The 288,358-nt window shown below is 44.5% G+C and overlaps 1 protein-coding gene across 1 annotated transcript; it reads right to left on the bottom strand.

Moving 5' to 3' along the window:
- Positions 1-61,645: 61,645 nt before the first annotated feature.
- UPK3B (uroplakin 3B) lies at positions 61,646-246,810 on the bottom strand. The gene is made up of 6 exons (XM_069614955.1): positions 246,597-246,810; positions 191,133-191,276; positions 155,266-155,479; positions 140,094-140,173; positions 106,018-106,147; positions 61,646-64,508 (listed from the first exon to the last, which is right to left on the bottom strand). Exons 1-6 carry the CDS (start codon positions 246,652-246,654, stop codon positions 64,391-64,393), a joined length of 744 nt encoding a protein of 247 aa, XP_069471056.1. The 5' UTR covers positions 246,655-246,810; the 3' UTR covers positions 61,646-64,390.
- Between the last annotated feature and the right edge of the window lie 41,548 nt (positions 246,811-288,358).

Here is a 288,358-nt window from a genome sequence, read left to right as displayed (position 1 = left end):
ATGTGTGGGCAGTCTGTAGTCAATGCTGTGTATACATTCCTAGTGCATATTGTTGTTGTATTGTGCACTGCATGGTGTATTGATGTGTGCTTGTGCATCCATGTCTCCCTCCTAATTTGCAGGTTCATTCCTCATGTCTTCACAAGGCCGTCCACTTTGGAGATGGAGCTCATGTTGTGAGCAGTGGACTTCCAGATGTGCGTGGCAACAACACTGTACAGTTGGAGGTGATGGATGTGCTGGCATTCTCATGTTGTAAGACTACGTATCCTTTACCTTAGTACTGTCATGTTAATGCTATGTCGATTGTATTGTGGTAAGTATTTGGTCATGTGTGTTGTTATTTCTACATTTATGTGGGCATATTGTGTGTGGCCAGTTTCCATTAGGGACACTGTACTTTGTGACACGTGTCATGTTTGGGGGATGACTTTGTTTGCTCTCACATGGCATGTCATGCCATGGTGTGTTGGGTGGCGGTGCTGGGGAGGGGTTGGGTGACATGGCACTGTTGTCATGTTGTATCTTGCAAGGGGGTAATGATTTTAGCAACATAGAAGTGTGTCTTTTGAACACAGCATTGGTGGTGTTTGTGTAGGTAGGGAAGCACACAATGGAACACTTCCAGATGTACAATCTCAGGCTGGTATGGTTGTGACAGTTGACTGTCCATTGACACATCATAATTGTCAGTTACAATCATCATTGATTGTCAGCTGGTATGTGCCAGGGCTGTGTGCACTCCATAGGGGTGTGATTTTATGTGAAGTAATTAGCCACGAGCTGCGTACGGGCTGCCTCACCCCGTGCCCTTTCCCCTCCCATGCGCAGCGGGCATGCATGTGGTTGGGGATGTGGGGGCACCACCATGTCCACGGCCAGGCCCCGGCGTGTTGCAACGTTGTGCAGGACACTTGCTGCCACTATGATCCTGCACACTGCTGGGGGAGCGTATAACAGCTGCCCGCCAGAACGGTCAAGGGAGCGGAAGCGTGACTTGAGCACTCCGAATGTGCGCTCCACGATGCCCCGGGTTGCAATGTGGGCTGTGTTGTATCTTACCTGGGGTGGCGTGGTGGGGTTCCGAATTGGCGTCATCATGTGGGTCCTGAGAGGGTAGGCACTGTCCCCTGGGGAGGTGGTGATGGGTATCATTAGTGGGGTTGTGATATTACTCAGTATCTGACATGCATGCATGCGCAGTGGCATTTATACTCACCGAGCAGCCATGTATCGCCATGCCGCCCAGCTTCTATGTCCCGGTTTAGGGTAGACATTCTGTAGATGAAACTGTCGTGGGTGGAGCCTGGATAGTTGGCGTATACTGAGGTGATGATTCCCTTGGCATCACATACTACCTGGACGTTGATGGAATGCCAGTGCTTGCGGTTTCGATAGATGTGCTCAGTTGCCCTGGGGGGACGTAGAGCCACATGCGTGCAATCAATGGCACCTAGCACTTTGGGGAATTGTGCCACCCTGTAGAAATCCTGGGCGACAGCCTGCCTTTCTGCAGGTGTTCTGGGCAGGTATATGTGCCTGCGGACTGATGGGCGTGCAGTGATGATGGCCAAGACCTGGTGTAGGCAGCGTGACTGCGTGGCCTGTGACACCCCCCCACTATGGCACTTGTCCGCTGAAATGATCCAGTGGCCAAGAAGTGCAGTACATTGAGGACCTTCTCCAGGGGGCTGAGTGCTTGGGAGCACAGGGTGGTTGATGTGAGGTCATCCTCCCACTCACTGACCAGGTCGAGTATTATGTGAGGTGGAAACCTGTACCTCCCATACACATGGTCATCAGGCATCCCAAGAAGGCTGGTTCTGGGTGTAAAAATTCTGGCCCTGACTATCCTCCTCCTCCTCCTGCGGTATCCCACGGCCACTGCTGCTAGGAACGGTATGTTCATCCTGGCGTCTGAGCTTGTTTGTTGTTTGCGTGCACTTTTATGCTGTGCGGGTGGACGTACGCCTACTTCCTGCTGGCGTACGTGTTTCCGGATTGGCCACGTTCGATTCCATGAATACGTGTTGTAGGCGAGCGTGTAAAACTTCCCGCGCACCCCTGGAATACACGTACCCAGCCCAATCGCGTGTGAAACTTCTCGTGCACCCCTGAAATACACGTACCCTGTCCAGTCGCGTGTGAAACTTCTCACGCACCCCTGAAATACCCGCACCCAGCCCAATCGCGTGTAAAAACTCCCGCGCACCCCTGGAATACACGTACCCAGCCCAATCGCGTGGGAAACTTCTCACGCACCCCTGAAATACACGCACACGCTCCCCCAGGCCCGATCGCGTGTGGAACTTCTCGTGCACCCCTGAAATACCCGCACCCAGCCCAATCGCGTGTAAAACTTCCCGCGCACCCCTGAAATACACGTACCCAGCCGAATCGCGTGTGAAACTTCTCACGCACCCCTGAACTACACGCACACGCTCCCCCAGGCCCGATCGCGTGTGGGACTTCCCGCGCACCCCTGAAATACACATACCCAGCCCAATCGCGTGTGAAACTTCCCGCGCACCCCTGAAATACACGTACCCAGCCCAATCGCGTGTGAAACTTCTCACGCACCCCTGAAATACACGCACACGCTCCCCCAGGCCCGATCGCGTGTGGGACTTCTCGCGCACCCCTGAAATACACGTACCCAGCCCAATCGCGTGTGAAACTTCTCACGCACCCCTGAAATACACGCACACTCTCCCCCAGGCCCGATCGCGTGTGGGACTTCTCGCGCACCCCTGAAATACACGTACCCAGCCCAATCGCGTGTGAAACTTCCCGCGCACCCCTGAAATACACGGACCCAGCCCAATCGCGTGTGAAAGTTCCCGCGCACCCCTGAAATACACGCACCCAGCCCAATCGCGTGTGAAACTTCTCACACAGCCCTGAAATACACGCACACGCTCCCCCAGGCCCGATCGTGTGTGGGACTTCTTGCGCACCCCTGAAATACACGTACCCAGCCCAATCGCGTGTGAAACTTCCCACGCACCCCTGAAATACACGTACCCAACCCAATCGCGTGTGAGACTTCCCGCGCACCCCTGAAATACCCGCACCCAGCCCAATCGCGTGTTAAACTTCCCGCGCACCCCTGAAATACACGTACCCAGCCCAATCGCGTGTGAAACTTCTCACGCACCCCTGAAATACACGCACACGCTCCCCCAGGCCCGATCGCGTGTGGGACTTCCCGCGCACCCCTGAAATACACATACCCAGCCCAATCGCGTGTGAAACTTCCTGCGCACCCCTGAAATACCCGCACTCAGCCCAATCGCGTGTTAAACTTCCCGCGCACCCCTGAAATACACGTACCCAGCCCAATCGCATGTGAAACTTCTCACGCACCCCTGAAATACACGCACACGCTCCCCCAGGCCCGATCACGTGTGGGACTTCTCGCGCACCCCTGAAATACACGTACCCAGCCCAATCGCGTGTGAAACTTCCCGCGCACCCCTAAAATACACAGACCCAGCCCAATCGCGTGTGAAAGTTCCCGCGCACCCCTGAAATACACGTACCCAGCCCAATCGCGTGTGAAACTTCTCACGCACCCCTGAAATACACGCACACGCTCCCCCAGGCCCGATCGTGTGTGGGACTTCTCGCGCACCCCTGAAATACACGTACCCAGCCCAATCGCGTGTGAAACTTCCCACGCACCCCTGAAATACACGTACCCAACCCAATCGCGTGTGAGACTTCCCGCGCACCCCTGAAATACCCGCAACCAGCCCAATCGTGTGTTAAACTTCCCACGCACCCCTGAAATACACGTACCTAGCCCAATCGCGTGTGAAACTTCTCACGCACCCCTGAAATACACGCACACGCTCCCCCAGGCCTGATCGCGTGTGGAACTTCTCGCGCACCCCTGGAATACATGCACCCAGGCCATTCGCGTGTAAAACTTCTCGCGCACCCCTGAAGTACACGCACACGCTCCCCCAGGCCCGATCGCGTGTGGAACTTCTCGCGCACCTCTGAAATACACGCGCCCAGGCCAATCGCGTGTGGTACTTCTCGTGCACCCCTGAAATACACGCACCCAGCCCGTTCGCGTGTGGAACTGCTCGCGCACCTCTGAAATACACGCACACGCTCCCCCAGGCCAGATCGCGTGTGAAACTTCTCGCGCACACGTGTTCCCGAAACCCGTAATACACGTTCCCCGCTTTGCGTTTGCTGTTTGCCAGTCTGGTAAACTGGTACAGGGTTGGCGCAGCCCTTTGCGATGGTTTTGCGATCTTGAAGGCTTTTCCTTGCGCGAGGGCGTTCTTGGGGGCGTAACTGGCGCTGCTGCAGGGTTGCTGCGCCACTCTGCGCCACGTCTGCTTTTGGAGGCGAGAATCCATGAATACGCTGTGCGCGGAAATTGATTTTATCGCACGTGGCTGGCGCAGACATTCGCACGGGCACGCTGTGCGCCAGCCGCGTGCGACACTTTTGTGCGAATTTCCATGAATTACCCTGTTGGTATTGCCATTTGACATCATTAGGTTTCTTTCATTCATTGATGCACACCATTTAACTGCAATTTTTTGTGAGCCATTTTTTGCTCCAGTTCCGAACTTCGCTACTTTTGTGCTGTTTGGTACTTCCTGATCGCACATTAATTAATTCACACACCATATTTATAAATTTGGTTGTGCCTGCCAATTGATGATGCCAGTAGACATTAATTACATCAAGACGATTTTTTTTCTCGGTTATACTGCATTTAGATTCCACCATAGTGTGCTGTATGGATGCAGAGTGATTGGTTGATTTCATAATTTTCCAACCTGAATTTTTCCTAATTAATGTCAAAAAACCAGCAGACGGATGTCCCTTTTTTCTCATTATTGCAGGATTCATTGCAAGCTCGAAGTCCTCCGAAATCGGCCAACTGGCCATCCACGTTTCTTGTAGACATATGATGGTAAGACCCTCTGTCCATCTCAAGAAATCTCTAAATAAATGATTGAATCCTCTAGTGTTCCAGGATACAGTGTTACGTTCGAGGCGTTCCGGCCCTTTCTGGCATTTACTTTTCTGCCCTCCCAGGACAACAGATAACCAGTTCCAATGAGTTGGTATATCCACTGGACTAGCGCTCTCCCTTACATCGTCATTTGGTCCCTTGGAATTAGGTTTCTACATGAAGCTCATTTTAATTTTTTCACCTGGGATTACTTCTCTTGGACTGGCATCAGATTTGGTCATGACAAGTCGCTCTCGACAAGTTTAATTTTCCATCACTGCTCCAACCTTATATTCTGCTATTGTAGACTAGTTGCCATTTGGTTTAACACTGCTGACTCTGTCTCTTTGTCTGGATGGAATTTTATCCCTGGCTCGATTTTTTTCCATAAGATTGTTGGATTCTTCATGTATGTCAAACCCCAATGATAGAATAAAAGGGACAGCATTTAATAAGAGGTTGCATATAAGTCTTGAATCTATATGAAGGCGAGCTCTATCATTATGGGTTCATCAATGAATTCAACTGTTTGTATATCGCTGGATTCAATTGATCTTAGTCCTGGAACGTGATGTAGCAATCGAAGCACGTTATTTCGATTCAGGGTTAGATCGTCCTTAGTTGTTAAAATTCTTTCAAGAACCAATTGATATTTTGCAGTTTTACACTGATGTTTAAGCAATTTCTTCACCATCCGAGCTATACTCCCTCTTTTAGCTTGAGCGTTTGGACCCTTAGTATTGTAGTTATTCGTTCTTTGTTTTTTTGGTATATGGTCCTTTTTGTCCGACAAGTCTTTTGCACCCATATTAGGTAAAAACCCCACTTCTTAAACCTTGAAGTCCAGTCTCGGTGTACTATCGGCTTTTACGCTGACATTTGGCTTATTTATCATAGTTAGGCGCTTCCTTTTCTCATCCATAGTTACGAACTTTGCTTCTTGGTCAGTAGATTTAATCGTCTTGGGGCAATCAGGGTGCAACACCAACTGACACACTCTACCAAGCACAGCAGTAGTACTCGCCTTACTATTTGTAGGCATCACGCTTTAATCCTCAATTGCAGGAGTCAACGTACCAACTGGAGGATCCAAATTCACGTCTCCACAAGTTCCCTTGCTGACGTCAGACACTGTCTCCTCCTCATACGTTGACATATTCATTAGTTCATTGGAGGATGTATCTGCAGTTTGGGTCAGATCAACGTGGGGAGCAGTCTGTGGTTCCACATTTTGCTTAACCACTTGTTCATCCTTTTTGGGCTTTGTAATGTGTCTCTCAGAATTCACAAACACATTCACTGATTTCAGGTTTCTGAGGAATTTCCTGGAACCCACGTTATCTCTTTTTCTTACGCTTTTTTGATTTTTCAATTTTTTTTCCTGAGGTGGATTGCTCGGAATGGCACTTTTGTTTTGGCATATCGAATACGTTTTGTCTTTTCTCCTCAATCATTTGGCCCTCATTGGCATCCGGGTTGCCAATGATGCCCTCACCATTCGCTGATGTTGATGGTTTTGAGGGGCTCTCACCCGAACTTGCTGCTTTGTTCCTGTTATCTTCACTTGCGGTTAAATTTGGACCATGCAGTGAATGCTGAGCATCCTGGACCACATGGATTTCATTAATCACTTCTAGGTCGATTGTTTCACTTCTAGTTGGCGGTGCAACAGTTGTTGCTACTGCATTGAACATTTGACACGCTTTTGCATCAAAGACGCTCCCATAAATCATGGAGGTCGCTAAGTTTGTACTTAATTTGATCTCCATTTGTTGAGGGTTAACAGCGAGCTTGGCATTGACTTCCTTGTGTGCACTTTGGTTATGTTTAAGGAGGCCTAGAGCTTCTCTAGCGACCTCTGCCAAAAGTCTCTTGTCTTCACTGTTATTTCTTTTTTGGTCCACAAGTTCTTTCAAGGACACATCTATTCTTCTTATATTGTCCCATATTTTGGACTTCGCAGAAGCATTATCCGATTCACCACTTGCCAATTTCGAGTGCATTAACGCTGACAGTGTTGATAGTCCTTTATGTTTTCGTTGATTTGCTCATATAGCTTCATCATAGGCGCAATTGCCATGGACAGGGAGGACATTATGTACGGCCTAAGGTCATTTAGGCAGTCCTTAACAAGTTTCTGAATATTCTTCTCTTTAAGGGTCTGATTATAATTAGCTTTATATTGAAGACGTCTTATTTTGGGATATTGCTGTTCCATGATGGACGATTCTAGAGAAGTTTCATCTGATGAGGAGGGTGAGTTCAAGTCCCCTTTAGTGGGCTCCTGTGTTGCCTCTTCATGATTAGGTTGTTTCTTAATGGGACTCATATCATTCATATGTTCTCTGGTGATTGATGTTTTGTTCCGCAAGTTATTTCTGTTCTGAGAGCAGAAAATCGCTGGTATCGGACTCAAATCCATCCGGCGACGTTTCCGTGCTCCCAGAGGCCATTTGGCTACCGGACTGTTCATATTTAGATTGTAAATGAATGGCAGGGACGACTCCAACAGTTCGCTGGTCAGATTGTCATCACCGTGGTCAATAGATATAGCAGTAATTACAGCTTTTGAGTTTAAGTGCCCATTCATTTTAGTTAAGTCCTGCAGTAGTTTGTTTACAACTGCCAGCGAGTCACGCCGCTTATTGGGACATGGACTCTTGTTCTTGCTCTTGTTGTTTGCATCTTTATTTTTTATTTGGGATAGGGAATCCCCTGGCCTGAAAGGCAGTGTCCAAATCCTCATGTATTAATACAGGTCTCTCGTTTGGCTGCTGCGATACTTGCCAGCAGGTCACCGGTATCGGGGTTTGCTCAGTTGCCTGCGCAGAACCCGATGTATTTTGACACTCCAATGGTAACGGCTTGCCCATATCCATATTCTGAGGATGCAGTATTGGTGAATGAGCTTTTGTTGGAGAACTAGCACTTTCAATCCAAGAACCATCTGGTTGTGTCAATGTCGTTTTGATGTTTTTCAATTTTACCCACGCTTTGGTTCGTAATGAGGGTATGACATCCAGGCCTGGGCCCCTTAAGTCTTTTATTTCATGCGCAATTAATTGCACCAAGTTTTTAATCTCACTGTCATTTAACACCTAGGCGAGCAACATCTTGCGTAGAGGGGCTAATTCATTAGTGCACTCTTCATTTCGTGGACTCAGCGTGCACTGGGCTCGAGTGCAAATGCCTCAGATGGAAAATTCACAGTCATAATTCTTACACTCGCACTGACAGAATGTCCCTTTTGCCCCCTGTCATCAAGATTCATTGGAAGCACACTGCAGTTGAGTTCATTTACATTGATCATAGCACTCTTCAGAACATGAGTCTCATTAGTTGCATAAGTAGCTGAGGCAGGGGTAAAAGCAGGGGTAGAGCACCGAGGTCTTATTTGTGGTTTACCGCACTCGACTTCCATTCGACTTGTGAGCGGTGCTACGTTGATTGGATCGCCTTCACAGCCATGCCGTAATTGCAAGCGGGTGAGCGGCTGCCGGTGCTCCCGCACATGTTCTATCTCTGGTTCCATAGTCAGAGCAGCTCGAGCGTGAGCCTCGCAAGCCTCCAGAGACTCACGAAACTCTGCTCCGACTCCGCGCCGCTCCGCGGGCTGCAGGGTTTTTTATGAAAGACTCCTCCCAATAGGCAATGGGAATAGAAAGCAGACTGGACTGGACTGGACACACCACAGCACACAGCAGACTCACAAGACTCTGCTCCGACTACGCACCGCTCCGCGGGCTGCAGGGGTTTTTAGAAAGACTCCTCCCAATAGGCAATGGAAATAGAAAGCAGACTGGACTGGACACACCACAGTACACAGCACACTCAAGAGACTCTGCTCCGACTCCGCACCGCTCCGCGGGCTGCAGGGGTTTTTATGAAAGACTCCTCCCAATAGGCAATGGGAATAGAAAGCAGACTGGACTGGACACACCACAGCACACAGCAGACTCAGGTGACTCTGCTCCGACTCCGTGCCAATCCGCGGGCTGCAGGTTTTTTAATGAAATACTCCTCCCAATAGGCAATGGAAATAGAAAGCAGACTGGACTGGACTGGACACACCACAGTACACAGCACACTCAAGAGACTCTGCTCCAACTCCGCGCCGCTCCGCGGGCTGCAGGGGTTTTTATGAAAGACTCCTCCCAATAGGCAATGGGAATAGAAAGCAGACTGGACTGGACTGGACACACCACAGCACACAGCAGACTCAGGTGACTCTGCTCCGACTCCGCGCCAATCCGCGGGCTGCAGGGTCTTTTATGAAATACTCCTCCCAATAGGCAATGGGAATAGAAAGCAGACGGAACTGGACTGGACACACCACAGCACACAGCAGACTCACGAGACTCTGCTCCGACTCTGCACCGCTTTGCGGGCTGCAGGGGTTTTTATGAAAGACTCCTCCCAATAGACAATGGAAATAGAAAGCAGACTGGACTGGACACACCACAGCACACAGCAGACTCACAAGACTCTGCTCCAACTCCACGCCGCTCCGCGGGCTGCAGGGTTTTTTATGAAAGACTCCTCCCAATAGGCAATGGGAATAAAAAGCAGACTGGACTGGACTGGACACACCACAGCTCACAGCAGACTCACGAGACTCTGCTCCAACTCCGCGCCGCTCCGTGGGCTGCAGGGGTTTTTATGAAAGACTCCTCCCAATAGGCAATGGGAATAGAAAGCAGACTGGAATGGACACACCACAGCACACAGTAGACTCACAAGACTCTGCTCCGACTTGTGGGTTACTTCTACAAGCATAACATAGCCACAGGGCTATTAAAACAAGTATTGGCAATGGCAACAGTTTCAGCTTTTGTGTATGCATGGGAAAGGCACTTGCCAGGCACTGCCATAGTGGTATTAACTGGCCATTGATTGAAGCAGGTGCACAATGGTGTGAGTACCTGGGCATCTAATAGCAGTGATTGGCAAATGCCTAATACTTATACACAAGCCATAACTGTTGCATTTGCCAATGCTTGTTTCTAACAGGACTTCAGTAAAGGACATGCATGGTGCTCATACATCTAGTGGCGAAAGACAGGCCTGGTTACAACGTTTTTATTGCAACTGTAGCACGTTTCTAGCTCTAATTAAGCCATTAATTCTCAGAAGATTGCTTTGAAAAAACACTGGCATGCACTTTGAGTGCAAAGATTGACAGTACGTTTTATTAAATCAAGCTCCAAGTGTTCCCTTGAGGAGTGTTGGGCAGGGACGGGCAGAACCGGGGTGGGAATAGTCATGATTTGCATGGCATGGGCAGTCCATGGGTGGGCAAATTACCAAACAACACCTACAAGCCTTGTGTCCCTCCTCCTATGCCATTTCTCTCTATATGTGCTCTAATGCAATCGTTTTGGCTTATAGGTGGTGCTAAAGCACCAACTAATATCCCAACCATAAAACATGATAGCATATCAACAGGTAGAGGATCCCATGAAAGCAGGCGCAGGCTGGAGCTGAGGTGCGATATCCACTCAGGAGCCTTCTTAAATCGTTTAGTGGAGAGGTGTACATTTGCCCAGCAAATTTGAGTGACTGAACGTTGCGGGGAACCCCAAAGCAACCTAGGATGGTTTGGCGTGGGATGGTTTCATGACCAAGAACATTTTTTAATTAATGGATATGAATGGTGCAATTTTACAGCACATATATAGTTACAAAAATTGAGTCAAATGCCATATAATTATAATTGTTTTTTTATAACGCGCTTAATACCGTAGAGGTTTCAAAGGGAGACCCAGAATTCGGACCTGTGTTGTTTTGCACCGTCTTGCTTCCAAGACAAGCGCATTGCCACTGAGCTACACCACCTGTGCACAGGCAATGTAGAGTCGTTCTGAAGGATAACATATGAACAATTCCAAAAGATGCCTGGTCACCAATAGTCACGGAAGCATTTACAACACATGTTCATGATACCTCTACTGCACTATATGCCAGAACTGCCGCTGTAAAGAACATGCTTGTGATCAGGGGCGTTGCTAGCGGGGAGCTAAGGGGGCTGTAGCCCCTGATCCTTTGGTTGTAGCCCCGGATAGAATCTCAGGAGCTACAGCCAAAAGACTAGCTAGCCCCCAGTCCCAACAGTTCCAACATCAGCGTAGCCCCGGGTCTTTTCCAGACCTAGCAACGCCCCTGCTTGTGATGCCCATGCCCAGGGCACCTCTCTGTCTTTATCTTGCGCTTGCACACCTGTGGCCATTTTTCCCTCCCTGTTTTTCACCTCTTTGCCTTTAAACACTGACTCTGGCCCTCATTATGAGGATGCGGTAATCTGCTGGTGTTACCGGCGTGTTGCCGGCGTCCTCGTAACACCGAATCCTCCACCTGCTATCCTGGTGATAACAGCAAGCACAAAATAAAACCAGCAAAGCATTTCAATGTGTAGTAGGGAGTTTTTCCTGCTACCATAGGAAAATGTGAGGGACCTGATTATAAAAACACAAGCAGCACATCTACTAGGGATAAGTGTGATCACTGAGATCACACAGATCACTTTCTCTTTGTGCAATTATACGGGGGGGAGACCCCCAAAGCCACCCCATCTGCTCCACTTTCGTAATCACCTACCCTAACCCACCCACCACATATAATTGCGGCAAAATCCAGAAAAATAGTTGTCATTTGCACATTCGGTATGTTAGTGAGCTCAGCAATTGACTGATAGCGTCTGCTAGTAAAGCCATGCTTGCTGACATAAAACGGCTGGTGTCGGGCCAGAGCTAAAAAGAGAAAAGTCCAACTAATAGTTTGATGTGTAGTGCGCATGTTTTGCATCTTAGCTGAGGAGACCTTGCGCTGCGTATGTATCTCGCTTTTGCAGGCCTGCAGACCAGCTCGGATTGCTCTCTGTGCAATGAAGTGGCATCTAAAGCGTTTAACGTTTGGAAGTATATCAGCCAAATGTCTTATTAAAAACAGTGGAAGATTTCACAGTTATTTTCGACACACATTCCAGAGCCAATCACTCAGTGTCTCGCTTTTTTTTGCTAATAAGGCACGGGGCCTCAGAACTGCCTGCCTGTGCACCCTCACCTTCGGGCTTCCCCCAGGAACTTCACCGTATCTCGCACCGGGGAAGCCTTCTAACAGTGCAACTGTCATGGAGTTGGGTAGATTGGCTTGAATATCTTTCTTTCCACTGTGTTAGGATCCGGATATTTCAACAGTCAGCAACCCTAGAGGCATCTCTGCCATCAGGGGTGGGCTGGGAAACAAAAGACAACACATTTCCAGCAAGCGCGACCCTTTTCCTTTTTTATCTTATTTTATGTATTTATTAGTCTCGCGCCAAAGCCCACAGGACTCAGGGCGTGCACACAGAGACATGGACAACAGGTGGAAAACGGGACAGCAGGTTCATTATCACAGTATCTAAATAGTCACTTATCTAAATAGTAATGTTTTTAGTTTCTTTCTGAAAATCAAATGGCTTGTCTCTAGTCTCAGGGAACAGTGATGCCCATTCCATGTTTGTGCTGCTTTTGCGGCTAACGAGCGTCCAAGCCTGTTCGCTCTTTTGGCTCCTGTATGTACAATCAGACCATGAGCTTCCGATCTCAAGGATCAACCCGGTTTGTACAGGGTTATTTGTTCTTTTAAGTAGGCAGGGTAGGGTGACCAGATTTAAAAAAAAAACGGACGGGACATCGAAATGGAAGTAGGACTAAGGTAAATACATGCAACTTTAGTCCTACTTCTATGTCGGTGGCCTGTTGCGGGGGAGGTGGGCAGGGGGGGGGGGGTGTGCTAACATGCACATTCCTCTCATTGGAGGAGAGCGCCAAGGAGGGGAAGGTGGCGGAAATGTGGGCGTGAAAAGCATTTCACGCCCCCATTCACGCAAAAATATTTGCGCCGGGAGCCGATTTCGGGATTTCAAAATCGGGACCCGGCAAAAAAAAGGGACCATATCCGAAACCCCGGACGGGGTTTATAAAAGAAAAAAACTCCCAGACGTCGAGTGATTTCCCCGGACTGTCCCGGGAAAACCCAGACGTCTGGTCACCCTAAATCAGGGGCTACTCCATAGATACAATGGTGTAGGATGGTCATGGATTTAAAGGCAATACGATCTTTTAAGGCTAACCAGTGGAAGGACTTTCTGTCTGTGGAAATATGCTCCCTTCTTGTTTTCTGTTTGATGGTTCTCACCGCGTTATTTTGTATGGTCTGACATTGCGCGATGCAGCCCTTGTTAGCTCCAGCCAGCAGAGCGTTGCCATAATCCATGTTTTATGGGAACATTTGAAAACACCATACAAAAGAGGCCCAGTGTGGGGAGGCCTACCGGGAAAACTCCAGAGTTCCCTATAGGCCAGTCCACCCTGTCTGCCATAGTCCACCCCTTGGAGCCCGTGCATAGTCACCAGAGCCACATAAGAAACATGCAAACCATGGTCAGGCCTGGGGCACTTACGTTGCCCAAAAAAAGGTCATCATGTGCCTCTCCTCAACTTCTTGCTCATGACACTTTGTGCTCTCTGAACAGTGTCCTCAGGGTGAACCTTCCCGGACCAGCAGCTAATAAAGCAAAATGTGTACAATGACATTTCTCGTGGGCAGCAGTCAGAAAGCAAGGTATAAAAAAATGTCAACTTCCCACCTCATCTCTGTGAGCTTTATCAATTTTTCTAGGTTGCTGGTACGTCAGTCTAGCACATTAAGGGCCCGATTCATTGAATTTCTAGCGCGGCGCAAAGTGACTTTGCACTGACAACAAACACCCTGATTCACAGAGCAGTGCAAAGTGTATTTTTGCAGTACAAAGTGACTTTGCAACAATGAAAGTCACTGTGCACCACTGCACAGTCAATGCAAAGAAAGTTTGCATTGCAAGAATACACTTCGCCCCCCTATGTGAATCAGGGTATTTGTTAACAGTGCAAAATCACTTTGCACCGTGCAAAAAAATCCACGAATCAGGCCCTACGGCCTCTGTTCTGGCGTGTTTGGCGTTATACAGTTACTCTTGCTGTACCCAACGAATTATGCCCAAGTCATCCTCCACGCATTGTGCCTGTTGTTGACAAAATGTAAACTTGTCACCCTGTGAATGGTTGGAAACATATGACTCATTCAACCCTTACAAAGTTTCACACTAAGCCTTTTCCTTAACTTCTAATAATTGAAGGAAAATGTTAAGCAAATTCGTGTAAAAATGGATACGTTTTACAACGTGCTTGTGTATAGAGTGAAGCAATGGACTAAGTTATGGCAACACCCCAAATTGCCTGGCTTAGTGGTCCTAGAGATGCGTGCCTTTAAGATGAAAAATCCGCGAGCAAGAGGTGATCTATAAACTCTTGCAGCAGCTAGGAACATGTCCGCCATCTTGGACAACTGTACCACCAACGTACTTAGCCAACAAAATGTTCTGCAATGGCACACAGACACCAAGGCCAGTACTCCTAGGAGTGGTCTGGTAGTGCAGCAGCATGTTGTCTCTGTGTCTGAGTAGGGTGGACACACTGCTGTGTAAATGCAACAGGTATACTCTCATCCCAAAGAATAATGGCGCTGACTCTTAGCAGGATGTAACCTTGGAATGAGCCAAGTAGCTCGAAGCTGGGAAGAAGATCTTCCCAGGAACGCTCAGAAGGGCCATAGCCAACCCAGTAGATCAAGCACTGGCAGCGACCCCTGTGAAGATGCGAGTCTGCAATTGTTTGTACTTCATATCCTATCACACCATCAACTACAAGAGGCGCCAGATGATTCAAAATACCATAATTCATGTTAAAAAAAACAAATCATTTAAATGTCATGCATGTTCTAGTGAGTAGGCAGTTCCAGGTGCATGGCACATCAATTAACAAATGCCACAAAAGAAAAGATCCTACAAAGCGTGGTGCAAACCTTACATTAAACTTGGCCACTACAGACTAGACTAGCACACGCTGTGTTTAATTTAGGGACCCAATAGAAGCCAGAATAACATTTATATTATTCCTTTGACCAATGAGATAGCAAATTGCAGCCCTTTGAACTCAATGCACCCAGTGGAGAAGATCACTGAAGAGCAAAAGTGGAGCCAGGGACCAAACGAGGGGCAGCAAAGGGTTTGCATGTACACATAGAGAAAAGTGGGTAGGACCAATTGGGTTTGCATGTACACATAGAGAAAATTGGGTAGGACCAATTGGGTTTGCATGTACACATAGAGAAAAGTGGGTAGGACCAATTGGGTTTGCATGTACACATAGAGAAAATTGGGTAGGACTAATTGGGTTTGCATGTACACATAGAGAAAAGTGGGTAGGACCTATTGGGTTTGCATGTACACATAGAGAAAAGTGGGTAGGACCAATTGGGTTTGCATGTACACATAGAGAAAAGTGGGTAGGACCAATTGGGTTTGCATGTACACATAGAGAAAAGTGGGTAGGACCAATTGGGTTTGCATGTACACATAGAGACAAGTGGGTAGAACCATTTGGCTTTGCATGTACACGTGGGGAAAAGTGGGTTGGAGAAAAGTAAGTAGAAGCGTGTTGATGTTTGTTATGCACGGATTCTTCCAGGAGGATTTGTGACAACCAGGTTTCGAAATACTGTGCTATAAAAAAATCTAATTTAGGAAGGATTTATATTTGCCTGATGGACCATTGGTCATTTTATTTTAAGGTGCTGTACATCGTGTGTAGCTGTTACATGGGGATTTGCAGGCAGAATGGGACGCAAACTCCGTTTTACATGCAAATAATTCCATGAATCAAGTGTGATGTTTGATACGGATACTGGTGTGTGCAGTTATAACTTATCATTTGTGCAGTTTGTTCCTATTTCTCTGATGTTTCTGAAAAAGGTTCACGTGATGGACATTATCGCAGTAAATAAATAATATAGTTATTACAAATATACTGTTCTCTCGATTTCACCATAATGATTGTGAATGAAAACAGCAGGAGATGTAGATACACCCATTTCCTTCAGCAAATCATTCCAAAAATCAGAGATTAATTGTGAGTCTCTGTCTCTGATGACGACCGTAGGGACACTGCAGTCTAACCACCTCTTTTACGACTCTTGCCAATTCAGATGCCGCGGGACGTTTCTGTGGCGCAATGAAGGCCCCATATTCACAAGGGATGTGGCGACTGCCAAGATTACGATAAAAATATGGATACAAATATGATATGCTAGGAGTTCTATAATAAAGTTCCATTCCAAAGTGTGTGTGCTGTGAGCAAAGGAATGTATTTATTTAGTTATTTATTTTAGCATTTATAGCAGCGGACCAAACCCTCAGGCACCAGGGCTCTAGTTACAGTAAGTGCGAAGTGGATTTAACAGTGCAAGATCACATATACATGTTACAACAAGTGGTTCTTAATAGCATAATCTGGCAAAGCCATGCCTCATGGTGTGGGGGGGGCTACATCAGGTATACAGATAAATGAGGGACAAAATTAAGAAGAAGTAGCTCTGCAGGTCCATGTTGTGAGATCTGCTTCTTTACACTCAAGCGCACCAAAATATATTTAGGCATTTGTACGTCTGAGTCTATTCCTAACTGCTTGCCATTGTCTGGTTTCTAGTCTCAAGTTTCCCTCTGGAATAAAAGGGGCATGTAACAATTTATTGAGAGGCCACCCACAACACAGGGAGTTCCTTCTTGCCCCAATAAAGGTGTCACAGAACAAACTGTTTAATGTCAGCTCTTTGTTCATCCCTATCCCTGATTCATCTAGTAACCCTTGGATGCCTCCCCCCGAGCTACCAATAAGCCACAACCAGGCCGGTGTACAGGATATATATTTGTATTTATTTGAATGATAGATAATGGAGATCGCACTAAACTACACATGCCACCTTCTTTGTGGCTCACAATTAAACTTCTTGTTACAAAAATAAATCACACATGTTGGTTGGGACACACACAAATCACAATACTTTACTTTATCCTGATTTCAATTCAAGAAATAATCTACACTGATCAATGAATAAAATCAGTTTTCATATGCAATGCCATGCACTTTCGATTTTCCTGCGAGCTTAGAAGGCTTGCAATTGGTTTACAGATTTGTACAAATACATATGGCAATTATTATTTCATCCACACTTTGGCTTTTTAAATAAACACAGAGTGATTTAGCAGTTGGTTTTTCAGACCCCTCCGCCCTACTTTGGTCTGTGTTGGGGAAATTGGACAGAAAAATTGTGATGATTTAAGACTTTTAGATTTCAGACCCCCCTTCACTTAAAGACCTATGTTGGGGAAGTCAGACAAAAATAAATTGGGATGATTTGAGAATTGTGGATTTGAGAGCCCCCTCCAATTAAGGGCCTGTGTTGGGGAAGTTGGATGGTTAAAATTTGGATGACGTTTTTTAGTTTTAGTGTAGGGACAAAGACACCCCTCTTCCTAAAAGAATTCGGGGTTAACAGGCAAAATAGGATTACCCAATTACATTACAGTTTATATTTTTCAGCACATACTGGGAATGAGATTTGTTCATTTTGAATTTTAACAAAAATCACCCCGCAGTGTTCTGTCAAGGGAAATTAATAAAATTAATATTTTTAGTTAAATACACTAAGGGTCTACACCCCACCCCACCCAGTTTTGCCCCCCACCCACTATAAGTGAAAGGATTTGAGGCCAGCAGATTCCCACACCTTTTAGTTTCAAAGAGCTCAATTCTACTTACATTGAAAACCTCTGTTTAAAGTTCATTAAAGCCAGCTGCTTTTCAGGACCCTCTTGGAGAACATTGCAAGGGTCTGGTCACTCCACTCTCAAGGATGGTCCCCAGCTCTTCACCATAGGATTAGTCATCTTTTAGGCGTTCCCGGAAATAGACAGCTCCACCGAGATGCACTGTTAGCAAAATTTAATTTTGGCGTTTCCTTGCTGCTGTCAGTTGGTAATTTTTAGCAGCTCTCTTTCTTCTCTCATAGTGCATCCACGTTATATACCAGTGATGACACCATCAAGATCCCAATATTGGGCACTGCCCTGAAAGAATTCTCACAACCAGGATTGGACAGTTACCATTCTCTCTCCTCCAAAGACCACCCTCTCTCTAAGGATTGGTTTAGGAGTCTGAAACAGACATAAGGCAAGTCCCATTTGAAATCCCCTTTTGTTTCCATGTCAACTTTTTGGCAAAAAGTAGTTCTGTGGCAAAACTTTATAATTTACTGTAACTGCCATAATTACACAGCCACGTAAGTGGCTGTGTAGTTATGGTTAAGTTGCTGTTTCCATATGAAGAGCACTTTTTGGGCAGCATATAACTCAGCTCCTCCTGGACGAATCTTCACCAAACTGTGCAAAAAAAGTATATGGGCACTCTGAATTCTTTTTGCAAAGGTGGTGATGTTTGGTCCAGGGGGGGCAAAGTTATAGGGGGGTCCCAAAATGCCTTTTTTTCCCAAAGACTGAATGAGGGAAAACTTTGCGCAAGGCTACAGGGCAAACCGCTGGATGGATTTGCACCAAATTTGCGGCAGGGGCAGGGGCTTGGTCGCGAAAGCGTGCTTTTATACATTTTGTAACAATCCGTCCAGTAGTTTCCTTAAAAATTAGTGATATCTATGTCTGCTCCGCGGTCACACTTCCCTGTTCGCTCCGTGGAGAAGATTTCAATTGGCTATTTTGTGACGTGCTGCCTGCGACCATGTTGCCCTTTCACCCATTGATTGTGCCACAGCGTGAAGTGCGTCATGATCTTTTGATACGCCCGCCATGTTTACTTCCTTTTCTGTTGTACGCGGACATCGCAGCTAACATACATAAACCAAGAAGACACCAATGCACTTGTTACACTTATGGAACACTGTTTCGAAAGGTGAGCGTTAATGAGATGTGGCAGTAGAAAGTCAAACATTGGTGTATTCTTGCTACCACTGTCATACGGTACAGTTGGACTTGCTACTCATTGTACGACATGAACTTATTGCATCCATGTTACAATACATAAACAACATTACTGCGGTCAGACGCGTCCTACAGTTTGCAATCTGAGCCAGCCACCTGCACTATTTTGTACACACAGCACTTCTGCACGTGTACGGGCGTAGCGGTTCTCATGAATAGCTGCTGATATGTTGTTGCAAAATTACAATGTATTTGCATTCAGAGTGAAGGTCACTTGATTTTCTCTTTTCAATACGAGCTCAGTACGGCCCCATATTTGTCGGCACCCATAAGGGTCACTTGTTTTTTGACCTTGAGCTACAGGGAAAAAGCAGAAAGAATGCAGGCAGTAACAGTTTGAAAAACATATCGTTTGATAAGGTTATGCTTCAAAAACGTTTGTAAGGAACATGAAATATCAGTTCCCGAAGAGGCACTCTTCCAAATACCCTACTGTCTGACTGTACCAAAAGCAATGGAGGCGGTCCACATCATGCAAGTTTATTTTTGACGCCTGTATACCGAACTGGCATAACATTTTTAATTTTGAAAAGCAAATATTTATTATTTCTAATGAATTACAAGGTTTCTGTGCCGTTGACATTTTTTTTCCCATTATGGAGATTGCACATTGTCGCCGTTTGTAGGGTGCCACTACATTTCCTCAAATTAAATTAATATTTAGTAAAAATGGTATGTGTTACAACTTTGGTTTGTGCAGAGGTTGCGTATTGATACATGTTTTATTTCCACTTTCCCGCTCAGCTACTTCCAAACAAATTTTTTTATTATTAATAATGACGTACCACCTTTCTGTGCCGTTGAATTTTTTTTCCCCCATTATGGAGATTGCATATTGTCGCCCTCTGTAGGGTCCCACTACATTTGCTCCTATTAAATTAATTTTTACTGAAAATGTTAAGTATTACAACTTTGGTTTGTCCAAAGGTTGCGTATTGATTCATGTTCTATTTCCCCCTTTCCCTCAGCTACTTCCTTCCCTATTGTGATTGTCACGGATTGCAGCGGCCGAGTGACGGCTTTTTTAACTGTCAAATGCAACTGTTCGTCACCGGTTGTCTGTGCGTCATAATTCAGTGGGATGACCATGTCGGACCTCTATGTCCTTACACTGCTGTCGCCATAAGGAGTAACATTCCATCCTTTCTGGTGGTGTAGATCACAGCGATTGACATTGTCTTGCAAATCAATGTGCGAGGAAAACGACTACTGTGCTGACAACGCATACTTTCTGTGTGGGAAAACAACAACGTGGCCATCACCATTAACATTTTCATTGTCGACCAAAGAGATAAACTTACTATTTCTATGGAAATGTGAATAGGGCAATCATTTCGCACAGTTTATTGTGAAATAAAACGACTTTACTAATTCCATAGGGCGATGATTTCGCACAGTTTATTGTGAAATAAAACTACTTTACTAATTCTTAAAAGATAGTGTTTTTTTTACAAATTTACTCTCCTATTTCAAAATGTGGCGTGCTACCTTGCAGGTTGTAATGTATTCTTTTGTAGGTGATGCATCACGGCACGTAAGTCCTAATGGACGAATTTGTTTATGCTGCCAAGGAACGTTATGGAGAAAGGTATTGCATACCACTTGCTTTGGCTACGGGAGGGTCAGGCCCATCTCATATGCTTTAGTGCCGTCAGGCCAATTTCTGTCACCCAGATGCCCCATTAACCAACATTAGTACAGAATGATTAGTGTCTTTCTAAAAGAGGAAAAATGAGGTAAGGTGCACTGAAAGTGTTTGCTGTACAGAAATGTTTGTAAAATAATACATGGTTACACCCTCCCAATACACATATCTTCACACCTTTCGACCTGTGCCACTTACGAAATTACGTGTCGAAAGGTGAGTGGTAATGGTGTTGCTTGCGGTATTTCTGACGTGATTACGCTTGACATCACAGAGTTTGTTGGATTTTGTGCAGATGTAAGAAGACTACTCCTTTGCGTTTTCTACGCACATTTTTACAAAAAAGAATTACTGCATGTACAACACATGTATGTAAAGAGGTCATTGCCAACGACCGAAAAGCTTTGTGTTGTGCATGTGGTAGTGTTTTGATATTTAACAAGTGTCGTCATGTACATAACAAATCAACGGTACAGCTTCCGTCTCTCAGGGGTAGGCTCTAGGTATGGTTAGTGGCCACAATGTCGGGGATGTGGGTACTGGCCATTACTGGAAGGGTCAAAATATTGCATTGAAGTCGCCATGTCCACCAGGGACTGGCTTTCTGGTAAAGGTCTTGCTCATAACGACACATTTCACAAGGAAGAAAAATGTGGTCCTGCTATTATGGTCACACTGTTTCATTTTTGCTTTCTGCAGGCTGTAATGGAAAGCGAAGAAGGGTTTCTATCCAACACCCGTCTTCCCTTTCTATGGTGGCCATCTTGGAAAAGGATTTGTTTTCTTCAGCCGGGAACACCAGAGGCGTTTCGGTTGAAGACAAAAAATCCTCTTTTTTGGTACCACGGGTTACTGCTGCAAAATCTCAATTGCTAATGGCATTCATCCCCCATTTTTTGGGGAGGAATGGGGGTTAATGATCCAGAGACGTCGGTATGCACTCTTGCTTCTATTGTGCTGCAAACTTGCCCTGTGGAGTTCTGCGCTGGAAATTTTACAGTTACAAGTTCCTACAAGAATATACAATGTACTTCCGCACTATCAACCAGACACACATGTTATTGTGAAATGTGTATGAGTTTTCGAACACGCCCCCATGCTGTGCGCTAGCATATGATAATGTGGAATTCTTCGGAAGGTGGGCAGTTAATTCAAATGTTCCTTTACAGTATGCTTATGTGTTACTATTAGAACCCTGATAAATGCAGTAGAAACATTTTGTTAAAGTAATGTTATGATTCAATTACACTACTAAAAACCTATGGAATTCAGTGAAAAAAACGTTGTTAAACGGACGTTATGGTTACATTGCCCTACTAAAAACCTGTAAAATTCACTACAAAAAACTTTGTTAAGGGGAAGTTATGGTTAAGTTGCCATACCAAAAACCTGTGCATTTCACTAAAAAAACGTTTCCAGCCTGCCATTACGGTTCACATTACATCCTAAAAACCTCTGAAATTCGCCAGTTATGGTAGGCTAAGCACCCACTCCTGCCATTAGCACTGTGCACTGCTACCACTACCACCCAGAACATGAAAGATGCCATCACAAATGTCATTGATGACATCACTGACGACATCACATGTTTCGCTGTCTCTATTGTTGTTCACTGACATATCTGAGGCATACATTAGAATAATCCTTGTGAATTAATAGGACATCTTCATGTTATGCACATTTAAGCACTCCTGTCTCCAGGCCATTTGCCACTCTTGGCCAGCCTGTGACCATAGGTTATTTTATTCACCTCTTGGGTGTTTGAAGTTGGTAGGCTGGCGCTCATGAATACTTGGGATGCACCAGCCAAACAGAGATACCACACTATAGATAATGAGCTAGGCCAGCCCTGTGATGTCACACGGCCCTGCAGACTTCAGGCATCCTGTCCTCCTATCTGAAGGGGACCACCATTTCGATCTGAAAAGCTTCTATTTCATTGTAAATTTTTTTTATAGAGTTCAGCCTTGATTGCTGCCCCTGTTTTAAAAACTCCTCCCTATACTCCAGTCATGCACTGGCTATGCCATTTGCCCTGCACAGAAATGAGCTTTCAGAGACACCAAGTCTGGGGAAAGTTTGTTTTCAACACCTCTTAGCAGGCCACGCTTTATTGCAGTTGTAAACAGCTGGGATGCAAGCCAGGCTTTCAGTGGGGGAAGCCATTTGCGCAGTCTGCCCAACAACAAGCCAAAAGGGTCTGCCTCAGGCCTAAATGAAATCTTCATGTCACCCATGGAAGCAAAGTTTTGCTTTTCACTTGTTGCCGGTATTTTACATGTGAAGCCTAATATACATTACATCTTGTATACCCACATTAAGGGCCTAATTCACAGAAGTGTTTTATAATGACAAAACCCCAATGGAAAATGCTCTTTAAATCAGGGCCTTACGTTTTTCCCTGACATCTTTATATTATCAGAGCAACATTTTTCTCATGCCTTGCTTTCAAACTGCAAATGCACATATAAATGCACATGAACAGCCACTTTTGTGTCAGTGTTTGCAAATCCTGCTTTTCATTTGATTTTCTTCCGCTACTGTGAATTAAAAGGCTGCTTTTCCATTTTGTAATGACAGATAGGCCTTTTTCACCCTGCACTTCCTTGTTACTTGCAGAACCACCACAGTCAGTTTTAATGAAGGTTGGCATGTCATTTTTCCAGTGGGCCCTTCAGTTCTGTTGGCTTTGGCTTTTTGATTAAACCCACATTTCCTCCCCTCCCCTGGTTCTTCCACGATTGTTTCGTGGGAAGAGGAGGGCTGAGTGGGGTTTCATCCGAAGTACCTTTTTCAAAATTATATCTCTTTGGCTCACATTCCGGTCAAGTGGCACAGCAAGTAGAGCGCTTGCTTTGACATCCCTGCAGAGCCTGCTAACGCAGAGCCTGCTAACGCAGGTTTGATTCCCGGCGGGGCCAAACTCAGCCTTTCATCCTTCCGAGGTCGATAAATGAGCACCACACACCGTGGGTAATAATAAGCAGCGCTCAGATACCCAAGGGTTCGTAGCGCTATATAAGTGCCAAATTATTATTATTATTCCTTCTTTGGGTTGGGGGCGTAGCATGGCACCCCCTTTCTTTCCTCTTTCCGGGGTCCCCGGATCCTCCCCGGACTCCCATTTTACCTCCAGCCTGCAAGTGAATTAAGTTAATTATCTAGCAAATAGAAAAAAGAGAGGTCAGTTCTTTTTACACAACATATTTCCCCGGAAGATGGACATTGCATTAGAGAGAAACATATTACATTAAAATAGACATAACATCTCAAGACTTCCATTTGAAAGAGGACAACATTATAAAATAACTAGACACAACATTTAAGAACAACACATTTCATTTACATTTTCAAAGAATATTAATTAAACCACTCACCTGTTATAATTCTCCATCCAGGGTTTTCACTCCTTCGATGGTTCCTATGCTGGACTTTCATTTGGCTCGACAATCAGTCTTAAAGCTGGTCTGGGGTGACAGCTTTTCAACTCATTGATTTGGCCCCATTCTACTTCTGTCTGTTCTCCTTTTGGAGGTTTTTCTGCCCCAACGACCATTTGAATTTCTCTCTCAGCTTGGAATGTTTTTCCAGAACCATAACTTTGGTCTTTTCCTGATTTATTTCCAAACTATTTTGTTTAATGTATCTGTGGAGTCTATTCACTTGGCGTTGGAGGCCAATTGCTGTTTGATCGATCAAGATCAGGTCATCGGCATATAAGAGGCATTGCATTCTCACTCCACCGATGGTTGGAGGGAACAATCTTAGCTGTTGCTCAAACTCTTGCATGTCCGACACATAGAAGTTGAATATTGCCGGCGCTAATGGGCAGCCCTGCCTAAGACCTCTAGATGTGGCAATCTCTGATGATAGTAGACCAGCTTGGTTTAGGCACACTCTTATCATGGTGTTGTTGTGTAAAGCTAGTAAGGGTTCCATGATTTCTTCTGGACAATTCCTATCGACTAGCTTCGCCCAGAGGAGTTCACGATTGACCTGGTTGTAAGCTTGGACCAAGTCCACGAATGCAACTAAAATACTACGGCTGCCTTTCTGGATCTTGCCCTTTAAAATGCTTCCGATTAAGAAGTTGGCTGAGGTACCAATGTTTTTCACAAACCCTGTTTGAAAAGGGTTTCTCCATCCTCCTGCCTTTGTCCAAGTCTGGAATTGTGTTTGCAAAAGGGAGCCGAATAACTTTCTGATACCGTCCAGTAACGCTATGGGGCGGTAGTTTTTTGGTTCTTCTTTTGCCCCTTTTTAAATATTGGAACTACCATGGCGGACCTCCATGAGTTGGGGATTGAACGAGTTTGGCATACCTATATTTTATTACCTCATGCACAAAAAGGGCCCATTCTACAGCATTGCATTTGTTAGGCTGTCGGGGCCTGGAGCCCTTGATGTGTTCAATTTACAAATCTTTTCTTGGAATACATCAACTTCATGTGAGACCGTCCATTGCTCGATAGTATTTGAGGATAGATTTGACGGAAGTTCAGATGATCCATCAAAAAGGGCAGAAAAGTGTTGCTTCCATGCTAATTCACTGACATTGTTCTGTTGGGAGTCACTTTTTGCCAATGTTGTCAATTTAACCAGGGACCAAACTTCTTTGGACTTCCTACCGCATACTATGCGCAGCATTTGCTCAGAGTCGTTTTGGAGCATTACACTTATACGGTTAGATATCATATTTTTATAGGCTCGAGCTACCATAGTTGCTTGTGCTTTATGATCTTCAGAGTTAGTTTTTGCTGTCAGGAACTTTGCTCGCCTCAATTCTCTTCGTTTTTCCACCAACTGTTTGTCATATGCGTGCAGTCCATGGTGTATGGCCTTCTTAGCTCCTTTTTTCTTAACACAAACGCACTGTAATAAAGTTGTGTAATCCACAGTTCTATTTACCTTGTTACTTTTTGAGTTATTTCAAACTGTTGTGAAATCTCTTGTTAATTCTACGATATCCAAATTTCTAAGTCTTAACCGCATACCTCATTTTACTGCTTCCACTTGGGCCTTCATAGATGGTTGATCAGGTGCCAGAGTGGCCCCCCAAGATGTGGCTAAGAGGTTGTGGTCGCTGTTAACTCTCCTAATGACTTCAAACAATGTTATGTGCTGAAGCAGTTCCCTGGACATGCAGATGTAATCAATGTCTGCCATTTGGTCACCTCTTTCCCAAGTCGGTACCAATGGGTTGACTTGATTTTCTTCTGCCTTTAAGGAGTGGTGGTCTCGAGAGTCTATTAGCCTGGACCAGGATCTGCCTCTGTCCTCTGAGAGCGAGATATTATTTTGGACTCCCAACCCTCCCAACCTTTTTGACATGCAGCATTTAGATCTCTGCATACTATCATATACTCTGCATGGTGGTTAGTGTATGCATCATCAATTATATTTGCTGCCGTCTCTAGAAAGTTGGATTTAGATATTGCTTCGGGATTTCAGTAGCAGTTAATCATCACCATGGTTAGCTGTTTCTCCTGGGGCGAAAAAGATGTAAGATTTGGCCCGCACACCAGGAGCACAAGGAAATAGAGGCTTGAAAACAGAGGTTTTATAAGATTCAAGCCACTACCCAATCGAACGGCCATTAATTGGCCTGATGTCGGTCTTCCTTTGGTGCCATTTACTGCTGGAGCGATAGCTATATCAAATCCATCAAGTTAAGGTCTCCCCATCAGCCAAGTCTCCTGCAGACAGAGGATGTCGTATTCACTGAGGTTTACGTCACTCAGAACTGTCAAATGTCTAAAGCCTCTAGTGTTCCATGAGTCCATCTTTAAAGTTGTTCGAACGATCGGTGGCAGTCGGGAGATTGTCTCTGGTTGTCCCCACTGTCTATGGAACTTTTGTGGCTATGTTTGGTGTTGTCTTTCCGAGGCCTCTGGGATCCATGACCTCTTCTGGGATTCCAGGGCTTCAGTTTGAGTTAATGGTTTACTCTCTGTGAGGTGATGTTTAGTTTTAATCTTGGCCCACTGGGCACTCGACCCAGGCCCAACGGGTCCTTGAGCATCTTGGGTTTGTTTATATTTACAGTTTCGTGTTGGTCATTGGAAAGGTGTTCTCTTCGCACGGGAGAGAGAACTTTCTTGCTCTCAAGTGGCTTTTCACCATGCTGAGGGAGCATTAGGATAGTTTCCTGAGGCTTCGCTGGTGTCAAATTGAAGCCAATAATCTGGAAGCTCTCCGTCACCTCCATCAGCATTGCCCTCACCACCGAAGAAAGGATGTGCAGATAGATGCTGTCCGTGCGGTGGTTCTCTCCGAATTTGATTATTTTTAGATCGTCTGACACAATCTGTCAGAGGTTCAGAATACAATGGAAACGCTTAATCACAGACTTTCTATTTAGGTTCAGGTCATCCCCTTTATCCACGACTCTTTCCAGTTTAAACGCACATTTGCTGGGGCAACTTGTCCACGCAACAGGATACATTTTTCGTTGGGGAGACCTTCTTCTATCTTTTTCACAGGTCTGATCTCGTGTCCCGTGATGTCCCACCCATGCAGGAGTTCCAATATTATTTGTTGGGCTTCCATCTGAGCAGTTTTTGCTGCGTGCTGGTTAATGTAAACAGGGATAAGTATGTTAGTTTCTACGTCTTTACTAGACAATCCTATAAATGTTCTTTCTCTTTTTTCTGCTAATGTCAAGAAGGGTGGTGGTGATTTTCTTTTTTTTGATATGTGGCTTGCTCAGAGACTTTTTCACAGAATTGATATCCTTTTTGAGATCCATGATGGTCTAACCGAGGTTGGGGAAGGTCCTATTCTGATTCTTCAATTGAATATTGAGAAATGTCCATCAGGTCTGGGGTTTTACCCATATCATCATTAATTATCATTAACAACGACGTACTGGGTCCTTTTTATTTCTCCAATCCTAATATTGTCATTGTACGCTGACCAATTCCCCTAGGAAATTTCCTGGGGGCAGGTTTTGGAGTTTTATGAATTGGCTTGGGATTAGATCTCTGCACCATCACCTTTGAGGGGCCTCAAGGATCGGGGCTAATCCTAAAATGTTTACCTCCTGATGGGGAAGTTTCTTTGTACTTTCGAAAATTGAATAATCTTTGGTGGACTTCTCGTGGGTTTTTGCACAGATATCTCTTTTCTTTTGTACGTTTGGGATAACGCCCACCCTCGTAGATTCTCTATTTTCTGGTTGTACACATTCGTTCTGAGGTTGTGCTGTCCCTTTTGCATTAAAGATGGAGATAGGTATGTACTCTTTCCCGTCACTAGATTCAGTTATGTTAGGGTTTTCAACTGTATGGTCATTTAGATAGTTTTTTCCCGTTTAAACTAGGTTCTCCTTTGGCTCGTTTGTGAGCTCAATTTGAAATATTCCCTCCATATTTTGACCATCTTGCTCACCGTCCAGGATGGATACCTCTGGCATTTCTGTCTGGGTTTCCTTCTCCCTATGAGTATGAGGTAATCTTAATGCCTGTTATCTGTTTTCAGTAGCTGTAATATAAACTTCAAGGAACACCAGTTTAGAGTGCATCATTGCAATCGTAGTTGTTTGATCTTTCAAGATGTCGTTTATTGATTCATACAACTTGGAAAACGAGCCCAGGGCTATTGTAACTGTTGACATTATTGAAATATTTTTGCTGTATCTTTCTGTTTTTGTTCGGATTGATTTTCTGATCTTCTCACTTGTCTCGGTGAGGCAATAGGGACTGTAGTTGTGTCCGATATAAAAAGGTCATTAGATCCATCCCTTAATATATGAGAGGTCTCCAATGGACTATTTTGATGGCGAGTCAAAAATGGGTCCTGATGGCTCTTTACTTAAAGCCCCTGGACTTGAGTTTGTTCCTTCTGTGGGCTAGCACGGTTGCCCAAGATATCAAGGGCCCCATGTTCCGGCTGTTCTTTATTTCTCCCATTATTTGAAGATTTACCTAAGGGGGGGCTTAATGATTTCAAATTTGTATGTTTAGTCGAGCTTATGCCTCCCCTCTTCGTGCCATTGAAAGAGACCACTCAGGTAACCTTGTTTCACAGGGCTCCCTTGTCGCGGTTACTCGATTCACTGGGCCCAGGGTCGACGTTGGTCATTCAGATGCACAAAATGGACCTAATGAGTCTGAAATGCAGCTAGGGGATCTTGGATATTGATTGTGTGGAGTTGTCTTCCAAGGGTACCAGATTGATTGAACTGTCCTTGGTGGTCTCTTTTCCTGTCAGTGACATAATCTTGCATGTTGAGAGCTTTTTATGATCAAATCTAGTAGATGGAATCAAAGTTGATGGTGTCGTTGATTCTTTTATTTGCGCCGCAAAGTGCCATTGTGTTTTTAAAAGACTTGATGACATTCCAAAGCAGGATTTATCACTGATTCGTTGGTCTTTAGGGACTTTTTTATGGGAACCGCAGCACCTTCCAAGATCTCAGCATCTGATAACTCATTTGCAGGCTCAGGGCAGTGCGACTTCCCCTGTTTGAAAAAATAATTAGCAAGATTTGCATTAGCAGCTGGTGTCCTGGATATTATTTTCCTGTATGTCCTTAAAGTGTTTTTTAGTTTCATTCCATTTTGTTGTGTTGAAGTTATGTTTAGTTTGAATTCGGCCCATTGACTTGTTATTGTGCATCAGCCGTCTCGATTTCACCTGTTTTTGAGACCTGGGCCCGGGCTGCAAATTGTTTTCCATTTTATCTGTGGTCTTTACCCCTTCTGGGTGGGGTCCGTTTGAATGTCCCAAGGTTGGTAAACTTAAAGGTAAGTCTGTTCTATTCCTCCCTGTGTTAGAGGGGTGTACAGCTGTGTATGTTTCCCTTTCAAAGCTTTTCTTTCTTTTCTCTCCAGAGAGTTGTTTACACAGGGCTTAGACGTCCATTTTAGCCAACAATGACTCACGGGAGGCAGAGCATAAGGCATTTTAGCCTTCCGCATTTGAGCTAGGCAATCCTCCTCTGAACAAGAGTACCACAGCAACCCTAGAGCCTACACGTGTATGGAGTTGCTGTTGGTAGTCTTGTTCCGAGGAGAATTGCCTAGCATTTCAGTGCTGGAGTGCCCCTGGGCAGGACAAAGACTGATATGCGGGGATATTTCTTCTCTGTGAAAGGGACAGTGAGGTAAAGACTTGGTAGAGTCTCTCCCAGGGTTTATTCACCCAAGAACAGGTCATTGGGTTGTGTTTGTAATGGTAGAGAGATTCCCAGACCCCCCTTTGTTTTGCATACATTAATTTAGGGTGTCACCCTAAGTTACCAGGGCGATCCAGACGTGGACCTCTTGCTCACTGTTCTTAGAGAGGCACAGCTTCACTTCACTGATGATGCCCAACAAGGCTGAAACATGTGTATGGAGTTGCTGTTGGTACTCTTGTTCAGAGGAGAAATGCCTAGCATTTCGGTGCTGGACTGCCCCAGGGCAGTACAAAGACTGATATGTGGGGATATTTCTGCTCTGTGAAAGGGACAGTGAGCTAAAGACTTGGTACAGTCTCTCCCAGGGGTTATTCACCCAAGAACAGGTCATTGGGCTGTGTTCGTGCTAGTAGAGAGATTCACAGACCCCCCTTTGTTTTGCATACATTAACTTAGGGTGTCACCCTAAGTTACCAGGGCGATCCAGATGTGGACCCCTTGCTCACTGTTCTTAGAGAGGCACAGCTTCACTTCACTGATGATGTCCAACAAGGCTGAAACACGTGTATGGAGTTGCAGTTGGTACTCTTGTTCAGAGGAGTATTGCCTAGCATTTCGGTGCTGGACTGCCCCTGGGCAGGAGAAAGACTGATATGCAGGGATATTTCTTCTCTGTGAAAGGGACAGTGAGCTAAAGACTTTGTAGAGGCACTCCTAGGAGTTATTCACCCAAGAACAGGTCATTGGGCTGTGTTTGTGCTGGTAGAGAGATTCCCAGACCCCCCTTTGTTTTGCATACATTAACTTAGGGTGTCACCCTAAGTTACCAGGGCGATCCAAACGTGAACCCCTTGCTCACTTTTCTTAGAGAGGCACAGCTTCACTTCACTGATGATGCCCAACAAGGCTGAAACACGTGTATGGAGTTGCAGTTGGTACTCTTGTTCAGAGGAGAATTGCCTAGCATTTCAGTGCTGGACTTCCCCTGGGCAGGACAAAGACTGATTTGCAGGGATATCTCTTATCTGTGAAAGGGACAGTGAGCTAAAGACTTGGTAGAGTCTCTCCCAGCGGTTATTCACCCAAGAACATGTCATTGGGCTGTGTTCGTGCTGCTAGAGAGATTCCCAGACCCCCCCTTTGTTTTGAAGTCATTTGGGATTGTTCGCATGATTTAATTACCTAAATCAATAGAATAATGTTGGGCATCGACCACCATTCCAATAAAGGTGTCTGGTTTTTGTTATCCACCAATATTTGAACATTGTCGTGTTCTAGTTCTACTAGAGGTGTCAGATTTAAATACAAACCTTGTTGTTGAAGGTGGGAATTTAACTGTAGATAGGTGTCCAGATGTTAGAGGTTCTGTCCTCCCTTAAATTTCAGGGGAATAGTGAATTTTCGCACCTGTCATTGAATGGTAACCTCTTCTCTCACTTGAACTTCAGCCGCCCCATAAGGCAATTGAGCTGAATTAAATGCTTTTTTAGTGTTGTCGAAGCACATGGGGTTATCCCCCATTCGGGACCAGGCTTTACTATTAATTAGGTCTAAATTGATTGTGAATCTATTGAGAATGTCACTGCCCAGATAAAAGGCAGAAGGTACATCACTCACAACCCAACAATTATGCTCTATGCTCTTGTTGTCAATGGACATTTTTGGCATATGCCTGCTAGGCAGGAAATATTTGGAGTTTGGAGTTTTCAGACCTACTTCCCATTTTTCAATCAATTTAAATGTGGGAATGGTCTGATCTTTTTGGGAGTTTCCTGAATAGTCCTTTGTTGATGAAGCTCCTTCCATTATTCAGGCATAATCTGGCAAGCACTGGCTCCTCCCCCCAGGGACGTCATTTCACCAAAATGCCAGGGGTAGCGGAAGTGACATCACAGTGCCACACCCCCAAGAGTGACATCACAGGAAGTGATGTAATTTGACCACACCCCCACAGGAAGTGATGTAATTTGACCACACCCCACAGGAAGTGATGTCATTAGACCACGCCCCCACCATGACATCACAGGAAGTGGCCTAATAAAGCATTATCGCTCAGTGCATTAAGAAAAAAATGGTTACCATATCAGTGTATTGTGACATTTCATACAAGAATGGATCATCATATGTATCAGTGTCAAGGTCCATGTTGCCACGTGAAGTGTATGAACCCCAATCCCCTCTTTATGTGGATCTGCCCTGTTATTTCAACAGGACTACAGAGCGAAATCACATTCCGGGGGGACAGGGACGGATAGGCGGGCACGGGGATAAGGGAAAGCCAGGATAAAAGGGGAGATTGGAGAATATTTCACCAGAAAACATGTATGGCATCCTCAGTTTTTAATGACTCTTCTGCTTGTGTTATTTTGGCTGCCAAAAGATTAGTTCAAAATGTGTTCAAGGCATACAGTGCATTACTGAGTGATACAAACTTCAGTACCAAAAGCCTCATCAGTCCAGTGCCCAGATTTTATGGGGGAAAAAATCCTGGCTGCATTTTGCATTACTCCCACACTCACCAACACTCTTTATATGCCTAGGTTTCTGTTCCTACATGTTCATTGTCCTCCACACCCCGCACCACAATGGTACACATTCCAACAATTAGTACTATTATATAGATGTTTGGATAATGCCCAACAGTTGCTCTTCCTTCACTCTGATCATAAGACTTAAAATGTAGTTTCTTACCAGATTGAGCAGAACAGAGGCTTGTCAGACGTGCTGATGCTGCTGTTTCAATGGCATGTGAGGTGAAGATTCTGACTCGAAGGCAGGTTGTTGCTTAGGTGACTGGAAACCAGAGGAGAGGTCTGTGAGTGTTCAATGGCAACAGATCAAGAAGACACAGAACTCTGGTAGTGGAGCTGCAGGTGTTTGGCAGGGAAGAGGCTGCAAGTATGGCAGGTGCTGTTTTGAGGTCACAGAACTCTGGTAGTGGAGCTGCAGGTGTTTGGCAGAGAAGAGGCTGCAAGTATGGCAGGTGCTGTTTTGAGGTCACAGAATACTGGCTGTGATGCCGATGGTGCCGGGCTGGTTTTAACAGAGGGCACTGACTGGGTGTGTCTCATCATTGCTTGGTTGACTACAAATCAAGGATACGGTGCTGGCATTGTGAAGACAGAACTGTAGCTGTGGGGTAGCTGGTGACTGGCTTAATGGAAGTTGCTGCTTAGATGGCTCATCATTGCTTCCTTGACTGTAAATGAAGAAGAGCCAGGCGGGAATCGGATAGCAAATGTTTTCATGACACAAGACTCCAGCTGTGCTGCAGCTTCTGGCTGACCTGTCAAGAAGATGCTGATGGAGGCTACTCAGATTCTAAGAGACTGGCGGTTGACAGATGCTTGTGGCTGTGCTACTAGTAGTGCCTGTCTGGCTTCACAGGAAAAGGCTAATTGAATGTCTTGCTGTTGCTTAGACTGAAAATCTGTAGGATGCCGGCGGTGTGGCAGATGATGCCATTTTAAAGACACACATGATGTTTCTGACGTAATGGTCCATTGTTGCTTAGCTCACTGGTAAAAAATAGGATGTTGACTAAACTCAACAGCATACCATGCAGTGTTTTGAAGATGAGACAAACTGGTTGTAGTGCATGAGCGATGTATCATGGCTGACTTCATGAGGAGAAGAGGCTGGTAGTGTAGGAGAGTAGCAGATGGTTTTGAAGACTGTATGTGGTGCTGATTAGGTCTGCGTGACTTGAAAAGAAAGACCTAACTGAAAAATTGAGCTATAATCTAACAGTGTCAAAGAATATAATGGTTCATCTTTTCAGAGGATACCTCCTGTGTCGCATGTCAGCAAATCAGTCAATGGCATCACTCAAATTTACCTCGTCAACCTCCATAGGTTCACATGCCATTACCAACAAATCACTAAGTCTGTTGTCTCCACATCTATTTCTCAAATAGTTTTTAACTCTTTTCAAAGATGAGAAGAACCTCTCATTTGTTGCAGTTGTAATCGGCAATGCAAGAACCAGATCCAACAGATTTAGGACATCAGAAAAGCCTCTTGGAGATTCATTGAGATAGTACCTGACAGAGTGAATACCTGCTAAAGTCTTGCCAGATAAATAGCCCCTTGCAGTGTCAAGGCCTGAATGCAATGCAGCATAATCTACTTGGGGGCCTAGGTAGTGCCGAGCAAGAAGATCTGCAGATGAGTCCTCCAAGAAATTTTTAGCCCTTGGATTGAATATGCCGGCAGCCTTGATAAGCCCCATGTTATCTATAAAACGAGCATCCAACTCTCTTACAAACCTATCCAAGGTGCAGAAAAACACCTCTTGCTTTATCCGTTCAGTCTGTGGCATTCGATCCTCAGAGTGCTCATAATGTCCAGGCCTCTTCCCTACAGTAGTACCAACAAGGTATTCTTTGAGTTTGCTGCTCAGTTGGTGCTGCCTTACTGGTAAAGCTCTGCGGTCGTGGTCTTCAACTGTTTCAATAACACATTTTTCTGCCAATTCCATTGCGTCATTGACGATTTTCACCCAATGGCATTCTTTTCTAAGGTTGACGAGGGCAGTTCTTGTCACTTGAATTAGGTGACTCGCATCTGGCAAATCAAGATGCTTCCTCTGAAGTTCATCAGATAACACACAAATCTTTTTCAGAATTGCTTCCATACTTAACAAAGTTAGCAAAAACTCAAAGCACTGCATATTTCGGAGAAGTCGTCTGGCTTCTGAACAAGCCTGCTTGTCACGTTGTTGCGATGATTCTATTACACTGAGAACAACTATAATGGTTTCAAATCGAGCCTGTATTTTTTTAACACGCGTGTACCAATAAAACCCTCTAGTGCCACAAAGTCTTTCTAATTCTTGTAGTTCCAGACCGCTTTCTGTTTGAGCTTTTACAAAGAGTTTGTGCCGAGGAGAACTTTGTGAAAGGAACACATACACAGCCTGCAAAGTTGAGAAAAAATCCTTCACTGTTTGTATGTTAGTGATAGTTTGCACTAACGCAAGGTTTAGACGATGTGCATGACAGTGAATGTAACCTGCCTGTGGAGCAATTTCTTTTATTTTCGCTTGCACTCCATTGAAATAGCCACTCATAACTGATGCCCCATCATAGCATTGTGCCACACAGTTCTTCCAGTCAAGGCCAGCATTGCGTACAGATTTGTCAATGGCTGCAGCTAAACTGGAGGCATCCAACTTCTCCATGTGGTAACATCCCATGGCTTTTTCCTGAATGTTCCCATCTTGATCTACAAACCGGATCACAAAGCTCATCTGTTCTTTATGCGAAATGTCTTTGGTTTCATCAACCAACACTGCAAAGTGCTTTGTCACTTTCCTAACGATATTCTGATGTATAAGATTTGCCACAACTGAGATCATGTCATTTTGATACTCTGGAGATGTGTAGTGCCCATATCGTCTAGCCATTTTTACTTTAAGAAGTTCATTATTATCAGACAGCAAACGCAATATTGCTATGAAGTTTCCCTTATTGTGGGAGTCTTGCGATTCATCTGTGGCTCGGAAAGCAAGTCCTTGACAACCCAAAACACATACAATCTTTAGTAACTGCAGCAGATGTTGACGATTCTCTTCAATCTCTTGGTCCCCAACCTTTTCTAGCATTGAAACAATTGAGTGGTGAGGGCCTGTAGTCTGTTGTACACGCTTAAAGTCTGCCCAAGCTACAACCGAAGACTTATGCTTATCAGAATCTGAGTGCATCTTTAAAGAACGACGTGTCTTTTCCCATTTAGCGAAGCCAATATCAACAAATGGAACAGTGCCACGTGCACGCCCCCCTCCTCCAGAATTAGAACCAAAATGTCTGCATGCAAAGCAGTATACTTTATCTTTCAGAACGGAATATTCCACCCAAGGATATGTTTTGTAGTCTCCGTTAAACTTACGGGAACCCGTTACAGGGTATGTAGGAAGTTTTGGCTGTACAGGGTCACAGGGTCAATTGGGAGCTGGAGATCTTCTTGGAATGCCTTGCCCAGCTAGACACATCTGCATACTGTTATTGCTCTGCAACCAAGAGCTGCTTGTGCTCTCCCCGAGGAGTGAAATGTCGGGAGAGCAAGCACCAGTGGGAGGATCATCAAACATGCCAATACGGGAAGAACAATCCTCAACATCAGGGTTGAAAGAGCACTCTGCGCTATCCAGGAACGTTGAAGTGTTGATTAGGTCATCAGCATCACGTGAAACCGTCACAGCAATGTCTTGCCGTGAACAAGAGCCATCAGTGGCCACTACAAATGAAGGAGATGCTATGTCAGCCAAGGAAGGTGGAGCTGTAGACAAAGAGTCAGCATTTGGAGATAGTGAACCAATGTCAGCACATGTAGATGCACTGTCTGCACCTGAAGAAGCAGCTTCGCTGCCAGCAAGAGTTGATGTGCTGGCCGATGGTTGGACAAGATGTGCAGCTGTGTTTGAACTGCCACTTGAGGTATCATCAGACCTCTTGCGCTTGCTTGAATCAGAGCCTGGAGTAGGGCCAGCTCCTCTTGCTTTTGGAGAAAACATATCAACGATTGACCTCTGTTTTGGATCCTTGGGCTTTCCTGTAGGTGTAGACATGTTCGTTCTTTTAGTACTGCTAAATAAGAAGCTATTATTCAAGCAAATGATGGATTCCTCAGTGTCCTCACGACTTCTTTTGTGCTTCACTCTTCTTTGGAGGACCACTTCCGCTGAATACCAAAGAGGAGACAAATCTGAAATGTATTGCTTTGGCTTACAAGTTTATCAGTGTACTCCCTGAAAATAAGCGAGTACTCCCCATAAAGAAAAACAGATTACAAATACTCCCAACAAAAAATAGGAAACAAACACTGTGGACCCTGAGCCCCTGCTTTCACGCACACAGCTCCATGGATGTTTGGAGAGGTAGCACACGTAGTTCCAAAGGAAGAAAGTACTATTATTACTGCTCGATCGGTAGACATGCACATGATCTTTTAATGTGTATGAGTAACTAGGTGCAACAATAATTAGAAAAACCTTTCTGTTTTTCAGTTAAAGCATTTTTACTTGCTTACAAAATACTGCCGTGGGGAACTAGATTTACATTTTTACTCCATAAAAATCATTTTACTTCCAAGTTTACAAAATAGGGAATACAATAGCCCCACTTCAAAATCTTATCTGGAGCACTGAGTACATACCTAAGCAGTAATTTCAAGTATGTATCTGTCAGGGTAATACTTTACATTTGAGAGATTAACAGTTGCAACCTGTTCAAACTCTGCCCCTAAGAAAAAAGGAAACCTGCGGGTCCCAAAAAAACTGGAGTGAAGCATGAGTTCAGTGTCATACAGTTTGAAGTTAATTTTGTGGTATTCTCTGATTAAATGGAAGAGAAAAAGCCATCCTTAGTGTTGAAACAACTAGGACAACTAGGACAAGGCTGCAATGCATAAATAGATAAGGACTAACAGATCAGATCATTAACATATGCTGTACATTTTCAATATGTTGCTTCACGTTCATTTACCTCTCACAGCGGTCACAGATAAGGCTGGATGTCAGCTGCTCAACGGTGGTACTGTTTGCTGGCGTTGAGAACACAGAAAGGAAGGAACTCCCACACGAAGATGCAGGTCTGAAAATAAGAACAAAATATCAGAAAGATTCATTTGTGCAACACCAGACCATATTAATTTTTAATAGAGTTTTAGAGTTCTGGGGTGCACGCATCATGCAAAGACAAACTGGACCACAGAGGCTTTGCACATGACAGACCTAGAGACTGACTTCAGGCCCGGCAACGATTCATCATTAACCTTCTGTAACTGTTGTTATGTTATGCGCCATTGCCCTAGGATCTCTAGGAACTAGCTCTGTAGGCCGCAGCAGGCCCAGGCTGAGTGTGTGGCTCGGGCAAGGAGCAGTTTACATAATGTTGTGTCACAATGTAAAATCCTAGTTAAATGCATTGCAAAATGTATAGGCTGCAGGCCACAAATGACTTGGATTTCATCTGCCTGTGGTTAATTTAAGCAGTTTAATTTGCATAAGCTGTTAATGTAAACTGGGCTCAGGAGGGCGCATGAACACAATGGCGAGGGGCAAGGGGCACAGTGACGAGGGGAACATGGACACGCTGGCTGGGGTCGGGGGCACATGGAACCGGCAATGACTTATCTTACTTATCTTACAGCAGGAAGTAAAAATGCCTTCAATCCCTCCCCCACATGATCTATAAAAGACAAAATGTAATAAAATAGTTGATTATAAAACACTCCCTTCGTCCCACAAAGCCCGGGTTCACATTTTATCTATCCTGACAACACACACAGGTCCGGTCCCAGATTTGTCTGGTGAAGCGGGGACAAAATGGATGCTGTAATGGTGCAGTGTGGTGATTCCACAGAGACAGTAGAGGGGGAAAGAGGCAAATATCGGGACGTGTATTATTCAGTGACAATCACTGTATTATTCGCTGCCCTGCAGTACAGACCAGTGGGTAGTTTTCCACAGAAGCCAAACCCCTCCCCCACGCAATAAAGGGGACACACACACACAGAAATCATCGGCTACCTGTTGGGGCAGTCTGGAGGTGCTTTCCGGTGAGGTCGAGCTCTTACTTTAACCAATGCCGGGAATGTACAGATTTCTGCCACATGCCACCCAGAAGTAGGTCATTGAAAAGGGGAACTTTTTGCGTCAGGCAGAGCGGACATTAGTCAGCTGCATGCCTCCTAAGGAGGGACAAAAGGGGATACGCTCTCGCCCTGTCATAACAGTGCCATCCATTCCATCTGCCTGAGTTTTTGGCACCCTGCAAGTGGCAACGCTGCCGTTGGGAACTAAAAACACAGCATGGCGAGCACCTGCGGGTGGTGTGAATCCTCTACTCTACTACGGTGCTCAGCCCAATGCCTGGGGAGAATGTGACTGGACAAGAGTTTCTGAGGGAGAGAGCTATGTAAAGCAATGTGTGCTGACATGACCCCGTCAATGAGGTAGGGAGGCCCAGAAATGGAATTCCCAGCAGGGCTCTCTAGTTTCCTCTGCGCAGCACAGAGTAGTTAGTACAGGATAGTTTTACGCACCCAGTACACGCGCAGACTTTGCTTGGGTGAACACAACAGGATGAAGACAGGAGGCGAGCACACTCTGTATCTTATCCAGTGGTTTGTAGAGGAGCTGATGTGAAATTGGACTTCAAAGGTTGCATTTGAAAAAGTTTGCACTAGGTGCAAAATCGAGGAATCGCACCGTCCAAATTTAAAATATGTAGTGTAACTGGTTTGCTCCGTTGTTACGTAGACCACAAAAAGAGAGCAAAGTCAACTTTGTCCCCACACCCACCCAGTTCCAGCCTTGTATTAACTAAGTCATCTGTCCCTTGTTGCAGCATATAAATCAACAGGGCTTTTTTAAAAAAACAAATTGCATTTCTCCATGGCCGCCATTTTTGACTTTCATTTACTCAATTCCTCCGTCGTTATATGGACAAAAAGAGACAGTTCAACTATATGAGATAGGGGTGAGGTGGTGAGCGTTTCGCCTTATTATCCTCTGAAAGCTTTCTTTGTCTGTGCCCCGCATCCCAACACCTCTCACCCACGTTACACTCGCAAATTCTTTGTGCCACCCTCCAAACCGCCTAGGCCACCGTCCTCAAACGTTCATGGATCCGGGTAGAAGAGATTCGCGGCTGACCTCAAGAAAGACATAACCTGCTGCTCAGAAGTTGTGACGCACTTATTCCAGAAACCTATGCCTTTGCGTCTTGGGGCTCAAATGATGTGGGGAGAAGCGGCTGCAGCCCCAGGCTGCCCTGAAGTGGTGCACCCACCTACGCCGTCCGCTGTGCTTGGCGCTCGCACCTGTGTTTGGTTTCAAATTTCGAACCATGAGGCCTACGGGTTAATCCCGGCTTCCCCGCTTAACAAAAGTGTGAGATAATAGTTGCACCAAATGAGTCCCATTATGTTGCAGTTCAATAATTGCAACAATTGGTAGTGCTAACAGTGCCCGAACACTTACTTCAATGTAAGACTTACTTCTTACTTGAATAATGGGAATTTTGAAATTAATGACAGTAACTTCATTTGCGGGCAAGCTAGATGCCCGTGCTTTCCAAGGCGGAGAGAGCTGAATAACCCAAGCCAGCACCAAGAGGCACAGCCAGCCCACAGAGCGCCTAGACCACCATCCAGCCACGGGTATTAATAACCCAAGCCAGCGCCAAGAAGCACAGCCAGCCCACAGAAGCGCCTAGACCACCATCTAGCCCCGGGTATTAATAACCCAAGCCAGCGCCAAGAAGGACAGCCAGCCCACAGAAGCGCCTAGACCACCAGCCAGCCCGCTAGGTATTAATAACACAAGCCAGCGCCAAGAAGCCCAGCCAGCCCACAGAAGCCAGGCCATTGCCCTAGAAGAGCAGCCCGACGCCCCAACCCCAAGAAGCCTGGACATGGGGAGCTCAGAAGGCCAGCCATAGGCCACAAGCCCCTCAACCCGACCCCCCATTGTCACCTAGAGGCGAGTCAGTGAGCCTCACACCCCTCACCGAGTCAGTGAGACCCCTCCCCCCTCAGCTATAAGCAAGTCAGTGAGCCTCACTGTTAAGACGGATTTCTGAACTCTGTCCTGGTGGCGCAGAAGTTCAGAAGGCCAACCTAATTACTTGGAACAGGGTAACCTCTGGACGAGCCAGATCAATCAAGGTAGCGATCGCGGCGGTCAAGACTAGGTCTCAAGAGGGGTGAGGGTGACTGAAAGCCCGCAATGAGCACACAAAGCAAGATCACTTACAAACTACTCCAAACAGTTGTTATATTAAAAATATATACACATTTATTTCAAGGCCTTTAAAACAATGACCGTAGCGAGAAAATCACAATATAACGATAGTAAACCAACACATACCATATCAACACAATATATATACAAATACAACCAGTCTCAAGTGTTATATGCACGAAATGTGTAGTCCACCTAAAAGGGAGGGAAAACAGGCAGTGCGCAATAATGCTTAGACCCAGTTCACCTTCAGAGGCACCTAACTAGATGGAAGTCCGAGCCCTGCGAAGAGTGGAGCCTTGTGCTCAAAAGTACCTGCACGCGCTGGTGCCAACGGGCAAAAGGAGAAGCTCTTCGAGGGAAATAAGGCAGTTCAGTTTAGTGCACAAAAGAAGAACAAGTTCTGCGACTCAAGCGCAGCCTCCACAGTGGGCAGAAGCAGAGCGCGAGTACGGAAAAGGGTGCTGTTTGATACAGCGGGGAAAAGCAATGGGCTCCTGCAGGAGGGCGACCAGATCCTAGCTATGCTACTCACCGGTCCCCGATGCAAGCAGACCCAGGCTTCTCCGCGTCAGTTTCAGCAGCTGGCAGGTTCAGAAGAGCAGGGAATGCCTCGTCGTCGTGTTGAGTAAAAAGACGTCCCAATCGAAGAAACCTGCACAGTTTGTTACCACAGCAGGGCAACGGAGCGGCCGTGTGTATCTGAGCCAAATGTACACTACTCACTTCAGACCTGGGAACGCCAAGTGTACGAAGCGTGTGAGAGTGACAAGGACTCGAAATACTACACAGCCTGGCGGCGGTTACAGAGCAAGACTCCCGTGTAAGCTGGTCAGTCAGCTGGATGGCCCAGAGACGCTTCCGAAGGCTTACTGGCAGGAGATGGTGAAGATGCCGAGAATAGCTGTTCCCGCTATTCCAAAGGGTCGAAGTACCAGTACAGGCCTTCTGGTTCGATCAAAGGTGAAATGGGTTTCACAAGGCGACAGCAGTGCAGAGGAGAAGTCCTTCAGCGGGTCACCAGCGATTCCTCGGTCCAGCCTCTTGGTTGCAGGATACTTGGCTCCTGTATTCCTTCGTTCGTGAGAACTCAGGAGATCGACCTGGTAGTGGTGTTTCCAGCCCCCTCTTATCCACGGTTCCCCTCGCGCCAAAACGGAGGGGACCCAATGGGAGATCCGCTCATCAACACTCACACCATTCGTGGACCAATCGCGGACCACGGTGGTCCCAGGCATTCACACCACCCTAGACTCTCTGGCACCCAGAATGTGTATTGGGACCAGACATCCCAGCCCACATCCTGGAGGCACACACAAGACATGTAGAAGCCCGCAAAAGCATCTGTGTTTCGCGGGAAAGTACATGCCCAAATAAGGAAGGCCCCGGGTCGGCTCGACCTGGGGAAGGTGAAGGGAGCAAGACGGTCAGCGGACAGGACAAAGGAGCCTCGTGGTCTGGCCATTTTGGGAGCCAGGCCACCATTTTGGGTTAAGCGCGGAAAACGCGCTTAGAATGCCAAAAGGAGCTCAAAACACAAGAAACGATCGCTGCCAACATTCCCGTCCCTGAATCACTTGCATCGATCAGATACAATCCTAAACGAGTATCTAGGGCCTGTAGAAGGCTAGAGACCCAAGAGAGCTGTAACTTAGCTTACAGTGCCCTCTTGTGTCATGTTGCACGAAAGCCGCAACATGATGAAAGAAACTACGGGAAACAGCGTTCCCCGGTACTGACTGTCTTAAGGGCATGTCAGTTTCCCCGTAAGAAAGGAGCGAAAGCCCAGAGGAGTGCGGCAGAAGGCTGCACTTCTCTGGCAAAGTCAAGAACAAGGTGAAAAACAACAGCAAAAAGTTTAGGGGTGGCCACATGGAAGGAAAATTACCTACAATTACGAAATCTTTCCTAACACTCACACCCCTCAATTCCCCGGGGGAATGCCGGACAGGCTAGCCAGCTATGAGGGCCCACACTGGAAAAGGAAGAAGAGGCAGGGAGGATATTTGTATGTGCCGGCGGCAGCTTAACATTGCAAGCCGCCGGCCGCACATAAATTGCAATGATAGTAAAATGAATGCTGCCGTCGGCGGCGGCTTGCTTTCACCGAATTCGTTTTACTAAATTATGTGCCGGCTGCCGGCGGCAGGCTTAACAACATTGCAAGCCGCCGCCGGCACACAACGTTAGTAAAATTAATTTGGTGCTGCGCAGTGCGGCCGTCGCGTCGGGCGCGCGGCGACCACCGGTCCAACTCGTCACGGGCCGGCTCGAGCCTCACGGGTCACTCACTCACCTCGAGTACTCCTCGAAGTCACTGGCCTGGCCTAGTGGCCTTCTTCTCCAGTGCGGTCGGTGCCTCGGTGGTGGATCGTGGATGCCAGGCTGCCCTGGACACACAAACTGGTCTGGAGCACAGGAGCAGCTCAGCAGCAGTCCGAAGCACGCGTTCCGCTTCCGCACGTGCAGAATGGAGGACAAGTTGGCAACACAAGCGTCGGAGCACGCTGTGGCCACGCCCCCTCCTCCTCTGATTGGTCAACAGCCAGAGGTCGCAAGAGATTGACATGGGTCGCTGGCCAATCGCCAGCGGTCGCTCTTGCGACCTCTGCTGACCCCCAAATGACGTCCCTGCCTCCCCCTCATTTAACTGAATGGGGAAAAACAACTGTTCACCCTTTTTCTGAATATCCGCCAGATTTTGAGCGGGTTCTTCCTTGTCTGGGTTCATGGGACTCAAGGTTTCTTCTTATGTTGGACTGCTGTACAATTTTAGGGTGTTCTCTTTCAGGGTGGATTGCCACTTAAAACTGAGAGGAAGATTGATTTTCAAGAATGGAGAAGGGATCCCATCACCAGTTTGTTCCCCTACAGAGATGACAGTGATGTCTGGGACTTGCTTATTCTTGAAATGGAATTTTACTTTCTCGGAAGGTCAATCAATTAAATGACAGGTACCATTCATGCTCACATAGTTGGTGCTCAATTTTTAATTTTATAGGCCGGTTATTCTGGGTCTTGAGGATCTTGTTTACAAAGTCGATCAGAGGTGATAACCTCCTCAAGAGATCGCTCCCCAGTAAACAAGGTGTACCCTCTGGAGTCACAACTATCACCAGATGTTTCAGTCAATGTCGCCCAATTATTATTTCGAGATCTGAGTCCCTTCCAAAGAAATGTCATTCTGTGAACATTTTGGAGTTGTCTGAGATGTGGTGTGAGGGGAATTTGGGCCCTCCCGAATCCTGAATTGAGTTGGTTAAGGACCTTTTTGGGCAGGGGTTGGCTTGGGATTCAGTGCCCACCAGAACAGATAATTGACACTGACCCTACACCTGGACCGGGGGAATATAATCAGTTTTTCTCCACCAGGATGAAAATGTGAGTTTTTTGATAGCCCGGTGGCCCTTTCTTAATATTGAACTCTGACACTGTGTGATTCTGGGTGATTTTCTGTGTCGGAGATAAAGAATCTGTAAAGAAAATTTTACAACTAACAATAGGCGGATTTGGGGAATGCTATTTCGCCCCCAATTCTTTCCTGTCCCCCTTTTCCTGGCAGAACGTCTCAGAACCTGTTTAGGGAAGGACAGATGCATTTCTATTCCATCTGGCTCACATTTTGGGGTTTTAATAGTTTCTTGTTTTGGGCTGTTCTTCATACTTACCCTGTCCCACTTTCTTTGGGAGGGATCCCCCCGTTTCTGAAAGAGAAGGTATGCTTACCTGAGTCCTCCAGGTACTCTTCTCTTCAAAAGGGATAATCTTTAGCTCTTCCAGAAAGTGGGTTCCTCTTTGGCCTCTTCTACTTACCCTTTGCTCTTTGGGTTCTAACATTTCGGGGGTAGTAGAGTCACTTTCGGGCTGAGACATTTTAGGAGTTCTGTTTGGGTGAGAAAGAAAGCTCCCTCTAGGGCTTGGCATCTCACCTCCCAGAACCACAGGTCTGGACTTCTCTTCCACACAGGCCCCCTCCTCCAGAACTTGTGGTTTGTCAGACATTTCTTCCCATCATTATCCCCTCTCTCCCCAAGCATCAACTCTGGGTGTTCGGGCATTCTAGGAAGCAGGGTTAGGTTGAGGGTTAGGTTGAGGGTTGGACTGAGCCCTCTGCATAAGCCCCAGGTTGTTGGTCATTTACTGGACCTATCACTCCAGCTGCAAGACCTTTTCTGGGTTGCAGGGGAGGTCTCGAATCCCATTACTGCTGCTATCGAAAAGGGTAACTGGAGTAGCTGGAAATTTCCCCCATAATTTCCATCCTGAATCTCCCTTCTCCTGGGTTCAGGGATCTATTGTCCTGGAACCGGGGAGAGAGAGGAGGATTCATTATTTTGGAAGTTCTTGTTTGTGGGATCCGGGGGGAAAAGTTCAGATTGGGAGGTGGAATGATACTTTTCTCCTGAGCGAGGTTTGCTAGGAAGTTTCCCACGGCAGGACTTACCTGATTAGCCCCCCCCTTGGGCTGTGGGAGTGTAGACATACTCCAGTATTGGTTTGGTACCCTTGTACATAGGGCTTACATAGGTGGCAGGGATCAGAGGGGTCATTGGTCTGAGATCCTGCCCGAGTACCCTTCGATTGGGGTGAGTCCGAGGTTCTCCTCTGCCGTTCATTCTGATTGTTGGCAGAAGCAGCATTTTCACTCCCCCAACGACCCCCACTCTCCCACTGCAGATCCAATTTATAATGATTCTGGTCTTCCAGTCTCAAAAAGAAACTGGAGTACTCAGGAGAGAACGTCCATTTCATAAACTCCATATAATTTACTTCACTTTTAAATCTAAATGAGGATATCATTTGTTCATACAATTCTAGATCTTCCCAAATCGAATACTTCGCGTGTTTATGGTTTGTGGTCATTAAGCTATTAATGGCCTTGATCTGTCTAATTGGGTCTTTGTTACGCTCACCTGATTCCCACGCGGGCGTCGATCTGGACTGGCCCGCTGTTGCTTCCACCAGAGTAACACGTAGAGCCGAGATGACAGACTGGACAGACCCACTTAGCTTCGTTTGTTGGACTCGTACGAATATCTTTCTGCAATGGAGAAAGGGAATTAACCTCCCGTAATCTGAGCGTTAACCCGCCTTCCCACTCCCCTTGTCTGCCCACAGAACACTCCTGAAGTTCCCTCTTAATCTCACCTGAAAATTTGGAAAGATGAGCTCTCCATCCTGCGTCGAGCGCAGGGGCGCGTAGACGACCAGTTACTTCACTGGCGTGGAGGAATTGGTGAGTTCCAGTATTGACTCTAAGTCCAATTGTTCGTAAGAGTTCAAAAGTCGGATCTTCACTCTGCCAGATTCCTTGCAGGTTGCGGATTTAAACCACCAGAAGAGTTCCAAGTGGCAATTGGTAAGATCCTGGTAAGTCTATTGTGGTTCTCCCCTTTGGGGCCGGGGTACAGCGATGATGCAGAATTAACTGCGCCGACCCCAGATGAGGTGAGTACCCCCCTGTGGTAATCAGGTAAGTCTTTGGGGGTGATTTGTATTGCCCTTGCTCACCTATCTGTTCTTGTCTCCCCCAGGTGTTGAAGAATGGCCTGGAGATGCTGGATTCGCGATGGAGTAAAGGAATGCAGCCTCGGTTGGTGAGTTCGGCGCGGCTCTGCGAGGTGCGTGGCAATGCACCTGAGAAGGCCTCTCTCTTCCAGATCGACGATGTGCTGGATCAAGGATTCAGGTAAGGGTTTTGTTCTGACCTCTTCTCCTTCTCCTTTTCTTGTTTCAGGTGTTCCAGGGCTGAAGCGGGCGTGGCTGAAGACTGGAGCTGCTGAAGAGACAGTGAGCGTTACGCTGCAGCAAGCAGAATAACGCGAAGCACGTGTGGCTGTCCGGGTGTGGCTTAAATAGCCTTGGAAGAAGTCCCAGGTAAGTATTCTTCCACAGCCCCACCCGAGAGGAAAGGAGTCCCTGAGGTAAAGTAGTCCCTTTAAGCCTCATTTGGCTTGTGGCTTCGTGCAGCATGGTCTGCATCAGGTAGGTATGCAGCATGGTCTGCAACAGGTAAGATTTCTGTAATGAGCCTGGCTCCCATGGCGCCAGGACTGACTTTATTCTTATGAGCCTGGCGCCATAGGCGCCAGGACTGTAGCCAAAGAGCCCCTAACTGGGGTTTTTGGGCATGCTTCAAGTAGCATGATGCCTGCTTCCGGGGTTGCTGGGCCTGGTCTGGCTTTCCGGGGGCAGGCGTTGTGACAGTCTTTGACAAAACCCTGTCTTTGTTTCGCAGTCTTCTTTAATCCCAGTATCTGAGTCCATTCACCTTCTGACTCAGAGTACTCCATTCCCTATCTTCTAGGTGCTCCCTATCTCTATGAGACTGGCAATACCTCCCAGAACCATGGGTCTGGACTTCTCTTGACTATGTCACTGTGAATTCTCAGGGTCCTTTCCCCTGTATTCACCTTTTGGCACAGGATAATACTCAATCTCTTCCTCAGACTGACTGAACTGTGTAGGCTCCCCCCCTATTCAGATAGTCTGGGGTTATTCAACCCTTCCCCTGAATGTAAGGAGGTTTTTAATATGCCCCCGCTGAGCTGTAGCTTTGAATGTTCTTCTCCAGCATAGCGAGCTAGGTGGTCTACCCTGCAATCTTATTTATTTTAAGTCCAACTCCTTCATTTTCTCATCCAGTGAGTTTTCATGGTCTGAAGTACTCACAGGATTATTCCTAACTTCCCAGGACACACTGGTCCTGCCACTTTTCTTTCTGTGTAGTAGAGGTGAGTACTCCTCAATCTCCGATAAGGACTGGCCTTCTCGGATCAGTTTGGCTGGGCCTGGGTAAGTCTATGTGCCTCATGTTTCATTGGGCTTTGTAGGTGGAAAGCATGAGGTCAGTCACAGCCAGCCCATAGGAAGTTGTGGTTAACTGGCATGAGCTTCCTGATGGGGAGGGCATCACCGCTGGATCAGAGGGCCCTTTCCCAATATACTGATTGTTCAGGGTGCCTGAAAGCCTGTTTGCAATTTTCTATTTCATTTGTCAAACGCGCACACCTGCTTCTCTCTGTCCATAATTCCTGATGGTGTTCAGAGAGCTGGCATTTTAACTCTGGCACCAGGGCCTGATTGGCCTCAAGTACTTTACTCTGAGCCATAAATTGATCTTTCAATTCCCTGATTTAATTCTGAATGGACTAATTTCTGTTTTGGTTGACCTGCATTGTGCACACATATTCAAAGCAGTTTGGTTTCAAAATGCCAATCTCTTTCGCTTGCACATTTTTACACTGCGAAGCCTGTAACAGGTCAGCTTCCATTTGCCTCACACACTCCATGAGTTCTACATTTTCTTGCCTATTTCCAGTCAGTTCCTGAGAACCTGACAGACTCTTTTCTGCATCGATTTACAACTGAGGCACCTCCTGTGCAAGAACACTATTCTCCTGGTTCAAGAGGTCTTTTTCCTCACCTGTTGAATTGTATGTTGTTTTAAATTATGTACCTTCTGATATACCTGATTAAAGTCATTTTGGACTCCTTTATTTGTAATTGAAAGGCCATACTTTCTGGACCTCATTTAAAATCTCAATCTGACTCTGTGCACAGGACTCACTCTTCTGCACTCGCTCTTTAACGAACTGCAAGTGAAAGTATAGATAAGCTGGGAGCTGAGCCATTTGAATCAGTTCTTCTTGAGCATTACGGGTCATATAAAATGCCTCTAATGCTTTGCGCCATATCCCACCTTCCACACCAAATGTAAATCCCTTCTGATGTAACATCTAGCATCATTTTAGCTTACCAGCTCCCTTCATCCGTCTCAGTCCACTCACCACGAATGAACAGCTTAGTAAGGAAACATCTCCTGGCATCATCTAATTCAATTGCATTCATTTTTAAGAATGGCCTTTTTGCAATTTTTGTAGAATTTCCTTTGCACAGGGGCAAAAATCACCTTGTTCCTGCTTAATTTCCACTTAAAATGTCAAATCTAAATCAATTCTTACCCAATTTTTCACATTTACACCTCCCTGAAACTCAGGGGTCAAGTCCTTGCAACACTTTAACCAAGCAAAGATTAATTTGGCCCCACCTTAATGCAATTACATCAAAATGAATAGTCTGTCACAATGTACTTGTCATTAGTCAAAAATAGCCAGCCAAATCCTGGCCCGCGCCCCCAATTTGTAACAGTTTATTGAGAGACCACCCTAAACACAGGGAGTTCCTTCCTGCCTGAAGCAAATTGTCACACAACAAACTGTTTAATGTCAGCTCTTTGTTCAGCCTTATCCCCGATTCATCTAGTACCCCTTGGATCCCTCTCCCCGTGCTACCAATGAGCCAAAAACCTGGCCGGTGTACAGGATATATATTAGTATTTATTTGGATGATAGGTAATAGAAATCGAACTAAACTACACACTCCACCTTCTTTGTGGCTCACAATTAAACTGTTGTTACACAAATAAATCACACAAGTTATTTGGGAAAAGCACAAATCACAATACTTTACTTTATCGTGATTTCAATTCAAGAAATAATTGACACTGGTCAATTAACAAAATCAGTTTAGATATGCAATGCTGTGCAATTTTGATTTTCCTGAGAACTTAAAAGGCTAGCAGTTTGGTTTACAGATTTGTACAAATGCATATGGAAATTATTATTTCAACTACACTTTTGCTTTAAAATAAACAAAGGGTGATTTAGCAGTTGGTTTTTCAAGACCCTCTTCCCCCACTTTGGTCTGTGTTGGGGAAGTTGGACAGAAAAAATGGGATGATTTAAAAATGTTCGATTTCAGCCCCCGCTCCACTTAAAGGCCTGTTTTGGGGAAGTTGGATGGTAAAATGGGGATGTTTTATTTTAGTTTTAGTTTGGGGACAAAGAAACCCCTTTTCCAAAAAGAAGTTGGGGTTAACAGGCAAAATAGGATTACCCAATTACATTACAGTCTATAGTTTTCAGCACACACTGGGAATGAGCGTTGTTAATTTAGAATCTTAACAAAAATCCCCCGTGGTGTTCTACCAAGGAGAATGAAATACATTTATATTTTTAGTTAAATAGGCTCAGGATCTACACAGTTTTGCCCCACCCACTATAAGGGAAAGGATTTAATGCAAGTAGATTTGCCCACCTTTTGGTTTCAAAGGGCTCAATTCTACTAACATTGAAAACCTCAGTTTGAAGTTCAGAAAAGCCAGCTGCATTTCAGGACCCTCTGGGAGGATAGAGCAGGGTGCTGGGCACCACTCTCATGAATGGTTCCCAGCTCTTCACCATAGGACCCAGTCAGCTTTTAGGCCTTACCAGCCATACACAGCTCCACCCATATGCACTTTTTTGCAAAATCTTCTTTTGGTGTCTCCTTGAGGCTGTCAGATGGTAATTTTTAGCAGCTCTCTTCCTTCTCTCACAGTGCATCCACTTTATATACCAGTGATGGCATCATCAAGATCCCAATATAGGGCTGTACACTGCAAGAATTCTCGCAACCAGGATTGGATAGTTACCCTTCTCTCTCCTCCAAAATCTAGCCTCTCTGTAAGGATTGGTTTAGGAGTCTGGAACAGACATATAGAAACTCTCTTTTGAAATCCCCTTTTGTTTTCATGTGGACTGTTTATCAAAAACTAGTTCTGTGGCAAAACTTCATAATTTACTAGTACTGCTATAATATATATATATATATATATATGCATTCCGCTTCAGCTAATCATGGGAAATTTAATAAAACGGCAACCGGGTCTGCACTATGTTGCACCAGCATTTGGCAATTTTCTGCTGTTTTTACAATAAGTATACTAGTTATGTGCATGCAATTTACTCTCCAAGAACCTAATTGTACCCTCCACCAGCACACTAATTCTCAAATTCAGAACATTTTCAGCCCAGCAAGTACCACCTTTTAGCTGGCCATTAGAGTTCCCTAAGTCGCAGGTGAATGACTTATATTTCAACAAAATCGCCTGCAAATGATCTACAAATGACACTGAAAGGAAGGCTGTACAACTAATGGTTGCTGAGAAAAATGCTTAAGTTATTGATGCAGATGTTATTTTGACATCTTCATGTTATGCAAATTGGAGCTCACCTGTATCCAGGCCATTTGCCACTTTCGGCCAGCCTGTAACAAGTGTTTTTTTATTAGCCTTTTGGTTGTTTGAAGTTAGTAGGCTTTCTATCGTAAATACCTGGGATGCACCAGCCAAACAGAGATACCCCCTGCAGAAAATGAGCTAGGCCAGACCTGTGATATCAGGAGGCCCTGCAGTCATCTGGCGTCCTGCCTCTTATCTGATATGGACCACCATTTTGATTGTAAAGAGTTCAGCCTTGATTGAAGCCCCTGTTTTCACAACTCCTCCCTATATTCTAGTCATGCGCTGGCTGTGCCATTTTCCCTGCACAGAAATGAGCTTTCAGAGACACCAAGTCTGACCAAAGATTGTTTTGAACACCTCTTAGCAGGCCACACTTTATTGCAGTTGTAAACAGCTGGGATGCAAGCCAGGCTTTCAGTGCTGGAAGCCATTTGTGCAGTCTGCCCAACAACAAGCCAAAAGGGCCTGCCTCGGGCCTAAATAAAATCTTCATGTGAGCCATGGAAACAAAGTTTTTCTTTTCTCTTGTTGCCAGTATTTTGCATGTGAAGCATAATGCACATTACATCTTGTTTACCCACATGAAGTATTTTCCCTGACATCTTTATATTAGCAGGGGAATATTTTTCTCAAGTCTTGCTTTCAAACTGCAAACGCACATGTAAAGCCATTTCTGTGTCAGTGTTTGTAAATCCTGCTTTTCCTGTGAAAAGGACCTTTGATATTCTTCCGCCACTGTGAATTAAAAGGCTGTTTTTCCTTTTTTAATAATACATAGGCCTTTTTCACCTTGCACCTCCTTGTGTTACTTGCAGAACCCCCACAGTCTGCCTTAATGGGCCACTTTTCAGTGTGATGGTTTTGTTATTTTTTTTTAATGAACCAGACTGACTGGTAATTTTTCCAGTGGACCCTGCAGTTCTGTTGGATTGGGGCCTTTAATTAAACCCTACAGGCAAATGTTATATCTTCAAACTCCTTGGGTTAGGGCTTGATGCTATTGTCCTGCCGCCCATCAGTGTCAATAATTCTTTGACTGACTTGGAGTTTTTCCAGAGACAAGCCAATCCTCATACTAAGGATAAAGTCTGTATCCACTGTGAAAAGCACAATGCCTTTACTCTTTAGTATCTTACTCATTGGGAAATTAGAGATATCCATTGCCTATCCATGATAGATAACAGGAGAGAAAGTGATTCATAGAGCAAATCGATTGAAGGCAGGCATCCATTATGCAAAATTAAAGATTGGTGTAGGCACAGGATTCCACCTGGCACCAAGAAAACTCCAAAACCATATGCAAGAGTTCACTATCTTTATTAGGGGTTTAGTTATAAGATTTGCAACTCAAATAACAAGCACTGGCTGTGACAAACATAATTATGCTCCTCAGTAGAAGGATGAGTATGGGTAAAATGTCTCACTCACCCATTACACTTCTACAAACCAAAACCCAACAAAAGCAAAAAAGTAAAACAGGTACATTTAAGAGAAATATCTCCTTAGACGTTTGTGGTAATGTGGGCCGGCGGATGGCTATGTTCTTAATAAGGCTGTGAAGGTGAACCAGTAGCGACCCAAACAACACAGTATAATAGTCCAAAATATAGGGAATTTCCATTCAAGGTTCTATAAAAATATATACTTTAATCAAACACAGCATCTACAATAGAATGAATAGAAACACCTGTACAAAAACCTACCCAAAAGGAAGAAGAGAGAAGATGCGACAGACTGATGAAAGTAGCACTCTGAGCCTGGCTCCAGGGGTTGTAGGTAAGTTACAAGCCACAAAAAGGATGGGCCTCATTATGACCCCGGCGCTAAACCATGGTGCTATTAGCACCATGGTCCATGCCAGGGTCCGCCATGGTGAATGGCGGAATTACTGCCCTATTCCAAGGTTGGTGGGGTGGTAATTCCCCATTCACCACGGGCCCTTCCCCATTCCCATTTTTGCCCCATAGGGCTTAATGGGAATGGGGAAGGCGCTAAGTACAGTGCCGCAAATTGCGGCACTGTACTTAGCACCAAGGTCTCTTTGCGGCACCCTACTTTAACGGCTGGTAAAACCAGCCGTTAAGGTCGGGTCCCGCAAAGGGACCTTGTAATCAGGCGTTAAGGGTTTAACAGCGCCGACACCTTTTACGGCGCCATTAAACCCTTAACGCCAGGGTCGTAATGAGGCCCGATATGTCATTGGTGAAAACAGGAGCAATCGTAACCTAATCAGTGTCGAGGGCAAACACTGCATGGATTCAATTCTTGGTGGGTTGACACAGTCAGATCTGGTGTCGCATTTTTGATGCGAGCAGCACAAGTTCAGTTTGGGTATGTTGGATCGTGTGAGGTAGAGTAGGGGTGAATGCAGTCGTTCTATGCAGTAGAAGGTGGGCTTTCAACAATGCAAATTTAGGGCAGTCCCAGGATCTCCTCAGAGTTGGGTCAGGCCAAGTCAGGCTTTAGCCACTGAGAGGGGTTGATGAGTGACCATCCAGCTATTCGAGTCAGCGGGTGACGGTCGTCGAAGTGGTGATCTTGGGGGGTTTCGATGAGGCAGCCATTCAAGGGCAAGCTGCCCTGGTCAGAGTCAGCATGTGACTCACCACTAATTCGAATTGGGTCCCAGCATTGAGCAGTCTATTTGGGCCTAGCAGTTGAGGGGCCTAGCTGGGGCATGATACAGCGTTGAGCTGGTTCAAAGTGCAAGCAATAGTTCGAATTGGCGGAGGAGCACAGAAGCCAGTGCCAGTGCCTCCCCTCTCATTCAAGAAGCGGTGAATGAGAAGCGACCAGTTTAGTGCAGTTGAAAAGGATCTTCAAATTGGCTGGCCCTTTGGCTTCTGTGAAGCCCACTCAGGGGGACTCAAGGACAGGATGGTTCTGTTCAGAGTCTGCCCTCCCAGCTCTAGGAGATTCTGGTGCAGAGTGGAATGTTCTGGTCCACAGCAAAGGCTATACTAAATGTGCCCTGGCAGTGGGTAGAGGGCAGATCTCTCTTCTACCTTGGACAGTGCCTTCTTCACCTCAGGCAGAGGGCTTTAGAAAGTGCACATTTCCCAAAGGAAGTCCAATGAGTATTTCTAGTCTCTTGAAGATCCCAAGAAGATTCTGAAGAAGGGGTGGGAGACCCCTTCTTTTACAGACAAAGGTCACCAGGTGATTGGCCTAAAGATAGTCTGCCTTAGTGCTCCAAACCCAGCTCTTGAACAGAGTGGACTTTTCTCTTCTGATGTCACACCCAAGGTGCTTTACTACAGAGGAAGTAGAGGTGATAGGAAAGAGAAAGATTGATTGATTGATTGATTGATTGATTGATTGATTTGGCATTAATAATGCGCCTATATATAAGTGTTTCAAGGCGCAACAATACAGAGTGTGGGAAATACAGAAGATGGACAAGACAAACGATCTTACTAGGCCTTGTGACATTCAGATCATGCAAGTGCAATAGCGAGAAGTGCAGGGAGAAGGGAGCAGGGGGGAAGTGCAAACAGGGCAGCAGGGCTCTGTGATTAAGTGAGGAGAAGGCAGGGGACTGCAGAGATGCAGTCTTCAGCCCAGCAGTGCGAGGATGGCCAGGAGGCAAGCACAGGAGGACTGTGCAGGAGGGTCCTGGTTCCCTGTATGACTCTGTGGGCACCAAGCTGCCAGTCCAGGCAGAGGCAGAGGGATGAACAGGGGGTAGCTTCGAAGAGGCAAGAGAAAAGGAAGGTCTTGAAAGTTTCCGGAACCTAAGGAGTTCCAGCTCAAGTCTGAGAGAGGCAGAGAAAGAGGAAGGCCCCTGCAGGGGTGAGAGATCTAGCGCCACTCTCTGTTTGGAGAAGCGCCTGACCCACAGAGAGTGAGAAATAGACTTGCCAAGGGCACTCAATTGAAGGTTCTTGCGAAGAGAGGGTTGGATGTAGTGAGGACCACTGCACCAGACAGCCTTGAGGATGATGCAGAGAGTCTTGAACTTGATCCTTGCAGCCACCGGGAGGCAGTGGAGAGATTTCAGGCCTGAAGAGATACGGTCCATTGGCTTGAGGCCAAGGATAAGACTCACAGTCCTGTTCTGGATGAGCTGAAGGGGGGCGAAGAGCCAAGTTAGGAAAATTAAAAAAGAGGCTGTTTGTAGTATCCTCCCTCAGTTCATGAGATGGAATCTCCACTCCGCCCGAGGCCATGTTGTATGTGTTTGACAGTTGATGCCTCAGGACTGTTGGCTATTAGGGTCTTATACTCCTGTTACTTAAATAAACATACCTGATGAACTATTTATGCTTCCTCACATTTACTACACTGTTGCAGTAGTCCAGCCTGGAGAGAACCAGAGCTCTGGTGACAGTGAGATTCTGGGGGAAGGTGAGAAAAGGGAGAATACCTCTGAGGAGGTGCAGCTGGAAGTGGGCCTTCTTGGCAAGGTCGGTGATGTGCGGAGAGAAGGAGAGAGTGGAATCAAAGATGACACCAAGGTATTTTGCCTCAGAGGGTGAGGGAAGGGGGCCAAAGGAGGGCGGCCAAAGTGATAGAGGGAAAGTGGGAGCAGGGGTCCCAATGACGAGAATCACTGTCTTACTGTCATTAAGGCAAAGATTGTTGGAGGTGCACCATGCCTGAATAGTGGAAAGACAGTCAGGAATGAGCAAGGCAGGGGAGGCGGCTGACAGGTAGCCTGAAAGAGAACTGCGTGTAATCCGCATAACACTGAAAGTTCAAAGAGAAGGTGGAGATCAGGTGGGCCAAAGGGGCCAGGTAAATGCTGAAAAGCCAGGGTGAGTGGATAGAGCCACCACAAGTGAAGAGAGAGGTGGCAGAGAGAAATGAGGCAAGTTGGACCTGAGTGAGTCGGTCCAAGAGGAAGGATGTCAACTAAGTCAGAGCCTTACCCGTGATGCTAAGGTTCACGGAGAGATGGTTAATCAGGGTGACATGGTTGACCTGTCGAAAGCAGAGTAAAGGTCAAGGAGGATGAGGACGGAGGGAGAACTGGAGTCCACGTTAGCGAGCAGATCTTCACAGGTGTTCAGGAGAGCAGTTTCTGTGCCTCTGGCTGCTCTGAAACATCACTGATGCTTGTGAAGATAGCCAACAGAGTCAGTGTGGAGGGTTACCTTGGAGATGGGTAATTTCACCAAGGGTTAGCACAGGAAAGGAGTGATAGAGGTTGGGCCAGTAGTTAGCCAGGTAGGAGGGGTCGGTAGAAGGCTTTTTTAGGAGAGGGTGCTCAAGGGAATTTTTGAAAGGGGAGGGGAAAGATCCAGGGTGAAAGGAATGATTACAGAAATCGGCCAAGGCTGGAGCAAGGGAAACAATGTTGTCCTTAATGGTTCTGTAAGAGCATGGGAGCACCTGTCCGAATGAAACTTTCAAAGATCATACTTGTCTAGAAACATCATCAGGTGTTAGCGGAGAGAGGGAGAAGAGGGAGAGGGGAGGGGGTCATGCCAGAGGGGGCCTAAGAGAAGTGAAGGGAGAGAGGTGAGGAGCAGAGGCAAGAGAGGACAAGATGTCCTGGGTTTTAGTAGTGGAATGAGAAACAAGAGCGATACAGAGGACCTGGGAGGGAATAGAATAGGTGGAGACTGTAGCAAGATTGGCTAACTCCTTGCAGATTTCTAAGAGTTTGCCCATGTTGTTGTGGCCGCACAGATGCAGGCTTGAATATGGACCCTCTTCTACGAGAAGATAGAGAGTCTGTATTGCCTTTGGAGCAAGCAGCAGGTCAGTTTTTCAGAGGATGTGCCCTAGGCCATTCACTTCTGCTCCGCTACTCTGCAATTGCGTTTCAGAGCAGCCAGGTTGGAGTGCAACCAATAGTTCCACATGGAGGCAGGCTTCAGGCAGATCCTCATAACAATGGCAAGTATAACCAGAGTGTTGGAGATAGAAAGATGAAGGTTGGGAGGGCCGTGTCAGAGTGGGTGTCAGCCGAAATGGAAGGAGGGGGAGAGAAAGTGGAAGCAAAAGCGGCCACTGAGACTCGCTTCATAGGTCGAATGACCGCGAAGGAAGGTGGCAAGGCCATGGGGGGATTTGCCAGGGGGACAGGAAGTTTCAGCTGACAGGAAAGAAGAAAGTGGTCAGTCCAAGAGAGTGGAGTAGTGAGGGGTGGGATATGGGGATGTCTGAAGAGATGGGAACATCCAAGGTGTGTCCAGCTGATTGTGTCGGACCAGAGGGTGGAATGGAGAGGGAGAGAGAGTCGCATATGTTGCAGAAAAACCCTGAGGAGGGGCCAGGGGTGTCCAGGTGGATGTTGAAATCCCTGAGGAGGGGAAGCTTATAGGAAGAGATCAGAAGAGAAGAGGTGAGGTCAGCCCATTCAGAGGGGGAAAAAGGTCAACTGGCCAGGTGGCCTATAGATGGTGACTGCAGTCAGAGAGAGACCAGGAGAGACAGAGAGTCTGCAGGCAAGGAATTCAAAGGAGGAGTAGGCCTGAGTGGGAATGATAGAAGCAGGGACCCGCTCAGGATCACACACCCCCGGGTCGATTGGGACTGGGATCGTAGAGGATCTTGCAGCCTTCAGGGAGAAGAGTGTCAAAACTTGTGACAGAGCTGGCCGTAAACCATTTCTCGGTCAGAGCGAGACCATCTAGGTCAAGCTGTTCAAGGAGAAGGCAGATGTCAGAGGAGTTTTTGACAGCAGGGTGAGAGTTGAGAGTAGCTACGTGGAGCAGGTTGCCACTTTTGAAAGACTTCCGGGGAGGGGTACAGGTGTGATGTATCCCCGGTGGAAGAGGCAGAGTGGTGGAAGAGGAGTCAGAAGGAGATGACATAGGGCTATGGAGGAGGCAATGGAGGGAGACAGATAGGAGGCCGGGAGCCACGTAGATGGTAGGAGGAATAGTAGGTGGCAGAGGAGCAAAGGAGGAGGTAGAAGGAGTATCAGAAGATTTGAGGAAGTTGATGAGAGGCAGGAGGCACCTATCAAGAAGGAGGATGTTAGGCTGAGAGCCATGGACCAGAAAGGCAGAGAGAAACAATATGGTGGAAGTCTCTTTCCATTGAATAGATAATTCCTGCATATTCTCACCTGCCCTCACAAAGAAGATGCCGGTCCTCCAGGTTCCTGTCCTGCCATTTGGTAGTCTCCAACCGGCTGACCAGAATACACATCACCACCCACAGCAGAGCTGATCCACATGAGCTGACATATGTGTAATATCAATTGGGCTGTGGCAGTCATGATCATAACAATTTCCATGCACAATGCCTAAACTCAGGCATAGCTTTATTTTAGAGTTGACCCTGCCACCAGCTGGGTTACTGATGATCATTATAGTTTTGGTACAGAGGGCATATCTTAAATGCTGCCCTTGTGCTGCAGAAACTTGTCTGTCACTGCGGCTGTCGAGTGAACATCTTGTGACCTTTGAAACTGCTCTACCTCAAGAGTAGAGCAGGCACTGCAGATCAGGCTACTGATGCAGCAGGGCACAAGTATACTATGAACTTGGCATGGAGTTGATGATAGGGGGAATCTGGTTTGCAGGCTACCTTTTTGAGATGGAATTACCTGTATCATTTTATGTCTTAATACACATTTTTTAAAAAGATTGGTTTTGCACATTTGCCAGATTACAATTCCTCTCTCTGGCAAAGTCAATAGTTTGGACATTTGCAGTTGTTTATTACATTTTTCATTTCAGAGTGGTGGTGTGAGTTGAGGTGTGGTGGTTAGAGGTTTGAAGGAGATGTGGATTAGAGTGGTGGGAGTAAGTGGTGTAGCTGTGTAGTGATGGTGGGGCCTGGGTGTTTGCAGAGGACTGGTGGCAGGGAGTGGTATAGTGTGACGTTATGGTGTGGAGGTGTGAAATTGTGGTGTGGACTGGTGGTGTGGAGTGGTAGTGGTGCTGGTGCAGTGGGGTGGGTTGGGGTGGATCACTAGTGTGGCATGTGGTTGTGGTAGATTGAGGTGTCAATGCATAAGGTTGTGGAGCTATGGAGGTGTAGAGTGGTTGTGTTGAATGGTGTGATAGTATATAAAACCAGAGTAAAGTGGTGGTATAAAGAGGTGGATTGGTGTGTAGATGTTTAGGGATGCATGGGGTGATTGTGGTAGTGGTGTAGAATGGTGTGGATGTGCGGAGTTGTGTGGTGGTGTGGAGTGGTGTGTAATAGTTCAGTGGTGGTGTGGGATGATGGTGTAGTGGTTCAGAGGTTTGGATATGTAGTGGATGGATGTGTTGCAGTATTGAAGCATAGGGGTATAGTGTGGTGGTGGAGATTGGCATTGAGAGGTGTGGAGTTGTGGTGTGGTGGTTGGAGTGTAGAAGTATAGGTGTGTGGAGTTGTAGGTGTGTGTATTTGGGGTTGGGGTGGAGTCATGGCATGGAACGGTGTGGTGTGAAGGCAGTGCTGTGGAATGGTGGGGGTGTAGTGTGGTGGTGCAGTGAAGTGTGGTGATGTGCTGTTGTGGTGTTGTGGTGCGGTGGCTGTTGGTTTGTGGAGGTGAAGGGTTGTGGAGGTATGGTGGTATAGAGTAGTGGTGTACAGTTGTGGTGTTGATTTGTATGGTGATTTAGTTTAGTGGATTAAAGTGGTGGTCTAAAGCAGTGGTTTTGTGGTGAAGATGTATAAGGGTATATGATGGAGTGGAGTGGTGTAGCGTGAGAGTGGTGTACAGTAGTCTGGAGGTGTGGAGTGGTGTTGTTGTAGTGGTGAAGAGTAGTGATGTTTAGTTCAGCGATGGTGTGGGGTGGTACCCCACAACCCACTGTGTTAAAAAGTCTTGTGAACTGACAGGTAAGGGCACACAGCCAGAGCGCCTCTGTAGTCTCTTTGGGCCTGGGATTCCTCTCCTTGGCTTTTTCCCCACCTCTCTAGTCTCACAGCAAGGTTCCAGTCTCCAGCTCATTCCTGCTTCCACTATTGGGTTGTTGCCAAGGGCCAACCAGGCCCACTGCGTCCAGTCTTCTCCTACCAACTAGGTGTTGGTTTTCTCTCTGATCCTCTGCACTTTTCAGGCCACCTGATGTTCCTATCTCAGCCTTTCTTTATCTTCCTGATATTATATCTCTCTCAAGTCTTCTTGGTACCACCTTGACTACTACTTTTTCTGCCACGTTATACTTGTGGTGTGTTTTCTGCCACCTCAGCCGCATAGGTCTCTTCCGCTGATGATACCTCTGCTCTATCCCTTTCCCTCTCTGATATTTACAACTCTTACTTTTCCTTGGTCCTCCCCTCTCCTGATGTTATTTCTTCCTCCTTGGTCATGATTTGGTGAAGGCTGTGATTGTTTTTCTCCTGCTTTCTTTGTCTTAGTTTTGGGTCTGCACAGCGAGTGCTTCAGGCTCTCTGAGTTAGGGTGAAGGTGCAACATGTTATCGTATCGTGTCTCACAAGGCTTTTGGGTCTGGGCCAAAGCTTTCAGGACTGAGCTTCCAAACCAGGTCAGTGAGATGAGGAAGCGCTGAGCCCCAAGACCCAAGACTAGCCTGTAGTGCGGCAATGTGATCATCCCCTGCCATGTGACAGTGGCCATGGTGGGTGGACTAGGAAATCAATCCAACATTGTTCCCAGGCCCAACAAAATCCACTGGCTCAGGGTGACACCCTGCCCTCTGAGTCACCAACTTGCCAGTCAACAGAACGAGACAGGGGATTTTCTCACAGTGTATTCGATAGATAGAAAATAATAGGTTGTGTTGTTCAGTCCACTAGACGACTGCCTGTCTAGTTCCTTCCAGATAATGCTTCCCTTGACCAGGTGCATGCTTGAAGTCTAATAACTCCCAGTCATAGATAGTGTCAATGTGTTTCATGGCAAAAATAAGCAACGTAGTTCAATTGATCCATTTTTGAGGGGAGTTCCAGCAGATGCATTAAACTTCCACAACACTGTGCCTCCCCCAGACCACCACCACACCAATCAAACTCCTGCATGCAGGAATTGAGCATGACATACAGGTAACTAGGCACACAGAATCTGAGATAAGTACATCCCGGAGTGGTTTGATCGACATAGAGGTGATGGTCCCTGTAGGGAGTAGGACACAGATACAGAGATGTGAACTTTAAGAGCTGGTGTGATTGTTAAACCATATTTGCATAAATACTGCCTGATTATAAACATTGGCCTAAGCCATTTCGAATTTGTATTAAACACCTATGCTTAACTAGATTTAGACAGAATTGACTTTGCTGCCATTTTGGAAAACATCTGCCATTTTGATTCTGACTCTTGCTCTCTGTTCAGAAATGATTAACCATGTTTTCAGCTGCCAGAGCAGACTGACCTTTGAGCCTATGTCAACACTAGAGCTGCCAAGAGCAGACTATTTGTTCTGTACAAAGAGACATTGTAGTCATAATGAACTCTCATTCAAAGTGTTATCGATGTCTACAGACTCATCCTCCCTCAAACAGTGACATACAATGCAAAGTAACTAATGCTGTGAGTTTTGGAACACATCCATTGTGCATTTCTTGGAACAGGACTTATCCTAAAGCTCAAGAAACAAGTAAAGATCTACACAGCTGAATACAACAAAGTTTGCCAGTATGTTTAAGGAAACTTGGAGCCACAGCGAACCTCAATTCAAAGTGTTGTCTGCATCAATAGTATCAGCCATATACAAACATCAGAACTGAATTGTAGACAAAGTAAAACTATGTGCCTTAGCAATAAATTATTGAATTTGTTTCTTGAAACTAGCATCAACCTAAGCTCGAGAACCAACATCCCCATTGAATCTTCAAGGATAGGACAACATGTCAAAAGTGTATACTAATATTGTTATATTTGTTATGTGAACTGGGCACGAACCCAAAGTTGTAACTTATTAGTTTGGAGAAGGGCTGGGCTATGACCAGGACTGTGTATAAATACTGCATGCTTTGTGATGACCAGTACTCACTCCCCTCACAGTGTCTGCTGGTACACACTGTGAGGCGCTTGGGAGCCAGAAAGCTATCTGCTTTGATATTTGAATCTGTACAGAATAAAGTTATATTCATAACTTTGACTTTGTTACGGGCGGATTCAATTTTTGGTGGTACTAAGCCTCAATATTCCTTGCTGATCTATTATGATCAGCTCCTCACCAGATGAAAACTTCAGGACTGCAGTTATTTATGTAACCTATTGTTTCACAGAGAGAAACGTTTGTGTGGGTGTAATGATGCTGGCAGGGCCCCTCAAGAAAGAGATTACAAAGGAGACACAGATAATGGCCAAACCTTTAAAATCTAGCACTTTAATGCATGTTTAAGTACAATCTGAGTTGTAAACAGTCTTTACAGTTGCCTCTTTATATTTAATGAGTCATATACATGTTTATTCATGCAGAGTACATTTATTGGAGTTACAGAATGCTTTACAATATAAAAAAGTAATTTTACAGAAAAATAATCTCCATTGGATAGACTATATCATTAATAATATGTTTCTGTAAACATCAATTCACATACAATATTTCGAATGAAAGAAGCATATGTGTTAAAAAAAAGTATGCCTTCCCCCTGTTGAATAAATGCCCATCTCCCAGTGTCTACTCATGATGCATTATCCTAGTCCACGATCCATTCACCTCTCACATTCGATTTGTCTTTCAATGTGTGAGGTTGAACTCTTAACCTGGTCCACACCCATCATATTTTTTAAAATCCGAGCACTGAAAGCAGGCAGGATAGCTTCAACAAAGAGCATCAAGCTATCTTTATTATTTTTACCAAAACTCTTGTTTCCTTAGGTCAAAATATTAGATTATTCCTAGTTTCCCTTCCAAAAACATTTTAGACTATATACATCAAAAGATAGTAGTATCCTCTTTAGCCTAAAAAGTCGCCACAAAGATTTCAATTTGTGATGATGTACCACCCTCCAAACCTGCTCCAAGACGTACTGAAAAAGTGATTTCCAATACTGGTGGCATTGAAATACGTGCCGCCCTGTGACTATACCAGCTCCAGGAGCGCCACAAGAACTTGCTTTGGATGAGACATTGAATGCTGAATATTTTTATTTAGTAGATTGAAATGTAATCTTGCAGGGACACTTGGATACGCATAAGTCAGAAGGTACACCTCTCAACTTTCATGCTCCAATAAGCAGGCAAGTACTTTGCGCCCAGTCACCACAAAGCTCCAATTAGCAACAGGTTGGCAATGTGTGTGATTACGTGCAGTCGAGTGATCAACAGATTGTTTGACTTCTACATGAAGTGCAGTAGGCAAGCAAACATATGCAAGGCTCATACCTTCACTGTAGGGTACGCGGTAGCGGTATTGTTCTCTGAAAAGGGGGTCTTTTTAAAGGTTGGGTTGGCCAATGGGCAGCAAAGCATTTTCCACTCCCTTTAATACTCAACAGATGAGCTCAACAGAACTGATCAATTAAGCAATAAACCCTGAGCTGGGGGGGGGCAATTCTGCCTCAGGTAATGCCCCTGGGCCCATAGTTACAGGCCCGAGCGCAGTCCCTTCTCCCTTTCCAAAGCAGCCTGATGGGAGAAAGAAAAAGAACTGCGAGGGATGCAGCGTGCATCCCTCGTCCGGTTAGTCCTTGTGGGCTGGTTAATGCCCCAGCAAGGGCCTATGAGCTTGATTGTAACAAGCTCATTGACTCACTCCGGGTACTAATGTGATTTAAACACCAGGTATGAGGGATTCTTTCAAAAATAGTTCTACTCTCAGGAAAGGTGAGGTGGTCTGCGAGACTGAAATCTCACAGCCTTTCAGGCAAAGGCAAACAGATCTCTCAGCCACTAGCCCAGTCAAGTCCAGGGACAGTAACAGGGCCATCAATATCTCAACTTCTTTTTTAGAGATCCCGAAACTACTGAATATTATTTTAAGAAATCGGGCACTTTATTGAACAAATTTGCTTTGGGCTACAATGTCCCTTCCTAAATTCCAAAATCAAATACTACAACTCAGTCAGTGATCTTTTCCAAATATGACTGTCCTGTCTCACACTCTTATAATAGTATTATTGATGTGCAAAGTTTCTAACACATACATGAGGGTAAAGGCAACAGCGCATAAGAGCGCAGCTCAATTCCATAAACAGGATTAAGGTGCAATCTTTATCTTCCCCAAACGCTTTCATAATGTGCCCAGATAAAACAGTACACACAACATACATGTCTGTATGTATGTGAGTGTGTGTGTGTGTGTGTGTGTGCGTGCGTGTGATTTGCTAATCTCTAAGGATAAATAGAATTAATGGTTAGTACCTTATGTTATGTTATTTTACAGATTTTTAAAACATCAAAGGACGTGAGTGCAATGTGAACCATGGGGAATGGTAGTTGAGTGTTCACTCAGTAGCACAGCACTTCATCTCCTACTTTGTAAAGGCCTGGCAGATACCTGTTGGTTTCGCTGTAGGGTTCCGCTCATACATTCAAATGAGTAGTGCCTTATGACAGGGATGTCAACTTCCACTCCTCAGGATAGGTCAGCACTTGACATTATTATAAGCCCAGGCAATAAGGTGGGATCTCACATTGTGATCACCAGACGCCCTTGAGAGTACCCAATAAACGCGTAGAACGCTTAGCACAGAGAAGCAAAGACTGCTGCATAATAAGATTCAAGGGCTGGCAGGAGGATGCAGAGGCTCCCTGCATTATCTTTCTTTATCTGGTCTCGTAACTGTCAACCCCCCTCTCCCGGATCACAGGTTCCCCGAGGATTCAATGTGATGGCCTCCTGTAAATTGGGATACCACCTTGTTTTCCAAGTTTCTTACATACAATTATCTTGTCACTGTTTTAACAAGTATAACTTTTAGAACCTTAGGGCTCGATGATCAGAAATATGCCTTTGGATTGTATGGGGAAAAAACATCAAATTTATTACTTTTCATGAAGAATTCAGAACTAGCACATGCATCGATTGACACTTTCTTTCATTGTGATGAGGCGAGCCTTCGGGCATCCATGATTTCTTCAACAATGTGCCCAGGCGTGGATGTCGCGGCTTATAAATGTTGCTGAACTGTTTCCGGCACGTGGTGGGAGTTGTATCGTTTGAGTTTGTTAAAGTCGGGCTCTACATATTCAGTGTTGTTAATTTCCTTACGCCAGCAAATGTCCTTGCTGCAAAAAAAGATACAAAAAAACAGTTGGTTTACTAACGGTGTTTTGGAATATATAGCGCTCACCTCCTTTGCCATCGAATCACACACAATATGCTATCCCTAATATTTCTACTTTGAACTCGTTGTCTCTACATCATCTACTGCACATGAGCTCAGCCTTAAACATATTTTCCTGATATAACCTCCTTTTTCCTCTCATCCCAGTCCCCACTCAGGCCCATCCTTTACCCTGCATCCTTACCCTCCAGTGCTCTTTCACTCCCTGCCACCAGGACAACATCTTAAACGTGTATGGATCTCTTCCACAAAACTGTCAGGGCTGCACTAGAGCATAACCACTTAATTGCCACACTGAGAGGTTGTTTCTTGCTTCATGGCACTTCGCCACCAAGCACAACCTCCTCCTGCCATCCTGGGATGCACGCTACTATGTGTCCTTCAATATCACAGTTTCTTTTTTTCTGCTGTGCTTAAAGACAGAGAAGTTCATGACCGCCCCAGATTGCTCCCCAATTCTTTAGTTGATTTGGGTTAGCAAGCAAAGCATCTCCCTAATTCCCACATCAACCATGCACAGATATGACCGCTGCATAAAGGGACTGGTCACAGACATGAGTGAAAACCTGGAGGAAGAGCAGTTTTTAGTGATCCACATCACAAGTGTCTGTCCGTGGTGGTTTGGTCTGCCTCACCCTGCAGGTGGGACTTTGATCTGCACCACAGTTAACACTGTAGGAAGTACACGGTCCTGAGATGGGAGAGGAAGTATGCCTGTAATGCTAACTGAAGCAGAAAAGTAGCAGACCAGCGAAGAGAGGACAGCAGAGGCATCGAAAGGGCAAAAGGTTAATCAACCCCAGAGGGTGAACAGAAAATGGGCTATCTAAAAACAAGTAATCTGAAATGCATACGGCCTGACGCGTTCACTTACGTCTTGACTAGCTGAGTGAAGATAAGACCACCAAAAGTGAAAACGGTGTATGCTACCGTTGTGTACTGTGGCACAGCCAGCACTCAACCATGACCACCTAGATATGCTACTCGTTTATATGTTTTGATGTGGTGTTACTGCCATGTCCGTGGTCAACTACTCCTTGCAGAGTCTTAAATGGGAGGCTAGCGAGAACAGGATTCTGGGCAATCATAAATACTTTTAAAAAACAAGGGACTGCAATTAAGTACTCAAATAGGCGAGTTGAGCTCCAAGGGTTTGGGAAGAGTGGACTCTAGGAGCAGAGTTGTAATGTAAGGAGCATGGTCTGTAGATGGACTTTTGTGACTTGCTAGGTGGAACACTGGTGGATGGTAGAGAGTTGAAGGGATGTAGGAAACAAGGATTTAATTAGGCAATTGCAATTTCCTCTGCCAAGGTGTGGTTACTCAGAAGGAGCGGTTTCAGGTGCAGATTGGTTTGTGTTTAGAAGGCATAAGAAGCCTCAAGGTGGCAGCTCTCGCTTGGTAGACTTTTCCAAGCAGTGTGGGATCTTTGCCACACACAATAAGAAAAATCATCTTACCATTGTAAACATTGATCTGACTTCCTTTGTGATTTGTAGTTGACACCTTTGGTTGTGATCAAGCGAGGTCACTCCTCCCAACTCACCACTTAGGCTTCTCAGAGCTTTATCTGTGCAGAATTTAAGTCCATGCAGGCTCTTGCTCTGACAGGCGAGGGACGTCTTTGGAGTTAGGTTAGGGTTTTTAGGGAATTTGCATGTGTGTGCATGTGCGTCTCTTTGCATGTGTGTACATGTTTGTGAGGGAGAGGGGGTTGAATTTTTGTGGAAGGAAAGGAAGGGGACTTGGGTGCGTGTAAAAATATGTTTAGGTAAGTGTTAGAAAACGGGGGAATGTCTTGTGGCTGCAGGAAAGGGATAGAGGGGTATAAAAGGGGGGCTCTGGCATGGAACCCCCTATTTACTAAAAATCTCACCAGCGCGGGGGAGTGTGGGGGTCGGGCCTCAATAGGTGATATTTCGGCATTTTGGAGGCTACACCAAAAAGACCAAAATAAATCAGTCTTTTTGGTGTTCTGCCTTCAAAATGTGGAAATATCACATAGAACCAGGTGGGGGTTGCCACATGAACTAATTCTGAATCCTTGAAAAGCTATTGGGACCAAGCCTGTTTGACTTGCACATAGGGAATAGATAATAGTATTGCTTGCCTTCTACTTGGGCAGGTGTGGATAGGTTAAGCATATTTAATGGAAGGGGGAGCCCTTGTTTTATTGGGGCTTATGGCTAAAGTAATACTGTAACAAAAGGTGTTCCAATACTCAGTTTCCAAAGGCATCAATTTCTGTGCCATTCATTCAAAAATATTTCCTTCAAATAATCTTTGAATGACGGTTGAAATCTGAGGGAGCGCGGGGGCGGGGCCTGTATTTATATCATGACGTCCTGACGGTACGGGCACGCATGATACAAAACGAGGTGGATAGGACACATAAGCGTCGAAAAAGTTTTCCTACGGGAAAGGGTCTATATAATGTACCGGGGATTCCCAGCCTGACGACGGGGAATATTCAAAGCATGTGAAACCATGAAAGATACCAATGCTGGAGAAATGGAGTTACAGGTAAGAAACTATTCCCTTCTGTGCCATTCATTCAAAAATATTTCCTTCAAATAATCTTAAACAACATTCATAGTACTGTTGATCAATTTCTTCAAGACATTTATTTTCTCTACTCGGCATTTCTTATTGCCATTTCTATTTTTTATTTTTTATCTTATTGTGTATATGATAAAGCTCAATTTATCAAAAGGAAACACAAAAATATTTGTAACAAAACATCAAAGTAAGTTTGTGACATCCAATAAACAGTGATTTTCCTGCCAACCATTAGGTAAAATAACACATATTTAGAAATGTGGATGAAACCTTAAATGCAACACATATATATATATATTCAGTGAAAATACTTTGTTAAAGGGACGTTATGGTTCCAAGTAAAACCAAAAAAAACCTGAAATTCGACAGTTATGGTAAGCTAAGCAACCATAACTCGCGCCACCACCGTGCACTGCTAAGACTAACACCCACGACATCAAAGATGACATCACAAATGTCATTGATGACATCACTGATGACATCACATATGCATTTACTTTTCATGAAATGTCTGTACAAGGGATTCTTATTATAATGTTGAGAAAAAAGTGTCAAAGATCATTGGAAGAAATATCAAGAGCTAATTAGTGCATTAAGCAATGCATTGATATAAATAGCATTCTATTATGAAGTTATATGCAGTATACTAAGCTACTCATACAGAAACATAGGCATTGTGTGCAGCATAAATAATAAAGGTATAACATTCGTAATGTTGATATGTTGAATAATGAAATGATAATTGTTTTCTTAATAGAATTTTGTGTACTGTGAAATACGCAATAAATAGCTAATACAACCCTTGTATTATATAATTGCATTACTACAGACAAAACACAAAGAGACAAAAACACATACAGATATGGGTATATACAGGGAAAGTGATATTAGTAAAAAAGCAGAAGTAGTAGCAGAAAGAATTCATAAACTAACTGATTTTTTTCATGCAAATAAATGATTGCTCTATTTCAAAGCTGCTATTTACCCTATGTATATGTATCACATGATGTGATTGGACCCTAAAGGAAGTAGTGTGAGTACAATGTATACAAATAGGACCATATACAGGGATAGTAGAGCCATAAAAAAACAACAGGACTATCAGAAAGTGCTGATAACTCTATTGATTATCTTTATGCACAAAAATGATTGCTGTCTTTCACGTTTGTGTCTTCCCCTATGTATATGTTTCATATGATGTGACTGGACTGTAAGGGAATTACTGTAAGAACCTACTTGAAGGTTACGTCTACAAATAAATATAACATTTTTAGTTTCAGACTGTTACTGAAGAAAACCATGTGCCCTAGATATGTCAGTAAAGGAAAAAAGAGTGAGCCAGACATGTGATGTCATCAGTGATGTCATGAATGACATTTGTGATGTTATCTTTGATGTCATGGGTGTTAGTCTTAGCAGTGCACGGTGGTGGCGCGAGTTATGGTTGCTTAGCTTACCATAACTGTCGAATTTCATTTTTTTTTCAGTTTCACTTGGAACCATAACGTCCCTTTAACAAAGTTTTTTCACTGAATTTCATAGGTTTTTACTAGCGCAACTTAACCATAACGTCCCTTTAACAAAGTTTTTTCACGGAATTTCATAGATTTTTAGTAGCGCAACTTAACCATAACGTCCCTTTAACAAAGTTGTTTCACTGAATTTCATAGGTTTTTAGTAGCACACTTTAATAATAATAACTCTGATTTTATGTACATGTAAAATTGAACATACTGAACCTCCTCTACTGAGTTTGATGTCCGCGAACTCTTTTAGTGTCCGCGGACATGTTCGGACAATAGCATCACTACCTAAAAACTCTGGGGGGGTAAGTTGTTATATCATAACATATGAACATTTTACAAATTCACAAACCAGCACACATACACATTATATGTAGTAATGCATAAGAAGTGTAACCCATATATATAGCACATTAACCATTCATTTAAATACAATATGTTCTAAAATGGAATATACCAAAAGAAGATACATAGGCTTCCAACATAATTACCTCACAAACACTCCACAACCAAGAACAACAGCAGATCTACAGAACACTCAGAACACACCTTAACTGAAATAGTAAGTTTACTGCATTTTACTCATATATTTGTACATTTTCTGTATTAGATTAAAAAAAAATATATCATGGTTTTTTTTTCACAGAAATGTCTAGTACTCTGGAGTGGCTAGAGGAGCATTTCCCACATGAGGAAATGTCAGAAGATAGTGAATCAAATGGTAGACACTTTACAATATAAACCATTTAATTATTATTATTTTATATATATTTAACATATATATATTTTTTTGTACAGAGCATACCAAAATAGAAAGTACTACAGAAAAAGCTGTTATGGATAAGACTCTTCACAGCATACAAGAAAAAATGGATCTATTGTTGGCTAATTATAATAATTTAAAAAACTTTGTGGAAGATCATTTTAAACAAAAAAACACGTACCATTGTCCCACGTGTACCTGTCCCCCCTCACCATATCCCAGTCAATTATCCCCAAACCCTCTCCATGAACTAAAATGTTTTGATGAGACTTCCACCCCTTCTTCACCTCATAAAAATCCTGTTGAAACCCCTAATTCTCCTGTTTTTGTTTCAGTTTCTGCCTCACCTTCTCTGTCATAAATTAATCATACATGTTAAATAAAGTTAAATTTTTATATTGTGTTCTAATTCATGTCATGTTTTTTTAAAAAAAGCAATTTAGGTGTCCGCGGACAGCGCGGTTGTCTGGAATGTCCGTAAAGAAACAAAAATGGAAGTGTCCTAAAGAACACTATACCTGTCCATATTGTTCGCCAGCAAGTTGAAACTGTTCTAAGAACACACGCGGTGTCCTGAAATGTTCGTAAATAAACAAAATGGGGGTGCCCTGAAGGACACTATATCTGTCCGTATTGTTCGCTAGCAAGTTGAAACTGTTCTAAGAACACAAGCTGTCTCCTGAAATGTTCGTCAAGGGACAAAATTGGGGTGTCCTGACGACGCTGTCCGTATTGTTCGTTGACAAAATGAAAGTGTTCTTAGAACATATTATGTATCCTGAAATGTTCGTAAATATACAAAATAGGGCTGTCCTGAGGACGCTATGCCTGTCCGTATTGTCCGCAACCAAATTGAAAGTATTCTAAGAACACATGTTGTGTCCTAAAATGTTCATAACTAAACAAAATGGGGGTGTCCTGAGGATGCTATGTCTGTCCGTATTGTTCGCAAGCAAGTTGAAACTGTTCTAAGAACAAACGCCTGTCCGTAACTGTCCTGACGCACTTTTAATTTCTTCAGGACCCGAACAGTGTCCGTAGAACATCAACGCGCATGCGCAAACCATTGTCGGTGCATTTGGTGTTCTGCGGACAGCCGCTCTCATTGCGGACATGTTCGCGAAGCTATCATGTGACCGCACCCACCTGATCATATGTTCTGAATGCGGACACTGTTTGTGTCCCTGAACAATTTAAAAGTACATTTTCAAGTAATCCACAATATTTTTCCAGAAAAACTCACCATGACACAAGGCCCACATAGTAATCCTGAGTTTCTACATACTTTTTGAAACTTTTTGAACCCTTTTTTGTGTTCGATCTGTCCGCGGACAACGCGCATTTCCCCGAACCGCGTACACGCACCCCTATAAAACACCACGCCCTATATCTTATTCTCATTGTGTTTCTGGCTATCCTACAGAGGACAGAGATTTTTTCTGCCAACTGCAGATTTACATCAAGAACCTGATGGCATCCATGGCTGCACTGCTGCCACCTGGTGCTGCATCTGCTTCAGCACCACCCCCATCCCCTCCACCACCACCACCTCCCCAAGGGCCTGAAGAGGGGAACAGGAGTGAGGATGCAGAGGAGGAAGAAGAGGATGATGAGGATGAGGTAGTTCAACTCTCAACTACCCGCACTCGGCGTGAGTCTTGGGTGTGGCGGTTATTTACCATTCGTGGGAATGGCCCTAAGGCTCGTGTGAACCAAGTCATCTGCAACAAGTGCAAAATGGTACTCAGTCATGGGAGGCCTTGTTTGTACAGTTTTGGGTCCACTACCATGAAGCGACACCTGAAGTCATTCCACACTGGGGCCGTTCGCAAGGTTGTACCTTGCGAGGAGCGTAGCAGGTTGACTTCCTCTACTTCATCCTCCATTTCTGATCATGTCACCACAAGGAACACTCCTGTGGGACAGCTTATTTCTCAAGCTGCCTCACAGGCCATACACAATGCTGATGACCCTTACCTTTCGAGGGTCACAGTTGTGTGTATGTACTGCGACGCATTACTCTGCTGCAGGGGGGAATGACTTTGAAGTGCTTTTGAGACTATCGTCTCAGAGCACGAGAAGATCTGCCCACTACCCAAATAAAACCCACCCTACATCTTCCTCTCTCAGCTCGCCCTTTCTTATCCCTGTGGTTGCTGTCGCCCCCTTTACCCTCCTTTCCCTTTCCCCTCCTCTCCTAGTGTGTCTTGTATAAAAAAACAAAAAAAAATATAAAACAACAAAAATCAAAAAAGAAAATAAGGCTCGTTTCAGAGCCGCCTTTCACAGTTAAAAAATAGAAGTGAAAATAAATGAAGCAGGGCCCTGTGTAGTTTTTAGACATCCGCGGACAGTCCACGGACATCTAACATTTTGGAGTGCTGCCCTATCACAACCATTGCAATTTTATCTGGGAGGAAGTGGTGGCTCTGAAAATAGCCTTTTGGTGGTAGTTGTGTTTGAAAAATTAGAAATAATCAACACCTACTACAAAATGGAGGCTGTCATTCTAAAAAAAGGTCACAATGCATTTTGTACATTTCTCAAAAAATCTGATTGCCAGCATAAGTAAGATGGACTCCATCTCTGCGAAAAATGTATGTACTACGAAAAATAATATTTTCATTGTGAAAAGAGGACATGCCAAAATCTCTTAGTAAAGCACAAACAGCCTTATTGACATTGCGCCTTGCTTTCTCCATTTGTGGACCAAATGGAGAAGAACAAAGCCACATTTGTCTCTGCACAATCCGTGAAAAATTTACTTGAGAATTTGGAAACATGTACATGACCTTCCCAAGTGTTTCTTTCATTGCAAATTGCAAAGAAATTCCAGACACATGTCCTAAACTGTTCCCTCCACAATGAATTATAATTATATCTGGATGTTGCCCTGTCTCCAAAGTAGCACAAAGAGGTAGCAAGTCCAACCACTTCATTTCACGTACTCCATGCCAGTGTACTTCCACATGTGAAAATCCAAGATCTAGAGCTACTCCACAGCTTTCTGCATGCACCTTCAACCAATGTATCCACGAGTCTCCCAAAATCCAAACAATTTGTTTTCTGAAACACACAGCCATAGCTATCTGTTCTTCTCTCAGCAAAAAGAGTATCTGAGAAACACTCTACTGGCACAACACACCAACTAAACTTTCCTGACCAATCCCTTTCTATGCTCAATCTCATTTGCATGGCTTCCCAACCCAAAAATCCCCAGATGTAACACCCGATGTCCGCGAACTACCACCATGTCCACGGGCATATCGTAACATGGACAGCCCTTCTACCATTTCCACTGCACTCTCTGTGCCATTCCCTCATTGAATGTAGCTAAGAAGTCACATGACCATGCACCAATCACATAGAACACCTCTACATCTAACTGCATCATCATAGATCAGCACTGCAAATGTACTGTTAATCTCTCTCAGTACAAGTGTCATTTCATTGGAAAGCACCTTCTACAAGAAATACTATACAACTCTCCAAGATTTCTACTTGCAGCTCCATGCATATCCATATGCATGAACACAAACTACAGGTATGCATATCTTCTGTAAAGTACATGTACAATTCTTCTAGTTTCATATAAACAGATTAACTGACTTTTACCTAGTATAATCTGTAAAATGAATTTACTGTCTTTTTTCCATCTCCTAAAATCAACTGTCACTTACAACCCTTTATACTATTTAGTTTATTTTTACACACACATATTCAAATCATGTTAAACTAACATTTTGTAAATAAAATATATAGAGTGCATATAGTCTAACATAATTGCAAGCACACACTATGTTCAAATCTCAAACAACAATACTTGTGCAATAACATAAACATTTATTTATTTATTTATTTACTTACTTATATTTATATAGCGCATGCAGCCCATGACATTGAAGCACTATTGCTTGCAAGAGCTTAGTTACAGGAATAGTGGTATTCAGTGGTAGATTATGAATTTCACAAGGCATAGTAAAGATATTTTTTTGCTACAGTTAGTCATTGCAATACAGTTTAGTCATTAAGAACAACTAAGAAGTAACCTGCTCATTTTAGAAAAAAAGTAAGTTGAATACCACCATAATATTTGTATTATTACTCAAACACACTGTAAGGTTAATTCATGAGATTGTGCACCATTCTGTCCAAAAATCCCCATTTCTTAAACAGCAATTTACAGCCAGAATGGCCCACAAGTTCCTATTTTTTGACACACAAATTACCCAACTCAGCCGCTAGAATGTTTATGTTATAGAACAAACAACTGTTTTAATTGTATAGCATTAGATTTACTATTTGTACTTCTCCATACCACTAGATTACTTTTTCTGTCATCTGAACCCCAGTTTAGTAGCACATTAATTCAAGAATACCCATCCCTACTAGTTGTAGTTGCCCAATGCACAATCACACTCCATTACATACATCTTTATCATCTTACTCAAACACTCATGCACACAGCACACATACATTGCAGAACACCTCAACCCATACCTTCTTTAATTTTTTCAACAGACCATAAAGAATGCCAACCAAAAATCAAGTCCGTAGAAAGCAACGCAGAAGTAGAGCAAATGAAAATAAAAGTGTCCAACATAAGTATCCATCTCTAGCAGAATTTGTAAAAAAAAGTTGAAACAAAACGGCTAATAGAGTCATTTAGTGAAACAAAAGAAGTTTCAAGCACAGAAACTCTGCCTCCTCTATCAAAATGTAAAACAAACCAGAAAACAATTAACAAAAAATCAGCTATCAGTACAGATAAAACTGTTTCTATAAATCTTGATATAGTGCAAAGTATGCATACCAAAAAAAGTATTTTAGCCAAAATGTTCCATCACAGAGTCCTTCAAAATCTTATAAAAACAGGAGAGAAACCAGGTTCAACCCTTAAAACCTATTGTAGGAAATGAATCTTAGAAGCGTTGATAGACAGTGCAATTCTTCTCAAAAGAAAGTTATTGATTTTAGTGTTAAACAAAATGAAACCACTAACAAAACTAATGACTAAATTACAAAAAAGACTTCTCAATAAACGAAATGTCAACAGAAAGAACTTCTTAAATATCTGCGGAGGTGAATGGAGTCACACTACAAGCACAGAACCATACTTTAATGAAGAAGCATACAAACAAAAGCAAACAAATACAATTGCCATACATAGCAGTGGTCGAGGTTATGAAAAAGTTAATAATACCATAATGGGACAAGAAGTACTGCTTACAAAAATATGCCCTGAAAATTTAGAATTACCTCTCCATTCAACTGAATCAGAACGTCTAGTGTACAAATGGCCATGCACGTCAATGTGTAACATTCCCAAAAATGTTTTCAAGTCTTTACGCCAATTCCTCAATCAATATGTGAAAGGCAAAGACAAAATCAAAATTAAACTACTGCAAAATATAGATACCTGTCCAGTGCGCAAGTACACAGAACTACAAGGACATTCATTGGCCTGCATTACAGGACCTACTTGCAAAACCACCTTCCATGATATCAAAAGGATATCAACACATCATTCAACTATAAGAAATCTAGTGTATAAGCTATACTATGCTAAAAGTCCTGCTTTAGCACTAGCCAATTTAAATAACATTCTTCTACATGGTACAGCAAAAGACCTACTTGAAGAAATCGACTATATCCAGAAAAAATATTTTGGAAGTGAAAGCCTCTTACAGAATGAAATAGCTTTAAACCAAATTATCAACAATTCTACGCATGGCAACCTTTTACTACACACATACAAAAAAGAAATACTAAAATGTAAAAGTACATCAGCTGAAGTACCAAACCATGTGTGTGTATGTTGCCACAGAACTTTTTTATAAAAGTAACACAAAAACTGTAGACCGATCATACAAAATAGAAGACAATGAAGATTCTAAATGGTTTGAATTAGCTCTCTACCTTATAGCAGAAAACAAACACGAAATAACTGATCCCTTAATACTTTGCAGTTACTGCACTACAAAACTTGACAACAACCAAACTCCTTCACGTGCTATCACAAATAATGTGGAATTATATCCACTACCAAAACCCCTACAACAACTTAATTTATATGAAAGCATCATAATTCAAACAGTGCACCCATTTCAATCAATAATAGGCCTTCAACAAAAAACCGCAAAATTACCTCCCTCTGAATTAGTAAAAAGTATTCGTGGAAAAGTAGTGTATTTACCATTAGATCTAAAAGAAAATATGCACACTTTAGGAGTGCAACGTCCAATGCAGCAATCTTTAATTATCTTAGTAAATGGAGTACCTACAAAAGACAAAAAAATATGGCAACAGCTGGTAGATTTACATAAAGTTAGACAAGCCTTGGAATATCTTAAAGAGAATAATGAATACTACAAAGAAATTAATATTGAAGAAAACTTGAAGGATACAACTGAAATAATTCAAGAGACAAAAGAAGCTGGTCAATTTGAGCTCCTAGATCCTGCTACAATATCAAATACTTTAGACCATTATACAATTCATCCATTGCACTCTAATGACACCATAGAAGATGCACTAGAAACTTACCAAATGCGACAAACAAAAGGATCACCAATCAGTATATGGGAAAAAAGTATAGAAGCATGTGCTTTTCCTCTACTCTTTCCTACTGGCAAAGGAGGAAGGTACGATGATAGACCTATTCAAATATCAGCATCAGAATACCGCTCGTTACGGATGTATTCTGAAGATCCCAGATTTAGACAAAATGTGGAATACATATTCCACCTACTCTTTGAAAGTGAACTAGCAACTTTATTTTACGGAGTTGCACACACATTAAAATCAGGATCTCACTTTCAAAATATGTCAGCTACACAATTATTACAAAAAGTGCAACAAAAAATGAGGTTTTACAATCAAATATTACAATTCTATTAGCATGCGTGGTACTAAAGAGTACTGGTTTCAACGTCATGGAGATGTGTGTTGTATGATCAGAAACCTTGGCCCACCCACTTGGTTTATTTCATTAAGTTGTGCAGAATATGCATGGGAAGATTTACATGATTTCCTACGCATATCAAACAAAAACAAAACAAACATAGATATACTAACACCTGGAGAACTTTGTTCTCTGGATCCTGTTAATGTTTCAAGATATTTTCACCATCACTTCATTGTTATGCTACACTTTATTTGTAATAAAACTGTTCCTCCCCTTGGAGAAGTGCAACACTTCTTTTGGAGAAATACCAATCCAGAGGAACACCACATATCCACATGGTTTTATGGATTAAAGATGCTCCTAAATTTGGTCAAGACAGTGATGCCACTGTTTTACAGTTTATTGAAAATATGTCACTTGTGAAATTCCATCAGAAGCCACAAATAGTGATCTTCATGCACAAATTGTACAATTTCAAAGACACAAATGTGGCAAATATTGCCGTCGCAAATACAAAAACAAAGGGAAATACTATACCAAATGCCGCTTTGGTTTCCCTAGACCGGTTACAAATACAGGTCAAGTGAACAACCTCATGTCTTCAGTTAGACATAGTGTTAAAGGTAAGTCACCTAAAAATACATATTACATAAAAAGAACAGAAGAAGAAAAATATATCAATGATTACAATGCAATAATTGCTCACTTATGGAATGCAAACATAGAGGTGCAGTGCATTGCAGACAATTCCACTGCAGTTGCACAATATGTTACAGCATACTTAACCAAAGCAGAAAAAACAGAGCTCCAAGACCTCTGGAATAACCTGTCATCAGATAAAACAGTATCTTTGAACTTATACAGCTTGGGCATAAAAATGCTCTCCCATAGAGAATGTGGCGCCTATGAAGCAGCAGATCGTTTAACTGGTGCTGCATTGTATGGTAAATCTGAAAATATAGTATGGCTAAGTCTTGGTCCTGCTAAATCTAGAGAAAGAGTTCTAAAATCATACGAAGATATAGAAACAATAGCCAAACATGATCCCAAAAGTCAAGACATTTTAAAAAACAATTTGTTGGACACATACTACCCAAACAGAAGTAATACTTTGGAAACCATGTGTCTATACCACACAGCCCAAAACTTCACATACAAAAATAATATAAAACCCGATGAAAAAAAGGTAAATACAGAGTGACAAACTGTGAAGGCAGCTTAGTAAAACTCACCAAACCAAATGTAATTAATCATATCAAATTGTCATTAAAGACTCCCCAACATAAATAGCTATATTACATGTCCCTGCTACAACTCTTTAAACCATGGAGAAAAGAAGAAGAAATACTAGATAACTATGACTCATATGAAGACGCTTTCAAAGCAAATGAAAGCACTATAACTGATGTAAACTTTACACAGTACAAAACAATGTTTGCACAATGAACACCAACACGAAGAAGAACTCCAGGCCCAACTAAATAAGGACACTCCTGACAGTAGTCAACCTTCCGTAACAGGAAGCCAAGAACCACTGGGAGAACAGCTAATAACAAATGAGGCAGAATTAGCTATGACAGAAGTAGAAAACACCATGTGTCAGTATGAAGATAAAGATGACTTAACTATACTACAATCAAAACTAAACAATGAGCAACGTAGCATTTTTCAAGAAGTAACAAAAGAAATTACACATGGTCTACCACATGAAAACAAAGAATGCACCTGCCAAAATTACAAACCTATACTACTGTACGTCAGTGGTGAAGCTGGTTCTGGCAAAACATTCCTAATCAAAATCATCAGTAAGTTCCTTCAACAATTGACAAACAACAAACTGTCAGCTGTTGTCACTGCCCCCACAGGTTTAGCTGCCTACAACATAAGCGGTGTCACTTTGCACCGATTACTACTCGTGCCAGTAGAACACCAAAACAAATTAGACTATTACAAACTTTCTACAGAAGCTGCAATGGAACTACGCAGAGTATTAAAACAAATGAAAATGCTACTAATAGATTAAGTGAGCATGGTGTCCAACCTAATGTTGGATTTGATTCACCTCAGATTACAAGAAGTACTCAAAACAAACTACAAAGAGCTCTTTGCAGGAAAACACATTATTGTTTTCGAGATCTTCTGCAATTGACACCAGTAAAAGGTGAGCCTATTTTTAAAACATTAGGACACAAACTCTGCTGTAAAACTGTTGGCACCATTGGAAATGTCAAACTTTGGCAATATTTCCAATACAGAGAATTAACAGAAAACATGCGGCAATCTGCAGATCTAACTTATGCCAACATTTTTAAAAGTATTAGAGTTGGTATACTATCTAAAGAAGCACAAGCAACATTGAAAACCTGGCACATTCATGCACTTTATGGCGATAATGCATGTGCTGCAGATGTTATGGAACAATTAGCCCATAAAAATATCAATTGTATGGCCTTAATGCCAACTCTTGCAAACTGTTTGAAATTCAATTAAATAATGTTAAATAAAGAAATGCAACCAATATTGGAAATTAGCGCAACAGACAAACTAGATGTACATGGTATGACACTACCCATGTGTGAGCAAGCCACAAGACTAAATAGTTTAGAAAATTCAATCTCCAACACAGCTGGGTTGGAAAATATATTAAAAGTTATCCTTAAATTGCAGAGTAATGCTTAAACGTGACCTTGACATGGACCAAGGACTAGTTAATGGAGCACCGGGTACAGTTGTTGGCTTTCAAACATACCCACGTGACAACAAAATTCAGTTTGTCAATATTCTCTTTGACAAACTTTCAGAAGTAAAAAAGATAGGATGCTCAACAGCTCGATTCCTTCTCTTCAAAGACATGTATGTACGCAGAGAACAATTTTCTCTAACTCTTGCATACACAGTCACCATTCATAAATCACAAGGTCTTACCCTAGACAAAGCAATGATAGACATTGATAACACAATCTTTAAAGAAGGCATGAGCTACGTAGCACTATCACGCTTACGTACACTTGACGGTCTATTTCTAATCAACTTTGATGCAAGTAAAGTAAACGCTGATATTCCTTGCATTTTAGAATACAATAGACTTCACTCACTATACACCCCCCATCTAAACACATATTCTGTTCCACAAAAACTAAAACGTTGTAAAAGAAAACTAAATCAAACAGAAATGCAACAGGATGTCACTGCAAATCCTCCAAACAGAGTAAAAGAAACTAAAACTTAATCAAGTACCACAAACATAAAAGAACTAATTATGTAAAGTAAACCAGGTACTTCGTCAAAGAAGGAAGACAAACTAAAAAACAATCAATCGGATACATAACTACCTGGTCCATTTAAACTCTCAAATATAGTTGGAGTAAGTTGCTACGCAAATGAAGCAATGAATATTCTATTTCAATTGCCACCAATTGTTGACAACATTTACTTACACAGTACACACCAATTGTGTTTGCAAATGTTAGTACTTCACAGAAATGCAACAAACAATCCTGATAACACGTATAGTGTTTATGGAATAAGACAACAATTGGACTACTGTGCTGGAATGGTGAAATTCACTATAAACTCACAGGAAGATTCACAAGAATTTCTAATGTACTTACTACAAGTACTGGAAAATAAAAACATACCTATAAATGAAATCTTCCAGATTCCATACATGTGGAAACATACATGCACTCTCTGCAACTACGTGACACAAGAACAAATCCCCAATGAACGCTTCATATATATATCAATACCTAATTGTGAATCCATTCAATTTCAGCAACTTGTACAAAATGCAAACCATGGTAGATTATGTACTACCTGCAATTCGGATAATCGCTCCACCTTACTAATACAAACACATAGTAAATACGTAATACTAATGCTTCTACGTTACAATGCAGATAGTACCAAAAACAACTGCAAGCTGACTGGATTCACACATGGTCAAATATCACTTGGTAAGAAAACCTTCACAATAATTGGTATAATCTACCACGCAGGTGCCACAACCAATTTAGGTCACTACACTGCATATATAAAAAAGAAATGTGGGTGGTTTGAATGTAATGATAGTACCATTACTCTAAAGCAGAGATTAGCAGCAAATCTTTCTAACGCTTATTTAATGTTCTTAAAACCAAAATGTATTTACTAAACTGTACTTAAACCTTAACTAAACTTGTAGTAAAAAAATATAAACTGTTAAAATATTCCAACAGGTATCTAACTGCCCAAAGATTCAACAACAACTAATCAGATAAATGAATACCACTAAAATAGAGCAGAAAATAGATAGTTAGAATACACCAACTGGTATCTAACTAACCCAAAATTTTACAATATCCAAACTGATAAATCAATACCACTAAATTATATAAAAAAAAATAGACAGTTAGAATACGCCAATTGGTATCTAACTGCCCCAAAATTTTACAATATCCAAACAGATAAATCAATACCACTAAAATATATCAAAAAATGGACAGTTAGAATATGCCAACTGGTACCTAACTGCTCCAAAATTTTGCAATATCCAAACAAATAAATGATATGTAACTGCTCCAAAAATCTGCAACAAGCCAATATATAGAGCATTAGCCAGAAACAAGTGAACACTGAAAACAAATAGACTGTAGCATAACAAAAAAAGGTTTTTTTTTTTAATCCAACATGGATTTTTTTTTCTCCCACAGACCCAATGATTTTAGCAACAAACACAGAAACTTGGCAAATTGCACAGTACACTGGTTTGTAATCTACTAAATATGAGGGTAAAAAGAAAATGTTCATTATTCAATGTTATAACTCATTACAAAATACCAATACTAACATGATCTTTTCTTTTATCACAGAAACGAACAAGAAATACATGTACTCCAGTTACTTAACCAAACAGTAAGTATATTATAATAACTAAAACCATCGCAGCATATCACACCCATATTGGCTTATAACTTTGTTCCTTATAAATTTGTTTTTGGATCTCAAAGTTATAAGCCACTATGAGTGTGATATGCTGCGGTGGTTGTGGCCAGGGCATAGAGTCTTGGGTGCATGGCGATATGCTGCGGTGGTTGTGGCCAGGGCATAGAGTCATGGGTGCATGGCCATATGCACCCATGACTCTATGCCCTGGCCACAACCACCGCAGCATATCACACCCATAGCGTCAAACATTTTAACTATGCCTTATGGGAACTTTTAATGTCCGCGGACATAATGAGTGTTCTTAGAACACTTTCAACTTGCCAGCGAACAATACGGACAGTGTCCTCAGGACACCCCCATTTTGTTTATTTACGATCATTTCAGGACACCGCGAGAGTTCTTAGAATACTTTCAACTTGCCAGCGAACAATACGGACAGCGTCATCAGGACACCCCCATTTTGTTTATTTATAAACATTTCTGAACACCGCAAGTGTTCTTAGAACACTTTCAACTAGCCAGCGAACACTACGGACAGCGTCCTCAGGACACCCCCCTTTTGTTTATTTACGAACATTTCAGGACACCGCGAGAGTTCTTAGAATACTTTCAACTTGCCAGTGAACAATACGGACAGCGTCCTCAGGACACCCCCATTTTGTTTATTTACGAACATTTCAGGACACTGCACGTGTTCTTTGAACACTTTCAACTTGCCAGCGAAAAATACGGACAGCGTCCTCAGGAAACCCAGATTTTGTTTATTTACAAACATAACAGGACACCGCAAGTGTTCTTAGAACACTTTCAACTTGCCAGCGGACACTATGGACAGCGTCCTCAGAACACACCCATTTTGTTTATTTACGAACATTTCAGGACACAGCGAGAGTTCTTAGAATACTTTCAACTTGCCAGCGAACAATACGGACAGCGTCCTCAGGACACCCCCATTTTGTTTATTTACGAACATTTCTGGACACGGCGAGTGTTCTTAGAACACTTTCAACTTGCCAGCGAACAATACGGACAGCGTCCTCAGGACACCCCCATTTTATTTATTTACGAACATCCCAGGACAGCGCGAGAGTTCTTAGAACGCTTTCAACTTGCCAGCAAACAATACGGAGAGAGTCCTCAGGACACCCCCATTTTGTTTATTTACGAAGATTTCAGGACACCGCGAGTGTTCTTAGAACACTTTCAACTTACCAGCGAACAATACGGACAACGCCCTCAGGGCACCCCCAACTTGTTTACTTAAGGACATTTCAGGACACTGCATGTTCTTAGAACAGTTTCAGCTTGCTTGCGAACAACACTGACACATATTGCGTCCTCAGAACACCCCCATTTAATTTATTTAGAACACTTCAGAACAGCTGTGTTGTCCGCAGACAAATCGAACACAACAAGAGAGTCTACAACATAAAAACAGGACACCCCCATTTTGTTTATTTACGATCATTTCAGGACACCGCGAGAGTTCTTAGAATACTTTCAACTTGCCAGCGAACAATACGGACAGCGTCATCAGGACACCCCCATTTTGTTTATTTACAAACATTTCTGAACACTGCACGTGTTCTTTGATAACTTTCAACTTGCCAGCGAAAAATACGGACAGCGTCCTCAGGAAACCCCGATTTTGTTTATTTACAAACATATCAGGACACCGCGAGTGTTCTTAGAACACTTTCAACTTGCCAGCGAACACTATGGACAGCGTCCTCAGAACACACCCATTTTGTTTATTTACGAACATTTCAGGACACCGCGAGAGTTCTTAGAATACTTTCAACTTGCCAGCGAACAATACCGACAGCGTCCTCAGGACACCCCCATTTTGTTTATTTATGAACATCCCAGGACAGCGCGAGAGTTCTTAGAACGCTTTCAACTTGCCGGCAAACAATACGGACAGAGTCCTCAGGACACCCCCATTTTGTTTATTTACGAACATTTCAGGACACCGCGAGTGTTCTTAGAACACTTTCACCTTGCCAACGAAAAATACGGACAGCGTCCTCAGGACACCCCCATTTTGTTTATTTACGAACATTTCTGGACACCGCGAGTGTTCTTAGAACACTTTCAACTTACCAGCGAACAATACGGACAACGCTCTCAGGACACCCCCAACTTGTTTACTTAAGAACATTTCAGGACACTGCATGTTCTTATAACAGTTTCAGCTTGCTTGCGAACAACACTGACACATATTGCGTCCTCAGAACACCCCCATTTAATTTATTTAGAACACTTCAGAACAGCTGTGTTGTCCGCAGACAAATCGAACACAACAAGAGAGTCTACAACATAAAAAAATACAACATGTAACCCATCTCATACTCTCCCACCCTCCCCAAACACTCTTACACACTAACACACTCCACTAAATACAATTTTTCAACCAATTTTCACCGTGATGTCCGCGGACGTCCACGAATCCAAGATGGTGGGCGCTACCAAAAATCTGACATGCTTCACGCTCTACGCCATCCAATTAGCGAACACGTCCCATGTCCGCGGACATGATGTAAGCCGATTGGCCAATCAGGACACTGTCCGCGGAGCGAACAGGGAAGTGTGTCCGCGGACCGAACACAGATATCACTATTTTATTTACCTACTTTTTGGTCTTTTTAAAAAAAACTACTGGACGGATTTTCACCAAATTTGCAAAAGCCCGCTTTTGGGACCAAGCCGCTACTCCTGGTCCAAATTTGGTGAAAATCCGTCCAGCAGTTTGGGCTGTAGGCGCGAGCAAAGTTTTTTCTCCATTCAGTCTATGAGAAAAAAAAAAGTTTTTGGACCCCATTATAACTTTGCCCCCCCTGGACGAATCGTCACCAAACTTTGCAAAGAAATTCAGAGTGGGCTATATACTTTTTTTGCAAAGTTTGGTGACGATTCGTCCATGGGGAGCGAAGTTATAAGCCGCCCAAAAAGTGCTCTTCCTATGGAAACAGCAATTTAACCATAACTACATGGCCACTACCGTGGCCATGTAATTATATATATATGAACAATACCCCGGCCAGATCGCTGCGCTCTGGAAAATAACAGAACAAACCAATGGGGATGACACAAATCTTAAAATCATCAATCTATCAGACCATGTCCTTACCCCTAATCAGACAAAAGTACTCAATCTAGGCTTAAACTTCTGCCCGAAGGCAAAAAATGATTATGTACAAACCAGAATAGACTTTGACAAATATATACGCAAAATTCGTTTGAAGAAATTCTTTGCCACTAATCAGTACAAAAAACGCCCCAGAGAAAAACAAATGGGACACACTGAGGTTCAAATCAAGGAGCTAACCGTCTTGACAGATCTGGTTGACCTGGAAAGAGGTACGGCTGCGGGAGATCAAGGGGAACCCATAGCTCTACAAGAACTAGACATTAGAACAGACTGGACACCTAAAAGTCAACTGAAACCGATGTCCAAATTCAACCCCATGGCAAATCTTGGAAACAATATAGAGGCATTTCAGAGTCTAGTGATCGAAGATCTGAAGAAACTCAGAAGAAAGGAACAGAAGAACATCCCCAATGACAACTTATCGTTTACAGACAGACAAGCATTGAAAGAGCTACACGAACTTAAAAATTGCATCATCAAACCCTCTGATAAGGGACGTAATATAGTCCTGCAGAACAGGGAGGACTATATACGGGAAGCCTATAAACAGCTTAATAACAACCAATGTTACATGAGAATTGCTCATAATCCCATTAAAGAACTTGAAAACAAAATCGAAATATTACTTATGGAATGGGGAGCAAAAGACCTCCTGTCTGAAGAAAGTTGCAAATTCCTGAAAACAACAAACTCGATCATACCAACTATCTATTTTCTTCCCAAGATACACAAAAATATAAAAAAACCACCGGGAAGACCGATTGTCTGTCTGATAGGATCTGCTCTGGAAAATATGTCTAAGTACATAGACGAAGTTTTGTTTCCATTTGTCTCAACATTACCATCATACCTCAGAGACACCACAGATTTTCTAGCCAGAATTGAGGATATCCCCTGGGAGAAAGATTACTTATTAATAAGCATGGATGTGGTCTCACTCTATACCTCAATCAGCCACGAATATGGTAAACAGGCATGTAAACATTTCCTACAAACCCGATCTCTCAACTATTTGGAGCACACTGAAATGGTACTGTCAATGATAGACTTATGTCTAACCAATAACATCTTTTTGTTCAATAATGAGTTCTTTAAACAGCTACAAGGAACCGCTATGGGCACTACTTTTGCGCCTTCGTATGCTAATCTGACGATGGGCGCTTGGGAAGAATGTGAGGTGTGGACGGAGAAAAACCAAAAATACACAGACAACATCATTCTCTGGCTGAGATATATCGATGACCTCTTCATTATATGGAAAGGGACTGAACAAGGATGGATGGAATGTGTGAGACATCTAAACAACAATGAAAACAATCTCCAGTTCACAGAAACACACAGTCGTACTCTGATTACATTTCTCGACGTGAATGTGAGAATAGTAGATAACAAACTCACCAGTGAACTATATAGGAAAACCACAGGGATCAACTCACCACTCCATGCACAAAGTGGACATCCTAAGAATCTAATATGGAGTGTTCCCTATGGAGAATTCATCCGGTTACGAAGAAATAACAGTACCCTGAAAACCTATGACATGGAGAGCAGAATAACCGCGCAAGGTTTTTCCAAACAACGATATCCCAAGAGAGTTGTGGAGAGAGCATACCTCAAAGCAAGAGCCAAGGATCGCTCAATGCTCATAGCAGGAACCGAACACAACGAAAGAAAAACTACGGAGAAAGACAGCACGCGATTAATTTTAACCTTCGATATCCAAGCACCCAAAATTAGACGGATTCTCAACAAGCATTGGAGAATCCTTATGGCAGACCAAGACCTTAATGGAAACCTCCAAAATCATCCCAAGATTACTTTCAGAAAGAACCAATCGATCAGAGATGTCCTGGTCCAGAGCTATATGACACAAGAAGAAAACAGCAGAGAGAGTAATTGGCTGACAAAAAACAAGAAAGAGGGTTTCTTTAAATGCACTCGCTGCAACATCTGTAAGTATGCTACAACACAAAGCTCTTTCAAACATCCGATCACTGGGAATCTGGTTCCTATATTAGGAATGATTACCTGTGAGACGGAATACGTTGTTTATGTGCTGACCTGTGCGTGCAACAAATGGTATATAGGGAGCACTAAATGTAAACTAAAAACACGTATTCAACAACATGTAAGAGCAATTATAAATAACGATGCAAATTACCCTATGGCCAAACATTTTGCAGAACATCATGAAAATGACATAAGCAGCTTTAGGTTCTTTGGCATGCACAAAATTGAGATGGGACCAAGAGGAGGTGACAAAGAAAAGACTCTGAGGCAAAAAGAGACTCGCTGCATATTGGACTTGGAAAGCAAATTCCCCCTAGGACACAACATAGACGAGGAACTATATACATTTCTGGGACAATGACCATCAAGTGTTGGACATCGGTCAAAAGAAAGCTCCCATCTGTTCCCCTAATGGTACATTCTTCCGAGGCTTCCATGGTTCTTGCCAATTTACATTTTTCAATATTGAGATAAAAAATACCACTGGAACCATACAGTCCGTACACACAGAATGATACTCCAATGTTTGCATTTTAAGACAAATTTTTTAAACACCTTTTTAACCTGTTTGTTATTGCTTATTTTTAAAGGGTATTTTACGATTCTTTTATGGAATTGTAGATTGTTTGTGCACTACTATGTTTACACTGATTTTTACATATACACTGTTTTATATAACACACATGCACATTAGAGGTTGGCTTAACAGCATATGCAGAGTTCATGGAAATGTTTTCTGCAACAGAAAGTTGAGGAATTGATAGACTAACATGTGTTCATATTAAAACTGTCCTCCTCTGGCATATATTGGATAATAACGAATTTAATTCAAGTATTACCCAGCTGTACTATGCGATAGTTAATATGAAAGATATATGCCATTTAAAGCAACGTCTCAAATTGAAAGCAAGTGGGTTCGAATTTTAGATCCATACATTGTATACCGCACAGAAATGCGGACAGTTTATTATTCAGGAAACATGCACCAGGCACTTTATTACTTTGAATATTTTTAAACTGATGTATTGGATTGTAGTTTACATCCATATATGCACTACCTATGGGGGCCAGAACACAGACCTTAACCCATAAGTGTTTCTGTTAATAGAGATTTGCTATGGTAAACATGTCCGCTTTAGATTTACTCCGAATGGGTGCATTCCCTCATTCGAGTCCTCTTTCTATTTCAGTGGCAACGAGCGCCATTCCGCTCTGCATGGCTGTTTTAAACTCTATGGGTCCAAGGGAACGAATTGTTGTGATCAAGCGGCAGGAAAAGCCGCGAAACGCGTTAACGTTCCCAACGCGCACATTTTTGCACTTTGGGGAGCCTTAATTTAATGGCTTTTTTAATATGTTTGTGCCGTCCTGTAAGGCACTAATAAAGATTATCTTTTAACACGAACTGGATGTCCGGACCAACTGTTTTGGAGGATTGAAGAGTGCTGCTCAATTTTACCTGATTGCATCAGTGTGAAGAGAAAAAGATATATATATATATATATATATTCAGTAAAAACCTTTTTTAAAGGGAAGTTATGGTTCAAAGTAAAACAGAAAAACCCCTGAAATTCGGCAGTTATGGTAAGATAAGCAACCATAACTCGCGCCACCGTGCACTGCTAACACTAACACCCAGGACATCAAAGATGATATCACAAATGTTGATGTCCCTTTTTTCATTGAATTTCATAGGTTTTTATTAGCGCAACTTAACCATAACGTCCCGTTAACGAAGTTTTTTTACTGAATTTCATAGGTTTTTAGTAGCGCAAGTTAACCATAAACTCCCTTTAACAAACTTTTTTCATTAGCACGCAGACAATATACAAAGATGGAGTGTAAAAAGCAATTTCTCAGGGATGGCTTTACACAGAATGTTGCAAAGTAAGAATGTATGCTTGTTCACAGTGAAGGTCAGCTGCTTCCATTTTTTGCTCGCGGGCCGGAGTGGCCCACGACTCGCACTATAAGGTTCTATTGTTTTTTGACCTTGACAGACAGGGATCGTGCCAAAAGACTTCTTTTGAAGGAGGGGTGCAAAAACGTAAGAGACGATAAGGATAAAATTTCTGAAACGAAACCGCTTTTATATATTATATCACTATGAGAAAGATCATTGGCACAGACAGAGTCATATTTAGGGACTGCATTACGCGTAGACAATGGAAAATGCCAATATAATGTAAGTAACCCTTTAAATTACTTTATACCGGAATATAATAACAATAGCGTGGCGTTAAAGCCCGGTTAAGGTGTACTTGTTCGTTCAATGTGGCATATTGTTTAGTACCGCGCACTATCACCGGCAAAGTGGTCTGCTGGTGCTCAGACGGCTCTGAAAAAGGCAAAGGAGAGAGGGTGGGTTAGTGGGAATAAGTTAACATACTCTGTTGCACTATCCTCGCTAGCAAATAGTTTCTCGGCCTAATAAATAAAATGAATATTTTTAATGAAGATCGGCTCATGAGACTAATTTATGTTTTTAAAACAGGTACATCCTTCCCTACAGTCAATGCCACGATTTTCAGACCCCGGCCGATGCATTTTTTAACTGCCAGGTGCAGCTCCTAGTAAACAACTTCATGATCTTCACCATTTTATGCGACAATCGCCAAGGACCAATATGCCCTTACGGGGTACTAGCGGCTAGAAGCAACATACCAACCGTTATGGTGGTCTAATGCCTCATTGTTGGAACAGCCTTCCGATTATCAGTGCGACCACAGTCCTTCTTTTATCATAAATCAACACCCTGTGTAACGCAAAGGAACAGCGCGTGACTCAAGATGAACTTTTGCAGATCGACAGCAAAGACAAATGCAAATCGCTGAATATTCTCTAAACATTTGATGTCAAATAAATGTACTTTACGAAATGTACAATCTTGCTGTTTGCTTTTAAATCACAGTTTCATATTCCGAATTGTGGCGCGCTGTGTTGTGAGATGATCTGTGTTGTTTTCCGGATTCTGTATGAAGTCGCGTAGGAGCAGTGTTGGCAACTCCTTAGTAAGAAAAGTAGCTATTGGCCGTCATAAAAGTAGCTAGAAGTAGCTAAATTACGTCATAACCTAATTTGCATAATTCACCAGGTGCATGATGGGTGATTGCCGAGGGCATGGTTGTTATAGCATCTCATTGAGCTCACCCCTTTTTTTTAATGAAAGTCGCGAATGCACAGATGCAAACTCATTACATCCATATGGATACATTCACATACAAATGCACTAGTTTTTAATAAACCCCACAATGATTAGGTTGTTCTGTTGTCGCTTCTTAAACGTGTACTGCCATTTTTAATATGCTAGTATTTTATAATCCATAATGCCTCGTTGTTGGAACAGCCTTCCGATTATCAGTGCGACCATAGTGCTTCTTTTATCATAAACCAACACCCGGTGTAGCGCAAAGGAACAGCGCGTGAGTCAAGATGAACTGTTGCGGATCGACAGCAAAGACAAATGCAAATCGCTGAATATTCTCTAAACATTGGATGTCAAATAAATGTACTTTATGAAATGTACAATCTTGCTGTTTGCTTTTAAATCACAGTTTCATATTCCGAATTGTGGCACGTTGTGTTGTGAGATGATGTGTGTTGTTTTCCGTATTCTGTGTAAAGTCGCGTAGGAATGGAGACGACTGGGCGCGTTTGGCTACGCACACTGTAACGTTACGGAGAGAGACGGGGAATATGAATGCTTTAATAATGTCAGGCTAAGGGGCGGGAGATATGATTTAGTGTCGCAAAAACAGGTCAGCCAGGTCGATGGGGCAAGTGATAAGATTATCACATAATGTCGGCGCACAGCAGCCTGATTTATCGTTTGTTTAGTGGACAAAAAGTCGGGTAAGGCCAATAGAAAATTGTAATGTCAGCGGACATAAGGAGGGTTCTTAGATCACTTTCAACCTGACAACGAACAATACAAACAGCGTTCTCAGAACACCCCCATTTTGTTTAATTGCAAACATTTCAGCACCGCGAGTGTTCTTAGAACACATTCAACTTGCCAGAGTACAATCCGGACAGCGTCCTCAGGACACCCCCATTTTGTTTGTGTACCAACATTTAAGGACACCGCAAGTGTACTTAGCTCAATTTTAGCTTGCTTACGAACAAAACGGACACATACTCCGTCCTTGGAACACCCCACCATTTAGTTTATATAGAAAATTTCAGAACAGCCATGTTGTCCGCAGACAAATCGAACACAACAAAAGCGTCTAGCACATAAAAAAAACAGAACATTGAACCTATCTCATACTCCCCCACCCTCCCCAAACACTCTTACACACCAACACACTCCACTAAATACAATTTTTAATCCAAGTACCACCGCGCTGTCCGTGGTCGTCGGCGAATGCAAGAAGGCGGGCGCCCCAAAAAATCTGACGCGCTTCATGCACCACACCGTCCAATCAGGGAACACGTCGCATGTCTGCGGACATCACGCAAGCCGCTTGGCCAATCGGGGCCCTGTCAGTGGAGCGAACAGGGAAGTCCGTCCGCGGAGCAAACTGAGATATCACTAATTTTTTTGCCTTACATTTTGGTCATTTTAAAAAAAAATACTGGACGGATTTACACCAAATTTGCAAAAGCACGCTTTTGAGACCAAGCCCCCGCTCCTGCCACAAAGTTGGTGTAAATCCGTCCAGCAGTTTGGGCTGTAGGCGTGCGCAAAGTTTTTTCCCATTATGTCTATGGGAAAAAACAAATGTTTTGGGACCCCCCCTATAACTTTGCCCCCCCTGGACCAAACCTCTCCAAACTTTGAGTGGGCCATATACTTTTTTTGCAAAGTTTGGTGAGGATTCGTCCAGAGGGAGCAAAGTTATAAGCCACCCAAAAAATGCTCTTCCTATGGAAACACCAACTTAACCATAACTACATGGACGCTACCGCGTCCATGTAATATATATATATATATATATATATATATATATATACATATATATATATATATATATATAGATATATATATATATATATATATGTGGATAGAGCAAGAAAAAGAAGAAGGGGTTTAGTACATTGAGCCGCTTCCTGCTATTTGCATTTATCAGGACGTTACTACTCCCTTGAACAGCCAAAAATGGCAATTATGTATCAACCCTTACAGTTTTTCATGTATGTGTCAGGATAAGCTACTCATCCTGAGGGTTTTCTCTACATTTTAAATACTGGGATGGCCCATTGTTGTTCATTATTTCCTCCAAGGTTCATTCAGCCAATCCTTGATCAGGTGGTTACACATGTTAGGTTATCGTTATCACTGCTTCTGATCTTTGGGGTCAATAACGTATCTCACTGAGTGCATTTGGTTCTCTTTTTAGCATTTCTGAGTCATTTTTTCTTGTGTGTCCATTTTTATATATATGTTTATGCGTTCCATTGAAGGTTTTAAACCCTCCAAGCGGCTGAGAGCCTGGGGTTGACACTGGATATGGCGTCTAGCATCACAGGAAGTGGTGTCACAGGAAGTGACATCATAGGAAGGTGTGCACAAAAAATCCCAATTAATATCAACTAACTAGGGTGCTGCAACACTAAATTGTAGTAAGGTACTTTGGTCATAGATGCTTAATTACTTTTCCAAAGAAAGAAATTCATGTGTAAGAGGGTGCTGAAGCCGTGGACATAGGGCATTTTTGCCACTAAACGCAATGGGGATGGAAATTGTAAGTTATGCAAGCAGCACTTGGGATCTATGGAATAATCAGGTTTGAACTTCTGAAAACCTGATAGTGGGCCAGGGCTTGTCATGGAACCTAGATTTCTCTTGCATTTTAGCTAGGTTGAAGTCCCACCAGGATTCAGGGAGACTAGACACCTCTATCTCGGACAATAGGACTTCACAGTTGACTCTAGGTCCCTATACTACACGCTCTTACTGAATCTTGTGGAAGGAGTCCACTCCCACAAGCCTATAGTGGATCTTGGATCGGAATTTACATGCTGCCATGTGCCATAATGACACTAAGGATGAGAGGCCCAATTGGAGCCTGATCGCCTCCAGTGGCACACAGGTCGAGATGTTCAATAATGATCGGAAAACCTTCCCTTCTACATTGGTAGCCAGGCAACTGCCTTATTTGGAATACTTCTAGGGCATATAGTATTGCCGGAATAATTGAGGACTTATATTCTGTCATTTTTGCCTCTATAGAGTGGCCTCCATGCACGTCAATGAAGACCAGGCCTTGTGTGTTATTCCCTCCAGTAGGTACAATGGTGTCATGGTGGGTCTAATACAGATGCCCAATTATTTGTATTCCCCAGTCTGTTCTAATATGGCTCCACCCATCCTCCATTCAAATGATAGAGTGCCATAAGCTCCCTTCCCACAAACCATTATTTTTGTCTTTGCAGCGTTAGGACAGAGACCAAGATAACTGGCATAAAAGTAGAGAGCTTCTAGGGAGCTTTGGAGACCAATCAGACTGCAGTCTAGTATCACTCTGTCATCCGCATATAAAAGGCATGGAAGAGCTTCCCTGCCATAACGCGCCAGATGATTCCTGACTGCATTGAAGACCAAAGGCAATTCTGATGTATAAAGGTTGCACAGCAGGGGTGCCACTGGGCAACCCTACTTTTATCACCGATTAGTGGGAAAGGACCTCAACAAATCCTCCTCCTGGGACAGTCTTCCTCTGACTTGGGTCTTACTGTATAAACCCTGATGAAATACAAAAGTGATGAGTCTATACCCCAAAAAGACAGCATTTCCCAAAGCTTTGATCTTATTACGCTGTCAAATACTGCCGGATAGTGACCAAAACAGAGGTAAATTATCGTCCCTGGATAGCTCTGAGTATCCAAAATCAGATAAGGGGGGTCCAAATTGAATGGGCGGTCGCACAGCCCTTCCTGAAACCTGTCTGCTGGTAATTGAACAGACCCCTTTCCTCAGCTGAAGCGGATAGCAGCTCCAGCAATACATTTGCATATATCTTGGAGCTGCTCTCCAGAATTGCCAGAAGTATGTAATTAGCAGGCAAGTTACATAATCCTTTCTTAAAGACGGGGATAAGGACTGAAGCCTTGCACAGAGCAGGTTTGCACCCTGTTTCACAAACCAGATGGTATAATTGGTGAAGAAGAGGAGCCCATATTAAGGGGTCCCCTTTTATTACCAGTTTACAGATGTGATCGGGACCGGTAGCTCGGAGGCTGTAGATTTGACTATGCTGGATATAAGGTCCACCTCTTCAATGTGCCTACTGGTCAACGCATTGCTAATTGACTTTAATTCCGGAGCCAGATCAGGTTCGCCCCTCCCACCCTACAGAATACTCTCCCTATGTATTGGCCCCACTGAGCCTCTGATATGCCTCCAATCTCCTTCGCCTGACTATGGGCCTCATTACGAGGAAGGCGGTAGAGGGATAACGGTGCTGGTAGAGCTGCCGGCCCCATCATCCCTCTACCGCCTCATTACGAGGTCTGCTCGCAGGTCCCGCAAAGGACGTCTGGTAAAACCAGGCATCCTTAGCAGGACCCGCTAGCAGATCAGGATGCTAACAACAGGCCCGTCATTAACAGGCCCGTTGTTAGCATCCTCCCCATTCCGATTGAGCCCTATGGGGCTCAAATGGGAATGGGGATGTACTGGGTCCGGGTTCAAGGAAAGGGAATTACCGGGACTTCCAAGGTCGGAATGACCCGGTAATTCCTCATTCCTGGAACCCGGACCCAGTACCCGGTATGGTGGTAGCCATGCCGCTAAAGGCGGCATGGCTACCTCCATACTCGTAATGAGGCCCTACAGTCCCATGACCTCTTATGCAGTGGCAACATTTCTTTGAGTATGTATTTCCAGCCTGCGTCGTTTACTGGGAGTCTATTTCCTTTGAGCTCAGAGGCCAGTTCTTATACCTTGCTCTTGTCCGTGCTCTCATCTATGTTTTTTCCTTCATAATTAGCCGGGCATCACTCTTTAGTCTGCGAATATCTGCATTTAGCTCTTTCCTATGTTTGGCTATAAAGAGGTTGAAACAGAGACCTGAGTTAGCAGCATGGTTCTTTTGAAAGTTATGCCTAGGGTCCATAGGTCCCAGTAACACTTGCAACTTGCTTAGGTCCCCATTAAAATAATTAATAATTCGAGTTTCCTTCTACCCACAATTTCCCAGTAAGATATTGAACTTTTCAAAGCTGCCCACGGTCCAGCGAAGCCTGTTCCCCTGCAGGTTCACGTAGGGTTACAAACTAGTCTATCTCTGGGTTTTGATTGGGCCACGTTGTAGGTCATCAAGAGCATTGCATGGTCGCTAGCCTTGGTCGGCCTTATTTCAAGCTTTGTATTGTATCTGGCTAGTCTAGAATTGGTGAAGATGAAATCTATACGGCTACTGTGCTGGCCGTTGTACCAAGTGGATTGCTTTTTCCCTTCACTAGGCATTAAAGGGCTAAGCTCAAACTCTACCGGTGCCCCTTCCATTCCTACCCCAGGACCCCACCAGGCGCTTATTACCACAATGCCACAATGTCTATTAACTCAGTTTTAAAATGCCCCGCGTTGGATCAAACCGAGTGGCCAATAGGACAGCTTCCTGACCCTTTCCTAAATTCTTAATATGGGCAGCCAGGAAGTTGTGAAGAGCCCTACTTGGGCGATATTCAGAAATATTGGTTGTCGCTTTCGCTCCAATGCACAGCCCACCTTTGGGCTGACCCTTAATGGGCAGAGAGATGCATGAAAAAGAAGTGTGTACCCATCTAGCTCAAACGTTGATCTTAGCCAGGTCTCCTGCAAGCAAAAGCATTGGACATTTCTTATGAGTTCCATAGGTTCAGGGTTATTAAAGAAAGAGCCAAGGCCCCTGGTGTTCCAGGACAGCAGTCAAATGCTACCTAACTCCCCCAATATTGGAGGTCACTTCTGGCCTGAGTCACCCGGGACCATTGCCCATTTTGCCTCAGCAATCCTTGGCTATTATCGAAGTTTCCTATACCAACATAATATTTCTAGAGTGAATGGAGGAGTTGGACATTGTGTTTTGAACAGATGGGTGGAAGACTGATATTTCAAACCCCAGATCATATAGAGCCCTGGCATTATTACAAATGCACCCCACCACTATGGGGTGCATTTATCCATGCTGTCAAACGTGGGCAGCTCAATCTTAGAGATGTCCTTAGATGAGATGGTACAGAGTTCTGGGATTAGATGCATATGTTCCAGTAGCCATGTTCATTTCAGAAAAGGACTGTGATCAGTTTTATGTGTCTCCACAAACTTGATGTGTAATAAGTCTGTGTACCACACCAAATTAGATTTCTCCCCTGATTGTCAATTGGCTTAGGCCTTAGCTGATCCACCCGGTCGAGCCAAGTAACCTGTTTTGAGTGGCTCTTGTAGTATTTCCCTCCATTTGATGTACAAACGTGTTGGTCCCACCGAATGTGGCAATTCCCGGCCTCCACTCGGACCAGCAAGATCCCTCGAGGGAACCATTTGACAGCAGAAATGGGCCCTTTGTGGCCGTGAGTTTCCCGCTTTCCCAACGCTGTAGGGGACACATTAGGCACAATGGGGGTAGAAAACTCTTTGTTTGCTGTCGATGTTAAGGCCTGTTGTTTGCAGAGTGGTTTAAACAGGGATGGGTTGGATTTGTTTGCCACTTCCAAGCTTTCAGGCGGAGCCAGGAAGCCTTTCCTTAACTGGGCTGCTGGATCAGCACACCCTCTACCCAACCATCTATCAATAGGGCCCCTGAGGAATACTCGCTTCACCGTCCTGCCCTCAATGGTCTTGGTCACAATTCCCCCCCCCCTGATGTTGTTAGGTGAGACTTACAGGCTCTCACTTTTGCCTGTTTGGACTTCCGTCTTTCCGGCTGCAGCCCTGTCGCTGCTGAGACCCTTTTCTTGCATTGTTTATATTGCCGTGGAGAAGGGGAGGAATTAGGCTCATTCAGAAAGGAGTGTTCTGCACAGATGGCCTCCAGAGCAACACTCTCAGAAATGGCCACCATGTAAGCTGTGTCTTCCAATATTGAGCCCAGTCTTAGAGAAAACATACCGCATACAAAGCCAGAGTCAGTCGTTCCACCCATTATTTAGGACTCACAAGTCGGTGGTATCAACGGGCTGACTTCCCCACTTAAAGTAGGCGGGCACCCTCCAGTCAAGTTCAGGGCCGCACAGCAGTTGCCCACCGAACCCTGCTCCAACCAAGCCCACTGCATAGAGTCAAACATTTTTTCCAAACCCTTCTTTATACCCCACTGCTCCATGGCCATGATTGCGCAAAGTGCAAAAAAGTGCATCAATCTTTGCTTCTAACTCCCCAGCGATAGCTACGGCCATAGGAGAGGGGTTGAAGGTCCCATGAAGAGACCTATCATTTTCATCAACTGAGTTCTCCTCAGAGTCACTTTCACTGACAAGGGACACTGATGTAGTTAACAAATATTCCAAGACAGGAGACTGAAAGAGATAAGAAGGCAAGATGTTGTCGAACTCAAAATCAGCAGGGACCCTCTAGTTCCTTTTGATGACTTGACAGAGTTTCAAGAGAGAGCCATTATTGTCAGTCGATTTGTCGAGGTCTATGACGCCATCCTCTCCATTTTCAATGTTCATATCTGTGAGAGGTACTACTTGAACCCCTGTGTTAGCAGCTGACACTGATTCAAAGTTAGTCTTTATTTTATTTTTGGACGTGTCCGTGGTGGTCATTGGGCGCACTGTGGACTTTTTCCTCTGGGGACGCATCATTTTGTGCAATTGTGTGCGTTTGGGGGCTGCAAATACGTTTTCCCCTAGTTCTCATGATGCTACGTTAGGTCGGGCCTGGAGGGCCTGCAGGTCGCTTATTCTGCAGCGTGGTACCCTTTTTGTACGTCAGGTTTTCTTATTATAATTGGCGCTGGTGCTACGGGTAATATGAGGTGTCAGGAAAGGCAAATAGGGGCTACCAGGAAAGTGGAAAGGCCCCAGATCTCTGGCTCAGACCATCCGCCACCAATTAATACCCCTGCGCTTGCAATGATGCCAAACTTAAATATTTGAGCTCTTGAGTTCATTCCAAAAGATGATTGAATAAGAGGACTTTATCGGACAGCAGACGCTCCAGCCTCTCTTTCCTGTATGATACAAGATACATTTTGAATGAATCCAGGTTTATCCTGGCTCCATGTTAGAGCCCCGCAGACACCATTGGCTCCATCACAAGGGTAGCTAGGTTTGTCAAATAATATGTCACCAGATTTAGCAGCAGAAAACCTTAATCGTCTTACCTCAATTTAGGCTTCATTGAAAGCCTTCTTCCATACAAACCCGCGATCCCTCGGCACCACGGACCACAGACCTCTTTGCCCCACTTCCGTGAACGCTCCGCGCCAGAAGTGGTGTTATATACTGCTAGCTGGTTTTTCCGTATGGCTTGTCACGCTTCCAATAGAACTTTAAAGGGGCAGTGCTCCCAGACAAGCGCTGCTGATATACCCAAGTAAAATACAGAAGAAATGCTTCCAGATAAGGAGTTGCAGAGTATGTCGCAGACACCACATACCACTTTGCACCGCTTCCGCACCGGAAGTGGTGTTATATACTGCGAGCTGGTTCTTCCGTGTGTCTCGCTCACTTCCAATATAACTTTAAAGGGACAGTGTTCCCAGACAAGAGCTGCTGATATACGCAAGTAAAACACAGAGTAAATGCTTCCAGATTAGGAGTTGCAGAGTACGCCGCAGACACCACAGACCATTTCACCCTTCGCTCTTTCTGGTTTTTTTTATTGGACTACTCCTAGATTCTATGGTTACTGAGCAACAATGAGGTAACTTACCAGATATCTTAGAGGCACGCTTTTGTCCAGATATAGAGATCGCGATATTGGATGATTGCTCATTGCTAAGGTACCTGTTGAACTTTAACTCCTCGACTAACCTCTCTGCAACATTAAATACCACAGATGATGGTGCCCTCCGGTGATGTCCTTAACATTTTCCCAGTAAGGGAAAAGGAGTCCAGATCAGATCCTTCATCATAAACAGAAAGGTATGTAAGACCCACATCAATGTATGAATTCAAGAAGCATTCCAATAAGTGTGGAGTGCCATTTGGCACAGCCCTGTTACCTACCATTGTAACGTGTATCTCTTGATTTTGGCTAAAGTACTTGACTCAAACAGCATGTCTCATTTTACGTCTGGTGGTGAAACTCCACTGCTGCTGTGACTGAATGGATGTACTAATTCAAAGCAAAACGCATTTCTCTGAGGGTAAGACAGCTGCTGGCCACTGGATGGATGCCAATGGACTTACATTCAGGAGTAGCAAGTATGAAATTATGATTGTTATCTCATATAGCATGCTATGCTAATAGTTCCCAAACTTCCAAAATCTACGGTGGAGCGAGCCCCTTTGCGGTTACAACGGGAGTCTTATGCATTTAGCATGCATTTGTAAGCAGTAACCTTCCTCCTTGATATCACTTGATATCACTTCCACTCTCCTGTATAAACTTGTCCTTCCCATTGATGTCACCTCCAATCTCACCCTGTAAATACTCATCCTCCTTCCTCTGGATGTTCGTCCATCCTCTCTCATTTAGATCTCTGTTAATCCAACTTACTCCTACTGATATTCCTCCACACAACCACCTAACTGTTTTCTACCTCACTCCTCTTCCCTCACCATCTGACCACCTCTCTCCTCATGCTGACCTTCTCACTACCTCCTCTCTGTTCTCTACCTCACGTCTCTGGCCTCCTCTGGCCATCTCTCTCCAGCCTCCTTCCTCCTACTCCGCCTTAACCTCCATCTGTTTTCACTTCCAACTCTCTCTGAAGCTCCCACCTCCACCTTAAAAAAAACACATTGTTGTCACAAAGTTTTTAGTTTATATAGTTTGTCCCAGTCTCCAGGGACCACCTGTGCCTAACTGAACTCAGGTGTTCGTCTTTATCTTGCTTTGAATCTGACTGGTTAAGCTGTGTTAGCTAGTTATTTTCTGCCACCTCCATTGCTCCAACCCTCTCTTCACAGCAACACGGCCAGAGCTTTGATTAAGGCCAGCCACCATCTTGAGATTCTAGTCTGCTGATGCCAGGATCAGAGCTGGTATCATGGAGCTCTCCAACCCATGTTCACCTAAGGTATTGCTCAGCCGTTGATGAAAGTTAGTTGAAAGCACATCTCTTGGTGCAGGGTTGTCAGCATACACTTTGTGAATGCAGGGAATAATATTTCTGGAGAGGATCATGCGTCTCCTCAGTTCAAATATTTCAGGAACAACTTTCTCTTTCTGGGCAGGACTTGGCAAACCCTCCATTCATGGCAGTGCCATTATTACTCTAGCTGGGTTTAGGAATGTCATACAAGAATACCTAGTCAGAGCCTCTGTTAAAGGGGCATGAGCAGATTCCTTCCCAATGTGGCTGGCTCCTGTCAGACAACCAAGGATTGGTGCGGTATGGATCCTCCCTTCCCCTTCCCACCCATAGGGGTCCAGCATTACACATGAAGTGGCGGTACCCAGCCTCTGTGGCCAACCCACCAATGATCTCAAAAGCAAAGCAGTTGTCTTTGTCACAGGCCACTGCTTGTTGTTGTCACCCTTGCTGCATAATGGGTCTTTGGTGCTGTTAAGACAGATTCTACAAACTGGGAATTCTATGGTAACTATTTACGGCCCCTTGACATTTTGGTTTTTCCCTATATTTATTTTTAGATCTCTGGCCTATTTTGGGCATCAAAGGTACTTCTACTGAAGTCCTTTTGCCATTGCAATCTTTTTTTGGCTCATTTTGAGTACATAGTTCTGGGTCTCCCACTAGGCTCCCAGTCCCAGGGTGATTACATCACTCTACATTTGATTTGAGAAAGTAAGCTGGTGGGATCTGTAATTTAATTTTAGCTTTACAGAGTGTGCACCATTGTACCCCATTGGTAACCTTTTGAGTCGTCATTAAGGTACTCATTTAAAATACTGCTCTCAGTCATTTTGATTTGGGCCTTCCTTTGTTCAGGCTAACCACAAAGTGGGCTTAAAATAGGTGTTCTGCCCACATAAGAATATTATCAGCCCAATGAGGTAGCCTCCATGTTAGTTTCTACTGGTTTAGACTAGTCTTTGTCCATGGGCTGGCCATGTCACATCATAAAGGGGCATTATGGGTTGAGTTGCAGATTCAGAGGCCAACCCAATGGTCTGGCCTCATGTGTCTTTGTCTGTAGCCTCTTATTGTAATTGGTGGGCTGACTTTAGCCGGCCACTGTAAGTGGTGGTATAAGTAAGGGGAACCCTATACCTACGCTCTCTTCTACTACTGGCATTTTCAGAACAGCAGGTTTACTTACCTGTTAGGGGATTTACCACCGTTTCCAAATGGTGCTGCAATTTAATAACCAACTTTGGCCATACTGGCTGATTGCTCCAGTTTAGGTATTCTGCTACTGATTGCCTGTCCCGAGTCTTCCATCAGTCTCTACTTGTGTGCTCGGCAAGGCCATCTATAAGCCGCTATGCCGCTGTCTTCCAGTTTTACCGCCTTGGTCATCCTTACCTTGGTGTGGGAAGCATCTGATGCCTGAAAGAGTGATGAAACTCCAACACATCACCCATCCATAGTCACCTCCACTGTAGTCGTCTTCGAGGAACCTTCTTCTGCTGGTGGACACCCTTATTTTGCCCTTCGAGACAGCAGGTCCTTCTTTTCTGGATTCCCTCACCATTCCAGAGATTCCTCCCCACTGATGTGTTTGAGGTTCGTGGGGCTCCCTCATGGAAAGCAGACATGTTCTTCATTTCCATTTTTGGGGTTGTCATTGGGCCAGGGTTCACATCCATGGGAACCAGATCCTGTGATCTGCACCTAGAAAAGGAGGCTCATACCTACTGGTTGTTTAGCCTCTCTGGAATCAACTTTGAGGAATCTGGCACTTCCTACAGCTGGGTCCTGGGGTGGTGGGTTATTTGAGGTGCTCACCCTTAGAGATACCTCTGGTCCAGGTTCGAGGTGATTTGCAGACAGGTCTCCGCTGTATTTTTCCTTTGTTTGTCAATTAGGCTTCTTCTGCTGGGGTTCTTCTGCTGGGCTGCATCTTCACTGGGGCTCCTGTTTTTCAAACTGCCCGCTGCATTGCTTCACTGAGTCTCCCTGGTCCTCCCTGGGGTTATTTACCAACAAATCAGCACCTGTGGGGTAGAAGTAGGACTTGCCTGTATTCTCCCCATACACCAGATTGCCTATTTACTTTGTCCTGCTGATTTCCAAGGGAACTTTCTACTGAAATTAAACTCCCCTAAAGTGACTTAAGGGGTACTAATCAGCAACTGGAAATGTGTCCTGCATCCAGTTTAGGTCCAATGTGCTTTAGGCCATACACTTGTATTTACGCACTTACATCTGATATTAAAGTATTTTTTAAATCATGGTCTTCACTTCTACAAATGTAAATATATGTTTACTATGTAAAATTTGATGACACTATTTGTCACTTAAGTGTGATGTCTTGTCTTTTGGTGGCCTCTGGTTGTAGTTTAGAATTTAATTTTCTCTCCCTTTAGAACCTTTTGTGATGAACAAGGAGTGAGACACGGACACAGAGGACTCAAAGTGATTGCTATAGACTTTTAATGAAATAATAAAAGGGTTGAAAAATGCCTGACTGTTCCTGCGCTAGGAGGTATTTCCCTACCTCAACTAAAACTAAGGGTCTGTCAAGTGTCAAGATGTCCAAAATAAAATGTCCTTTGTCCAAAATCCTATCCTAGCCCTCACACTTCGAAAGTAACTATAAGGTACCAAGGGTATTGTCTCTGGCCTAGTAAGTGCACACATGTTCAAGTTCAAAAGAAATGGCAAACTCCAACAAAAGGCTCCAAATGAACAAGGTTCAGAGTTCCAGGAGATAGCTCCCTTCCTCCGCTTTCTTCCCACAGCACAAACAGTTCACTTCCTGGGAATGACTCCCTTTCCCAGGTTTCTTTCCACAACATGAAACAGTTCAAACAAGTCGGCATCTTAAGGGCATGCGTCTTCCTTATGATTCTCTCATCCAAAAGAAATGATGTTACTCAAAAGGTGAGTCCCAGACCCGCAGGATGCCTGATATTCTCCTCTGCAAGGCTTCTTTCATCCTCAATATTTACTTCATGGTCCCAAGGGCATGAGCCTTCCATGGTGCCTTCTTTATGTTGTTCACTTTCACTTTAATAAAGTTAACTTTTCCTGGTATACTCTGCTGCCAGGGCTTTCCCTTGTATACTTCACTCTCACACTTGGAAACTTGCCTTTGTCTGGAATACTTCTCTGCCAGGTCTGGTATGTATTGGCCCAAGCTTTCGACTTTCAGTCTCTTTCAAATACTTGACTTTGCCTGGTATACTCTCCTGCCAGGACGTATAGGCAGCTTTCTTCTTCTCAATCCACAAAGTAATATTTACCCAATATTGGCTTGACAACTCTTGCTTTACACAGTTCGCTTTGTTTTCTGTGCTTTCAATTGCTAGGTTTCCTTTTCTTACATAGGGGACAAGCAATCTGTTTGCGGTCAGTTCCAAAGCCCCTTTAAACTCTTTTCAGGCTTCACTTAGTGCCTCTTTTGTTATTGGTGTGAAGCAGCATTCACCATCAAACAACCCGGTAACCTGGTCTCCTTCCCTGGGCTTATCGGATGCTTAGTGGTCTCTCGCGGTTCTCTGTTCTCTCTCTTCTTTCAGGTTGCCGGCCCAGCATGTGGTCCGCTAGCTGCTGTTCCTTCGCTGTGCCGCGTTGCGCGGCTCCCGTGCCTCTCGCTTATTGGCGGCGGGCTGCTTATCATTTACTTTCCCCTTACAACGGCAGACATTTCTCCAGCCCCGCTCTCCCCGTTGTGCTGGACTGCAGCGATAGAACTCCTAAACAAGTTGATAGTAGAAATCTTAAGAAAATAATGGTTTCCGAGCTGACCACCTGCTTGGAAGTACTCATGAATCTGACAACAGATTTGGACCATCGTGATAAGTTAGTGTAAATATACAAAGCTCATGAAGAAGCCTTTTTAGACAGAACCACCCCTTTTCAAAAGAAAAGCATAAGAGATTATCCTAATCACCAGGATTGGTTTACGACAGAATTGACAACCCTTAAACAAACCAAAAGGCAGGCAGAACGTATCTAATTTAAACACAAAACAGAGTAAAATAAAAAAGCTTGGAAGCTGATTGAAAAAGAATATAAATTAAAGGTTATAGAGATAAAGAAAAGCTTTTTCAATGAGAAAATAAGCAGGGCAGAAAATCAAACTTCGAAACTCTTCAAAATATTTAAATAATGGGAGAAACCAAGTGCCCTAGAAAGAAAGTTGGTGCCAGACAAGGACAAGTGCTTGAGAATTCAGCAGGCAGTTGCTGATAAAATTATCTCAGCTCGCATCAAAAACAGCATGGATCAAAATGCGAAGAATATCACGCTAATAACAAAAATATCAGTGACCAAGGAACTTAGAGGTTCCCAGGGCCGGTTTGATTTCTGTCCTGTCTCTGTTACAGAGATGGAAAAGATACTAAAGGACATGCATCCTACTACGTGCCCACGAGACATTTTACCCTCCAAAATGATCATGGAAAATGGCCATGTCTTTGCACCTTTCCTTATGAGATTTGTTAATTCTTCTTTCTTTTTTAGATCAGTTCAATCCTTGATTAAGGAGGTTGCAGTGACCCCCCTTGTTAAAAAACCTGGACTTGATCCTAAGATAGCATCTAATTTTAGACCCATTATGAATACCCCTTTTCTGCTCAAGATAATGGACAAAATTGCCACAATCCAGTTACAAAAATACCTGGAAGTTTTAAATTGCTGTATACAAAACAATCTGTCTTTCACAGAAATCATGGCACACAGAGCACACTTTTAGATCTGCGAACTCAAATGCTATCTACATTGGATAAGAGTAGTACAGAGTTGCTGATCCTCCTCGACTTATCAGCAGCCTTTGATCTGCTCAATCATAGGTGGCTACTTGCTGATACTGGCAAGTGCTCACAGAATGTGATGGAGTGGATGGGTGGAAGGAAGTTTAGGATCTGCTGTGGGGGTGCCTCATCGGATTCATCATCCATATTCTATGGCATGGGACGCTTTCCTGTCCCCTTCACTGTTTAATATTTATAATAAACCACTATGTGTAAGAATGGAGGAGCTTGGTCTGCAGTTCACCAATTACACTGATGATATACAGCAAACCATGCAACTTAGTGGTGATTATGCTCGAGATGTGGGAAAACTGAACCAAGCTTACGCGGCTATCAAAGACTGGATTCCAAATAACTGGCTTTGCTTAAATTGCTCGAAAACGGAGCTCATGATTTTTGGTTCTAAGCAAGCAAGGGCGAATTTGAGTCATGCTTATGAACGGTTTGTAATTGAAGGATGCCAAATTCCAGTTGTATATAAGGTGAAAACGTTAGGTATCTACATGGAAGCATCCCTGAATGCAGACGCCCACATAAACTAAGTGGCAAATAACTCATATTACTACCTGAAGGTCTTGAGGCAGATTAGCTCATTGGTCTGTCTTAAAAATTGTGAGATAAGGGTCTGGGCCATCACTATGCCGAGGCTTGATTACTGCAACTCCCTTTTGGGAGGGGCCAGCAAGGAATGCTTGGGGCTGTTGCAGAAGATTTGGAACGATGATGTTAGAATAGTCTGCAACATCCCCAAGAGAGAGCCAGTATCAAAAGCTCAGAAATAGCTTCACTGGCTTCCAGTGGCGGCAGGGGTCTGATTCAAAATGCTGCCCTTGGGGCACAAATGACTGTTTAGAGATGCTACGGATTATCTGAGGAAGAGACTAACATTAAAAGCCCCACCAAACTTTGCGGTCTAGGAATGCTCAACAGCTCACAGTTCCTCGCTTTTAAAGAGCGAGAGGAAATGGTAGATCAATCTCAGTATTGGTTGCGCAAGCATGGAATGATCTTACAACCGAGATACGTTTGGAGAAATGACACCTTATTTTCAAGAAATGTCTAAAAACTCTTTTGTTTGAGTAAAATTCCAGGTAGTTTTTCTTGTTATTGTCCTGTTATGCTTCACTTGTTCTGTGTTTATGTCAGCGCCTTGGTGCCTACGGGCTTTGGCACTATACAAATAGAATATAACATAACAAGTTTGACATTGAAGCAGGGGGTTTACCTCCATTAAGAAACTGCTGGTAAATCCTCGACTTGAGTGCCAAAAATTGGTAGATTTACCATAGGCAGAATTACTGTCCACAGTAAATCCACCAAATCCCCAATGGAGTACGATGAACTCCAAAAATGTGGATTAACACCATGCCATGCAGCCACTTGAAATATCAGAGTAAGTCCACCGGGACAGGTAACATTGACCGAGTTTGCCAGTATTTCCAGAGAAATACAGCCTAACTCAGAATGCGGACTCAAGTAATTGTATTGATTCTTCCCGTCCTAAGCATTCTCGGGCGCCATCGAGGTATAAAGACCACACACACTACTTACGTCGGAAACACTGATACTGACATACCTGCTGGTGTTCCCGATACCTACTGTTCACTGTGCCTGGAATGTCACTGATACCTTCCACAATTGTAGGCTAATCCATCCACAATCCTGATGATTGAAGGTGCTCAACTTACCATCCAAATGCAAAAGCAGCCATTAGACAGGCGAGCAGGATGGCCAGAAACACAGAGAGGATGGTGGTGATGACGATCATTCCTCCACTGCGTCTGCCAGGCCAGGTGTCAATGCCAGAAGATGGTTTCACTAAGAGGAAAGAGAACAAATACAGAACAACATTCATTGTGTGTATGAGGAGAGCAAGCCAGGAAGGAAGGACAAAGGAGCAGAGGGAGAGAAGTACAGAAGATAATGGTACAGTTGAGGCTAGAGGAAGAGGTAGGGAAACACATATAGATAGAGGAAAGTGGTGAAGCTAATGTGAATGGAATAGCAGAATAAAAGAGGGGTGCAAAATCGAGGGGGGATCGCTCCTACAAGAGCAATGCTTGGAAGAACCTTTATTCGGCAAAAAGTCATCAGGCTCGAACACATCACAAAATGCATGGTGTTGATATAATAAAAACCTACACAAACAAGCATTAAAAGAAGAATGCATTCTTATCTCTAGTTATTACATCAAGTTCTATGTTAAGAAACATTTGAAGTCGTAATCATAAGGTGCAAGTGCAAATATTGCATAAACCATCATCACCCTCATCCACAGAGGAGAACACATTCTAAGTCTAAAAAGCGTTTTTAAAAGAATCACTGTCATTCTAGCAGAGCTATGCTCGCAGCCTAAAACACTATTAATTTCGGCACAATATAACAACATTGGCAAATGGCATTATCACGTTATCAGTGCCCTCCTCCTCAGCAGCCAAGCTCTATGCATGTAACGAAGAGCAGCAAACACTAGGGAAGGGAACCATGAGTTAGAAGTAGCAATGCGGGTATAAGCGAATAAATAAATGCCTCCAGCAGAATAGGTCTCAAGAACAGACGTCTTAACCACAGGGCCCACCCACAAAGAAAAAGGAAATGTGAGACTGTCTCATTAGCAGCTCCACGCATTGGGCACTTATCGGAATTAGAGCCTTTCCATGCACTTGTAAAAACAGCAATGGCCACAATACCCAGCCTAAACCGTGCGTACAACGATCTCTCATAGGCGGGCATGATTAAATCCAGATATGCTTTAAAGCCAACCTCCTGGCCGTGTTCCAGATACACAAACCCCAACTTTAGTCTAGAGGCATCAAGCAAGAGAAGGTCCCATGCTCACTGCTTAGAAAGTCGCTTGAGCGCCTACTCAAGCTTTAAGCACAGAGGCTCTGTGGGTTTTCCCAGAACTTGCTCACATTCACGTTGGTTAATATCTCTTTCACGTGGGCAATCCATGTAAAGCTTTTTCCACCATCAAGTGACATGATACGTATCAGTGCGTGCCTGCACTGCTCTAGGCCAGGTTGGAGACAATATACTTAGAGGATATGAGGAGGACATATTTGGAATAGGTATTTAAAAAGGTGAAAAGAGAAGGGGTGTTTATTGTGACAGTATGCAAATAAATGTTCAATGGGAGGAGGGATACTATTGAAAGAGAAGAAGATAGGTCAAGAGTCACTTACGAGGAAAAGTCAGCGAGGATGGCACGAAGGGAGAAAGCGTAAAAAGAAGAGGAACGCCCAGGAGGCAATCAGCAGGGAGAAGAGGAGATTACAGTATTTGAGGAGGGTATATGTGCAAATGAAGAGCTTAGAAGCAGAGCGTTTAGGAGGCGAAGAGAGAAAAAGAAGAGAGGGAAAGACGAAGAGGACTAGGAAGAGGAGAAGAACATGAAAGGAATACGAATCAAAAGAAAGGCAGAATGGGAAGAGTAAAGTAATTGAGATAACATCTGCTTCACTCTTGCAGGAGGACTGTGTCAGCTTAATTATGCTCTATGTACCCAACCAACACTCTGGTGGCATTTGGTATCTTGTTGACCTTAGCTTTCATCCTCTTCTGACCGCATACTTCTCTTTTATTCTCCACATTCCTCAACAGTTTCCCACATACACGGCTGTGCATTGATTGTACCAGATCGTCGTATACCATCAGACGGTCCCATACCACAGTCCTTTGGGTTACTAGCCATCAGACTATTTCAAACTCAAGTCTTGGCTGACACTCACACCAGACTGTGAATGTATTAGGCGTGTCCTCTTCTACGAAAAGACTGTCACATTCCCATGTCTCTCCTGCCCTCACCAATCGTTACACAGCCTTCTGAGCCTGCCGCCACTGTAATACTACAGGAGACCTGTACTGGCCCGGGACTGTCAGTGCAATTGAAATACAAAGTGCCCCTAAAATTACTGACAACCCATTTAATCCCTATGTAACCTAAAGTCAATATGGCCTCAAAACACAGCTGTTCGTCAATGAGTAGCCAATCTAAAAGTGCAAACAGGGTCAATGAGATTTGTAGAAATATTCAATTAAATAATATGATTTTAGCCAAGTTAATTATAACTGAAATAACATTAATTACCAAAAAGTACACAAATAATACAAGAAGGAAGACAGATATAAAGCAGTTTGCTCGGTGGGCCTAGTGATATAGCAACTTATTTCCATCAGTAAGGTTTTTTTAAAAGCAACTGCATTCACCCACTTACCCAAGCTTGTAATCTGATTTGGGTCATGTGGCAATGCCGAAAAATGTTGACCATGGGGAGTTTTATTGTTTTTACTGAAGAGTTTACAAGATAGGTTTAGTTTGTATGAATGGCTACAGGTAGAAGAGGACTGTTCTAAAAAGAATAGGAAAATCCTTAATAAACCAGTGGCAATGACTGGATAACTAAAACTATGGTTCTCTGTGTGTTCCCAGCCCCTCAGGGTGATGAAAGAATTTTAGCATAAAACGTCTTGGACATATTCTTATAAGTGTCTGTCCCTCCAGGGATGCACTTTTCTAACAACCAAAGTTCAAACTTTGGCCAATAGAAAGTTCAAAACCTATGCTTCATATGTATTTTAGCCTCCAGGCAAATTCTAAGCAATCAACAAAGAGTTCTCAAATTTGTGCAACAAAAGTGTACATCAGCTATCGTTTAAAATCCGTCCCTATTCTATAAACAAAACATACATTACATGCTTTCATGGGCAGTCCAGTCTTGGAATACTCACTGTTCTGCCTTCTGCAGGATTCCTAGTCAACACAACTTTGATAGGCACCCCCATGGCTTCTAGTTCCTTTCACACATCAACTTGTTTAGGTCACTCCATGGACTTAAGTTCTCTCAGGCTTCTGTGATGAATCCTGCAGAGCCATCACTGATCTCCAGCCTAAAGTCTCCTCCCATGTGGCCAGGGGAAGGCAGTCACTATCTGATCCTGACCCTGTGGGTGGTATTCTCAGGGTGGATCTCATGGCAGGAGTTGGCTGTCAGGGAGGTACGATGGCTCCAACAGGGGAGATACAGTATTCTTTCTTTGATTGTGAAGAAGAAACCGTAAATGCAAATAACCTCTCTACAATTCCTTTGACATCTGATGTTCACAATGATTGTTATGTGGACAAAAGTGTTCAACAAAAGAACTTGAATCACTATGAAAATACTTTGGACTTCAAGTCCCAGAAAGCTTTTAGTGCTGGGACAAAAAAGAGGAGTAAAGTCAATGAGTAACAACAGCAATACCAAGTGTAACGTGCGGTCTAGTTGTTATTCATTCAATACATTATGCAGGCCATTTAAATCCCAAAATCACTTGCAGGTGATAGAAGGTGAAACAGAAGTCGGATCGGGCTGCAGAGTATGCGGAGCAGGAAGCAGAGCTGCAGAGAGAGGAAAATGTGCAGGAATTAATCTGGCTGAAGGAGAGGTGCTTCCTGGCAGCCACTTGTCAACATGACATACTGGAGTGACAGCAGACCCAATAGAGACTGATGGGCTCCAGGGAAGTGCAGCAAAGGAACCGTCATCTGCAGACACAAAGCTGTCAAACAAGAAACCAACAACCATATCGGTGAGGAACCACGAAGCTGGCAAAGTACCTGAAAGGGGGTTTGACAAACTGTGGATGTCATACCCGATGCTGGGCTCTGCGCTACAGCGACCACGAGTCAGAGATGCCAGGAGATAACGATGAGTTGGCCCTTTGATAGTGTTGACCCTGGGGCGTTCCGACAGGCACATGGACAATTAAGTGAACGTTTTGAATACCAACCAAATAGATTTACAGATAGAACAAGAGGGCAAATATGGTACAATTTCACTGATAAGAGATGTCAGTTAAGAGAAACCTGGAACCAGCATTGCCATAAACCAAAAGACATTACAGAAGAGGGAAAATATGGTGCAATTCTCCTAATAAGCGATGTCATGTGGGGGAAACCTGAAACCAGCATTGCCGTAAATCAAAAGACATTGGGCCTCATCAAAAGTTGGGTAGTGTGGTAAAAATGCGGTGGTGGTGGCGTTACTGCTGCATTACCGCTCTGAGCTGGATATAAATACACAGATTTGTGCCCATTTTCGGCACAATTACTGTGGCACAATTACCGCTGCAGTAATTACAACGAAAATGCCCCATTAATTCCTACTCAAAATAAATGAGGACTTACACCACTACCGCCACTTGTGATCTGACCAAGTGGTGATAACGGTAACTGCACTGGGTGGTATTCCAGCAGATTTACCGCCGGGATACCGTCAAACTTGTGATGAGGCCCGTTGTAAGAGGCAAAAGTTCTACAATTCTCCTGACATGAGATATCAGTTGGGGGAAATGTGGAACAAGCATTGCCAAGAACTAAGATACCTTGTAAGAAAAGTTGAGAGAAAGAGCTTGAACAAATCCTCATATAGGGGAAGTCAGTATGGGCAAATTTGGTGCAAGTACTAATTGAAGTCAAAAAAGTTATGCCACTGAGGAAGTACAATTTTGTGATATTTAAGAGAAATATGAATGTTGCAGAGAGACCTGATAAGTGCATCAGGTACTGAACCTTTTTGGAAACTAATACCTGCCAGGAGAGTCTGTGTGAGCCAAATTGGTAATTTTCTTGGCAGGGGAGTAAACCAGGATATCCAGAGTATACAGTTGAATCTTCTTGGAAAGAGATACCTTATTTATTTGTTTATATAGAGGATGAACAATGCTCTTTTGATCACAAAAGAACATACAATAGATAAGAAATCAGATTTAATGGGAAGCAGTGAGCTTCTTACAATGGAGTGAGTTTGAGGGACATTATGACCAGGTTGTGTAGGGGACTAAATGAAACAGTCACCAGGGACAATACATAAGTGGACATACTTAGATTAAGGACAATCGACATTGGACATTTTTAAGAGAAAGTAGGCAGTACGGTCAGCTGTGCTCAGAACATGGCCATGATGTTGTACCAGAGTGGAGGCTTTTAGTTTGGTTTGGAAGAAATCTGTGTGGACTGTTTATCTGATGTCCGGGAGAAGAGAATTCCATGCAAGTGGAGCAAGAAGAGAGAAAGAGCAGAAGCGAGAGGAAGCACAGGGAGGGCGAGGACCCACAGGGTTAGTCAAAGAGGCAGAGCGGAGATTACGAGAAGGCTTATACAGCTGGATAGAGGAAGATAGATACAGTGGCGCCTTACCGTGGGTAGATTTGTGAACCAGGAAAATAAATTTAATTCTAGCTCTGTTTTGCATCATGACCCATCAAGCCTGGTGATAGTATGATGAAGTAAGTGGGAAGTGAGGTAGTTCAAAGAGATTCCTGTTAGTGAAGTTACCTTGCAGGATAGTACACCAGGGGATCTAGGTGAGCCAAAAGGGGGAGATTTCTGGCAGGGCAGTATACCGGGAAAATCAATGCTGTGTTGAAAAGTAGTTTTTGATCTAATAAGTCTTTGTTGAAATTGAATATTTTAGTAGAGGAGTTCCTAAAAGGGGAGTACACCAGGATATCCAATGCTTTGTTGAAAAAAAGCTTTCTTATATTAAGTCTTCTGTTGAAAGTGAACATATTGCTTTGCCATCCTCAAAAACTACTAGACTATTTCTTGTTAGATTCCAAACAGTCTTGACGGACATCTAATATATCAAGCCTTTGTTAAAATGTAACATTTTGCTTGGCAATCCTAAAGACTATAAGACACTGTCTTTCAATATATTTTAACCTGTATTGTAGAAAGAACACTGGCTTTGTCATCTTAAGAAGAATGCCCAGGTAAGAGACATTTGTCATCACCTTTAATGGAACTTTGGTGAAAAAGAGGATTTCAAATGCCTTTTCCTGAAACAGTTCAGGGAAAGGGTAGCTAAACAATGGTGACAAGGATTGTTTTGCAGAAAATGTATATATGTATGGTTCTGCACAACTTCGTTGAAATGTCAACAGACATTATATTGTATCAGATGGATTTTGGACACAAGGTCAACTTGCTTTACTTTTAGTTTCATATGTAGGAACATTTCCATTTGTTTAGGGCAAGATAGACCTTTTTTCCAAACCAATTTCTTTCATAAATATGGCTAATGTTGAGAACATTGCAACTTTGTGTCCACCTCTCATTGCTAACCTCTCACACGTCTTTAGGCCAATTCTCTCAGGTCTTCCATGTCAGAATCAACAAATTGACTTTCTTCATAAACTTTGGTTTCTCCCAGGTTTCCCCATGACCTTGGATTTGATTTTCTCAGTTATCTTAAGACTTTCAATAACCTCTAGGCTCGTCCTAGATCTCAGGGTTCACCCGGGTCTCTCCATGACCTTGGATCCTTCCAGACTTCTCTGAGGTCTCTCTCAGGTCTCACCACATCCCTGATTTATTGTTGGCCTCACCACAGCCTTGGTTTCTCCACATGTTGCTGTCAGCTCTCTTCATGACCTTTGTTTCTCTCAGGTTTCTCACAGGTTTCACCTGGACTTTAGTTTCTCTCAGGATTTCCGAGATCTCACCACAACCTTTGTGTCTTTCAGGCTTCTCTCAGGTTTCACCACTACATTGGGTTCTCTCCAGTCTCTCGCCGGTCTCTCAATGACCTTGTATTCACCCACATAATATTCTTGACAGAAATGGGTATTTCTCCCCCCTCATCCAGGATCTTTTATAGACAAACAATATGTTCACCCTCCTGCCAGGTGTTCCTTTCTCAGGTTTTCCAAGAAAGTGTTTAACCTTCAGGCCTTGCCTCTGGTCCCAAATTCTAGGGATAGAACCAGGCCATTGACCTTCTCTTCAACACATCTCCAGATCTTCTAGCTCAACCTCTGGCATACTCTTTCCAGAGTAACTGTTATGCAGCAATTATCAAATGTACAACCTCTTCCCAGGTAATGTTCTTTCCATGCCTCCAGCAAGAAGATGAAAGCATGTCTGCTTCCTTGCAGCATTCTCTTCTGACTGGTATGTTCCACATTCATTTATAGGCATATGTCATTGCCTGCCCAGGACTGTTTCTTCTATCATGGGTCCTATTTTACCTGTCTTGAATGGTTTGCTCTCTCAAAAGTCTGTTTTTGAAACTTGGGCTTATTTTTAACTCCCTTTAGGTATTGGTCAGGGTTTGATTAATGTTTACAGCACTTAACGTTTGGCCAGAACGTTTATACAGGTACATAGTCTTTGAAAACATTTTGGATCTATCTTAGATGTGCTGATTCTCAAGGACGGGTTCCTGTGTCCTGGGAGCGAGGTGTTGCCCTTGTTATGGTGATGAAAGAGATAGCTTCCTGGGCATCAACCCGCAGGGTTTCTGTGATATCCAAATGCAGTGGCTGTATAATTGTGTGTCCCCAGTAGTCACCATGCCATAGCCAGGCATATCTTATTTTTACAAAGTAGTGTGCTACCCGGTTGGCTAAGATACACAATTATTATGTTTTGAATCAGAGGAGCAGGTGATTAAAATGCTACCTCTGCCTGTTGTAAATGGGTGCTCCAGCAGCTGTCAGGAATGCACATATGGCTATTGAACCTGCTCTGCTGCCACAGCAGCGCTGGTGCTGGGGGAGTCAGGAGACTTTCCCAGCAAAGCAAAAGCCACATGAGTGCTACATACTTATGTGCCCTAATTATGGCATGGAGCATTATGAAAAGAGGTCTTATTAGTAGACATCTCTTTTAGAAAATAATTGCCTATATTATTGTAATAATTCAAAATCAAAAGGCTTGGGCTATCCCACGCTCCTCAGGAGACATTCTGTTATGTACTATACTGTTATGGTATGGTATGTACTGCATGGATCACTTAATCCCTCCGTCTGCAGTTCTTCCATTTACATGAAATCCTCAAAATTCTTTGGAGCAGATACCTCACATTTGTTTTAAGCACACTCACAAAGCTCAATTGAAAACTTTACTGTTAAGTCACAATTTACATCTACATTTACCTTGTTAGCTGGATTTGAAAGGGCCCAGTAAAGAAATGTACCAAGCCTTTTTTGGTATGAACAGGTGTACTTTGACTAATTTAGATGCACAAAATCCTGGAAATTATAATACACTCAATACATGGTGATTAATTTCTGAGATAAAGAGATGCATTTTAAGAATCTCTCGTACATCGTGCCTAAAAGGTATATGGGTGCTCCAAATCCATTTCACAAGCTAATACAGCCACACCTGCTTTCTTATTCAGTTCCTGTTCCTGTGACACTTGTCTGCCTACCCTAGAGTCCTTCGCTAGTGTCGCCCCTCGCCCTTCCACCCCCTTCCTCTCCCACCTACTCTATGGTGCTCTCTGTCTCTCCTATCTTTTCTAACTGCTTCTCTATTGTTTATCCTGCTCTCCTCACTAAATCTGGTAGGAAGAAGTTTAAAAAGGACATCCTGGTCTCCAACCGAGGCCTCCCTATTGCTGACACCTACACCAGCGCCTCCTACAAGGAAACTCTCACCAACATCCTCTTTATCGTGCCTTCGCCAGACCTATGGACCCTTCATATGGTCTCGATGCTCTCTCCTTTCTCCTCTTCTCCCATTAATGGTGGCAACGGTCGGGACACCCTCCTTTCCTCTAAGGTCATCATTAATGTTTACTCTAATGGGACCGTCTTGGTCCAAGGCCCTCAGCCCAACCCTCCCCTTTTTGATAGACGCTTCTCGTGCCTCATCAGCTTCCTTTCTTCTCCTGCTATCCCCTCTCCCCTTTCTGTGACCACCTTGCCTCCCCCTTCTACCTCCTCCTTGGCTACCTTGCCTTCCCCTTCCCTCTCTGCCCCTCTCGGGCTCCTTCTACACCTCCTCAGGGTGTACCTCTGATCTGTACCCCTCCCTGGAAGTCCTTCAAGGGTGGCAACCTTCTCCATATTGCCACTCTAAACTCTTGCTCTGCTGTCAAACACTCCGCTGATATCTGCCGCCTTCTGGAAGAACTTGACCTCGATGTCCTCGGTCTCACCGAAACATGGTTCACGGCCAGCTCTGTCACTAGCTTTAATACACTCCTACCTGATGGCTACAAGATCCTCTCTGCGCCCAGTTCCAACCACCCTGGTGGGGGTGTCACCCTGATCTTCCCCAAGTGGATTCCTGCCTCTGTCACTCCTACGCAGGCCTACTCCACTTTTGAATGTCTCGTCTGCATTCTCTCTCTCTCCCCTAGCCATTCCCTTACTGTGGATACTATCTATCGGCCACCTGGTCATATCTCCTCCTTCCTTTCTGAGTGGGTGGACCTCTGCTCCTCACTCCTGGCTTCAATCACTCAACTCCTCCTTCTTGGAGACTTCAACATCTACTTGGATGCCTCCTCTCCTTCCTCTGTACTCTTTTGCGGCCTCTGTGAATCTCTCTCACTCACTATTCTCCCCTCTGGCCCGAATCACTCTGCAGGGCACACTCATGATGTTCTGATCTCCTCAGACCTTCCCCTCTCTGTTCCTCTCTCCACTCCTCTCTCCTGGAGTGATCACTGTCTCCTCTCTTCTCACCTCACCCTCCCTACCCCTCAGGCCAAGCCACTTCGATTACTGTCACCCACCTTCTCGGTCATCCGACCCATGAAGCACGTGTCAGCTGAGGCCTTCGCCGCCACCTTCTCACCCCTCCCTTCGGCTAACTCTCACCCTGACACAGCCCTCTCCACACTGCACTCTTCTATATCCGATACTCTTGATATCCTTCCCCCTGTCATGAGAATCCGCCTGAAGCCCAAAGCCAAGTGCAACTCCTGGTACGACTCAGACCTCGTCACCCTAAAATGGAAGTGCAGGGTGGCCGAGAGGAAATGGCGTGCTTCATGTACATCCTCTGGCAAACTGGCCTGTCGACTGCTCCAAAGGCAATATCAGCTCTCCGTCCTAACCTAGAAGAGAGCTCATATCGAAGCCTGCGTCTCTGCGGCATCTAACAACTCGGCTGAACTCTTTATAATCTGCAAGGAACTGGTCAATCCTGCCGCAGTCTCTACCTCTCCTGTCCCTTCCCAGGCCTTCTGGATGCTACTAGCTTCTCACTTCATCTCTAAAACTAAGGACATCCTGTCCTCACACTCTCCTATCCCCTCCCTCACCTTGCTCTTTCTCTGGCCCCTCTGCAGCCACCTCTCCTCCCTCCTTCTCTGCCTTTCCCCTGTTCTCCGCTGACAAGGTTTCTAGACAAGTCTGATCTATGAAAGTCTCGTCGAAACAGGTTCACCCCTGTTATGATATGATATGATATGGCATTCATAATGCGCCTATACACAAGTGTTTCGAGGCACGTTCCTCCAAAACTATCAAGGACCACATTGACTTCCTGGCTCTTGCCCTGGCTGATCTCTGCAATCACTCGTTCACCACTGGAGTCTTCCTATCCCCCCTGAAGCACTCCCTTGTGCACCCTTTCTTAAGAAACCCTCTGCCGACCCCTCCTGTCCGGCTAACTATCGCCCAATCTTCATCACTCCCTTCCTGGGCAAGCTCCTGGAGAAACTGGCCATCTCCCAGCTTAATCTCCACACTGAATCTGTTGGTTGCCTTCATGACCATCAGTCTGGCTTCAGAGCTGCCAGAAGAACAAAAACTGCCCTCCTGAACATCCGTGAAGACCTGCTCTCCAACCTTGACTCTAACACCCCTTGCGTCCTCATCTTGCTTGATCTCTCTTCTGCCTTTGACACTGTCAACCATGCCATCCTGCTCAACCGTATCCGTGATAACCTGGGTATCACTGGTCAGGCTCTGACGTGGCTGACTTCTTCCTCTCCGACCGAACCTCCCAGGTCCAACTTGGGTTTTCCTCTCCGCTATCTTTTTCTCTACATCTCTGACGTCTCTAAGAAGTCACACTACCAGCTGCACCTCCTCAGAGGTATTCTTCCTTTCCTCTCTGGAGCTCAATGTCTCCAGAGCCCTGGTTCTCTCTAGACTGGATTATTATAACAGTCTAAATCTAAATCTGCCTTCTTCTACTCTCCGCCCTCTGCATCCTATCCAGAACAGGACTGCGAGACTTGTCCTTGGCCTCAAGACCAGGGATAATATCTCTCCATGACTGAAATCTCTGCACTGGCTCCCAGTGGCTGCGAGGATTAAGTTCAAACCCTCTGCATAATTCACAAGGCCTTCTGGGGCCTGAGGCCTCAATACCTTCAACTCTCTCTGCCTAAATATCTTCCTACTCAAGCTCTTCGCTCATCCACCTCCAACTCCCTCAGGGTCAGGCGCTTCTCCAAGCAATCAGTTGGTAGTAGATCTCTTTCTTCGGCTGGCGCCTCCCTCTGGAACAGACTCCCTGCCTCCCTTAAACTTGAGGAGAACCATCTCTGGTTCCGGAAGCACCTCAAAACCTTCTCTTTGCTTCTGCTTTTTCTCCTCCTCTCCTCTGCTGACTTCCTAGCTGTAACCGGAACTGCCCAGGCTACCTGGGCACCCTCGGATCTCTGTCCCAGGTCCTTTCCCCGCCAGCATCACCTACCTGCACTGCCCACCTGGCAACCCCTGCACTTGGTGACTGTTTCTGTATCCCTACAGTCCCCCTAACAGCCCTTGACTCCTGATGCCCGCACTTACCCATGCACTTGCAACATGCTGCCCGTTTACTTATTTATTGTTATCATCTTTTCCCATGTACTGCACTGTCCCTGCCCCCTTCCCACGCACTTGCGCGATCTGATTGACACCTGGCCTAGTAGGATCGTTTTCCGTCCTCCCTTTGTTCCCCTCCCTTGCCTCCTCGCGCCTTGACACACTTGTGTATAGGCGAATTATATATGCTATATCAAATCATATCATATCATGCTCAAAAATCCCAAAATATCTGAGAGAACCAGCAAAGGCACTTTTAACCTTACTGCTGCATGTACACATCCATTGTTCCTCAGTACAAGTAGCCTATATTCAAGATATTATTATCTCAGTTTACCCTGGTACATTTTAAAGTGCATCATAATGTCCCATAACAAAGACTCTTTCACCTCCAGTGCCAATCAACCCAGCACACAAGTCACTACAGAACCAACAACAAATGTTCATATACCTAAGGCCCTTGAGCCACTAGAACTAGAATATCACATGTCCACGTCCCTACTTCCTGAGCATTAGTCTGTTACATGCTAAAACCCACACCCCCACAGCACCAGACTGTCAAATCCCAAGTCCTCGATCACCCAGCACCAGTTACATAGCCTTGATCTCTTGACTCACCACCAGACTGGCACGTACCTAAGTGCCTTCTTCCTACACCAGTGCCACATTATAAAATCCTTCACAATTCAGGACAACACTTTCATATAACTACACCATTCTGACTGCAGCACCAGACTGTAATATTCTATGTCCCTACTGCTGCCTTTCACTCCAGTAAGTATGGTCAGATAATCATATCCCATATAATCAACTTTTTCACGAATGGGGAGGGGCTAGGCGGCACTGTGGAGCAGCTGACCATGGTGGCTGCTTAGCTTGTACGTCTGTTGGTAAAAGTGAGCGGAATCATTGTGGTGGCTGGACCAGCGATTTCAGTCTGCCAGAGACCCGGATGACCGATAAAAACTCCCAGCGGACTCCAAGGCCTGTCGAGTCCATGGGCAGGAGAGCCGCCTTGCATGAGGACGCGCTGAGCAGGGAGAACACCTCAGGTGGGTGCGTCACCCGGCGGCAGAGAGGAGAGATGGCCGTGAATACTGGGCTTGTGCTCCCCAGGCTGCTGCACAAGTGTTTGTGTTTGTGCACGAGTCTGAGTGAGCAGAGCCATGAGGGGCACATCTCTCCAGCGTGGCACAGTGTTGTGCCACAGCGGCCGGCAGAGTAGAGGGTGCCAGCAAGGATGGCTTGATTACACCGGAGTCACTGTTCCAGGTGGGGGGGGGGCTTTTCCCCAAATCAATATCCTCAGCCCAATGCAGGGGTCAGATGTCTTTGCACTGAGGCAGCAAATGAACGGGAGCACTGGTACCTGATCTACAATAATGTACGCCATGGTAGCTGCAGGGAGGGGGAAGAAGAAGGGGTAGAAGCCCGGAACGTGGTGCCCACCTGGCTATAGGCCCCTGCACCATATACAGAGGGGTAAACACAGTCTTTAGTAACTGAACGCTGAACATTTTGAGAAATTGAGCAGGTGGTGGTATAGACAGTTGATTGGCCAGCAAGAGTGAGGCAATCCCTTTGAGGCGTGCGGGTGTAGGTGGGGGTAGGCAGCCGGGTGACTGTGTCGCACAGGGACAAGCACTTGCACCCACTACTATAACGGCCCGGGTGCACATAACCCGTTTTACTGACCGCATCATGACTAAGGGTGCAGGTGATGGTAAGAAAACTGACAGTATGGACAGATTTGCCAAGGCAACCCCCCGATCTGAAGGCGACCATCAACAGCAGGGCCCTGCAGCACCATAATCACAATTGGTGACCGAGCCCATGGAAATGCAGCGCATGTTGGACACTATGCAGAAAGGGTTAGCGGCTGTACATGAAAAACTAGACAACATCACTGTAAATGTCACTACAGTCCGGGCGCAACTGGCCGAGGAACTACAGCATATCAATGAAGAGGAAGAGCGTATCGGTGTGACAGAAGACACGGTTCATGAACTGCCGACCACAGTGAACACATCAGTCAAAGATATGAAGCACATCAAAACCAAGTGCGAGGACATAGAGTCTATATCCCACAGAAATAACGTGTGAATAGTGGGGTCTCAGAAGATGCCCTGTCTGGCAATATGGAGCAGGCTGTCAAAACACTCCTTACGTATCTACTGGATGATCTGTCTCTATCCCCATTCTTTGCTGTTGACAGAGCATACAGGGCGTTCGCTCTGAGACCCAAACCAAGAGACTACCCCAGACCGACCAAAGCTAAGATCTTGAGCTACAGCAACAGAGACCTACTATTGAAGCTTGCTAGGGACAAGCAGGAACTATGCCTGGGAGCTCAAATAATACATATTTTCCCTGACTTCTCAGTAGCAGGCCAACAAGAACATCACCAATTTCTAGGATTGAACCCACTACTCCAGGAGCGCAATATGCAGTATGCTATGCTGTATCTGACCATATTACACTTCCTATTTCGAGAAATAATTAAATTTTTCACAGTACCAGAGAAAGCAATCAAGTTTATTTAAGCCAAAGTACTGCTCCCGAGGATGGGGTCACCTGCAGGGACTTTGCAGACTTGAAAATGGACTGGACAGTGACATTTTCCAATTGTTGCAGTGCAATATTGGTAAATGGTAATGTATTGAGCTATGATGATGTTAACTTTCGCTCTTACGTAACAAGCCAATATATATCAGAAAGGTGCTGAAGTGATAATGGTTAGCCCCAGAGCGATTGTGGGATAGGGAGAGCTGGGTAGAGTATGCTGACACTGCGATTGCAGGGGAACCGAGATGGAACGAGCCAGATTAAAGTATTAAGCTGGAATGTTAGGGGGCTTGTCAGTGTGTAATTCCCTGAAGATTGTCGTACAATCCTAGTAGAACAGGTTGTCCAGCGGGTGGCTTTGAGTTTTGTGGGGACACCGGTACTATACCTCATATTCCAGTAAGGCGCAAGGTGTAATGATTTTAATGCATAACGCTTTGCAGTTTACTCATCAGCAGATGATTGTTGATGACAGAGGGCGGATTGACAAGACAGCTGGGTGAACTAGCATACTTGATCGAAAAACATTTGACCTTTTCGATTTGACCACATTTTTTTTTATAGTTTTTTTCAGTCAAATTAAATTAAATACATATATGGGGAGGGGTAAGGGAATAGGTCAAGGTGGAGGGCTTGCAGGGGTCTCCCCCCACATATTCGAGCAATAGAATAGGTAAAATTGGAAAAGATCAAATATTTTCGACCAAGTAGACCTAAAGCCAGCTGGGCATGGTAGATGTGTGGAGAGTGCAACATCAGGAGAAAAAAAGAGTTCACTTACTATTCCTCAGTGCACCGTTAGCATTCCCACATCGATATGTAGTTTCTCTCTGATTCCTTTTTACAGGCAGTAGTCGACTGTATAATATATCCAAGAACTCTCTCTGATCACTCCGCCTTATTACGTGTGCTAAACTTGTTGGCTGAAGGACGGCCATGACCCACGTGGAGGTTTAAATCGGAGGCAGTCCAGGATCCTGCCTTCACACTTAGCATGCAGGATAATATGGACTTGTTCTTTTCTGAAAATGTAGGCTCTGTATCTTCTGTGACAACGCTGTGGCAGGCATTGAAGGTGTATGTACATGTTGCATCTAAGTATGGGGTCCTCAATTAGGCTTGAGCTAAACGAGGTAGAAAAGAGATTGAGGGGACGATAAGAAGACTATGCTAGGGATCCTACACCAGGATTATTAGCGGAGACTACGCTCCTGCTTGACAACTTTCAGGATCTGGCACAGAGGGAGGTTAGATTTTTAGATAGGCCAGGTATGGTGTGTAGATATGGGGTGGCTGACAGGCCTGGTGTCAGGTGTCTTGACCCACGTTCAAATTATTATGCTGCAACATTTGGTGATGTGGGCTTAGAAAATCCAAGATGGCCGAAAAACCCACATTTGCGCCAGAATCCAGGAAAACCGCACAGTTTTGTGCACACCAAAATGGTCGCCTGACCTGCCACCCACCAGTGCAAGCGTGATGGGCCAGAAGCGCCATGAGTAAAACGTGGTGCCAAAGGAAAAACAGCACTGCCTTTTAGCTCAAAAAGCGCTTTGAAATCACCTTTGTTTCTCTGAAATGCAAGCTCAAGATGCCTATTCCAAACATTGCAAGATATTCAATAATCTCACTGAACACCAGCAGACATTTGGCAGAATGTAGTCTTGTGTGCATACAAAATCCGGAAAGATGAAGAGCCTAAAACAATGTGTATAACAAAACTAGCTGAACTGTGGATGTCAGCAGCTTAAGTGAAATGGGATTTAAAGCCACGAAAATCGAAATGTTTAAAATAAATGAGAGACCTACTGTTGAGTGGCACATAGGTTGCAACTGTTTAAATGTCATAGTTTTGAACTTAGAATCAGTGTTCTAGCTGCATGTGTAAAAATTGTAAGTTTGATTTGAATGAAGAAAAACTGGGAACAAAAGTGACATTTAGCTGAAGCCTGGCTTAAGGAGATTGAATTCTGCCTGACAACTACCCCCGACAGGAGTGGAAACTTGCCCAGCAACTGCATTCCCAGGCCTGGCCTCCCTTCTGCTGCACCACCAAAAGGAGATCACACCTCTCTGATTGAATCAAAGGAGAGGCACCTGGGACTGAAAAGAAAACAGAACAATGAACCTTCCTTGGCTCAGGCAAATGTTAAATTAGGGGGGTTGTAAATGGCTTTCTCTTGGAAGAAACTGGGAGGAGCAGTGCTTCTGGGAGCCACCTGAGCTAGAGGCAGGGACAGACAGAAATCCCCCCATGTGCTTTGGAACCTAAACCACACCCATCTGGGCCAGAGCATAATTTTAAAAATATGGATAGTTCATAGTACAAAATTGTCAAAATTAAATAGTAATATCATTTATTCTTGTGATTTTTCAGTGCACATTTTAAGAGGTGTTAGGACTCTGTGGTATGTTCTGGGGAGTAGTAGCGGAAAATAGGATATTACTCCAAATGTCTATATGTTAAAAATCAGACGCTTTATCATCTGATGTCCATACTCCTTGCGCACGTTTGTGTACATTCTGGAAAAGTTTAGAGGTTGTGTTCTGGATGAAAAGGGCAGAATGCTCTCAGAAGTGGACACAGCATCTTACAAAGACAGGGATCGGATGATTTGGTGCTACAGAAAATATGTTAACTGGACATATAATATTAGAAACATTGTACATAGATAAATATGTATTTGGATCAAAAATAGATTTGTGTGCAAATTGACAAGGGGAGGATCCTCTGACCCATAAACCTACCTCATCACGATGACACTCTATGTTCTTCCCCAATCAGAGGACGGTAGATTCTCTAACCTACCAGGATCCTCAGAGGGTTGGGCACAGAAAGACAGCCTTCCCACCCACTTTCAAAAGACATAAAAGGAGTCATTGAGACCCGGGTAGGGACATTCACTTTTCCATTTGAAACTGATTTCTTGCAAAGCATTTTGCCGGACTAAACAATCTCCAGAGGCAAGAACTTAGAATCCAGACTTCAGAACTTGCAGCAGAGAGGCCTAGTCCAAAAGCTGAATCCTTCTCAGCAGGGCTCAGAATCCAGCAACCTAACCAAATTATTCAACAGCCGGACGAGCTGTTTGATTCTGGCTAGAACCCTGTGCCAGAACCCAGAAAGCAGTGCTGTATCCAGAGAGACCCAGACCAGACCACTGTGCAGTGCGGAGACCAGAACCAGAGATCCAGAACCACAGACCAGACCCAGACCAGATCGCTGTGACCAGAACCAGTGCCAGAGACCGTCCCGTGGCGAGAGAACCGCAGCCAACCTGACCAGATCTTGACAGCATATTTCAAATTTATAGTGTGAGTACCCAGCCCGAACTGTGCATAGTCATCTATTAGTTTAAAATAAGCTTATCCCATCCATTTCAACCTGCCTAGAACTGCATAGAAATCGTGTGTCCATTCTGTGATTTCAAACCTGTGAAAGTGTCACTAGCCATTCTGAATCATTATTTCATTTCTGAAAATCTACCTCCACAATATTTTCCGTATCTATGGAACCGCATGTGCTAGGAACGAGATTTAACTTTCATTTTAAAGCTAAGATCCTGAGCTTTCCAATGAACCCAGAACCGACTTCTTTCTATTCCTTATAGTTTTTCCGTAATCCTGCTCGAAGCACTCGGAAAAAGTGCCACGAATTGAAAACTAGCTCCAACTTCTTCACCTGTCAAAAATAGCTGTCTTTTGCTTTGCATTCCTGAAATTCGTTTTCAACCTGATAATCCCTCATGAATCATTGCTAGTGTTGACCTGAACTAATTCAAAGTAGCTGTCACCTACCCGGAATCTCCTATAGGGAATTAAAATCATTTTTAGCATATTTTCACTTCTTTGCAAATCACATTTAAAGTATTTTTGCCTGTGTTTTAAAATCATCCCTGTGCTCTAAGCTTGCTAGCGGGGCGAACTGAATTGGTATTGCATTTGATGGTATTCCTGAAGATTGTGTGCTCTTTTCCATCTCTTTATATTGCATAGTGGGGGAGTGAATTGTCAAAAGAAAAAGTGATCATATCATCTCTTGTGGAAGTTATTTATGTGCTGCATTCTTTCCATCATTGTTTTTCCTTGAAACCATACAAGCATTCTCAGCTACCTTATCCTTTCTATACCAACTCCTAAGTGATTACAAAAGTGTGCTATTGTAATATTATTATTATTATTATCTTTATTGTTTTTGGTTTATACAAACCTTTACAAAATGAATTCTTTTCATAATACAATCGAATAGTAGAAAAGTTTACAAAAAGATTACAATACACTACACTTTTTAAAACACATTTGTCTAATACAATTCAGGACCAGCAATTCATATTAAACAGCTAAAAACAGACAATTCTTATTAAAACACTTAGAGCCTAGTACTTCTCAATATACATAATAATTGTACCAGATAACTGAGACATTATTAATAATCTGAGACTTCAACTCATTGTTTCTTAAAAGCTTCCTGAGTATTTAAATGCTTAAACAGTCTTTATCAAGTTCATGTTAATTCACAGATAATTCTCAAAAATTCATTAATACGTATTTTTAAAACCGTCGAGTTACCATGAAGCATTTCGAACCACAAGTTACATCTGTTTACATTCGATGTGTCATGGACAAACATTGCAAAGTATTCTATTCTTTGTTTCAGTAAAGCAGGACAAACCAACAACAAATGCATTAATGATTCATTAACCCTGGTACCAGCACAGTGTCTGCACGATTTCTTTGCCACATTCCTGCACCTTATATTCTGAATTTCATGAGTGCTTAAGACGTTAAAACGAAATCTCATGAATTGGTTTCTGTATGCTCTGGATGGATATTTTTCTAGGTATTTCTCAGGATAAGGTTTCCATTTCCAGAATGATATAGCTTGTGAATATATCGAGGAGTTTAAGATTACCACATTGTTCTCCAACCAGTCTGAGGCTTTTAATAATTCTTTCACTTTACGAGGATTCCTTTTTAGATTTTCTAATGTGAGGCCTAAATCACTTAGAATTTTCACACAATCTCTTTTTAACTCTCAAATGAAAACCCCAAGCATGTCAGCTCCCAAGAAGTAATACAGTGTGTTATCCTCAGACATCATGCACTTACGTAATAAAGATAATTTTTTCCAATGTACTGTACACTTTAAGGAGGACAAACCTAACTCATAACGTAAGAGTTCCATAGGCAAACATTTCGGTAGATACCATAAGACCCTTCGCCATACTTGTGCTTCAACTGTTTTCAGATAAGATACCAATTCTTCAGAGTAAAACTCAAGACCATATGTCAATCGTGGAATTGCTTTCGACCGATAAAACAGAATACAAGGCATCATTGTGAACCTGCCATATCTTCTCTCCACAGCTGATATCTGATTGGCAATAGCAGAGGCTTTTATACCGAGATGACTTTTTATAAAACCTAACGAATAAGGAGATGTCTATATATAACCCAGGTATTTTAGCATTGATTTGTTTTTTAATCTTATACCACCACATATAATCGAAAAAGAATCTTCTTTTATATTTTTCACACCTGTGTAATATTATCCATTGTTGATCACTGTCATATTCATAACTGTGCGATCAAATATTAATTTATTATAAAAGTGATATATATATATATATATATATATATATATATATATATATATATATATATATATTGTTTAATTTTCAAATAAATCTGTTAAATTGCAAAACAAACCTACTTCTTGGCTCAGTGAGGTCAGTGAGGTCAGGGGGATTCAAAGAGAGGGGCGTTATACAAGGGTTTATCATCCAGATCCATTAACTTGTCATAAAAAGATATAATTAAGGGCTTCCCTTGGGCATCCCAGACTCGGCATTGACTCAGTTGGAGTGCTGAATTAAAGTCGCTAAACAGAGTGGGGGCTCAAGCCGGGACATCTGGATTAGATCTACCACTTGTGCAGCTTGATATAGTGTGCTAACTGATAGGATACATAAATCCTGTTGGATCACCACGCTGTATTACACTGTAAAAACACTCCTCAAAGGAACGCTCTAAGGAAACAGTCTGTTTTGCAAAATAAAATACAAACTTCTGTAAGTCAGGAAGGAAATCAATTTCCAGAATGACGACATTGGTATATATGAAGATAGCTAAAGAGCACCTCTTACTTAAACTGTTTGTGAGAGGTGAATGGTCTGAACAGGACCAGAATGTGTGTCTGCAGGCGATCACACAACAGGTCAATGCGACTGGGTTAGACAGCTGAAAAGATCAGGGTCCCTTACACGTGGCCCTGAGCAAACTATACATGGTCCCTAAGGCCAAAGATGAGCACAACAAGATTGTTACGATAGCGGCATATTTGTATTTATATATGGGAGCCATACAGGAAAAATGTGCTGAAGGCCAAGATCTGGCAAATAGGCAACAGATGGCATTAGAAAAGGCCCAATCTGACCTGGTCTCTTCTGAGCAGAGGCTGCAGAGGAGCCAGGAGTCAGAAAATGATAGTAGGCAGTATATCATTAAAATAAAAGAGGACATGGGTATCCTGCAACAGGAAAAGTCAGACCAGGATACCAGATTCCTGGCAATGCAGAAAGAGTACCAAGAAGGTTTGGACTCCCTACTGCAGAGCCAGAAAAAGCTGGAGCAACAACTGGACTTCAATAGGACATGCGCAGAGCAGGTAGTCACCCTGCAAAGCCACCTAGATAGGGAGAAGGCAGAGAGAAACAAACTGATTCTGAAAGACCCGGATACCCAGGCAGAGTTTGATCAGGAGCGCCAGAGAGCTGGTGCCTTTCAAAGGCAGAGGGACGACCTGGCAGCACAGATGCAAGCTCTTAGTGAGGAAAGGGACACCTTAGGCCAGGAAGTCTGCCAATTAAAAGAAAATATTGAAGAAAATCACCTGGCCCTCCAGGGACTGGGTGACCTCCAAAAGTAGCATCAGAACTTGTTAGAGCACAACAGGAGGGTGGAAGATGCTCTGGCAAGAAAGGAACAGACCAGTAGGGATGGGTCTCAGGAGGTAACCCTCCTGCAGCAAATACTGGCCCAGTATTCCAGGACCAACCAGGAGGCACAGAGAGAGAATGAGGCTCTCTGTCAGCACAATGATAGGCTCCAGCAACAGGTAGCCATGCAGGAGAGACTGATAGAGTCTAGTAAGGCCTTCACTGAGGAACTGAAAGCACAGGCTCTTGCATGGCAACAGGGAGCAGGGGCTGATAGAGATGAGGTTCACTGGCAAAGGGAAACACCTGAGCATAACCTCAAGAGCCCTAGTACCAGAGGCCTTCACCTCTCCCAGTCCCTGGAGTCTGCCACTCCCATGTCCCCTGGCGCACATGAGCACAGGGCCACAGGGATGGCAGATTACTATCCAGCCAAAAGTATGGGGCTCATAGACCAGTACCACCCAGGAATGGATGGGCGGGCATCCGGGTATGGGCACCCAAGTACAGTGCAATTTACTGGGGAACCCCAGGAGAGTAGGCCCACTAAGGGCATCCTAAAAACCTCTGCCCAATTACGTCAGTGGGGGGGTACTCATCAAATCCTGGTAACAAGGAGGAATCCGAAGATGCCTCTGAACGTCACAGGACACAGGAGACCAGGTCCCCACATTCTGCCAGCCATTCCCAGGCTCGCAGAATCCGGGAAAACCTGGAAGATCAGACGGGCACCTCTGGGAGCAGTGCTTCTGAGTCAGAGGATGAATGGACCAGGGTTACCCGAACCACAAAGGCCAATAAGGCAAAAAGAACCTTGCTTAAGGACCCCTTAAAACAGATTAAGGCAATAAGGAGTGTCATCACCCCTTATCATAAGAACGCCAAGTATTATGTTTGGGAACACTTGGAGCTTTATGAGCAAATGATGGAGACTTTCCATTTGAAGGACAGCAGTAGCTGCATTCAGTATGTCAAATGGACATTCACCCCAGAAAACTCCAGTTTCTTTGCGGGGCTGGAGGACCAAAACCATTCAAGATGGTCCACATATAGGGCGGCCATCTTGAAACATTTTTCTGTTCACAGAAATCCCCAAGAGGCTCGCAAGGCAGCCTACAATTTGCAATGTGGGGAGGATCAGGCCCCACAAGAATTTGTGCAAGAATTGAAGCGTGCCTTTGCGCAGACTACCAGAAGGGTGCGCACGGACAGCAAAGAGTTTGTAAATATGTTTTTCCATGCCTTATCCAAATACATAATGACCCAGCTAGTGAGAGATTTTCACGAGAAAAGGTCACTAGACTGGGTCATTGAACAGGCTACCCGGATCTATGAGGTGCAGAAGCCCATCGAAAATAGAAATAACGCTCAGAAAAGCCCCAAATCGACCAGCACCCCTGCTGCTGCCAAGGTGGCAGAGGTAAAGGTTGCCCCTATTTTAGATTTGGAGATGGGGGGCCTAAAAACTTGCCTGCACCAAATAATTCTCAGCCCAGAAGGCCCTCGGGCCAGTCACAGACAGGGAGTCAAGGAGGTAGTCCCACAAATGGGGTCCCTCGCTCCCCTGACTATGTAAGTCCCCGCTACAAGGGAAACCGACCCATCCTAGGATATGTGTGGACTCCTCCAGCCCAAGGGGGGGATCCAATCAGGCACCCAACCCAGGGAACTTCCCTCCTAACTTCCCACAGGAGGGCAGAAATTCACCAAACCCTGGGCAGAACTTTTTTCCCAGGTATCCACCCAATTTCCAGCTCCAAAATCATCCATCCTTCTTTCCCCAATTCCCTGAGCCAGACAACCTAATCCGGGAAAGGGGAAGCCAAGGGTGGAGGGGTACACAAATCTTCCCAACCCGGGGTACTACCAGAGAAGGGATAGCTACCCTTCCCGGGATCAGCCCAGGGAAGAAAATAGAACCCCCTATCAACCTGAGTGGGTTTCATAGTTAGAGCGCCAGGTCCAAAATATGGCACGTGATCTGGGTCACATGCTGAGGGCTCAATAGAACCCTCAGATGAGCATGCCAGCACAGAATGCCCCAAACTCTGGACCTGGTGCTCCAGAACAATGACGGGGGCAGCACCCCGATAACCCACTGGTTCCCAGGGAGGAGGCACAAGAGGAAGGGGGGTGTAAAGCCTTGGATGAAGCTTCCTTCCCCACTTGTAAACAGCCCCTGGAAACCCAGTAACCGGAAACAAAATCTCCTACCCCTGAAAGTCTGCCACCCAAGGAGCAGAGAGGAGGTAGGAGAAACAAAGGACCCAAACAGACCCATTTTGTGGAGGAGGTACAGGTCTTCCAATTTGAGGGAGAGGGATCCTCAGAGGATCCTGGGAAAAGGATCTTCTCCTTCAGAGATGGGGGAACTCCTCCCAAGGAAAAATGCGTCCCAAGGGATTCCAACCCAGACTGGGTAGATGTGGGGATTGAGCTGTCGCCGCCCATCATTCTATCCCAGAACCAACATTACCGAACACCCCTGGTTCAAATCCACCCTCGTGACTGCCTCCAAAAAGGGGGGGCGGCCCAGAACCGGAAACCAGGGGAACCCAAAACCGCATCCATAGACTGGGTAGATGTGGGGATTGAGCTGTCGCCGCCCATCATTCTATCCCAGAACCAACAATACCGAAAACCCCTGGTTCAAGCCCATCCTGATGACTGCCTCAAAAAAGGGGGGGACGGCCCAGAACCGGAACCAGGGGAACCCAAAACCGCATCAATATCCAATTGCCAACTTTTTCTTTCAGATTCCCAAAACTCCCTGCCGAACTCTGCCCAAATCTTTTCTCTCGCAATGTCTAAAACCAGAAAATTAGCCCACCAGTTGTCCAAAAATGTGCATTATCGGTGCCCCCTTGAGGAGAAGGAGGGGAGATCCTATGCCCCGGTACAAGTACAGGGACAGGGTACAATTTTGGCACTGGTGGACACTGGATCCCAAGCTACCTTTCTGTCCAAAAGGGCCTTTGATTAACTAAATGCACGAAGGGGGGAGAATTACCGTATTCCTCTCACCTCTCTTCCTGGACAACTTCAGAACTTTGATGGGAAGGAAATTCCCGTCGAGGGGACTGCAGATTTGGACATCAAAATTGGGTGACACAAGGCAAAACACTCGGTCATAGTGGTGACTCCAGAGGGCACCCCTTGCTTACTAGGAAAAGACCTCCTGAGAAGTTTGTCACCCCTAATAGATTTCGTAAACAAGGTCCTCTGGACCCAGACTAGCCGACCAATAAAATTAAAACAGAGTGTCAACCATGTTAGTTTAAACGGCACATGCCACATGGTTGAACAAAAATCTGACCAAGTAGAATTTCACTTCCAGAATAACCAAATTCCAGACGTGACAGTAATAGCAGTAAGAAAACAGACTGGTGATGGTGGGTCCTCTCTATTTCTGAAAATCAACCTTCCTTCCAGTTTAATGTGGTATTCCACACTGGAAGGAAACACTCTGAAATTCTTTACTAATCCCCAATAAGACATTCCTACTCCAATAGTCCAGAAAGATGTGAAATCAGCTCAGAGCCTGGTGATATTCAGCAAATTGGAGATCACTTGTTCATCCCTGTTCAGTTAAATGATGGGAAGGACTCTGTTCTCGCCCGAGTGTGTGTGAACAACGGTAAGAGCTTCATCAGTGAAGCCATGTTCCGCCAACTCCCAAAAGATCCAGCCATTCCCACATTCAAACTGATAGACAAATGGGAAATGAATCTGGAAACACCCAATTCCAAACATCTCCTGCCAAGCAGGTGTATGCTCAAAATCTCCATTGGCAACAAGAGCATAGTCCATAATTGTTGGGTCGTGCGAGACGTCACTGCCGCCTTTTACTTAGGAAGTGACATTCTCAATCGCTTGGCCATTAGTTTGGCTCTAATAAACTTCAAAGCTTGGTCCCGATTAGCAGATAATCCCATCGGCTTTGATGATCCAGAAAAAGCATTTAGGTCAGCTCAATTGCTACCTTATGCAGTTGAAATTCAGATTAAAGAGGAAGTCACCATCCCAGAAAGGACCCGACAATTCTCCCTGGAAGTGCAAGTTAAAAGAGGACAAAAATTGAAAAACCCTGATGCTCATATTCATCTAAATGCTTCTCTCCAACAGCAAGGGTTGGGGGTAAACCCAACACCATTAGTCAACATAGAACATGACACCATTCCAATTGAGGTGGATAACAGCGACTTAAAGAGTATTACTCTAGCCGCAGGCACCTTTATTGGAATGGCGGTTGATGACCGACATTTCTCCATTGATTTAGGAAATGAACTGTTGGGACCAATCCCCAAGGACTGTTTTGACAGTGAGAGTGATGACAATACAACAGCAGACAGGATCTTTACCCGGCATGGGGGGAACTTCCTGGTGTACACTTCCTGCCCTTTTGGTAAGGAAGATGTGACTTGTGACTTCAGAAGGGATGAGGTGATTTTCCAGGTCCATGAGGGCTGCCTTTCCCACCTGAAGCCTCCAGTCCAAATCAGCACCCTGACCAGGGACTTCTCCACCCAGCTGGAGGAGGCCGCTGAGATAGCAAAACCAGAAGTCTTTCCAGGCTTCAGCCAGATGGTGGAAGAGAGAGTCAACCTAGCTAATGCCTGTGTGACTCTGGAACAGAAGCAAAAGTTGAAACAAGTTTTCTTGGATTTCCAGGATCTCTTTGCGGTGCACTCATATGACTGTGGTCGCACCGACATCCACACAACAACAATTCCCACAGACCCTGACATGACTCCAGTGTTTGTGAAGCAATATCGCTTGACTCTCGCATCCATGGAGTCCCTTACTGAAATAATTAAGAACCTTGAGTCCCGGGGAATAATCCGTCCAGTACACAGCACCTTCAATAATCCGGTGCTGGGAATATTGAAGCCAAACGGCCAGTGGAGACTCTGCGCCGACCTTAGGGAGCTCAACAAACGGGTCCATAATTCCCAATGGCCTCTTCCCTACATTGACCAAGGGCTGGCCCAGATCCAGGGGTCACAGGTATTCACCGCAATAGACCTGACCAATGGGTACTGGACTGTGCCTGTCAGTAGGGAGGACCAATACAAGCTGGCTTTTACCTTTGGGGGCCAGCAGTACACATGGACCCAGACTCCCTTCGGATACCTCAACTCCGGCAATTAATTCAACATTTTCCTACATAAGGCCATGCCCGACCTGGGTGCGAGGGGTAACCTGGTTTATGTAGATGATGTCCTCATCAAAAGTTCAACTGAGAGAAAAAACATAGCGGAGATCCGTTATGTTCTGACACAGTTGAGGGCCACTGGAGCAAAACTTTCCTTTCAGAAAGCGCAGTGGTGTAGAACCCATGTTAATTTCTTGGGGCATGAGATTACTCCTTAGGGTCTCTGTCCCCAGGAAAAGAAAGTGGAAGCACTTCAGAAACTGAAAGACCCCACAACTCTGCGGGAACTAAGGAGCCTCCTTGGACTGACTAATTACAGCAGAAAGTTCATTGAGGGCTATGCAGAGATCACCAGACCCCTGATTCATCTCTTGAAGGGGGGAGGGGTCAAGTGGGAATGGGGTCCAGAACAATCCGAGGCAGTAAGACAGCTTTAAAGAAGCCTCTCACAAGCGCCTTGCCTAGCTTACCCTTTCAGAAACAAGGGATTTTTCTTTGAGACCGGGTTCTCTAATACATGCTTGACTGCAGTATTATATCAAAAGCATGACAAGGTCAATAAAGTAATCTCCTATGCGAGCAAAACTTTATCCTCTGTGGAGGGAAAATTCAACGATTGTGAGAAGGCACTCCTGGCAACGGTGTGGGTATTGAAGAATTACCGCCCGTTTATCCGGGGGGAACACATCATAGTGGAGACTCCACACCAGCCTCTGCAATATCTCCAAAGTGACAGAATCCGGGCTGGAAATGTGAGTAATTCCCGAATTACTTCCTGGATTCTGTCAATGCAAGGCTTTCCTGTGGAGGTCAGATATGGCCAAAACAAGAAGATTCCCCTCGCACAAGGTCTGGCTGACTTGCATGATTGTGCCAGAGAGAACTGTCTCGAGGACGAAAGTCTAAAAATCAAGGACAACATGGAGGCATACCTTAATTCCCCACACAAAGTCTTTGAAGAAGACAAGTGTGAGGGAATGCCCACTGTCTATGTGGATGGTAGCTCTTACCATGTTGACAACGGGGAAAAATAACTGGTGGCAGGCGTAGGGAATGCATGGGTGAATGAGTCCCCAGAACCCTCCACTGGGTACAAAATTGGTCCCCGAAGTAGTCAGGTGGCAGAGTTGATGGCTGTGTATCAAGCCATCCTCACTGCTGTCCAACATCAACTCCACAAACTGGTCATAATCAGAGATTCGAATTATGTTCGGAACGAGTTCGTGGAGCACCTGGTTAATTGGAAAACCAGAGGCATGTTATGTGCTAATAACAAACCCTTGAAACATGGGAAGTTAATTCAAAACATTGATGATCTGGTCACCGTGAATGGGATGACCATCTACTGGAAGAAGATCAAGGGTCATTCCAAAGTAGAGGGACCAGACAAAACTGGAAACGACTTAGCTGATCAGCTGGCCAAAACCGGGGCCATCCAAGGGGATCTAATAGAGATTGAGTCCCTGTTGGGGGAAATCCAGGTCACTGCTATCACTAGGTCCCAGACAAATGCTCACAATGATCTTTCAACTGCACAATGGAGTAAGGAGACCCTAGATGCTGATTTGATAACGGCTCAGAAGGGGGATCCAATAATTGGTAAGTTTTACCAACACATTGAGGACCCTGAGAACTTTCCCCTGATGGATACCGATTACATTGGGAAAGAGGACCTTAGAGTGTTGATGAAATGTCCAAAAATGTTCTGGATCCAAGACGGTTTGTTGGTAAGGAAATCCCAAGCTGGCCATGATCAGTGGGTGGTCCCTACCTCATTCCGAAGCCTGATGTTAAGTCACGCCCAGGATGCGGCCACCGCCAGTCATAGGGGGTTTCATACAACACTTGAGATCTTAAGAGAGGTTGCATACTGGCAACACATGGGGCAGGACGTCGACCAATACTTGAAGGGGTGTCTTGTGTGTGCACAATTTCAGCCAACATCCCTCACACACCGTGCGCCTCTCCAAAAGAGGGGGATGACACTGCCATGGTCACATTTGCAAGTCGACTTCATAGGTCCGTGATTCGCTCCTCTAGGGGAAATAAGTACATGTTTACGGTGGCATGCTTATTTACTAAATGGGTGGAATGTCTCCCGGCCCCAAACTGCAAGGCTGAAACAGCAGCTGTCCTGATGATCAACCATATCTTTTCGCGTTTTGGTCTACCCCAAAGGATTGAGTCAGACAGAGGTAGCCATTTTACCAGCGAAGTAATGACTAAGATGTGGGAGATACTGGGGGTTAAAAGGAAGCTACATATTGCTTACCGGCCACCCTCTTCTGGTGCAGTGGAGAGATACAACAGAACCATTGTGAGCATCTTAAAACAGTTTGTGGCAGATTCTGGGCCAAGTTGGGATATCCGATTACCTCTTGTCCTAATGGCTATCAGATGTACCCCTTCATCTGCAACTAAAATGTCACCATTTGAGCTGATGACTGGATGCAAGATGGTGCTTACCCAGCATTGCTCTACAGGACCCAAGAGCAGACATTAATAAATGCCTCCACAACTCACGAATACGTTGAGAATTTAAGGAAACACCTCCAACATGCTTTTGCCCATGCTCAGCGGAATCTAGAGAGATCAGCCGAGATTATGAAAACTCACTATGACCTGAAGACTACTAGGAAAGAATACAATGTGGGAGACCGGGTCTATCTATACAATTTCCAAAGGAACCAGGCCAAACAGCGGAAATTTTTGCATACATGGAAGGGACCTTTTGAAATTGTAGACAAGATCTCCCCAGTCGCCTACAAGATCTGCATCCCCAAAGGTAGTTCGGCAGAAGGGGAAGACAAGTGGGTCCATATTAATCAGCTAAAGTGTTGCCATCCCAGGCACACTCTGCAGCAACTGGAGGAGTTCTCTGCAATCCCAGAGGGGGCCGATCCAGAGTAATACAAGTCCAACCGTAAAATATCCCACATATAGCCTATAAAATTCCATGATTCTTGAATGCAAATGTCTCCTGATTTATACAATGTATATGTTCGCCCCACCATTAATAGTGGTGGGGAAATGTCTATGGATATGTTTCTGCCACTTTGCTTTGTCATCCTAGGAGAGATGAAACCATGGAGACTGACCAAGGAGGACGACCCGGGGACCGAGAGCAAAGATCTGAGGGGCCGGGGGTACCACGCAATACTCCCATCAGGACTGGCGAGGAGAACCAATCGATCCACCCTGATGGAGGAACAGATTCTGAACTTTGCCATCTGCGGAATCGGAAGAAGATGATGCGGACATCCCAGCGTGTGGATCAAAACATCCTTTGCACCCGACTCCCCCTCGACTCGAAATCAAAGTGCAGTCGGGCGGGGGGCTTGTCAGGTGTCTTGACCCACGTTCAAGTTATTATGCTGCAACATTTGGTGATGTGGGCTTAGAAAATCCAAAATGCTAAAAAGCCCACATTTGCGCCAGAATCCAGGAATACCGTGCAGTTTTGTGCACACAAAATGGTCGCCTGACCTGCCACCCACCAGTGCGAGCATGATGGGCCAGAAGTGCCATGAGTGAAACGTGGTGCCAACGGAAAAACAGGAGTGCATGTTAGCTCAAAAAGCGCTTTTTAAATCACCTTTGTTTCTCTGAAATGCAAGCTCAAGATGCCTATTCCAAACATTGCAAAATATTCAAAAATCTCACTGAACACCAGCAGACATTTGGCAGAATGTCGTCTTGTGTGCATACAAAATCTGGAAAGATGAAGAGCCTAAAACAATGTGTATAACAAAACTAGCTGAGCTGTGGATGTCAGTTGGTTTAAGTGAAATGGGATTTAAAGCCAATAAAATCAAAATGTTTAAAATAAATGAGTGACCTACTGTTGAGTGGCACATACGTTGCAACTGTTTAAATGTCATAGTTTTGAACTTAGAATCAGCGTTCTAGCTGCATGTGTAAAAATTGTAAGTTTGTTTTGAATGAAGAAAAACTGGGAACAAAAGTGACATTTAGCTGAAGCCTGGCTTAAGGAGATTGAATTCTGCCTGACAACTACCCCCGACAGGAGTGGAAACTTGCCCAGCAACTCCATTCCCAGGCCTGGCCTCCCTTCTGCTGCACCACCAAAAGGAGATCACACTTCTCTGATTGAATCAAAGGAGAGGCACCTGGGACTGCAAAGAAAACAGAACAATGAACCTTCCTTGGCTCAGGCAAATGTTAAATTAGGGGGGTTGTAAATGGCTTTCTCTTGGAAGAAACTGGGAGGAGCAGTGCTTCTGGGAGCCACCTGAGCTAGAGGCAGGGACAGACAGAAATCCCCCCATGTGCTTTGGAACCTAAACCACACCCATCTGGGCCAGAGCATAATTTTAAAAATATGGATAGTTCATAGTACAAAATTGTCAAAATTAAATAGTAATATCATTTATTCTTGTGATTTTTCAGTGCACATTTTAAGAGGCGTTAGGACTCTGTGGTATGTTCTGGGGAGTAGTAGCCGAAAATAGGATATTACTCCACATGTCTATATGTTAAAAATCTGACGCTTTATCATCTGATGCCCATACTCCTTGTGCACGTTTGTGTAAATTCTGGAAAAGTTTAGAGGTTGTGTTCTGGATGAAAAGGGCAGAATTCTGTCAGAAGTGGACACGACATCTTACAAAGACAGGGATCGGATGATTTGGTGCTACAGAAAATATGTTAACTGGACATATAATATTAGAAATATTGTACATAGATAATATGTATTTGGATCAAAAATAGATTTGTGTGCAAATTGACAAGGGGAGTATCCTCTGACCGATAAAGCTACCTCATCACGATGACACTCCATGTTCTTCCCCAATCAGAGGACGGTAGATTCTCTAACCTACCAGGATCCTCAGAAGGTTGGGCATAGAAAGTCAGCCTTCCCACCCACTTTCAAAAGACATAAAAGGAGTCATTGAGACCCAGGTAGGGACATTCACTTTTCCATTTCAAACTGATTTCTTGCGAAGCATTTTTTGCCGGACCAGACAATCTCCAGAGACCAGAACTTAGAATCCAGACTTCAGAACTTGCAGCAGAGAGGCCTAGTCCAAAAGCTGAATCCTTCTCAGCAGGCCTCAGAATTCAGCAACCTAACCAAATTATGCAGTGCCTCGTACCGTCCTCTCTCGTTAATCAGCATTGACGCCAACATTTTAGGAAAGGGTGTAGCAAACAGGCTATTTCCAATCATGCCACATTTAATCCATAACAACCAGTCAGGGTTTATACCTGGAAGGGCCACAGCCTTAAATATAAGAAGATTATACAATGTAATATCACTTGTCTCCTCGTACTCCAGTGCACTGGCAATATCCCTAGACATGCAAAAAGCTTTTTGACACGCGCACTGGCCATGTCTGTTTCAAGTGCTAGAAAATGCTGGGTTCGGCCCCAGAGTTATATTGTGGGTAAGGTTGTTATATACGGCACCAAAATCCAGGGTCAACACTAACAGGACTCTCTCTGAGGGCATTAGATTGGAGGGTTGCATGTAGAAAGAGTGCCCATTGTCCCCTCTGTTGTTCGCCCTGGTATTTGAACTGCTGGCAGACCTCGTGTGACAATGGCACAGCAGGTCTGGTTTACAGCTGGGTGCCCCCCCCAAGATAATATCCTTTTATGCGGATGAGAAATGATTGTACATCCGAGACCCCTCCAAAGATGCAGTTTCAGTCATATGAACGGTAGAGGAATTTGGAAGGTTCTCGGGACACCTTACCAGAGATAAGTCAGAGGTATTTCCACTGACAGACACCAAGCTACGATCAACAGAGGTGCATGGGTTAAGTATTGTGAAGGCCTCACTTAAATATCTGGGCATAGCTGTCCATATATCGCCGGCAGAGATGGCAGCACTGAACTATTCTACTTATATAACACTGCTTAAAAGCAAGCAAGCACACTGGGGACAAATTCCAATGTCATTAATGGGTCAGGCAGACAGCTGTTTCGAGAGCTACAATCATTATGTACATCATTCCTATGGGCCAATCGTGGGATTTGTATGAGATGGACATCTATGACCCGGCCATGGGAGGAGGGCGGACTCAGAGCACCCCAATTTGAATTATATTATTTAGCGGCACAAGGACTCTATGCCACATTTTGGGAAGAAGTGAAGAACCCCTAGATGCATGTCAGGTTGGAAAAGATAACGGCTGGTGCAGTGCTCTTGCAAACTATAATTTACAGGGCTGAATATAAACCAAGGGGATCACTGGATCACTGCGAAGCTCATAAGAAAGACTGGGCAAGGCTTCGCACAATGTGGGCAGTTGCGTCCCCATACCACAGGTGCAGGCCTTGCTGGGGCAGACTGACCTGGCTCCAACCTTAGACCCCTTGATAGGAAAAAGCTGGCGGCCGCCGGCAAAGCCGCTTTGAGTTGCATGTGTGAACATGGAATGTTTATTGATTGGGAGGAGTGCAAGGAAAATGTAGGCAATTCGCCATTGCAGATGATGTATTATTGGAGAATGGGGGTGGCTTTGTTTCCCGAACGAGCTGAAGATCAGCCTTGGGTAATTGTACATACATAAGGCAAGACTTGGAAATAAAGCAAAAAGTATATCTGTGTTATATAATGCTTGGTAGGTGAAATTACATATAAAGGCCCTGACAATAAGGCAAAATGAGAACAGGATTGCCATACTGAGTTTTCTTAAAAGAAGCAGTCAGACATTTGCAGTCTAACCAAAAAAGTATTCACCTAATCCAGTTCATGATTGTAAATAGGTTAGACTACTCTCCGGCTAAGATCCGACTGTTTGGGAAAGAATGTACAAGCAAGTACCCCAGATGTGCTGGCGATGAGGCAAACCTATTTCATATGCTATGTACCTGCCCACGCTCATCAGTATATTGGGATGGGGTTTGCAATGTGTTAAGAGAAGGGATTGATCAACCGGTCGCCACAGCCCCATTGGTTTGTATTCTTGGCTTCACTGGGCCACTGGGAAAATGGCAGAAGAGAAGCATAGATTTCTAAATCAAGGTCTACTGCTGGCCAGAACACATATCTTGACGGGTTGGACGCTCCGCTGCCCCCCACCGGTTGACAAATGGCTAATGGCTATAGGATGTAACGTGGGCAAATGACAAGGAAGAGATTTATGGAACCCTTGTCCATGCAAGGAGCAGGCCCAAAGACATCTGGTCAGAATTTCGTCAATAATTCAAAGATCACGGAGCACACTAAGGAGTCACATGGGCATAATGTGAATAATTTGTCACCTTTCAGCGTGTAACTTGACTTGTTTTACAATTGTTTCATGCATGCAAAATGTGCAATTACCTAATGCAATTGTTTTTGTTTTGTCACCAAGCAATCTTAAATAAAAAGAAATTACAAAATAATGGGGCATGGATTGAAGGGCTTTGTTGAGGCAACTTCCAACTGCCCTGCTACCCTCCACACCACCTTTCGGCTCAAGACCATCACATATACATTATGACCTTCACTCAGCCACCTTGACTGTGTCAGATGTTTACACATTCTCAAGTTCCTGTCCATAACAGGCTTGGTACCCTCCATGAGTTTGATCCCTTTTACTGCTGAGTCACTTACTTTTTTTTAGGTTGATTACATCCGACCACCTTGTCCTTGCAGTTGTGTTATTGTTCACATCCCGCCTCACAAATCGCACTCTGTAATTTGAAAACAAGCAGAAATGTAGAGTTTTGAGGACAAATGTAAGCAGTAATTTTTTTTAAATGTCCGGCAGCAACTGTTTTTTTTTTACAAATGCAAACAAGTGAATTTAGTTCAACATAGTCCCTCCACATAGGTTAAAACTCTGCCTGGTCCAAAAGTGGAAGGTGGCATTTTTTAAGATGAAAGACATAAGATATCTGTCTTGACTTGGACATAGGCTACCACATCCTCTGCTGACATGGATCCAGGAGTCCACACCCTCTGTTCACTTAAATATTGAAAAACAGTACCTCTCTATACTCTACTCCAGGAGACCAGAACCTATACTGGCCCAGAAAAAAGAAGTAAAAACCTCATTTGACTTTGTGCCAAAAGATCTCCATCATTTTTGACATACAGGCTGGTAGCCCCCGCCCCTACTCTCGGCCACCAGATTTGAACCCAGACAAAGGGTTCAGGACATTAACTGACCTGGACCCAGACATTCAAGGACTCTATTAACCCAGATGTACGAAACCAGAATCTCTCCACTGTCTGATCTGGGTGTCATGAATTCAGAGTCTCTACTGACCTGAAGACATCTAAGCCTTTACTCATTTAGATACCAGCTACAAAAAACCTCAAGAATTTTGAATAGAGAGATCTAGACTTCTTCCAATGCAGACATAAGAGACGATGGGCCTCATTATAAGGTTGCCAGTCTGGTAACAACGGTACTGGTAATCTTGCCGGTACTGTTGTTACCGGACCGGCAAACTACGAGGTCTGCTCACGGGTGCCTTTTCGCCCACCAGGTCTGACATGGCACGTGGACCAGCACCCCCGAGCAGACCATGACGGATGCACCGGCACCATTCACGAATGGTGCCGGTGCATCCGGCCTCCCCATTCCCATTGAGCCCTATGGGGCTCGAATCAGAATGGGGAACCTTTTTTCCGGCACCCGGGAATGGGCAATTACCGGGTCCGCTGGGGCAGTAATGCCCCGGTAGTTGCCCATTCTCAGGCGCAAGAAAATAAATGACTCTGGCAGCAGCCATGCCGGTTTTACCAGCACGGCTACCGCCGGAGTCATAATGTTATGTTATGTTATTTGCAGTTTTAGAGCGCACAGTCACCAGAGGTATCTTGGCACTTTGGGAGCGACAAAGAGGACCTCCAATTATAGGTCACTGCAAGTTAGAATAACAGTGTCTTTAAGGGCGTTGTAAAAGCCAGATGGTTGTATAAGGCCTTAATCGAAAGTGGCAGATTGTTACACATTCGAGCAGCGGCCAGCCACCGAGAAAGTCCGGCATCCAATACGTTCAAGGCGATAAGAGGGAACTACCAGGAAACCCGACGATGCCGAGCGTAACGACCGGAGGGATAGTAGCGAACAAACTTGGACTGAAGGTATTCCGCCTCCAGTCCATGGAGCGCTCAGTGCACAATACAGAGTGTCTTAAACTCAAATCTCTGACTAACAGGGAGCCAGTGCAAGGCACGCAGCACCGGGGCAATATGTGCTCCATAAGGTGACCCAGTGGCAACACAGACGGACAGATTTTGTAGGTGCTGAAGCTGTTGGATTAAACCTTTCGGCTGTGCAAGGTATAGTGAATTACAGTAATCCAACCGGCTGAGCACCATGGCAGCAACAACCAGTAGATGGAGAAAAGCTGGTAGGAACGGAAGAACCCTCTTCAATGTCTTAAGATGAAAGTGACCCACTTTGCACATGGCAGAGACTTGGTCGTTCATGGACAGAGAGGCAGAGAGGGTCTCACTGAGGTTCTTAACATTCATCACTGGGATGGGTAGGGGACCCAAGAGTGAGGGCCAAAAGGAGGACACCCAGAGTGAAAGATCAGTGGGGGCGCCCACCACCATCACTTCTGTCTTGTCCCCATTCAGCTTCAACCAGTTTTGGCCCATCCACTCTCCTACAGCAGCCAGGCACTGATGGAGGCGCAACGACACCTCAGTAGGATCTAAATAAAGTCAGATCAGAAACTGGGTGTCATCGGCATAGGAGTAGCACCTGACGCCGAGGGAGCGGATGAGACAAATAAGAGGCCAGATGTATATGTTGAAGAGAATGGGCGACAAGGCAGAACCCTGTGGAACACCAAAGGTGAGGTGGAAAGAGCAAGAAAGGAAAGGGAGGAGAGAGAGCACCTGAGTGCGGTCAGCCAGTAATGACGAGAACCAGGCTAGAACCTGTTCCGCAATCCCAATCTGAGACAAGCTGTTCGGCAGGGTGGGGTGGTCATTGGTATCGAAGGCCGCTGAACGATCTAGAAGGATCAGGGCCCCAACCAGCATCGACCAGCCTGGCCATGTCATCCTGAAATGACATTAGTACACTTTCCATGCCCCGACCAGGCCTAAAACCCGATTGGGCATGGTCAAGCAGTGTAGAAGATTCCAGAAAAGAAGAAAGAAGGGAGGATACCAGAGACTCCAACAGTTTCAAAGAAAAAGGAAGAAGAGAGATGGGACGGAAGTTGGAGAGAAGAGAAGAGTCCAGTGAGGGCTTTTTCAGAATTGGAATCACAGTGGCGATCTTAAGTTCAGCCGGAATGACCCCCATCTGGCAATGAGGCCCAATAACCTCTACTGATCTCATTACTGGATCAGAACCGTTCCAAATTCTCTACTTACAAGAAACAGCAGAGCTAAACCGCTACTGATCTAAATACAGGAGATCAGATGTTCTCCAAGCACTGAACAGGAAAATCAGATTTTGTACTCAAAAGATAGAGACCAGACCCACCCCAAACTCAAAGCAATGTGATTAGAGCATCTACTCATTCAGACACAGGAGACCAGAATATCTACTGGTCCAGACACAGGATATGAGAGACCTTACACATTGATCCTTAAGATTAGAATCTCAAGTGACCTAGAAAGGAGAGACCAGAACATCTGCAAACCTTGCACCAAGAATCAGAACCTCAACTCTACCAAATTAAAAACATTAGAACCCGTAATGTACCATATGCAGGGGATTTCAGACTCTAGGGCCCAGGAATATATTATCAAAACCCCTTCAAAGTAAGTCATGAGAACTAAACCTCTAATGACAGAGGATCGGAACCTATGCATAGGAGTGTGTGTCATTAGAGTGTGTTGTAGAAGCATGTGTTGTAGATGTATGCGTCATTTGTGTATATGTATATTTAGTTATTGTAGATTTATTTTTGAAAATATTCTGTGTATTATTTTAATTGCTATTTTCTGAAGGAATTATTCTTTTGTATATTATAATTTAAGTTTATTATGTAGTAATCTTGTTCTACAAAAATATGTTATACTTTCTTTTAACATGTATTATAGGTGTGCATTTAATGTACTTTTAATTGATTTGACGTTTTTACTTGTGAAATTATTGATGGTAATATTGTATGCTTGTAAGTGTGTGGGTGAGTCAAGGTTACCATGGTATTTGATTTAAATAAAATAGTTTTTTTTAAAATGTATTACTGAAGTTCATTATGTTGCTACCTTAACTTTATGATTTCTGATGTCTGTAGACTAAGATTTTGTTGGTTCAACCTTTAACTATTTTGTAAAAAAAATACTTTTCAAGTAATTTCAACATTATTTTTACAGATACATGATTATTGATTCTGAGTGTTTCTTGTAATAGTCTGTGTTGTAAGAACATTTAAGTGTATGTGGCATAAAATCATGTTGTTCAACAATGTATAGCATAAGTATATGTGTTGTAGCACCATGTGTTGTACGAGTGTGAGTTCTAGGAGCATGTGTTGTTGGAGTGCATGTTAAAGCATTGCGTGTCATTAGTGCGTCATAAAAGTGTGTGCCGTAGGAGCGTGTGTTGTAGGAGCATGTGTCATAGGATTATGTGTCTTAGGTGCATGTGTTGAGGGTGCATGTGTCCTAGGTGCATGTGTCATAGGTGCATGTTTACTAGTTGCACGTGAAAGTATGTGTCGTACGTCCCCATGTTATGTGTGGTAGGGGCATATGTAGTTGGTGCGCATATCATAGGCACATGTATCATAGGAGTGTGAATTGTGGGAGCACTTGTTATAGCAGTGTGTGTTGTAGGAGCAGATGTCCTAGCAGCACATTCATTGGAATGTGTGTAATCATAGTGTGTGTCATAAGAGTGTGTGTGGTAGAAGCATGTGCTGTAGAAGAATGTCATAGGAACTTATGTCATAGGAGAATATGTCACATGTGTATGGGCCCTAGATTCATATGAGAGCATGTGTCGTGCATCCACATGTAATGTGTAGTAGCAGCACATGTAGTCGGAGTATGTGTTGTAAGTGTGTGTGTAATAGGACTATCTGTTATAAGATCACGGTTGTAGGGGCACAAGTCATAAGAGCATGGGTGTGTAGTAGGCGCATGTCTTGTATCTGCACGTCATAGTAGCAGATGTTGTAGTGAGTGTGTGTCATAAAAATGCATCATAAGAGTTTGTAGTAAGCATGCATCATAAGAGAGTATGTCGTAATTGCGTGTGGGGTGGGGGCATATGTGGTAAGAGCATGTGTCGTACATCCACATGTTATGTGTAGTAGATGTGTGTGTATTAGCTTATTATAGGAACATATATTTTAGGATTGTGTGTTGTAGGAGCATGTGTTATAGCAGCGTGTGTCATAGGAGCACATGTCGTAGGACTGTGTGTTATTAGAGTGTGTGTCATAAGAGTGTGTGTGGTAGGAGCATGTGTGGTAGGAGTATGTGTGGTAGGAATGTATGCAGTAGATGCTTGTGTCATTAGTGCATGCGTTAGAGGTGCATGTGTCTTAAGTGCATGTGAGAACATGTGTTGTACGTCCACCTTATATGTGCAGTAGGCAAATGTGTAGTAGGTGTGCGTGTCATACGAGTGTGTGTCATTAGAGTGTGTGTTGTAAGATTGTGCAGTAAGTGTGTGTCATAAGGGTGTGTGTGGTAGGAACGTGTGTCGTAGAAACATGTATCGTAGGAGCATGTATCTTAGATGCATGTGTCATAGGTGCATGTGCCCTACATGCATGTGAGAGCACATGTCGTACATCCACTTGTTATGTGCGGTAGGCGAATGTGTAGTAAGCGTGTGTGTCATAGGCACATGTATGATAGGGGTGTGTGCTGTAAGAGCGATTGTTTTAGCAGAATGTGTCATAAGACCATGTGTCATAGGACTAGGTTTTATGGAAGTGTGCGTCATTAAAGTGTGTGTTGTAAGAGTGTGCAGTAAGTGTGTGTCATAAGAATGTGTGGTAGGGACATGTGTCATAGGAGAATGTGTCGTACATGCATGTGCTCTAGGTGCATGTGAGATGATGTGTGGTACATCCACATGTAATGTGTTGTAGGCACAGGTGTAGTAGGAGTATGTGTTTTAAGAGTGTGTGTCGTAGGACCATCTGTTGTAGGATAATGTGTCGTACATGCATGTGCTCTGGGTGCATGTGAGATGACGTCCCATACATCCACATGTAATGTGTTGTAGGCACAGGTGTAGTAGGAGTATGTGTTGTAAGAGTGTGTGTCATAGGACCATCATTTGAAGGAGTGCTTATCGTAGTAGCACACGTTGTAGGAGCATGTGTGTGTAGTAGGAACACGTGCAACAGCTGCATGTGTCATAGGAGAACAGTGTGTAGGAGTGTGTTTGTAGGAGTGTGTGTCATAAGAATGTGCCATAAGAGTGTATGGAAAGTGTGCATCATAAGAGTATGCATCGTGAGAGTGTGTGTCGTAAAAGTGTGTGTGGCTGGGGCATGTGTTGTAAGAGCATGTGTCGTACATCCACATGTTATATGTAGTATATCCATGTGTAGTAGCGTATTATAGGAACATGTATTTTAGGAGTGTGTGTTGTAGGAGCAGGTTATAGTAGTGCATGTTATAGGAGCACATATCGTAAGAGTGTGTGTCATAAAGGTGTGTGTCGTGAGAGTGTGTGGCATGAGAGTATGTGTCATAGGAAGCCGGTGTAGTAGGAGCGTGTGTGGTAGGAGCATGTGTGATGGGAGCATGTGTGGTAAGAGTGTGTGTGGAAGGAGCGTGTGTGGTCGGTGCATAAGTGTCGTAGGTGCATGCATCACAATTGCATGCGTCGTAGGTGGATGTGTCTTAGGTGCGAGGGATGGAGAAATCTAGAGATGGTAGTGGTCATGAATGTTTTGAAGATTATGAAAGCTTGCAAATAAATGACTTTTTTTAGCCTAAGGTATCATCCTCTTGCCTTCTTTTGCATCAACGCTTGTTATATTACCCCTGGCTAACACGGAACAAGCAAACCTATCTATGTATATACCCTGAAGATTCTCTTGAATAGAGAATCTATATATACAAGAACTTGTAATACAGTATCATTCATTTTTCATTAACCTTCCATCTGAAAGTGCACTCTTACATGCCACTAATAATGTAGTGCAAACAATTTTACTTTTTCAAAGACGCATTAATATGCGTGCCATCCTTCTCCATTTACCTACCTGCTTAGACTTACCAAAGCTCAATTTGTTTGGGGAGAAACCGGAAACCCTCCATTTCCGTATCGGTGTGCTTTCAAGTTGAAAGGTTGATGAATATCCTGCGATATAACTGTGTGTTTGTTGCAACAACAGCATATCAGGGCTGGCAGGCTAACTCAGGGGCAACGCGTTTGTCTTCGAAGCAAGACAACACAGAGCAATGCAAGTTCGAATTCCAGTCCCATGTCTCCGGTACGGCATCAAATGCCGAGATAAATCATCATATGCCACGCAATTGCAATATTTTAATTCCCAGTTACTGCTAACATTCAGCTGGCTAGTACCATCACATATCCATGTGCAGCGTAGTGCGCTCTGATGCTGCCATCGTATGCCTGCACTTGCACTTACACTCTCACACATAGGCACACACGACCACATGTTCTCACACACTGGGCCTCATTATGACCCTGGCGGCCACGGTATGAACGGTGCCGGTAAGGTACCAGCACCATTCATACCGGGCCGACACATTACGAGTTTGCTCGCGGGTGGCGGTATGCACGTCTGGTCTGGCCAGATGTACAGACGGGCACCCGCAAGCAGACCAGGATTGCAACAACTGACCCATCATTAACGGGTCCGTTGTTAGCATCCTCCCCATTCCCATTGAGTCCTATGTGGGCTCAATGGGAATGGGGACGTACCAGGTCCGGGTTCCGAAAATGTGAATTACCGGCCCGCAAAAGTCAGAATGGCCCGGTAATTCCCTTTTTTTCAGTACCCAGACACGAGTTTGGAGCGACCTATGCCGGTAATGACGGCATGGCTACCTCCATACTCGTAATGAGGCCCACTGTGCTAAAGGAGGCTGTGGATGGAACAGATGACTCCCTCTCCCTTTGTCATAATTCACGGGTAGCCACACTACCATCGAGTGATGGGCTGGCAGCGTCATTTGGGGGAGGCCAGTGGACACAGCTGTGACTCCCCTGTGACCCCTGCCACTGCTTGCAACCCCTGCTGAAGGATTGCAAAGGCAGGAATCCTCTGTGCTTCCTGGTTTCTGTTCTTGTGCGCGGGAGCCAAGAGGAGTTCAGAAGCAGGATCCGCACTGTTGTTGTCTTTGAGGTAAGTGAAAGGAAAATGTAATGTGTTATGTGTATGTTGTATGTATGTATGTTCGCATGTGTGTATGGGCGAGTATGTAAAGGATGGGTGGTTGGGTGCGTTTGCATGAGTAAGTGAATGCTGTATGAATTCTGTGTGAATATGTGTTTGAATGTGCGAGTGAATGCTGTGCAAATGCCGTTTGAATGCTCAAATGTGTTTGAATGACCAAGTAAAGGATGTGTGAATGCTGCTTGAATGCGTAAATATGTGTTTGAAGAAGCAAGTACATTCTGTGTGGATGCAGTTTGAATGAACGTATGTGTTTTTGAATGAGTACGTAAATGCTGTTTGAAAGCTATTTGAATGAGTGAATGTGTGTTTAAATGAATAAATGATGTATGAATGCTTTTTTAGATGAATGTTGTGTGAATGCTGCATGAATGTGTTTTTGAATTAGTGAACGCATGTGTGTGAGCTTGTGTTGGGTGTGTGCCAGCCTGGGAGGTTGATTTGGGTGGAGGGGAGGATGTAGAATGGGAGACGAGAGGCGAGCAGGAGAGATTTTTTACTGGGCATTGACGATACTGTATCATAGATGTCCAGTAAAAAATGGCATGCCACAGTCAGAAATGGCTAGACTGATAGCATGAAAATGCATTCCAGTCACGTAATAACATTCATCATGTTTGCATCAAAAAGCATGATATAGCTAGCATAATAAGTGTACAAAAATTGCCACACTTACTACACCCAATTTCCAGAAAGCCACGTAATAACATGTATCATGCTTGCTTTAAAATCATGATAAAGCAAGAATGATGAGTATTATTATGTGGCTAGACTGGCATTTTCATGCAATCAGGCTATGCATTTCTTAATATGGCATGACATTTACTACTGGTCACCTATGACAGAGTTTCATAGATGGGCAGTAAAAAATGTCATACCATAGTAAGAAATGTTTAGACTTAGTACATCAAAATGGCAGTCTATGCACTTAATAACACTTATCATGCTTACTTTAAAAGCATTAAAAAACAAGGATGACAAGTGTTATTAAGTGTTAAGTATACATTTTGATGCAATCAGTCTAGCCATTTCTTACTGTTGCATGCCATTTTTACTGCCCACCTATGACAGAGCTTCATAGATGTGCAGTAAAAAGGTCACAGTAAGAAATTGCTATACTCAGTACACCAAAATGCCAGTCTAGACACTTATCATGCTTGCTTTAAAAGCATGATAAAGCAAGCATGATGAGTGTTATTACGTGGCCAGATTGGCATTATGATTCAATTTATGTATCCTTTTTCTACTATGGTATGACATTTTTTTACTGGGCTTTTATCACAGTGGTCCATTAAAAAATATCATGCCACAGTAAGAAATGGCTAGACTTAGTACACTAAAAATAGGTGCAGCCAGTGTGAAAATGTTTTTATACTGGAATATATTGTGGGAAAGAGATCACTGGAATGTGTTGGGGAAATGCTCCTGTGCACTGTGTGTGACTTGCATGTATTGGATTTTTTCATGAATTACCCTACGAAACCAATTGCAAACTATCTGGCTTTTTAACAAATGTTCACAGACAGTGTGCTGTATAATGATCCATTTTAACCTATCATTAAAAACATGTTCTCGAGGGGAGAACCCCCTAGACCATTTTGGTTGGTTCAGGATCCCTCCCTACACTCGGCCACTCTTGCAAATGTGTGGTATATATTTACACACCACCAATTAAAACATTCACCAGCGGCCCGCGGCAGTGTGAAAACAAATAAAGTCGATTCTTAGAAGCTGCTTTATTTCGGGAAATCACACCATGAAGTATTAACTTTGTACCATATTCGCAAAGGCAAGACTGAAGAGTAGTATGTCTGTATATGCCAGATAGACTGGATGCTCCAGACAAGGAGATACATATTTTAGAGTTGACTTGTCTGTTTTGTTTTTCTGACGTCTATCCTTTTGTGCAAAATTACTCCAAGTTTTGAAGTTGCTGTGGCCTAGATTTTCCCATATCCAAGTAAAATAGCTAGTATTATATCAAATTTAATGTAGAGCACTTCATCCCTGACTCCTGATGCCTCCTGCTTTTAAGAGCTGTAAAAATAGGTGTTATTAGTGGGAAATGCAATATACTTTGTGTATCAACCTTAGAAGAATGCAATACTGATTCAGCCCTGCTGAAATGTGAACATGTAAAGTGTAGACTGGCACTCCTTTTCCTCCACCTACCTCCTTCACACCCCCTATGGTGCTCTCTGTCTCTCCCATCTTCTTTAACTGATAGTCTATCTCTTACCCTATCCCTCTATCTAAGTCTGGAAGGAAGAAGTTCAAAAGGGACATCCTGGTCTCCAACCCAGGCCTCCCTATCGCTGACACCTACACCAGTGCTTCCTCCAGGCAGACTCTCACTGACATCCTCTTTGTTGTCCCCTCTCCAGACCTATGGACTCTTCATATGATCTCTGTTCTTTCTCCATTGTCCTCCTCACCCATTAACGGTGGCACTAGGTGGGTCCTTTTGGCCCCCTTACACTCCTCCAAGACCATCATTAATGTCTATCTGAACGGCACATCTTGGTTCAGGGCCCTCAGCCCAATCTCCTCTTTTTTGATAGGCATTTCCCACGTCTTATCAACTGCCTCCCTTCTCCTGCTACTCCTTCCACCACCTCATTGGCACCCTCATCTTCTTCCTCTGCCCACCATCGTGTCCCTCTACGACCTCAGCAGGGTGTACCTCAAACCTGTACCCCTCCACGGAAGTCTTTCAAATGAGGCAACCTAATCCACGTAGCTACTCTCAACTCTCGTTATGCTGTCAAACACTCCTCTGACATCTGTCAAATCCTTAAGGAACTCGACCTAGATGTCCTTGCTCTCACTGACACATGGTTTACAGCCAGTTCTGCCACGAGTTTTGACACTCTCCTCCCTGTGGGCTACAAGATCCTCTCCGAACCCAGAACCAACTGTCCTGTGCGTGGAGTAGCCCTGATCTCTCCAGAGTGCGTCCCAGGCTCTGCCATACCTTTGCAAGCGTACTCCTCCTTTAAATGCCTTGTCTGCTGGCTCCCCATCTCTCCTGGCTTCTCGCTAACCGTGGCCACCATCTAGAGGCCAACTGGCCAGGTCGCCCTCTTCCTCTTTGAATAGGCCAACACCTCCTCTTTTCTCCTTGCCTCTAATTCTCAACATCTCCTCCGAGATCTCAACATCCACCTGGATGCTTCTTATCCCTCCTCTGGGCTTTTCCACAACCTCTGTGACACTCTCACACTCTCCATTCTGCCCTCTGGCCGAAACACTCTGCCAGACATACTTTGAATGTTGTCATCACCTCAGACATCCCCCTCGCTAACCCTCTCACCACTCCTCTCTCTTGGGCTGATCACGTTCTACTCTCCTCTCATCTGAAACTCTCTATCCCTCAGGCAAAGACCCCCCAAGCACTCTCCCCAGCACTGCCACCTACCTTCTTGGTCATTCGGCCCATGAAACGTGTGTCAGTGGATGCCTTTGACTCTACTTTCTCTGCTCCTCCTACTCCTGCGGCTGATTCACACCCTGACACTGCCCTTTCTAATCTGCATCTTTCTATTTCCAACACCATGGACATCCTTGCCCCTGTCATGAGAATCCGGCTGAAGCCTACAATCCAAGTGCAACTCTTGGCACGATTCCGACCTAACCGTCCTGAAATGCAAGTGCTGGGTGGCTGAGAGGAAGTGGAGGACTTCGGGCGCATCCTCTGACAAACTGGCCAGCCTCCTGCTCCAAAGGCAATACACACTCTCTGTCCTCTCCAAAAAGAGAGCACAAACACAAGCCTGTGTCTCTGCAACCTTTAACAACAAGGCCAAACTCTTTAAAATCTGCAAGGAATTGGCCAATCTTGTTGCAGTCTCTACCTCTGATGTTCCCTCCCAGACACTCTGTACGGCTCTCACCTCTCACTTCTCTGCTAAAACTCAGGACATCCTGTCCTCTATCTCTTCTTCCTCTCCCTCCTCCTCTCTCATCCCCTCTTTGGCCATCTCTCCCTCTCCTCCTTTCTCCTTTTTCTCTCTGACAACACCTGTCAAGGTTTCTAGACAAGTCTTATCTATGAAAGTGTCATCCAAAGAGTTGCCCCACGGCTCCTCAGAACCATTGAGGACCATATTGACACCCTTGCTCCAGCCTTGGCTGATTTCTTCAATCACGCTTTTGCCACTGAAACTTTCCCCTCTCCCCTTAAGAACTCCCTTGTGCACCCCTCCTCAAGAAGCCGTCTGCCGATCCTACCTGCCCGGCAAACTATCAGCCAATCTCCATCACCCCTTTCCTGGGCAAACTCTTGGAAAAGCTGGCCATCTTCCAGCTTACTCTCCTCACTGAATCTGTTGGTTGTCTCCATGACCATCATTCAGGCTTCAGAGCTTCATAGCTGCCAGAGCTGCCAGAGGCAAGGAAACTGCTCTCCTGAACACCTGTGAAGATCTACTCTCTAACCTTGATTCCAGCATTCCGTCTGTCCTCATCCTCCTTGATCTTTCCTCTGCTTTCAACACGGTCAACCATGCAATCCTGATCAATCGATTCCATGAGAACCTCGGCATTACAAATCAGGCCCTGGAGTGGCTGACCTCCTTCCTCTTGGACCACCCCTCCCAGGTCCAACTTGGTCCATTTCTCTCTGCCACCTCTCTCTCTACCTGTGGCGTTCCCCATGGCTGTATGCTCTCACCCTGGTTTTTCAACCTCTACTTGGCCCCTTTGGCCCATCTGATCTCTACCTTCTCCTCTAACTTTCAGTGTTATGCTAATGACACTCAGCTTTCCTTCAGGCTACCCTAAGCCTCCTCTCCTCTCTCGCTCATTCCTGACTCTCTATCCACGATTCAAGATTGGTGCACCTCCAACAATCTCTGTCTTAATGCCAGTAAGACAGAGATTCTTCTCATTGGGACCCCTGCCCCTGCTTTCCCTCTCTCACGCTGGCCGCCCGGCTTGGGCCCTCTTCCTTCGCCTTCCTGTGGGTCATCTTCGACTCCACCCTCTCTTTTTCTCCTCACATCTCAGACGTCTCTAAGAAGTCCCACTACCAGCTTTACCTCCTCCTTTCTCACATTCCCCCAGAAGCTCACTGTCTCCAGAGCCCTGGTTCTCTCTAGGCTGGACTACTGCAACACCCTCTTTCTCAATATGCCTTCCTCTACTTTCCGGCATCTGCAACTAATCCAGAACAGCACTGCGAGATTAACCTTGGCCACAAGCCCATCTCCAGCCCTGAAATCTCTCCACTGGCTCCCGGTGGCTGCAAGGATCAAGTCCAAGACCCTTTGCATTGCATTTGAGAAACTAATCCGAAGATCACATACTGATGTGCACTAAAAGCTTGGGGGAAAAATACATCGTTTTGACCCAGACATCATATTATAATAATGTCTTCCTTTACGTAGGGGTACCACCATGAATGTATGTGATTCCAGTCACCCTGATCATTGTGTTGTTATATAATTGAATACAATGACCCCCTCCATGGCATGTCAAGGCAACAATCTAGTGAAAATGTGCTTGGTATCTTAAAGGTGTTGTCTGCTTTGGTATTTTATGACATGTAAGCTTTCTTATGTTTTTACACCTGTCAGTCACTTCAGGTGATGGCATTGGAGTTAATTGTCATTCCATGTATTGTCCCTGCCCTTAAGTATCCGCATATTGGTTTTTTCAAATATCAATTCAATTTCAATTCATACGCTTTATTTCGACAGTAAAAGTCATAAAATCAACACTGCATAAATACATCATAAACACTATACACACCAAAATACCATACAATAACACAATCACTCATCATTTCAACGTGGCTAAAACAATTAAAAGGGCAAGGGCATTGCACAAGGTCACAGAATTCATTTAAACAATATTTGCTAAGAGTGGCTGTACTGGCTCGTTAGGCTTCTTCAAATGAACTCTCTATGCCCATCTTAAATAACTACTGGTTCCAAAGATAGCTAAACATCAGGAGATCCCAAGCACTTGGCCATAGCTTCGCCTAGTGTCCTACAGCCACGATTTAAACAGAGCGGCTTCAGGAAACGTTTCCTCAAAGACTTGGTCCCCGGACAAAGCAATAGACAATGTGAAGGATCTTCAACAGGATCATCAGAAAGGATGCAGGTTGAAGGGAGGGCATTATTCCATGTATGTAGGAGTGCGGCTGTGGGCAAAATCCCAAGATGAAACTTTAGGTATGCAACCGTTTCCCTCCTGGAAGTGACATCATCCAAGTACTCTTCACCGCCGCCCTGTCACTCAAAGCTTTATCAGATTGTAAAACATATCCGTAAAATCATTTAAACAACAGATATATCGTACATCAATAAAAACAGTTAACGCTATGGTCCCTCTCGTATCAGGTTTGAAAACACAGTGCTTGCACAACACACTGCGCTATAATGGACCAGAAACACACTGCGCTACTACCAAGTGGCATAATAAAAGGACACTGCAAGACCGCCAGTCCATTGCAGGGCAGCACACTACACTACCAAAAGAGTAGTGAGATCAGCAGAACTCTTCACTACCGTGGACTCTGGGACCAGCATCACCCTGCATTACCATCCAACTAGAAGACCTGCGATTCTGAACACTATCATGGACCAGCAACGTTGGCAGCACACTCCAAGTAGGGTTTTACACTTTCCGTGTGCCAGGGGCTGACTGTTCCGATTACTGATGCCCACACTGCCAGTCGCTCGCTTAAGTAATATGTCACGCACATATCCAAGTAGGGTGTGTGGTGCACTGCTATCCAGTGCATGCGATCAATTATTCTAGAAGATCATATGACTGCTAATGAATGCCTCAAGGAGTCAGCAGCATCACTGCAAATGATCCACATGGCCGCAGGACGTTACGCCGCCATCATGTCCCATTGGTGGCAGTGTATTACACTGCCATTTTCACCAGTTGCCTAGTAGTCTCCTGCCTCACTGTTTGCATCAGCGGCACGTCACTCGACCAGCACAGGCATTGGGTAATGGGCTGAGAGTCCGCCGCATAAACAGGGAAGCACAGGACTGAGCGATGCATTGTAAACAGGGGTCAAGTCCTAAAAATTAAAATGGGGGGACTCATCAACAAACTCAATGGGATGTGACGTCGCCAGAAATTAGCATATCAAGGTGAAATATTCACATTTCATTCAATTGGCTTTGCATAACCACCCAAATTGAATAGGACGAATGGCATTTGCCTTTCATGGAATCATCAAACACACAAAACCAAGAGCATTACACACACCCTCATCGTTCAGTGACGAGTCGGCAGCCCGCGGCACTAAGCGCAACGCACTCAGTAGACCACTGCGTTGTCATCGAGTACGGCTGCACCAAACACTACAGCATTGCATAGAACCGCAAGCAGTAGGATGCCGGAGCACAGTAAGACTGCCAACAAACAAAGCATAGGTTCATACTGTATTTTTCAATTCACACAACTAAATGCGCTTATATTAATACACAAAAAGTGGCACTTACCTTACAGAAGAAGATGGAGGTAAGGGGCCGTTGCAATCTTGTATGGTCGGGTCATCCACACAGCTGGTGTTGGTCCCAACACGTAGCACTGCGACTTTACCATCTTCGGGAGGGCACCGGAACTGGTTTCCCGTCATGGCTAAGGTCATATAGTATCCAAATGTTGAAAGCTGGCTGTACCGGCTGATCCTTTCGTCGTTGACAGTAACTGAGGCTGCAAAGGGAACACAGAAGCCCCATGAGGTACAGGCATGAACACACTGAGGACAAGACTTGGAAAAGTGCCCGTTGTCAATCCCTCTGCTACACACCTTCTGCAGGTTTGCCCTGGCATACAATGCATTACTCGTGGCTCTGAAATGGAGGTGAACTTCCAGGGGTGGCCACGGGGTGGCACTATGGCTCGAGTGGTTTAGCTGAAATTACCTTTTGTACTTTCACATTTCAGATACACGTTTTGTTTCCAAGCTTTTTCAAACCCACCACAGCATTGATGGTGTTTGCCAGGGGAGTTGCTAGGTCTGTAAAAGACCCGGGGCTACGCTGATGTCGGAACTGTTGGGACTGGGGGCTAGCTAGTCTTTTGGCTGTAGCTTCTGAGATTCTATCCGGGGCTACAACCAAAAGATCAGGGGCTATAGCCCCCTTAGCCCCTCCCTAGCAACGCCCCTGGTGTTTGCTAAACATGCTCGATGCCCCTCTGACAAGGATGTCATACTTGACTGCACTGATGATCCCTCATAAAGGCGATTGTCTACATCCTTGATACCTGTCTGTCTTGGGTTGAGAAAGCTATGCATAAAATAGCACTGTTGTATAAGACAAAGATCACTTTCTGGAGCAAAAAGGACATGTTTGATAGAATTTGAATTGTCACAATACACTGCCCCCGGCTTTGAACCTCCAGAGACGGCTACTGAGTGGGGCTATGGCACGCGTGGCTTAGCTAAAATGGCCTATTCTTCTCTCTATGTTGACCTGAAAATGCAAAGTTCTCTTCAGAATTAGGTTTATTGCACCACTGTTATGCCGCACCTTGGGTGAAGAAGTATGAAATTGATATGGGCAGTCTTCATCACTCCTGGCCTGACACTTCCTCATCACAGTCATTACTTTTGCAATGGTTCTTTGGGCAGCTAGTAAAACGATTTATGTTATCTTACTTTTTTTTTAAATAAAACCCTCCTGCTACTGAGAGAGGTTATGCAGGCACTTCTTTTGCCCACAATTATCCTGTTAACAACACGCATGACGTGATGCCGCCCAAAATGTTGAGAGGGCAGTGGAGAGTTTCATGACTGTGATGAGAAACAGCAGAACTAGGATAATGACTATGCATAATTAATGGGGGCATTACCTCCATGCCCACTTCCTAACCCCAATCATTAAGATGCCCCAAAGCATGGTGAGTATCAGCCATGCAATCCCAAAAGACCAGAAGTAGTGGTGTATGTGTCGGTGTGACCAGGGGTGTTGCTAGGTCTGGAAAAGACCTGGGGCTAGGCTAATGCCGGAACTGTCGGGACTGGGGTCTAGCTAGCTTTTTGGTTGTAGCTCCTGAGATCCTATCCGGGGCTGCAACCAAAAGACCAGGGGCCATAGCCCCTTAAGCCCCCCCTAGCAACGCCTCTGGCTGTGACATTCATAGTAGAGTACTGCGCCAGGGGAAAACATGCACACGTAGATACCTCTGTAAAAGTGATAAGGAGGTAAGAGCTGGAAGAGGAATCTCGTGGCTCTAGTGTGACGGAACGACCAATAGGGGGCATCTCAAGGTCATAAAGGATGGAAGTATGGTGCGCATATTTGGCAATAAAAATGGGGGGGTCTTCCCCATTACAACAATCTTTGTCAACTGGGCATAACTGCAGTTTTAATTAAAGACACCTTTTGGACGCAGCATCCAAAATACAAACAGTAAGATTAAAATCAGGTTTGGGACGGTCTCATTATTTTTTTTTTATTTTTTTTTTTATTCAAACCGTTGTTTTATTAGTTCGATCAACAAACTTTTACAACTTTTTTTAAAAAATATACTTAAAATATATTTTCTTCTTATTGAACATTTAAAACACTTTTTTTCTATTTACTAGTTTTTCATGTACTACAACCCAATGGTTCAGTCTATTAAAGTTCAGTTCTAATATTACATTTTCAACATATATAAGCAATTCATTAATTGTGCATCGTTAAAAATCCCTATATTTCCATATTATTGCTAGATCTTCATACAACAAACATTCATGACAAAATGTAATGCGAAAAAAATTCATGCATAGGCTTAGAGAGCTGGTATAAATAAGGTGTAAGGTTACACAGAAGCTGCATTGATTTCAAAAATTCCCAAAATAAAGAGATGATATGCAGTTACAGTGCTAATAGCATCAGCAATGCGCTTGCCCATTATTCATTTGAAATAACTTCTCCAATTCATTGTCTATAGCCTTTAAAAGTCGACATAGGGCTAAAATAAAACTTGTTCGAGTCCCCCACATACAGGCAAGCCATAGCCATTCCCTTGATGCATCAGTTGATACACAGTAAGGTGTAATTGTTAATATGCGTGCTGACTCAAAGTGTGGACAGAATAAAACCATGTGCTTCAGGGTTTCCAGGGTCGCACTATCCTTACACAGTCTACACCCTAAACCCGCTAGTTGTTTCCAGTATGGGCTCCAGGCATATATTCGCTCCAAGGTATGGAATTGATTCAATTTAAAGCGAAAATAGATTTCCCTGGCTTTGCTACAGGGGAATTGAATTATGTAAGGTTTATGCGGCCGTCTAGACGAACAAAAACGAGCTGCCTCCTTGTAGCCCTTAAGTGCCGCCATACCAGTTACCGTTCTACACCAGTCATTCTCAATAATCCGATGTTTTACATAATCTGGTCTATATTCCAAATCAGCTGGTGTAAGTTCAATTTCATCAAGAAGAGCAAGCATTTTCGCATAGTAAATCGTGAGGGAAGAACTTTCAGTTGCGATCATTATTTTACCCAAATCTTCATATAGACAATTTGCGGGAGGGTATAACATCCTAGCGAAATTAGCCAACATGCGCCAATTTTTACGAGCAGAGAGGGCAGTGATACCAAGTTCCTGCCTTATCACAATGTTGGGTATAGATTTGGCCAACCTCAACGCCCCCTTCCACATACAACCTTGCAGTTGGTCGAGATAGCTATCAATGTTTACTATACACGTCCAAGGCAAAGAGAATGATGGACTCTACTTTTAAGATGTAAAATTGAAGTAAAGGAAGCAAAGAAAATTTACAGAACTTTAGATAAACGATCCGCATCTGTGTGGAGAGGGGAGCAGCTTTCTTCTTTAGTACATCCCTCCACATTGCCATAGACTGCGAATCAGTTATAATGTATCCAAGATAGCGAATCTGAGGAACTATGGTTAATGGGAAGTTATCAATTCTCCAATCGCGGGTGATATTCTTCCTCTTAAATTTCCTGAATACTACTATGTTGGATTTCTCCACATTACATTTTAGATTGTGCGTACGACAGTATGATGAGAATAGGTCTAATTTAATTTGCATGCCTTTAGGCGTACGATCAAACAGTACAATGTCGTCCGCAAAGGCCAGCCATTGAATTTTAAGATGTCCCAGCCTTGGTGGATACGAAATGTGTTCATTCCATATATCATTAATTCCGCATAGGTAGAGATTGAACAGCGTGGCAGCCAGATTTCATCCCTGCTTGACCCCAGTGTGGATCTTTATTGGATGTGTAGTTGCACCATCGTTGCTCACTCTAACCAAATAGGAGGTGTTCGTGTGGAGTTTTGATAAAAGTTGTATAATGTATAGTGGTATGTTCATCGCAACCATTTTTTTCCACAACAATGCACGGATAACACAATCAAAGGCGGAGGTGAGATCTATAGATGCCATATATAACGGTCCTGAGTCCTTGATTTTGTGTTTAGCTAGAAGATGCGCCATAATTGTGGCATTTAGGGGCGTGCCCATCCTTGCACGGAATCCAATCTGATATTTTGACAAAATTTTACGCTCCTCAATATTCGCTTGCAATTCACCCAACAGCAAGATGGCAAATACTTTCGCAGCAGTATCAATCAGTGCTATTGGACGAAAATTGCAAGGCTGGGATCTTGCACCTTTTTTATAAATAGGCACAATAATGGAGTTTAGCCATGACGGAGGGGTAAAGGAAGTTGCCAACATGCCGTCAAACATTTCTTTAAGGATACAAGCCCACATTGCTGGATGCCGTTTGAGAACACACGAGGGGATTCCGTCTGGCCTGCTGCCTTCGAGTATTTGAGGGAAGATATCGTGTTCACTATACTCGATATATCCCAAGGTGCAAAGGAAGCAGGAGCCAAACGGGTCCATTTAAATTCAATTGTTTCAAATGTATGAGGGAGGGCAAACTTTTGTTCAAAGTACACCCGCCAGACCTGTGCCGATATCGAGTTGGACTGGTCAGCGGGGAGTACAGTGGATCCTGCACTGAGGAGACCCCAGGTAGAACGTCTATCTCTGTGACAAAGTGTGTTAAACATTTTTAAGTTATCCTTGGTGTGTATAAAGTGTCTATGATCTCTACATTTGTTACGATAAGTATTCAGCACACTTTTTTTCTCAATCAAGTATTACCCCCATGTAGTTGAGTTTTTAAGGAGTAACCGCAAAGCTACCCTCTTAACTCTTTTTGCTTCAAGGATAAACTTGGAGTTCTGCTGCATCTCACACCGAAGAGAATGCGGTGCGCTAGCACTCAGAAATTGCATTATCTCAGTTATTATATTGGATATAATGTAAGCTTGTTGGTTCGAAGTATTCTGATCAAAGCTGGAGCTGTGGTGTAATTGCAAGCGTAGAGCAAGCATGTCATTTACCTTATTACAAAGTTTATCGTCCCATCGAAGCGACAGTCCTGGGCGGTCACATAGCAAGTGACCTTCTTGCAGATCGATGGGGAGGGGAGAGACACATAAGTCCAAGTTTAGCTGTATCATATGATGGTCACTACAACTAGGATCATATATTGAAATAGTGCCAGAGCGCGCCTGAAGACCTTGTGATGTGGCAAAATAATCAATGCAGGTAGCTCTATCTCCTCTTCGCCAAGTATAACAGCAATTACTGAGGGAAAAGGGGAGAATATCAAGTTCCCAAGATTTCAGATATTCCAGCCACAATCTACCTCTACGGCGCGCTTGAAGGAATAATCCAGGATTTGTATGGACTAAATTAACTTCGATACAATAGGCATTAAAATCCCCTCCTAGAACAATCTCACATGTAGGATGTTGAGTCAGAACCTCATCAAAAAGTGTGTCCAACTCTTGAAAGGCAACCGATTGATTAAGTGTTACTGGGTTATGGTATAAAGATACTACTAGAAGAAGTGTTATCGGCGGGCCCCAGAGCAAAAGTAGAGCAGCCAGCATTACATTTGCATGAAAGACATCCAATACCAATATGTTTAAATGTATATTCAGACAAATTGCCAGCCCTCCATAAGGCCGACCATTTGTACTACGCTTCGCCCTAGTTTGAAGAATAGTAAATCCGGGCAACAAAAGTTTGTTCACACACATGGTTTCTTGACATAGCATGATGTCACATTCGGTTCCTAGACACGGTTTGCAGAACCAAGATTTAAGATTGCTAAACCCGCATGAATTCCAGGATAGGATAGCTAGAACTACAGACTACTTAATGAGGAGTATTATTCATGGCTGAGTTTTGGGTGTTTTGGAGAGCGGATAACCATGACCAGTCCTTACTGGAGCTGGAAAAGCTTACCAATTGGGCAATCACTTCTGTGTTTACACCAATCGATGGAGCCCCAACGGCCATATTTGGCAGTAGTGGAGGCGGGGGCGCCAGAGGCGTTTCATTGAAAGAAATGGCATCATCAATTGAATCAAATGGATAAAGCATTAATCCAATGAAACGTAGCTCTTCGGTGAACTGCACAAGGAGATTAGTAATGATGGCTGATTGCACCTTGCATACCATGCGATGATTTTGAAATGGTGGCAGTGTAATCCATTCAATGTCGTTAGTGTGCAGTGTGCGAAGCCCAGGTATACGGTTGAAGGCTTGCATTAAGGCTGAACGATTAAGTCGCTTTGTGCCGTTGCTAAATGATATAATTTCCCAACTTATGATGATTGCGGAATGCTTGGTTGGTTCCCCTGGTACCTTAGATACCTCAGTATACCCCTCTAGGACAGCCCCGTGGAGGTTTTGCTTGACCCATGCACTCTTTGTGTCCGGCAGGGGGGAGATTTTCCTAGCATCCCCACGAGTAAGGTCAGAATAAGAAGGCTTCAAGAATTCATCACTGCATTCAGGTAACTCAGCGGCAGTCACCAGAGCCCTCACCATCTCAACGGCGTCATCGAGAGCCCCCACTACCTTTCCTATTTGCGATGTTTTATTCTCAATCGGTTTAAAGAAGTTAGGTAGTTGTGTTTGAGATGCAAAATGCTCAGTCTCTTCAATTCTAGACTGCGGCATATGGAGAAGAGATTTTGTGGAATTTTTATTAGAACTTTTTTCTCCAAAGTCCGTTCCATTCCCAGGGATTTTCAGCAGAGCAGACTTAGTCTTTGGATTGTCTGCAATGTTATTCACAGATTTTGTTTTTTTTGCTTCACTTGGTTTTGGGTTAGAGTGCAATTCCTCTTGGGAGGTGTTAAGGTCCTTTTTTCGATCAGCTTTTCTTTTCAAGGCACGAAAGAATAGCCTTTTCTCCTTCCTTGATATAAAGGACCGCTCCGCAGGAGGGAGAGAATTTTGAGCATCGGCAGATTTCATATGTAGAGGTGTGACTGCAATGGCAGCAGGTATAGGATCAGATGAGTTGGATGTCTCAAGAAGTTTAATTAACGCCGATGGGGTATCTGGATAAAAAACCTGACCCCCATCAACGCAAGTTTGAGAGGGCCTCTTTTCTTCCTCCCCGTGACTAGGTTGAAGAAAAAACTGGAGCTGCTCTATTTTTTCAGCGTGGGATGCCACTGCCTTACATAGCTGGGCATGCGTAAGGATGTGGCATGTATTTTCAGATTTAGGGGCAGTTAGTGTTTGGGCAAAGGATTGAGGAAAGGCATATGTGACCTGGGGAGGCATCGTGATATTAGGGACACACCCTGGAAAATCTAAAGCATCTGTTTGATTAGATGCAGGACTGTTAGCTGGGACCTCTTTTTACGTATATTTGCGCTCACCCGGATCATGTCTAAGACTATCTGCAAAAATGAAACCTTCTAATTTGTTAATTTTTAATAAGATTTCTGTCAATGCATTTTTGCAATCTCTTAATTCGTAGTGCGTGTATTCATGTCCACGGTCAAGCAGGTTTAGTATTCTTGTTAATACAGGGTAAGATGCTTCAAGAGATTGCATATCACTAGTTGCTTCAAGGATATCAAACCCCAATGGGTTAATCGGAGACTTTTTATTAGGGGAATGGAGAAGCTCAGACATCACTATGTTGGAACTAGGTACAAGCAAGGTAGGGGAAGAGGGCCGGTTGGGGGATGATGGCCACGAGCTGGACACCGGAAAGGCGGTAGAGGGGGATACCTTGATAGGAGATGCTGGGGAGGTGTTCAAATCCACCATGTGAATGGCATCTTTGCGATGAATATGTACATCAGCCCTTTTGAAACCCGGAAGGGTAACTGGTGTTGAGGGTCCCTCTGATAGCCTTACCCGTTTCTCAAGTGTGGCAAGTACTACTGGAGCTAAGATCGAGTTATCAGAGGGCGAAGCAAAAATATCATCAGTGGGATGAGAAGGCTCCGTTGGTATGGTGTCCATACGCATGCTCAGGAAGCTTTTACGAGATGGATTAGGTGGCATCTTCGTGGGGGGTACATTGCATGCTAAGGGGAGAGACCCACTATGTGCTGGTTGCAGCGCCTGAGCACGCGCATATGAGAATGCTACTTCGTGTTTAATTAAATCCTGATCGGTAACTGGCCCCCAATGCACAGGAGATTCATGGCTAACACCCGGCACTACGCCGCTACCTTTATCATTTTCATTTTTCTGAGACATTTTTTTATTTTTAAAAATTTTTTTCGTGATTTTACTGGAACCTGATTCCAAGGGCCGGCCACTACGCAAACCTACCACCATTTAGCCTGAGCAGGCAAGTTCGAAAGTATATGTACCAATTTACAAAAGAAGGACTTACCCCGAGCCCCAGCCTCACTGCCTAACAGCCAAACAGCACACTTGGCGACACTTGGATGCGCGCGCAGGATGCGCGTACATGTAGACTTTAAGGAGAATTCTGGGCAAGATTGAACAAAGGGGCGTGTCTATAACACGCCAGGGATCTAGAGAAAAAAGAAATATACACGTGTCAGGGGGCAGGCGTAGCTTTTCAAAGAGCTCATAAGAAAGATATTGCAATCAGGGAGGAGCCACTACCCCCAGCCCAGCCCACAAACACATCCAGTAGCCCAGCCCAGCCCAGCCCACAGGCACGTATATCTACACTTTTCGCTCTTATGTGAGAGAATAATTACTGTGGATATTGAAGTCCAGGTGAAATGTCCATACAGGCAGCGTTTCGCCGCATAGGAGGCACAGTGCTTCCTCTTGCGCATACAGCCTTTCGCAGGCGAGGGTCGGCGATGAGCGCTCCCAACAGAGTCCCGGCAGAGTCCAGTCAAAACACCAAACAGGACACTTGGCGACACTTGGATGCGCGCGCAGGATGCGCGTGCATGTAGACTTTAAGGAGAATTCTGGGCAAGATTGAACAAAGGGGCGTGTCTATAACACGCCAGGGATTGTGGATATTGAAGTCCAGGTGAAATGTCCATACAGGCAGCGTTTCGCCGCATAGGAGGCACAGCGCTTCCTCTTTCGCATACAGCCTTTCGCAGGCGAGGGTCGGCGATGAGCACTCCCAACAGAGTCCCGGCAGAGTCCAGTCAAAACACCAAACAGCACACTTGGCGACACTTGGATGGTCTCATTATAACAAGTGTTGAAATATTAATAATTTCTACATAGCACCAATATAAAAGATTGAAAAGTGAAGTTACTGTGCTATATAAGCAAATAAAACAAACAAACAAACAAACAAAGCGTACAGGTCTTCCCAGGAAACCCGTGGCGGGCGCATTTTGTCCATTGCTGGTGATCTCGGGTGTTTCAAGTGATGAAGGTGTTGAGAATGGGAAGGAGTTCTCAAGCCGCTCCATGCGCTAACAGTGGACATGTTGCTCTTGCTACCGTGCCTTGCACGTAGTACCCAGGTCTAACTTTAGCGTTAATGCTCTTGCTTGAGTTCTTTGTTGCACCAGATTATCAAGGGGAGATGCTCACTTCAGTATTTTGGACATTTCCTGGCGGGGGACCATTTTTATATGCACACCCCATGAACTTATTTAAGACCTGCATTCCCACAATGCTGAGTCCCAAATTCCCCTTCAGACAGGCCAATTATTTAAAGCTTAAACTGTGCTTGCACTCTCTTACAGAGTCTTTCAAAATTGACAACAGCGAGGTTGCTGTGATCATTGATCAGTTCTTGTATTCTCTTGAAGTTATGACAGAAACTCTTCTTTCAATGTCATGGCATATCTTTGGTTATTCCCTAATGCCCAGCTCTCTGTGGGGTTTTACTTGATGGTGCCTCGATAAAATGATGTGCATAGCTTGGTCCGTATTAATTTGGAGAGGACTTAAATCAGCTCATGGGACAGCTGGCAGTTTTGCCATTTTTGATATCCCTCACATTGCACTTTTTTAGACATGATTCCCACAATGTTGAGGAATCTTTTCCATTCAGAGTCAGTCGCTTCTCCAAGCAACGAGTTGGTGGTAGATCTCTCTCTTTGGCCTGGGCCTACCTTTGGAACAGCCTCCCTGCCTCCCTGAAACTCGAGGAGAACCATCTTCGGTTCCGGAAGCACCTAAAATCCTTCCTCTTTGCTTCCGCTTTCTCTCCCCCGCTCTCCTGCTGAAGTCCTGCTTGATATTGCGACTGCACAGGTTACCTGTCCACCCATCTATTTTCGGGCCCAAGCCCTTCCAGCTGCAGCCTTGCACTGCCTTCCTGGCAACCCCTGCACCTGGGACTGTTTTCTGTATTGCTACAGTCCCCCAACCAGCACTTATGTTTGCACTTACTGTGCACTTGCCACCGGCTGGCTGTTCTTTATTTATTTTATGTTATTATGATTATTATCCCATGTACCGCACTTTCCCCTCCCCCCGCACCTTTCCCCTTTGCACGTGCGTGATCTAAATGACACCTAGCCTAGTAAGATCGTTGTCTATCTTCCCTCTGTTCCCCCTCCCTTGCCTCGTCGCGCCTTGAAACACTTATGTATAGGGGCATTATAAATGTCATATCATATCATTATCTCTTTCCTATGTTCTCCACCAACATTGATTTTGGAGTTCCCACTGCTCCATTCAGCTGGACCTTTCAATCACATGTACGAGTGCCTCCCTCCATATTTTCTTGGGCTACAAGTAGCTCATTATTATCTATGGTGTAAAAAGAAGAGGAGATTATTAATTCGAAAAGGATTCAAAGAGCTGGCCACTGTACACCGATAGATGCAGTGAACATGTTTTCGGCCGGAATCCTGATGATCTGTACCACCCTTTGGGGTCCCTCTCTTGTCTCTTGGAGGCCGTCCTGCTAGCTCTGGGCCTGATGAAATGGTGGCAGGCTTTTACGCAGCACCTTTCGACCCAGTTGGCTAACTTATAATGGTGTTATTGTACCTGCAAACCTGTGATATGCAAATCATGTATTCATTTTTTTTATCACTTTCATCAGTGATGCTCATTGACATTTTTAAAATAGAGGTCAAGAAATGTGGATTGTTAGGAAAGATTGTATGCAATACCCTTTGGGTGCACTCCAACAACCCTGACCTCCTGGCAATATAAACCCAACCTTTGGTATAAGTCTGCACTACACAGGTTGGTAGCGTGTTGTGCAACCAGGCTTATCTCAAGAGGGGTCAATGTGAGCTGTAGGGGAGTTACACAGAGATTCAGTGACAAGTATTCAAATAAACTCTTACACACAAGGTTTCTTGGTAAAACAATTATTAATTTATTTTATCAGTCAGTTAGAATAAGCCTTCTTCAGAAGGGAGCAATATAAAACACCATTCAAATATACTTCCAAACTACACACTCTTAGTTATCTAAATCAGCAGATATCCATTTGGGATGACACACAGGCACTACTTACACCCCCAGGGGACATCAATAGCTAGGGTGCTGTTTGCATTAATATATCACTGTTGCATTGAGAATATTCTTGGGAGTAGTGTTAAAGAGAAGAGAGTTTAGAATAAAAACAAGTATTCACACAGTTATTCTCAAGCAGGTAGGTACTTTCAATACAACCCCTCAGTGCAAACGTCAGTTTCTTGCTTCTGGGGTCCCACACTCTATCGAGGGGGCTCAGGCTCAGTCAGTCCTGTTTCCTGGGAGTCCGGAGGATCTTCCTGGAGCTCTTGGCCAGCTTAAAAGCAACGCACACAAACTGGTCTTCCTCTCCCTGGCTATTCGGTTCCAGCAGTTACTGCAGTGGATATTCGACCAGTGTTGAGAGATTGTCCAGGTGGCTTACTCTAGAGTTGATTGGTCCCATCAGCTCAAAGGGAGAAGTCGTCCTTGCAGGAGCTTCTCTGTCAATACGAATTTGGAGTTTCAGCACAGCAGCAGGACTTCACCAGGCAAACCAACAGTCCAGGAGTTGCAGCAGGCATCCTCTTCAAGTTCTTCTTCGGATTCCTTCGTCCAGTGGTCGACTCTGCCTTCCAAGCCAAAAAGCCTTGCCTTTTATGCATCTTGCTCCCATTCATTCCAGCCTAGCTGTCTGTCGCCCAGCAGGGTGGCTGTCCTTGCCGGACAGCCAGCTGGCCAATCACCTAAGAGTACATTCCTGTCTCCCAGGAGACTAAGCACCTCCCTCACTTCCTGCCCCCGCCAGACACCCTGGTGCCAGAGGCAGGTTTCACTCGTGAAGCCCGCCAAAGACAAAAACGAACAAAGCATCCAAACCTGGTTTGGTGTGCAGAGTAAATCTCAAGAAGGACCTTTCCACAAAGAAATGGTGAAAAAAGAAGACCGGGCCATTTTGACAAAAATGGCACCCATGGGTGCTTTACCGTGGCTTCAAATGCAGACCGTGGCAAATCCCATAATGGTAGTAAACAGGAGACCACTGCCACCAGCCACTCAGTAAGGAAAGGGTAACATAAAAATGTTACATGAGAAACTAGACAAAGGGGATTCTAAGTAACCCCTCCAGCACCCTATTGTCAGAGAGTGTGTGCTGGGTCTAGAAAGTTACAAATGTGAGTAAAGTCAATTTCACGTTACTGCTCTGGGAAACAGTAGTTTATCCCAGAGAAGGTATTTAAACCTTTGGAAAATCTGAAAGACTTCCCCTCTGCCACTGCACTGAAGGTCCTGTGTGACACAATGTAAAAGATGATGCCTATGGAGTTTGTCAGACTCCACAACCAAAAGAAGCACAGAGTACAAAATCACATTAAAACACATGAGGGAGTAGGAAAAAGGGTCTCACTCTCTACAGGTTAACAAAATCAAGTCCTCAAAATCCAGCAAAGTTGCTTGAGGTCTCTAAGGTAGAGGGAATTAACACATTTTGAGAATTCTCCCTAACAGATGAGTTGGATGTCTCAAGAAGTTTAATTAACGCCGATGGGGTATCTGGATAAAAAACCTGACCCCCATCAACGCAAGTTTGAGAGGGCCTCTTTTCTTCCTCCCCGTGACTAGGTTGAAGAAAAAACTGGAGCTGCTCTATTTTTTCAGCGTGGGATGCCACTGCCTTACATAGCTGGGCATGCGTAAGGATGTGGCATGTATTTTCAGATTTAGGGGCAGTTAGTGTTTGGGCAAAGGATTGAGGAAAGGCATATGTGACCTGGGGAGGCATCGTGATATTAGGGACACACCCTGGAAAATCTAAAGCATCTGTTTGAGTAGATGCAGGACTGTTAGCTGGGACCTCTTTTTACGTATATTTGCGCTCACCCGGATCATGTCTAAGACTATCTGCAAAAATTAAACCTTCTAATTTGTTAATTTTTAATAAGATTTCTGTCAATGCATTTTTGCAATCTCTTAATTCGTAGTGCGTGTATTCATGTCCACGGTCAAGCAGGTTTAGTATTCTTGTTAATACAGGGTAAGATGCTTCAAGAGATTGCATATCACTAGTTGGTTCAAGGATATCAAACCCCAATGGGTTAATCTGAGACTTTTTATTAGGGGAATGGAGAAGCTCAGACATCACTATGTTGGAACTAGGTACAAGCAAGGTAGGGGAAGAGGGCCGGTTGGGGGATGATGGCCACGAGCTGGACACCGGAAAGGCGGTAGAGGGGGATACCTTGATAGGAGATGCTGGGGAGGTGTTCAAATCCACCATGTGAATGGCATCTTTGCGATGAATATGTACATCAGCCCTTTTGAAACCCGGAAGGGTAACTGGTGTTGAGGGTCCCTCTGATAGCCTTACCCGTTTCTCAAGTGTGGCAAGTACTACTGGAGCTAAGATCGAGTTATCAGAGGGCGAAGCAAAAATATCATCAGTGGGATGAGAAGGCTCCGTTGGTATGGTGTCCATACGCATGCTCAGGAAGCTTTTACGAGATGGATTAGGTGGCATCTTCGTGGGGGGTACATTGCATGCTAAGGGGAGAGACCCACTATGTGCTGGTTGCAGCGCCTGAGCACGCGCATATGAGAATGCTACTTCGTGTTTAATTAAATCCTGATCGGTAACTGGCCCCCAATGCACAGGAGATTCATGGCTAACACCCGGCACTACGCCGCTACCTTTATCATTTTCATTTTTCTGAGACATTTTTTTATTTTTAAAAAATTTTTTCGTGATTTTACTGGAACCTGATTCCAAGGGCCGGCCACTACGCAAACCTACCACCATTTAGCCTGAGCAGGCAAGTTCGAAAGTATATGTACCAATTTACAAAAGAAGGACTTACCCCGAGCCCCAGCCTCACTGCCTAACAGCCAAACAGCACACTTGGCGACACTTGGATGCGCGCGCAGGATGCGCGTACATGTAGACTTTAAGGAGAATTCTGGGCAAGATTGAACAAAGGGGCGTGTCTATAACACGCCAGGGATCTAGAGAAAAAAGAAATATACACGTGTCAGGGGGCAGGCGTAGCTTTTCAAAGAGCTCATAAGAAAGATATTGCAATCAGGGAGGAGCCACTACCCCCAGCCCAGCCCACAAACACATCCAGTAGCCCAGCCCAGCCCAGCCCACAGGCACGTATATCTACACTTTTCGCTCTTATGTGAGAGAATAATTACTGTGGATATTGAAGTCCCGGTGAAATGTCCATACAGGCAGCGTTTCGCCGCATAGGAGGCACAGTGCTTCCTCTTGCGCATACAGCCTTTCGCAGGCGAGGGTCGGCGATGAGCGCTCCCAACAGAGTCCCGGCAGAGTCCAGTCAAAACACCAAACAGCACACTTGGCTACACTTGGATGTGCGCGCAGGATGCGCGTGCATGTAGACTTTAAGGAGAATTCTGGGCAAGATTGAACAAAGGGGCGTGCCTATAACACGCCAGGGATTGTGGATATTGAAGTCCAGGTGAAATGTCCATACAGGCAGCGTTTCGCCGCATGGGAGGCACAGCGCTTCCTCTTGCGCATACAGCCTTTCGCAGGCGAGGGTCGGCGATGAGCGCTCCCAACAGAGTCCCGGCAGAGTCCAGTCAAAACACCAAACAGGACACTTGGCGACACTTGGATGCGCGCGCAGGATGCGCGTGCATGTAGACTTTAAGGAGAATTCTGGGCAAGATTGAACAAAGGGGCGTGTCTATAACACGCCAGGGATTGTGGATATTGAAGTCCAGGTGAAATGTCCATACAGGCAGCGTTTCGCCGCATAGGAGGCACAGCGCTTCCTCTTTCGCATACAGCCTTTCGCAGGCGAGGGTCGGCGATGAGCGCTCCCAACAGAGTCCCGGCAGAGTCCAGTCAAAACACCAAACAGCACACTTGGCGACACTTGGATGGTCTCATTATAACAAGTGTTGAAATATTAATAATTTCTACATAGCACCAATATAAAAGATTGAAAAGTGAAGTTACTGTGCTATATAAGCAAATAAAACAAACAAACAAACAAACAAAGCGTACAGGTCTTCCCAGGAAACCCGTGGCGGGCGCATTTTGTCCATTGCTGGTGATCTCGGGTGTTTCAAGTGATGAAGGTGTTGAGAATGGGAAGGAGTTCTCAAGCCGCTCCATGCGCTAACAGTGGACATGTTGCTCTTGCTACCGTGCCTTGCACGTAGTACCCAGGTCTAACTTTAGCGTTAATGCTCTTGCTTGAGTTCTTTGTTGCACCAGATTATCAAGGGGAGATGCTCACTTCAGTATTTTGGACATTTCCTGGCGGGGGACCATTTTTATATGCACACCCCATGAACTTATTTAAGACCTGCATTCCCACAATGCTGAGTCCCAAATTCCCCTTCAGACAGGCCAATTATTTAAAGCTTAAACCGTGCTTGCACTCTCTTACAGAGTCTTTCAAAATTGACAACAGCGAGGTTGCTGTGATCATTGATCAGTTCTTGTATTCTCTTGAAGTTATGACAGAAACTCTTCTTTCAATGTCATGGCATATCTTTGGTTATTCCCTAATGCCCAGCTCTCTGTGGGGTTTTACTTGATGGTGCCTCGATAAAATGATGTGCATAGCTTGGTCTGTATTAATTTGGAGAGGACTTAAATCAGCTCATGGGACAGCTGGCAGTTTTGCCATTTTTGATATCCCTCACATTGCACTTTTTTAGACATGATTCCCACAATGTTGAGGAATGTTTTCCATTCAGAGTCAGTCGCTTCTCCAAGCAACGAGTTGGTGGTAGATCTCTCTCTTTGGCCTGGGCCTCCCTTTGGAACAGCCTCCCTGCCTCCCTGAAACTCGAGGAGAACCATCTTCGGTTCCGGAAGCACCTAAAATCCTTCCTCTTTGCTTCCGCTTTCTCTCCCCCGCTCTCCTGCTGAAGTCCTGCTTGATATTGCGACTGCACAGGTTACCTGTCCACCCATCTATTTCCGGGCCCAAGCCCTTCCAGCTGCAGCCTTGCACTGCCTTCCTGGCAACCCCTGCACCTGGGACTGTTTTCTGTATTGCTACAGTCCCCCAACCAGCACTTATGTTTGCACTTACTGTGCACTTGCCACCGGCTGGCTGTTCTTTATTTATTTTATGTTATTATGATTATTATCCCATGTACCGCACTTTCCCCTCCCCCCGCACCTTTCCCCTTTGCACGTGCGTGATCTAAATGACACCTAGCCTAGTAAGATCGTTGTCTATCTTCCCTCTGTTCCCCCTCCCTTGCCTCGTCGCGCCTTGAAACACTTATGTATAGGGGCATTATAAATGTCATATCATATCATTATCTCTTTCCTATGTTCTCCACCAACATTGATTTTGGAGTTCCCACTGCTCCATTCAGCTGGACCTTTCAATCACATGTACGAGTGCCTCCCTCCATATTTTCTTGGGCTACAAGTAGCTCATTATTATCTATGGTGTAAAAAGAAGAGGAGATTATTAATTCGAAAAGGATTCAAAGAGCTGGCCACTGTACACCGACAGATGCAGTGAACATGTTTTCGGCCGGAATCCTGATGATCTGTACCACCCTTTGGGGTCCCTCTCTTGCCCCTTGGAGGCCGTCCTGCTAGCTCTGGGCCTGATGAAATGGTGGCAGGCTTTTACGCAGCACCTTTCGACCCAGTTGGCTAACTTATAATGGTGTTATTGTACCTGCAAACCTGTGATATGCAAATCATGTATTCATTTTTTTATCACTTTCATCAGTGATGCTCATTGACATTTTTAAAATAGAGGTCAAGAAATGTGGATTGTTAGGAAAGATTGTATGCAATACCCTTTGGGTGCACTCCAACAACCCTGACCTCCTGGCAATATAAACCCAACCTTTGGTATAAGTCTGCACTACACAGGTTGGTAGCGTGTTGTGCAACCAGGCTTATCTCAAGAGGGGTCAATGTGAGCTGTAGGGGAGTTACACAGAGATTCAGTGACAAGTATTCAAATAAACTCTTACACACAAGGTTTCTTGGTAAAACAATTATTAATTTATTTTATCAGTCAGTTAGAATAAGCCTTCTTCAGAAGGGAGCAATATAAAACACCATTCAAATATACTTCCAAACTACACACTCTTAGTTATCTAAATCAGCAGATATCCATTTGGGATGACACACAGGCACTACTTACACCCCCAGGGGACATCAATAGCTAGGGTGCTGTTTGCATTAATATATCACTGTTGCATTGAGAATATTCTTGGGAGTAGTGTTAAAGAGAAGAGAGTTTAGAATAAAAACAAGTATTCACACAGTTATTCTCAAGCAGGTAGGTACTTTCAATACAACCCCTCAGTGCAAACGTCAGTTTCTTGCTTCTGGGGTCCCACACTCTATCGAGGGGGCTCAGGCTCAGTCAGTCCTGTTTCCTGGGAGTCCGGAGGATCTTCCTGGAGCTCTTGGCCAGCTTAAAAGCAACGCACACAAACTGGTCTTCCTCTCCCTGGCTATTCAGTTCCAGCAGTTACTGCAGTGGATATTCGACCAGTGTTGAGAGATTGTCCAGGTGGCTTACTCTAGAGTTGATTGGTCCCATCAGCTCAAAGGGAGAAGTCGTCCTTGCAGGAGCTTCTCTGTCAATACGAATTTGGAGTTTCAGCACAGCAGCAGGACTTCACCAGGCAAACCAACAGTCCAGGAGTTGCAGCAGGCATCCTCTTCAAGTTCTTCTTCGGATTCCTTCGTCCAGTGGTCGACTCTGCCTTCCAAGCCAAAAAGCCTTGCCTTTTATGCATCTTGCTCCCATTCATTCCAGCCTAGCTGTCTGTCGCCCAGCAGGGTGGCTGTCCTTGCCGGACAGCCAGCTGGCCAATCACCTAAGAGTACATTTCTGTCTCCTAGGAGACTAAGCACCTCCCTAGCTTCCTGCCCCCACCAGTCACCCTGGTGCCAGAGGCAGGTTTCACTCGTGAAGCCCGCCAAAGACAAAAACGAACAAAGCATCCAAACCTGGTTTGGTGTGCAGAGTAAATCTCAAGAAGGACCTTTCCACAAAGAAATGGCGAAAAAAGAAGACCGGGCCATTTTGACAAAAATGGCACCCATGGGTGCTTTACCGTGGCTTCAAATGCAGACCGTGGCAAAATCCCATAATGGTAGTAAACAGTAGACCACTGCCACCAGCCACTCAGTAAGGAAAGGGTAACATAAAAATGTTACATGAGAAACTAGACAAAGGGGATTCTAAGTAACCCCTCCAGCACCCTATTGTCAGAGAGTGTGTGCTGGGTCTAGAAAGTTACAAATGTGAGTAAAGTCAATTTCACGTTACTGCTCTGGGAAACAGTAGTTTATCCCAGAGAAGGTATTTAAACCTTTGGGAAATCTGAATGACTTCCCCTCTGCCACTGCACTGAAGGTCCTGTGTGACACAATGTAAAAGATGATGCCTATGGAGTTTGTCAGACTCCACAACCAAAAGAAGCACAGAGTACAAAATCACATTAAAACACATGAGGGAGTAGGAAAAAGGGTCTCACTCTCTACAGGTTAACAAAATCAAGTCCTCAAAATCCAGCAAAGTTGCTTGAGGTCTCTAAGGTAGAGGGAATTAACACATTTTGAGAATTCTCCCTAACATGGATGAACTCGCATTTCTTCCAGATTTTTGCCAAATGTTGGCATGTTCCAACAGAACCCTCAAGACTCTACACATTTTACACTTGACCACGGTGAAGGTTGGGCCCTATCACAGGCGGCTATCTTCATGTGTGTAAACTGCCTTCTTGGGATTGAAGCAATCTGAGTTAGTGGCAACATTGTTTTAAGTGTGTATACGCCCTGTGCCCCTTCGCACAAGTCAATTGTATAAGAGAAAGCGTTCTATATTGGTATACTCTTTCGTATATCTCACATGCTCTAAAATATTTTACTTTTTGTGATAGTTAAAAGATGCTACTTCATTGTTACATATTGTTTCGTATAGGCTAACCTTGCATAAATGGTATTCTTACCTTAGCCTAATTCATATGTTTGCATTAGCCAACACGTGTTTCACTTGTTGAGGTCCTTTTGAAGGCATCAGATGGCAATTTTGAGGTTCAGATATTTGAAGTTGTCTATTTCTTCCACATTCCTATTGGATAAAGAAATCCAGAGCATGTCTTGAATTGAAAGCCCTTTTACTATCAAAAGCAGCGTCCCACTTGGGTCTAATCAATTAGTCACCTGATCTTTCAGAGTCATTTACCAGCCTAAATGTACGGTATTACTTTTAGCAAGCAGAGGGAATATTATTACGTTGCTTCCCAGAGTCTATTGTATTTTGTAACATTAGTATTGCCTCCGTGTGGCATTACGTAGCTCTGATATCGAAAGTTATCCCTATAATTCAACATGTTCTGTTACTTTATCGCAAGTTATCCCTATAATTCAACATGTTCTGTTACTTTATCGCATCATTCTGATAGGTATTGATTTTAGAAACGTAATGTTGGGGTGTTGATACACCCTGACGTGTTTGGCAGTGACGTCCCACCTGATGCCACTGCCGAACGTGGCAGGGTTGTATGACTCTGAATGATCAGGTGACTAATTGATTAGACCCAAGTGTCAGTTTCAAAAAAGACTTTATTTAATCTTGTATTTTAGAGTTTGTGAGATATGCAAAAGAGTATACCAATATAGAACACTTTCTCTTAAACAACTGACTTGCACCGAGGGGCATAGGGTGTATAAACAGGTAACCTATCGCTACTGAGGTTGCCACCGGCTTTTGAGGGTAAGAGCAATCTCTTACCCTGAAACACAAGCAGCAAACTGATATGCTGCAAGTATAATTTTCGATCTTGGCACAGCACACTCTGTTTGATTCTGCCCAAAACATTTCTTAGACTACTGAATTATCGAAATTATATTTGTTAGGCATCTTGCAACCCCTTCATTATCTTGTCAAAGAAACCAGGTAGTCGGTTTGTGCTTAGCTTGTTATGCCCAATAGCACAGCCATCTGTGCTGTCATAATTACTTTTTTAAAACTTTTGAGTTTTATGTCAGGATTCATTTTTTGCAGCATCCTTTTCATACTATCTTCAGAATAGCTAATCAAATTTTTAGGGTCAAGTCAGCTCATTTAGGTAAAAACCCATCTAACTCACAGGACCAGAAAAAAGAATCAAAATATTTCAAAAACATACAATGCAAATCAGCATGTTAAAATATCTCAGAATATACCACAGCACCACCCGGGAGCCATTACTAGAAGTTGACCTCCAGTTCTCAGACAGAAGAGCAACGCACGGTGGGTGTGCCCAATAATCCAAAGACTATAGAGAGCAGTACTATGTTATGCATAGCTTCTTCAAATCAGGAGAGACAATTATCATGGCTTCACACACCTGCATACCAGTTTAACCCTTATTAGTAATCATCAGTGGAGTATCGTCTGAAAGCATTGTGGTGCGAGCATTGGGACATGTGTAGCAAACACCAGCAGAGTTATGGTGGGTTTAAAAAGCTTGTTAAAGAAAAATAACCTCACACATGAAATGTGAAAGTAGCCTAAGCCATTTGAGCCAAGTCACACATGCCAGAGCGCAAGCCTCATTACCTGCATGTTGAGCAAAGCAAACATGAGTATACTAGAATGTATTGGTGCAGCCAACATGGACATGTATTTGCACAGCCAGCATGGGCATGAAAATGAAAAGTGTTTTACACTGAGAGAATACTGGCATGTATTGTGGGATAAAGCATCATGAAAATGTGGGGAAAAATGCTCGGGTCCACTGCTGGTGACTTGCCATCTATTGGATTTGTTTCATGTCGTACCCTACAAAACCAATTGTAAACTGAGTGACATTTACCCAATTCTGCCCTGAGTGTGCTTTAAAATCCATCGTTTTAGCCCATTATTTTATACATGTTTTGATGAAGGGCACCTCATTGAATTCCCATTAGTTGGTTTGGGCTCCCTCACTACACTTGGTCCCTCCCTCATATTCATGGAAAATGGTTATGCCCCTCACATTAAAAAATACACCAGCTTCAACTAATTTCTGGTCACGTTAGGAGAGGCTAACACAATAAAAACAAAATGGAAGGTTCACTCTTCCCCTAGTCAATGCAACAAGCAAGAAAATGACAGTGCCTGAGTGACCATGGCTCTAATCCCACATCAATGCAGAAATGGAATGGCTGCAAGCATGGGATCGAAAGTCTTCCACAATGGAAAGTCAAGACAACTAGGGCAACAGTTGCCAACCCTTGTGATGTGTGACATTGTCCTGACAAGGGTTTTGGAGAAAAGAACACAGCACCTGATAAATAAGATGGTTGCCTAGTTTACTGGAATGCTGAGCCTAGGAATGGTCATGACAACCGTCCCGACTTCCTTGACATGTGCCACTCAGGGTTCTCACAACAAACTTTTACCCCACATCCTTCCCAGTTTGGAGTACTGGGAGAAAGTGAAAAGTGAAAAGAAAATAAGTCATGCTTTCAAAGGCCTATCCAACACCCTACCAGTGTCTATAATGGCAAGACATTGGGATGAAATATAGTATAAAGGGAACGCACATCAGCATTTTGCATTCGGTCCAGATATTGTTTGAAAGACTTCATGGCCTTATGATTGAAATGCAGTTCCTCTCTAAGATTATGGAGGGCTTCATGCAGAATTCTTCGCTCTTCACACTTCAAGTAACATTTCTGTAACTCTCCAAAATGGCACTTTTAAATTAGTTCTGCTTGGTCCCTGAGAAAAGACATCAGTAGATTAACAGGTCAACCTTTTATTTGGGAAAATCACAAGAGCCCTGGTACACGATGCAATGACCAAAGCTTGCTCAGATGAACTCTATAGACCAACGGTTTCGCTTGAGGCCAAACCCAGAACTAGAGTATCAGAGGTCCTAATGGTACCTTATGTTTAGTGGATCTCACACACCTAGTTCCTCCCGGACCAGACACCAACAGGTGCCCAAGGTATTTAAGAAAGATGTTTTCCCAAACCTCTAACAGCTTGGTGTTTGCATAACACCACAGCTCACTACTGTAAAGGGCCTCGGTATAGCGCTGGAGACGCATATGTGTGCTCCAGAAGAAAGTCTGGCAATGCCCAAGTTCCAGTGAAACCATAAAAGACTTAGGTGACAAGGCACTCTTTTCACCCTCACTTGACGAGGCAACTGTAGAAGACAATCTAATTCCAAGACAAACCAGGAAAGTGTTTCCAGCCTAAAGCTGACCACCTGGCCACTCTGGTGTGTCAGGTTCTGCGTAGAGCCCAATACCATCACTTCATTACTGTCAACAAGACCTTTTCAAATACTTCTGGAGCTGTCCAGAAATCTATTCCAGTCATATTTTTAGCAAACAACAAAAGCGGAACAGGACATTTTTGCCCATTTTGGGAGGATCAGCAACTTCTTCCACAAGAAAATATGAAAAAGCATATGCGCTAACGCACAAACTATGTGAACACCACAAGCAATGGGGACATCTTCTGGCACTTCTCCATTGTGAACAACCCAAACATGAGAACTGCTTTAGCTCGGAGAGTTTTAAACGACTGGAATAGGTTCTTATCCAGGTGTTGCTCCCTTGTGTGCCTCTCAGAAGAAATTTTGCTCCACGGAATTAAAGTCTGATATCAGGTTATTAAATCCGACGTACACGCAGCCTCAGGACAGCATATTACAAATAATGCGGCATGAGCCAAAGATGGCGTTTGTTTGAAAGTTCCTGACTCAAGCCAGTATCCATGGATATGGACCTGTCATTGTCTGGATTGTCTTGCTTGCCCTTTTTGTGGATGGTTGCTGTTAGGAAAGATTTCGTAATTGTAGGGAATTTTCCTTCCATGTGGCAACCCCTAAACTTTTTGCTATTGTTTTTAACCTTGTTCTTGATTTTGCCAGAGAAGTACAGCCTTCTGCCGCACTTCTCTGGGCTTTCGCTCCTTTTCTTACGGGGAAACTGACATGCCCTTAAGACAGTCAGTACCGGGGAACACTGTTTCCCGTAGTTTCTTCTATCGTGTTGCGGCTTTAGTGCAACATGACACAAGAGGGCACTGTAAGCTAAGTTACAGCTCTCTTGGGTCTCTAGCCTTCTACAGACCCTAGATACTCTTTTAGGATGGTATTTGATCGGTGCAAGTCATTCAGGGACTCGAATGGTGGCAGCGATCGTTTTGTTTATTTTGAGCTCCTTTTGGCGTTCTGAGCACGTTTTTCGCACTGAACCCAAAATGGTGGCCTGGCTCCCAAAATGGCCAGACCACGAGGCTCCTTTGTCCTGTCCACTGACCGTCTTGCTCCCTTCACCTTCCCCAGGTCGGGCGACCCGGGGCCTTCCTTATTTGGGCATGTACTTTCCCGCGAAACGTGGTTGCTTTCGCGGGCTTCTACATGTCGTTTGTGTGCCTCCAGGGTGTGGGCTGGGATGTCTGGTCCCAATACACATCCTGGGTGCCAGAGAGTCTGGGGTGGTGTGAATGCCTGGGACCACCGTGGTCCGTGATTGGTCCACGTATGGTATGTGTGTTGATGAGCGGATCTCCCATTGGCTCCCCTCTGTTTTGGCGCGAAGGGAACCGTGGATAAGAGGGGGCTGGAAACACCACTACCATGTCGATCTCCTGAGTTCTCACGAACGAAGGAATACAGGAGCCAAGTATCCTGCAACCAAGAGGCTGGACCGAGGAATCGCTGGTGACCCGCTGAAGGAATCCTCCTTTGCACTGCTGTCGTCCTGTGAAACCCTTTCCTCCTTGGATCGAACCAGAAGGCCTGTACTGGTGCTTCGACCTTTGGAATAGCAGGAACAGCTATTCCCGGCGACTTCATCATCTCCTGCCAAGTAAGCCTTCGGAAGTGTCTCTGGGCCATCCAGTTGACTGACCAGTTTACAAGGGAGTCCTGCTCTGTAACTGCCGCCAGGTTGTGTTGTATTTCGAGTCCTTGTCACTCTCCCACGCTTTGTACACTTGGCGTTCCCAAGTCTGAAGGGAGGAGTGTACATTTGGCTTGAATACACACGGCCGCTCCGTTGTCCTGCTGCGGCAACAAAACTGTGCTGGTTTCGTCGATTGGGATGTCTTTTTGCTCTACACGACTACGAGGCGTTCCCTGCTCTTCTGAACCTGCCAGCTGCTGAAACTAACGTGGAGAAGCCTGGGTCTGCTTGCTTCGGGGACCGGTGAGTAGTTTAGCTAGGATCTGGTCGCCCTCCTGCAGTATCCCATTGCTTTTCCCTGCTGTGTAAAAACAGCACCCTTTTGGCCGTACTCGCGCTCTGCTTCTGCCCGCTGTGGAGGCTGCGCCTGAGTTGCGGAACCTGTTCTCCTTCTGCTGTGCACTAACCCGAACTGCCTGACTTCCTACGAAGAGCTCCCCCTTTTGCCCGTTGGCACCGGCGTGGCAGGTACTTTGAGCACAAGGCTCCACTCTTCGCAGGGCTCGGACTTCCATCTAGTTAGGTGCCTCTGAAGGCGAACTGAGTCTAAAGCGTTATCGCACTGCCTGTTTTCCTTTCCTTTCAGGTGGACTACATATTTCGTGCTTTAAACGCTTGCGACTGTGTATTTGTATATATATTGTGTTGATATGGTATGTGTTGGTTTAATATTGTGATATTGTGATTTTCTCGCTACGGTCGTTGTTTTAAAGGCCTTAAAATAAATGTGTTTATATTTTTGATATAACACCTGTTTGGAGTAGTTTGTAAACGCTCTTGCTTTGTGTGTTCATTGCGGGCTTTCAGTCACCCTCACCCCTCTTGAGACCTAGTCTTGACCGCCGCGATCGCTACCTTGATTGGTCTGGCTTGTCCAGAGGTTACCCTGTTCCAAGTAATTAGGTTGGCCTTCTGAACTTCTGCGCCACCAGGACAGAGTTCAGAAATCCGTCTTAACAAATTGGTGGCAGCGGTGGGATACGACTGAAGGTATCCAGTGTTGCGCTCGAACTAAAGCATTTCAGGTTATTCCAACCAGTACACGTAGTGAATTGTTGTAGTATAACTTTAAAAAGGCCATAGTCCTATCAAACAGTATGGAAGCAAATACCTTGTTAACTTTAAATGCTTCCAAATCAGAAACGCTGAAAAAGATGTGTGCGGAGAGAGGTGTTTCCTCTCAAGGCACAAAATTGGAAATGATCCAGAGAATCGTGGCGTGGCAAGAAGCGCAGCTTGACGCTATAACTTCCGAGGACAGTGCAGAAGGTGGTGGGGCTGCTCTCACTGATAGAACCGACGGTTCTGCCGCTGCACTGATCCATCGCGACCACGAGGACAGGGAGGATGTAATGTCTAATGTTTCCTCTGCCAGTGTTGATGGGGAGGCTATGCTTGAATTCAAGAAGCAAGAGCTGCTGTTTAGGCAGCAGGAGCTTGAATTCAGCATAGCCAAACTAAAAATCGAACAGGCAGAAAAACAGAAAGACAGGGATCACCAGTTGGAACTGGCCAAGCTTCAGGTTGCAAATGGATCCAAGGGTCCTAGACATGGGTCTGGGGCTTCCTCTCATCCACGGTTTCCGAAAGATCTGCTCAGTGTGTATGAAGAAAGGAATGACATTATGGACTGGCTGAATGCGTTTGAGTATGCATGCGAGGTTCAAGAAGTTGACAATGCTGATAAGATTGCGTGGTTGCTCAGTAGACTGCCCCATTCTGGCTGCAGTGCCATTATGGAAATGTCGAAGGCTGAGCGGGCTGATTTCGCAATGTTAAAGCAAACTCTCATTTTAAAGTTTGGGAAGACTCCGGCCCAATATTTAAAGCGTTTTCGAGAGTATAAGAAAAAGGAAGGTGGTACTTGGGTATCTTATGTCGCTGAATCTTTGAAAAACTTAACTGGCTGGGTCGAAGGTTATAAGGTTTCTACCTTCGAAGGCATGATAAATCTTGTCATGCTGGAACATATTTTTGCTTCTTCTTCCCCGGAGCTTAAGCAGCATTTGGCCGATTTGAAGGAGATAGATCCTAAGAAGCTGGCCATTGCAGCAGACTTATGGGTGTCACATCGAGTGTCCCATAAGGACAAAACTCATCCTGGTAAGCAGGAGGAAGGGAAAAAGTCCAAAGATATGGAGGGTGGGGAATCTGCTAAATCTTCTTCCCATAAGGGCCACAAAAAGAAAAACAAGGGTAAGACACAAGAGAACTCACAGGGTAGTGGAGGTTCGCCTCCGAAACTGAACTCTGGTTACAATAAGCCTCCCTACGTAAACAGACCCAATGGGGCTTGTTTTTCTTGTGGAGCAACTGACCATGTGAAGGGGGATCCCCGTTGTAAGGTTAGACCTTTGGGGGTCCACTCCGCTAATCTGGCCTTCTCCTCCTACGAGGAAGAAGAGATTACAGGAGCATCCTTCTCCTCAGACTCATTTCCCAGCGGAATAGAGGCTGAGGTAGTTTTAGTGTCCCTGGGTTACTGGGAGCCTAAAGTCGCAGAGGCTTATGCTAGGATTCCGGATAATACCAAGCACTACTTTAAAGACAGTGTGCTGATCAATGGAGTGGATACTCCAGCTCTTAGGGATAGTGGGTGCAGTCGCACTGTAGTGGATTCTACCTTGGTAGACTCAGAGGAAGTTGCCAGAGCTACTCTGATGCCCACTAAGTTGGCTGACGGCCCCCTCCGTATGTTTCCCGTGATCCCTGTAAATCTTACTTTAAATGGTACAGCAGTCAGGATTCCAGTGAGCATTCAGAGAAACGTCCCGGGAAAGGTCTTTTTGGGTAATGATCTCAGAGCTTTAGGGCTCGTAGGAGACACTGCCGAAAGACCCTACACACGGTCTCAAGCACGGGCAGCATTGGCCAAGTCCAATACGCCGCCCCAGCCGAAGGGGAAACCCAAGGCGAAAGGAGTCTACAAGTCAAGACGAGGGAAAGAGAATATTCCCCCGAGCTCGCCTACCACTGCGGTGGAGGAAGTTGGTCAATCGCCCGGGCCTGACGAGGAGGTGGCGATGCCTGAAGTATTCGACCCCAACGATCATCCTGAACTAAAAGACTTGTTAGTTGAAGGAGGTCCTGATAGGGACGAATTCAGTAAAGGCCAACGTGAGTGCCCATCTCTGGAAGGCCTAAGGAGACAGGCCTGCTCCCAGCTTGAGGGTGAACCTCCTGGGATGCATAGGATTTACCAGGAAGGTGGACTCCTGTATAGTGAGCCCACAGAGTCTACAGAAGGAGACCATAGGAGGTTGGTGGTTCCCCTTGCTGTTAGGCCCTTCCTCCTGCAGTTGGCGCATGAAGTTCCCCTTGCTGGTCACCTTGGTATGAAGAGGACCAAGCAAAGGTTATCCATGCACTTCTACTGGCCCAAGATGGGGGTGCAAGTAGAAAGTCACTGCAGGAGTTGTGCCTCCTGCCAGTTGTCTGGTAAGGTTGGCGCGACAATCCAAGCTCCGTTGGTACCGCTCCCAGTTGTGGGGGTACCATTTGAAAGGGTAGGGATCGACATGGTTGGTCCCCTTGACCCGCAAACATCCTCAGGCAATAGGGTTATCCTGGTGCTGGTCGACCATGCAACCAGGTATCCTGAGGCCGTCCCATTTACAACTGTAACTGCCAAGCCAGTTGCAGAAGCTTTACTCGGCATGTTTACTAGGGTTGGCTTCCCTAAAGAAGTTGTGTCGGATCATGGCAGCAACTTTATGTCGAAGTATAGGCAGGCTATGTGGAAAGAATGTGGGGTCACCTACAGGTTCTCTTCTGCATACCACCCCTTGGTCTGGGGGGCGTTTCGACAGGACGTTAACGAGCATGATTGGGGCTCTGGAGGAGCCCCAGAGAAGAAAATGGGATCTTCTTTTACCATGCTTGCTGTTTGCCTACAGAGAGGTACCACAGGAGGGTGTTGGCTTCAGCCCCTTCAAACTTCTGTTCGGTCATCCCGTACGGGGACCCTTAGCCATCGTCAAAGAGGGATGGGAGATGCCCACTCCCCCTGTTACTACCAATGTAGTTGACTATGTGCTAGGGCTCAGAAAACGGATGGTACTTCTGATGGGCTTGGCTAGTGATAAATTGAAGGCAGGGCAAGCGCTGGTGAAACATTGGTACGACCAGAAAGCTTCCCTCATCAACTTTACACTTGGTCAGCAAGTCCTGATCATGAATCCCATAAGGCCTCGAGCTTTACAGGACAAATGGTCAGGCCCTTACCCAGTGGTGGAGCCCCGGGGTGAGGTTAACTATTCAGTGGACCTTGGAAAGCCTGGACAGGCTCCAAAAGTGTTTCCCGTGAATAGGCTGAAGGCTTTCGTCCCAAGCGGCGAAATCGCAGCACTGCTATTTGCTTCAGACGTTGAGGAAGAGGAGTTTGAACCTCTCCCCGACCTGTTCAAAAGCAGTCCTTCAGAAAGCTCTTTTGAGGGTGTCCGAGTGGCCCCTCACCAAAATGGACAAGGCTCAGTGGTTTACCTTGGACATGAAGTAGGTGGAGGGAGGAGACAGCCTCTACTCAGTCAGGTACAAGCAGTACAAGACTGGCCTACCCCCACTACGCAAACCCAAGTGAGAGCCTTCTTAGGACTCACGGGGTATTACCGCAATTTTGTGTCAGACTATGGCACCATAGCTGCTCCTCTGACTGCCCTCACAACTCCGAAGAAACCCAAGAATGTAACTTGGACCGACGAGTGTGAGAAGGCCTTCAATGGCTTAAAAGACTCCTTGTGCCAGGCCCCTGTGCTCAGGGCCCCTGATTATCAAAGACCTTTTATCGTGCAGACGGACGCCTCTGACACTGGGATAGGAGCTGTACTATCACAAGTAGATGAGAAGGGTAAGGAACACCCTATCGGTTTTATTAGTCGCCAGCTTAAGGACAGAGAGCTCAGATGGTCCACGGTAGAGAAAGAATGTTTCTCTGTTGTGTGGGCCCTAAGGAAGCTGAGGCCCTACCTCTATGGGACCCACTTCACTGTGCAAACTGACCATAAGCCGTTAAAGTGGCTAATGAACATGAAGGGGGAGAATCCAAAGTTGCTTAGGTGGTCCATAAGTCTACAAGGCTTCGACTTCACTATTGAGCATAGGCCAGGTGTCCAACATAGCAATGCTGATGGGTTGTCCAGAATGTTTTACCGACCTGAACAAGAGACTCATCCAGGGGTGGATTAGTTCCCCCTGTCCATAGTCTGGGAGGGGCGAGTGTTAGGAAAGATTTCGTAATTGTAGGGAATTTTCCTTCCATGTGGCAACCCCTAAACTTTTTGCTATTGTTTTTAACCTTGTTCTTGACTTTGCCAGAGAAGTACAGCCTTCTGCCGCACTTCTCTGGGCTTTCGCTCCTTTTCTTACGGGGAAACTGACATGCCCTTAAGACAGTCAGTACCGGGGAACACTGTTTCCCGTAGTTTCTTCTATCGTGTTGCGGCTTTAGTGCAACATGACACAAGAGGGCACTGTAAGCTAAGTTACAGCTCTCTTGGGTCTCTAGCCTTCTACAGACCCTAGATACTCTTTTAGGATGGTATTTGATCGGTGCAAGTCATTCAGGGACTCGAATGGTGGCAGCGATCGTTTTGTTTATTTTGAGCTCCTTTTGGCGTTCTGAGCACGTTTTTCGCACTGAACCCAAAATGGTGGCCTGGCTCCCAAAATGGCCAGACCACGAGGCTCCTTTGTCCTGTCCACTGACCGTCTTGCTCCCTTCACCTTCCCCAGGTCGGGCGACCCGGGGCCTTCCTTATTTGGGCATGTACTTTCCCGCGAAACGTGGTTGCTTTCGCGGGCTTCTACATGTCGTTTGTGTGCCTCCAGGGTGTGGGCTGGGATGTCTGGTCCCAATACACATCCTGGGTGCCAGAGAGTCTGGGGTGGTGTGAATGCCTGGGACCACCGTGGTCCGTGATTGGTCCACGTATGGTATGTGTGTTGATGAGCGGATCTCCCATTGGCACCCCTCCGTTTTGGCGCGAAGGGAACCGTGGATAAGAGGGGGCTGGAAACACCACTACCATGTCGATCTCCTGAGTTCTCACGAACGAAGGAATACAGGAGCCAAGTATCCTGCAACCAAGAGGCTGGACCGAGGAATCGCTGGTGACCCGCTGAAGGAATCCTCCTTTGCACTGCTGTCGTCCTGTGAAACCCTTTCCTCCTTGGATCGAACCAGAAGGCCTGTACTGGTGCTTCGACCTTTGGAATAGCAGGAACAGCTATTCCCGGCGACTTCATCATCTCCTGCCAAGTAAGCCTTCGGAAGTGTCTCTGGGCCATCCAGTTGACTGACCAGCTTACAAGGGAGTCCTGCTCTGTAACTGCCGCCAGGTTGTGTTGTATTTCGAGTCCTTGTCACTCTCCCACGCTTCGTACACTTGGCGTTCCCAAGTCTGAAGGGAGGAGTGTACATTTGGCTTGAATACACACGGCCGCTCCGTTGTCCTGCTGCGGCAACAAGACTGTGCTGGTTTCGTCGATTGGGATGTCTTTTTGCTCTACACGACTACGAGGCGTTCCCTGCTCTTCTGAACCTGCCAGCTGCTGAAACTAACGTGGAGAAGCCTGGGTCTGCTTGCTTCGGGGACCGGTGAGTAGTTTAGCTAGGATCTGGTCGCCCTCCTGCAGTATCCCATTGCTTTTCCCTGCTGTGTAAAAACAGCACCCTTTTGGCCGTACTCGCGCTCTGCTTCTGCCCGCTGTGGAGGCTGCGCTTGAGTTGCGGAACCTGTTCTCCTTCTGCTGTGCACTAACCCGAACTGCCTGACTTCCTACGAAGAGCTCCCCCTTTTGCCCGTTGGCACCGGCGTGGCAGGTACTTTGAGCACAAGGCTCCACTCTTCGCAGGGCTCGGACTTCCATCTAGTTAGGTGCCTCTGAAGGCGAACTGAGTCTAAAGCGTTATCGCACTGCCTGTTTTCCTTTCCTTTCAGGTGGACTACATATTTCGTGCTTTAAACGCTTGCGACTGTGTATTTGTATATATATTGTGTTGATATGGTATGTGTTGGTTTAATATTGTGATATTGTGATTTTCTCGCTACGGTCGTTGTTTTAAAGGCCTTAAAATAAATGTGTTTATATTTTTGATATAACACCTGTTTGGAGTAGTTTGTAAACGCTCTTGCTTTGTGTGTTCATTGCGGGCTTTCAGTCACCCTCACCCCTCTTGAGACCTAGTCTTGACCGCCGCGATCGCTACCTTGATTGGTCTGGCTTGTCCAGAGGTTACCCTGTTCCAAGTAATTAGGTTGGCCTTCTGAACTTCTGCGCCACCAGGACAGAGTTCAGAAATCCGTCTTAACAGTTGCTATTATATGTACTTGGAAATTGCCCCAGAACTCAGAAATACGTTGAAGAGTTTCATTAGCAGAAGGGCCCATGCTTGGCTTTTAGAGAAGAAAGGGTCAGAGGGGATTGAACCCACTCCAAGGTTTTTCTGCCTTTCTGAAGTGCCAATGTGACTTCATTCAGCATTATAAGGAGTGCCGGGAATAGAACATCGCTCTGCTGCCTCGGCCGCCCAGTTATGACGCGCTGTGCCGGATTTGGCATCTGGCATTGAACCCTGGTAAAAAGATCAAGAATGAAGCCTCCCCATTGATATTGCTGCTGACAGAGGAAATCAAATCAAACATATAGAAGTGTGAATGGGAAATGTTCAAATCACAGAAGAGTATTGTAAAATTGTAGAGGAGCAACAATTAAAAGGGGAGTGATGACTCAACTTGGAGGGGGAATGTTTTGTTAGCATTCTTGTTATTGAATTTTAAAATTAGAATAGAAATCAAACAGAACTGTGACATGAGTGTTACAACTGTGTTTACAGTATCACTGGTAATGTCTGGCGAATGCACAACACCTCAACTTTCGTTTGCAGCTTGACCACTTTGCTTCTCCCTGCCTCTTCCCTCCACCTGCCACATACCTGCCTCAGTTATAGCCACCACAGCATTCTAATCATTCGGCTTCCCCTAAAAGTTCAGCCACCCTGGTAAGCAGATAGTTCCAATTTGGGCCACAAATGTCTCTGGGGCTGGCCAATGCCGGAAGCGTACCCCTGTGTTGCATGTCCATGTCAAGCCAGCACGCAATGCCTCTCATTCAGCTGGCCAGGCGTGGTGGGGGACCCCTCTCACCACACGCTACACCTCTTTTAGTCAGGAGGAGAAATGTTGGTAGCATGGACGAGTTGTACTGAAAGGTTGGAGGTTGAGAGGAAATGTCCAAAATACAAATGAGCAACGTTAAAAGCACTCAGAGGTGTGTGTTTAAAACACAGACGAACGATGCTCAAAGTAGAGAGTAATTTTGTGCACAGCAATAGGAGCAATAGCCACAACAGTGTGATGTAGTGCGTAATGCACACAGGAGTAATGTTTGCAACATGGAGGAGTAATATTCAATTCGATAAGTGGTTTTTGAAGACTGCAGCAGCATTAGTCAATCGGCTGATAAATGTACAAAGCATTTAGCAACATTCGCGCATGAGGTAAGATTCAGTGCCTGGCTCAGTTACGGGAAGTTCAAAGCAGGAAGAGTCATGTGCCAAGAACGAAAACAAAATAATCTGAAATGCTTGGTAGGGTAATGTCCCCATGAACGAGGATGAATGCTTAATGCACAGAAGAGTAGTGTTTGAAGCATGGAGTATAACTGTTCAAAACACAGATGGGTAATGCTATATTTAGAGAGATGTTCAAAGAACATATCAAGAGTACTGTTCAAAGCATGTTCACACCACAAAGTAACGTTCACAGACTGACAGAGCAAAGTTTAAAACAATAATTAATGTCCAAAACGTAGAGTAATGCTCACGCATGGAGAAAAGTTAAGAGTACGGTGAATTTGTGCTTGAAGCAGGAGTCCAAGGCTTGTAATGTTCATACCACGGAGGACTCATGTTCCAAAGCATAGAGTCGCACTTTTTGGAAGTATGGTGAAGTAAAGCTCCCTTCAAGGATTATTGTACAAAGTATAGCGATGCATTGCTGAAACAACGGTTTAGCAATGATCAAAGTACAAATGAGTAATGCCTAAAGCACAATGGAATTAACTGAGTATTAATTGTCAACAGACTTGGCTCCGGGAAGCAACAGAGCGTTATACACGATACAGTGAGGGAAGCAGAGATAATAGGCAGCATTGAGCTAGCAATGGGGCTCGCGAGGAGCCACTCTGTGAAGAGGAGGGTCTTGAGCTCCTTACTGAAATGTGGAAGTGGGGGACCAGCCTGGTGGTGATGGGGAGGAGGTTCAGATTCTGGGGCTGTAGACAGAGAAGGCCTGTCTTCTGGTTCTTTCCTTCCTGCATCGTTGGAGTTCAGGTCTGCACATATCTCTACTTCCGGTGGATCACAGGACTCTGGAGAGGCTGAGTTTCTCAGTGAGGTAGCTTGGGGACTACAGGGTGGCAGCGTAGTGTGTGATGCAACAGGATTTGAAGATGACAGGTGAGTCATTGTTAACACATCATGTAGTAATAGTCAAAATAGGTAGGAGTAGGATTCATAACAATTAGGAATAATATGGAAAAGATGTAAACATGTATACATAAGGTTCAAGTCGACAACAGCCTATATGCAAAACACACAGGAGCAACGTTCACAGTAAAGCATGAGCCTGCATGAGCAACTGAATAAGATGATAAATGCCAACCAGCCGCCAGATATGGACGGAGTAGCCTTGGCTGACCGTTGCCACGCATCGACTGGACTGTGAATGCTCTCTGGGCCAGATTTTAAGGGACGCACAAACGCCTGCCTGCTCAGCATACAGACAGGTGTCACATCGGTGGCCGGAGCCAAACTTGGGCAAGGTTATGAATGTGAATAGATGCCATGTGTGAAAGGGACTGTGAGCGTCGGACGGCCGCAGATCTGGACGGAAATGCAGAGGTGCTTGCGCACCCCACCTGGAGAGAATACGGAAGTTTAGCGCCTCGCTTCCAGACAGCAATGCCAATTAACCAATCCACTAACAATTTCACCCCTCTGCATACACCTCTCAAACTCTAACCAAACATAACCACAAGCCTACAACACAACAATCCGCACAAACATCACTACACTGCAACAAAAAAACAAACCACACGACGACTCGCACAACAGCACACAACGACTACCGACTTCCAAACACCCCAAGCCCAGCCAACTGACTTACCGGGCTGAGGCCACCAACAGCACATCACTGCTCTCGTGCCCTTTTCAAGCGTATTCCCGCTAACTCACCTCCCCACCTTTTTCCCTTTTTCAGAGCGCCAGGGAACCATTCCGGTGGTTATAGTGCGGGGTACAAATATCCTTTAACATTAACATGAATGAGTGATGTTTAAAGTTGGTAGCAGAAATGGTGGAAGACATTTGTAGCAATGTTCACATAGACATTTTTTTTCATTACAGAGGCGTAATATTCAAAGTGCAGGATGATAAATGTTAAGCATAAAGGTGTGATGTTCTGAACATGCAGGAACAGTGTTTAGGACAAAAGGTGCTTTAACGTACAGAGAAGTAATTGCGGGAGCATAGAGAGTAATGTATGATACACAGAACATTAATGATTAAAGCTGGTGGAATAACATTCAAAGCTAGAAGTCTCATTTTCAAAGCACAGATGAATAATGGTTCACATACAGACGGATACTTTTCAAACCATGCACGGGTAATGGGACAAGCTACTGATGAGAGCACGAAGGATGAATGTTTGAGTCTGGCAGGAATACTATTCAAAGCAAAGGAATAATGCTTAAAACGCATAGGAGTAAAGTCCAAATCGTAGCGAAAGGATTTTCAAAGTGCAGAGGATTGATGTTAAAATTGCAAGTAATAAACGAAAAAAATATATATGAGTAACATTCAAAGTATTTGTATTTATTTATTTAAAAAAAGGGATGTCAATTTCTAACAGAAATTACTTGCAATAACACAGTTACAGATTTCAAAAGCATTGCAGAGTGATCTTCCAAGCCGGGAAGAGGAGTATTTAAATGAGGGGTGAGTATGATTACAACATTTGAGGAGTACAATTTTAACAGTAGACTAGAATAAAAAGAAAGGGTTACATCACAAAAGGGCATTGTTGAAAGATGGATTCAGCGCTGTTGAAAGAGTGCAGGGTTAAGGGTCAAAACAAGATGTAATGTGTTTGAAGCAATAAGGATGAATCTTCTAATCACGGGGAAAAGTATTGGAAGGTAAAGTGAATATTGGCTGAAGAAGTGCTTCCTTTGAGGGTGACGCTGTATCAGAAACAATGCATCAGAGGTCTTCGAATAGAGGCAAATCTGCTGTTGTATACTACACTCTCCTCTCACACCTATGAAAAGAAGGCTCCTTAGCTTTAGAAGAAATCTTAAAACCTACCTGTTCTGCCTCGCTTTCTGGATCAAGAATGGTGCGTCGTATGGACAGTTTGTGCTCTAAGCAAGGGTATAACACTTGTTTAAAGTCTGATTGAGCAGCCATTTAAGGCCCTTCTGAGAGTGATACCTTTACAAAGAGAACATTCCCAGATTGCTTGGTATGGTAGTCTTCTTCTCATCACCCTGTGCCTTGTCCTCTTGAAAAACACCAAGCCCTCTTATGCTGTGTACGCATGAAAGGGCATTGTGTGAAGTGAAATGGTGGTGCTGTTTTACAGAGGCATGTTCAGATAAATGAGGGAAGAAGGATAGTAAAGTCTGGATAAAGGGGGAAAGCAGCAATGAACACATCAAGATGCACAGTCCCCGTAGAAAGAGGCGGCCATCTTACAGCTCTTACCACTGGCGTAGGAAACCAGCAACCAGATCGTGTCAGGCGAGGACGTGTCAAAGATGCAGCTGGGCATCTCCAGGGCAAAAGTGGTAGATGTCACTTTTCCAAGGATCTGCTGCGTCGTGACTTGAGGGACGTAAAATTCCGGAGCTGGGAAATTAGAAAATAAAATACAAAAGTGAATAAATCTTAAAAAAACGTTTGCAACGAGTTAGGAATATTCCACTTTTTGTGAATTACTTCCTGCTCTTGGTCTCGTATTAATGCATGTTTAGAAATGGGTGCGATATAATTCACTGACAGAGCCATGCACTCCACCAGTCAATTACATTCCGGCCAATTTTGACTGTATTTGCCGCATAGGTTTTGGGGACAGAGCTTAGGGACACCCCTAACTGAACTCCATGCTGAAAATAAAACTGCGTCTTCATATGGAGGTAGAGGTATGATTCCATAGAGATTCATAGTAATGGCAGTCACTGTGCATGCACATGGTGGCCAACATTACTGCTCGTTTAGCAGTCAGGGTGTGTAAGAATGGGGAGAAAACAGTGACTGCCTGGTGTCCCATACCATAATTACACCCCTACCACTAAATAACAAAAATGACACGAAACGTAAGTGTTACTTTCTCCGCTCTTCTATGGGAAATTAGTACTAAAATAATCCCATATGCATCTTAGTAGAACACTCACAAAAAAAAATAGCATGCAATCCAATTAACCTTCATTGTTCCACAGCAGATGCACTATGATATGATATGATATGGCATTTGTAACGCGCCTATACCCAAGTGTTTCAAGGCGTGACGAGGCAAGGGAGGGGGGACAGATGGAGAACATAGACACGATCTTACTAGTCCAAGTGGCATTGAGATCGCGCAAGTACATGGGATGGGGGAGGGGAAAAGTGCCAGGGGAAAGGAGAGGGGGGCAGTGTTGCACATGGGATCAAAACAATAACAAGAAGTGTGGCCAGCAAGTGGCAGGTGCAAGGGTAAGTGCAGACAGCAGGTGTCCATAAGTGCAGGTAGGGGGACTGTAGGGTTCAAGATACAAACCCAAGTGTAAGGGTTGCCGGGAGGTAGTGCGGGTGTGCAACTGGGCGGGCAGGGACCTGGGCCCGAATCAGAAGGTAGCCAGGTGACCAGTTAAGTACCAGACAGGAAATCAGCAGGGGAGAGGAAGAGAGAAGGCAGAAGCAAAGAGGAAGGTCTTGAGGTGCTTCCGGAACTGGAGATTGTTCTCCACGTTTCAGAGATGCAGGGAGGCTGTTCCAGAGGGAGGCCCCATCCGAAGAAAGAGATCTCCCACCAACTCATTGCTTGGAGAAGCGACTGACCCTGAGGGAGTTGGAGGTGGAGGAGCAAAGAGCTTGAGTAGGAAGGTTTTTGCAAAGAGAGAGTTGGAGGTATTGAGGACCAAGGCCCCAGAAGGCCTTGTGGACAATGCAGAGTGTCTTGAACTTAATCCTTGCAGCCACTGGGAGCCAATGCAGAAATTTCAGTACTGGAGAGATATGATCCCTGGGCTTGAGGCCAAGGACAAGTCTCGCAGTCCTGTTCTGGATGAGTTGCAGGGGGCGGAGAGTAGAAGCAGGCAGATTTAGAAAGAGGCTGTGGCAGTAGTCCAGCCTAGAGAGAACCAGAACTCTAGAGACAGTGAGCTTCTGGGGGAAGGATAGGAAAGGAAGAATATGGCTGAGGAGGTGCAGTTGGCAGTTTGACTTCTTAGAGACGTCAGAGATGTGAGGAGAAAAGGAGAGTGTGGAGTCGAAGATGACCCTGAGAATCTTCACCTCACAGGTGGGAGCAGGTAGAGGGCCAAGGTAGGCCGGCCAGAGAGTGACAGGAAAGGTGGGTGCAGGTGTGCCAATGAGGAGTATCTCTGTTTTACTGGCATTAAGGCAGAGATCGTTGGCGGCACACCACTCCTGGATAGCAGACAGACAGTGAGAAATGACAGAAGGAGAGGAGGTGGCAGAGGGGAGCCTGAAAACGAGCTGAGTGTCATCTGCATAGCACTGAAAGTTGAATCAGAGAGAAGCAATGCGGTGGGCGAGAGGTGCCAGGTATTGGTTGAACACCACAGGTAGAGACTGAGACAGAGGAAAGGAAGGACCCAAGTTGGACCTTGGAGGGTCGATCAAGAGGAACGAGGACAGCCAGGGCCGGTCCTGATCGGATACCCAGGTTATCACATAGACGATTGAGCAGGATGGCATAGTTTACCGTGTCAAAGGCAGAAGAGAGATCGAGTAAGATGAGGACAGAGGGGAGATTAGAATCAAGGTTAGATAGCAGGTCTTCAGGAGATCAGTTTCCATGCTTCTGGCTGCTCTGAAGCCAGACTGATGGTCATGGAGACAACCAACAGATTCAGTGTGAAGATTAAGCTGGGAGATGGCCAGATTTTCCAGGAGTTTGCCCAGTAAAGGAGTGATGGAGATTGGGCAATAGTTAGCAGGGCAGGAAGGGTCAGCTGAGGGTTTCTTGAGAAGAGGGTGCACAAAAGAGTGCTTCATGGGGGAAGGGAAGGCTCCATTGGCGAAGAAGTGGTTGCAGAGGTCAGCCAGGGCAGGAGCAAGGGTGTCAATGTGGCCCTTGATGGTTTTGGAAGAACAGTGAAGAACCTGTTTTGACAAGACTTTCATAGACGGATTTGTCTAGAAACCTTGACAGGGGAGAACAGAGGAAAGGAAGAGAAAGAGGGAGGAGAAGTGGCCACAGGGGGGCTGGAGGTAGAGGAGAGAGTAGAGGGTGTAGGAGGAGAGGACGAGAGGGTGGACAGGATGTCCTGGGTTTTAGAGATGAAATGAGAATCCAGGGCCATGCAGAGGGCCTGGGAGGGGACAGGAGGGTAGGATTAGCCAGCTCCTTGCAGATTTTAAAGAGATCGGCTGAGTTGTTAGATGCCGCAGAGACACAGGCTTGGATGTGGGCTCTCTTCTTAGTGTGGACAGAGAGCCGGTATTGCCATTGGAGCAGGCGGCAGGCCAGTTTGTCAGATGATACACAAGAAGCTAGCCATTTCCTCTCAGCCACCCTGCACTTGCGTTTAAGGGTGACGAGGTCAGAGTCACCCACGAGTTGCACTTGGCTGTGGGCTTCAAGCGGATCCTCATTACAAGGGCAAAAACATCAGGAGTATCAGAGATGGAAGAATGGAGCATGGAAAGGGCTGTGTCAGGATGTCAGTCAACCAGAGGAGGAGGAGGGGAAGAGAACTTGGCAGCAAAATCCTCAACTGACACACGCTTCATTGGTCGGATGACCGAGAAGGTAGGTGGCAGTGCTGGAGTTGGCTTGGCCTGAGTGTTAGAGAGGGAGAGATGGGAGGAAAGGAGAAAGTGAGAGGAGTGTTGAGGGGGATAGAGAAGGGGAGGTCTGAGGAGAACAGAACATCCAGAGTGTGCCCTGCAGAGTGAGGCGGGCCAGAGGGGAGAATAGAAAGAGAGAGAGAGTCGCAGAGGTCGTGGAAGAGTTCAGAGGAGGGACAGGAAGCATCCAGGTGGATGTTAAAGTCTCCTAGAAGGAGGAGTTGAGTGGTCGAGGCCAGGAGGGAGGAGGAGAGGTCTGTTCACTGAGAGAGGAAGGAGGTGATCTGACCATGTGGCCGATAGATATTAGCCATGGTAAAAGAGTGGTCAGAAGAGAGAGAGCCTGCAGAAAAGGCATTTGAAAGAGGAGTAGGCATGCATAGCAATGACAGAGGCAGAAATCCACTGCGGGAAGATCAAGGCTGCACCCCCTCTGGAACGGTTGGATCTGGGCACGCAGAGGATCTTGTAGCCCTCAGTGAAGAGAGTGTCAAAGCTTGTGACAGAGCTGGCCGTGAACCTTGTCTAAGTGAGACCGAGGACATCGAGATCAAGTTCGTCCAGGAGGCGGCAGATGTAAGTGGAGTGTTTGACAGCTGAGCAATAGTTGAGAGTGGCAATATGGAGAAGATTGCCAACCTTGAAAGACTTCCGGGGAGGCGTACAAATTAGAGGTATACCCTGCACAGGTGTTTGGTCCCTGACTTTATGTATGTTGCAGGCTTACCTCTTTATAAAGGACTGTGGGCCTCATTACGACTCAGGCGGTAAGGGGTTTACGGCGGCGTAAACAGCGCCGACCCTTACCGCCTGATTCCGAGGTCCCTTAGCTCCATGGAGGTTTTAACACCTGCTTTTAGCAGGTGTTAAAATCCATGGCGCTAAGGGACCTTGATGTTAATCACGCCACCGTAATTTACGGTGGCGTAATTAACGCCTTCCCCACTCCCATTATGCCCTATGGGGCAAAAATGAGAATGGGGAAGGGTAAATGGGGATTGGGGACTTACCGACCCGCCAACCTCGGAATGGGGCGGTAAGTCCGCCAACCACCATGGCGTAAACGTAGTTTACGGCATGGTGGTAAAGGTACGACCCAGGCGGTAAAGGTGGTAAAGGTACGACCCAGGCGGTAACTTACCGCCTGGGTCGTAATGAGGCCCTGTATCTAAGCCATGCATGATGGCTTGGCATATGTCCTACCAAGAGTACAATTCTTTACCGGGTTCTGGTATCAGCAACTATGAGGAATTCTCCTTAAGACTCCAGATGTGTTAAACACTCATATCAATGCACATCAGGGCCCTCACCATCATTATTTTCAAATGGATGTATCCATCATTTCGGGTGGCCTATTTAAGGAGGGCTGCAGCTCAAAACCTGCTGCTGGTAGGCCAGTAGCCTTCAGTCAACTCACAAAGGCTCTTTAGTAGCCCTGACTACATACCGTGGGCTAATCTAGCCTTGCCCCTACTGGCTGAGGTGTTACTGATGTAGAAAGTGGATTCTGCCCCTTGTACAATGCTTGGTTTGGGACAATGCAGTTTGCACACCCACAACTCCAGGGAGTGGAGTTAGAGAATCGTAGTTTGGAAGAAGGTTCCCAGTTACAGATGGTCAATATGGCCACTAAGAGAGGTGAAGCTGTGTGTTTTCCTTCTCTGGCCTGGGTCCAATCTGTAGGCTCAAGCATGGGTTCCTTCTTCTTCCCCGTCCTGTGCTTTAGGACTATAAAACAGTGGCAACTGGCGGCATCTTGTTGATATGTTCAGCTCTGTAGAGCACATCTGTATTGGGAGCAGTTGTGGAGGCCACATCTGCAGTACTATATGCAGTCCTCGGGCATGTGGGGAGTGTTGCTCAACCTCTAGAGCCATCGCCTGGAGTATCGTTTTATTGCAAAACATTTGAATGTATTTAAATATCACCCTAACATAGAACAACAATTTGAAAATATGGAAAGAGCAATTGGCTTAAGAGGGATGAGGTAAGTGGGATGAAATAGGAAAGGTTTTTAATACAATTTAACAGAATTAATCCATTTTGCATAACAGGAAGTCATTATATTTAATTTACAGTTACTTAGCAAAAATAGTCAACTACTAGCTGTACCCGGCGTATCATATGACAATCAAATGCTCTCATGCTCTCTCTCTCTCTCTCTCTCTCTCTCTCTCTCTCTCTCTCTCTCTCTCTCTCTCTCTCTCTCACACTCTTTCTGTTACACTCTGTCTCTGTCTTTTTCTCTGGGGACGAGAGTCACATTGTCAGGAGCATGTTTGCTAGATCCACCATAGCCATTGCCGGCAGCAGTGCTACAAGGAAAAAACCGAGATATCTTGAAGGAGGGGACGTGTTACTTTTATAGTTAAAAGTAGAATGAGGCAGCAGCAGTAGAGGCATTCCCAGAGGTGGGATAGGGCTGGGTATTTGGAGACATACATTTTCATTGGGTTTCATTTAGGTATGTTGCTATCATACTAAGGGAGCACTGTGTACAAGGGAGGTGGGGGTGGGTCGTGGAGGTGAATGCGGATGGGCCTTGCAGGCAGTGATGGGATTTTGACAAACATTGGAAGGGACCAGAGAACCAGGATGCAGTGTCTTCAATTGAATTTGCTATTTTATATTTTTTTTGTTAAGTGTTAGTATTTGTGCATGCTGTAACAAATGCACTGGTTCAGAAGCACTACCAAAGAAATCAATAGACTGCGTGCAAGGTTAAACACTTTCTTGGCGCTCAGAGAAAAAAACAGATAATGCGTATTAGTGTGAGCATGAATCTTCCAAGACGGAAGGACATTTTGATAGATAAAAGGTTTGTGCTCTTGGCAAAAGAAGCTATTAAAAAAAGAGATTATTTAATTGTAAAAAAAATCAGAAACTGGCTCTTTTTGAAATTGTACAATGGTCATTTCTAATGATCACTTCCAGTGTGTATTGTAGTCATTAAAATAACTTTTCACTTGACTAACTGACCAAAGCACATTATTAAAACCCAGAGTAACTGCATACTTTCTTTTTCTGATAGAAGTATATCATTCCAAGATGGACAGCCTAGTACACTCCTACTGTTCTCTATTGAAATACCCCTGTGAGAATGGGGAATGAGACACATTGTACCAATGAGGCCCCCGAGCTCAAAATCAAATATGCATAAAATCAAAGAGCATTTATGGCAACATAAGAATGACTGCCCACCACCCTGGCTGATCCCTTGGGCCTCTTGAAACATACTACAATGTCTGACAAAAAGAAGATTGAAACCCCAGACAACCCTTCCTCCAAAAAACCCAAACAACTCCTAGAAGACTTGGACGCCATTGGGGAAGCGCCCACCACCTCAGATTTTTGTTGCCCTCCTGAAACACGTTGTCAGTGATGTGGTGGATTTTAAAGCTACTCTGTCTGACCTATCTGGTAAGGTCCATATCCTGAAGAAACAGGTATTTGAAGTAGAGGCGAAAACTTCAAATTTGAAGGGGGGGGGGGGGCTCCGGCAGATATAGAGCCAACAAAGATCTGAAGGATGAGATGTCCAGGTTACACTTGAGAAATACGCAGGTTGAAATGAATGCCAGAAATACCAACCTATGCCTTCTGGGGATACCTGAAAAGCCGGATGACGACCTAGTTGATCATACTTTCCAGGCACTGAAAGACTGCATGCCTAATGGTGATCTGCAAAAAAAGTGATATAGATGTGGTGTTCCGGGCTGGCAGAATGGATACCAGCAGGCCAAGACAAATCATTATCACTTTTGTCAAGAGTTCAGTCAAGGAAGCCATCCTGCAGATATCAAGGCGTATGGGATTTCCGCAAAGATGTAGCAGCTAAGTGGAGAGCCTTTGGTGAGGCTAAACGTCTGGCAAGAGAACGTGGAATCAAGGTCTCCCTCATGAAACCCGCATTGTTAAAAATACTTCTATCTGAAGGTGTGAGGATCACACAGGACCCTGCACAGGCATGTAACTGGCCTCGGGGATGTCCCATTTCACCTATGAGCTGAACCCTTCACTCTGGATTCATTGCTTCATCATAGGAGCCGTTCGATATCTAACTTTTGACTTTCAGTTTTATTGGTTAACATTCAGCTTACATTTTTTGCTAGTTGAGGATGTATTAAAGGTTTTTGACCGTACACTCAAGAGTTAAAATGGTGCCCGACCTGACTGTCTCTAACAGATTTTTTTCTGACTCCCCCGCCACTGGGTTCCAGAGGGCGCTGCTCAATCCGAGTATTACATTGTGCTCAAGCTGCGGTGCGTATTACTGGCACTGAGCTCTGTGACATCTATGGTTAATCGAATGTCTTTCCGGCATGTTCGTGATTGTGTCTGGGGTGTAACGATTAGTAAATGAACAGGTGAGATAACCTGAAGTATAACAACCAGAACAGTGTCCCATAAGAAAGCAATGCAATGCAAACTTCAGCTACAAGTTAGTTATAACTGGGAAAAGTCCTCCTCTGCAGTGTGTTGTCCCGCTCCACAACCAACTTCCAGATGATGGATTTCAGTTATGCAGTCCTCCATTTCTGGCCTATTCTATGCGGTTCGGGAGGCCACACCTGGAACATTAGTGCCAGTGGTATGTCTAACTCTGGGGGGCTTCACTGGGTATTTTGTGTGAAGGTCTCACTAGTCATGTTGTGATCAGTTCTGAAGGCTTCAAATGGAGGATTAAAGGCAATTTCAGAAGCTGCATTGAACATTTTCCCCTCAACTCCTCTAGCTGTGTGTAACAACACGGCTTGTCATTTCACAATATACCCTTCCCTATACAGTGGACATGGCAAATCCAAAAACCACCCCATCACAGCAGCTTCGCAACTGCCTTCAATCTTTTCTTCTCTAAAGGCAAGAGGAAAAGCCTCCTTTAACACACATGAAGACGTAGCCACCTGAGTCATTTTCAAACATCAGGGCGGTCAACGTCCGGTAGCAACTGCAAGTCGTTGCTGCCATTGCCCATTCAGCCTCCCACTCAGACTGCTGCCTTGACACTTTTTCAACCTTATCACTACCAGAGGTATCCAGTGCATCAATGTTTCAAACATGTGATCTTCACTCAATGATGAAATAAAACACCGTAGACCACAACAACCCAAACAAATTCTGCCCGATCCTCAGTCTCTCATGAATATGCATATTTTTAGATATGTAAGAAGTCTGCCTGTGAAACCGACGCATACTTCGATCAAAGCAACCTGGCTCATGGACACTCAATAGTTTGGATTCTGCATGACATAGAGTCAGGGCTCCTATTGCTGGCACACCATTCTGGAATAACGTACCGATTTATGTCAGATTGGCCACATCTTAATGCACTTCAGGATGGAACGGGTAGCCCTGCCCTTTACCGAACATCTTGTCACCAGTTGACCCTCTAAGAACATTTCTTTCACCTCTTCTCCCCTTCCCCGGCTCTCCCTACACTTCTTGCTTGGCCTGTGTTTTAATTCAACAGGGCCATCTTGTTTGCCGGGTAGTTTCATGCTATATAAATCTCATACATACATGCATGTATTGAAGTTGTACAATGAATGAATTATTAATATAGGCAAATATTGATCCGAGGCTTAATTTGACATAATGCCTTGCATAGAAGTGGTATTACAACTCCCTGATATTCCTGCCCAAATTTGTTCTTCATCATGTAACTCGTTTCAGTCATTAGAACCACAGATTGGGGCACCATAGATAAGTAGAGGAGAATGCATTATTTTATAGAACACCTCCTCCCAATTGTATGTTACATTATTGTAATCTGCATACAAGATTAAGCTGTGCTGAAAAGTGTTATATAAAAGGGCTTCAGGGATCATGCTCTTAGTCCCACGGATTGAAAAAAGGTGACTGTAAAACTGGCGCTACACCTTTAATGCCACTTTTTCCTGATACCCAGGATTTTTCTGGATTTAGCAGGCAGTCTTGGGAAGCTGAACGGACTTAACATATGTTTCAGCAATTGCAATCTATCTGTCAAACTTAATATCAGCACGAGCTAGTCATGCTGGCAGCAAAACAATGTTTTTTCCATGTGGTAAAAGCAGAAAAGCAGGCACATTCAGTTCGAATCAGTCGTAAATTGCTCATTTAACTGCGTGTCGCACCATTTACATGTTTTCCGAAACAGAAAGGGAAACACGTGTTAACCTGTAAATGCCAGGTTTTACCTTTTTCACTACATCTCAGATGATGAGGACTATTGTGCTGCGTTGAATCTTTTTACACTAAAGTGCAAAGGAGCCTGTCCCCTCTGTTTATTATCCACTTTAGGGAAATTGTCGTTGTTCTGTTAATATCTAATCAATGAGTATCCAAATGTAAAGATATTATTCACTTACAACCTTTAATTTTCCTCCGTCAATGGGCCAACAGCATTGTTGTTTATGCCTTCCCCAAAAGTATAGCTTTATATACAGTATAATGCATACCATACTTCATGTATGTTGTATACACATTGTGTTCAGTTAATAATCATCACAACTTAATCAAAGCTTAATCATTCTAACACTGTAATAAACTATCGTCCTCCCCTCATCCACCGCCCCCTCTTTCCTCCAGGCCCCTGCTCAGACCTTTGTTCCAGGGAGACCACGAATAGCGAGACCAACCAATCGCATTGGACCAAGAAAAAAGAACACTGCAGTCGAACTCCATCCAAGCACACAGTACGTGTACCTCACACCATGTCCATGGACACAGGCCACAGGCATGGCCACCCATCCATGCACCCTAGAATGCAGCTATGGCTATGCTATTCCAGTCTAGCAGCACACGTAGCCGTCCACACTGAAACCCCTGATTTACCTCAACACCTCTGCCACTAGCATACAGCGACGACCAACGAAAAAATTTGACCTAGCTGCGCAACATCAACTCTTCAGCACTACCACTCTATTCTAAATCACCAACAGCGCCCACCCACGTGCCTGACCTCCAGGCTGCTTACTGGTGCCTTGCCAGCCCACCTAAGTCCTAACTGGGCAAAGCTGCACACACGCATCATTTAATTTATAATCTTAGAACCTTACTGTTGTCTACATGTGTCATAAGCGACAGATTCAGACGGCCTCATTTTGAGGAAGATGTCTTAATCCTGCAAATTGCTAATTGTAGATCTTGGGTGTCAAGGGTAAAATGAAGCAGTGAAAGTGCTCCAACTGGGTTCAGGCCATTTCATGATAACATGCTTTTGAATAATTTTCCCAGATGAAAGACTATATTTCTGAAACCACTTTGTCAAGTGCAGGAATGAAATGAGTCGGCCTGAATTGACGGATATATGTGATTTATTCGAAAAAATTTTTACCCGATGGAGATTTGACCGAATCTATTTCACTGAAAAACTAAATTAACTTTTTAACTTTTCTACTTTTTTTTCTAATACAGGGGGAGCCCCCCGTCAATCCCCTCCCCTCTCTACCCTAACTTACACCCTTACTGCACACCCCACCTATTATGCACTATACATATATCATTTTATCTACCATTTTCGGTGAAATATATTCGGTCAAATCTCCTTAGGTAAAATTGTATTCAGTGAAATGTAGGTATACGTGAATTGACCACCATATCTGCAATCTGGCTCAGACCAAATGACCAAGAACAAAATACCAAGCCGTTCCTATAATCTAAAAAATAAGAATAAGGGAACTGTGTTTGACGCGTTTTACTCAAGTGATACATGGGATGCCACTATATGACTACCTGTTGTAGAATCAATAATATGGAAGTCACCTAAGATTGCCCAAGCTTGAAGATATTCTAAGAGGGCATTTCCAAATAGCTTATGGCTGGTATCTGAAAGTGCAACCAATTAATAACTTTTAAGGTTGATTAGTCTTTTTTTGCGGTTTGTCGTAGCCGGTAACCCAGTGGAGACCAGTGATTTTTTTTACGTGAACTAACCAAGAGGGGTAATTAGGTCCAGATGTGAGAGGGGAGTTTCCTCCCCGAGAAACGTTTTTAAATAATGTGTTCAAATGGTGCCTTTAACAGAAAACGTTTTGTTATAAATTGAGGAAAAAGCCATCAAATGTACAGTTCTGTAGGGCTAAACAAGAAAAAAATACAATAGATGCCAGGACAGCAACAGTACACAGAAGCATTTTTGAATGCATTTATATGATTCGTGTGCCTGAAATATATACTAGTAATGCATCTGTAAGAACACCCTCCTGTGAGCTACTGTAAGAAGATGTTTAATGTCTGATTTTTTTCACCCTGCCCCCACTACTATGTTGGAGACTCCCATTTTCCTTTTCATCCAACGCCCCCCCCCCCCCTTGTATTCAATAAACAGATTACTCTGCAAATATCAATATCCAAGATTGAACTAATCTGTCCCTTTCCTTCCATATTTTTCTCATCTTTTCTTTTGGATTCACCAGTGTCTAAACTTTACTCTCTTCCCACATAGAGGGTGATCTCTCAGGACATCACTTATGATCTGCAGTGGTCAAAGGACTGATTCCACCTTGGAATTCCCGAACCCAAGAGAACCCCACATAGGGTGCAACTCAAAGGTTCAGCTTTAAGATTTTTATGAGGGACAACTTAAGGATCAGAAATGACACAAATGAATGACCACTTGTTGCAGGCAAATCACTGTGCTCCTTCAAGTATTCTCTCCAGGTCTCCCCCCAGCATCACTCGCAGTCTCTAACAAAGGTTCCGCTCTGACTACAGCATCCTGGTGGCATAGTGATATCTGCGGTAGGTTAACAAATGAGTGACATCCCAGAAGTACTTGCAACAGGACATCTTGTATTTCCACAGTTCTGATCAGCAGGTTCTGCATGTCTTCCGAGAGGTGATGTTGGCAGGAAGGGTCTAAGGGTAGTCCAACGGGTCCCTGATCACCTCCCTGACTCAGAGTCCTGAAACTTTGGATACCTAACCTGCTCTTCCTCTTCTCCTCCAGCTGAAATGAGAAACATTGAAAGTCTTTCTTGAATTTTTTAATTTAAGCCAACCTCAGGAATTAAACCACAATCGTCAAGTTTGCAGGCCGGACAATTCACCGCTGCACTATATAACGTGATAAAAAATAACACACAACTAAACGTGAAATGTCTCATCTTGGTACTGCATGTTCCAGGGAAAACATAGATATTGGTTCTGGAGTTTAAACATGCACACCGTTTAACGTTTTCAAAAACACTATTAGAAGAAAATATCCTATTTTGGTTTTGTGTCTGTTGAATTTATGAAAGGCAAATGACATTCGTCCTGTGCAATTTGGGTGGTTATACAAAGGCAATTTAATGAAATGTGCATATTTCACATTGATATACTAATTTCTAGCGATGTCACATCCCATTGCATTTGTTGATGAGTCCCCCCACTTTTATTTTTTAGGACTTGACCCCTGCTTCCCACTCTCTGTATACTGAGAGACTTCAATTTGTAGCTTAAGTTACCCCCCCTCCGCGGCTAGCCCAAAATCTAGAAGGATTACATTTGCACCTGATAGGGTGCATAGGCTTCACCTTAGAGCATCACATGCTTGATGCATCTTTGAACACCCTAATCTCGGGAGGGCCCTGCCCCTTCTTTGTTTGCCAATGCTGATGATTCCACTAGATTAATCTTCTTGAACATTCCTGCCACTCCTCACATTGGCCACTGAGGGCATCAGTCACATTGCAGAAGTTGCCAGGTGATAAGTATCATTAAAGAAATCATCACATCACACCTCTACTCCTAGCGAAGGTCATCAACATTCTCTGACCCTCTCCTAGCAACATAGGCGTTTGACAAATAGATCACTGAGTCCCTTAATGTAATTTCTCCTCTACAATATAAGGAACACCCAAAATACTCATGCAAACCTCATTGATTTTTAGATAACCTATTGAAACGCAGGTAACTAGCAGCCTTATGGTCCACAAATGAAAAGGAATCACAGTAAGACAGATACATTAGCTTTCCTCAAGCACAGAAGAGGATATCATTCTGAAATCCAGAAAGACAAATAATGTTTTTATTCAGACGTACTCCTTAATATCACTTATTAACAAAGGGAGGTATTTAAAATCATAGATGAGTTTCCAAAACCTGCTGCAAACTCAATCAATATCTCTCCTAAATGGGAGCTCTGCAACTACTTAGCCTCTGATTTTTATTTGAAGCAGCTCACTCTGGATGGGGGGATCAAATAAGGAGTGGCTTTCCTCTCCCCTCCCTCTCCCTCTTCCAATAGGGTCTACACACCCTTCCCCACCCAAAGACAAACCATTGCCTCCTTAAACCGATCACAGGAGGACGTCCATTGCCTAGTTGCATGGAATATCCACACAAGCAGACCCTCACCCACCTGCTTTCTTCAAAATAAGTTTACAGCCCTACTAATAGTTGGGGCAACGTGATCATTCACGTGTGCCTCATTCCGATCAGTGATAGCCCCTCCAGAATTCAAGAAGGCTTACTGTAGACCTTTACTACAAAATCAAGCTTAATTCCAACAAATCCAAATCATTTCTCAGCTATCGCCAGTTGCAGATTCCTGGAGAAGTTAGCAGGGAAGGTCGCCTATGCTGAGTTAAGAGGTTCACTGAGAACAACATGCTCTTAGGCTCGATGACTGAGGCCTGCCACATGGACACATATAACACCCCCATCGATCAACTAACCCATTGCAGCCTGTGTTTCACTAGCATGGAATGGATCTGCTAATTGTAAGCACTGTGTGGGAAGCAGCTAGACTAATCCCTTTCCAATCAGGAATGTAAGGGCATATCTGCACAGTCCCTGTAGCTTTTATTTTAAGCCACTTTATTGTATAATCTCTACATCAGCCCCATCAGCTGATATCATATATAGTGTTGGCTCACTTTTTACAATTGTTGGGGTATATGCAGATAATCTTAACATTTGCCACCTCCAGCCTTGCCTCTCTGTAAAAGGTCTGGAATGCATGAATGGGATTAAATCTTCTCAATGGAGATCGTTGTGGTAGAAAATCACAATAGTAACTGGCCCTCCTTACTGTGGTTAGACACAGTAATAACATGCACACCACTGGTGTTATCATTGTGGAAACTAGAGTTTATGACTTGATGAGGACCTTTCATTCACCAATAGATTTCTGATGTCATAAAAACAGCTTCTTCCATCTTAAATGACTACAAATATGTGTTCACTTTGTTGTCTTTCTGCATAAATGTTTTGCTATGATAGCACTTGTGCAGTCAAGCCTAGACTATGTCAATTGGGTCTACTTTCTTTCCATTTATACAGGCCCAAGTGCAAAAGTGCATGTCTTTATAAAAAAAAATGGCTTCTTAGCAAAAACAGATGTAAACATATACCTACACCTAGATAAGCACATATTGAATCTAAGGTACTATAATTTTTTTAAATAATTATAATGTTTTAGTAATTATAATTGGTTATTTATAACACGGTAAATACCTAGAGATTTCTAAGCGCAGACCCAGGGATCAACCCTGTGTTGTTCTGCATGGTCTTGTTTCCAAGGTTGAGCACATTGCCCCTAAGCTATCTTCCCAAGACATTTTGCCCTCATTCCAACCCAGGCATTAGGGGTTTAATGGCGCCTTTGGCGCCGTTAACCCTTAATGCCTGATTTCCACCTTAATGCCTGCTTTTAGCAGGCGTTAAGTACCAAGGCGCTAATCGTCCTTGGTGCTAATTACGGCACCGTAATTTACGGTGCCGTAATTAGCGCCTTCCCCACTCCCATTATGCCCTACGGGGCAAAAATGGGAATGGGGAAGGGTAAATGGGGATTGGGGATTTACCGCCCCACTCACCTTGCAATGGGGCGGTAAATCCGCCATCCACCATGGTGTAATCGGAGTTTACACCATGGTGGTAAAGTAGGGAATTTACCACCTGGGTTGGAATGGAATTAACTTGCTTTTGCTGACGGTATTATTACTTGAAAGCCGACACGAATTAGGGAGCCGAATATCTGTGCTGCAGATGTAAATGAAAAAGAAAACTGAAGAGGAATTCCAGAAATTTAGAAGTGAGGCTCCAAAAGATTCCCTTATCCCCACAAAAAAGAATCTTGGTCAAAGGTAAAAATACATCTTCCAAAGGAGTTTAAAAAAATATATGTTGTACTATTTCAGTATTATTAAGATGACCAATATTGTCAAACAGTTTTATAAAGTATTTATTCTTAAAAACACAATTAGAACATAATTCCTACATAGAATCCTTTGTTTGTGTCCATTCTATCCTCAGGCAGAGCTGGAAATCGTGTCGTATATGGTATTATATCAGTCTTCAAGTCTACGACAATCATTAAGTATATGAAGCAGAAGATCACATTATGAGCTGATTTCAATGAAATTAGAAATCCTCCATTTAAAAATAAGAATGTAATTAAAAAAGGTAACATATTGGATAGAATTGGCTGGTGATTCTTTTGGGAAACCCCCATTTAATGAATGCAGGTTGCAGAAGTCATATATGTCGGAAATATCCTGTGTCCTCAACAGGAAGCAAGGAGACTGGACATAGCCAATATACTATGCACGTTCTTTGGTTATAGAAGAAGCATTAACCATCTTCCTAGGAGCAAATGAACATTTATTTTACCTGTTATGTTAAGGAAAACCTGTTGTAAAATTATTTAATAGACAAAACGTTGTCTAATAATAAGGATATAGGACTTATATTAGCAAAATGTCCAATATATTGTAAATACATTTTAAGCCATTATTTGTTTTCCATTGGACAGTAAGTTGCTTTGAAGGGTACCAGAATTTACTGACAAAAGTCCCTCCATGTGTTTTCTGTAGCATAAGCCGTATGGGCTACAAAAAGAGTTGAAGGCAGGGTTATTCTATTCAGATCAACTACCAATTGACTATGTTTCTGGTTGGACAAAACTATCAGAACGATCTAAAATGTTTTATATGTCTCCATGTCTCGTGCATACATAGACACTTAAATTACTTAAGATACGTATGGCATGACAGGATTTGAATAGGGCACTGGAGACTAAAAATGTGTCCTTTAGAGCAAGCAGTATGACTGTGGGTAACAAAAGCTAACTATACCCCAAAAATAATAGAATTTACCTTAAAAAAAAAACTTTAATCTTGATCCACATCCCCTTGTTACATAGCAGTATGTGATGAAACACAGGTCAGGAGTAAAAAGTAAAAGTCACAGGGAGAGGAGATGTCAAGAAATGTTGGGAACCTAATGCAGTCACCAGGATTAAAGTATCAGTTTTGTTATTCAGCACTTGGTTAGCCAGAAAGTTCTTTTTTATATATATATTTTATTATTAAGTCCGATTTGAACCATACAGAAATATGTTCAATATAAGTGTCATATAGTAGAAGCAAACGTTCCAATGCAGATTGATAATGTTTGACAGGCCTAATATGCAGAACCAAACAAGATATGTCTTAATGCATAAATGCAAAATTTCAAAATAAACTAATAGGTGTATACAAATATATCATGATATTTAAAAAAAAACATATAGGACAAACAAGACGGACAGTGACAGAAGGAGGGTAGAGGGAACATTATTTACTCGTTGTTATACATTAAGGACTAGGGGATGTATTTTCTAAATACTAAATGAACGACCGCCATTTGAATTCATGTTTACTTTGTAGTAGTCGGGTTCAAGCATTACATTTCTCCATTCTGTCGATGTTGCATATAGATTTCCACCATATTTTACAGTGCAGACGTTTAAGATCTTTCTAATTAGAGGTTATAGTTTGGATAGCTATTGCAATAAAGAGATCAAGCAAGAAACCTTTATTCTTATCGATTGCAGGTTGAATAGCTGAGCTGCCTAGATACAGAAAAGAAATGCAAAGTTCTTGTCGTAAGTGAAAAATGGATTGTAGCATATTCCATACTGCTTCCCAAAATGTTTTAACATGGATACAATAAAAACTAGATGTTTGAAAGAACCTTTCGTACATGAGCTGCTCCAGCAATTTTCATCTTGTGAAAAACCACCTTTGAATAGGATTAATGGAGTGATAAAGGCCCTAGGTGAAAGAAGGTTATAGGTGAATGGATCGGAAAAAAAAGGATCGAATGCCCTTTTTTTTTAAACCAAAAGGACCGAAAAAAATGGTCGAATATTTTTTTATTTATTTATTTTTTATGGGGGGTTCCCCTCCAAACCCCCCGTTTTCTTTAAAAAATGTGTTTTATGTATACCCAACTAAAAAAATATATAAATAAATAAATAAAAAAACATTCAACCCTTTTTTTTGTGGTCCTTTTGGTGTCGAACAAAAGGCATTCGAACCTTTTGTTTTAGATCCTTTGGCTGGACACCGTGAAAGAAGTATAGAGTCTGGGGCAGACTTGCCGAGACAATAGCTTTAGAAATTGCTTTCCATAACAAAGACCACTTCAGTTGGGTGTCCAGTAATGAGCAATCTATTTTCCTTTCTAATTGACTTTTCCATAGGACTTTGTCTTCAGACACAGCTATAAGTATTTTATAAAACATTGAAGCAGTGAAATTTTGGTTAAACATATGTTGTACTTTGTTGGCTAAGTAAGTATTATGATTGTGTATCAGAAAATCATAATTTACCACAATTGCATCAATCAAATTTAAGTATTGGCGCATAAGAATCGTAGAAATATGGTATTTGATTACCATCTCATTGAAAGTGAGAGGTATCCCTTCTACAAAGAGTTGTCCCCCCATATTTAATAGCTTGAGAGAGCAATGGTTTCCAGCATATAATTTATTTTGTTAATCTTGATCAGGGAATTCATGCAAATATATGGGGATACAAATTGAGATGTTTTGGGTATAGATGGGAGTAGGTATAATCTGAGATAAATAATGGTAGTATTTATACTATTTTTATGAATCTATTGGTCCTTTTGATGTATGGGCAATCCGCTAGGAGGTGGGGGAAACCATCGCTCTCTCAAAAAGGACCCAATTTGGTGTGTTCAAAATAGTGGGGTCAAACCATAGCTGAGCCTGACATAAAACAAACGCCATGTGGTATTTTTTAAAGACAGGAAAACCAACTCCACCATCTGCCTTAGGGGCTTTAAGTTTATATAATGAAATTCTGTGTTTGTTCTTTCCCCATAGGAATTTGAGAATACATGAGTCAAGAGATTTAAAGAACGTTGCAGGAAGGGAAATAGGGAGCATATATAACAAATAAAGTACAATTGGCGCAATCAGCATTTTGATAGGTTCCAGTCTTCCGCACCATGACAAAAACAAAAGAGACCATGAACTAGTAAGATCTTTGACTCTGGCAAGGACACTGGCAGTATTTTATTTTATAGTATCTTTAATAGAGGATGTTATTATAATACCTAGATATTTCATACCTGTGGGACATTATTTCATTCCTAGATTTGAACACTGATGTTTGGTACAGTGTATGTTCAGTGGCAGAACCTCTGATTTATCAATGTTAAGTTGTAACCAGAAGCTAAGGAAAATTGTGTGATAGTGTTGAGTAAATGATTCAGGCAAGAGTATGTAACATTTAAGAGGAGTAAAACATCATCTCCATAAGCAGCAGTTTTAACGTGAACGTCATCAATGTGAATTCCAACAATATTTTCTTCTTGTCTGATTGCATCTAAGAATGGTTCCAGGGCCAGGATAAAAAGAAGGGGGGAAAGGGGGCAACCTTGGCGAGTACCTCTGCTAAGAGGAAAATAGGAAGATATATGTCCATTTATAGAAACTGCTGTTTTGGGGTTGGGATAAAGTACTTTCACCATCGAAATAAGTGGGTCAAGGATACCATGCAATTGATGAGATTTAAACATAAAATTCCACTCAACATTATCAAAAACCTTCGCAGCATCAAGTACTATAGAGGCATAAGGATTAGTGGATGTCCTGATGATATTAAGGACATTCGTAAAAAGAAGCCCAATATTTGCTGAAGACAGTCTCCCCTTGACATATCCTACCTTATCAATCTTAATTAAATTCGGAAGAAAAGGATTCAATCTATTGGCTAGGGTTTTGCTAACATTTTACAATCAGTGTTGCTTAGGGATATAGGTCAGTAGTATTGGACACATTCAGGGTCTTTACTTGATTTAGGAAAGACAATCAGCATGCTTCCAAAAAGGATCCCATGGCTTTTTCATTGGAAATAAAGGAAGTATAAAGTTCATTAAGTCTAGGTACCAAACGATCATTAAAGTGAGCAAAAAAGTCTATCGGAAATCCATCTGGTCCAGGGGGGTTTCTTTTTTTAAGGTCTTTTATGGCTTTATATATTTCACTAGCATGTATAGGAGCATTTCATGTTTGGAAATTAGTTATAATGTATGAATCATGGTGACTGTTTCTAAGGAAGTTTGAGGCATGAGTACTGTTAGGTGATGTTTACGAGGAGTATAGTTTTTGATATAATTTGGAGAAAGCTTTTGGAATATCCTCATCTTTAAGAACTCCATTTTCATTTTGATCCTTAATAACTGCAATCCTGGCTCTATTTTTTTAATGTTGGGGTATGAAGCTAATGATTTACTAGATTTGTTGGAAAATTGATATATTTTCGATTTATACTTTAGGAGGTTGGTGCAAGAGTATTGTGTGATCAAATAATTGTACTGAATCCTTAATTTGGTTATTTTGGAAGAATTGAACTGGAATGGGTATGAATATATTCTACCTCTAGTTGTTTAATTGTTTTAAGAATGTCTTCGGATACTGGTTTAAGTTTTTTTCTTTTTATGGCTGCATATGAAATAATGTGGCCTCTTAATACAGCTTTATAGCAGTCCCAATTGTAATGAATGGAAGTGTCATCATTCAGATTTTCAGAGAAGAAGTTGATGTGTTGTTGTTGTATACATTTAGTGAATAGGTCATCTTTTAGAGGGGCGGAGTTAAATCTCCACCTGTTTTGTTGATGCAGGTTTTGTGAATTAGAAAGTTGGACGTGGACGTGAGCATTATCTGATATGGGTTCTATTTTAGCATCTAGCAGGCGGTTAGTTATAGATTTGGACATGGAAAGATAATCAATTCTTGAGAATTAGTTGTGTGGTGGAGAGTAAAAAGTATATTCCATATCTGTAGGATCAACTAGATGCCATGTATCGATAAGACCCAATACGGAGAAAAAGTTGGTAAATTTTACATGAGAATTAGTGTTCTTAAAGCATACATTTGACTTTTTATCAAGGAGAGGGTCTAAGATCTCGTTACAATCCCCACACACAATAAGATTATTAGGGCTAGATCTAGATATATCATTTCTTAATTGGGTCCAGAAAGTAGGGTCAGCATTAGTAGGACCATACACATTTAAAATAGAATATTCAGTAGAATAAATAAGGAGTTTAACCAGAACCCATCTACCCACTTCATCAGACTCTGCCGAAATAACTTTGGATTGGAAATGCTTATTAATAAGGGAAATAACAACATTTTTCTTTCCACATGCTTCACTCGAGAACACATGTGCTACCCATAGACGTTTTAGTCTTGCAGCTTCCAATTGTGAGAGGTGGCATTTTTGTAAGTATACTATGGATGGTTTAGTCCTGTTAGGATGGGAAAGAATTTTCTGCCACTTGACAGGATTATGAAGACCTTTGACGTTCCATGAGGTTATGTTAAAAGATATGGGAGGCATTCAGAGAAATATAAGTACACACATAGCCTAAATTAGTAAAGTATTGTAAGGGTAGACTAACAGGAGGGAAACAAGAGGGGATGGGGGAGACAAACAAGGTTGACATGGAATTTTGTAATATATATACAAACTGAATAATAACGATGAGAGTAGTGGCTAACCAGAAACAGCCACTCCAAACCATGTCATGGTGAAACAATAAGTAGAAGGGGTGGAGAGCCAGACCTAGAAGGGCTCACCTAATGCTCCACTTTGGCAAAAGTATCATGAGTTATAAGACAATTCCAATTCAAGATGTTCTTCATATAGGTTGTCTTGATGTGTCCATTTCTTCTCTTCTGTGGTTTTGTATACATCTACTTACATCTGCTGGATCTTAAAAGGTGAACATAGGGCCATTGAAGGTAACCTTAAGAGAGGCAGTGTGTATAATTCCATATCTAGCATTAAGTTGCTTAAAAGAAAGTCTAAGGGGCTGATTCATGGAATTTGTGCGCCAAAAAATGGGGATTTGTGCGCCATTCTGCCTGCAAATCTCCATTTGTTAAACAGGGATTTGCGGGCAGAATGGCGCACAAATCCCCGTTTTTCGGCGCACAAATTCCATGAATCAGCCCCTAAATGTTAGCAATTCTTTTCTCCTTGCTGCAGTGGCATTTGAGACATCTTGAGAGATAAAAATCTTGATGCCTTCCCATTCCAATTGTTTTTTTTGCTTAGCGTTTTCCATAATGAGGAGAACATGGGTATAATCCAGCAATGCAAATATCAAAGTTCTAGGGGCATTTCAGGATGGGATTTTAGGCCCCACACAATGAGCTCTTTAGATGTTAAATTGCATAGATGTATGAAGATCAAGAAGCATTGGAAGCCTATGATAGAGGAATTGGATGGGATTGTCCTTTTCCATACTTTCCGGAAGGCCTACAAGGAGTAGATTGTTCCTCGAGTTCCTGTTTTTTAAATTCTCAGTTTGCCTGTGGAGAGAGATAACTGGGTTTTCTTGAGCAGCTAGTCTTCCTGTGACATCTTCCGCATCACTTACTCTTCTTTCAACTTCATGAATTCTAGTTTCAAATGAAGACCATTTCTCATCTAGTGTAACGCTCACCTGGTATCCAAGTGGACGTCACTCAGCCTTTTCTGACCTCTTATGACCTTGAACCCTTCCCTGGAGTCTACTCGACTGGAGACTGGGCCTGAAACACAGGATTGGTAGAGTTTATCTCCCTATTGTCTCTGTGTGCTTGAACCCCTTCTTCCCCGGGGTCCAACCCTTCCCTTTGATCCACAGCTCACCTTGTTTTCTTGGAAAGTGTGCTCTCCGTCCTGCTTTCAGCGCAGGGGCGCATTGATTGATGCGGGCTCGTTGCTGCCTAGTTACTTCACTGGAAAGAGTCCGACAGGTAAGTATAATGAGTCTTTTGAACAGTTCTCTAACTTCGTTCCTTTCCTTCCTTAGATGATGGCCGGCGTCCGGGATGGCGACGTGCTGCTGAGATGAGTAGCGCTGAAGGTGAGTGAGAGCGCGATGCTCGATGCGACCCTTTCGTATTTGTATTGAACTGAGTTCTTTTTCTGTGTCTTTTAGGTGCTGCGACGTTTTCAGCGTGGATGCCGGTTATGAAGAAGACAAGCGGTGAGTAAGCGCGGTATGCAGCGCCTCTAGATGTTTCCACGCTAACCTGGAGTGTCTTTTCCCTCTTGCAGATGGATGAGAAGTTCCGGAGACAGAGTTCCCCAGAGCAGCTGGGATTCAGGTAAGCGTTTGAAGCTTGTACAGTCTTTAAAAATAAGCGAAGATTTGCTGAATGCTTACTAATGCCTTTTTTCTGTTCTTTTCCATTTTCCTTAGGAAGCGGCGTGCCGGGATGGGAATGACACCGCCGAAGATGCCCGCAGAACAGAAGAAGGGATGAATGATGGGCAGAAGCACCGCAAGGTAAGGCTGTTCCTAACGGTGTTCTTGTTCTTGCAGGAGCTGAGCGCAGAAGAAAGATACAGCCCTACTGGAGACCGATCCGAACACGGTGAGTGTTACGCTGCAGGTGCAGAAAACACAAAGCATGTTTCTCAGCCTGGGCGTGGCTTAAATAGTCTCTGGGTATCTCAGGTGTCTCTGGGCTGAACCACACCCAAAAGACTAGACTGCACATGCAGTTCTGGGAACCGATATATGTGGGGGCATCCATCTTGTCCCCATCAATGCACTACAAGTCCAATCCCCAATGTTATCCTATGGGAGTGAGTGAGTCTGGTGCCACAAGCGCCAAGTCTGACTCCAAGTGGGTCTTTGGAGGGATGTAGAGGCCCTTGAGGGCCATGTAGGTGATTGGGGCCTGGCTCCAGCCTGACATATTGGAGGGCTGGGGACATGAGGGGCAGGAATCATGACATCTAGCATTTGAAGTTTCGTAGATGTAGCTTCCATGAAAGGTTTGAGGGATTTTATTTCATCCAAAGTAGTTAGCATTACGGGGTCTTGTGAGTCATCCATGGGTGTAGGAGAGTCGCTTTTTTATCTTTTAGGAGCATTATTGGAAATGACACAGCTCGCTCAGTTACTGGATTCTTTCACTCCCCCTCAGGCAGAGCCTTCCCAGGTTTCATTACTCATAGATTCATGTTCTGATATCTTCAGGGCCTCTCAGCTCTTGCATACTTCATCGCCCACGAGCCAGCTATTCTCTCTCAATCAGGACGAACCAACAGAGGTGCTGGTTCGTAAGTTTAAGTGGCACCACTCAAAACCTTGCACTATCAAAATGGAATGATTAAATACCCGCTCCCTAAATAAACACGTTACTAACATCTATGACCAAATTCAGGAAGAGGATCTAAATCTGATGTTTTTGACCACAACCGGCTCAAAGACTCCAGTGGCCCTAATATAGGCTTTAATTTCTTAAATCTATATGTCCAACCATTGTCAATGTGAGATCCTCCCCTCTAAATTAATTTTAGGCAATTCGAACATTTTCATACCATTCCTAGTATGTTTTGTAAATGCAGCCTCTTGGTACACTTCCTGATATCGTCAAGCAGGTAGCAATCACTCCTTTGCCGAAAAAATCCAATCTGAGCATTGTTGGGGAAATGCTTCCTCTGATGTAGAGAATTTACTTAGCAGAGTCCGACACAGAGCTTGTTTGTCATGTGCAGTGTTTACCATATACATAAAGCCCCTTTGTGACCTGTTAACCACCATGGGCATCCATTTTGCGAACTATGCGGATGACAACCAGCTCCTTGTGAAACTCAGTGGGGATTTAGCTGATTTAGCTAGGCTAAATTCCATCTATACCTCAGTGAAAAACTGGATGTCCAATAACTGGATGTGTCTAAATGCCAACAAGACTGAACTTATGATTTTTGGCTACACACAAGTTAGAGCTAAGCTGGGTTCCGAATACACACACATGAACTTGGAAGGTAACTGCATATGTATCTGAGACAAAGTTAAGACGCTGGGTGTTTCCCTGGAAGCCTCTCTTAGCTGGGATACTCATGTTGATTGAGTGGCTGAATGTTCTCAACACCATCTGAAAGCGTTGAGATGTGCAAAACCCCTTCTATTCGCCAAAAACCGTGAAGTCTTGGTCCGAGCCACCATTATGCCCCGCTTGGACTACTGCAATACTCTCTTACTGGGAGCAAGTAAGAACTGCATTTCTAGACTTCAAGTGCTCCAGAATGAGGCTGCTTGTATCAGATACGACCACAAAGAAAGAGAATATATGCATGTGGAAAAGAAAACTTCATTGGTTACCAGTTTCAGCAAGACTAAAATTCAAGACCCTCTATTTGACGCATAGATGTATCTATGGGAACGCTCTTGTTTACGTTAAGGAGAGATTGACATCATACACCCCCCCAAGGCATCTTCGCTCTAGTTTGCAAGGATTGTTGTCAGTTCCCAGAATCAAAAAATCAAGAGAACTTGGTCGTTCTTTTGTCATTTTGGCATCTCAAGCATGAAATACATTGGCTTCGGATCTACGTTCAGAAACACGTTACTTGGTGTTTAAAGACATTGCTATTTGAATAACCTTAGTGTCTCACTAAAAAAACAGTTCATCTGAGTTTTTCAAGCTTAGCTTGTTGCGTCTTGAATGTTAATGGGCTTCATTACAAGTTTGCCGGTTCAGTAACAACGGTACTGGTACCCTATGGGGCTCGAATGGGAATGGCGAGCATTTTATTCCGGCGCCCGGGAATGGGCAATTACCGGGCTTGCGGGGCTGTAATGACTCAGTAATTGCCCATTCCCGGGTGCCGGAAAAAAGATTACCGCCGAAGTCGTAATGAGGCCCATGGTCTTGGTGTTTATGTTTCCAGTGCCCTGATGCCTGTGGGTTTTGGTGCTATATAAACAAATAAAAAAATTAATTTGTCAATAGCCATTGGGGCCATTGTGCCCCATTCTAGTCGAGAGAGAGATGCTTGCCCAGTCTAAGTTTTTCTTTGCATTCTGGGACAAATATTTCTTCTTTTCCCAAAATAAATATAGGACCACAAGTCTGGGAATAAACAGAACTGGACAAACATCCCCCAATTAAAACGGGGGCTGTTGGCATGAGTGAACACCAGCCAATATTTGTCAGGTCATTAACAGACTTCTGTTTTGCTTTTGCCTCCTCTGCACACCTTTGCTTCTCTCAAAGAACCGCCATAAATCAATACCAGGGTCGTTGTTTAAAAAAAATATATGTTAACGGAATCTCCTGGGCTGCGGGCTGCGGGCTGCGGGCTGAGGGCTGCAGCCAGCACCACATGGCTCTTTGTTTCAGGAGAGGCTGGCTTTCAGTATAGGCCTCTTAAAAAAACAGGTGGTTCCGCAAGTGTAACTATTTGAGCAGTGACCCTAAATAAGAAAGAATAGGAATAACAAATAATGTGTCCTTCTGGAATTCTATACCATAATTGCTAGACTCATTAAAGGTTTATTTCAGGCACACTTGAGGGGTAAATCACTGATTCAGTCTGTTCTTAAACACCTCAAATTCACAATGCAGACAAAAACCTCCAAAAAGCATTTAGAGTAGAATAAGATCAATTTCGGACTATGTATTTTGCTTTTCGCAAGTTGCAGTTATAGCATGCTTCTGTCATTGTCTCTGCTACGATCATCACAAGACATTCCATCTCATTGTCCTCGGTTACTTGACAAAATCCTTGCCACTAAAAGCTTGTTTACAGTGTAGAAATGTTTGAAAATAGCACATAAAGTGCCCCTTGATTTAACTGTGCCACAATTAATGCTTAGTTGTAATGTGTCTATCTTTCCTAACTCCCTGGCATGCTGTTCAGGATGTTTGTTTGCATGTATGAGGTAACAAGTGTCCAGAGTACGGGATGCTGTGTGAGTGCGCTCTAAATTCTTTAATACACAGTTATTACCCAACCCAATGGTATGCAATTTTGACAACCTCTAAAGCCTGAAAAGTAGATCCACGCAGGCTTGACATGTGACCAACTTTGCACCAGACCTGTAGATTAACTGGCCTGCTTTAAATCTCAGTTACCAGTTTAATGGTATCCACCACAGAGTGTAATTTGCTTTCGAACTTTGAGAACATTCAGACATCTAATTGCTCATTTTGCTATAGCTGGTAAGGTAGCTCTAGCTGTTAAGATAGCTCAGTGGGTTGAGTGCTCGCTGCTGCAATCTCTGTGTGATCTACAGGTTCGAATCCCAGCAATGCCAACACAGCCTTTCATCCTTCTGAGGTCGATAAATGAGTACCAACACAGGTTGGGTGATATTGTATGTATATTTGTTTACATAAAGCACGTAAGTGCTATATAGTAACACATCATTATCATTTGGCCTTGGACGTCTGCTTGCATTCACAGTAATTTGGTAATATGGGCCTATACACAACGATATTGATGATGCATATGGTGATCCATTCTTGTATGAAATGTATAACACATTACGGTGATATTGTGTTCACATTTTTTGTAGCGTACTTAGGAACAATGCTATGTGATTCCACTTCCTATTTTGTCAAGGGGTGAAAGCTCACGTTCTATCGTTTCCTGTGATGTCACTTCAGGGTGGTGTCAAATGACATCACTTCCTGTAATGTCATCAGTGGTCAAGGGTCGTCTGATGACACTTCCGCTACACCTGGCATTTTGGTGAAATGACATCCCTGATCAATCCCCCCACTCCTTGGCTGTTCTATGCCATTGAATTGGCAGTATAATCCCCAAGTATTAAGTAGTAAAATCAGGTGGCAGCACCTAAATGAAGGGAACAACAAGTCTGTAATTAATACATACATCCCCTAATGCCTCACAAGCAGGTGCGTTCCACCAACCCTGCTGACTCTACTAGTCCAGGTGGTGCATCATGTCCCCCGAGGGTCAAGAGAAACAGCCGCTACCCACTTCACCTCACCCTATCACAGATAAGAGTTCCCAGGAGGGAGCGACAGGTAAACATCCCAGCTTCTGAAGTCTGGAAATGTCTCATCTGCCGCACAGCCCTGATCCTACAGGCTATCATCCATCCACAGGCAACCAAGAATGCAAGGATTGCGCTAACCATACACATGGGACTATAGAGCTGGCTGACGGGAATTAAATATGTTGACTTGCTCTCATCCAGCACTAAGTCTCTCAGCTGCATCATTGACAGCAACTTTTCCTTCAACAGTCACAGCGTGAAGAAAAGTCAAAAAGCATGGTTTCCCACTGTCTCTCCTTTCCATAATCAAAGCCCTCATCACACCATAGACTTCACAGTTATCAGACAGGCACTTGTCCTTTGCCACTTGGACAGGGGCAATGCTCTCCTCGCCATGCTCGCCACTTCCTTCCTTCCCCATTGAACCAGACACCTGACTCATTACTAGACTGAAGAAATATGACCTCATTACCCCATCCCTCTGACAATACACTGGCTACCCCTTAATGCCCATTGCGCCTTCCAAAAGCATTACATACAGTACTAAGCTATTACAAAAGTTCCATTCTACCTGCCTGAAAGACTCACAATCTCTGTCGGCCTCTGCTGCACCAGATGGCACACTGTTCCTTCCCAGAGCAGAATCTAAGTGATACATATGATATGATATGATATGATAAGGCATTTGTAACGCGCCTATACACAAGTGTTTCAAGGCGCGACGAGGCAGGGAGGGGGGAACAAGGGGAAGACAGACAACGATCCTACTAGGCCAGGTGTCATTCAGACCGCGCAAGTGCAAGGGTAGAGGGAAGGGAAAAAGTGCAAGGGGAAGGGGGAGTGGGGGAGTGCAGTACAAATAGTAGAATAGAAATAAAATAATAAATAAATAGGGCCAGCTGGTGGCAAGTGCAAGGTAAGTGCAGACAAGTGCTGGGGGGGGGGGGGGCTGTAGTGATACAGAGACAGTCCCGCAGTGCAGGGGTTGCCAGGGAGGCAGTGCAAGTGAAGAGTGACTGGGCCCAGGACCGAGGTCGGTGAGAGTGGCCCAGTTGCAGAATCAGTGCAGTTATGGTGAAGAATTTAGCAGGGGAGAGGGAGAGAGAAAGCAGAAGTGAAGAGGAAGGTTTGGAGGTGCTTCCGGAACCGGAGATGGTTCTCCTCAAGTTTCAGGGAGGCAGGAAGGCTGTTACAGAGGGAGGCTCCTGCCGCAGAGAGAGATCTACCCCCAGCTCGTTGCTTCGAGAAGCGGCTGACCCTGTGGGAGTTGGAGACGGATGAGCGTAGGGCTCGGGAAGGAAGATATTTAGGAAGAGAGAGTTGAAGGTATTTAGGCCCCAGGCCCCAGAAGGCCTTGTGGACAATGCAGAGGGTTTTGAACTTAATCCTCGCAGCCACTGGGAGCCAGTGTAGAGATTTCAGTCCTGGAGAGATACGGTCCCTGGGCTTGAGGCCAAGGACAAGTCTCGCAGTTCTGTTCTGGATGAGTTGCAGAGGGCGGAGAGTGGAGGCAGGCAGATTAAGATAGATGCTGTTACAGTAGTCCAGCTTCGAGAGAACCAGGGCTCAGGAGACAGTGAGCTTCTGGGGGAAGGAGAGGAAGGGAAGAATACCTCTGAGGAGGTGCAGCTGGTAATATGACTTCTTAGAGACGTCAGATATATGAGGAGAGAAGGAGAGTGTGGAGTCGAAGATGACCCCGAGGTTTTTTGCCTTGCAGGTAGGAGCAGGAAGAGGGCCAATAAAGGAAAGAACTAGAAAACAGACCTTCTCCTGCTACACAGAAGCACTATGGAATAATATGCTGAAAAACATCAGATTGACCCCATTACTCCACCACTTCAGGAAGCATCTGAAGACCCTGCTCATTAAGTAACACCTTGTTACCCTTTGATCCCCTGATAACATCTCTTCCCCATTTAGCCCTCGCACTCTGCGGTGGAGGATGGTGGGGACTACCCCCTCCCTTCCCCCAGGTCTTCCTTCCCATTTCCCGTTGCACCACCCGCCACCCACTGGGCTGTGCTTCCCAGACTTTCAGAAAGTATGCACAAGAGCAAAATATTTGAGTGTCTGCAGGCTTAGCATTGCGCCCTCCCTGTCACGTGACTAGAATGTTACATTCTGCAAGTGGAGGGTACTATGTTAGTTCACCACATTTTTTGGTTGAAAATAAAATGGTACAATTTTTTTACTGCAAAATACAGGGGGGAGATAACCCAGACCCCTCTTACCTCCCTAACCACCTTTATCTATACAGCTAATTTTGACCCATCTACCTATTTGTATAAAAAAATGCTGTAAACATTTTGGCAAAAACAATCATGACCGATAACTTTTGACCGAAATCCTGAGTAAGAAGTGAAGTAAAAATGCGACAGAAATTAGCGGAGAATGCCATGCCAATAACAAGGCTGAGGGTGTTGAGCATGAAGGGCGGGCAGGAAGTGCGGTGTTATCAGGAGGGGCAGCAGCACCATGTTGGCAGGAGCATCGGGCAGAAAAGCAAGACTCTAGAGTGGGGCTCACTTTCGCAGTGGTCTATTTAGGGTTTCTGCTGCCCTAAGCCCAACTAAGTGCATGCGCTTCCCTCACCAACTTTACTCCACCTCTGTCAGACTCTGCTCCTTCACCAGATTCCGCCCTTCAACAGACTCTGTCCGCCATTGACAAACTAAGCCCCTTAATCCCCATTTTGGCCCCCACTTTGGCGCCATAACAACATAAGGATGTGTTTTTAATGCTGCAGGGATTAGAAAGCTGTTGCTTCCACTCTATTAATACAAGCCTGTTATCTTCTATGTGATGTTAGTTGAAAGAGGGCTTTCTGATCTCTTTTGGCCAAGATTTAGAGAAGGCAGTATTTTCTATAGTTGAGTGCACTAGAAGTACTTTTTTAGGCTAATTGTCTCCTTTGCGTTGGGTCAGAAAACAATCTTTTAAAGGAAGCGCTCAGAACATTAGCTGTCTGCCAGATGGACACAAGTGAACGAAGGTTGGAACGAGGAATGTTGGTTTCAATGCTAATATCTAATTTCCCGTGACTTGCCTACTGTCACCCCATGAGAAGCACCTAGACTGGTCTGTAATATGAATTTTTAGGCAACATAAGTACATTTTTTCCAACAAGCGGTCTTGTCAAATGTTAAAGTTTATGCATGAAATGTATGCAAGTGGTATAGGCACATCTTATAAAAATTGTAGAATAAAAAGCACTCAACCTCCTTCTCATTGTTGCAGCTCTGTTGTTAGCAGGGGCAAAATGGAAATATGGCAAGTCACCATCTACTGCAGCCCCTGTACCTCCAATCCCTTGTGTTAGAACGCCATTAAAAGATGGCAAATTACAAGTGAAATTTTTAAACTCTGACTTGGCATAAACACCCCAGTAGAGTGAAGACAGTTGGAGAAGGTTCTTGGAACCTTTGGCTGTGCATTCTCACAGTGGAGTAATGGATAAGGGTGACCCTGAACATTGTTGGGTGGGAAGCAACAGCATTCCTCATAGCTGCGCAGTGCACGCTATTTGAATGAAATTTGCATATTTGACCTTCACATGCTAATTTCCGGTGACGTCACATCCCATTGTGTATGTTAATGATTCCCCCACTTTATTTTAGGATTTGACGCCCTCTCTAGATACAAGTGTGGATTGTGCAAGGAACTGCTGCAGGAACCCTAAAGCGAGAGGGCACCATCAGGCATAAAAAGGAATGAGTGGAAAAGGTGCGTGTGTGCATGCCTGCCTGTTGTGAATTGTGTGCGTGGTTACATGCGTGCACGTGTTTCTGTGTGAATTTGGTGTACATGATGGCCTGTTGGAGGATTTGCAAGGTGCTGTGCGTCAAAGGACAGACAACAATCGATGGATTGAACTTAGATACGAAATTGTTAATTGTGTTTACAATTAAATATATGAGTGAATAAATAAATAAAAGTGCATATCTAGCATATCTTAAAGGTTATTTAAATAATAGCCTTTAAGATGTGCTAGAACGGTGCATCTTAGGACGTGTACAGCTAGTTCTGAAAGAAAGTATACAAGTATCAGAATGCAAATAAATGTAAGCTTAATCATTCTGCTCTTGGTTCTGCAATGCACTTTCAAGCCTTAAAGACACACATCGTGCAGCGTGTAACTATGTACAATGTAAAGAAAATATGAAGTTCCTACAATAAAATAAGGAAACCCTTTAATGTGCATGTGAAATAGACATGATAGATATGAACTAGTTCTAAAGCGAGACAAGGAATTATATTGTACTCTGTTTAGGTGTCTTCATAGAGAATGCAGATTTTGGCAGTCAACTGGTGGAGCTTTGTGGGGGCTTTCAGATGCAAAATCCACCATCAGTTTGTATCATCCCAACATTAATACTAAATTAGGGAGGCTTGCCGCCATGCACACTGAAAAACAGCAGCAACCCTTTCAAAAATGTGCATAGACATGTTAAGGCATTTTCATGCCCCTAATGCTATGCGTGGGGAAGTGGTGTTAGTGACACAGCATACTTGCTTCTAGATGCTGCCCCCAAGAGTGTGAAGTTCCTGGAGGCAGCACAGCAACCTGTGCCTTCCGTAGAGATTAATGGCATATCAATGGAAGTGTTGGCATTTATTGTGAGCACTTCATCATAAATGTGTTTTACTGTGGCAGTGCTGTCATATACTGAGGGCACATTGATCATGAAAGTGTTTTTACAGTAGCAATGTTGCTTATGTGGGCACAAGCATCATGAACATGCGTTGCAACTTGCCCCTTTGTGCTGTTGGCGACCTGGCATCCATAGGATCTTTTCATCTGTTGCCTTACAGACAAAATCGTAAATTGTATGGCTTTTTGCCAAATGTTTCTCAAACATGATGCAGCGAAATGCACTATTTCAAACCACTATTTCAAAAAAGTGTCCCCTGAATCCTGCTAGGGAGGTGCTACTCACTCGCTGTCACTCTCACTAATTCTGCAGGAATTATTAGTACACAACCACTGAAAATAATCCCAAACCGGCACAAACCTTAAATCATTTACAATGGAACTAGCCCCTCACATGCCTCCCTCTGCCACTGCACCCCACACCCTTCCCCGGCTCTCTGTGCTTCTCTTCCTCCATGTATCCCCTTTTTTTGTACCGCATGCTTGCCAGCACATACTCGTGGGACGATTTGTCCAAACGTTTAAGTACAGGGGTTTACTCAGGGTTTCGCAAAGAAGGGTTTGAATGGGTCAGGCAAGGAAAACATAACTATCGAAACTAACTAAAGTGGAATGACTTCCCCCGGGTCAGTTTCTCGGCTCCTCCCCCACACAAGTCTCCTCCAGTCTCTTTGTCTCGTTCTCTTCTTTGATGCATTCCCGAGTATGTCAAAACAATTGCTCTAAAGCATTTGCCAGGATGACAGTTCAGTCTCGGGCTAATGAAAGGAATGCAGGCCTCCAACAATCTTTAACATCCTGCTAGACATGCTGTTCAAGTACCTTAGTTTATCTGCTCGTTTGCAGAGAAATGCACTGGACCCCATGAACTGGATGGAATAGTAGTATTTTTATTTGCTTACATTTCCTTTTCTCACCCGCTTTTTCAGTGTTTAAAATTGGACGTAAGTGGTAATGTGTGTGGTCCCGTGCATGTAACTAACGTTTTTTAAAAACTGACCAAATGTGTGCAGTGGCATGGAACATGGATGATCCCAGGTACAGCCGGTCATGCTTTGCCGGCCCAGCTTGGCAAACAAGAAGTCATTGTTCGAAGAAGCAGTAGCGACCAGAACAGAAGAAAGAGTACTTTGTAGGAGTCTCGCTTTCTTTACTAAGAGCAAGAGGGAATGGTTTGCTCTCCCAAAAATGAAAGTTGTATGGGCGGCACCTCGATAATGGCACAGAGCTGACTTACAATACCACACATAATACTGTAGATGTCGACACACTAAAGCCCTGCTGACATTGTGCAAAAGTCCGTACTGGGTGGGCCACACAGTGAAAGAAATATAGTTAGGTAGGTAGTACTTTACAGTATCGCAGAGGAGAGCTGGACAGGGCTGCCTCATGCATAGTAGGCAGGCAGAAACATGCAGTCATTACAGAATGCAAGGCCTTCAATAAGCAGTGTCATTTGTGATGTCAGACCATAGGTTTGCTCATTACTTTTCATCTTGTTTAGCACTTCTGGATCACACTGCAACTTTCTCTTGCACTCAGCCATCTCCCCACTCACCTCCTTTGCTCACAGCAAGTACAAAGAGGTTATAGGAGCTTGAAGCAGAAGTTATCCCTCCGCTCTTATGTGAAAGAGCCCAGGAGGTGTGCAGGTCTGTTGGTTTGCACTGATAGTGACCAGGAGAATCCCTTTATTTATCTACACCACAGTTTCACAACATACAGCCTGCGGGTCAAGTGCGGCCGGGCATGCTATGTTTTGCGGCCCGGAAGGGTTAAAGACTTTCCCAATGTAGGGCGGTCCACAAGCAACAATGGCCGCCCTCCATTAGGAAAGTCTTTGTTTGTCAAGCTGTGAAAAATACTGACCCTCACATAGTGCGTGTGCTGGACCAAAAGAGGGCCCAAAAGAGGACACTGTGGATGGCGTGGTTAATAATGCTTATTCCCAGAAGGCATTTCAGCATTGCCATGCCAGCCGCAGCACACGTTTGTGAAGATGCCCATCTGCCTGCCCTCCTTCTTGCTTGTCCACCCCCAGGTAAGTACATTCTTGTTTGGGGGGGGTCAGGGTGGCGTTTGGTTGGGGAGGGCGCGGAGATGGTGTTTTGGTGGCGGGAAGCATCAAGATGGCATTTTGGTAGCAGGGGCATGTGGGGATGGGGTTTTGGTGTGGGGGGCTTGGGAATGGCATTTTGCAGTGGGCATGGGGATGTTTTGTGAGGGGGAATGGGGAGAGTGGCTTGTGTTGCAGAGGTACATGGTTGTGACGTTTGCTGGGGGAGGCGTCATGGGGCATGGCATTTGCTTGATGGTCATGGAGCATGGCATGTGGTTGAGGGTCAGGGGGTATGGTGATTGCTTTCGGGGTGGGGAGCCACATGACAAATCCCCCCCCACCCAACTACCGCCCCTCACCACTCACATTTACTTGTGTGCCCACTATAGGCAGTATGTAAGGTACATTCAGCTCTCTGGCAAAATCAGTTGTGCACCCTGATCTACACATATTCCGTTTTGCAAGTACTTCTATTCAATTTTTTTTATGTCAGTCCTGCAATTCCATTCCTAACAAGCATTGGCAAGACCACCAGTTTTGGCATGCACACAGGCACTAGATAGGCATTTGCCAGGCAGTGTCATAATATGTCCAGGTACTAAGGCCATGTACCAGCTGTTGCCATTTTACGGCCAGGTAGTATCATTTCGGCAGTGTTTGAATAATCCCTACCCCACGCTGACACAAAAGTATGCCTGTGGAATGACAGATTCTGCATATACTCTGTTACAGTTTTCGGGAATTTTCATCCGAAGGTCCTAACCATTATGGGAATGTTCTCCCTGTTGGTGAAGATGATGTATGGGATCCCTGGAAAAATAGATGGGCCTTAACTCTTCATAGAGAGTCTCTTAATCTTTGGAATTACAATTTATATCCAACTAAAGGAGGTCCATGGGAAACAGCAAACAACCTTTTTAAAAAGCCACATTAATAAATCGCGCAATCGGATTAAATGAGTACAAAAAAAGTGATAAACTGGAACGTGAGAGATATGAACAGAGGGTTAACAGAAGTAAGATACACTCATATTTGATGAGACATAACACAGATATAGGCATATAACAGAAAATTCATCTTGAGAAGGCTGAATTACTCAAACTTGGCTCCAGGTGGAGTGGAAAAGTTTCGGGTTCATCATTTTCTACCTATGTAAGCAGGGTACTAATATGGATCAGACATCCCACACAGCGTGTACCACAACAAAAAGGATGTGAAAGTGGGGGATAGATTAATGGAGAAATATACTCTGCTACCGTGTACAAATGGACCGGAAATTGACCAATCAAAATGTTATGAGAAAATGGGGGAACTGATAGCACGATATTGAGATGACTGGGTGGTGTGGATGGGGGACTTTAATTAAGTACAAAAAAAGGACGCGTACACTCTGAGCAGAAGTAAGCGTCCTCTGGGATTGTCGTCCAGATTTACGCCTTGTTGATATGTGGCGGGTGAAACATGGGGTCCAGCTTTGCTATTCATTCTATTTGGCAGTACATGGATCCTACCGCAGAGCAGATTATGCTTTTATAGGGGAGGAAGATATGGAACTGATTAGAACAGCAGAATTCTTGGATAGAACCCTGTCTGGCCATGCCCCACTTTGCTTAGAGATTGAAATAAGAAGGCAAACTGCCCCCAACAAAAACAAAACAATAATAATTTCTTTTTGAATTCTAACCCAAAGTAAAGACTGGAGCAGACATGTTCTAATGTGTGGTCTTCCAAAAAACCATGCCCTGAGATTGTTTGCCTTTGCAGAGAAGGTTGCAGACATCCCAACTTTCACTGTGTTGGATGTGAGCTCATTATTCAACCTTGTCTTTCTGACACGCCCTGCTTTGCATTCTGGAACTTCTAGTTCGTCATTGATGATGGGAAATAAAACCAAAAGCACTTTACAGAGATGCAAAATGGCACGAGTAAAAAAGAATGGACATGCAGAAAATTCTTTAGAGCTCTATTTCTGCATATTTTTCAAATATGAATGTGAATTCAAAAGTGGTGCTAAGTGAAATGAGTGGGTAGTCATTTCAACATTACTTCCTGCAATAAAAGGACTTTAGACTATTCTAACTGATCTGTTAATTTTCATGAACACAATCTATTGTCTGAGAGAAGCAAAACATGTGGTAATTCTAGTGACATGAACGCCATAAGTCCCGGTACTACATGCAGAGATCATCAGTACCCTGTGACGATATGCGCAGATCTGGGCCGCAACCTTTACAAACACATTTGAATTCCTTTTAGCTAAAGGAGCATTCAGTGAGTTGTAGTTGTCTTTCACTTCAATTGAACCAATGGGATAACAGACCTGATAGCAGTGATTTGTTAAACCTCTTCAAAGCTACCAAGCGTCAGCCTGCATTGTCATATGTTGTGTTCATGGAATGGCTCACTTGATAAATAATTCCATTTTAGATCCTATGTATCAAAATGTACTTTCTGTGGGTATCCTGAAAACGGAGTGCATGTGGTTTTTGAGGACTGGACACCTGCCTCATAGAAACTGCGGGTGGAGGAACATTTGCACAATTACGTGTTGTGATTGTATAGAGCATATCATTAAATCACTATATCGGAGGAAAAGGCAGAATCCTAGAAGAGCATTTCAGGTTCAATGTATCCCAACAGAAGGGCCACGTCTCGCCTCAGACTTCACCCAACCTTTGTATTTTGTTGTAGTGTTTAGAAATGGCTAAGAATGCGAGGTGCAATGATTTCAATGTACACTATGGGCCTCATTACGAGGAGGGCGGTAAGGGGTTAACGGCGCTGGTAAAGGTGCCGGTGGCGTTAACCCCGTACCGCCCTATTACGAGGACCCTTACCGGGACCCGCTCTGGACGTCTGGTTTTATCAGATGTCCTTTGCGGGTCCCGCGAGGGGACAAGCATGCTCACAACGGGCACGTCATTAACGGGCCCGTTGTTAGCATCATCCCCATTCCCACAATGGGAATGGAGATACATTTTTACTGGGTCCATGGAATGGGCAATTACCGGGTCCGCCAAGGTCGGCATGACCCGGTAATTGCCCATTCCTTGAACCCGGTAATAATTCATAAGGGCACGGCTACCGCCAGGATCCTAATGAGGCCCATAGTATTGGGGCTGCCGACATGCTCCATTATATTGTTATCAATGTCATGGGGTGTGCATCACCCCTCTGTTTTGATGTACACAGTTAACACCTGTTAATGGTTAATGCATCCATTGTATCACTTTTTATCTGAGTGTCTAAGCCAGAATGCTTTGCGCCAGCAATGTCGATAACAAGCCACCACCCTCTGAGTCACTGCACAGAGTGTCTTCCTCCTCTTCACAGAAAAACAGCTTGCCCCAGGCCAAACAGTGATTCACAGTTAGGGTGCAACTCACCACAAAGTTGGCATTCCAGAAAGTGAAAACACTGCTCCAGGTTGAGAACTTAATCAGTCCTGATGCTTTTGCTTGCCACGCACAAATATTTCTCCTTTTTCTCTGCTTGTAGCACAGTTGAGAATCTCTGCTGACTTGGATTACCAACAATGAGTACCCGGCGGGGGTCAATCAGATTGTTACAAAGTCCCACCTACCAGAGCTCTGTGTCCTGCAGAGTTCCTTTGCCTTCATCGTCAGGCCGCCATGGAAAGGGAGAAGGGACTATTTAGTCCCCCCCCATCCCTGGCGGCCATTCTTTTTGCTTTTTTATTCTCGAGTTAAGAAACAGTATCACCGCCGTTTCTCAACTCGAGAGAAATGACTACTGCTTAAAAGAATCACAGCTGCCATCGTTGGAGAGAGCTGATGTGCTGCTTCTGGCTCTCATCCTATTTTAAAGGAGAATTAAGAACATGTCCACATCACGAACGAAGGAATTCTCACAACATTCTGGAGCGGCCTAATCGACGAATGCAGCAAGTGAGAAGACTTCAAGACAAGCCTTTGTTCTATTTTTCTGTTTCACTACTCTGCACCTATGAGAATTGAGAGGGATCTCCCCACTGCACAAAACATGAAGCACCTGTGTGGCTTCTAACGAAACCACTGCTGCTCCCTATATCTTCCTACTGCAGCCAAGCACCCCAAAGGTTATGGAAAGTTGGGCATCTTGCAAACACACCCCTAATGTATATGCATCTACAAAACCTTTAGTTGAAAAATAGTAAAGTTCAACCAATTTATCGCAACGAAACCCATGTAATTAGGCGTGTGTTGGAAATTACCACAACCTTAACTCAGAATCTCCTCCCCCGTTGACATCATTCATGATGTTTTTTATGGTGCCATTGATGATCCCATTGCTGATCCCGTCTGTTATACATTGTATGTGCGCAGGGCCTGTGTTGCAATAAATTGATTCACCTTAACTGTGTCTCAACTAAAGATTTTTCATTGAATTTTAACGGGTTTGTTATGTTATATCTTCGCGCCTCGGTAGCAGTAACCATATGCCCCTGAACATAGACTTCAGCTGTGGTTCCTGTCCCCTTTTCCTCAATTAGGGTAAATGACCATGACCTACTGGACACACTGCAACAATTGTGCTAAAGGATTGTGGCACACTGGCTATGGTGTTCAGCCGTGGACACTGACCACTTTGCACCAATCACGGTAAAAGGACCACTGTCCATAAAGGCATACGTATAGGATATATACAGAAGAACTAGCTAGAAGGCAACAGAGCACAGTGTAAAAAAGGTGGAGAACACAGAGTGAGCACGACAGGGTGTGTAGGGAGAGGGGTGGTGGAGACAGAGGTTCTAACTGGGATCAATGGGCAACAAATGGTTCCTTAAAGAGATTGTAATTGTTTATTTGTAAAGCACTTATACACAAGCAAAGTGCTTCAAAGTGGGAGGGGAACAAGGGAATACAGGGTCATTCTTAGGCCTTGAAGTTTCCAAATGATCTACAAGAAATGACTAGCATACTGGCTTGACGGCATTACTACTAGTGAAATGCATGACAGGAAGGAAGGCGAAAGGGGGGGGGAGAGGGACAAGACATACAATCCATAGGCAACCATACTCGGCCAGAGACGTTTCAGATAGTGCACATGCATGACAAAGAGTGAGGTAATAGGTGAGGGGGAGAGAAGTAGAGGGACATACAAAAACAAAAACTAAACTAAACAAACAAAAACTACAGTACTAGGTGAGGCAAACTAGGTCTAGTACATTCTAGGTAATTTAAGTGCGCAGACAGGAAGTGTAAGGGAGCGGCAGGGGGACAAGCACGCACAGTCAAGCAGTGACCTCGGTTAAGTGCAGAGAAGTTACCATTGTCATGGAGTGAGTTCCAGAAGTGAAATAGAGGTGAGCAAAGAGCAGAGTCCCTGGGGCAAATGGAAAGACTGGTGGGAGAGCCTGGGACCTGTGAGGTTCTGTAAGGGCACCAGGCGACGAGTCAGCAAAACGGACTGATTTAGGGAAGAGAAGGAGGAGGGAATGGAGATGGAGGTTAGCAGGGGAGAGGGAGAGAGAAGGAGGAGTTTCCAGAACTTAATGAGATCAGGCTCAAGATGCTGAGGGGAAGGGAGGTTGTTCCAAAGGGAAGCACCTGCAGAGAATAAAGATCTACCCCCAAATCTCTGTTTGGAGAACTGGCTCACCTGCATAGAGTTGGAAGAGGACGAGCGGAGGGCTCTAGAAGGAGAGTATTCAGGAAGAGAGAGTTGAAGATAGTGCGGGCCCCGGCCCCAGAAAGCCTTCTGGACAATGAAGAGGGTCTTGAACTTGATCCTTGCAGCCACAGGGAGCCAGTGTAGGGATTTCAGCGCCAGAGAGATGCAGTCCCTGGGCTTTAGGCCAAGGATGAGTCTTGCGGTCCTTTTCTGGATGAGGTGTAGTGGTCGGAGAGTGGAAGTAGGCAGAAAGAGAAAGAGACTGTTGCAATAGTCCAGTCTAGAGAGGACCAGGGCTCTGAAGACAGTGAGCCTCTGAAGGAAAGTGAGAAAGGGTAGAATACCTCTGAAGAGGTGCAGCTGGTAGTGGGACTTTTTAGAGATGTCTGAGATGTGGGGGGAGAAAGAGGGAGTGGAGTTGAAGATGAACCCGAGATTTTTTGCCTCACTAGTGGGTGACGGCGCAGGGTCAAGGGAGGCCGGCCAGAGTGAGAGTGGCAAAGCGGCAGCAGGGGCCCCAATGAGGACAATCTCTGTCTTGCTGGCATTGAGGCAGAGATCGTTTGCAGCACACCAACACTGAATTGTGGCCAGACAGTCAGGAATGAGCGTGGAGGAGGAGGCTGAGGGTAGCCTGAAAGAGAGCTGTGTGTCATCCACATAACACTGAAAGTTGGATCTGAAGGCAGAGAGCCGGTGGGCCAGAGGGGCCATAAAGACATTGAAAAACCAGGGGGATAGGTTGGATCCCTGGGGGACACCACAAGTGGAGAGAGTGATAGAGGATAGAAAAGACCCAAGTTCCACATGGGACGGACGTTCAGAGAGAAAGGAGGAAAGCCACGCCAAGACCTGGTCTGTAATGTACAGGGTGTCACTGAGACGGGAGTTCAGGATGTTGTAGTTTACTGTATTGAAAGCAGCGGAGAGGTCAAGGTGAACGAGGACAGAATGAGAGTTAGAGTCAGGATTTGAGAGCAGGCCTTCACAGGTGTCCAGAAGAGCAGTTTCACTGCCTATGGATTCTGTGAAGCCAGGCTGATGCTCATGGAGACAACCAACAGATTCAGTGTGGAGGGTAAGCTGAGAGATAGCCAGCTTCTCCAGGAGTGTTTACAGGAAAGGAGTGATAGAGATCGGACTGTAATTTGCCGGAATAGAGTGGTCGGCAGAAGGTTTTTTGAGCAAACGGTGTACAAGAGAGTGCTTGAGAGAAGTGGGGGGAACACCAGTGGCAAATGAGAGGTTACAGAAGTCTGCCAAGGCTGGTGCAAGAGTGTCAATGTTGTCCTTGATGGTTTTTGAAGGGCAGAGGGCCACCTGTCTGGAAGATTTCATAGACTGGACTTGTCTAGAAACCTCATCAGGTGTGACAGCCAGGGCCCAGTTCCTTGCAGACTTGGAACATTTCAGCCGTGTTGTTGGATGCCACGGAGATGCAGGACTTAATATGGACTCTCTTCTTGGACTGGATGGAGAGTCTGTATTGCCTTTGAAGAAGGCGGCAGGCCAGCTTGTCAGAGGGTGCACCTGAGGATCCCCATTTCCATTCTTCTGCTCTGCACTTGCGTTTAAGGGCAGCCAGATCAGAGTTGTACCACGAGTTGCACTTTTTGGTAGGCTTCAGTCGGAACTTCATGACAGGGGCAGAATGTCGAGAGTGTTAGGAATGAAGAGGTGAAAGTACGAGAGGGCTGTGTCAGGGTGGGTGTCAGCCTTCAGATCTTACCTGACATGCAGGAGAGATGGGTCCAATCTACTGTATGCCCGTTTTGCTACAAAGTGTAGGTAGAAATTGTAACTTGCACTTTCAGTGAACGGCACTGAACATTCCCTTCAACAGCAGGCGCTTGTGTTTGGGGGTTTGTATTGTGCGTGGGAGGGGGCGCAGCGATGGGGTTTGTGGGCAGCAGGGGCAAACCAATAGGGAACATAGTTCCACTACTTCTTTTCATACACTTCAACCACTGGCCTTTCTACGGTGTACAGGAGGAGCAAACAGCACATGATATAGTTCCCATTCATGCTATCTTAACACGCAAGCTAACAAGAAGCCTTTAATGATCCCTGCAGCTAACAAGTTTCAAGATGTATTCACTGACAAAGCACTGAAAGCAACCTGTCATGGTGGCCCTTGTTAGGGCTAAACGCTACAAGTGCAGAGTATCAAGCAGAATATCAGCAGACTATTGGGTTATTTGGTTACCAATGGCCACCTATTTCTGGCTATAACTTCCATGAACACATTAGAGGGAGACTGGCACAGGACATAACTTTATTTATTTAGGTTTTAAATGGCCAACTATAGTGGGACATTCACAAACACTAGCAAGCTCAGAACTCATTACCAAGTCCCTCTTTCCTTAGCTAATGGCGTAGAGAAGGGGGCGCCTCTACTGTAATGTCTCTATCAAGAACTCTACACCCTCAAATACACAACACTGTAGCGGTCAATGACCAGTCATTGTACTAAACAGGCTCCCTATGCTAAACTCTGTGAAGACCAGGGTGCAAGGTAGTTCCTGAAACTATGACCAACATGTTTCCTGTTGAGGGTCTCCTTTTAATCCTTTCTCATTTATCATCATCCACAGAAATCCATCCAAATGCTGGAACAAAGCACTCATTGGGAGTACTCACCTTCTGGAAATAAAGGTTCTCTACCTTGTTCACTCTCGATGCCCCTGGCCTACCACTTTCAGGTTTCTGATGCTCAGCTCCCTGGTCAGGGAGGTCTTGAGGGCCATGCCACTAAGCAGTCTTGTGGCCTAGAGTGATATGCCTTGCTGCTGCCTTCTTCCTCCAGGTCACCCTTCTGGAGACCCAGCGTCCTCAGCAGCTTAGACCCAGTAGCTGGTACAACATGACCCAATGGCACATTCAGAACTCACCTTGTCATAAACTAATATTACCAATTTTTCCCCAGACATGTGTCCTGTACCAAGATACACATATGCTCTCTTTGTCATTCACACACAATGTCCCCCAACTGCGCCTGGACTGAGAATGGGACTAACCAAAGTGAGTCTGAAAGAGTGATTCTGAATGAGTGGTGTTGATTATATTATGGGAATGTTTACTTTTGTGTCATTTCTTTAGAAAAATGTGGGAAGTAGTAGTCCTTTCTGCCGAAAACAAGATCAAATGTGTTTATACCAAAGTTAGTCCCACAGATCAAACAACAGTTAATGTAATGTTTAAGTATGAGAAGAGTTGCTTTGTTAACATATTTTCTGGTCCCTTATTCCTAACTGTATCATGGCCTGGGGTGCAAAGCATGGAGTACAAATATGAGCTTGGAGTGTAACTATATGTGCCCTGCATATTAAAGGCTAGTATCTTGAAGATAATAGAGCCAGTTCTGACCCTTGACTGTGCCATGCTGAAGCCTCCGGAGCTAAACCTTATCATGAGGCATCTGGAGCCAGAGTGGGGCCTCACCTACAGCACTTTGAAGCAGCTAGAAATTAAATTAGTCTTATCTGTAGAATCCTAAGGTTTCTGGAGCCACCGATGAGCCCCATATGCAGGATCTTTAAGCATCCAGATCTGAGCGTTATCTGCAACATTAAGAACTGTCTACAGCTAGAGCTGAGCCTTATGTGTTGCTTCTTGGAGCATCTAGAGCTGAGCCTTATTTCTTGCATCTAAAAGCATGTGGACATGAGCCTTATCTGAAGCATGATGATGTATATGGAGCCAGAGCTCAGCCTTCTATGTTGATTCTCGAAGCATGTAGACATGAACCTTATCTGAAGCATGACAATGCATATGAACCCAGAGATGAGCCTTATCTGTGGGACTTTGAAGCTTCCACATATGAGTCTTGTTTGCTGCATCATGAAGTAGTTGGAGCCAAAGCTGATCTAAACAAGCAGAATTTTGAAGGATGCAATGCTAGAGATGGTCCTTAGGCATATCTTCTCCAGGGACCTCGAGTCAGTTGTGCTGAGCATTAATTGCAGCACCATGAAGGACCTGGGGCAAGAGGTGAGCATTATCTGCAGAACCTTCACAAATCTCAAGAGCGAGCTGAACTGCGTCTGTAGCATCATGAACCCCCTGGGGCCAGAGCTGAGTGTTATCTGCCGCTCTTTCGCAAATTAGGCTGAGCTATATCTGCAGCAACATGAGAGACCTGGAGCCAGATAAACATCATTGTCTTCAGAAGGTTCCAGGAATCGCTAGTGCTCATCACAACTCACCACAACTGTTGGAAAACCTATGTTCATAAATAAAGTGAAAAAAGTCATATCTGTTTCACCACATGTGAGTCCAATGGGTATCCCTCCAAGCGCTGACAGGCCTATTGGGTCAAATCTGAGCCACAGCTACAGCATCACGAATGATCTGATGTAAATGTAATGTTGCTGTCTTCTGAATGGTGCACAGTGTTGCTAGAAACGTACACTAGACCGCAACTATGTTCACCACACCTGCTGGAAATTCTCTGTTCATAACTATGGTTTGTGTCTTACAGAAACTGCATTAAGGGTGTGTTTTCAGACTGGCAATGGTCTATACTAAAATAAAACAATCCTGGCAGAGTAGGCTGATATGACAGTGTCAGATGTTTTGGGGCCAATTGTGGGCAATTTAATGGTAGCATTAACAGATATTAAGAGCCCTGTGATCTTTAAAATGCCTAATATGCCGCAACCTTTCAAAATATGCACTCTAGGGAAATACTGAATTTGTCATGAAAAGTAACTAATTGCAATTCGCGACTGATTGCAACATTTAATTTGTGCCTATTCTTCACTCCAATCGTACACTATGTATTTTTTGTAATTTCCTGCCATCCCACCTCACCCCTCAGAATATATTACTTACCCTTAGCCGCCTTGATGCATGGTTATGCTTGGGGGCAGGCACTACAATACCAATGGCCTATGGGGCCTTGGCTGTCTGAGGGGTTGCTGGCTTCTGCTGTCAGGCAGCATGTACAGGTTTACGGAGAAAGAATCAATGCACGGCAGAGTTGCTGTGGGTGAGGGGTCCGTGATGGCCAACAGCTGTACTTCACTGTGGTTTTCTATTTTAGTAGGGGGTTGGCACCAGAGTCAAATGATGCTGTATTTAACATGTCAAAAATTCTAATTTATTCAAAAGATTGAACATGTGATCAGATTTTGCAGTTAACCATGTGGTGTTTCATGTCATTTTGAAACTATGCCATCTGTTCCACATAGTAGTAGTAGTAGCAGAAAGGTGTATCCGCAATACATATCAGCAGAAAGGTGTATCCGCAATTAATCCTAGTAGCCCGGTTGGTAATATGTGATTTACCATTAAAACCTTCAGAGAAGGAAATCCCCAGGTAATCAAAGGATTCCATAGTGTGAAGTTTCTTGCCCTGTAGCCAAAAAGGGCATGTTTTGGCTATCTTAAGAGTGCCCTTTGGCTTGCAAACTAAAACCCCAGATTTATGTTAATCATATTATGAACACGTATTTGTCTATTTTTTTAATGAGTATCTTTTTAGTAAATGTTATTTGCTCCAAAGAAAGGTTAGCAAAGCCATTTTAGATGACCTGTTTACATGTGGATTAAGCTTAAGGTTGGAAAGCCTCAAGCTTATGAGGCTTGTAACTTTTCTAGGGATTGTGGAGCAGGAGAATCTAGGGAAATATATGGTCTATTACACCTCCCTGATAATGGTCACCAATCTTGTGTGCATTCTTCTCTCTGTCAGGAGGCTTTCAGGAGATCCAGAGTTCCCATGGGCACACATTTCTCAAAGTGGTCAAGGAACCAAGGGTGAGCAGCCTCCTGACCCTGTGGCACCAATAGGTCTGCTGACATATGCGAAGCATGCATGCCCTGGACTGTCCAAACCCCCTCAAACTCTCCTTGTGTACCATTGCTGTCCCCTGACCCTGCTCCACCACTTCCAACCCTTTTGGAACCCAATAGGTCAGCCAACTTTTACGATCCTTCTACAGTGCCGAAACCCAGATTGTCTACCAGGTTGATGCTTCCCATCCCTGGGGCTCCAATCTCCAGCCTTGCATTCCACCCCAACGTATGTTTTTCCATCTCGCCAAATTAAACCAGTGGACTGCTCCCTTATTGGCTTTAATGTGTGGTCAATACCCTAGAGTACAGCCACAGCATAGACTGAGCGATGAGATCTTGAAAGGACAGATTCTGCAGATATATATCACCAGCCCACCAGTATTACCTGTCTCAGATTAATTTCCTATAGTGCCATTACAGGGACCACACATGTGATGCCAAATCCATAGTTAGCACCTTCATTGGGGGCGCCCACAAATCAGATTGCTCTAAAACCGAGCTGAATCCTATGATGCAAGCCCAGGTTCTAAGCAGACAGAGCAGTGGAGACACCAGCTGGCCATCTTCCACTCCACGTCCTGCTCTCCCTATCTGCCAGCCCTCACTCCGTCTGCCATCAGCCCGCATTCACCTGATGCAGCAGCGCCACGCCACACCTCACCCTCCACCCATGGCCACTATGGAAATGGAAGAGGAGGTCCTCGCAGAGCCCTGCCCTCCATCTGCAATGTGGCCATGTTAGGTGAGGAGGTCTTTGTGTGAAACAACGGGTCAAAGACTTTCCATGACCCACTGATTCACAGAAATGTATTGCTATTTGCACCCTGTGGGTTAGCCTTTGGGTGCTAATAGCAAAAAGCACCCATTCGGGGGGATTCACCAGCTGGTAACAGCAAGGGGCCCAGTGTTGAGGCCCTCGCAACTCCAAAAAATGAGGCTGCTCCCAGTTCTTCCCTAGTAGCGGGCCATGGATACACAAAGGGGGCTCTTGATTTCACAAAGGATCAACCAACTGTGTCCTACCAACCTGACCATGTCTCACCTTTCTCACTACTGATTGAAGGGAGGGAGGGGACAAGAGGGGAAAGAGGAAATGTACCGGGGTTGTATATTTCGCATTTCTATTTATGTAAAGAGAAAGAGAAGAGCTTTTACTAGAAGCTCTGTATATTATAATGTACGGTCTGTCAAGGGAATCCCGATTTGCGTGTTTTACATTAGTGTAAAAGATGGATTGAAAGATACATTAACCAGTAGGGAGGCTTTGGAACAGATATATAGGAAGGTCACAAACCCACAATGAGAGCAGGCATACAGAATAAAGCATGATTTTCAACATTTAGACATATGTGTAGGTGTTAGGGTGGGATTGCAGTTCAAAGAGGGGGGCGGTATCACCAAACAACCTGGGCTCTCCTTCAAAGGAAAGTAGGTGTTCCTTCAGGGCCCTAATGTTGCTAAAGTGGAGCTGAACATGCAGTCAGGGGACAGAGAGTTAGAGAGCTGGGGAGCGAGGGGCGTGAAGGAGTGAAAGCACATGGTAGGGTAGGGAGGATGGAAATAGAGCGGCTGACATTGATGCAATAAGTCTCCATGACAAAGTGTCCGCTTAGGAGCTGCCTAAAGAGAGCAAACATCAATGCCTAGAGCAAAGTGGCCACGTGTGGCTACATCTTTAGTGGACAGCAGGCCACAAAATGTGCACTCGCCACTAGCCACTGGCGAGAAATCATTCACGCTTGAGGAGTAAGAAAAGTGCGCATTTGAGTAACTGCCATGCAAGCCAAGAGGCAAGAGACTTAAATGCTTGGCTAGTAGCTTGCAACTTGACATTGCGTTGTCAATTATTTGGATCTCACACACATTTTACTTTTGGGCTTCGTTTTCTTACAACGCAAAGTTTTGCAGGAAAACAGAAATGGAGGGCATCAGAGACAAGACAATGGGGGTCATTACGAGGTTGGCGTTAGCCGTGCCGGTAAATACCAGCACGGCTGCCGCCATACTAATTCATTTTCTGGTGCCTCGGGACTGGGCAATTACTGGGGCATTACAGCCCCGGCGGACCCGGTAATTGCCCATTCCCGGGCGCCGGAAAATATTACTCCCCATTCCCATTTGAGTTCCATTGGACTCAATGGGAATGGGGGGTCGGATGCACCGGCACCATTCATGAATGGTGCCGGTGCATCCGTCAAGGTCTGCAAGCGTGTGCTGTTCTGCCCAACAGGTCAGACCTGCCAGGCTGAAAGACATCCACTCGCAGAACTCGTAATTTGCCGGTTCAGAAATAAAGGTACCTGCAAGCTTACTGGTACCGTTGTTTCCAGACAGGCAAACTTGTAATGGCCCCCAATATGTGGCTAGCCCACTTGAACCCCAAATCCATCACAGAAAGAACTGCTCAGCCAAAGGGTAATGTGGAAAGAATTGCAAGGTGCTGTGGTTTGATCATGGCCCATCCTTTGATGAGACACTCCGACTTATAATGCCTTGGTTTATTAATGACAATTTAACCAAGGAACCTTCCCCCATAAAATCCGGTCCAATGGTTCCATGCCTTTCATTTTATCTTGGTAGAGTTTGAGTTTTTGTTTGCTTTGCTTGTGTTGCTCTTGGTAAGGTGACATTCCAAGGAAGCAGTCAGTATGGCTTTCTAACCTGAGTGTCACTTCAGTCAAGAGAGCTAAGAGGCAAACACTGACTACCATCACTACTCCTTCTGAGCTTCCCCCATTATCTTCTTTTGGGAGCGCTCTTCCGCCCAGCAGGTATCATTCTGAAAAAGGAGGAGAGGCGTTTTGGATTATCTCATGATTTGCTGTTCGACGAAGTGGCCATTACCTTAATGCCCACTTTTTCATATGATAAGATAAATGGGTCCTTTCCTGAATTGTTTACGGGTCAGATTGACAAACTAGGAGTCACATTTGCAGGGAAAAAGACCATTTGCGCTAAGAGATACAGTTCTTGGAATCAAATTATATTTGGCAGCCTGGCTAGATCCCTTATGTTAGAGGATAAGTCTATATCATACTGTTTTGCTATAATAGAGTTATGTGGCCCCCCGTTGCAAGTTGTGGTCAATTTTGCGTTGCCCATCATCCTTTTTTCCCATCCATTGCCCATGTAATGTCCCGTTAGAAGGGAAAGCATCACAATATTCACCAAGGTCTGCAAAGATGAAAGGTGGTCTAGGTATTTGGGCCGAACTGTGGATGGATTTAATGATCCTAGTACAGTCCACAACTCAGGCATCAAATATTGAGTCGGTGTGTACCCTCATTTTGCTGGAAGAATGGATTTGGAGCAGTGTTAGGTGCATACACATTCAGCATTGGCCTAAGGAATGGAGTAAGTCTGGTTTTAGGGATTAGGTTTCGCATTTGTAGGACAAACATGCCGTTTTTTGGTCACACATCAAATAGGTGGTGGAGGCTATTTCACAAATATCTCCAGGGAAACTGCCCTCAGATACTAATATACTCCAGTTCTCTATATTGCAGCACCCTCCGGTATCAACAGATCTTGTGTAAATCTCTGATGGCAACACACAACAACTATCTCCTGTGCAACACTCGTCTGATATCCATATACCACTGTATTTCTAGTGCAACTCTCATCTGATGCAAACACACCAGCTATCACTAGAGTACCACTCCCCTGACAAGAACCCACTACAGCTCCGCCCAGTGTAACTCTGATATCTACACATTACCACTATTAATAGTATGCTCCTCATCTGATATTAACTACTGCTATGTGGGGTGCACCTCTCCTCGTATATGAACACAAACATATGGTCTTGAACTCATTTGTAAACTAATTGTACTTCAGCTTGGTGCTGTGTAGCCAGCCTGAGATGCAATAGTTCGCCCCTCCCGCCTAACAAAATACCCGAAAATATACATCTGTACAACTCTATATTAAATGTGTGGTATGTGCGCCTACAAAAAATGCACTGGGTGTGAAATGTCTGTTAATCACTCCAAATTATACCTAAGCATTCACATAATGTGTGTGTTATTATTACTTAACCAAATAATATTAATTTTGTCGACTTTGGAAAGATGAATGGCAAAGTCAGCCACAAACCACCTGCCACAGGTGAGCTCTGCTGAGATTGATGCCAGTGAGCTTGGATCTCTGGGAATCTGGCCCATCCACTGAGCTCTCTTAGCTGCATGTTTCACAGTTCCACCATCTGTGGTGAAATTTACCTTGCATTTGACCAAAATACAACTATCGTTAGTGCGATTCCCCATAATATTGGGGCACAAAGGCTTTCTCTAGTGCACGGGTCTGTAACCATTGTCACTCCGGGGGGTTTGCACTACAACTCCCTTCAGTCCTTGCCAGAATAGTTAATGTCGAAGGATCATGGGAGTTGTGATCCAAAACATCTGAAGAGCCACGTGTTGTAGACCCTGCTCTAGTGTAACTTACCAATGATTAACATCAACCACCTCTGCTTCTTCTCTCATACCAGACTGTCTGGCCAGAATTCAGGAATGGTGTGCCACCAATGATCTCTGGCTTAATTCCAATAAGACTGAGATCCTCTTCATTGGGACACCCATTTCCTCCTTTCCTCTCTCTCTCTCTCTGGCTGCCCACTCTGGGCCCTCTTCCTGCTCCTTCCTGTGAGGCTAAGAACCTTGGTGTCATCTTCGTCTCCACCCTCTCTTTCTCCCCTCACATCTTTGACGTCTCTAAGAAGTCGAACTATCAGCTGCAACCATTTCAAAATGTGAGTAACGCTGAAAAAGAGTCTATAAAATCCCGAGCTAATAATGACAATATGCTTACAAAAAGAGCTGACAAAGTAGAAGGCATAGTCATTCGTAATAGACTTGACTATGTCAATGAATGCCAGAGTCAACCCCAAAACACTAACTACTATGAAAGACTACCTGAAGACCCTACCAAAGAACTTTCTAAAACGATAGAAATTAAAGTCTCTAAAGCACTAGAAAGAGGTTGGATGTACAAGCAAGAAGCGGAATACCTGATCAATACTAAACCTTCAATACCCACGTTTTACTGTCTCCCTAAAATTCACAAAACACTAGATAAACCAACAGGGAGACCTATAGTTGCAGGCATACATTCAGTGCTGGAACCACTGTTAAGTACATCCTAGCAAAAACATTTCTAACAAAACACTTGCATGTATATAATCAAAAAAAGGACAGAAAAATTCCAGCATATTAGTGACTCTCTGATAACAATAATACAAGAGAGCTAATCATGACCCCTGTTAAGAGGCATGGCACAATTCTCTGAACTTGGTGCCACCCTTCCAATACCACAATATCTGACAGAACGCCGGGTGCCAACGGGGATGAGATTCGCACCAGATAGGGCGTTGTTAGTAAGAGCGTGTTTGGGTGCGGTCACTGTGCCAGGGTCAGGGGACAGGCTGTCTGTAACATTACTATCAATGATAGTCCGGCCATAACGTTTCAGTCTTCCCAGTACTTGGCTGGCCTTTTGACCGTCCCTAAAGACTAATTTAACCGAGTCTTGATGGTTTTTTCTGATCAGCCTATGACAACCCACTATGCTTTCCGGGGTCACGAAGGCACAATCCCCAATTGAGTGGAGCCAACGGAGGCCTTTGTTCAAGAGGGCATCCCTCGGTTCTCGCCTGTCAGGCGGCATTACCCCATGAAGAAATACCATGGGCACACTTGGGCTCCCCTGTGCTTGGTGCTTGGGCAAACCCCCCAGGACGATGGTTACAAGAACCAGTTGCCTTCACCATGGGGCGCTTGATACTCTCGAAACTAGTGGCACAATCAACCATGATTGGGGCATTATCGCACATAGTAGGGTGCCTACGGGGCTCTCAAGGTGCATTAAATTTTAGTGGGAAATCAGGCTGGGGCTGACTTATCAGAGTAGAGACACTGGAGACATCAGGAGCAATGTTCATATTGGGGCGTGAAGGATATAGCCCCACAGCGGCAGTGGTAGTATCTCTCTCAATGGGCCCTCTCTGACCCCCCCTCCTGCACCCTCTCCTTCCCTAGGCCTCAATTAGCTCTAATAACAGTTTTTGATAACTACAAATTCTGACATCACACGGCCGCAGGAACAACCCCAGGAAGTTTGGGCCTCTGTATGCGGGGGACCTATGGGAAGTGAGATTCCTTGGTTGGGAGGGTTAGATGCCCAAAGGGGGGTTAGCCAATGGTAAGAACTAGCCCCGAGTGCCCTGCGAAGATATTCTCACTCCAGGAGCTGCAGATGAAACTGCCCATGGAACTGGGGGAACACTTTTCCTCTATAGATCCTTCTGTGACCATGTCCATGTCCATATCTATAAATTCTGAGGCATGGGGTACAAGGGTAGACGGGAAGTGAGCTGCAGCGTGTCCCAGTAAATCAGGTGTCAGGTGGACAGTACCAAAAGGAGGCCTAGGTGGTAGACCGCAAGGTGCAGTGGTGACCAGGGGGGAAGCCGGTAAGGCGCAGTCCTTGAGGAATTTGGATAAACCTGTGAGCACCTTCTCAGTTCCATTGTCCAATGGGTTGGATATCCCAACAGCAGCCATATAATTGGGTCTCCGAGGTTTAGAAAGTAAGCTTGTGTTGTGCACAAGCTTTTGATGGTTTGTGCAGGAGGAGCCGTTCCTGGGTTTTTGCAACATCGGAATTGGCCATGAGGTAGGGAGGGACCCCACAGTGATCCCAGAGACTATTATAGGGATGGGGTCTGTGGAGTGTTTGTGTGTGAGAGTGGAGAGTGCAGGAGTAGAGGAAGAATAGGAGTAGTGAAGTGGTAGTGGTAGATGTGATGGAGGTGGTAGGAGTAGTAGTTGGGAGTAGACAGTAAGTAGCATGAGTAGCGGCGTAGCAAGTAAGTGGAGTAGGCAGTAGAGCGGTAGTTCATAGTAGAGGTTGATAGCACATGTTAGTGAGTAGAACCATTAGTAGACTGACAGTAGTAGTAGGAGGAAGGAAGGGTAGTAAAGGGATAGTGAAAATAATGGAGTAAGAACAGCAGAAGAAGGAGAGTAGGAAGAGTGGCAGGGAGTGTGAGAATAGGAGTAGCTAGTGGTAGGAGTAGGGCGAGGAAGAGAAAATAACAGAAGAATAGCAAAAGGCAGGGAAGTAGAGTGGGAGGAAGGAGGGAAGAGACCATCACAGCGGAGGTAGATGTAGAGGGGTAGTTTGAGGTGAGATTGCTAGTAAGAACAGGAGTTAGGGGGGAAGTAAGATCAAAGGGTAGAGCTAAGAAGGCTGAGTGGGAGATTCAAGTGACATTAGCACGGAGGGAAAAGAACCTCTTGGGACTCAGGACAGGAGAGGGTCCGGTGAGCCTGTGTGTGCGAGTAGAGAGAGAGTAGTACTGTGTGGAAGGAAGCACCATCCCTACCTCCTCTAGAACACTAAGCAGGGCAGGGAGAGGGAGTGATAGAAGACCCCTAGGGAGTCAGGCAGCCAACGCCTTAGGGAAACCACACATAGTCTTAAAATGAACAAGAGACAGTAGGGGGCGGTCAGCTGGCTCTTGCTACTAACCTCCCATTACGGACGCCTGTGTTAGGGAGGTGGGAAGACTGGGGAAGTTAAGAGAGAGAAAGGGACAGCCCTAGTGCCAAATTCCCCAATAAACCCTTAGCCCTGAGACCTACACGAGAATCCCTGGTCCAAAATTATTGTACAGTCCCAATTAACACCCTTGGACTTGCCATTCGTGTTGTTCTTTGTCGGGGGGGGGGGTCTACCCTGCCAAACTAGCCAAGTCCCTCTATTTCAAGTGTAACATTCGTTGGATATTAGCACAACACAGCTATATCTATTGAAAAGTACTTCTAATATTATTCATGACAAATTCTTGTGTTAATATGGGGCAAAGCTAACATATGTTTCACAAAATCTATTGCGCTTCTTCAGGGCATAGCATTCAAAAGACACAGAGTTTTAAGGTGCTGATTTATACTTCTAAGTGTGGAGAAAGTTATCAGTGCCATGGTAGGAATCGCACTCACCCTAGGTTTCTAATGGCTGCCAATTTCCCAGTGTTTTAATGTATAAATCAGCGCCTTATAACTAGAGCTCTTTGAAAAACTGTTCACTGAAGAAGTGCAAGAGTAGTGAGAAAACTGTGTTGGCTTTGCTTCCTATTATAACTGGGCTTTGTTGAGAATTATAGCTGCGCTGCCACTGTAGACTATTCAATCACCTGAGCAAAGTTGGGATTAGGAGGTCTTAGCGTTTGTCTTGTACTGAATGTCAGGTGGAAATTAGGAAGGTGCTCCCGTTGAGCTCTCAAGGAAGGCTAGTGCCCACCAAAGTGTCCTTATAGGACTACATCTAATATTAAGACACTACAGCATTTTTAGCGTAAGCCCCTCACACTATTATGACACAGATATCTTGCGTGACTCCCCTTTTAACATTAACGCGTGTGTCGATAGGCTAACAATACACCCGCAACATGAACACATGCCGTGCCTTTCTTTGGCGTGGCTCATGCTTGAGAGTCACACACACCCTGCTGGTAGCTGCGGCCCACACAATAGCTCCCCCCTGCACCACAATAGTGTTCAGCTGGTTACTGTGTTCTCATGGCAGCAAGTTTTGCCCCGGCCGTTTTCACCATGCTGTTTTCACTGTGGCCATTTTGGCGATAATGTGTTTTTTTTGTTTTAACAAATATATCTGTCGTGTGTTTGTGTAGGGGTTTTGGGGTGGGCGCGGGTGGGTTGTAGTTGCCCCCCCGCCCCCTATTTAAAAAAAACGGTGACTTTCATTATTCTTGGCCGACAATTATGTTTTTTTTTAATGTACAGGAAACACATGGGCGTGGTTCCTATTTCAGTCTCTTTTCTTTCTATGCCTCACTCCCCCTCCCTCTCTCTCCTGCCCTCCCTCAAACACCCTCCGTGTATTTATTGTATATTCCGGGAAGCCCTATACAGCGCGGACGTATTGCCTAGTTGATGCATAGCATTATATTGAAAAAAGCATTAGCAATGCCAACCGTTGTGGCTGGTGTGCAGGCAATTGCCAGACACTGCCGTTATGGTATTTACTATTTATTTGGTGGCAACAGCTGGACATGGTGTGAGTACCTGGGCATAGGATAGTAGTCCCTTGCAAATGCCTGTTCTCAAGCCAAACTGTCGGCTTTGCCAATGCTTGTTTTGGACAGGGCCTTAGGTGTGAGGGAACACTAATTATAAATCAAGTAGCTGAAGGCACACTTTGTTAGGACATGTTCAGGACACCAGTAGAGCATTTATAAAAACCTGGAATGAAGACCCTACCTCAGTAGACTGCTATGAAATAACATTGCATGACCTCCACAGGACACAGTTTGCTGTTACTGCTTGCCAGAGCTATTTTAAACAGATCCCTAGGGGGCAGGGGATGTTTTGGGAGAGAAAGGGAATGCCAAAGAGACTAGCATGGACATAGGCAGAGAATGGATAAAAAAATAACCAAACCCCCCCACACGCAGGCTGTGTGTCACCCATCTCAAGACTCTCCTATCCTCACTTCCCATGACAATAGTTTAGGCTTAAAGGCAGCGCTTTCAGCACCAGCTAATAGTCAAAACTAAAAAGGAAAAACAAAAATCAACCAATCCTGGGTGCACACTGTTTCGCCCCGCTACCAGCCCCACACGAATATATATCAAGAGATGGATTCCTGCACAGATACCACTCAAATCACCCTCGTTTCGTATGTGCCACCCTCGTTTGACTCAAGACTCCCAGCATCCAAAACAAGCCCCCAACCCAACAGAATCAATCTACCATCACACCACCTTCTTCTCCCTTCCAATTGTTAAACAGCATTCAATACAATGGCACTACTTTCCAAAAAGAGCTGATCTTCACCCTCCTTGATGAATGAATTGGTTGATGGGGGACGGGGGGGGGCATGCCATGAGTTTGCAATCAATAATAGCCCATGAAGCCGAAAGACAACAGCCACACATTGCATACACGTACATTGATGAGAAGCCCAGAAAGTGACCTACCGAGACCATGCACAGCGGCTATGCCGGCTAGCAGCACTGACAGCAAGGGCAGCGTCATTCCCGCGCTCGGCCTGGCTCCTCCGTCCCACTGTTCACGGGTACTTGGGCGATGGTCTCCTGCGGCGGCTCTCTGAGAGGGGCTCCTTAGGCCGTGGAAGGTTCTGGTTTCTGTCTCTCTTTCCCTGCCTGCTACCTTTTCTCTTCTGAACACGGTGGTTGGGCAGGGCTGAGGAGACAACCTTTAGCCTCACACCCCAGGGACCGGCCTGTCCCTCCCGTCCCTGTGAGTGTCGTCTTTCTGCATTCCTGTCACTGTGAGACGGCGCGGGCCTGGCTCGGGGACCTTCAATGGCGCCAAACAGGTCCGGCTGCTTTTTGGGGCTGCTCCTGGCATGCAGCTCCCATAGCAGGTGAAATGGTGAATACAGCGCTCGTGCCACAGAGAAGGGGACAAGGCTTGGGTCATAGCGGCACCTTCTCTGGCTTGGCCTTAAAGGCATCTGGGCACAGCCAATTCTAGGATTGGCAGGGCCCATTTGCATACAAGTTGACATCGCTGGGAAGGGCCAAAACAAAAAATGATATACAAAATCGAGACATTCAACGGATCTCTAGTGCTTTTCACAATAATGTTATAACCAGTGCTAAATCACTTTGTGATTTGAAAATGAATGGTCACTAATATTCAGTGCCTTAAATGGGCCAGCCTTACCCAGTCCTCAGTACCTGCACTTCTTATTTTTTAGCATTTGAATACCTGTACTTCTCAACACCTGAAAAAGAGTACTGGTCTAGGTTGCGTGGTGAAAATTAAAGATTTTCATTTCACTTCATCGCAATTTTAAGGACTAAGCTTATGCTGTGCCTTCTCCCTCCTCCTCTCTCCACCACCCGCAGTCCCCATAATGTCTCCCTGCAGAACAAAAGAAAAGACAAACATGCATCTACTGTGCTCTCAGCGCACTAGGCGCCAACCACCCAGCAGAACGAAAGGAGAGAAAAGCATGCATCTACTGTGCTCTCAGCGCACTAGGCGCCAACCACCCTGCAGAACAAAAGGAGAGAAAAGCATGCATCTAATGTGCTCTCAGCACAGTAGGCGCGAACCACCCTGCAGAACGAAAGGAGAGACAAGCATGCATCTACTGTTCTGTCAGCACAATAGGTGCGAGCCACCCTGCAGAACGAAAGGAGAGACAAAAATGCATCTACTGTGCTGTCAGCGCACTAGGCGCGAACCACCCTGCAGAACGAAAGGAGAGAAAATCATGCATCTACTGTGCTCTCAGCGCACTGGGTGCGAACCACCCTGCAGAACGAAAGGAGAGAAAATCATGCATCTACTGTTCTGTCAGCACAATAGGTGCGAGCCACCCTGCAGAACGAAAGGAGAGACAAAAATGCATCTACTGTGCTGTCAGCGCACTAGGCGCGAACCACCCTGCAGAACGAAAGGAGAGAAAATCATGCATCTACTGTGCTCTCAGCGCACTGGGTGCGAACCACCCTGCAGAATGAAAGGAGAGAAAATCATGCATCTACTGTGCTCTCAGCGCACTAGGCGTGAACCACCCTGCAGAACAAAAGGTGGGACAAACGTGCATCTATTGTGCTCTCAGCACACTAGGTGCGAACCACACTGCAGAACGAAAGTAGAGACAATCATGCATCTACTGTGCTCTCAGCACACTAGGCGCGAACCACCCAGCAGAACGAAAGGAGAGAAAAGCATGCATCTACTGTGCTCTCAGCGCACTAGGCGCCAACCACCCTGCAGAACGAAAGGAGAGAAAAGCATGCATCTAATGTGCTCTCAGCACAGTAGGCGCGAGCCACCCTGCATAACGAAAGGAGAGACAAACATGCATCTACTGTGCTCTCAGTGCACTAGGCGCAAACCACCCTGCAGAACAAAAGTTGGGACAAACGTGCATCTATTGTGCTCTCAGCACACTAGGTGTGAATCACCCTGCAGAACGAAAGTAGAGAGAAACATGCATCTACTGTGCTCTCAGCACACTAGGCGCGAACCACCCAGCAGAACGAAAGGAGAGAAAAGCATGCATCTACTGTGCTCTCAGCACACTAGGCGCCAACCACTCTGCAGAACAAAAGGAGAGAAAAGCATGCATCTAATGTGCTCTCAGCACAGTAGGCGCGAGCCACCCTGCATAAGGAAAGGAGAGATAAACATGCATCTACTGTGCTCTCAGTGCACTAGGCGCGAACCACCCTGCAGAACAAAAGTTGGGACAAACGTGCATCTATTGTGCTCTCAGCACACTAGGTGTGAATCACCCTGCAGAACGAAAGTAGAGAGAAACATGCATCTACTGTGCTCTCAGCACACTAGGCGCGAACCACCCAGCAGAACGAAAGGAGAGAAAAGCATGCATCTACTGTGCTCTCAGCACACTAGGCGCCAACCACTCTGCAGAACAAAAGGAGAGAAAAGCATGCATCTAATGTGCTCTCAGCACAGTAGGCGCGAACCACCCTGCAGAACGAAAGGAGAGACAAGCATGCATCTACTGTGCTCGCAGCACACTAGGAGCGAGCCACCCTGCAGAACGAAAGGAGAGACAAACATGCATCTACTGTGCTGTCAGCGCACTAGGCGCAAACCACCCTGCAGAACAAAAGGAGAGACAAACATGCCTCTACTGTGCTCTCAGCACACTAGGCACGAACCACCCTGCAGAACGAAAGGAGAGACAAACATGCATCTACTGTGCTCTCAGCACACTAGGCGCGAATCGCCCTGCAGAACGAAAGGAGAGAAAAGCGTGCATCTACTGTGCTCTCAGCGCACTAGGCGCGAACCACCCTGCAGAACAAAAGGTGGGACAAATGTGCATCTATTGTGCTCTCAGCACACTAGGTGTGAACCACCCCGCAGAACGAAAGTAGAGACAAACATGCATCTACTGTGCTCTCAGCACACTAGGCGTGAACCACCCAGCAGAGCGAAAGGAGAGACAAACATGCATCTACTGTGCTCTCAGCGCACTAGGCGCAAACAAACCTGCAGAACAAAAGGAGAGACAAACATGCATCTACTGTGCTCTCAGCGCACTAGGCGTGAACCACCCTGCAGAACGAAAGGAGAGAAAATCATGCATCTACTGTGCTCTCAGGGCACTAGGCGCGAACCACCCTGCAGAAAGAAAGGAGAGAAAATCTTGTATCTACTGTGCTCTCAGCACACTAGGCACGAACCACACTGCAGAACAAAAGGAGAGACAAACATGCATCTACTGTGCTCTCAGCACACTAGGCGCGAACCACCCTGCAGAATAAAAAGAGAGACAAGAATGCATCTGCTGTGCTCTCAGCACACTAGACACGAACCACCCTACAGAACAAAAGGAGAGACAAACATGCCTCTACTGTGCTCTCAGCACACTAGGCGCAAACCTCCTAGCAGAACAAAAGGAGAGACAAACATGCATCTACTGCGCTCTCAGCACACTAGGAACGAACCACCGTTTTGCTAAGTGGGCGTCACCTGTTATCATTGCTGTCCTTTGATGGAGCAGGGATTGATTTGAAAACCTGGGAAATTACTTGTTTAAAGATGTTTCTTTGTTATTAGCAGTTCCTATGCTAATATGTAAATGTTTAAGAAATTGTAGTTGTAAAGGAACGTTTTTCAACTGAAAATTCACACACAGCTCCAGTTCCATACTGAATTTCTTATTAGGCAATTAAAGCGAGCCATAATAAAATTTCCCTTCTAAAATTTAGCTTACAGTTATGATATCTGCTAGTTTGATACGCAAAAAAGAAAGTCTCATTTTATATGGGTATTCAAACTTTCTTAACACAATGCATAACAACAAACCAGAGGTTTGTGTGAACGGATCTCAGATACACTGCTTTACCAAAGTGTGTGCTCCTTGGCACATCATTTAATCTCACTAGACATTGCCTGGAAACAAAAGGGACCTGTGCCCAAGGTGCCACGCCGAAACAGCAGTACCTGCACTTCTTTGATTTCTACCTTTAAAGCACTTCTAACATTATTATTGTAAATGGCACAACACATCCCATGATTGATACTCTGTTGAAAAAATGTGTACTATAAACTGAATCAGTTCTATGAGCTCAACATTTTGCTAGATTACCAGAAGAGAAAAAGGTTTGCCCACGGTCACACACTTTAGTTAATTGGAGAAGCTGAGATTTTAGCCCAGTGGGCAATTTAAGCCCTAGACTGACCACTTATCTTCTCAGTTCTGGTTGGTAAAAGTATACCAACCTGCTAAATATATTTATATCCTTACATCAATATATTTTGCAAACAGGGTGTGACTGTAGCTTTATATTCCCCATTCTGAATGAAATCGGTAACAAAATGCAAATGAATGCAAGCCAGATCATTTAAATCTGGGTTCTGTAACTCTGTTTCAAGCATTAAAGACACACAACTTGCAACATGCAATTACATGCAAAGCAAATGTGAAGGTCCCATGAAAGAACTACGTCTTTTCTTTTCCTATGCATGTCTTGGCATCATATAAATAAACAAGAAAGTTACAATGGATAATGGGGTTATTGTGTGACTCCTTTTAAGCATTTTAAGAGAAGAGACAGATTTCGGTGCACGATTCCGGCAGTCACCCAGTGGAGCTGACACTGGGCTTCCTCATGCAAAAAAGCCGCATCAGCTCCTACCATCCTAACATCATCACTAGTTTAGGGATACTTGCTTCCATTTGCACCTGGTATACCCTTTCGAGTGGGCAAATGCGCAGAGAGTGCTTAGGCATCTGCATGGTTCTAATGTCAGGTTTGGGACAGCAGTGTTTGAGGTACAGCATCCTCCCCTCCATGGAAGCTGTCAGGCTCCCCTGGAGGTTCATCAGTTGTGGATTTAGGGGTTGGTTCTCATTATTGACTTAGATGCAGGGGGTCAGCTGGAAAATGCGGGCAGGCATGCACATCATTTGTAGGAATTACTCCACTACCACATATCAGGCAGATTCTGCCCCAGCTCATCACGCCGTTTTGTTAAACGGTAATTGTATAGTGCCTCCTTTATATTTATATTGGCCTAAGCCTCGTCGCGCTACACGGGAAAACCGTGTTGCAAAGTTTCGATTTTGGCTTGACTTTGCCGCCATTTTAAGATTCATCCGCCATTTTGATTTCTACTTGTGTGTTCTTCGTTCTAAAATGTTGGACTATGTTTTCAACTTGCAACCAAGCCTCCCGACCTTTGAGTTCTGTTAATGTTTAGGCTGTCCGAGAGCTGACTGTTTAGACTGGGCAATAAGACCTTGCACTGCATATGGACTGTTGTTTAAGTGTTATCTACGATCACAAGACTCATCCTTGTATACACATTGGGACAATGTAGAATAAACCTCGAGCGTAGATATAGGCCGAATAGAATTGTAAAGAGATGTTGTGTGAAGCTTACCGCGGGATTTGAGATCGTATATCACCATTGTTCCACCATGGAAATGCAAACCTATGTAATCCTTTGCATAATATTGTATAATCTGTATGTGAACTAGGCACGAACTCTAGACCACGAATTATTAACGTGGAGAGAGGCTGGACAATATTACTCGAAAATATATAAAAGCACAAATGTTTAGACGTCCAGCACTCTCTCACCTCTCTCTGTTGGGCTGGTACACATTGCGGGTTGTTGGGAGCCAGATAGCTATCTGTGTTGCTTTGCAAACTGTACAGTAATAAAAGATCTGTGAATCTTTTTAGCCCGTGATGGGTGTATTTCCTTTGTGGTACTCAGCCTCAATATTTCCTTTTTCTTTCAGATGGCGCCCGAATAGGGACCCTCAAGATTGATGCCATCTCGTTGAAGAGTTGACGCGACTATCGGACCGGGATCGGACGGTGAGAAAGGGGGCCCCTTCTTGGATGAGACGCAACACCTCAACAGTACTGCATGACCCAATCCCTGGACGGTGAGCTTGCGGTGCGAGACAGCATCTTGACGAGGGTCCATATATCAAGGTGGGCAGTTTTGCCGAAATCACCAACCACGAAGGTCATTTGTTGTTCTTTGTAATTCGATCAGACCTCCCTTAGTCCTTTGAATCAGGTGACTCATGCCCCGATTCCTAAGTATCCTGATATTTGGTTGTAGTATTGTTCTCGCGAGCACAATCGATGCGAGCTAAAACCAGTAATCTGATATGCCTGGGAAATTGTCTGGCTGTTTCAGGGCGTTATTCCGCAGAGACAGACAATCTTTGGAATTTGGCCGTCCGGCACCACAGGAGGGGTCGACGGCATGTACTATGTACTGTAAGTACGGCATTGGTAGTATATTATTCAATGATATTTGGCACAGACAAACTAGACATGCTTCTGAACTTCAGTAGCCAATCAATGGTAGCTTTGATATTTCCCATGTAGAGTATTTAGAATCTATATTGTTAAAGAAAAAAGCCTGACCTGCAGCATTCGATGTGATACAAAATTGGAAAAAGGAAGTTATGCAGCAACTTAAGAGTAAAGAGAAGCATGCACGTCAGCATATGTCAAACTCTGAAAAGACATCATTGTATGATCAACAAAAACAGTCAGAGTCTGTTAGAAACATGGATAGGGCTTTTCAACTTGGTATACAGAAAACATATCCATCTAAAGATTTTCATGTATCAGATGAACTAATTGATAAACTCTTAAATGAATGTAGACCTGGTGCCACTGCACCACCTCCTTATGTACCTATTCCTGCTGTCTTACCTCTTCCGGCTGTCGTTCCTCCTCCCATAGCAATTCCTGCTCTCCCTGTTGCTCCTACGCCGCCAGTTATTGCTCCGTTTCCTGTTGTTGTTCCTCCATCTGTACCTTCACCTTTACCGACTGTTACGGTTCCAATAGATTCGGCTTTGGCGCCAGTGATAGTGTCTCCACTGCCTGTTGTACAGGATTTATCTACACTTTCTTTCCCAATCGGTTCTGCTCCGCTTGTATCTTATAAAGGAGCAAATGTTGAATCAAAAATTGTAACTCGAAATACAGTTTCCAAAGAGAGAAAGAGAGACACTTGAATGCATGGGCTAGACAATGTATAGAAAAAGGTGAACGATCTGCTGTTTTAGCTACACTCTCTAATCTAGAATGTATTCCCGATCAGAATGTCTTTATTGAAGGGATGGGAATACATTTGACTGTAATGTTGAATAGACTGAAGGACACATATGTCCCACAAGGGTTGAAGGATTTGAATGTTTTAGCTTATTCAAGAGATACTGCGGAGAAAGTATATGAGCACGTCGAGAGAGTTTTTGAGTTTAGAAGGGAGTTAGAAAAGTTGCAGAATGATGAAATAGATGGCGATAGTTTGGATGCTTTTTACGTACAGAAACGGTTCCTTCCTCTGTGTAAGTCGATGAGTGAAGAAACGCGAATTTGAACAAGAGATGCACTTAAATGGATTTCAGATATGTCGATAACTCCAATAGAAGTATATGATACGTATAATCAGTATACTCCAGAAAAGCAGAGGAAAGAGATACAGGTAATGGTAGAATACCTGCAGGATGAATGTATAAAGAGAAAAAGGTTTGTTGTCCCGCAGAATTGTTGAATATCTATAAGAGAGCTTTTGCGTCTGACACTGCTTCCCCCACTTTAGCGCTCGATTTAGCTCTGTCGCTTAGTGAGCTTTCGGAGTTGCCTAGTTCTCAGTTGCCTATGAGAGAGGCTCTTCCGACAATTGTTCCCAAATATGAGGTTCCGGCTAGTGCTGCGACAGGTGTAGCAGCCTATGATATTGATGCACATTATGAATCATAGTTTGTTCACGCCCCATTCTCAAGACAGGAAATGAATACTATTAGACAGCCGATTCCAGACATTAGGAAAAATCCGACAGGGTTTTACAAAGAAATAGAATCTGTCTTGCAGTCATCAGTTTTTACTCTGGGTGATATAGACTTGTTGTTTCCCGTGCCCCTACGTGCTGATTTATGGAAACAGATTAGGACTGTATATGATGCAGCAGGCTTAGGTGACACATGGGATAGCTTGGTTAGGCAAGATAGAGAAAGGAAGGCTGGTGAAAGACCACCACAGGTGATACTGACTTTGCCAGATAGAATAAGAGCAATATAGAATAGCTTAATTCCCGAGAGAAGGATTGTTTGGGACAAACTCACTGCTTTTACCCAAGGAAAATCTGAAGGTGCTACCAAATTCTTTAATCAGTTTGTACAAGTATTCTCAGATTTTAGCGGACAGGATTTAAGCACCGAGTAAGGAAAAAAATTATTTGTGGACAAATTTGTGCGTGGATTGTTGCCTGATATCCAGTCACAAATTATGACTTCTGAGAGTATAGGCAAGCTAAATCACAGTCCGAAGTATTGCATATTGTTCAGTATTATGAGAATAGAGTCAATAATGAGAAAGAAAGGATTGAAAAGAAAAGAGGAGATCTGAAAACTAAGGTATTGTTGCAACAGACAGAGGGCCTAGAGGGGGTAGTACACAGTTTCAAGGCCAGTTTGTTCCACAAAGTAATGTGCTGTTGGGTCCTGTACACGCAAACCAATGTGCTTATTGCAGACAAAGGGATAATTGTCGAGAGCAATGCCCGATCCTCCAGCAAAGGTCGAATAACACATATGGTGTCATGGATAGACGATCCAGAGGCCGCTCTGGGGTAGGGGATCCTGGTAGAAGCCAGTTTGCTCAAAATTCTCAGTCCTTTTCACAAGATAATCAGCAACCTAGTGTAGATAGCAGAAATATCTTTGATAATCGTTCCCCTGCCTACCTTTCTGAAGATCTTGTCTTTGACGATATATTGATCCGTTAGGACAGCCCGAAGCAGGGTCTGGAACCAAAGCCTATTCCCTTTAATCAGAAAGATCCCTACGTTGAGATGATGGTGGGGAATAGGAAGCATCTATTTTTGATAGTCACAGGAGCACAGAAGTGTTCCATTGACCATTCACGGGTTCCAGACATTCCACTATCAGGGCAGACTAACGTTTATGTAGGGTTTTCTGGTACGCCAGTGGGTAGTCCGGTTTCTCTGCCGGTACCAATTTCACTGGGTCCATTTACGGATCACTGTCCGTTTCTTTTGACGACGAACTGTGGAGAGACATTTGTTGGGGTTAAATCTGTTGAAGGAATTAAATGCAGTAATTCATTGTTCTTCAGATGGAGTGTGTTTGATGATTTCACCACAGCAATTTTCTGCCTCACAGTTTCTGACTAGACATTTGCCGCCAGAATTTAGTGAAGTTCCGGCACGTTTATGTGCGATTGATGACAATGATGTTGGTATTTTGCAAATTGAGCCTGTTAAAATCATTTAGAAACCAGGAGTTAAGTTGCCACGAATTCCACAGTATAAGATTTCAGTTGATAGTGAGCAAGCTTTGAAGTGTATAGTTTCCGATTTTGTACATCGTGGGGTAATTGAAGAAATTGCAGGAAGTTTGTGCAATAGTCCGATTTTACCATTATATGAAAAAGGGGATAATGCAATTGCTTTCCGTTTCATTATCGATTTACGTGCTATCAATAAGATTGTTGCTCCACAATTTCCAATTGTCCCTGATATAACGATGATACCATCGATGATTCCAGCTTCTGCTACTCATTTCAGTGTTGTGGATCTTAAGAATGCCTTCTTTAGCATTCCCATATATGTGTAAAGTAGATATTTGTTCGCGTTCACCCTAGGGGGACGCTTGTTTACATTTACCCGTGCACCACAAGGATACATGGAGAGTCCAAGCATTTATAGTAGGGCTTTGAAAGAACAGCTTGATACACTGAGTTGCCTACTATTTGTACATTGCTGCAATATGTCGATGATCTTCTTTTAGCTGCAGACTCAGAAAGTGCTTGCAAGGAAGGCACTGTGTTATTGCTTATTCATCTAGCAAAACATGGACATAAAGCTTCATTGAAAAAGTTTCAGTATCGTCGACAGGAGGTCGCCTATTTAGGCTATCTCCTCTCAAAGGAGGGAAGAAGATTGACACCTGAACAAATTAAAATCATTTCTAGCATGTCTGTCCCAAATACACAGAAGGAAGTCAGAGCCTTGAGAGGAATGGCTTCTTACTGTAGACAGTGGATCCCTAATTTTTCGCTAGTGATCAAACCAATGTTGGCATTGACAAAGAAGGGCATTTCTTTGCCACTACTGTGGAACTTGGAACATCAGAAGGTTTTTGATCTGCTCAAGACTGCACTGTGTTCAGCACCAGTTTTGGGCACACCAAATTATGAAAAGGCCTTCGAGTTGTATGTGCATGAACGTGATGGATGTGCTTTGGCTGTGTTAACACAGGAACATGGGGGGAAGAATAGGCCATGCAGTTACTTTTCCTCCACCCTTGATCTTGTTGCATGCGCTTTGCCGAGATGTCTGAGAGCTGTTGCTGCTGCTGCTGCATCTGTAAAGCAGAGCGAGGTTATGGTCCTAGGCCATGCTTAACCTTGTTGGTACCTCACTCTGTAGACGTTCTATTAAATAGAACGCAAACACAACACCTTACTTCAGCACGATTAACAAGATACGAATTGATCTTGTTTGCACCGCATATTCAAATTAAAAGGTGTTGCGTATTGAATCCGGCAGAATTGTTTTTTACCACATCCACAAGATATTGCTTGCAAAAATGAAATGTCACACAACTGCCTTTATACTACAGAACAAGAACCTAAAGGCAGAATTGATTTGAAAGATACACCTTTGAACGATCCTCAAGGGGAGCTGTTTTGTGATGGCTCCTGCTTCAAACTTCCGGATGGTACATCCACTGCTGCTTATGCCATCACCACATTAAGCACGATTGTGGAAACCAAGAGAATCTTGCATAACTCTGCACAGGCCACAAAGATTATCACACTGACTCAAGCTTGTGAACTTTCCGAAGGGCTTATAGTGAATATATTTACTGACAGCCAGTATGCCTTTGGGGTGGTTCACAACTTCGGTAGACTATGGGCAGAACAATGTTTCTTGACCTCACATGGAACAAAAATCCAACATGGCACCTTGATAGTTCAGCTACTTTCAGCGCTTACGCTTCCCACTATACTAACAATTATGAAGTGCGCGGCACATCAGAAAGTAGTAGATGATGTAGGAAAAGGGAACGCTTTTGCTGACAGGATAGCTAAACAGACTGCTACTGATCTATACTCAGATATGTGTGCTACAAAGGAAGCCACAAACACTTGTATTATGGATGAAGGGGTTGACTCGATAAAAAATATTCAAGCAGATGCCACTCTAGAAGAAATCAAACAATGGGCTGAGGGTTTGGCGAGGTTGGATGAGGAAGAGTGTTGGGTAGATAAATCAAAAGGGAGATGGATGTTACCCAATGCATATGTCACCGCTATGATCACAATGGCTCATGGTCCCACACATATATGTGCTAGGAAGATCTGCAAAATGTTAGAATCTGTCTGGGAAAATGTTAACATCTCAAAAACTGCTCAGTTGTATGGTTTGCCTACAGCATAATGTGGGGAAGGGTACGTTGACACCAAGGGGTAGTTTTGGTCCACCCTCTGTGACTTTTGAAGTAATTCATTTCAACTTCATCGAGATTGAGCGTTGTAATAATTTCAATTACGTCCTGGTAGTCATTTGAGCTTTTAGCAAATGGGTTGAAGCCTTCCCTGTGAAAGATGCCACAGCAATGACAACGGCGAAAACATGCTAAAGAAATATTTTCCTAGGTTTGGTTTGCCAAGGGTCACCTGGTCGGATAATGATCCACATTTTATCGCTGCTGTTATTCTGCAAGTATGCGCGGGATTACAGATCGATAAACGGTTCCACTCGGCTAGACAGGCTCAAAGTGCTGGACTCGTGGAACGCCACAATGGTATCTTAAAGAATAAGATCGCTAGGGCTTGTGCCAGCAGTAATCTGAAATGGACGGATGCCTTACCGATAGCACTACTGTCTATGCAAACAACCCCACAGACTAGAACTGGGCTCTCCCCGTTTAAAATTATTCTGGAGAGGCCAGCTAACATTTGGAACCTCCCCAAACCTAGATATCTGAAGGATGTAGAGCATTTGCTTTTCTCTGAATACTGCGACCGGTTAAATCAAAATTTGTATTTGATTTATCAACAGGTGCGAGAAGCCCTCCCAGTTAAATACGAGAGGGCAGGTCACAGAATTCGACCCGATGACTGGGTGCTCACGAAGTCATTTGAGAGAGCATCCAGCCTTGCACCACGTTGGAGAGGGCCTTTTCAGGTCCTGTTGACCACACAGACTGCCGTACGAGTAGCTGGGAAATGACATTAGATACACGCTACGCATGTCAAGAGGATACCTTTCCCTTTGCCACACAACGGAGAAGATAAGAAGAAAATTACTTGCTTTGTTTCTGATGACCAATCAGTCTTGAACAGCATCAAGGGTGTTTCGTAGACACTTCTCCGTGGGGCCTGGGGAGACTGCTGCTTTGTCTCTGAGCTCTTCTTCGGATCCTTCTGCACCCTTCTGCACCCTTGCACGATTCTGTTGCTGTTTCACCACTTCCATCAGGAAGCAACGACACACTGTTCGCAGATCACACAGTACCTAGAGTCTTGAGGTACAATCTGCATCCAAGGCACTAGACTTACTGCACAGCACGGCTGTGCCCACAGGAAACAACTGTTGAGCTTGTCCTTTGCCACGTTTGCGCTGAAGCATAAGCGAGTGGCTGGGACTGGGAAAAACTATTTTAAATCAAGAACCACGTGATCAGGAGGTAACCAGCAAACGGACCACAGTGTTTTTCGCAGAAACTTTTCGGGAAAGAGCTTTCAGGAACAATGCTTGTCGTTATCTCTACTTGTGCAGAGCACCCAATCAATTTTGTGTGGCTAACAAAGACATTGGACAGACAAATACATGGTCCTTGAAGACGTATTGGTTTCTTGTAATTATGTTAACCAGTCTTACAGTAGTAATTGCTCTTGGATTTTGGTATATTGAAGGAGTGCGTCTACTTGAAACATTTTTGCCTACTGAGAATGTTCCCACTATGTCTACACCTTTCGTGCACCTGCACACTCTATCTCCTAGGGACTCCCAACACAGACAGAGCTATCACAACAACGCACTTCTGCTGATAATGAACGCAACTCATGCGATTCTGAATAGAACGAATTGTTGGATCTGTTCGCATTTGCCACAGCATGAGGAAAAAGGGTTGGGCTGGTATATTCTTCCTTTGCATTTAACTACTGCATGTTATGCCTCTCTAAGGGTACTATTCTTTGGTTGTTGGAATGATACAATCTCAGGGAACTTTGACGGGACTCATTTAAATGAGTTTGAAAGGCAAGTCCTGACGCCCCTGGGATGCTCACTTTTTGCAAGTAGCTTAATGTTGCTTCTATTAGGCCTTCCGATAGACTATCTAGACCTTTCCAATCGTTGATCTCTTTCAAGATGGCTCCCATAGGCAACCGGGATGCCACGCCACCTTCCTACACTATTAATCATAGCCCCAACTCTGTCTCCTTCTGCATACAAAGGAATGGTTCTCAGTCGATGGGTACTTTCGAGGGTTGTACCAATGTTGCCAACTTGACCAGTGAGGACAAACCTTTGTATGTAGGTCATCCTGTTTATTTCATTTGTGGTAATGAAGCTTATCTGTGGCTACCTAGGGATTGGCAGGGAACTTGTTATTTGGGTATCTTGCTACCAGGGATATATGTAGCTAGTACCACTGAGATCTCTAGGGCTCGTCCAAGGCGGGACGAGAACGGTGATACTCCTTCACAAGTCATGGTTGATTTAGCAAAATCCTTTGTATCATTTTGGGGACAGATCATGAATTCCGAGGATATTAGGAGACTGGCAAGAGTACTGGAGAGAACCATCAACCGGACCACTGATATACTCTACAACATGACTCTAGAACAGAAAGCAATTAGATTATTGGCTCTACAGAACCGGATGGTGTTAGATGTCATCCTGGCTGAGCGCGGTGGAGTATGCAAATTGGTGGGTTCCGCTTGTTGTGTTTTCGTACCTGACTCCTCCCCGACCATATTTAAGGCAATACAAAATCTACACGTCCTAAGCTCAGAAGTGCATATTCCAGAGGGAAACCGGGATCTTAGTACTTGGTTCTGGGACTTCTTACGGTCTTGGGGATGGAAGCTTCTCTCAGTCTTAATGGTAATCCTTGGTATTTTGTTGTTCTGTTGTTGTTGCATACAATGTCTTCCTACCATATGTTCGATGTTAGGGGGATGTTGTGCACAAACTGTAGGAACATTAGAACCGAAAATGCACACACCTGAGAAGATGACTAATGTATTTGTAATTAAGGATATTAATGTCAAAGATCTAATGGCAATTGATATATCTGATGAATGCTATTCAGGATGTACTGACATTGAGACGTGGAGTTACGATTAAAGCGACTATTTTTAGTAATGCTCTTGGCCTATGCCAAAAGGAGGGTTTGTTAAACAGTAATTGTATAGTGCCTCCTTTATATTTATATTGGCCTAAGCCTAGTCGCGGTACACGGGAAAACCGTGTTGCAAAGTTCCGATTTTGGGTTGACTTCACCGCCATTTTAAGATTCATCCGCCATTTTGATTTCTACTTGTGTGTTCTTCATTCTAAAAGAGCAGACTATGATTTCAACTTGCAACCAAGCCTCCCGACCTTTACGTTCTGTTAATGTTTAGGCTGGCCGAGAGCAATAGGACCTTGCACTGCATATGAACTGTTGTTTAAGTGTTGTCTACACTCACAAGACTCATCCTTGTATACACATTGGGACAATGTAGAACAAACCTCGAGCGTAGACATAGGCCGAATAGAATTGTAAAGAGATGTTGTATGAAGCTTACCGCGGGATTTGAGAACTTACATCACCATTGTGCCCCCATGGAAATGCAAAGCTATGTAATCCTTTGCTTAATATTGTATAATCTGTATGTGAACTAGGCACGATCTCTACACCACAAATTATTAACGTGAAGAGAGGCTGGACAATATTACTCGAAATTGTATAAAAGCACGAATATTTAGACGTCCAGCACTCTCTTATCTCTCTCTGTCGGGCTGGTACACATTGCGGGGTGTTGGGAGCCAGATAGCTATCTGTGTTGCTTTGTAAACTGTACAGTAATAAAAGATCTGTGAATCTTTTTAGCCCATGATTGGTGTATTTCCTTTGTGGTACTCAGCCTCGATATTTCCTTGTTCTTTCAGTTTCAGATGCTACTGTTGTGGAGTTAGCCTGGCTTTCCCTGATAGGCTGTGCCACCTCTAATCACTGCTGTAAAATGAGAATGGTGCTCGATCAAAACAAGAATTGGCAAAGCCAGCAGATTTGGCTTTTGTGTGGGTGTGGGATAGGAATTTGCCAGGAACTGCATAATGGTACTATCTGGCCAAAAAGTGTCAATAGCTGGGAAATGGTCTAAGTATGAGGGCAATACCTGGCAAACACCTATCAAATACATTCACAAAAGGTGGCTCTGCTAATGCTTTTTTTCAATAGGACCTCTGTGAAAGAAAAATTAGCAAAGAAAGGCCTACTACTCATAAATCAAGGTGCCCTAATGTACACTTGGATAGGATATTTGTTATTGCACCCGTAGCACATTTACAGCTGCAATCAAGCCTTTAACTCTCAAAAGACGTCTTAGAAATAACACTGTCAGAACAAAGTGTGTTACTGCTTCATGAAGCTCGCTCAGAAAAGATGCCGGGAAGATGTGTTTTGGGTTGGGAGGGCAAGGTAGTGGGTGGGTATTGCCATAGGGGCTAGCATGGCCAAGGGCAGCCAATGGATGGGTAAATAACCAAATACCCACAAGCTGTTTGTCACTGAGGTGGATTGCCATCTGCGAGGGTGTGAAAGCCCTGGCTTTTTTCTACTGTTTTTACATATAATGATGCAGGGAATTCAGTTTCCGAATTGAAGGTCTGCTAATCATCTACCCATTTCAAAAATATTCCATACCACAAGTTTAGTGTACACATGTGCCTTTGCTGAGACAGCATCCTGGTATACTCAGCAGAGGCCCTGAAGTGGTCTTGTGCCGAAGGGATGTGACCTAGCAGTTCGACTGGTCTTCCCCTTTAGGGGTGGGACCAAGCATTATTTGCATATGGTCCTTCCCGTTTCTGTAATGGCTTGGCAGGCAAAGTACAATGGTCTGGAGGGTTGCCTGTGACACTTTACCTATTTAAGGAAGGGGGCACCCACCTCTTTCTTTATTCATCTTTGGATCATGAAGACTAGGAGAAGGATTCACCAAAGCTCTGATGGGAACAAAACCAGCTCCAAAGTCCTCTGCCGAGAGGTGAAGACAGAAGGCATCCAAGGCAGAGGTGAGCTCTGTCCACTAACCATACCCAGGAGAAAAGTGGGGGGGAACAGCTGCAGACCAAAACCTCTCTGCAGGCTGCACTGCAACCAGGACCCTGTTCAGTGGAGGCGAAGGAGCCCTGCAAGTACCAGCCTAGGTTCTGGAGTAGAAGTGAAGAATTGAAGGACTCATCCTGTCAATCAAACCAATTGTAGGCTTGACATTGTGGAAGCAACTGCTGGAAGGAAATCAACTCAGCCATCTTGAATACCGAGTCAACCCAGCAGAGTCATCATCTTGCAGCCGACTCGGCCACCACCCCAAACTGCTCGAAACCATTGTTTTGCCATCTCAAATGACGACTCGACCCATATGGAGCCTGCCCCCCCCCGAACCAACTTGATGCTGACTGCTAGTGGGATTGCATCCACTCAAACGCTTGACATCGGCTGGAAGCGCAGCTAAAGCACCTAGAAGCCAAGCTCAACACTGTCAAGAGTTAAAGTAAAGAAAAAGGGTACTGCTAAGAGGACCTGTCCCACAGGTCCCCTTTTTGTGACCACAGTGACATTTAAGCCCCCCTTCTCTATCTTTTTCTTCAAGAACACATCTTTGAACACTACCATTATTGCCCAATCTGATTTCCTAAATGCCTCTGCTTATTAACCTAGATTGTCTTTTAACAAAACTCTGCATTCTCTGTTTCTTTTTTCATAGATGGATTTTTCCTAGTGTTTTATAATCATTGGATTGCCTTTTATTGTTTGATTACAAGTCTATATTTTTATAGAACCTTTTTTGGACAGACTTTTATTTTGCCACCATTGTATTAAAGCTGTTTGGAGTGCTACTGTTATCAGCTCACACCTCTCCAAAAGATAAATCCTCTCCTCTGTCCGCTCTACCATAAAAGGCAAATGAAGTGTAGCTTTCAGGATATGTCTGTTTCACCTTTATGATTGGGATCACTGCTGGCTTAGTATTGCGCCCCAGAGTAGATCAGGGATGTCGAACTCCGGGCCTCAAGGGCTACAATACTGTCGGTTCTCAGGATATCCTTCATTACTATTCATGAGATACATTTGCATGCAATGAGTCTAAATGTATGCACATTTTGGCTCATGAACATTAATTAGTGATATATTGAAAACCTGTTAGGATTCTGACCCTCGAGGTCTGGATTTGGACAACCCTGAAGTAGATGGTTAAGCCACTACTCATCTGTACTCCTACAGAGCAGCAGTTATTTCGTCACAGCCGCTTCTCACGTTCCATCTTCAAAATATCTGTACTCCAATACAATTGTTTCGGCATATAGTGGGCATTTAGACAGAACCTAATAGCCAAAACTAAAAAGCAGTGGAAATGTGACCCCGACAGGTATTGTTATCATGGTGCAATTATGTGTTAAGTAGTCAAGGGTTGTGGTGGGCAGATGGACAAGTGAGTGGGATAGGGAAAAGAAGATGGTGGTACTGAAATGTTTTTTTAAATGTATTAAATTGATTCTAGTGTCGGGCAGAGATACTGTGAATTCAAAATTGCAGTGTTGTTGGACTGTCCATGATCTCCCTGCACTCCCTCTTTCACTGCCACCATCTTTCTCTTCACAGTCCTGCAGCTGTGGAACCCCCTTTAAGCCAGAAGATGGAGCACCCAGCTTTGTTGGGCACTTTGAGGAATCCACACTCCACCGTTCCTGCTCCACACCTCAATGGTCTACCATGTAGGTTCTAGCAGTATGAAACAAAAGTAATGGAGCTGCCTCCACACCAGGTGGACAGGGTTGGATGCAGGGTGAATTCATTTTTGGCACACAGCTGTGTGCACTGTGTGAGCGGGTTCTGAGGCTTTCTAGAGACACTGAAGTGGACCACTGGGAGGGGTGCCCATTGATTTTAGCCCCTAGCGAACGCTATTTATTGCCATGACAGCCAAAGGTCGCAACAGGGTCTCTGAGTACAGCACCTGATCATATAAGAGTGGGGTTTGAGATGTCTCTCAGCCTGCCAACGGACATACTAAGGAGGGTGAAAGGAACACCTGTGGTTTTCATAACTTAGGCAGCTCTGAACCCAAGGTCCATGCCTCCCATAACCCTTACTACTTCACATATGGTAATGAGTGCAATCCCGCAACTGCCCCTCTGCTCATTTGCCAATTCCCACATCTTTGTTGCAGTAGTAAATGTATCTATTTGAAAGTAAAGGTGCGGGCGAGTGAGAGAGTGAGCGAGAGCGTGAGAGTGACAGTGAGAGAGAGAGAGAAAGGGTTTAACAGTGGCAGAGTGAGAAAGTGAAATGGGAGCTAGGATGGGGAGGAGACAAGGTTGTTTTATATTCTAGCCCCTTTTCATGCTTTGCTTTGGCCTCTTATGCTTTGTTATGGCGTTCATGCCTTGTCACATGTTTTCATTCCTTGCTATGCATGTTATGATTTGCTATATATGTCTTGAAGATTGACTGCGCAACACCCCCATTTGCCCATCGAGGTATCCTTTGGGTGCATTCCGTGCTAGTATGCTCTGATTGCATGTTTCAACACACAATATGCATACCAACTAAGTCGCCCATATCATGACCATTGAAAACCCATACATATCAATTTAACACTCTTCCCAACAGACATCGAACCGAATCACAGCCTGGTTAATGCATCGTAGCATCGCAGGCAAACAAATAAAAGGGGATCTATGCTCAAACACACAACACTTAGGAGCTCATGTTCTATTGTAGCGTAATGTGAATGGAAGACGTTAAAAACTATGAGTAAGGCTTCAATGCCTTCCATTCATGCCACGCCACATTTTCTATCACTTGTACGGCGGAGAGGAGGTGTGCAACGCAACTTGCGTTTCAGCCACCTTCCTTCCTCTCTGCCATACAAATGTTTTAAAATGTACGCCGCCATGGATTTTCATGCTAGCACAAATGCTGGAGATCCCTATGGGGTCGGTCTGCTTTATGCACCTACATAAAGCAGGTGGACCCCCATAGTGATCCATTGTACACGTTGCATGCCATGCTCACATGGCAGGCAGCAAGCAGAATTGCAATTAAACGCTGCCCGACATGCTTGCATGTCGCACAGTATTTGTAACTGTGAACACTGCTTACCATGCACACATGGTAACCATTGTTCACAATCCAAATTAAATGCTGACTGACATGCTTGCATGTTGGGCAGCATTTAATTGTGATTGTGAGTGCTACCTGGAATGCAAACATGGCAAGCAGCGCTTGCAATTAAAAGTAAACGCTGCCTGGCATGTGAGTATGTTAGGCAGCATTTAGCCACGTTGCGCGGCTTTGTGCAAACGTGCAGTGCAGAAGGCGGCATGAACATGTGTACGCTGCCTTTTTCCCTTCATGTTTGCACCATGCAAAAGACCAAATTGTGGTGGTGTGGAGCCACCTACATGTATGCTCCCCACCGACAAATTACTCATTTGTAGAAAATGAGATCCTTAGAAGCAAACACATACGCAAAACTCTTCAAAGCTATCTTGCATTTTCCTTCTGTCCTCACTACACTAACCCAACCCCTCACCTTTAGATGCACCTGAGGATCTGGAGACCATGCCACCAGCAGTGCAGATCACAATTAATCCCAATTACTTAGCAGAGCAAACACATATTTCAGTTTAGATGTATCTGCCGTGAGGTATTTGGTGGTTTTCAACCTGCAAATAGAAAACATTCTAAAAAAAAGTCTAGGAGATTTAGGGCCTGATTTACAAACCGTTTTTCAATGGAATTGCACAATTGTAAAACATTGTGTAAATCAGGCCCATAGTCTTTTGGATATTTCTCTCATTTTCAGCCCTTAAATTACGTTGTATATTGTTGTTGCACAGGTTCCCACCCAGTTAATGCATAATAGTTCAAGAGTAAAGAAAACTAATGGTTCATTGAGCTCTGTTTTCCCAAAAACTAAATTCACGAGGAAGGAAAGTCCTAACTTTTCAGATTGGTACAATACTTGAATGCTATCTGCCCCTCTTCCAGGCCCTGGAAGAGCCTGTTAATTGGAGATGTCAATGATGACTCACCAGTGATCCAGGAGTAGTGTTCATAGGAGAAACACATCTACAGTCATTTGAGCCACCAACCAATGAAAAGGGGCACACATGAATACAAAAAGAGAGTGGTGGCAGTGGGTTCTGATAGGAGAGCGTGTGAGTGTTTGTCTAGCTGTTCTCAAATTTATTGAGGAGTCATTGTTACGTCATGAAGCAATCCAGCGAGTAAACGAGTTGGGTGATGAACTGACCTTGAACGCCTAACAATCACAGCGGAGCAATTTGTGACCAATAAATGACTTAAGTGTGTAAACATAGCTGTGGGGCGAATACTAGCGTATAGTCATTGCCACTGGCTGAGGGTGCTACAACCTATTTTTGGAATTCCATCAAGCAGTTTCTTTTGCCACTCTCTGTTGTTGAAGTAGGGGGCGGTGACAAGGTGAGTTAAAGTAATTTATTAATGGCTTTATAACAATAACACTTTATATGGTAATACAAGTTAAATGGTTAATATGAAGAGGACATGAATGTCCTGCGTCTTCACTCCCTCTAGCTTCTTCAACCGTCTGCTGTCTCAATGCATTCCATGCTCGAGCCAGTTCCTCTACGCTCGCTCTCCCCTCACATGCAGCGTCCTTAGATACACAGAACACTACACATCCCCTTTCCTTATGGCACCTTGAATGAATATTCTGAATTCACATAGTCCAATAAATGCCTTGGCTGTCTGTAGTTTCTTCCAGCTCTAGATTTCCTCCTGGATGTTTCCAACCGCCCATCTGTATTGTTTGCCAAGGACAAAGAGCTCACCGCATTGTGATTTAGACAACCTCTAACCATATCAGCTTCTTTACCAAAATCTCTCTGTACAACATCATTATCCTTGCTTCTTTTCATACCCCCATCACTCCTTTTCACTTCCATTCTTGTCATTTTACCAGCATCACTATCCACATGCTCGTCTCCTAATACCATCACTCTCTCATTGTTCCATACCCTGTCATCATTGGTTTTCACAGCATGCAAGTACACTTCCACTACTCTGACAGGTTTGGACCAGTGACAACCATCTTCTCTTAAAGGTACCGGAACTTTAACTCTCACCAAGCACCCTACTTGTGGTACTCTCCCTTTTCTAAAACATCTATTTTCATGTAGACTCTTGTTAGACATTTGCTTTTGTTCAATACTCTTCTCTACTCCTTTTAAGTTCGCAGCCTTCCCAGCCACCGCATTCATCCACCCTGGGAATAATTTGGTATTCGCCTCCCCCCCCCTGCTTAATTCAAAAGGGGACACCCCCATGGTGATGTGTGGTGTGAATCTGTGGGCTAACATTGTTTCTCTTTCAACAGTCTTCCAATCTTTGCCGTTTGCCCAGGCCCATTTAATGGCATCCTTGATAACCCGATTGTATCGCTCCACAATGCCATTGGATTGTGGGTGATAAATCGCACAACATTTGCTTATTATGGATCTCTCACTCAAATGCTTCTCCATCACTTTAGAGTTGAACTGCGAACCATTGTCCATCAGTACTTCTTCTGGGTAACCTTCTCGTTCACACAACTCTTCCATGAACTCAATTACTTTCTGGCTGGTGACTTGTGGCATGAAAGCAACTTCCACCCACTTAGTCAACATATCGATGACTACAAAACAAAACGTGGAACATCCATCACTCCATATCGGGCCCACCACATCCATTGCAATCTTACTCAATGGAGCTTCTGATATGTCCCTTAGCACCATTGGATAACTCGCACCCATGCACACTTTATCTCTCTTTGAAAAAAGGATACACCTTCTAATCTTTTCTTCCACTTGACGATCACACCCGGGCCACCAATATGTGTTTCTAATTCTTCTTTTCGTTTTTACAATGCCTTGATGGCCTTCGTGGCCTAGTTGCATTATTTTTTCTCTGAGTCCATCTGGGGGTACTATCTTGTCGCCTCTCATCAGATACCCACTCTGCATGTACAGTTCATCTCTGATATTACAGAATGTGCTAACTCCAGTCTGAGTCATTTTACTTCTGCACCACTTTCCTTCTTCCACATTCTTCATAACTTCTTTAAGTACTGTATCTTTACTCACTTCCTCATCCCATTCTTGTCTAGATACAGACTGCTCTGATACTTCACAAACCATTTCTTGTTCTTCCGAACCATCGACAACATCGTTGAGGTTGGTTAAACGTGACAGACAGTCCAATGTCTGATTCTTTGAACCAGGATTATACACCACATTGAAATTAAATTCTTGAAGCCTGGATAGCCATCTTCTAATCCTGCTGGAGATCTTGTTGAGACCCTTCGCATTAAACACTTCCACCAATGGTTTGTGATCCGTGTGAATGTCAAACTTCACTCCCAATACAAAGCTTCTAAATTTCCCTGTAGCCCACTTTATTGCTAGCGCCTCCTTCTCTATAGTTGCATAATTCTTCTCCGCTCCTTTGAGTAATCTGGAAGCGAAAGCTATTATTAACTCTCTCCCGTCATGATATTGTGACAGGGACGCTCCGAGCCCTACATCACTCGCATACATTGTGATTATGGTCTTTCTTCTTCTCACATAGCTTTGAAGGGCTGAGTCCTTAGCGAGAGCTTCTTTGATAAAGAGGAATTCCTTTTCACAACCCTCATTCCATATACATTTCTTGTTCGTTTTCAACAATTTTCTCAACTCCACCGTGTGATCAGAGTAATTTTCAATGAACTTTGCATGGTATTCTGCCATGCCTAAAAATGTTCTGAGCTGGTCCTTGTTACAGAGCTGACGGATGGTTTGATTGATACCTCTTTCACTCTATTCTCTAATGTTAGTACAGAAGTCTCCATGTGTTCGACCTCTTTGGCTAGTCTTAAAACAATATGCAGCGAGGGATCATCCTCGGACCAGAGTCTCTCTCTGACTTTGCTGCTTCTACATTCAAGCATAAATTGGTCTTTGATTCTCTCCTCCAGCTGCTGATCAAATTTACAATTACGGGCCAGCTTTCTCAGAGCAGTGACATACTGTTCCACTGTTTCATCTTTTTCCTGGATTATTTTCCCAAACTTATACCTCTCCAGTATCGTACTAACTTTCTTCTCATAGTGTTTATTACGTTTTTTGATAGCAATCTCATATTCATTAATGTTCCCAATTTCCTCATCTTGAAGTTCTGGCAGATCTTCATATTTCTCTTGCTCGGCAGGTCCCAAACAGTGTAACAGCAAGGGTGTCTTCCTTTCAGTGCTGTAGGTCGTCCCACAGACCACGTGTGCATAGTGCTCAAAGGACTTGAGCCAACGTTTCCAGGGTAGTGTTGGTTCCCCAACTTCTGGCAAAAACATTTGGGGAGGCTGAACCCCCTGCATTGCCATGCTACCGACTGATTGGTTGCTTATCAAAGTTGAATGATGGCCACAGAAAGTCTACTTGTGGCTGTAATGTCCTTCTACTGTATCGTTATAAGATAAGTTAAAGCAGGCTACAGTTTTTTTTTTGCCTGTATGTTCTTCACCACCTTAAATTGAATGTACTGTGAGGAGTATGAACGTTGAGAGTTGTGAGGATTGCCACTGCAGTGCAATGCTAACAAAATTGATGCTTGTCTCGACGGTATGGGAATGATTCTGTGCGTTCATTCAATGTGATCGTGCATGACACAGGCATGCGTTTATATTCTCCCGGCGTTCATTTTTATTTTTTAAAGTAAATGCAGGTGGATTCACTACAGTGAGCCTTTATAACGAAAAATTACTTCCTTGTTCCTCGGACTAGTCGCTGGAAGGATGGTTGACCAATCGGAGCAAACTCTTAGGTACGGTATCAACAAAGAGGAAGGGAGGCTCTGCCCAGACCCACTAGGTTCAGCCTCCTTTCCGGCGGTCGACCAATACGCTCCCTTGCTAAAGGAAGACACACCCTCCGACGCCGCAAGCGGGCTCCGTTATGCTGAATGTGTGTGGGACGCAGCTCGTGGCATGCCTATGGCGGAGGGCAGGGAGTGAATTTGTTTTTCCTGTGAGTGTGGAGAGACAGGAGCATCGATGCGCAGGTGGAACAGAGGCAGGGGCGTAGGGGCAGAGACGCCGCTCCTACCTCTCTACCGGCCGGAGATCCTTCTCAACGGCCACATGGATTCGAAGCTCCTCGTCGCCATTGAAGTAGGGGGCGGTGACAAGGTGAGTTAAAGTAATTTATTAATGGCTTAATAACAATAACACTTTATATGGTAATACAAGTTAAATGGTTAATATGAAGAGGACATGAATGTCGTGCGTCTTCACTCTCTCTAGCTTCTTCAACCATCAGCCGTCTCACTGCATTCCATGCTTGAGCCGGTTCCTCTATGCTCGCTCTCCCCTCTGTGCAGCGTCCTTAGATACACAAACACTACAGTTGTATTGGTAAAATTGATGTAGATTTGAAGTTTGTTTAAATGTAAATGGTTAACGTGCTTAATTGTTTCTTTTTAAGTACAACCAATAAACATTCCTAAAAAAAATACAAAAATAAAAAGTATCAAAGGAAAATACGCTATTTGCTTTGGCAATCAAGGGTCTAGCAGGGCTTTTAAGTAAAACAAAGCAGAACCATTAAGCAATGAATGTGCACTTCCCTGCATGTACAGAAAGCAACGTATCCGTCAATCCTCCCTGAAATCGCACAATGAGCGAGGAACCACAACCATAGCAGCTGAACCAGATTGCAAATGAAGTAACGAAGGTGGAAGCTTCCACTTCATAAGAACAGTTCTAGGAGCGAGAACAGGTTTTATAAAGAAGTGGAACTATTAACAGTAAAGAAATATGAAAGTAGTGAAACCTAGCTCTCATTAGTTCTGGTTTAGTTCAGCCTCTTGGATATTAAGGGATGAGGCATTACACGCTTGTCCTTCTGCCTCATCTCAGTCCAAATCTCATCCCAGAGACCCTTCGGCCAAGCAGATCTTCCTAAATGAATTACATTAATTGGTCCTCTGAAGGGGCCCCTCCGACCGAGGTAAATCCAACAGTACTACCCCAGCTCATCCTCTCCTGCTTTCTTTTGTGTCTAGCTCTTCACCAGTGGAATTACTAGCTTAGTACACATCTCCCCTTTGATCCAGCCTCCTGCCACTGCTGTGGAGGCAGGGAGATTGGTTAGAGATCCTGCCAAAACAGACGCACGGGTTGAGGAGATTCACCAACTCTGTTTCCCTTGGTGCAGTCATGCTCCACGTCCACCCCTTCCTGCCCCCCAACCCCACTGACACAAGAGACATAAGGCACATAAAAAACATTAGAAATATCGAACTTTCTCTCCCAGAATTTCTCCTGTGAGGACAGAACTTGGTAAGAATGCAGGCCTGGGCTCTGTTCCTATGTGAAGACACCTGCCTAAGTGCCCCTATGCATGCTCCATAGCTGCACCTGCTCCGGTTTGCTGAATGCTCCTTTGCTGCAGCTGCTCAAGTCTGCTGAATGCTTTTCTGCAGCGGCTCAAGTCTGCAGAATGCTCTGGCTCTGCAAGCAGCAAATGCACTGCATCATATTAATACCATTCTGGTACTCCAAGTGGGAAGAAACGCTTTTAATGGAACAGGGCACTCAGTGCCACTACCTGTACATATTAATCGGCAACAGATTGAACAACCTATTGAAAGGTATGTGGAAAGGTCAGTGAAGGCTGCTCTTGCACATATGAGGGTTCTCCTACCAAACACTGAGAGTACCCCCTGATGAAAGGGAGGATCCAGATACCAAAGACTTTGTGGAGTCCTTTGGTGGGTTCACAACTGTGGAGGTGATGAGAGAAATCTTCAGTGATATATTAGTGGGTCCGATTTCTGATAACGTCAGATTAAGACCATGCTATTTTCCTTTGACCTCTAACATTCCTTTCATGGAACCAATCCTTTCTGATCTGGTTTTTACCAATATTTCCCAAGCTCATAAAAAACAGATGTACTCCCTTCATATGGCCGAGGAGGATTTTCCATTGATATTAAGGGAGGACCTTCTCTTCCAAAGTTTGTCAGAGAAAAGAACTGTGGCCTCTGAGGATGCCCAACACTCGTATGCAATTGATAGAAGGGTTGAGGCTGCCTTGAAAAGATCCTAGGTCTCGTCTCACTGTGCGGTACAAGCCTCATTCCATGCACCGTATGCTGCACTGTCGTTACGGCAAGACTTTGACCCTCTGTGGCCTGCATTGTAAGAGGGAGCTCATTGGCCAAACATGTAGCAATAATGCATATATTGTCTCATTTCTGCCTCATGTAACATGTGGCACTCTTAAATAATCAGCTCTCACATTTCATTCACATGTGGGCACTAGGAATCTGTATTGGATAAGGGGAGTCAAAAGAAGAGCTGCACAGAAAACCTCCCTTTAGAAACTCCCTTGTTTAAGGCAACAATTGTTTGAAACCAATCTGCGGGAAATTATGAAACAGGAAGCCAAAGATAGAAAATTCGAGATCCAATTCAAGCCCCAATGTGTTGGTTGGCAGCGTGGCTATCCACTGTCCTTCGACTAGCAGACTGCACTATAATCAGTCCTCAGTGCTCCCTTCTGTGACAAGAGAAGTATTCAGGAATGTTCTCCTAATCTCTTCCTCCAAAGAAAAAATGCTTTTGTGATAGTGGTAACGATGATAACTGGAGGAGGCTTGCAGAAGAGAAGGCAGGTTGAAGGGCAAGGAGTAAGCAGGAAGCACATAAGCAAAATTCACAGGCTGAAGGGAGCAACTAGGACATTGGTACTCAGGACATACAATAGGACAGCATAGAAAGAATGTACTGGGTGGAGAAAAACAGGAAAGGACAGGACGGCATATAGAAAACCAGGAGTAGGACCGAAGTTGTGACATGAAGAGACATACTCCTTTACACACTAATATAGCAGTAAGTTACGCGCTCCCTGGAATGCCATGGATGCAGAAGTATGTCATGCTGGCTTGATCCTGGGTAGCAAGTACCTCGGTTGATCTCACATCTTGGAGTGGTCAATATGTTCAAAGGGGGAAAAGGCAAACTCCTCCTCCCAATGCAGCACTCTTGTGGACTGGGTGCTGCTGCATTATTGAATCAGTCTGGGCCCTCCACGTGGTGAACAGTGACTCCAGCGCCAGTGCCTAAAAAGTGAAACGCATTGGCAGTCGTAAGCCTTGACAGCATGGCCTCTACCAAGCTCAACCACCAGGTTTCCAAAGATTTAGAAAATTAAGTTGTGCACCAAGACAATATTTGGACAATGTAATATTCAAGGATGTTATTAGGTTTGGCAGAAGGAGACAAGTTGTATTTGTTTTTTTACAAGGGTGGTAGTTGTAGCATGTAGGTCACGTGATTGATAACTCCTGTGATTGGAAATGGGCCAAAGAATATGGGTGACAATTTTGCAGGAAGCAATGAGGAGGAAGATGTCGAAAAGATAACCACACCTGATCTTCTTTTTTGTAATTGGGGGCATCATTCATCTTCTAGTCAGCTTGTTTCTTCAGAATAGCTTAGGTATTGTTTAGATTTTCAAGCGTGTCCATTTGTGCTTTTTGATTTCAGCTAGTGAATAAATGGTGAGATCTGTTGTACTTTGGATAAAACCCAAAAGAGCAGTAGAAAAGAAATGCTTTGGTGAAAAAATGCATAGTATTGTTAAAGGGGAACCCCACGGTTGGTGCCAGAGACATTACATTATCCTGGACTTCGGATGTGAAGCATTGCAGATATTGTTCTAAGGTTTGATTTACTCGTTTTAACCATCCCTTGCTTTGAGGGTAGACTACTTGGGAAAACGCTTTTTTTTCTACTAAGACAAGACCTGAATCCTGATATATATTGTGAACCTCAGTCTGAGATGATGGTCAGCGGTAATCTGTGCACTCTAAAAATGCCTTTCAAAACACATGAGCCATTTCAGGTGCAGAAGGCAACTTCCTTAGCAGAGTGAAATGAGCCGTCTTGGTAAAGACATCAATAGAGGCCATGATGGTTGTATGGCGTCCGAAAAGGGTAATTCAACAAAAAAATTGCATTTGATATTGTCCGCCCAGGAGCAATGGGTAAATCAAGTTGGACTAGTTTGCAGACAGATTGGTGCTTAGCAATATGGTCCAGTTTGCTACAATCCTACCTATCTTCGATCAACAACCACTCTCTCAACCGATGCTTCAGATGCTGGGGGCTGCCCTTACAGTTAACCTAACCCCACCCATACCTATTAGAATTAACACAGAGTTTTCATATTGGCAGACAGGTAACAGATACATCTGACCTGCACCCATCAACACTATAGGCTTTCCACAGTTCAACATTATTTGATTAACCACCTTTTAAAAGTTTACATTTTGGTCAAATCAGTTTGGTCCCTTACCCCATACACACAAACGTATGTGTTTTTTGTTTTTAAGTGGACGATGGAACACCCCTAACCCACCCACATTTTTCTCAAAGCCATGAGCATTGAGGCCAACATTATTGGCAGTAGGGTGCTATACAGACCACTTACCCTACCCCACCATACCTTATTAGCTTGCATACAGGTACTACATGTGGAGATGTGGTCATGGCATCTAAAGCAATGGATGACCACCGAAAATGTCTGTGCTTAGTTTTCTTGATTGATGTTATACCTCTATGTCCATCTACATTGTTGTCATTTGTTGGGATCGTTCCCCCGGTATGCCAGAGGTCGTCTCGGGGGTCATCTGGGGGGCCATCTGACTTCCAAGGGCCCAACACCCTTCCCCAGAATAAACGGAGGATTCAGCAAACGGCAAGTTAGAACAGTGGTTTATTACAAAAACCAACAGGGCTCATACAAGGTAATGAGAATTGTCCAGTACGTCTTAACTTTACAATGCGTGCTCGACAGTTTTGTTGTGACATGGTGTCATCACCTAGGCCCTTCTACAAAAACCTATCCCCGTTGCTGATTGGGTGCTGAGAGTGGTAACCAATATAGTAATCCCCTATAGAGGTTATTTTTCTGGTCCTCCCATGTGAAGTGGCGGCCGTGGCCCATCCCCAAGAAACCATGTATTAAATTGTTGCAGAGTAGTGGGCTTATCATTGGTTCTTGCCCCTTGCCATCTACCCCTGATGTTCTATCTCATGAATAGCTGGAGCTAGTCTCCTCAGCCTGGGAACCGACTCGGTTTTCAGCTCTCTGTGCACCTCTTCAAGGTGATGTGCAACGACTATGTGTCTGAATTGTATCTGGTAGTATACCACCTTTGCCTGTAAGAGTGTGTCTCCACGTTGCAACACTTGTTTCACTCTTCGTCTGGATAGCTGCGAGCGGCTCTTCTTCCCACCACGGATGACTACCCATTGTCTAGCTCGGCTGCATCACGTGCCTGTAGACCAAGAATCAAGCTCTTGGGTCTGTTTTTATCAGGATTTATACGATTTTCTGGCAGCTGGTCTGGAGTTTGGAATGTGACTGTTTATCTCTGACCTTGGCTTGTGGGCTCGATCTGTGCTTCGTGCAGCATGAGCCAGCTCCTCTCGTCTCATGTTCTGTTGCTTGCGGCCTTCTGTAATTTTCCTTAGACTTATAATATGATTTCTACATGCTCTTACTGTGCTATGTCACCTACAAGATAGCCATACGTGGTCCTACCAGGCTCCATCTATACTCCTGTAGCCCCATAGGGTTATTTGCGATAAGGATCTGCAAGCTTGCTCAGGGTCTCGTGTTGCCTTGCCTTTCTGCGTTACTGCATTTGGCTAATGCGAAAAATAATAAAACTTTGGCAGTGTGTATATGTATCCGTCCTCTAGCTATAGAACTGTGTAAGCATGTTCTTTGTGTATGCAAATGTGTGTTCGTGTAATGCGGTGCAGGGCTTCGAGTGTGCTTCATGGCTAATGCTACTATGTTATGGTGTCACTAATGACGTCAGCATAGTGGCTTCTTGGTGCTCAAGCAAGGCTGTCCATTAGGGTATTTCCATCCACAATCTCTGTTGAGTCCCCTGTTGCTGAAAGGATATGCACTGGATTAGGTCTGAATTGCTGACTGAGGGGATACCTTTCTGTGTACGTGTCAGCCAGTGGTGCACTCAGGGTTTGTTTGAAATAGGATAGGTGACTTCGAACTTTCCTTGCTCTTCAGCCTGTCATGCTCACGGTGGTGAGGAGGGGCATTCCTGGCATCCTCTCTTCGCCACTCCCCCCCTGGTTGACCTGTCGACCACGCCACTATATGTTACTACCTTAATCCTTGGTAGCCATATTTTGGTCAGTCCTCCAAGGTGTCCATAGTAGTTTGCATGGTTGTCAAAATTCCAGGTCATGTACTTGCAGTCTCCTTCTGGGTTGCACCATACCCATCTTCCTGCATATTTCTTGTTGTTGTATGAATTATCAAACGTCATCATCTCATGTGGGAATAGTAGACATTCCCTCATTCTTGCTCTCAGATTATCTCTTTGTTCCACTATATTGTCCTTTCCTCCTCCAATATTCACATCCATCATCACCTTCATCCCTATCGACTTTGGCATTGAGTGATGCAGATCTTTATCACACATAGCCCCACTGGTACTAATATTAGTGCCCCAAATAATAACTTTAGTCTGTCTGCCAGCCATGAAGGCATCCATGACTAGAGGTACGCTATCCAGCTTTGGACTTTTCCAGTCCCCTTTTGCTTCTTCCTCCGTCTTGGCATGCATCTTCGACAGTTGCGTCACTGCTTCTGTCATTGTGCCATTCTCTCCGTCGTTGGAAGGTACAAATGTGCAATAGGAACTCCCAATTTCTGCGCAAACCCCTCCTTCCATTGCTGTGAGAGGGTCCAGGACATATCTATTCTGGAGCGCCATCAACCTTAATGCTTGGAGCTCTTCTTTAATTGTGTTGAAGCCATTTACTGTAGAGTTTATTGCCAGCATCAAATTCACCCTGGTAATCTGCAGCCATTTTGTGTTTGCATATGTCTGTACTTCTGGAACCACTTACGCAAAGAACATTTCAGTCCTGCTGAACAACCTATGTTCTGGTGATGCATCATCTAGGGATGTTTCTGATGAGAAATATTTGTCTCCCTTCACTCTACTCACTTCCACTGACCGTTTCTTTCTTCCTTTTTCTCCTACTCCCACTGACCTCTTCTTTCTTGTTTTAGGGTCCATCTTCGGGAAGTCATCAAGCTTTATATCCTTCTGCAGCAATACCAGTGATGGCATATTGATGTGTACCAGCAAGCAAACAAGCTCCTCCCCAGTTAGATGGCAGCTTCTCATATGCCCTGGATCCGCACACCCAATATTGATCCATCAGTACTCCGGTGCCTATCTTCATTGCTGGATGCTCTTCCATGTACTGACATTCTGTGTTATCTCCAACTCTCACTGTTCCTTCATTCTTGTAGCACAATGCCGGTTTCTTCAGAGGTATTATAGGCTTTGGACCAGCTTCATTATCTACCCAGGTGAGCAATTTAGCACTTGCCTCCCATTCTTTCAGGCACTTGTCTTTTTCTCCTTGTATGGTATTCACTGGTGATTGTACTAGGGTGTGTGCTCTGCTTACTTTTACTGCATCTTTCCATCCTTCTTCTGTGTATACGTGGCCATACACAAGCATCTGTGCTCTTTCCCAACATCCTGGTTCTCCTCCTATTTCTTTCATCCCCCTCTTCGGCAGGGCATTTCTTTCAGTGTTCTCATTTTTGTGTCGCCTTTCAGTTATATATTGTATAGCTTGGTCTAAATGCTAATAATTGTTTATCATGTCAAGAGTCTTTATGTAACTGTCTTCGTAGGGGAATTTTGCTTGAGACATCCATATCAATGTTGCTGTTTTCCCTTGGAATCTTCCTCGAGTTGTAACCATGGATAGGTACATGAGGCATTAAGCTCTTGCTGCTGGTATTTCAGTTGCTATGAAGGTTCTGGAGGCACTCATGGCATAGAGGATTAATGAGCAGACAGAAACGCTCTCCCCTGTGGTTTCTTTAACCACTTTGGTAATGTTTTTATAACACATAATATTAGACTCTCGAGCAGTGTCAGTGAGATACAGGTTCAACCCCCTCATGTCTGTGTCAGCACTGAGTTTACGTCTCCTTACCATGATTTCAGTGCTCCCCTGTCCACCTGACATGGTCTTCCCACATGCTGGGGTCAGGGTAATGTTATTAGAGGATACAGCAGTTTGACTAGACACAAGCGATATTTGCCAAAAGATAAATGCAAAGACCCCACTTGGGAATAAAATACACAACAAAATAAGCATATTTTTTATTATTTCATCTATTACCTGTGCTGCTTGATTCTTGTGCAGCTTGAAGATATCAGTTGCCCGCCTGAAATTCGCAAAGATTGTGCGTTTCTTTGTTAGTGTTAGATTAGTCTTAAGCCCCGTGAATCATATAGTCATTCTTTGCAAACCGAAATAGCTGCTCCCACACAGTTCTAATTATACGGTCACGGAGTACCGCAAGGACAGAGGGGTTTCCTTGTTCAAGTTGTGGATAAGCTTTGGCCAAATATGCTATGAAAACATGGTAATATATACTGGGAGGGTTGGCTCAAAACATGTTGGACCCTCTAATAAAGTGTACAAATTGGCCTGAAAAGGTATCAGGTTGTAAATCATTGGGCAACATGAACAGTCATAGAAATAAGACAGTCACACTTTCTCAAAGAATATATGAAGAGAATGAAATAACAGACAGTGTATCCTCACTCTGGATGTGTAGGAACTCCTTGACCTAACTCTGCTGCCCGTGAGCGAGTAACCATTGGGTGTCCTCCGCTCTGCAGTGTAAGTTCCGAATTATCTTGTTGTTCCTGTTGCTGCTGATCGTTGACCCTGTCGAATCTCGTTGCCTGGTGAGGCCACGGCTTTGTAGGGCTTGGTATCTGTGAGGTGATTCCAAAAATGTTTCCTTCTAACTTGACTGCTCTCTCAGTCAGGCCTTCGATGGTGTGAGGGCCTGTGAATCTTGGTGCATCCTAGCAGCAGGCAAAATTGTGTAGGAGGACTCGGTCCCCAAGAAAAACAGGTGGTTGTTTTAATAAATCCTCTGTGGCGTGGACACCGTCACTTTCTCTGTTGGCTTCAGGGCCTCCCTGGTTTCATTGTATCAGCGAGAAATAAAAGAGGCACTAGCAATCAACATAATAGTAAATTTCTTGACCTAAGACAGTCACACTACTCTCTGCATCTTTAAGTGCACTAGTGGGAGGAGCCAGGTGAAGTTGCATGCGCTGTCCTGCCACCACATCATGTGGGGCTAAATTATGGTTGAACCCAGACTTGTTGCACAATGCAAACAGTGCTAAGGGTAAGCAGCGGAGCCAGCTTTTGTTTGTACTCTTTTTTGTTTTGGCGATACACTCCTTCAGAAGGCCATTGAGGCGTCTGCTTGTGATTGATAAGCACAGGAGAATTTGTGTTGAATGCCCAGAAATGTTGTGATGTTCTTGAACATTTCATTGGCGAAGTGACGGCCGTTGTCAGACAGCAGGACCTCACACACGCCCCATCATGGGAACACTTCCCGGATCCGAAATTCTGCTGCTCTAAGGGTGTCAGGTTGAAAACAGGGGTCTGCCTTAAACCACTGAGAGAATGGGCATATAACCACTATCATGTAGAGGTATCCCTGGCAGATTTGGATCATGTCGACATAGTCAACGTGGAGGTGTTGACATGGACCAACTGGGCGAGGTATGGCACCTCTCGCATCTCTCAATGTATATCCTGCAGTAAACTGCTTGCAGGTCAAGCAGTCATTCATAGATTCGGCCACTTGTTTTGCCAAATTAGGACAGAACCATGTTTCTCCAATATGGGCGGCAAGCACCCCCTTCCCTTTATGTGTTGGATAATGTAGCTGTGTCAGTGATGTGTGTAACAATGCAAGTGGCATAACCATTTTCCCTGTGTTATTCCGCCACCATAGGGTGTCTGTTGGAGATACTGTACATCCCCTCCTAGTCCACAGATCCTTCTCCTCCCTGGGTGCAGCTCCCTGTATCTCCATTATTTGTGTTACTGGCAATGCATTGAACCCCTCCTTTAGTATCATCGTTTTTGCATAGTCACAGGCATGTGACGAGGCCTCAATTTCCAGGAGTTCTCCAAAATAAGCTGTGCACTTTGCTCCTGCGTATGCAGTTTAATTTCCCCTTGAAACAAGGTCCTCCCCTCGTGTCTGTGCTTGGCACTTGACTATTGCTAGTTGCTCAGGATAATGAAGGACATCCACTAATCTGCTCAATAGGAGTGCATGCTGTACTGGTGATCAATCAGCCTTCCTGAAACCCCTCCTCATCCAACATGTCAGTCCTGAGTGTACTCAGGACGCCACGTAGGCTGAATCTGAATACATTGTTACCTCCTTTTCTGCTGTGCTCAATGCCAATATTAAGGCCACTAGTTATGCTGCCTGTGGTGAATAATGTGATGGCAATCATGCACTGACCACTACCTCACTGGTTCCATCCTCTCTTAGCCTCACCACTGCTGTTCCCGTATGTCTGACCCCATCTGTCTGGTCAATTGTTGATGAACCGTCAATGTAAAGCATGTCTCCCCCCGCAAGTGCATCCTCCTGTACCTTGCGAGTGTCACTAAATTCCTGTACGTTTTGGTGCAGTCAGGCACCTAGTCACTTTCCTGTACCACATCAGTGAGAAAAGTTGCCAGTTTGGCAAGTCTGCACCTCACTACCTTGATGGAAGGGTTTGGGTTTGGTAGTAGTACCTCATACCCTGATGTTCTCTGTGCTGTCAGTCTGCTCTTTGGTCTCTCCAGTATTGTGAAGAGGGCATGCTCCACGTAAAGAGTGGTGCTGCACACCATTGTAATACTTGCAGATTTGTCCACTGTGAATGCGGCTGCAGCCAAAGCTTGTTCGCAAGGATAGTGTCCTTTCATTACTGGGTCTAGCTTCCAAATGTAGTATGCTAGTGGTTTGTGCCCCAAGCTAATTTTCTGTGTCAGTACTGCTGTCATCACTACTCCATCAGAGTGTGAGAACAAAAATAATTCATTTTTATAGTCGGGGATCCCTAAAACTGGAGCTGTGGATATCGCTTCTTTCAGCTCATTGAAGGCCTCAGTCATCTCTGTTGTTCATCGTAATGTCTTGGCCCCTTTTTGTGCTTCTTTTAGTGAACTCAGTAGAGGCCTGGTGTAAGTGCTATAATCAAAGACCCACGTCTGCAGTAATTTCATAGCTCCAAAAACTGCTGCATTTCTCTCACTGTCATGGGCTTTGCTGACCTGCGTATTGCCTCCACTTTTTCTGGCATCACCTGTCATCCATATTGGGAGATCTGCCCAATTTATAGCACTTCATTCTGACAGTACTGTAGTTTGGCTTTGTCCACTTTGTACCCCTTGTCAGCTAACACTCTCAACATGTGCACTGAGTCCTTTCTACACTGTTCTGTCATGCTGCAGATCAAAATGTCATCTAAACACTCTATGACTGTGCTCTCCATCTGTAACTTGCCTAGGTCCATCTGGAGGGCCCTATTGAATATGGAGGGTGACTCACAGTACCCTTGGGAAGTCTTGTATGTTTCCACTTCTTGTTTCTATACAGAAAGGAAGTCAAGTCTTGTGAGTCTGGGTGTAGTGGTATAGAGAAGAAGGCATTCTTCAAGTCTATAACCATGAAACAGGCAGCTTCTGCGGGAATGCTGCACAAAATTGTCGCTGGATTCAGAACCAAAGGATACTCTGCTTCTACAATGTGATTAAGAGGACGCAAGTCCTGTATAAAATGCCATGACCCTCCTTTGCTTTCTTAACAGTGTACACAGCCGTTTTACATAGTGATTCTGATGGTACTAGAGTGCCCTGCTTCCCTAGTGAGCAATTGTCTCATAAATGCCCTCGTCTGTCTTCCATGTTTGACTCTGAGTAAAATTTCTCCCGGTTTCAGCTTCATCTTCACCCCTCCCACCCACTTCAAAAGCCCCACATCATATGGACTAGGACCAGGTTCTCCTAGCATAAGGACGATGGTGCTTTCAGTACCATCGCCATCCTCTGTCGTAACTCACTGTAATGTATCTTTATCCAATATGTCACACTCATTTCAAACACCATCTCATGGTCTGATCTGTTGTCCCTGAATAATTCTTCATCTGTCACTGTGGTCAACCTGTATCCCTCAGCTACAGCGATCACTGCTCGCCATGATCGCCCCATGTTGTCCATTCCGTGTACTGCTATCCACTCATCTCCCACTATCACTGCCTCCATTTCTAGTGGCACTAATATTCCTTCTGCCTCATCCAATGGTATCTCTGGTCTGAACAAGTATTCATTTGGAATACCCACATCTTCCCTTGAATCCCTGGGAGCCATGCAATTGCAATCTCAGTTCCGTATTGGAACAGCTCTTCGTCCACTGGCACCCCCATCTGTACCTCCCGTCCACAATATGCTTGAATTATTTCCCTCAAATTGAGAAAATGTATCCCTGGTGTGGAGAACACTATAATGTCTCCCCACAGTCTGTTTACAGGTGTCTGTCGAGAGTAAAGAAAAGGCAAAGATAGATCATGTTCCCCTATAGAAAGGGAGATAATTGTCTGTAAAAGGAACCACTTCCAAAGACCCAGAAAATCCTTGAGTATTCATGGCTTCGCCTGACAACGTATGTTGTGGTGGCTCTTCCATTTCCCTTGGCAACCCCCAAAATAATCCCCTAGGCTCTGCTGCACCTGTTGCTCATATCCTCGAAACCCTCCTGGAAAACCCCCTTGTTGATTGTGATGTATCTGTGGCCCATACCACGTCCCCTGGGTGAACCCCCTCATCCTCGAAAGCTGTGTTGCATGTTCCTCTGCCCCATGAATCCTCCCCCTGCGGGCTGTGGTAAGTACTGCTGTTGTTGTGTTCCCTGTCCTGCTGCGCTTGTCTGTACCACCCCTTGCAAGCCATATTTGGATCATTTCTTTTGCACTAACTTTGATTCCTCTTGCTTCCTTTCCTCGTTCTTCTTCCTCATTTCCTCTTGCAATAGCCTGCAATAGCCTGCAATGGTGTACTATCGTGAGCTGTATTTCTGTACTGGTTCTAGTAGCCCCTGGCACAATGTGTGGTCAAATAAAGGCACCGTTTGGTCCCATGATTCTCACGTTTCAAGGTGCCAAAGCTCTTGGATCACCTGAATATAGTTTATGGGGTCTTCGTCTTCACCCATCTTGTGGACAATAATCGCACTAATGTCTGACGTGTCTGGGTATTGTGTCCTTAGAGCTTGCCATATGACACCTCAGCAATTTGCAAACGGCAAACCATGTGTGCCATGTCCTGGATAGTCACTCCTGGAAACACCCATTCTTTTTCATTTGTCATCAGCGACCGCTCCGAGGATCGCCACTAGTAGTCCCTTTACGTCCCCACTGCCAATCTCTGTCCCGCTGTCATTCTCTCCATTTCATATATCCATTTCCCAGCACCAGCGATTACCGAAGGTTGCCTACATCTTAAGTTTTCCTTGTCAATTTGTTTCCATGGTATATATTGAGGTTGCCCCCTCCCTTTTCTAATAGGGGCATCTGTGTAAACCCTAGCTCCCCGCTCACTCCTCTAATCAGTCTAATCTGCTTGTCAGTAGTGTCTCTGAGGTCAGTGTATGTATCTACTGGCACTCCTCTGGTCAATCACGCAAACCTGTGTGATTCCCCCGCAATCCTATTGTTAGAACATGCCATAGCCGTCTCCCCTTCCTTCGTCCTGGGAGATCCCTAAGTCTCTCAACGCATGGGTGCAAGCTGTCACAGTCATGTGAGGCTGCTTGGGTTCATGCTGTCTGATGGTTCCTGTCATCTTTTGTCATCCGTGTAGTTGTTCCCCCTCCCCATGTCACGCTCCTTTCAGCACTGTTCCCCAGAGATCTATACTCCAGTTGCCCTTGTTTCTCATTCCCACTACCTCTTGCGTCATTTTCGGACTCTGTTTCCATATCGCTGCAAAAATAGTCCACGAAGCTCAGTCTCCTAGAAGTCGCATCCTCCCCAGGCTTCCCTCTGGAGTCGATCACATATATTCCACCCCATAAGATCCCATGCCTGCTTCATCCGATACTGTAGTAATTCTGCTTGGTAAGGTTGTGCTGTCTAGCTTCCTCGCCTCCCTCCTCCTCCCATGCTCATGCCGTCTCCCATGCCCAGTGCCCATTGTGTTGTTATGTCTTTGATTGCGTGCTCCGCCTCCTCCTTGCGTGCGCGCTCTCATGCTATTCACTCTATCTGCCACTTCCTCCGTTCTCTGTCCACCAAAATTAGTCTTTCCTTCTCATCTGCTTCCCTTCATTTCTCAATATCTTTTTGCCCCTTCCTGCTCCTTTCTCTTTGCTCCTGCTCTTCCTCTCTCTGCACTTCCTCTATATTGCCTCTTCTCTTTCCCTCTCCCTTCTGTCTGCTTCTTCCAGTATTTCCACCTAGTCCTTTGCTTCACTGCTCCCCTTAAGGCCCTCTATTTCCTTGGTTACCCCGCTGCCTCTCCTGTTGTCTTCCCTTCTAGCTTTAGGAGAATCTGTCCCCCAACCCACTCATTTGTGGCTATGTCCTCTAGCCCCTCCTTTGTGCCCTTCTGCACCTCACAGCTCCCCTTGCAAGTAACTGCCCCCTCGAGACTTAATCAGACAAATCACATTCTGCAATCTAGGCCAGCTCCCCTGCTAAACCTTATGGTGATACCATCATCTATGACCCAAGCTAAAACACCAAACACACAGGAAATCTAATATTTACATAACTTCTGTCATCCGTAGCCTTGAGACAATAGTCTAGGCTGGTCACCAAAACCTTTTACCTTGAAACCCAATATACCCTAACCACGAAAAATGACATATACCTGTCCCTACTACACTAAACAATTTTTTACAATACTCTATAATACTCAACAATGCTCAATACCACCCTCGCACCCCTGTTACTTGCCCTCTCCCCTTAGTTGCTGTGTGGCTGCGTCAATACTTACACTCCATGGTCTGCTGAAGCTGCTCGGCTGCCGCATCCCCCAAAGCTGCCACTTTGCCTTTCATGTCTGCTGGACTCCTCACGGACCGCGAGCAGGATATTTCCCAAGCTGGCTCCTGACAGCCTTTACACGAGGCGTGCTTTCCCCATTGTCTCGGAACGCACGATGCGTCCCACAGCCTAAGTCTCTGAAGCAGGAGAGTCGGTTATGTGCCGGGCGAACGTAGCCCAACCATCCTCTGCTACCAACTTGTTGGGATCTTTCCCCGGTATGCCAGAGGTCATCTGGGGTTTCGTCCGACTCCCCAGGGCCCACCACCCTTCCCCAGAATAAACAGAGGACTCAGCCAACGGCAAGTTAGAACTGCGGTTTGTGACGAAAACCAACAGGGATCATACAAGACAATCAGGATTCTCCAGTACATCTCAACTTTACAATGCATGCTCCCCAGTTTTGTTGTAACATGGCATCATCACCTGGGCCCTTCCCCAAAAACCTATCCCTATTGCTGATTGGGTGCTGAGAGTGGTAACCCATATAGTAATCCCCTTTAGAGGTACTTTACTGGTCCTCCCATGTCAGGTGGCCGACCTGCTCTATCCCCAAGAAGCTATTACATTGTTGCAGAGTAGTGGGCTTACCATTGGTTCTTTCCTCTTGCCATCCACCCCTGATTTTCTATATCGTGGAATGGCCCTCATAATGTGAATGTCGACTTGCAGGATGAAGAATGAAAGGTGCAACTACAAAAAAAAAACATGACAAGAGATATTTTCTCAGACAGCCATTCAAACCGTATCCAGTTGATGGTTTCAAGGAGATACAGGTCTCATCAGTTGATCAGATCGACTGACAATAAAGCCAAGTATCAATGACATCACTAGTGACATCACGACCTAGCCGCGTTAGCCATGAAGCAAATATGCATCCATGCATGAAGTAACACAGATATGTACCAGACTGGCATGAAAAACATGCTTATAACTCCTAGAGGTAGAGGATGGATACATTTACATAATGCTAAGAACTCTTTCTTTCTTTCTTTCTTTCTTTCTTTCTTTCTTTCTTTCTTTCTTTCCTTCTTTCTTTCTTTCTTTCTTTCTTTCTTTCTTTCTTTCTTTCTTTCTTTCTTTCTCCAAAGAGAAAACGCATGTTGCACACTATGTGGCCGAAGCTTGCATATGCTTTATTGCAACTAACTATAATAAGCCATGAAAACACATAGGGAACCTATAGAGTGACTGAAGTGAATTAACTAGGAAACGCCAGTCTCAATTTCATGGAAGGGGCGAGATGATCCCTGCAGCACGAGGCACAGAGCTAGTGTTCACAGCCAAGGACAAGGGCGGGTGGAAAATTCCTGGTTCCCGTTGCCGCAAACCACCAGCAGGAATTCAGAATAAAACCCCTCATAATTGTAGACAGAAGGGCTTTGTTTTGTGGTCCACTTACACGTGACCTAGCAGGACAGGACAATGCCTATTTACTTGTGGTGGCAAGAGAAGCTATACCCAGAGAAACAGAATGGAATGATATAAGTGTTGCCCACCAAAACTGCAACCTACAGGCACTCTGCCAGGCTAGGTGATCAGACCAGTAGCAACAATAGGGAACACACACCCTCCATGTCTCTTCCCATCACCTTGAAAAGGTACACCAAGCTCTGTGACCAGAAAGGGTCCCAGGCTTGAGAGGATCCGCCCTAACCAATCCAGAAGATCGATCTGTGAATGGGTGAATGGGGTGTGAATGGGGTGTAAATGGGTTTGGTCTTCCTGCGACCCTGCAACAATGTAGTTTGCAACAAATTGGAGGAATTCTCAGGCGGAGCCAACTGATATCGGGAGCCAGTAGAACCACTAACCCATATTGGTCCTATAAGTAGATATTATATGCTGACCAACGAGAACACCTGTATGTTTTGGGGTGCACCTGATTTTTGTGTGACACAGGTTCAGGAGCTGAGATTGCTGCAGATTTGTTTTCCTGAATGATGCCTCTCTGTATTGGATAATAAAAGACAGTATACTTTGCTCCACGGCTGAGTCTTCCGTTTTTGCATTGGGGAGTTTTTCATGGGCCCCAAATTCTCTGCTAACGGGGGACATTGTTGTCGTGAATCTCCAGTCAATCATCTAAGCTGACTGCCCAAACTGATCGCCTCGAGCCTGAATGTTTCCCAAATAAAAGTGAGGAGAGAACAAGACAGAAGAGCAAAAACCAGCAGGGCTACCCCACGGATAGACAGAGATGAGATCAATTTCTCCAAAAGGGGGGTGGGGGCGTGGAAGTACAGGTCAATCAGGAGGAAGGCTGCAGGGAGACATGGTATTGAGGAAGCTTAGTTTTAGGAGGACATTTACAGTATCGCTGGGGACACGGGGTCCGATGACGATTTATTGGGGAGTGAGGACGATGAAGAGGAGAGACGCTCTCGCCACTCTTGAGGAATAAGCCCAGATAGAGACACAGTATGA

Source organism: Ambystoma mexicanum, chromosome 9 (assembly GCF_040938575.1).
Source record: "Ambystoma mexicanum isolate Mex_15411 chromosome 9, UKY_AmexF1_1, whole genome shotgun sequence".
Taxonomy (NCBI): domain Eukaryota; kingdom Metazoa; phylum Chordata; class Amphibia; order Caudata; family Ambystomatidae; genus Ambystoma; species Ambystoma mexicanum.
The sequence above is the reverse complement of the archived record's forward strand: the minus strand, read 5'-3'. Positions and strand labels throughout refer to the sequence as shown.

Bases quoted from the DNA above. Each gene is read 5' to 3' on its own strand.
- UPK3B (XM_069614955.1), bottom strand. From the start codon at position 246,654: ATGACGCTGCCCTTGCTGTCAGTGCTGCTAGCCGGCATAGCCGCTGTG. The intron at 155,480-191,132 runs GTAAGAGCTGTA...TTCCCTTTGCAG, and splicing joins GCTGGTTTCCTACGCCAGTG to CCTCAGTTACTGTCAACGAC. The intron at 106,148-140,093 runs GTAAGTGACTCA...CTTTCCTCTTAG, and splicing joins TGTAATCAACCTAAAAAAAA to TGAAACCATCTTCTGGCATT.